The sequence below is a fragment of the Anarhichas minor genome, unplaced genomic scaffold (genome assembly GCF_050575085.1).
Source record: "Anarhichas minor isolate MPS153535 unplaced genomic scaffold, ASM5057508v1 ptg000024l, whole genome shotgun sequence".
Lineage (NCBI taxonomy): Eukaryota > Metazoa > Chordata > Actinopteri > Perciformes > Anarhichadidae > Anarhichas > Anarhichas minor.
Window position 1 is genome coordinate 6,884,768 of NW_027466470.1, and position 274,787 is coordinate 7,159,554.

Below are 274,787 nucleotides of genomic sequence, written 5' to 3' on the forward strand. Positions count from 1 at the left end.
TAGCAGTGGAAGCGCTCATCCACGCTGAGGCCTCATCAGAAGATATTACTGCTCAGATCAACGAAGTACCCTCAGCGTATTTTGTGGACCATGATGCCTCGGCGCGTGTGCCCGAGACTGGATTAGCCAACGCTGTTGCATCAAACAGTGAGTACGAAACAGTTTCGCCGCCAGCGGAATTGCCGTATGACCTTGTACAATTTGTGTTTGCTCGCTGTGTAGGCGCTGATGATGATGATATGTGTCTGAACCCCCGTTTTAACAAGGGCAAAGCCATCCTGAATAGACTACGAAATGTGCCTCCTAGGCCGTTACCATACTGAGTACTCGCCCCAATAAAACCTGGTAAATCTCCACCGGCCTGATTCATATAGTATGCCATATATCTGACATCATAGCGAATGTATGGAGTATGCGCCATCTTTCCCCTATAGTCTTTAGAAAAACTGTTTTATCGGTCTAAAGTGCAGCTTGACAATAACCTTTCTGTGTGAAAAATGTATATGTTTGTTCTGGTCGTTTTTTAACGATATCTCAATATCACCAATAACTCTTTTCGAGAGAGCTGTGTAGTGCGGCTGTCATAAGTCAGAGTGGGGATACTTCGTTGTTCATCAGCAACATTTATACACCTCAGGAGCGGTAGGCTACATGGCTGTCACCCACAAGTTGATAATCCACTATGTCACTATAAACATATATATTATAACGACCTGCATGAATGTCGGCCGGGTGAGGAGCATAGCACATCCTTCCATGTATATCATCGGGGGATACAACCGCCTCCCCCGGGTTGAAACCCAGTATCTCAGCCAGCTGTCCTTTAAATGTTATTGTTGTGCCTTTAGTCCCGGTAAGCCATATACGATTCTCTGTATCAGTATAATGCATAGTAGGACCCTTGCCTGCTTTTGCATTAAACTCTGACACTATAGACTGTGGCAACGAAGGCTTTTCACAAAACATTCTGTTATAAGCAACAATAGATGCTCACGTAAGGATGGCGGAGGCGTTCAGCAAATTGTTTAGGCTTTCACTTTGGTCAACAGCAAGATATCAGGTAACCCATGAGCTCTCCACAAGTGCCCCCATGGAGCCACAATTTTCAGATAATTATATATATATATATATCCCAGCTACTGGACAAATTGCCCCCAAATGAATTGGATACTCCCCAAAGAATGAAGACTTTCCATTTTGGATAATGCATGGGACTTTTGTCTCGCCTCACTTTGAAGTCAACTTTGCACACACTGCATTAAAGAATTGGATTTCCAAGAAGGTTACTTTCTATATTCATTGTCCCCAGATAACTACCCATAATGCATTTGGTGACCCTCTGACCTTTCTTCAATGCCACATTGACATCAATATTTACATAATTACACAACAAGTTGTAATGGGCAGATGTCACTGAAGCTACACATTTATACTTCCCACACGATAAATGATAAAATAGCTTTTAGTGGAAAGTATTTGAATTCTATATATTGTGTAATAAATATTCTAAATATGCAGTGACTGCCCTCTACTGGTTGATACTATTGCAATTTAATTTCACTATCGACTGATCCAGGTGACATACTGTATATGGTGTTATTTATTTATTTATTTCTTAAGTGTAGCAATGCAACAATGTAAAATAACTAAATTACAGACGCCTGCTTTCAAAATCTCATTTAAAGAAAAGTACAGCAGTGCAAAATGCACTAAAGTATTAAAAGTAAAAAGTGCCGATGGCCTCTTGCAGTGTTATAGTATTTGTGTGAGAAGTAGGCTGCTGTCAGCTGGTTGCTGGGGAGTTAATTTTACATGTATACTGTTGGGTAGTTTAACCTTTCACAATGCATCATTATTTATGAACCAATCGTATGTTTTTCATGTGAAAAGTAACTATAACATACATTTAGTGGAGTAAAACGTTGACTAGAATATGGCACGCTGAAATGCAATATTCTACAAATGGAGTGGAATTATAAAGTATCAATAAATGACAATGATCATGTAGTTCAGAATTGTGCTTAAGTACAGTCCTTAAGGAAATGTACTTAGTTACATCTAAAATATGTTACGATGCAACTCAACCTTTATACCACATTATAGTATTTCGAACAAATAAACATGTGGCAGATCATTGTTGAAGCTTATTACAGTTAATAGTTACTTAACATATTGTTGACAAACAATCTTACCGTAAGTTCAATTTAGAAGCATTCTGGAGCTTTCAATCATGTCACATGATCTACATGAACACATGTTGGCTTTAACGTTGAGTTTCAAAGTTCACCCTGAACATTGGAAACAGCAGTTGACAAAACAATCGCATCTCAAAGTTCCATTTAGCAGCTGTAATTAATCCATAATATATATTGGTACTAATTTTACTTAATATTGTAATTATTCTACTGTTACTTCTGTCTACTCTGTATGACTTGACTCCTTTTCAGGAAGACAGAGTCAAGGCTGCTGTACCTGGGATGCTTATAGATCCACCAAGTCTAAGCTATCATTATTCAAATATAAACTCCAAAAGTGTGACACTGCACACTAGTCTATTAGATACACATGTACAACCTATTGTCAAATACAACAGACCTTTTTTAATACTTTGTCCTTCTTGTGTAGGTAAATGTTTTTAGGGACTGCTGAAGCTCCTAAATAAGAAAGTCTTAGACTGCATAAACATGTGGATGTTATTTTCTAAAATAATGACCATTTCCAATATTTATTCATATGAGGCATTGTTTTACTACTTCTACGTTATTACCATAAAAGTATTACCAGCAAATACCAGCAAAGTATTACACCTAATGCACAGTATTGAGTTTCAGTTTTACTGGTTTATTGCTGCGAACAGGCAATTGTGACATCTTTAGCAGACAGATTTCCTGGAGTGTGCATGCTGTATTGATCAAAAACACTACTTTTGTTACAAATAAAGATTTTTGCAGACCTCAATAAGGATTTCTATGTTGTGGTGATTTCATTACTGTGTCTAAACGAATGTAACAAAAGATAATACTTTCAGCAGAGGAGGAAGCAAAATACAGTCTGTGTCAACTAACAGGCTTTCTGGATCATCACATATAAAGGCACTTTTCTTAAGCTGTTTGCTTTTTGTGTTGTTCGTTTCTTTGCTTGCTTGTAGCCCTGGTGAAGTATGTTTCTTCATATTGCTTTTGTTGATTGTTTGGCAAAGACAAAGATATCATTACTCCATGTCATCGTGGTTCTGGGTTGACTCGTTGATCACCTGAACGAGGATGTAGAGGACAGAGAAAAGGTGAGCAAGGCTGTGTGTTTGAGCGAAAATGACCAACAGAAAACTACTTCATTGATTGAAAATCACTTGAAATGGACCCTACCTGACCGTCCCTGGTTTCAATGGTCTTGATTAGAACCTTCTTAGTTGTTGTAGCTTCAAAATGGGGTTTGGAATCAATCATTGATTCTGACAAAAAAAGAAAATTAGTGTGTTATTTTGTTCAATAACCAATGCTAACATTCCTGCTGTGACAACATGCAGACGGCGATCCTACCTCTCAGGTTCAGAGATGAGAAGTTTGGCAGTGGGGTGGTGATTCTGAAAATAGAGAAAGTATAGTCCACAAATCAACATGGGTGTCTTTAATGCATGACATGAATATTCATAACACATCTATCAGCTGGACTTTTTTGAAGATCTTCATCCTCCACCTGTTCTCCTCTCCTTCCAGCAGCTTCCTGTAGGTGGCAATCTCAATGTCCAGGGCCATCTTGACATTCAGGAGGTCCTGGTACTCCCGGAGGTGACGAGCCATCTCGTCCTTCATGTTGTGAATGTCCTCCTCCAGGCGGCCGATGCTGTCCTGGTAACCGCCCGTCTCCAGAGAGAAGTTCTCCTCCATCTCCCTCATCTGGCGCTCCATCGACTCATTCTGGGAGGGCAGCCAAGTGGGAACAAAATTACACTTAGGCAGTAAAAAAAACTGAAATATAAATTTTTTTTTGCATACAAGACCTGTGAAAATAAAATACAGTGTAATACAGTGTAAGCCTATAGTTGTATACTCACAGTTCCTTTAAGGGCATCCACCTCACAAGTAAGGGACTGAACTTGGCGTCTGTAGTCATTGGCCTCTTGCTTGGCCACTCTCAACGCATCATTATGCCTGGCTGCAGCTTCGGTGAGGTCAGCAAACTGGCAACCACAGTAACAAACATAGAGAGAAAAGGGGAAGAACTGAAAAATCAACTGTTCAATAAATGCTGAGTCAGAGGTTGAGGGAAAGTGTCCATGGCAGAGAGGGTGAAGCATGTAAACAATGAAAGATGTGGCTACAAACGGCTTGTAGACGTTACACTGCTGCTTGGTGGTTGAAGGCAACACATTTCACTACATTCCAATGTTAAAAGGTCATAAAGAAGGAACAGTTCTTCTTTGCAGCATTTGTTTAATGCCTTTTGAAGACAAAAATCTAACTTAAAACAAGCTGGTTTTTTTGGCCACTTGGAAACACGCTGTAAACACACCAGCAAACTTGTTACCAAAGAGTCGCTTGTTAACAGGTCAAGCGGATGAGGAGCAACATTATCATGCATTTGGAGTTGTGTTTCTGGCCCCCTGATGAATGTCAGTCCAATATTCAGTCTATTTTAGCTCTGTTTTGGTCTCTACCAAGTCCTGGGGGAAATATAAGTCTCCTTGGCTGCTAAATGCTCCTCAGAGTTCACCAGGTAGTTGCTTACTTTGTCAGTCATTTGGTGCTGTGCAGGTAGTGCCCACTGCAGCCTAAAACACTGCTGACAAGGGCCATGAAACTGGACCCAAACAGTTAAGTTGGGGGCCAGACCAAACCAAAACAAAGAACTGAAAGGCACTAAAATGCTCCATATGGTTAAGGGGATCTGCAGAGTCAGGTGAGTTCAATATATAATGGTTTTCAAATACAAGTAAATAAATAAAATAAAATATGCAGAATGTGCTCTAATACATTTATTCGGTTGCTTTTGGATTTCTTGAACCTTTTTTCTCTCCAACTTTGTGGAAAGTCTTTACCTTGGATTTGTACCATTCCTCAGACTCGTGGAGGTTTTTGGTGGCCAGGTTCTCATACTGCAGACGGACGTCTCTCAGAGCAGCTGTCAGGTCAGGTTTAGCCATCTCCATGTCCACCTGCACATGCTGCTGCTGCTGGATCTGGTTCTGTAGCTCCAGCATTTCCTGCAATAGAATCAATAGAGCTGGCATGTACAAGTACATAAACTCTTTATTTGAATGTCCTTTTCCATACTTTTCTATGACTTTCCTGGCTGCATTTAAATTGCTCTGATGCATTGAACCCTACCGATTTGGTACTCTGGCCAGTAGCCAGATTAACAAATACCTCAAATGATTTGGTCCAGTAATCATTGGGGTGCCTTAAGCTTATTAGGCAGTACATGTGCCGTGTTTCCACAGCAGACTGGGTCAGCTTCAGACACAGAAAAGGAAGCTTACCTCATCGTGCAGCTTCTTGAGGAAGATGATTTCGTCCTGGAGGGACTCAACCTTCCGTTCCAGGTCCAGTCTGGCGAGGGCAGCATTGTCCACATCCTGTGTAGTGACACCGACTCTTAAGAAGGTGACTCGTGAAGGTGACATGAATCATGCATTATGTGTTTGCTGACATAGAAGGAAAATACTCTTTCACACACGCTGTACAGGCGTAACTCACACAACAGCCGCGAACACAAAATGACCCGTTGTTCAGCAAGGCAAAGTCACAAACACATGCATCCAATAGAAATCAACTGCAGGCACATGACGAGTGTCACTGCAGATGTTTTCTCGTGATTTTCATGTGTTGTATATACCGCAGCACCTCTTAGGCCACTGTCCTCGAGTACGTCACAGGCAGATTGGCAGTGGTGGAACTGCACTAAACGTCAGTTTTGAGGTACTTGAACTTTACTTGAGTATTTTTATTGTATACTTTATACTACATTATAGAGGTATCTATTGTACTTTTTACTTCTTTGACATTCAATTACTGATCAGTTTTCAAATTAAGAATTTTATATGATGAGGTCATAAAATATGATGCAGTGTTTTACTTTTAAACTACCCAGTAGTGTATAAAGTAGAACTTGGCTACTTATTGACAAATGACTACATTAAGTAATACAAACCAGGGAAAAAAACTATATGATTGATAATATAACCATGCATCTGAAATTTGTGTTTCAGCATATTTATTTACTTTAACTTATAATGCAGGACTTTAACTTGTACTTGAGTATTTTATATTATGGTAGTTCTACTTTTACTTAGGTATAGACTCTTAATACTTCTCCGGGGTTTGTCAAATGGTGCACACTTACTGTACAGTAAAACAAGCCGCATACCTGCCTAGCCAATTACTTCTGGGATAAAGGTCTAAAAAAGAAATCAGTGAGATTGTTCTTTCTAAATGAATTTGATTTAATAAAAGGAGTCACTGTAGAGCTCCCAGAGCCACAAAGCATTATTCAAGAGGCCTTTAATCCCAGTTGTTGTTACCTAACTGCATTTTTTTTATCCAAAAGTCTCTAAATTTAAACATTCCACTATAAGCTCTGTTACTGAGTGGTTTAAGATACAGCAATTACTGCATTTTACCATTTGATAACTTTACTGAATGAAGCATAAAGCAAATGCTCTCTTGTGAAAAAAAAACACATTATAATGTAAAACATTGTATTGTATTCCAAACATCCTTCTATCTTCTATTTAATTCTATCTCTCGTACGTACACACTGGCTGTGGCAGCAGACCGCCTTGCTTTGTCAGGGTGTTGGCAGGCTGGTAATTGAGGTATCAGCAAATGAAGGAGCTTTGCCCCTGCTCTAATGCCACAAACAAAGTGTGCATTCAGCAGGGCTTCCCAAACCGGCCCTGGGCTGGAAGAGTGACTGTCTGCCTGACCGAGCGAGAGCCGGCTGCAGGCCCTGCATTGTTGACTCTGTGCCACCGTGGCAGGGACAGACCACAGGGGACTTCCTTCCTGCCATTCATATAGACAAGGTCACGATGGTGCGATGTATTGATAACATACCGCATGCCCTAAGAAAAGCACATTCAAGTTGACACTTGTTTATATCTGCAGCTATGCAAATGCATATTTTTGTTTTTTTTGTCCGGTGACATTCATTTGAAACTTTTTTGCATTACCCCTCATCATTTCATTAATCACCAATAAACCCAGTGATCGGGAACAATCACTGACAAACCGATAACGAGTGACGTGTCTACGTGCGGATGCTTTCCCAGAGCGAGACAGCCGGATCACATGGTGGCTTGTCTTCTCGCTCTGATAACCACATTGGGCCCACACTGTTGTTGTGTCCAGCTCATTCAGTGTGACCAGTCAGACTTAAAAAGATCTCCTCTCACTGCAAGCCTGACTTAACTCAACAGCCACAACTTGGCCTTTTGTACCAGGACAGGCTCAGTTCAGATCATGGCTCAAATCTGCTGTTGTGCCACCAGAAGAGTGCATTCCAGTCTCTGCAGCTCATGAGCAATAATTAGATCGAGATCATGGGGGAGAAAATGGACATTTACACCACATAACTGTTACAAGTGAGACGCAGAGATAATTGAGGTTTATCTCATCTCTTTGATGTCACTTGTCATCAATTTAAAGTGATATTTAAGCAGGAATAACAGAAGGGCAGTGCTCAGGAGGAGCCATCAGCATCTTCTGCTGTTAAAACTAAGGTCATTCCCTTTTATCGCTCTCTTTGCAAGATTCCTATCTATCACATTTAAACACAACAAAGATGTACCTGATGCCAACAGTGTGAAAAACACTTTATTTCATCACGTGAATCATACTGTACCAATCTGAAATTCTGCATGGTGCCCTCAGCCTCCTCTCGCTGGGAGATCTCCTCCTGCAACCTGCACGGACAGACAAAAAGCAGGCCCTTTTTTTATTTTTTTATAACTGACATGATCTCCTTTTTTCTGCCTCCTCAGCTCTGTTTGCCTTGCCTCTACTTCTTCACGCATGACAAACATTTCAGTGAGAAATAAACTCAGACAGAGAGCTGCGGCAACACTTCAAGTTCAGAATTTTGCGCAGCGCCTGGCATATATAAACTTAAAGCTAGAAGAAGTTGATGAATAATAAGGGAACATCCGCATATTGGCAATAACGGTTCAGGGACACAACGTAATTACATCTGCATTGAGTTTCTTTAACATCATACAGAGATCGGAGACGCCCCCCTTACTTCTCTCTCAGCCTGTCGATGTCTTCTACCAGGTTATCCCGGTAAACTTCCACCCGGGCCTTCTCGTTGGTCAGCTGGTCCACCTGGCGCCTCAGCTCCCGCATCTCGTCCTCGTACAGATCCCCGACCCGGGACGTGCCTTTGCCCCGCAGCTGCTCCAGCTCCGCCAGCAGGATCTTGTTCTGCTGCTCCAGGAAGCGGACCTTGTCGATGTAGTTGGCGAAGCGGTCGTTGAGCGACTGCATCTGCACCTTCTCGTTGGTGCGGTTCGTCATGAACTCGCTGTTGATGGCGTCGGACAGGGAGAAGTCCAGGTTCTCGGAGGACAGCCGGGGCATGGCCGCGCTGCTCCGGAGCCGCTGGGTCTTCGTCGCGTAGACTGTCGGGGCGGAGGAGAGCCCGTAGGAGACCCGGGAGGAGCGCACCGGGCTGGAGAACTGGCGGCTGGAGTAGCTGGTCCTGGCCGGGACTCTCTCTCCACCGAACATCTTCCTGTAAGAAGACTGTGGACCTACTTTATAAGAAGTCATCTTCCTGGGATCTTTTTCTCACAGTAAGCTCGGTGCTGTTCTTGTCCCGACTGCATCAGCGGAGTGCGCCTAGGAAGGCGGTTCCTAAATCATTCCTGATTTATAGTCTCCTCATCATGCAAATGGCTCTACGAGGACTTGACGGACATTTGGATTGTCCAATCAGAGAAAGGAGCAAGAGAAGGTTGTCTGTCAGGTACCTAAAAGATCCTGGATCGAAGTAGGACAAACCGTTATTGCGCACAATAAAGTATTGTTTTTTTAAGGGTCTGGCATAAACTGTCACTTCAAAGATGTCACTGTGCACGAGCTGAAATCACATTTGGGTAATTGCGTTGGTTTCAACAACAGCACGTGAGTGTCAGGAGGTGCAGATTGGGCTATTCATAGTTCTTTTGAGGATTTCTTTTGGATGTTGTTGTCCACAAATAATAGAAAACCCTGAACAAGTATGGGTCTGATCTCCCAGAACAATTTAAGTTTGACTTAGTATTTGTCGGGATACAGAAGATGAATATTGAGACAAGACAGACATTTTGTGTTTTTCTGGTTAGAAAAGAGGTTTTTTTTCCCCACATGTTCTGTCCATTTTTCATCCTCACAATCCAGATTAGTGACACAATGCAGCGCTGAGAATTGCTTCCTGATATTTGATTTTTCCATTTAATCAATTTCTTTCTCCTCCTGGCTATCAGATAGACATGCACTTCACACGCATTTTCACACTGCATGGGTTTGTCCAATCTATTGTATGAAGCACTGTGACATAAGACTCGTCAATAAACTGTCCCCCACCCATGCTAATACTTGTTTTTTATCAGTTGTGGCGTGAGTGCATGTATGCACTTTACTATGCTTTATGTGAAATACTTGAGGGGGGAAAGTGAAGTGCAAGTCAGCATCTTCACAATTGTGAATCAGGTTTAGAGGACATGTGCAAAGGGCAAAGCGTGCAACTCGTCTGCGCTGCCCGCTAATCTTTGATGGTCACCCACTCACAGACAGGAAAAAGAGAGAAAGTCAGTGAGGTTTGTGGTACAACTCAAAGCCATCCAACACCAGCAGGTTTTGCCGCAGCCTTTTATGTTATCAGCTTCTCCTCAGTCACCCTTTTCCTCAACTTGACCTGCAGCAAATAATAAACATATCAGACATGTCAGAAGAGACTCTTTCTCTCCCTGTCTGTCTTTTCCGTGTCTTTTTCTTTCTCTCGTCTCTGCACACAGAGCTGTCAGTGCTGCAGTGCTGCTGACTAGCTGAGATTCAGTGACTGTAGGGAGGCGCAGGGCAGCAGAGCTGAGCCAGTGACACTCTATACCCCTCAGCCTCACTGCTCTGGTGCTTCTGGGTGTACAGTGCTCTTTACACAACATGAAAGAAGTGATGTTTGTCGACTAGATAGCGTAAATGCACAAATATTTCTTTCGCAGGGATTTTCACATTTTTGTCTTGCGGGTTCAGGTGGCTGCAGTGGTTAGAAGTTGGCATGCTGCCCCCACCGAGATATGACTGTGCAGGGGAAAAGCTACTTAGTGAGCTGGTCTGATCTTTGTGAAAACATCATAGGCTGTAAAAAACTACAGTCTGGCTTTGTCTGAGTAACATGAAGGACAAGTTAAGGATTTTACTTGTATCCTTGTTGTTATTCATCTGAGTATGCACTAAACAATTAAGTTTACTTACACTATTTTCACGATCAACAACAGATTATTTTTCTGTGACCCACATATCTACATTTAGTTGTTTTTTTATTACAAACGTAAATAAAAGAAGCAATACCACACCACAAACATCTACATTTCATTAAATACGCTAACACCAGTAGTTTGATTTATTCTAAAAAGTTAAATGTTTATTCTTGACATTTCCTGTTATTCTCAAAATGGCATCTAATTTTTTCTTCTTATGCCTGGCCCAAACACTCTTTTGTACTAAACCCAATGCACACTGTCATATTAGTTTCTTATCACGGGACAGCAATGTATCTTAGTAAGAATTGGTTAAGTACTGCAGTAGAAGAAATATTGAGATCTCTACTGATTTTATGCAGAAAAGCTTGATTTCAAGTATTGGCTACGCAAATGCATCAATGCCAGTGGTGTTAAATCCACAGTAAAATCCCATTACTAAAACAGGTAATGGAAATTCACATGATCAACACTCGCTTAGGGGCAGGGGGGGCTGCAAAAATTCCTTCTCCCAGGCCCATTATGAGCCAGCCCTGCCAGTGCTGGCCACAGAGACAGACAGAGGAGGCCGGGATTGTCACAGACAGAGCAGGGATTGTGTATTGCTGATCTGTCACCTAACTGCAGCGACAGAATGCAGTCAGTAGGCCGAAATTATTGTTTGTAGACCCGTGTTTGCCACTGCCATAGTTTAGGCCAAATAGCTCCCATTCTTGGCAATATTTGGAATTTATCATTTTGTCTCTTTTGTTTTTGTTGCTGAGGTTCCTTTTTCTCTCCAAAGCAACCACACTGCAGCGGAGATCATTAAAAAGAATGTACAACAGGACTAGAAGAAGAAACAAATAAGAGTCAACATTAGTCAGAGAGCCAGTCAGCATATAAAGGCATGGGGCAACAGATAAGTTAGATCTTGCTTTCTGGGGTGTCATCGCTTCAAAACCGCAGGGACTGGACAGCAAAAAGGCATCCTTTGTTTCACCTCCCGTGATGGTGAATCACCGACCCGCGCGCCCGGTAGCCATAGCAATCGGCCCAACATTATTTGCCAGAGTTGAAACCAAGACCGAGACAGATTCAGGGGCTGTCCTGTTCACCGAGTTATACTGATTATAATGTTGCACAATGAGTGTTTGTAGTGTGCAGGTTGCAACAGTGTGTCCTTGTCTTGTATTAAGTTACTTTTTTTGGTCTGATAAATTGTCTGGCTTCTTTGTGGGTCATGACATGGCAGATTTAGTGCAGCACCATGTCTTTGTTGCTCCTCAGTGAATGCATCAGACTGAAGTAAATCTAAATGTGAAAAGGTCTATGCCAGGGGGCCCACAATTAATTTTTGTCACATATGTGCGTGATTTTATGCATCTATAAATTATTAGCAGTTCCACCAAAGACACATTTGCCCTCTTAACTTCTCTTTATTGAAATAACGTTTTGAGGCCCAAAGAGGTGAATCTCACAATGTTTTCACAATAAAGCGAAGAATCAATCCAACGACCAAAAAATTAATACAGATTTGCGTAATCATCTCACAATCCCTCAGATGTTTCTTGTGAGCCTTTGTAGGAGCCCGACCTGGGAACCACTGGATTGTCTGGAAACTACCTAAATGTATGTAAAGTAGTTCAAACTAGCTCCACCTCGACCAGCTACACCAGTAAAAGGCTGCCTGTGCATTGATGCATCAGTATGAGCAAACTTTAAGTACATTTTGCTGATATGTACCTTTACTAAAGAAGGACAGCTTATCACTTACTTGTAATAGAGTACTTTTATATGCTTGAGTAAGTATGTAAAGGATCTTGATACTTCATCTACCTGGTTAGTGTGAGGAATTTTCTTTCCTCCATCTGCTGTGGTTAAGTTTTTCAGTGGTCAACAAAATGAACAGAGGACCAGCGTTCACTTCGGGGGGAATGGAGCTTTTACACTGGATACCTTTCGGCCATAGTAACAACAGAGGAATTAGACTGCTGGGGCTATTTCCCAAATCTCCATAGCGACTGACAAAACCCTTGGAAAGTTTCCAGGAATGGCCACTTTGTAAAGACCCCGCTCCCACTCTCTTTGTCTCCTTCCTTCTTTGTCTCCCTCTGCATGTGCGTGTTTGGGTCAGGGACCAGGAGGGGAAACTGGCAAAGAATAACTTCCCAGCATTTGCCTCTGTCATTAGCACAAACACATCATGTATAATTTGTCAAGTATACAGCCTCAAATTATCAAATGGATTATCCCCAGCCAAAAACGAAGCATACTCATTTCAAGGATAATGTCCTCTAGTCACACATATTTCAAGCCAGTCCTTCATTAGGTGTCACTTACATATGCCTGACTGCATCAGGGGGCATCACCTAGACCGACCGACAGCTGCAGATGACTCCTCTGTGCACTCACCTGCGTCAGGATGAGTGGATAAGAGTGAGACAAACCCTTCAAGTGTGAAGAAAAAAGATCCTTATGATACCTATTAATACCTCGCCATTACAATGTCAGAATAGTATTGATGTAAACCATCTGTTTTGACACCTTGACATGATCATTTAAACAGATTTGAGAGAAACCTCCAGTGAGTATAGTGGCTGGGCTGGAGTTGAAGCAGGAACAGCATATCGTAAGCCCCCGGGCTCATTCAGGATTCACATGCTTCTCTTAGATAATATCCTTAAAATATCCGAAAGTCAGAAGTCACCACAGGCCAGAGATCATTATGAATGGGATTATTGTCACCAGTGTGAATCTCACCCCAAATGTAATTTCTAGGACACGGAAGATAACTGATTTCTTTTTGTGAATTGAAAAAAAAAAAAAGGCTTTTAAAAAAGAAAACACTATTGACATTATCATCACGCTAATAGTAGAGCGAACTAGCAAACAGTTGATTATGTACACGTTCAGCAGATAGGGATCAACAATAGCAAAGATTTGGATGTGTTTTTGTCCAATATTCATTCTCTTTCAGCTCAGTAACTCCTGAGGGAAATTTTGTCACAGACTACAAGACACACCTACATTAGAGGGCCAATGATGTAGCTAACATCCGGGTCACAGGGGTAACCCTTATTGTCTCTAAGAGATAATTAGCTAAGTTAACTGGGGAGGTTTTATAACCCCAGTAGGACGTTTAAAAACACTTACCGGTGCCAATGAGATATTTACAGCATCCTCAAAATCTAATTATGAAAGATTTTTCCAAATCGCGACTCTGCATAGGCCCAATCCCAATGTCCCCCCTAAAGCCTCAAACCCTGAACCCTCAAGGATTTACTGACGCCACCTGGTAAGTGGTTGTGTGTGAGAGACTGTGAGGGCTTTAAATGGTGTAAATAGGAATGGGACAGCACTTTGCTGCAACATATCACGTTACCATCAAAACAACAAAAAATGTGATGTATAATTGTAGGTATTTATTTTATACTTTGTACTCCCTGATTTGAACGTCTTCCTGGCTCTTTCCTCACAAGATGAGGTAATTTCAGATAATTTATTTACTTGTTTTTGTCAAAACAGCTTCAATGACAAAATCAAATATTTTATGAATAAATATATAAATATCTTCTGATTTCATGTTTTTTTTTTTGTTCCAGCTTTAACCCTTAATGTTTCAGAGTAAATTTAATAAGACAGGCTGAACACACGGGAGCCGTCCTCTTTGTTTACCTTTTTGTGCTCCATGCGTCCACTGGTTATCCCGTGTTTAACGTCACATTGCAATGATTTGTGGGTAATTCCCTTGGGCAAAGTCAGCATCATAAAGGGCTCAAAATGTCTGCGAGAGAGCCCTCAAACACTCGATGATTTGACAGTCCGTGAGTCCGTAAGGGTGGAGATAGGGATTGGGCCATACTTCTCAGGTAGCTGTAGGACCGCCATCTTTGTTTTGATTGGGGAACAGAGGTGCAGCTTGGGAAACAGGTAAAAAAAAAACTTTATTATCATTCTGCGGACGGAATGTTTTTTCTTTTGGGTGGTAAGAGGAGTTTTTTAAATAATTCTGGAAATACCTTCAGAGCAAAAGTAAGTGACCCAGATTAACTATTTAATCTATTTATAGGTTAGTTCTTAAATTGCTCAATGCTCCTCCACTATTTATACAGTAAAGGAAACTCAGAAGAAACAGAAGAACAGTTTTGATGTTAAAAAGTGCAAGCACAAATCGTAATTACATAAATCTGATCCTGAAATTTGACTTGGCACATAAAGGTGCACTTGACTTAATTGTTTTTAGACTTTGATGCGTTTACCAGTCATGTAGTACTTCTCAGCTTGTCAAAACCATTGTGTTGTGTCCTCTAGCTCTGGAAAGAGTTTTGAAAAAACCTGATGATGTCTTGTAACAGAAAACATGTGACTTGGGGAGTTGAGTTGGAGAGAAGCAGTATGACAACTACAAACGCCATACAAACAAAATGATTCATGGTTTATTGAATATTGAATCAAAATTCTTACAGCCAAAAACAACATTCTGTCAGAGGCTACTTTATAAAGAATTTAAGTTTTCACAGAATAATCAGTACTCAATTGCCATACAGAGAGTAGTCTTTTGTTAAACCCTGAGAGCATTACAGATGTCTTTGGAAATGGTAATCACCAAAAATACATTTCGCATTCTGGTTGAACCCAAACAAGCAATGAAATCTTTCCTTGGCAGTCATTTCGCTGATGTATTACCTTATAATCAATAAGAAACTGATGACTTGTGGTATAATAATAGATAATACAGTGATCTGCAGTCAGGAGCATTAAATCAGTCACCATCTGTACTTATCTGCGTATACTGTTATATTCCATTTTTGACTTTATCTCGCGATAGGTCTCCTCAGCCACCATCAAACAGACAGCAAGTTAATGTGTGTATTTGTACATTTGTGACCACATTCAAGCAGAAATAAGAGGCACAACTCTCTTCAATCACCACACGTCTGGTCTGGTGCTGCAAGAAATGTTTTTTGTTCATGATGTATGTGACGAAACACAACACATTTTTAGCTGCATTACAACAAAATAACCATAGACAAGACTAAAAGCACACGCAGGACCAGCACGTGTGCATATTTCCGGGAAATACATGTCCTGATTTTATAGTATGGGACAGTATTGGCCACATCTCACATGGAGCGTATCGCGAGAGTCTTGTGCTTGCAGGACACCCCCTCCTCCACTAGGTGTCCATCTTGCCCTTGTCACAGCTGAGGACTCCCCCTCAGGATGCACTTTTCTGTCTGACACTTTAAACTCAACTGATGCAAAGGAAGACAGACTACCATTTTTATTTGCCCAGGTTTTGGAAGTATCAATTGTAGGTGACACCCTGAAGCCTCTCCCTCTGACACTGCTTGCATCCATTTTCCCACTTTTGACACTGGAATCATCCAAAAAGGGATCTGAATCGCTCCCATGTGGCATGTTATAGTAGGTGCACTTTGGAGTTTGAGGCTTCGCCATCTCCTCAATCTCTGATGAGGATATGGCCGCGAGGGGGTTGTGCTGGGCGTTGCAATGAGACGGGGAATCCTCGCTAGTATCTACAGATGTGCTATCTAACTGATCGTACATTCCCAGGGAGACTGGAGGAGATTTTCTGATGAGGTGATTCTCCTTGAGCAGCCATCTACCTTGGTCGATTAGTACCCCATCAGGTGAGTCTTTTTCCGGGGTGCAAGAAATGCACTGTGTGGCCTCTGTGGCAGGATCGGTGTCTGCCTTTTGTGAGCTAGCGGCACTGAAGTAAGACAGATCCTCCTTTGAGGCTTTAGTGCCCAAGTCGTGAGAAGAAAAACTCCCTCCACTTTTTAGTCGGGAATTTTGCAAGACTTCCGCATTGCTTGCATCCGACGGTTTGGAGTCGGCTCGCTCCACATTTGTTCTCCCGATAGGGATGTCAGCCTCTTCTCCACTCTCTGAGATAATATCTACAGACTCCTGAGTTTTGTATCCACCACTCTCCGACGTCTCTGGCCTGTAATCGGACAAACCTGAGGTGTTCGGGCTCGGGAGACGCTTCAAACCGTAGGAATTATCCTTTCTACGTTTTGGAATGACAGATTGTTTTTTTTGTGTAACCCGGGCGCTATCTGGCTCTATCCTGACGTTCCCCCGAGCGTCGTACGTGAATATGAGTGAAGAGGACTGCAGGGCAGAGTTAACAAAGTCAAGTAACTCCTGTGATATTTCCACAGGATGTTGTAGAGTGCCGCTTCCTTCCTCGTGAGGCTCCCCTCCGTCGTCTGTTTCAAATTCATTTACAGTGTCTGTCCCATTGTCTTTATCGTCCTCACACTGACAGTCGGAGGAATATTTGGTTGGTGATTCAGTGTTGTGTTCTGCTACCTTTGCGTCTGCATTTGCTTCGTCACAGCTGCTCTGCTGCTGCAAATACGAGGCCTCCGCAAGTAGGTTTTTACAAACCGTACCACCGGCAATACTGTCGGCATCTTCAGAGGCATTTTCTTCCTCTTCCTCGTCCTTTGATTCTTGCTCTTCCGTCTCGTCTAACCCCTCATTTAACTCATTATTTTCATTTTCTTCATCATCTTCCCTCTCCTTGTCATCTAACATTTGCCGTGCTTTCACAACTTCTTCAATTTTCTCTACAACTTCTTTCTCTCCTACTGATTCTTCCTCAAGACTATCTACTGTTTCCTCCGGCTCTTTCCTGCTCTCCTCACTCTTCCTCCTCACCACCCGATCTTCTGTATTTATAACCTCAACATCCTCACCATCCTCCACCACCTCTTGTTCTCTATCTTCTTCCTCCTCATCATTTTCCTCACTTGCCACCTCTGTTTTTTCCTCTTCCTCATCTTTCTCCTCAATAACCTCCCGCTCTACATGGTTCTCAGTAACTGCATCTGTGTCCTCCTCCTCTTCCTCCTCCTGAATCTCTTCAATTATATTTTCTACATACTCTTCCTCATCTTTCTCCTCAATACCTTCCTTCATTTCCTCTTCCTCATTATTTTCCTCCTCAATACCGTTCTCTGCTTCCTCCTCAACATCTTCTTCTCCTTCTTCCTCCTCCTCCTCCTCCTCCTCCTCCTCCTCCTCCTCCTCCTCTACTTCAATAATATATCCTACACCCTCTCCATCTGTCTCCCCCATAGCCTCATCTGATTCCTCTTCCTCGTCCACTTCTTTAATATTCCCTACTTCCTCTCCATCTGTCTCCCCCATAGCCTCATCTGATTCCTCTTCCTCGTCCACTTCTTTAATATTCCCTACTTCCTCTCCTTCATCTGTCTCCCCAATAAAGTCATCTGCTTCGTCCTCTTCACCCTCCTTCACTTCTTCAATTATATTTTCTTCTTCCTCTCCTTCATCGGATTCCCCAATAACCTCACCTGCCTCTTCTTCAGTCTCGTCCCCTTGCCTCTTCTCCTCCTCACTCTTTTCCCCCTCATCAGCCTCCTCCTCCCCTTCCTCAGTCTCTTCAACACTAGCATCCTCTCTTGCTTCTTGAACTGCTTCATCCATTAATACCTCCTCTGCTTCTTCTAGTTTCTCCCCATATTCCTCCTCATCCACTGTCATCTCTTCCTCTGTTCCTTCCTCCACTTCTTGGACAGAGTCTTCGTCCTCTACACTTCCTTTTTCCGCTTCCCATTCCTTCTGCGATTCCTTGTCATTCACTTCCTCCCTTTCTCGCTTTTCAGTTTCTTCACCATCACTGTCTATCTCTTTTGTATGTCCATCCTCTCTGTCATTCTCCACTTCCCTAACCTCGTCGACTTGTTCCTCTTCTTCCTTGTCATGTTCTTTGTCTGTTAAGGTCTCATCTCTGTCTGTCTGGGATATTTCTGGTTCTTTATAAGGTTCCTGGTCTGACTCAGAATACACAGATTGCATTTTCTCTGATTTATCTACCTCTCCATTGTCATTACCCGGTTTGGTCTGAGTAATGTCCTCAGCTATGGAGGTAATATTAAGCTCCGGTGATTGTTTTGTTGCATTGTTGCATTCTTCAATAAATTGTTCCACATCGTCCTCTGAGTCCGACTGGTTTCTTTCGGTTTCTGCAAAAGTGCTCTCCTCTACAGGGTAAAAACGTTTAGCTTGTTGGATCGTTGAAGAAATCTCTGCTCTGAGGTCTTGCGGCATATTCAGCTCATCCATCAGCTCTTCAATATTCTCGAATGCATCGCCCCCTTCGGAGAGAACATCCAGGGCAAATTCTGTATCTGAAAATTTGGGGGACAGCGGCTCACTTTCGAGCCGTTCTCTCAGATTCTGGAAATCCTTCCAGCGTTCTCTGAACTGGGAAGACGCTCTACTCTGCAGATCCGTCAAACTTGCCCTCAGCTCTTGCTCGTCCTCGATGGCAGAAATTTTCTGCAGGGATTCCATCATCAGCATGGCCTCGGATTCGTTGTCGTCTTCCAGCGCAGATCCGGTTAGGTTATCTCGCAGAGTCACCACCGACAAGAATGACACGAAGGCTTTACACGACGAGCCGAACACTGACGCCACTTGTGTGGAGAAATCAGGAAGGCTGTTGGACTTCTCGAGGTTGGATGTTGTGTTGGCTTCACATGCACTTCTGATACAGTGAATAGATGAATACAGTTTATGCAGGACATGTTTTGTATTTGCTTTTGGGTCCAAAAGGTTGGCTGTAGATGAAGATGATCCACTGTCAGCCGGACCAATGGCCTCTGCAGATTTGTGTGGCCTCAGTCTGTTTTCCTGTTGCACAGAATCGACTCTGACACTCGGCATTGAAACACACAAACTTTTCACGTATTGTTCATTGTGTAACAAAGCTGTAGCTTCACGACAATGAGCTACTGAAGCTGATTTCTTTATAGCATCACCGGGAGATAGGTAGCACTCGTCTGGATGAGTCTGGCATTCACTCTTTTCATCTGATTCGGAATCATCGCCGAGCTTAAACACAACCTTTGTTGGAGGCTGTGATTTATCTGTGATGGCCTCCTCAGTGTGTGGCACTGGGTCTGGGCTGACTTTCTCCAACCAGTTCTCAACATATTGGTGGATTTCAGAGGGGGAAGGATTGAGAGAAGGCATCGAACTGTCACTTAACTCTAAAGACCTTTTCGGTGATGGTATTCTGCTTTCAGTCATGGATTTGGGCTTGCTAATTGTCTTTTTGTCTGGCAAGAGGGATTTCTTGGGTTGTAAAATGTCTGACAGGTTCTTCTTCATTTGAGGCCTCCCAGTTGGAGTGTTTACATTATGGCCATTATATTTAGCAGCTGGTTTACTCATGTTTAGAGGTGGGGTCCTTCTCACATTTAATAAGGCTTGCTCTTTCCTGGGCATCTTTTCATCCTTAATCGCCTTCTTAATTTGAGGCTTTTCTGCTCCTCTACTCTTTTGACCACTTTTAGCACTTTCCGATGAACTTAAAGTCTTTTTTCCCACACTGGCATTGCTGCTGAGCTTGTCTGTAGATGAAGGTTTGCTATTTTTGGGGGGGCTAACTATGCTTTGTTTTTGCTTTTTATCTGAGCTGCTCGTTGAACTTAAACCCTCCTTATTCCGAGATGGTTTAATTGTCTTTTTCTTCGTCTCACTTTTAGGAGTTTTGTCTTTTTTTGTTGTTTCCTGTATTTGGGAGTTTGTTGCAGTAATCTCATACGTTGGAGTTACTGGCTCTGATGACAATGACAACATCTCCTCTTTCTGTCTTTGTTGTGAGTGTGTGGTGGGTGGCTGCCAGCTAACATCTATATCACAATCATTCCTGGATGAACGCTGCCCTGATTCAGTGGACGGTTTGCTTCCTGGCGCTGGAGTGGAACCATGCTGGGGTACACTGTCTGCGCTGTATTCCTCATTTGCAAAATAGTTGTCGTAGCAGCCTTGACTCTCATAAATATGCATCACAGTTTCTGTCACCTCCATCCCGTTATTCTCTATCTGAAGAACCTCAGCTACTCCCGACGATCTGGCGGAGGAGTTGGAGCTTTTGTTGCTCTCCCCTGCAGACGTCATTTTCCTAGGTTTGGGGATCGGCCTGTTGCTGCTGCTGCTGCTGTGTCTGACAATGCAGTATCCCTCAGTCTTCTCACCATCAGATGTCCTCTCCATGTAGGAATAATGTCCCAGGGTGCTCTCTTGAACCCTTGAGTCTGTCACCGTCTTCACACTCTCAACAGACGCCTTCTTCGTAACGTGGCGAGGGCCTGGTGTAGGTGTGCGTTTGAAACCAGTTTTTGATTTTCCCAAAGCCATGGATGTGTAGCCCTCATGTGCTTGCTGGTCCTGAAAGTCCACACCCTTTCCAAGTCCAGCGGGATGGTTCTCCTCTCTCGTCTCATCCTCACTGGAGCTAGAAGAGTTTTTGGCAATGGCGTTGTTTGAGTCAGGTGAGCTGTTGCCCGACTCAGAAATCGAGGCACAAACTGCCCCCTTGCTAAGGCTGGAGCGGCTGAGTGTGGTGGTCCAGTGGAGCATCTCCTCCTCTTTAATGGTCAGACGAACTTTCATCTCCACGGTCATGCTGCCGTCTTGATTCACACGGAAAGACTTTTCAATGTCATCGTCCTGAGGTACAATGGAAGCATGATGCTCATTGTCTACCCTCCCGGTCCCACACGTCTCCACGGATGCATGACGATGGTCGACCTCTGTTTCAAATGATCTGCTGTGGTGATGCAGGTGGCTGTCAGTGCTTCCATTTCTAGACTTGTTTATATGGTTGACAATATATCTCTCTGATGATAAGGAAAAATTCCTTGAGCCTCTTCCACTCGACAAAGATTTGTTGTTCTCTTTGGTTGGAAGTGTTTGTGAAAGAGAGGAGGAGAGACAAAGAGAAAACAATAAAATCGTATGAACGAACATTATAGAAGCATCATGATTTGATTCGATTTGATTTGGTTGATTGCATTGTATTGAGGTTGAGGAAGGAAAGCTTAGTGATAAATATCTTAAAACCAGGACAGATTAAACCAAAATGATCTGCAACGGCTAGATACCACTAAATAATATCACTAGATACCATCAAGAAATATAAACGCCAACAAAATATATGTATCTACTCAGTGAAAATGAAAATGTTCATCTGTAAAGTTTTCATTCTTTTTTTGTGGTCCTTACATTTGCAAATACTGTCTATGCTGTTCTTGATAATAAGAGGACCACATGGACGTTTTACATTAAGATGTCAATTAACAGTAGTACTGACTACAACTTACCGGTTCTGGGCTGCAACATAGGTGGTTCCACAGTATCCACGTACATTACTTGTGCCATCTGGCTCGCTCCGTGAAAACTGTAGTTTCCTAATCTGAATGGCTCGTTGCCTGCTGCCACGACAACTCCAGTGCACAGGATAAGTCCTGCAAGACCATCGATCTAAAAGAGGAGCGGAAACCATGTTCATTACACCAGGCACGTTAAATTGGGAACACTGTCTATGCCTATGTGTATAATGAATTATAAACATACTTATAATCTGTTTATAGCGCTGTATATCTATAGTTATAAGCACTCATAAATATTCAATATGCTTTCTAACAATAAGCACATTATAAAGCATATTATAATGACTAGGTATAATGATAAGGTCAAGTATCAAATACTTTATAATATAGATGCTGAAGAATTATAGTGTATACATAGAGTAGTGTGTGAATGTGTATTTCTGTATTGTCACCATGTTAACTGTGTGGACCCCAGTAAGAAAAGCTGCTGAGATGCAAAAGTGAATGGGGATCTTACTTAAGAAACAAACAGGAAGTCTGTTCCTGTTGTTAAAGGACATATGGAAAGAGGGATTACGGAGCGATAACTCACTAGGAGGTAGAGGTTTTTATAGCCCCTCTTAGCACTTCTTGGAATACTTAAAATGTGGAAAGTAACAGGATTAAACCCTTGATTCCTAATTCCTGAAATATAAACTACAGTGAAAATTGAGCCCATAACAGTTTATTTATTATATTTGGAAGGTTATATTTGGAATATAGTTTCACCCACTATTTCTTTGTTCAATAAAAGCTCAATCAGACGTACAATGATTATACAACCATAACAATTCTTGATGGCATCCAAATCTTGATGCTTTTATAGACTTAAAGACTGAAAACAAGTGAAAGCTCTGGGACAAGTGAGTAAGTGGACCTTTAGTAAAGATTGTTTTGTCAAGAACTGTCAAACTCAACTTTTAACGAGAATAATGGAAAGTTTGAACAGTTCCATGATAACTGCAGAAAACTGACCGTGTCAGTAGAAAGCTCTGGAGCTAGAGAGTAAGTGGAATGTTATGATGTCGGCTTGTGTCTGTTATAGCCTACAGCTTTCTGCAGCCTTTCAGACTTTAAGACTATCCTATTTGTGTAACACAGACATACCTTTGCGTAATACTTGTATGGTCTTAAGTATCCTTAAATAGAAAGTATATTCAAAGGCAACAACAGAGGTGCCATGGATTAAAACGGCATGGTGCTAATTGAAGTCACAAAAACATTTCATAGTTAAATACTCTTAAGTGAAATGAAAAATATATTGTCCAAATTCTGACCTTGTGTCCCTGTGTTACTTGGTCATTTATCTGTAAATGTGTCAGACAATCATCACATTTTGATTTGTTTCTTTTGTATCAAAATCTGTGTGGTTTCCTGTAAAATGTAAAAAGATTTTTGGCGACTCATCTTAAACTCGGAGGTGGTTGCATAAATAATATTGAATCAAGTGTGATTTGGGGTTACTAGCTAACACTATAGCCGTCAGGTAGCTAGCAGAGTAAAGATCATATTAGAACGTGTGTTTGAATTTCAGCTGGCAAAGATTTTGTTCACATTTCCAAACAATATTGTCAAGGTCTAATTTATTTGTTTAATTTCTCCCTCGCCCTCATCTTTACAAAAAACATTTTCTTTTGTAGTTTAACAGCAGGTGGTGCAGGAGTATTTCTTATCCAGGCACAGTGACCTCCTGGGTTCTCCACTGGTTGCCTGTTTCTCGTCTTTATGCTAAGCTAAGCTAACGGACTGCTGGCAGCAGCTTTATGTTGAACTGACAAGTACGAGAGTGGTATCAATCTTCTCACCCAACTCTCTGCAAGAAAGCCCATATCAATCAATAGTATTTTACAAAATTACAAACTATATTTAAGCAATTTGACCCATTAAAACATCTTATAGACCAGATAAAGCTATCCCACTTTCACAAAGGAGGCTGCTCATGATATTTTTAGGAGTTGCTCTGAATCAGCATTTTTTCAGCTTCCCAAGTACTTACTCTTCTGCCATCCGTAGAAAAGAGTTTCAGCACTGGGAACTGCAGGATCTGGGAGAGGTAATCCAGTAAAGCATCAAATGTTGGTGCTGTTCTTCTCTGGAGCACAATTGTGCGTTTAACAGTGGGATCCCTATTCCTGATGACAACAAGCCTCTTTGGTGTCCGTACTGCCGCCCTCTCTGTGATCTTTGCCGGCCTGCTGGTGATGACTTCGTTCCTTCTGCCAAACGGACCAAACTGGGCTCCTTGTCGTCTACGTCGCCCTGCGCTGAGGAGTCCGGCGGCATTCCACGGTACCTGCCGTCGGTTCACCTCATCCAGGTTTAATGGCTTCACCCGTTTGTGATCAGAACACACATACGATCCGCCATCGTGTAAGTCATCTAAAGCCTTAACCAGGTTGGTGCCGCGAGGTGTGGTGATGGTCCTCACTCCAAATGCCAGAGGCACTTTCTTGGCCAGAGCATCCAGTAGAGCATCAAATGTCTTGAAGGTGCGGGCGTTGATGACCATGCGATGTCCACTGAACGTATAGTCTCCGCTTTTGTAGAAACATACTCTTTTAGAAGCGGAGGGATCAGAGATCGGCTGTAGGGGTCGGGAGGGTAATGTCTGCCCACTGCCTGAGGACAATTCCTCGGCAGGTGGCTCCTGGACGGGTGTGTTGCTCATCTTTTGTGGTGGTGGCTAGAAAGAAAGCAAAGAAACAGAGAAAGCTCATCATTTGGTACTGCAGTCATCATCAAATTATCCTACATTTTGCTTAAAGAGTGATAACTCACCAAATGTTTTGAGTATCATGCAGATTTTGGAGCCTAGAGCATGTGTACGTAGTAAACGACAACCATGCATGAGTTAAAGTTCGTCCAGTTTGTACATTACTCCATTTTCTCTCTGATTTGATAAAGTCAACATGTGTTCTATTGTGTATTTTCAGCTTTTCCTTAAAATGCAGCACATTAAAACACTATCAAACATTAACTACGTACACAAATGATTAATGGTCCTTAAAGGTATATTATGCAGGATTTTTCTTAAAAAACAATGTATAGTCTCATACAAAAATAATCCCTCTCAATATGACCCACTATAAATGTGTGCCAGTGTCTTGTCTCTACAGAGCCGCCTGTATGTTCTTATTTTCTTCTAATTCTGCTGTGTTCAGGTGCTGGTTGTGAAGCCCTTTTACATTGACACTGCTTCTTGGCAAAATAAAAATGCACGCCAATTTATGTAATAATAAATGCTTCTCTACTGGTGTGGGACATGGTGCTATATCTAACAAAAGGGGCATGAGAAAGCCTGCCCAAATACAGTACTAAACTCTTAACAATCATTCTATATTTATTTGGAGGGAGTCGTGTTTCCAAATGTAGTGATTTTTCAAAACAATGTTAACGAAAATGCCAAGATCCAGTTGAACACTGATGAGAGATTTTTCCATCATCATCTCAAAATGGAAAACCCACATGAGCACACACATCTTTTAGGAATAAAGTGAACTAGAGACATGCAAAACGTAGCTGCACATTATTATATTTTTACTAAAGAAACGCTGTCATACTGTGTGTGGTCTGTAAATTATGTGGATCCACATGAACTTGTAAATGTAATCATTAAATGCACATTAATATTCTTAAGCTATATGCATAGTACATATAGTTTTCTATGTAATATATATAACAATGTATTTTTTAGATTTATATTAATGCAATAATATATATATATATACAGGTGTTGTTGACATTAGTGGCATAATATCAGTAGATATATATACTGCATGGTAGAAAAGAGCATCATTTGTACATTAAGGGGATAAAACCTTGTATAAGAGCACAGAGCCTCTGTTGGTTAGCTTGTTTTAGAAGTTCAATAACTTGTATAGTAATCTACAGTAAAATGAAAATAGTCAATGTCTTTTTACAACAGGTTCTACATTATTTATGTTAAAATTGTTCCTGTGAACAACACAAGTCTAGATGTAGACCGATTTAGAAAGAGGTCATAAGCATCTGAAACATATAAACTAATTACACCCTGTAGATACTTAAGAAATGAGCAAACATGTCAACAGAAATGAAATCAACAAGACTTACCGTATGTCTCACATTTCACCTGAATAATGGCGGCTAAAACAGCAGAAAGTGTGCCTCCGTTATTCCTCAGAGCGCTGGTCAAAGCCTGTCAGCTGCGTCGGAGGGCTATTTTGGGACATGCAACATCATGGCCAATTTGCTTAATCTTTGCTCACACTTAATCAGCATATCAAGATAACAAATGAAGTAAACACAGACAAACTTTAGCACGCCGCACTGAATTTTTATGAGAATGATATTCAATCACAAATGGATGACAATATAGTTTTTTTTCTGAAAGATTTTATTTGGTCAGTTTTACACAATAGCAAATGTGTCTTCTACATCTCATTAAAAATAAGAAAATTATGTTCAAAAAGTCCTCTTTAATCATCATCCATAGATGTATCTCTTGTTATTTGTACTAAAATAGTAAGAGAGAAAGCTGAGTGAATACAGTCAAAGGATTAGTGAGCACCAGATTAATTGAAGAATAAGGACGAAGGTGGTAAAGGTTCCTAAAGATATATGAACTCTCCACGTGAAATTGTATTAGTAAATCTTTACCGCTCCAAACAGATACCACCGGCGGCTAGGACTCTTTCTCGTTTGCAAGCAGCCTACATAATCAGATTTGAGAAGTCTTGTCCTAATCGGGATTAGGTTAAAGATGTTGTGCACTCGCTGACAGCATGAGGCAGAATAAGGTCTTAACAGAGCACTTCTACCCCACAGCAGGTCATGGAAATCCACCATCACATTTCAGAACACACAATGAATCCGTTTTTGCACCTGTTGAATATCCTGGTGATTGTAATAAACAAGTAATGTGACCATAATTGTGTAAATACTGCAGCTTTGTATCCAAACTTGGAAGGCCAAAGCGGTATATCCAACGTCTGTACCTGTTGTAGACTTTTATTCAATGGCTAATGATTTAATTGCATCATGGGGTGAGAGCTGTGTCACTATACTGCAGTTACCAGACACTGTGCCAATTATAAACTGCCTCTTAAAGAGTAAAAGCTGCTAATACCTCCCACTAGCATGTGCACTGTCCTGGAAGATGGAGACTGTCTGGTCGGGGTTGACTGAAGGACAGGCCTGTTTAGGTAAAACAGAATCCAGAAGTTCCAACACATCATGTATTTAAAGTGGAGATATTCAAAAAATTAAAGCTTCATAATACTTTCGTCAGTGTTTTACCAGCTCTTGTAAACTGATGAAACATGATGTGAATTTGGCACCATATTTTTATTTTACCTTTTTGTATACTGTATATTTTATTGACTATAATTAGCAGCACGTTGCATTTTTTAGTGAGTTCAATGATTCAAATAATTTGTAGTGATTGCCTAACATTTAATCACTAGCTGGCAATGTCACATGCTGATCTGTTTGGATTAGTAAGATCCAAAATAGCGACTCTCTCGCTGCCACATAACTGCAGTATAAGATCCAACCGTGTGCGATCATCGAGGCTTCGGTCACAGGTTTGATCTGCACAACAGCCGTGCCTTCATCTAAAGCCATAAGTCCCGTAAAAGGCCCTTAGCAAGACTGAAGCTCTTTCACTCACGGTGTATTACAATGAATAATACAGTTAATACTGTTAAATGCTGCTTGGGGAAAAAATATATACTTTAAGACCATGTACCTGCAACTGACTTATTCTTGTTAAATATTCTTTAAAAAAATCTTTCAAACTCCAGGTAAAATAATCCGGTAATTAACAAGAAAAAAAGAGAAATATCAGAGGAATGTTTGAAGCATAGCCAACAATTATGTAAGGCATACTTCCTTATCCTTTTAATTGTTGTTGAATGTTAATTGTGATCCCTCAGATGTATCTTGTGAGCCCTTGTTTGTGACAAACCTGCTATGAATTATTATTTTCATTATCTATAAACACATCATGTAAACTGTCCAATAATTTAAAAAAAGTGAAAATATTCCATCACAGTCCCAAACCCAAAGAAATTCCATTTAATACCATAAAGAAATAACATTTGAGGCATTTATGCCGAAAATAACTTGTAGCCATTTCATTTTCGGTCACTCGACTTATTGATTAATAAATATATCGTTTCAGCTCAGGACAGAACATTTAAACCTTTTCAGATGAACTATTTATAAAACATGAGACGACCCAAACATTTATTTGAGAACTTTGACAAACGTTTATAGCAACAAGAGTCCACTGTTGACCCAAGCAGAGATACAAGTGCCACTTTGGCGCCATCTATCGACGGATGGCGGTATTGCCAAAATGCAGGCCTTGTTTTGGTAGCCACAGGACAGCTGTTTGTACAGAACTAGAGGGAAATACTGAGGTATATCTGGGTATTCTTAGACAATGTGTCCCCTTTGGCATTGTCTGATAAATACGTGGTGGTGAATAGCCTACTTAATGCTCTGAATCGTGGGTTCCGAAACGATTAACTCCCCCTGAAGTCATCATGCATCGGCTACTCAGGTCTGCTCCACGGTGGAGGGTCAGTGTGAGGTCCCCGGTCCCTCAAGTAGACGCCGCCGCTCTCACTTCATTGGCGTGGTGTCTTTTGTCGCGGATTTCTTTTCCTATTTGCGCCCGTTTTATTGGGTATCTTTAGATCATTCAACATGGGCAAAAAGGAGGAAGAGGACATCATCAGAATAGCGAAGAAAATGGATAAAATGGCGCAGAAGAAAAACGGGGTGAGATGTCCCGAGAAGAATGGATGCTTCCCTCCAGCCTGCTGATGTTTATGTGTGGCTAACGTTGGCGCTAATGGGCTGTTTGTGGGTTTAGCTGAAGACTGTCCAGCTAATTAATCCTCTAACCAGTTCAGGACTGTACCAGTGTGTCATTTCACCAGTTAACTCCACGGTTACCCTAAACAATGAGCTCCACGGTGACTATACCTGCAGTTTGGCTAAATGGCTAACAGCTAGCTTTAAAGTCTGTTTATGTGAACGGCAGCTCTGTGTGTTGCTAGCAGCTAGCCGCATAGCAGCTAGCCTTGTGCTCTGCAGCGCAATAACATGCTGGATGTTGTCATTTTAAGATAACCGAAATGAAGTAGTTAACGTTAGTTAGATATCGAGATATGATGTATAATTATACTCACGATTTCTGTTGTGTTTTGGGGACTTTGGAAAAGCTTGACGTTAACTTTTAGCCGCCAAGCTAATGTAATGTTACTAAGTTGCATGTAATGTAACGTTAATGGGGCCACAACTAATAAATACTTTCGTTATCGATTATTGCTCCGATTAAAATCGATCATTTGGTCACAGAACCCAAAGTGATATATTTAAATGTATTCTTATGTCTAGCCAAAAGTCCAAGAAAATGTTAAATTTGATATAATTTAAGTTCATTTGAGACCCTAGTAGAAGCTGATGTTATTAAATTGTGCTTGAAAATTCACCCTAACGATTAATCAGTTATCAAAACAGTCAATTGGCTACTCATCACCCCAAATACATTACTTTTATTTAAACCAAGAACAATAACTAGTTAACAACAATGTTGTCCAACTTGCATCTGAAGTATCGCTGTTACTAAATAGAACTCCGGTAGAATAATCTAGTATAACTTTACTGTGAGCTCAAGATTCATAAGAAACCAAATCTGACCACGCTCTCCCCTGCAGGCCGGGGCTTTGGACTTATTGAAGGAGCTGCGAAGTATCCCCATGACTCTGGAGCTGCTTCAGGTATCTTTGCTCATTTCTTCTTGAGGCTCACCATCAGTGCTCAAACCCTGAGACGTTGACACAGTGTCTTTCCACAGTCTACCAGAATCGGGATGTCCGTTAACGCCATCCGCAAGCAGAGCACAGACGACGAGGTCACATCCCTAGCCAAGGCCTTGATCAAATCATGGAAGAAGCTTTTGGGTAACTATTTGCTTTTCAATTCTACTTAAACAGGTGTGAGTTGTGGTGTTACGTGTCATACTTCTGGAGAGATCTTTTCATGTCCCAAGCTGTTATGCTTGATCGTATCGGAGCCAATCGTACCAATATTTTTGGTCACTGATTGGCTTTATGAAGTCCAAGCCAATTTGGATCCTTTGCTTATTGTAACACATCGTGCTCTGGGTACACCAGCTGTCAAATGTGTCCTGTTGGAGTACCTTCAAATCCTTCGTATCTATTCTCAACCCACAGTGTTGTAAATGAGGTGTTCAGCAGCACATAGACATGGACAGCAGCCAGCACTTTCAGTGAAGACATCCACAATGGGTGGCATGCCTCAGCCATTTAAGTTTGAGTTATTGTGTAACATAGGATAATATATCATGATATTGTTCGTATTTGATACCTTTATGAGATGTGTATGACCAAGATTTGTTTTTACTGTATTTTCTTAATGTAGAGCTATTCAGCTGGCAAGCATACCGACGTATTGACACTCTTTATTTTAATGTAGGTCTTCGCTAGTGTCGCTCTCTTCTGTTGTTTTCTTACTTGCTTGATTTCTGCCACTTGTACTCCAGACGAGCCCGGCAGTGGAGACAAACCTTCAGATGAAAAGAGGAAAGAGCAAACGACGCCTGTTTCTCCCTCGCAGGGAAGCCCAGAAGCAAAAGAAGAAAGGTAACAAGAACATAATGTTGTTTTTTTTCTACGTGTAGGAACATTTCTGAGCGTCGACACTTTTGTTTGTTTCTTGCCATTTGGCTGCAGATGCAATTTGTCTACTTTTTCATATATTTTTCTTGCTCCCAAAGCAGCTCGAGCAGTAACTCCAGCAGCAAGAGTGAGCCTGCTGACGTTTCAACCAACTCATTGATCAACACCTTTCCTCGTGCCCCCACCACCTCCGACTCTATCAGGGTCAAGTGCCGAGAGCTGCTAGCCCAAGCTCTACAAGCAGGAGGTAATCCTGTTCTTACAATAATGAGGACAACACATTTTCAACATAGGACGTCTGTTATTGTGGTTGGTTACTCTTGACTTTATTTAAAGGTACTGTCATTTCATGTCCATCCTCTGACTTTTCTTTTTTTTCAGATGATCATATTGCTATTGGTGCTGATTGTGATGAACTTGGAGCACAGATTGAGGAAGATATCCTTTATATTAAATGGAAAGCAGATGTTAAAGTTTTTAAATTCCTTCTATATTTATATTATAATAATTATAAAATTGTGCTGTGTCATTAAAAAGTGCACATCTACAGAATGAGGACCAGTTGCCCCATTAAAACAAGCATATACTCCCACCCACTTTAGCGTTGGGCCAATAGAAACTGATATGATTGTGACACGTTAATCTGTCACGAATCATCACTTAACGCTGTTGTGATAACTTCTGTTATGCTTTGTTCAGAGCTTTCTGTCAATGATTTGAATGAGTTCATTATTTCAAAGTTGAAGCGCTGACTAAAAGTCTGCTTTAGATAAGTACGTTTAAATATCTGGCCTTAGTGGGACTATTCCAGTCTTCTTGCTGTTCGTTTTCTGAAAGATTTTAAGATCAGATAATTGCTGTCAAGACGAGTCCAAATGAATGTTGAATGAAAAGACCCTCTGCTTAAAGGTGTACGTGGTATTGACATGATTCAAATTTAAATGCGTTTCTGTTCATCACGATGAAATAGGTTTGAAGTATCTAGCTTGAAAAGTTTTTGAATATAAATGGTGCCAATGGCATCTAAGTGTACAAATGGTAGAAAGCATTATGCTGAAACAGTGTTACGATAAAGACGGGGTCCTTGGAAAACTGTTCTGCTTGTCAGCGGTTTCCTCTTTCCAAGGTAATGTCTCTGGACTTTAAATTGCTTGTTTTGTCTGACCACCAGTCTAAATCTCTAAAGTTAGTTAGGCTAGTTAGTTAGGCTTTTATTGTCATATACATATACACATATACGAAATTTGGCTTCTGCCTTTTACCCATCCCTAGCTTATTGGGAGCAGTGGGCTGCTGAGAAGCGCCCGGGGAGCAGTTAGGGGTTCAGTGTCTTGCTCAGGGACACTTCGACACAGGACATGTAGCAGCCAAGGATCGAACCGGATCGAAAGTATTAATTAAACAGAGAAAAATACATAATCCTCACAGGCTGCAAACAGAGACTGTGAGCATTTAAATTACCGAAATTCTGATGGATTCTAATTTAGTCAGTTAACTAGTTCATCCATTAAATGTTTCAACACAAACGCACCTAAAAGGTCGGAGTTATTAATGTAGTTTAAGGCTCTACTTTTTTTATTATTTTTATTATGAAGCATAAAAAAAAAAAATTGCCAAATTGTATTCCTTGACCTGCCATCACTTGTCTTTCAAGAGTTTAAGAACACAGACCCGAAATACAAGAATCGCATACGGAGCCGAATCTCGAATTTGAAGGATATGAAGAACCCTAATCTAAGGAGGACTGTGCTATGTGGGAGTGTAACCCCCGAGCGGATGGCTAAGATGAGCGCAGAGGTTCGTGGGCTGTTGGTGGCTTTATCTTAGAGATCCTGGAACTGGCACACACTCAGTAGCATAGTTATCCCAACACGGATTCTTCTTAAAGTTTTGCTTCCCTGTCGGTATAATATTATCCCGCGGTGCATATCAGTAAAATATATAAACAATGTACTTAAAGGCATCATAAATGACTCTTCTGTTTCTGTAGGAGATGGCCAGTGATGAGCTGAGAGAAATGAGAAAGAATTTGACCAAAGAGGCTGTGAGGGAACACCAGCTGTCCACCACTGGAGGAACTCAGACGGATCTATTCACCTGTGGAAAGTGCAAGGGGAAGTGCTGCACCTACACACAGGTATACCGATCGCCGCTTGTGCTTCGTATTAGGACGTTATGGCTAATGGTAACATTAGTTTACGGGTGTGGTTGTAATCAATGTCACCACGGTGCTATTTACATGTTTTATATTGGTGTGACTGCATTGTCATCAAGTAACTTAAAGTTAGAGTTTTCCATGAATTCAGGTCAGTTTGGACAGCAGCCCTGCTGGTTCAGTTTGATATTGTAATAAATGGGTTGTGCATGTTTTGTTTGTCATTTCCAGGTTCAAACGCGCAGTGCTGATGAGCCAATGACCACGTTTGTCTTCTGCAATGATTGCGGTAATCGATGGAAGGTATGTTGTTTATTTAACGGGGGCTTCGTTGACTCAGTCGTGAAACCCGTCAGCTGACTGACTCGTTGTGTTTTATCGGTCGAGTTGTGTGTGTCCCCACACATTATACGAGCGTCAATATTGTTTAATTGGCCAATTTGGTCCTTTTCTCTCCGTGCAGACTTCACCTGCACACCTTTATTATTAAAAAGTCCCACCTGTGCTCAACTCAATGCTATTTAGCCTTCAAACAGCCTGTTGATGCCTGAATGTTGTTGCAAATTGAAACAATGAATCGATTCATCAGTCGATTAAAGACAATGTATCTGCAACATAATTGATGATCAATTTACCTTTTTTTACGAATTTAATTAAGCAGAATATTTGCTGCTTTTCTGTTTTATATGATATTTGTTAATTGATTATTTACGGGGTTTGGACTGTTAGTCAGTCCTATTTTTAAAACATTTTATAGACTTAATTATTCATCAATTTAATTCAGAGAAGAATTCATAGATTAAACCACAATTTACATTAAACTCGCAGACATTCTACATTTCTCATCTACTTGTTTTGGTTTAAATAAATAGATATGTTAAATGTTGATATTTACAGAAGTTGACATAATGCATCTATTAAGGGTTAATGCTGCGCTCTGTGTATACATTTACACCATAAATTTGACCACTGCAATTTCATTGCAAACACCAAGTGATGTTAGAGAGTAGGAAAATAAAATAAAGAAATTAAAAACCAACGTAGGATTTCACCACAGTGGTTTTTAATTTAACAAAAAGAAAATACACGTCATATAAATGGGAGTGTTTGTTGACTTAGACTTTTTATTTCTCCCAGGTATTTATGTATGGCTTGATCATCAGTGTTTAATGGAAATATTCCAGTATCTTGAGTGTTAATTTTGTGTTTTTTTGTATTCTAGTTCTGCTGAATCTGCACTGCACTCCGACAAGTAGCAAAATTCCTGGACCAGGTGGTCTCTCTGCAACAGATTGGAGCTTTGTATTTTGTGGTACACAACACGCCATACAAAGATGCCACAGGTTACCGTTTGAATAAATCTCCTGTTCATAGATTTGAGCTCATTGTCAGATCCCCGATGCCCTCCCCCCAAAATCTTTTACTGTTGTTATTAGTTGTTTTTTGTCAAATGTCAAATATATGCGGTCAATCTTGTCTCATTCTCTTTTATCTGCATTTTTTTATATGTAGTTTTAACACTTTGGACAATGTTGTTTTGCTTTTCCCTCACAACATTGCATTGTTTTATTTAATTCCCCAATAAAAATGTAATCCATTTGATTAAAAATAAGTGATTTTCATTAGGCTTCAGTCTCCTCTGGTTATGCGAGTCTTGAACATTATACTAATGCAATTACGGATCTGAAAGGAGTGTGTGTGTGCACGCGCGTGTGTGTGTGTGTTATTGGTGGAATATTCATCACATCAAAGTGAATGCTGATGTGTGCATATTAATCTGTCTAGGGACAGGCTAATGTTATTGGCAGAACCAGGGATGACACACAATTGTTCCCTTTCCTCTAGGTATATTTTTTTAATGGCCAGGTGCAACCACTCCATGTTGACAAGCAGCTATGCTGCCTTACCCTCACACAAACTGAACCCAGATCAGTCGTACAAGATTAAGGCTGTTTAATCTTTTAACTTGAGGAACTAACTAATTTAAAACATTAAGATGTGTACAACATTTTTCTTTTTCTAATTCATGGTTATAAGCAATTTTCATAAGGACCCCAAACTGAACATTAGAGTTCAATGGTCACAAGCCCAAAAAGTTGGGAACCACTACTGTAATGAACAGGCACGTGTTTGCCTTCTTTCTTAGTATTTACGTTGATTGCTGATTGATTGAGCGATCCTTTACCGCTACATATCATTAGATAAGTGTCGTTTGGCTAAAATGTCATGTAATAACTATATTATTACATACACATGAAGCTCAAGCGTGCAACATGCCGTATGTGTTTCACTGTAGTTCTTGTGTATCGTTTAATCGTGACACAAAGCTTCTTACTAAATTGCAACTATTTCAATGGATATTTAAATACATTAACCCATCTCAGCTCATGAACAATATGAATTATAGTGATTTTCTTTATCTAGATTTACCTGATCTGCTTGTTTGATGGAGAAAGCCCCAAATATTTTAGGGCAAACATCGTTTACTGAACAACACACACATGCACAATGATGGAGTAATTTTGCTAATGTTACCTGCAAATCAATATATGTATCTGCTGATATATTCAAATCCTTTAATACTTGCCACGAGATTACGTGATCCAAGGCTCTCAACAGTATTTGGATTTGTTGTGATAGTACTTGATGGTTGTGTCGTGTGGTTTTGTGATCAAATCATGCTAGAGTCGCTAAAATTATTGTGCTTTATTTTATCTTAATCAAAATGCCCACAAGTCATTATTTTCTTGGAGAGTAGCAGAAAAAAATTAAACGAAACCAAATACTGTAAACATTCACATTATTTGTTTTTTTTTTCTTAAATGTATTCTTCAGTAAACTCAGCGCAAAATAACACATTTCATATAGTAAACAGAAGAAGAAACAACATGTATAGGCATCACTCCAAACCATTGGCTTAGATTGTGTTTTGAGGTTGATCTGCTCGGTGTAACCATCAGCTCAAATTGCACATAGTAAGTTTAAGTTATTCTAAGACAAGTAGAAGTGCCACCGTGAAGAACACGGGATGGCGAGAAGTTCAGATCAAACGGCCCTATCCATTGATCTCTTTTGTCTTCAGCAAATAAAGACGTGTTGTCATCAACCTCCGCCATAGTGTTTGGTAGCTCTACCAAAATGGACCAGTGTAGTCACGACTAAGGAATCAAGACAAAACATGTGATAATTTGGCCAAAGAGAGGGACAATTACCAGTAACCTGGCCTAATGCTCCAGTAACAACTCTTACGGCATGAGTCTGAAAACAACTGTTGCCCATGAGAAAGATGTCATAAAATTGAATGTCAAGGCACTTCCCCATGTGAGGATCTTGTCTTTGAGTGACATGTTTGTGAGGCAACAAAGTAATTCAACTATGAAAGTACATTAACGTATTTGATACTTGGCAACTCCAATTTCAGTCAATGGAAACGCTCTCGTTAAATGTATCAACACAGGTTACATGGTAGCTTTGGTGTTGCTGCTGACCTGGCCGGACCCCAGCGTCAATTTCAATCACAAGTCACTTCCATATTGCAGGTGAGGTTTTAAAGTCAAAATCCTGCAGGGTGATACACAGATGACTCCACCAGCTGTCGAAAAAATGTAAACCTCACACACTTTAATTTACTCATCTGCAATTTATGAATTTCCTACATAGTTCCCACATAGTTCATATGTATTTAGGTTCTAGTTATTGGTAAAATCAAGAAGGTTGATACACTTCCAGTTCATTAACTCCAAACAATAGTCTGATAAACGTGATTTTTTGTTTAACATTTCTCTCTCTGCAAACGAACCAGTTGACAGAAATGTAGAATTAAAGCAGATATTTGTGGGAAATACATTTACTTGCTTTTGTTGGATTGGAAAATCCATACCACTCTCAGATCTGTATGTTAAATTTGAAGCTACAGCTAGCAACCGGTTAGCTTAGCATAGCATAAAGACTGGAAAAGGGAGAAACAGCTAGCTAGGATATAACAAATGAGATATCATGTTGGAGCTTCAGAGTTGCTAAAAGGCAGATTTAGTTACCTTTGGACATAGAGGATAGCGGATTCCCCGTTTCCAGTCTTTGTGCTAAGCTAGGCTAAGCTAACCATCCTCTGGTTGTAACTTTACATTTAGCAAACATATATGAAAGAAGTAAAAATGAATTGGGTTTAAATGTGGCAATTCCTTCAAGAAACCACCCAAACATTAGTACCAAGTTACCAAGTTCCAGAAATTATTAGGAAATTACCGACCCATGGAATGAACCCACATTTCTACATTTTATGACAGTGACCTCACAGTATAGTTGATTCCACGATAGAACTTAAATATAATTTGAACTTGTTGGTTTTGTGTATTGGCAATAGATATTAATAAATAAAAAATACTTTATCTGGTAAATAGAATAACTTAGGTTCTTATGTCCCACTGGTAAAACGATATTAGAGGTGTGCATTGAGTAACACTTCAATAAAAAAATCTATCTTAAATAGGCAATCTTCTGTGGTTAAGACTGAGTATAGAAAGTAACAATACCCTTCCATAGTTGATTTGTGGTTCTCATGGAAACAAATTGCACACCGTGATTAGAGCCATTGTCACTTTCTGTAACTTCACAGATAACCACACTTTTTCAATCCCACACAGTTTTTACACGAACTGGAGTTGCCAAGTCGATGTCACAGGTACCAAAGTGTGAGGTTAGATAACAAAACAGGGTAAAACCAAGGTAAAATCATATAGTACCCCACAAAGCTGCCTGCAAGTAGAGCTAACACCTAGCCTTTGACTTGAGCTTTGATTTTCATACGCAGTGAATAGAACCAGGCGTTTCTACATAAAATACCCACAATTCCATTTTTACTATTTACAAACTCATAAATATATATATATATTTATATATATATATACGTATATATATAGTCTACAGTCGGAATTATTTCCCCCCCAAACAATCATACAAAAAACAACAGACCATAAAAAACTCTGAACACAAATAAAATAGATTATTTCTATCAAAAGAAAGAAAAATAAAACAGAAACAAAATGTATTCATATTCCTTTGGAGTGTTTTGCTATGTTGATCTGTAGCAGTACTTGTGATGTCGAGCCCTCGGGAGTTTTGAGACCTGAGTGTCTTCGGTCAGGTGCAGATCACAATAGCGCTGAAATCCCTGGGAGGGGCCAGGCCCGAGGCCAGGTTCATGTAATCCTACACTGAACATACAAAGAAAATTTAAAAAAAGGGAATAAGGATTTGGGGTGGGGGGGGGGGGGGGGGGGGAGAGGGGGGATAAAGAGTTAAAATATCACAGGTCATCACCACCCTAAGATTCGGGGGACTGCTCTGACAGAGTGTTGAACAGGTTTTTGTAGGCTTGGGAGTTCATGTAGCGGGGATATGAGTCTCTTTGCATCAGTGTGTAGATCTGCAGCTGGGCATCTTCGAACGTCTGCAAGTTGGGTTCCTGCATGTTCCTGTTGATTGACTCACGCACACGGGAGTCAAGGCTCACCTGGGAGTCAAGAACAGGGGTTGGAATTAAGAAGAGCAGCATGTGCACATTCTCAATGAAAAACTGTCAATGAAGGACATTTGACCTTTTGAGAAATAAGCTTATTTGCTTTCTTAATGAGAGTTAGATGACAAAATTGATACCACTCTCATGTCTGAAGTAATTATGAGTCAGTCGGTTAGCTTAGCTTAGCACAGAGACAGGAAATGGAGGAAACAGCTTGTGGATTTTGTTACTTTTGGACAGAGCCAGGCTAGCTTTTCCCCTCTGTTTCCAGTCATTTTGCTAAGCTAAGCTAACCAACTGTATATTTACACAGACATGATGGTATCAATAGAGACGGAGCGCAACGCCTCATACTGTGAAAATCACGCCCACCGGATGGGAAAACAATCACGGCCACAATATGCAACATGCTAACAAATTGCCTGTCGCTAGCTAAAAACATCAGGATTAAAGGATTTTTTTTAGCACCCTAAGGGTGCAGTTCATAACTAAAATGATGATGGGATAGGACAAGTTAGCTGTTAGCTAATGTTAGCTATGTGTTAGCAAGTTACTGTTTATTAGCTCAGGCACGTGCAAACATAATACTGCATAGCTTTCTGATGTAACATTATAAACATTCTACTATAACTCAGTTTGAATGCTGTCAAAGTGATTTAGCGTAACTTACAGAAATATATTAAGCCTTAAACTGACATTTGGACAAAATGCTTGCTGCACGTAAGCCTACTGGGTTTAAGGATCCCCTCAGTTTTACTATTCTGCCGATGCCTCACGTCTTATTGCCTGTATCCTCAGTTTTCCTTTGCGGCAGCTTATAAAAACGTAGTTCTGGGCTCTTTACCCTGTTGGTAGTGCACCACACAGCCGCTTTGAGGCATTTTTCTGTTGTTTGCAAGCAGATGAAAGTCACAAGGAGTCACCCTCACACAATACAAAGTCACTGGTTTTCCCCTTCGGTGTGGGCAGGACTTAATTGCGCTCTGTCTCTATATTCAAAATGTTCCCAAAATGTCAAACTACTCCTTTAAAGGCAGGGAGAATGAGGACGAATGATGATTACGAATGATGAACATTTGTCACATATCACGAAGTTTCACCCTTGAAATCAACACATTTCTAATAACAGTGAAACCAAGAGCTGTCAGACCTCTTTGGGCGAGAGAATGGAAATGTAGTCCTCATAGATGACACGAGCCCTCTCCTCTACTGGAGTCTTATTGGCGTCTTTGATGAACTCCTCACAGGCTAACCAGAAGAGCATGTTCTCCTCGCTGAACTCGGTGCGAAGAAATTGTCGGAAGGAGTTCCTCCCCGCTGGGCAACACATTAGCTTGTCAAACGACTGCCCCCACGAGCACACCTCCTCCAGCGTGGGCTTCGGGCTGCAGAGAGCGTGGACAACATGGGGGTGAGTTATTTCAACATTTACTTCCACAAATATGCTTAGTAGATTTGGCATTTTTGTGCAGGGAAATCAGCTGACCAGTCTTCACAGTCTGCGGTCCCTTCCTTGACGTCATAAGAAGCCTTTCGGTTCCTTTCATCCCGGTCTTCATTCCTGTTAGTGAGATAGACAGATTATGACCTGCACTGAAGAAATTATTCATGTGATACATATTATTTCATCTTACTGTACAACTAATTTGATAATCGATAAATGGTCTCAGTCATTTTTTAATCATGTATACCAAAACGCTGCTGGTTTCAGATTCTCAAATCTAAATATTTGCTTGCTGTCTTTGATATTCAATTTAATATCTTCGTGTTTTAGACTGTTGAGGACATAACCTTGGGTCTGGGAAATTGCAATAGACAATTTTTCACAATTAGTCGATTAATCGAGAAAATGATCTGCAGATTATTCAATAATGAATATGCTCAGCAGATAAATATTCAGATGATATATACAGCAAATACTAGTTATATGTTCGCACATATTTGTTTAGCGTATTATCTTTGTTTAGCTGTGTGTCTGTATCTGCGATGTCTTGTAAACGTGTCTGATTTGGTTTGATTTCATCCGCACTAAGCTTACTGAACTGCAGATATTTCAGGAGCTCCCATTTCCCACATTGTCAGCCGATAACTAACTGCTGTTTACATAAGGCTGCTGCAGGGTAAGTGTCTACAGATCACACGCAACAAATATCAAGAACATAAGACACAGTAGCTCAGGCTGTGCTGTCCTGTGCGCAGTAACGTCGGCCATGCTGCGCCATAACAAGCAAGTTCTCGGGTGGGGAAGACCTACCAGGAGCAGCTACAGCAGCAGCACCAGCAGAAGCAACATGCATTTGAGCCCCGTGGGTTGGCCTGGCCCGGCTGGTCCTGCTGGGCCGGTGCAGTTCCCCCCGCTGCCGACTCCTGCTGCACCGACATCTGCCTCTTTCGCATCTCCATCCGCTCTGATCCCATGGGCTACAAACAGGGGAGAGGCGCTGAGTTTAGTGTTTTAGATGTCAGGATTTGTATTTAACTGAGATTTTTATCTTGTGGTAAGAACATCTCTTGACCTGCAATGGATTTGTATCATACAATTCAGTGCCAGTGCAATACAGATGGCAAGGCCAGCATTGTAATGAGACCAATGACCAGTGTGACATCCTGACAGTGTCAGTCCATTTTACCAGCACTTTGATCACTTTTACCAGGTAAATTAGATTTATTTAATTTACCACTCACCAGTTGTCACCTATGTATGTGTTACTGTATGTGTGCTGCTGATGCTCTCTGGCAGGAGCATGTGCTGGCATGCCCAGAGGTCACACTGTTTGGAATGCTTTTTGCTCCATTCAGGGGGAAAGTATGGAAGAAGTATTGGCACCCACCAAGCACATTTCAGCCCCTGTCGTCTCAAACGGACTGTATGTGCCCTTATACACGCCAACTGCACGTGTAAAAGGGATGGATTGTTAAACAGGGGCTCAATGCTCATAATCGCAAATTTGAAACATCCCATTTGTGAATGCCTGAGTGTAAAAGCAGTGCATTAAAGGATTTGCAATGCTCACTGGGCTCAAGCGGAGCAATGAATTAAACACACGTGAAAATAATGTAAATATTTGTCTTAGATTCGTACTTGTCAGGTGTCACTTTGCCATGCACCCATAGGCTATCATGTTCATGGGAAATTACTGTGGTAAAATGTAAAATTGTGTATAGCTGTGACTTGAGCGTATTCAACAGAATCTCTTTTAAGGTTTGTATAGGCCTACAGATACAGACAGGCTATTCTCACAGAATGACTTCTTGTCTGGTTTTAACAAATGTGTCACCAGGTCAGATGCTGCCAAATCCTGTCAGATCATTTATGTAACAAAGCTGTCGCTTCCAACACACACGGCATCATCCAGCTACTACCTGACACAAGAAACGATGCTTCAAAAAAAAAAAAATGTCAGGAGATTTGGTACATGGGAAGGGGGGGGGGGGGGCGGCGGCGAAGGCGCAGCTTGCAAATCTATAACCGCAGCATCGCTCTATCACAGCCTTTCAGTGCATACAATGCCATTTGGCCATTTCTAAAATGGATCCGCGCGCGGTTTCACTAAGATTCAGAGCAGGCTTCAGCTGCATATTTCGTGCGTCTTGCCAAATGGCATATTTTACGCGTCGGGTGTCGGGTACTTCAAAGCTGACACAATCGCTATACACGCTATGGCTTGACGATGAAATGGGGGGTGGGGGGGTGGTCGTATCCATTCAGAGGATAAATCATGATAACACCAAATAAACCGCTGTTCTCATTCAATCTTACCGTAGCAGAAATGTGAACGACACTGGGATGTAATGGCTCCTGAGCGATTTTATCAGCAGAAACCATTGCATTAGCAACTCGCACAGCACATCAATGGAAAGTGCCACCACGAAGAACCGTAGAGCTTCTTCGCCCTGGACGACCACCAAAAAGACACTGCCTAGATCTGTTAAAAGCCCACTGTACAGCAAGACGGTGACATGCCATTTAAAATACTGGGAAACGGCCTCAAATACTCCACTTGCGAAATGTCCGTGCAATGATACATCGGTTTGCCACCAGTACTTACAATTTCACCATGTATGCACAGCGAGAAGAGGTAATTCTTTGCCTTGATTACATCCGATGGCACATAAGGCTTATTTTCCCCTACCGGCTGCTTCAAGTCAGTACGCATGCGTCTCCTCTCCAGCTCGTAGTAGCCCAGTGGAGAGCGTAAACCCCGACAGTATGGCACAGGTTTTTACAGTACAGGTCCTTTACCCTGCCTGGTACGCGATAGATTCTAGGAACGGGCTAGTCAAGCAATGGAGGCTGCATGATGTCAGTTTATAATAAATAAAATGGACTGAAATAAAAGCCTACAAACTAACTCACCAGGCAGCATAAACTTCCCTTGAGCTCTTGTTACATTAAAGGCATTTACAAAATCCAAAATATCCAGAAATATAGCCCGCCCCCCCCCCTGCTGCGCCAGTGAGTCTTTGCCTGAAGTCGCTGTCTATGGTGCTGAAACAGCCAGAAGCTGATAGACTGCAGCATTTCTTTTAACTAAACCTCCCTGAAGGATAGTATGACTTTGACAGCCAGCGTTACATCATTTGGGAAGTTTAGGCTTACATTTCTACTGTGAGTTAAGTGTTTACACATTCCTGGCTGATCCATGCATCGAGTGCACCAAACTGTTTTGTCTTGTTTTTATTTTGTAAACACTGCGTGACTTTTAATCCTCTTGTCACATATACTCTCATACTGCATAATCACACCCACACTCATACACACAACCTCTCTGTCAATGCATACACAGTCACGCACAATACACACACACACACACACACACACACACACACACACACACATAGACACACACAGATACATACTGTATATGCATTCACACATTCTTCTTTTTTATCTGTTTTGTAGTTGTTTATCCTGAATCTGTAGCACCATATATTTGTTTTAACCTGAATTAAATAGACTACGCAGGAACAGCAGCTGCAGTTTAGTTCAAAGTGAACAGACATTACATATGTTGCATTGCTTCTCTCTCTGCAACAATGTTTATCTGTACTGTCCCTGTTAAATGCACAGGTTGCCATTACTCCCATGGCAAGGTGTGAGTTGCATTTAAGCAGTCAGTAATTTAGTCTAACCCATTTACAGATGACTACCAGGCTCCTCCGTCCCTTGTAATCTACAGTACAGGTCTGATGTAGACAACACTGCCATCTGAAGGTAGCTCGAACTGCAGCACTGACATGATGTTCTGCATGCGCACTGACTGACTCATAGATTCTCGATGGTCGTATGAATTAGTGAAAGGCACGGCTTCGTTTGCAAGATATGATCTCTTTGATAAGATCCCTAATATTTGACATGCTTGTATGAGTATTAAACTGCGACAGTTCAATATCTATTCGATGCCGACTCAAGCTGGAGATAGTGGGATGTAGATTTTCACACATATCTTTCAATGCAATATGCCTTTATTAATGTATAGGTGCACATCATGTTTTGCTTTGTACAGACACCAGATGGCACTCTGCCTATTCTGCAAATGTGTAATATAACATACTGTATTTTATCTAATTATCTATTTAATTTACACCAATACATTTGTGCTGTCTGGGTCACATTTTTAGTGAAGATTCTCTTTGCCATGGAAATGAATGTCATCCGCCCCACATATTGTAATGTGAAGTGCTGCAAGATATGAGCGCCTGTAATACAAAACTGAGAGAACTGATCCCACAGTATCCGCACAGACCTGGTGCTGGTCCATGATACTGCCTATTGAACCACTTAAGGATTAGGCATTCATCTGTTTGGTTATCTTGTCCAAAATAAAAAGGGAAAGAAGGGATTTCTTTCCTGTACAGATGAATTACTGTACTGAACTGGGACATGCCCTTAGCATCCACACATGGTTGTTACCCTCCAGAGATATGAACAAGTGGCTTTCTCCACAACACTTAATTTAACACCTTCCCATGTGCTCATGTTATGCAACACAGACCCGCAAATAGCCATGAGAGATTGATATACACACACATGCGCGCGAGCAACGAAAGATGCTTTTTTACGCTGTTGTGATTTGGACGAACACGCAGACTTTTCCCTCTGAGAGCACAATGCCAAGTGGAGGAGGGAGTCTGAATGCACAAGGTCACACGGAGGAGTAGGACGCCAAAGCTGGGGGACAGGATGAATAAAGTCTTTTCACTGTGTGATTAAGATGATTCAAAGCATTGCGAAGCTTTGAGGAAAGTAGAATTGACTGTAAACTCGATCACTGGAGCTCAACATGCAGATATGCACCGGAGATGAAGTGTTGTTACCACCTCGAGGGATAATGCGCGGCATCGGTGAGCATTTTGAAGGTGAAGATATGTCGCCTAATCCCAGCGACAACGATGGCAACAACTCTTCATTTGATTTCTATTTCTTGTTGACATTATTCATCTAATGAATTTCCCCCAGGTGTGTTCATCAAGTTGTTTTTTCCACTGTTAATGTCAGGCTCAATTTAATAAAACGCAAACGGTGTCTTAATCCTTGTAACCAAGTTACACAGTCATCTGTTCTTTTGTTTTTTACTTGAACATCACATTATCAACCTTACTCTAGGCGGTCCTTCTCCATACAAACTGATTGTCCACATTACCACCATCAGTTAGGGGTAAACACGATTCTATTGGGCTCATTTAAAGACATTTTAGAGCCTTGCAGGAGAAAACATTGTTGTAGCTTTGCACACAGAGTACATTGTTGTGATTCTATCTGGCCTTTTTCTTGAAAGTCATCATTATGAATGCTGCAGTAATTGATTGTTATTGAACTGCTATTTGAGAAAAAGAAAAATACGTTAAACACAGATGACACCACCAATCAACAAATACTTAGTGGATGTACAATAGTGCAAATAGCTGAGTTTAAAATGCTATCACTGACCTTATATCAACTCACTGTGCACACTGACAATACGGCGCTCTGCTTATTAAAATATGCAGGAGCTCTTGAGACAATCGACAGTCACCAAGTGGAGAGAAACCTCTCTTTGCTCAACTGACAAATACTCTGAAGGTTAAGAGACATGATCTTTATCAGGACATGCAGTTGTAAGTTCTGTAATTGTAATTGACTCTATAAAGACGAATGAACCGCATCATAAAGGTCATGAAATTACAGTTGGAGCATAATAGATAGATAGATAGATATCTATCAAATTTAATGGGAGTCATTGCACAGTTGACTTTCATTACTGCCATTAAATGGTCTCTAAATACAACCTCTTACAAAGATAAAGTATGGATAAATGTATATCTGTGGTATACAATATATGGAAATAGGTATAGGCCTAATAGGGCAAGTAAGTACATTTGTGAACTGACTGCATGGCCAATCACATCCCTCTTCAAATGAAAACTTGATGTGCATGATTATCAATAGGAAAGACGAGCGCTTTTTGTGACATATTGTAGATTCTGTATGTGTGGTAATCAATGAAATACATGATTTAGTGTTAGCTAAGTCGTTATAAGATAAAGATCCTGGTAGCCCAAGCAGACATTTTGACTTGTCATCGCAGGAAAAAGTGTAAACACGGTGGCTCCTAATCTGCGACATTAAGAATGTTGTGGTTCCAGAGAGAGCCGTGCGGATTTAGAATGCTAAATCTGTGTCTTTTCATTCACTTTCGGTTGAGTTCCATATTCTTTTATAGCTGTTGTATTACGGTCATGGTGCTAAATATTGTGACTGTAATTCAACAAGCTCCAGTTCTGCTCTCAGACACCTGGCCAGGAAAAAAAGTTTGTGTAATGCTTATGTGATGACCTGAACTGACTCCTCTGTCCTCCCACTCTGTTGTGGGAGCAGTTTCTGCGGTTGCTCCTTTGCAATCCTCCCCTCTGTGAATATAAACATAGTCATCTTCACCACAGAAAGCTATCGCAAATCCTTATTTATCCATTTACCAAGAGTGATTCTGCTGCCAAGCAAAATCAAATTGTAAGACTATTGTTAGAGATGACTCAATGTATTCTCAACTCACTAATGAATTGGGATGTTAATTCAGGCTGTCATGTAGTGTGTCTGTGTGACTGTCTGTGTGACTGACTGCACAACTTAATTTAGATTTCCAATGACTGGTACCACACTATTTCAAGACACACTATCTTCTTTTAATCTTCTTAGGCCTCCTTCAGACAGGAGCTGCTATCCTAAATAGAAGTTTGGCAAGAAGCAAAATAAGCTGCTGATGCTCAGAAAACAGTAATTTAGTTACAATAACAAAACAAACAAAAACACAACAGTGTTAAAGATGTATCATTTACTGCAGGTGATTAACAATAAGAAACATATAATATAATTTGATAGATATCAGGAGATTCATTGCTACTCTGAACCTCACAAGTTTATTCGGCTATTATTTATTGTTTGGAGAGAATACTTCAGCGACAGACTTATGTTATTTTGGTATTTGTGGCTGCTTATTACTACAACAACTATCAAGAAACATACTGATTTGTGACTCAAAACTGAAATATGCATTCAAAGAGCAACAGTAATGTACAGCTAGTTTTACATGACTGGTTGGTGACTCTTCACTGTATTGGCTCCAAAATAATAATAATAATAATAATCAAAAACAAAAACAGTCATGCTTATTATGGGGCCAAAAACTAAAACATGCCCTTACCTCAAGGCACACCATCTCCTGTTCGTCCGGGGCCGGGTCATTGTAGTTCACTGGGTATCCCACACCATACCGGCAGGCCCGGACCAGTCCCCGGACCCGCTGCCACATCAGGGCCCTGGTGTGTCTGATCCCCCGCAGAGCAGACGTGGGCCTGATCTCCCACTGCCTCACCGCTCTAGCACATGTCATGCTCCAACCATGAGGCCTCACTCGCCACATGAGGCTCGAGTCTCTTAGGCATCGTAACAAATCCACGCTTCTTGCTCCTTTCCTCTATGTTTTTTCGGCGTCTGCTCCGAAGCCCATTGTGTGAGAAAGAGAGAGAGAGAGAGAGAGAGAGAGAGAGAGAGAGAGAGAGAGAGAGAGTGAGAGAGAGAGAGATGGGAGAAAAGTATCAGTGACCCTGACGAAGAGAAGACTGTTTACAAAGGAGAGGGCAGAAGGGGATTAGGACAATGTCCCCACTGGATGCAATCCTGATTCCTTCGCGCTTTTCTGAGTCTCACCAGCTTAGGCCAGATTAAGCCAGGAGGTCTTAGTGTCTGAGTGAGATGGACAGAGAGGAAGACTAGTGACAGACGTGGATTCATTTGTGATTGTATATGCTCCTTGATGAAACCTCCCATGCTATAGACTGGATTAAAACACCTTGGTAATTGGACTTTTTGGAGGAAACATTTGGCCGCAATGTACATGCAGCACCATTAATATATACACTCTGTGGTGCTAATGTGTTTTACTGAGGAGAGTCTATCGACCTATTTGGTCGTGTCGCTCATTACAGACTCACAAGGATCAACACCAATCAAAGCTCTTCACTATGAGCAATCAACTGACTTCAGCTCTCTGTCATCTTCACAAAGGCACAAAGTTAAATTCCCCCCTTGCTGATAACACAGCCGATTGTTATTGATTGGCTGGAGTCAGATGTCGTGGATATCTCATTTTCTAGCCTCATCAGGATGTTGGAGGTTTTTCCTCCTTGTTCTTTAGGGCAAGACTGGTGAATTGTTAAAAAGACAACAAGGGAGTCGAGCACAGAACTTCCACGTGGTAATTTCAACCTAATACATTCATTATTTTCTTGTGGTTCTGTAAAGTCAAGGAACGTCATGGTGTTAACTTAGATCCTACACTCAAATTCTTAGTTTTGGACTTTAACTGGAGCCACATACAGTAGTGTGACCAGACCTTTTCAGTCTGGACTCCAGCTTTATTTCTATGTTGTTTCTAGGAAAAACAAATAAGGAATAACGTCAGATTTCCGACATTTATTGATAGTCCTGCTCATAGTCAATGGATGTTGCAGCACTTTTAATAAAATAGTTTATTAGATATTACGATGAATGAATATAATTACTGTAAACATAATAATAATAATTATTATTATAATCTTAAAACACAAACTGACCATAATATTTCTACAATCTTCATAAAAACACCATACAGTGCATCTCTCTTACAGGCAGTTGTGGAAAGTACTCATGTACTGTACTTAAGTATGAGGTACTTGAACTTTACTTGTGTTTATCCATTTTCTGCTACTTTATACTTCTATACTGCACTTCAGAGGCATATATTGTACTTTTTACTGCACATTTATTTGACACTTTATGATTGATATCTGTGTGATGCTTTTCAAAAAAAAAAAAATCAAATTTACAGCAATTTCTGGTTTTGTTTGATACTTTTTTATGGCTATGGTTTGTCAGTAACGCATATATTGCATAGATGTTTGTCATTGGAAACATGCTGTTGTAACGTATTTCTGATCTTAAAAGTAAAAACCTGTGCTTCTTCTCCAACTCCACTCATACACGGAACTGTCAGAGAGCATGTGACTGTCAGAAAGCACGTGACTGTCACATGATAGATTGTGACGCCGTGTTGTAGTCAGTCAGCTGTTCGCACAAGGCAACTGGGTGAGTAACTCAACCTAGATGTTTCTCCGTTATTAATTATCAGAAATCTTTAAAAAAAAATGTCCTATCTATAAGATTTTTGGGACTCTGAGATTGTAGATGTTATTGACGTCACCCGTGTAACGGTTGTCATATGTTCACACGGTGACAGAATGGATGCGAAGCTATGTTCGCGCAGCTAGCTTAGGTTAGCATCATCAGTTTATTTTGCTAGCTAATGCTTAGCTTACTGCGTTACCTATGGGCCTTCGTTAACGTCATAATTGTGCAATTTTAAAGGTATGCGTTATATTTGGCTACGGGCCTTTTAATATAGTTTAATGTCACAAGATACAACCTCCGTTTTTTAATGTCGGAAAGACGTCGTGACATTGGGTTAAGCTAGCGTTAGTTATCTATGACCTAGCTAACCTAACTGTTAACTGACGTTAGCTGCTGGGCTGTATGCCAGTTTGTTAGCTTGATAACTGATGTCAATTAACGCTAGTTGAACTTGGAAGGTAAAATGAAAGGTTAATATTTCTGATATATGTCGAAATTGTCACTGTTTAAATGGCAAATTTGTTTAGCTCAATTATTCCTATGTAATATCTTTATTCCTGGTTACAGCTCTGTAACAGCCAGCTAGCTAACCCAACTAGTTTACTGTCATACTATCTTTTTTTGATTATCAGCATCCGGTGATGTGTTGTTGACTATAAGTGGTTAATGTGCATTATCTAACCAGGCCAACACCTGTAACATTGCTGCTGATGTTGACTCACTGTGCTGATGTTTACTGTGGTGTTTCCATCCAGGTGGAGTTGGATTTTCCTCCATACATATATATATATATATACTGTAGTGGATATATTACAGGATGGATATCCGCGGGGCTGTGGATGCTGCAGTTCCCACCAACATCATAGCTGCAAAGGCAGCTGAGGTGCGGGCCAATCAGGTCAACTGGCAGTCCTACCTGCAGTGAGTACACATTGCAGCAGTACATCATGTAAACATTCACTTGATCAGCTACACCTGTCATGAATTTAACTTCAACATATTTTATACATTTTCAATCTTTCTGTTCAAAAGGTTTTAATTCTACTTCATGTTTACTATTGAGGTCATAGTGCTGGTGTTGTACTTGACTAATTTATATTGAAAGATGTCTAATATTGCGTCCACCTCATTTCCTTACATTCCTCTTCTGCTCCAGGAAATTTACTTCTTATAAAACTGAGAGGCTTCAGTACTCTACTTGGCATAAGCTAGAAAATAAGCTGCACATGTTTCTGAATAATTTGCATATTTAACATATAAAGTCACATATTAAAGTCAAAAAACTGTTCTTAGATAAGCTCTCAGTACATCAATCTTTCTGAATACATCAGTGTAATAATTGCAGAGCTATTGAGTCAATCCTAAAGCAGCTGTAGTTCCTGTGTTGTGATTCACTGTCTTGGGTGCTACTTCCTCTTTTAGCCTGCAGATTGGACTTGTGACTCACATTATCATTTCTGGAATGACTTGATTCCTTGTTTCATTTAGTTTGGATGTACTCGCATGTTTTACTATATCTGCCTTCCTCCATGGAACATCCATGGTGTGTTTCGCCTTAACTAGAACATGTGGTATTTACAGGTTAATTGCCATTATTGTGCAAGCTGCTCTTGCAATTACAAGTAGCATTCTAGTGACAAAGCAAAGCCCAGTCCTCCAGTGAGGAGTGGTGCAATGGTAAAGGAAATGTGTTGAATGCCTCATGATTAATTATCATCATTAACTGTCTTTGTAGGCCAACCAACTGTCGGCCTTGTTGTTGTTCAAAGTCAAGAATGTATATAAGTATACATTAGTGCATATTGTAGTAGCATTGTGCTAAAATGGCAGTGGCTTCATGAATTCTCTTGCAGGAGTCAGATGATCTCAGCAGAGGACTGTGAATTCATCAAGAAATTTGAGGTGGCCAACTCTGAGGAGAAACAGGTCATACTTTCCAATGAAGGACAACAGGTATTACTTTAGATTTATTTTCAGTTTTCAACTTTAGTTCACAACCATACAAATTATGCAGACCGGTTGCACAGAGAAGGTAAATAATGGCATTGCAGCAAAAAAGAAAAGGCATCTTCCATCATTATGTCCTTTTGGACTCACAGAGCTGGCGCTTATGTGTTTAAATGTTCATACCAAGTGGAAGGAGTGTTTACCTTTGGGCATTGTGCTTATTGACCATGTAAGTATTGAGACAAGACAACATGTGTTGCTCTCTTCCTGTCAACGTTTCAGAGTTGTACAGTTCTACCTCAAAAGACTTTAAACCGTCTGCAGTGTCTTGGATTTTTAAACACCTTTACACCAGACTTCCTGATTAATACTTTATTTAACCAGTTCTAACATGCCCACCCCAATGCAGATTCTTTCATTATCCTGCTACAGTGCTATTGTTGATCTGAAAGCACCCTTATGCTGTAACATAAGCATTTTGCTGACCAAAGTCCTTCTCTTGACTGTTAGTAGAGCTGTCGGGCAGAATAAAAGCAAAGAGAGTTTGTTCCATTTGTCAATTGTTCTATGGGTGCTGTGTCTTTCTGTGTCTTTCTGACTTTGTTTGTATGTTTGTTTTTTCTCAGTGTGCAAAGACCTTCTTGAGCCTGATGGCCCACATCTCCAAGGAGCAAACAGTCCAGTACATCCTGACTCTGATTGATGACACTCTGCAGGTACACAGACACACCCACTGACGTTTAGGGCAATGTCATACATTTCTGATATTGTGATATCCTTATGAGTGATTGCACCTTTTAATGGTGACGATATCAGACTTTATCAACACTGATTTTACATCATGACATATTTTGGAATCAATTCCGTAATGCCATTTTTATTGAGATAAAAAAATGAATAGAAGGATTGTGTTCCATGCAGTCAATCAGTTGCTGATTGCTTTTTGCTGGTTAAGTCTGAACAATCTGTAAGAGCTCATCTACAATCTTAATGTATCTGTGTCTCAGGAGAACCATCAGCGGGTCAGCATCTTCTTTGACTATGCCAAAAAGACGAAGAACACTGCCTGGTCCTACTTCCTTCCAATGCTGAATCGTCAGGACCTTTTTACTGTCCACATGGTTAGTGAAGAGTTCTTAATACTACAAGCAAGTGTTTTTCAGAGTCTTATCACAACCCAAGCTGCCCCTGCAACATTAGGTGGGGAAACATCTCCGGCCATGCTTAAAACATAAGCACATTGTGGTATTTTTAGTTTCTGACATGCATCATCTAGCAAACATCAGAGAAGTCTGAATAGAATATTAGGAAATCTTATTTTCCCTGATAAGGTGGTGGATTCCATTACATTTATTGCCTCTGCTTCTAATCGAAGGAAGGCATCAATAATTCCTCACAAAGCAACCTTCTCCCTTTTCCTCGAAAACAGGCAATTAATGTAATGATTTCTTCCTGCCACCCTTTTTCAGATACAGGATGACCACCCAATGATAAACTGAGTACTATGAAAGGGCACCCACAGCTTAATTATGAAAGCCAGCCAGATGGCATCCAGCAGGTGGGCATAATGTGACCCCAAGTCTGCGACACAGCACTTTAACTCAACCCAACGCTCGTGCTGACTCTTGTTTTTAAATTAGAGCCTCTATATTTTAACACATCTTCTCCTGACAAGGAGGAAATTGGATACAGAATTTGTTACGATCTCATCACGGGGCACAGGAAGCACTTTACAAACCAAACATTGTTCATGAGATAGTTGTTGTGGCTTCAGTAATTTTTGCACTTAGATGAGGTTGTAGATCACATTTTCTTTTATAGTCAGGTTTTTGGCTGGGTTTTAGGACAATATAATTTAGATTGAAGTGCTTGTTATATCCATGTGCTCAGCCTTCAGCCTATTCTCTTCTCTTGATTTCTCCCTCTACCTGAACTTTAAATAAAAGACAGATCCGACAGAACTGTCAACTCTGTTTCCATCTTCAGTCTGACATTGCCTCCACTTGAGACCCAAGTATCCGCCTGCATCTAACATCTAGCAATTCAAGTTGACACTGACGCAAAGCCACTGGTTTTGAGAGCGGAGCGGAGCAAAGTAAAAAACAAACTACGATGTCGGCCGATATTGAAAAGACATACGCAACAGCTTGACAATGGCGTTAGTCCCGCCCCTGGCGCCTATTGGCTAATCATAAGTCCCCCTGCTGCACTCATTGGACGATAGCTTTTTTTAATGAGAAACTGCTGTTTCATGCTAGAAAAATCAGTCAACTGGAATTGTGTAGAGAGGAGGAAGTCAAAGGTCTGGAACCGGGCAACTCTAATGCGCCATAGAAGACATGATCCCATAGCCAGTAATGGGAAGAAGTTGTTTTAGCTCTTACCTTAATACTAAAACAAATTATTTATTTATTGTTGCTGAAAAATATAATTTACTGTATTTATATTTTCACAGCAAAAATTAATTCTTGAGTTTATATGATTGCCATTGCTGCCATTTTAGTCATAAATAAGCTATATGCAGTTTATTCTGGCCTGGCTGTACATTTCTATTGTTGAAAGACTTTCATGCACATCAATAATAATGTAATTTGTCCTCCTTCCTTTATTAGGCGGCGAGGATCATCGCTAAGCTGGCTGCCTGGAGCCGCGATCTGATGGAGGGAAGTGATCTGAACTACTACTTCAACTGGATCAAAAGCCAACTCAGTTCACAGGTGTGTACGTCTGCGTGGTGTTGCTTCAACATCTTGTGATGTATAAAAGTCTTTCTACATATCTAGACTACTGAGGGGGTTTCAGTGGCTTTTGTCATTGATTTCAAGACGTCAAGCTGCATTTGGAACGGAGACATCGATGTTGCCATGTGACCTGATGCACATTTTGTAATGTTACTCTAAAATTTTATTTTCTGTCTGATTTATGTGAGTAACAACCGACCTTTTCAAAGTCATTAATTTTCAAGATAAATAATGCATTTTAATTCTTTGGATGAGGAGTTTATGCTCTTTTGAAAATTAGAAGTTCATTATGATCGTTGTGCTGTTTGAAAGGTCTAATTCACTGGGATTTGTTTTCTTGGCAGCATGAATCAAATGATGTGTCTGTGTGTGTGTGTGTGTGTGTGTGTGTGTGTGTGTGTGTACACAGTATACTCTCTGAAATATATTAACTAATTACATTTGTCATGTCATGGGTTATTAATTCCTTCAAGAGACATTGGCTTCTTTTTAATGAAGTTGAATTCATTCACCTTGTTCCGAAGTGTTTATTATTTTATCCAAACAGCCATATTAGTGTTCCCTTAATTATAATCTCTGTAAAACCTTGTCTGAATGAGTTTAATGCATTTATTCGTGTTGAGTTTGAGCAGTTTGATTCGGCAGCTGTATGCACCAAAGAGTGGACTGATGAAACACCTGAATATTGATTCACAGTTTCCTTTTGTGCTTCTGCATTGCACACCAAGTATTTCTAAAACATCCGGAGGTGTCCTTCAGTTCAGATATAGTCAGCTGTTCCAAAAGCATGTTTTTGTCATCCTCTCTTTTGTTTTGAACATTCTGTGCCTTTGCAAAATATGTTCTTAAACTATACCTGCTTCTTGAAATTATGTTTTATTATTATTAATTTCTTTCCTCAACAGCCGGTGAGCATCCGCTGTCACTGAGTTTCACTGGTGGCGATGCTTACAGCTCATGCTGTGTAGTCCAGCGCCACTGTACCTTAGCTGAAAGCGACGGAATTGTGAACCCTTGTGCACCTGTTTGTTTTGTTTATCTCTCATTAGAACCTACATGGTACAGGTCCAGAAACAGGCTCAGGAGCAGGAACTATTTCCCCCACTGAAGTGAGTATGAGTGAACTGCGTCCTTGGTCAGCTTGGCGCTTCAAAAAAGAACAAACAGGAAGTGACGGGGTTTGTTTTTTGCAAGCTAGCGTCTGTCAGCTGTCACTGGACTTTCGCTTTTTTTCTTTACCTTCTTTATCTCTCCCACCCTGTTCTTTGCATTCCAGTTTTTCATGAATAACTGCAGATTGTTGGAGTCCTGCGTCTGTTAGAGCAGGTTTAGGGGGATTCTCCATTTCGACAGCATGGTGTTTGCTGCCACTGATTGGTTCTAACTGTAGAAACTGCATGCAGTGAGCTACTTCTCCTTCGTGCTGAAAGTGCATGACAACCAGCATTTCCTCTACATTAGGATAACAAGGGGAAATTGGAATATAATTTGCACAGCAGCAGCAGCACCCTACCATTTTATACCACTCACTTTGTCAAGCATAGCGCCATCGTTCTGAGAAGTGTGCTCAGAAATCTATTGACGTGAGCGCTATCTAATTATTCAACATCATCTTTTCTTCTGCATTTTCAGCCAGGTAACCGTCACTCCTCCGCTCTTCTGTCTTCACTGCTGCCTGCTCTTCTTGCCGGACTTCCTTGCTTTTCTTCAGCCCTCTGTTAATTAACAGATTAATGCGATCTAGTTTCTCCTCTGCTTCCTCCACTCTAATCTCAATTTACATGATTCTGCTCAGGTGTGATGGGGCACTGTCCCCTGCTATTGCTGTGTATTGTACTGTTGGGTCTGTGATCTAGCATGTGTTGATGCTATTGACTGCATGTGCAATGCCTCAGGTTTGATCGGTGGCGGTAATGCAAGTTTTTGGGTCTGGCCTTCTTCCACGTGCTGTATCTGCTTGTCAACTACTGCACTGATTGTACTTAACCTTCTAACATGCGTTTGTTTTCCTGATTACACGGCTAAGGCTCCCGCTTCTGTTTGAGTAAATGTTTGCCTCTTTTCCTTTGCAGAGCTCTCAGTACGTCCAGTGTGTGGCTGGGTGCCTTCAGCTGATGCTGAGGGTGAATGAGTACAGGTTTGCCTGGGTGGAGGCTGATGGAGTCAACTGGTGAGTGATAAGTGTCTAAAACAGGGTTCCCTTAAGATTTTCAGTCTCCAAAAGTTTTTATTATTATTTTTTTTTAATAAAGGCGGTAGAGAGATGACAGTGAGAATTCAGAGAGAGAGAGTGACGGCAAGTTTGCTTACAGACAGCCGGCAATTTAGAATGAAATACAGCAATAAGCAAAAACCATAATTAATACAAAAATAGGAAGGAAGCAGGAAGAAGAAGAAGCCAGAAACTAGAGTACCACCCTCTGAGATCGATAGCTAGTAACAGGCCAGATTACAATTTCTTCTAATAGCCAATTACTGCTGGAATAACAGAACTCATGTACCTGTTAGTGCCATTTCCAGAGAGGTGAATGTCCGTCCTGGTGGAAGCCAATTAAACTATCTTTGTAAAGGGTGCCGGGAGCCCAGTGAGATGGCCTGAGCTCTCTCTTTGGCTCTGATGTGTCACACATATTGACCCTTTGTGACTCTTAAGCCTACCAACACAAATCAATTTGTATTAAATCTTGAAAGGCCACACTTTCAGTCAAATATGTGTGTGTCACATTGTTGAGATGTAGATGGAAAAATCTACGTACAACTAGAAATATTTTTTTCCACCCAAGCTGAACCCAAGCATGGCTCAAAGAAAGTCTGAGATGCCAATCGATAGGGTCATACCACATACTCGCTGCAGCACATTGTGCAGCTACAAAAAGAACAACGCAAAAGGCTCAAAATTCCCAATTTTTCATCGTACATATTGTTAATAAATCTTTCACTTGGCCAATTCTTCTTGATACAGCATTGTAAAACCAGCTGTACTGTTAAATTTTGTTTTGTTTTGATTTTGTACATTTACGAGCGCCGCATCTCCGCACTTAGCAGCTACTTCTCAAATGCATGACTCGTTGTGTAGCTGTAGTCATTAGTACTCTGTATTTTGAGCTACTCTTCCGTTATTCTCTGCAATCATCAGAGATAATGGATGAGCACCATGCAGGCGCACAGCTGTGAGAGCCTACCTATTGGTAAACATACGGTAGATGCAGTGAGGATTCATTTTACCAGCACTTAGGTTGTTCTTTTTTCCACTTTTAGGTTTTAATGAATTTATCTTGTGTTTTCTGTTTCAGCATCACAGCAGTGCTGAGCAACAAGTGTGGCTTCCAGCTCCAGTACCAGATGGTCTTCTGTGTTTGGCTCCTGGCCTTCAGTCCTCAGCTCTGTGAGCAGTTGAGACGCTACAACGTAGTGCCGGCCCTGTCCGACATCCTCCAGGAGTCTGTCAAGGAGAAGGTCACTCGCATCATTCTGGCTGCCTTCAGGGTACGAGGAGAATTTTTCACTGCAATGCCACTGTATCTCTGCAATGCCACTTTTCACTGAAAATGACCACGCTGCCTGAATTCTGTCTCATATCTTTTGCAAGATTTATTTAAATTAGCTACATTTACTATTGCATTTTCCATAGTATCAAACTGATGAAATAAGCATTAAACATCATTGGAATCACCAGGTGAACCCTGTAAAATCTGCAATTAGGCAGAAGCTAGGTTAATAGTAACACAACACACTTTCCAGCACACGTGTTTTCCAGGTAGACATTTGTCAGACAACGCGCCTGTCAGAGCAACTGATGGAAATATCTGTCACTGCAAAGGAGGTCACATGAAGGGGCGTCATGAAAGTTTGGAAACTGCTGGTCTCACAGTCCTTTCATTTTTGGAAAAACCTGGAGCTATGAAATATTTTTCGGTCATAGTGTCATTCAATCGCTTTTATATTGATATAGGACAGTCCGTGTGCATTTTTCAACAACATTTGCATTTAAATTAGGCTCAACAAGAGCGAACTGAAGTGACAACTCTTATACAACAGATGAGGCAACCTATAAAACAACAAAGCCCATAAAAGATGCATAAAAACTATTTATGATTATGCTGCCCTTTCATCTACCTGCTGCGATTGCTCAACACAGCCACTGAATATTTAATGTACTATTAAGAGCTGCTTTCTGGACTTGGTTTGTGTTTGTGACCGGTTATGAATTCCCCATAGTCTACCCTGATGAAATTAAATCGACGGCAGAGGCTCCATTTATTCACATGCCGTGGTGCTTATTATACTAGAGGAACTTAGTGAGTCTGACAGGACACCAACGCATGTCTGGAACATCTGGGAATTAAATTGAAAATCAATGTGATAATGTCCAGGTCTTCAGAGGGCTCAATATATATATAGAATTTAGAAATGATTGCTTGGTTCCCAATACTGATTGGCTTTCAAGAAAAATATGGTTCACCTTTGCAAATGTAGCTCTCAAGCTCGAGGTGGAAATACTCAGATGATGGGCGGCATATTCTAACGAGCCTCCATTTGACTTCATTTTTAAATATGTGGTGTTAGTACTTTTACTTAAGTAAAAGATCTTACTGCTTCTTCCACCCATTAATCGCAGTATTAATCGATGTTCACTGGCTCAGTCGGCCTCTCCGTGCTGCACTTTAATCACCGGTGAGTCAGAACCTCTTGTTGTCTCTCACTTCCCACCAGCCTCCTCTTCTCTCTCCTCGTTTTGCATTTTAAAATATTCAGCTGTAGACAGCTTCCTTTTTTGGAACACGGAAAACCGATCGTTTAGTTACGTTTTCCGCCATACGCGCGCATCACGCTCTGTGCACCGATACGTACGTGCTCACGATGTTTAGTCGGTGTCATCCCGCGCACAAACAAACCAGGCGCCCGAACGTGATACGAGTGCACAGAGCGAGCGGTAAAGCATCATCAGGAGGGAGCGTTTGTGCTCCACGTGCACAAAAAGCAGTCCTGCGAGCACGGTGGTTGTCACGAGCTGGAACCGTCCCTGTGCGCTTGCAACTCGGCAACTCGACACTCAGCTTGTCAAGGAGACTTTGGAGGCGGGGATGGAATAGAAGACAGAGGCTGATGTCTCAGCTCCGTTGGGGGGCTCCAATGATGATGATCATCATGCACTCGCATGAATGTGAGCACCAGAAATGTTCCAAACTGGTCCCGTATGCCACTTTGGCTGCTGCCTAGAGCCCCTGCAAAAACACGCATTTCTGATGATGGTCTCAGTCCAATCCTTTCCTCTGATCGTCTTTAACCATAGTTGGCTTAGATTGATTTGTTTGGTTTTTGACTGGCAATGCTCGCTGGGATGCAGTAAAATGTAGTTAGAGCTTACTCCTTTGATTCTGGCACCCAACAACACAGCAAGATGACGTAGGTGATGTGGCCTCCTACTGTGAGGGGATTCTTGTTTGCCTCCAGCTAACACTGTGACGTTCTAATTACTTCAGCACTAAAACGGTCTATTGAACGTCAAACTAAATAGTCTAGTCGAGTCAACGAATCACAGCGTTGAAGAAATGTATATTTTAAAATGAAAAGCCTCGGTGATGTTCTAGCTCTATGCAACTGCAGACAGCCTCAGCGACCTTGCTCCCAGCACAATGGTGTGGTAAACGCCTTTGATTACGTGATTGAAACATGAGCTTATACACTAGTGGAGGAAAGTTGTAGTTGATTTTCAAACCCAACTTTAAAGAAGGTATTAAGGTTGCTTGTGTTTCTCCGTCAGCCCGTTTCAGTCAGTATTCCAGTGTCATTGTAACCACGGTAAACAGACATCTGTGTTCCTGACGGACTACCTTTGTCGTGTCTTTTGTTTACTGAAAGAAGTTGTTTTGAGACCAAATTTCAGGGAATATCTGTACAGTATTATGTTTGCCTCAAAAGACTCCATGTGTTCCTGCTTTGAATTTCTTTTTCCCCAAAGCTCATTCATCACACCGCTCACGCCAGCAGAGCTGTCACATCAAGTGTTTGTGAATGCGCCCATAAAAGAAAAGGGGCTCGGCTTTTAATTGGGGAAGTTTAATAGAAGTTTGCAGTTTGGTTTGACTGCTTTATTACAGCTAATTTAAAAACTATGGCGGGCAGTGAAGGGAGACTCTAAGACGTCTCGACGTTCAGTGGGTTTTCTTGAGGGGGTTTCATCGTAGAGTGAGGAGAGCTCCGAAAAACATTGCTCCTCACAAAGAAACAAATTGTTTTGGTTGGGGCTCCGAATAATGTGTCATTATGCTGATTTTGAGGAAGTTGGGATTGTCAGATGTAATAGAAAATGTCTTTTTTTTCCTAAATTATTTTACAAAAATATTCCATGTTGCTTGTTTTCCCCAAATGCCCTCATTATGTAAATTATTCTGCTCACCACATGGGACGAGCAATGTTACTTAAATGAACCGGACCATCTGGGAGTCCTTGAACACATCGTCAAAAGCAGCACTGCTGTGTTTGTGATGTGTTCGCCTTAACTCTACTCTGGAAATAAAAAGTTTTTTGAAAAACATATTCAATTGTGCTGCTGAACAACAATTACTTTAGCTCAATACCTTCAAAGGCTCTAATCATTTGCTGTACTTTGCCTATTTGCTCCATTTGAGAGGGATGTTTTTGCAAAAATAATCTTTGTAGTTGGCTGTGGATCTGCTCCCGATAGCGGCTTAGGGTAGTAATCAGCCACTTTTCTTTGGAGTCACTCCAAAATGTCACTAGCGGAACATTTTCTCCGTTACAGCAGACCGAGTTTCTTTGTCCAGATATTTTGTCACAGAATTGGCTTTTATGATACTTTCACATTGTCTTCTTCTTGCAGTGCACCTCTGCATTTATCCCTTTCACAGCTCACTCACGACACCTGGAATTGAATCCTGCTTTATGAAATTCATAACTTGAATAACGTTATTAGTAGTGAAGTGTAGGCGAAAGGGGGGTTAGTTTTGGGGGAGGAGCCTATCTTAATTCCATTTTTTTTATGTGATCTGATTGTAAAGGTAGATTTTATTTTATTTATTTTTTATTTTTTTTTTTTTTTTTTTTTTTTTCTTGTCCCAAATGTGTTCTGTTGTTGATGCCCATGAATGTAGTTTTGGTGTATTTGGCTGCTTCATGGCTGTCACACACAATATGTTAAAGAGATGCATGTCCACAGATTTTATCATTCCGAATATCTCAAATATTTTCCAGTTTCAGTGGTTCTTTTAACTCAAAAATATACTTTAGATATCATAATATAAATAATTGATTAATGTTGATTATTTCTGTTGCTGAACTAGTTGATAAATAGATTGTTGTAGCCCTTTGTATGTACTCTCGCTCATTGAGTGATTGGTCAGCGCTGGCACTTGTTTCTTTTCTTCTACTTCAAACACTGGCTATGAATAGGTGTATTCTTTCAGATGCTCTCATCTCTCAAAGGCTCAGTTATGAGCGGAGTAATGAATGTGCAACATCTGTTCCTCACACTGTTGTTCTTTTTGACAGAATCTGCTGGAGAAGTCGGGAGAGAAGGAGACTCGTCAGGAGTACGCTCTGGCCATGATTCAGTGCAAAGTGCTGAAGCAACTCGAGAACCTCGAACAGCAGAAGTACGACGACGAGGACATCACCGAGGACATCAAGTTCCTGCTGGAGAGCCTGGGAGAGAGCGTGCAGGATCTCAGGTACCCAGTCGCTTCCATCTCATGAACAATGAACCATTCATTTTCAGTCATGAGTGGTTCTGCTACTGAGAGCAGATTGCAAACACATTGTATGTAATATTCTGCAAAAAGAAAAGGCTTGGAACAGATCTTTCAAAGAAGAGGACATTAGTAGTGCTGTCCATGAATCTGGTAAATCTTTATGAAGCGATTCTATTCTTTAAGACATATTTCTGTTTACTTTGAGGGCTGTGTTGCTTTCATGTGTGAGTGTTTTGCTGTACCGCTCACATCACGGCGCTTTACCACAGATGGGTTGAAAGAAATCAGCTATTTTTGCCGAGGGCTCAAAAATAAAAAGTGACCCCTGGACTGTCCTCTTAACTTGTTAGGGGTGGGGAAGAAAAAAACCGTTTTAATGTTCTATGAATTATTTAAATTTTTTTTATCAACAGCTCATTTGACGAGTACAGCTCTGAACTCAAGTCCGGCCGCTTGGAATGGAGTCCTGTGCACAAGTCTGAGAAGTTCTGGCGTGAGAACGCCGTCCGCCTGAATGAGAAGAACTACGAGCTGCTCAAGTAAGATGAAGCGTTGATTGTAGCGCATGGCCACAGCATCCACAATCTAAAGATCACAAGCGACTGAACATCAATGTGTGTCTCCGTTCGTTGTTATTCCAGTCACACACTCTGTTTGGGCTACTGACATTCAGTACCAATCCTGACCTACTCATCGTCTCGTCGTCACTGACCTTTGTGATGGGATGCACCAGATCAGAACACATTTCATTTCCTGTGAACTCTCCTATTTTTGACGCTTGCTCTTCCCACCTGCATCATTAGTAGACTTGTATTTATTCGGTGCTAACCACATTTTCCTGTAAATTTCTAACAATAATAGTTTCCTGTTATTTAAAAGCTTTTATTTTAAAGCGGCAAAATCAACTGGCCCAACTTGAAGAGTCTCGGCTGTGCTCCAGCCCCGGTTTACCTCCTCTCATCATACATTTTGCCTCATTTCGTCTCCCTTTCTTGAACAGGATCTTGACGAGGCTCTTGGAGGTGTCCGACGATCCTCAAGTCATCGCAGTGGCAGCTCACGATGTTGGAGAGTATGTGCGGCATTACCCACGAGGCAAACGGTGAGGCATGTTTCTGTGAAAAGCAATTCGTAGCAAAGCTTGAATCCACTATGTGTAGAACGCACCCCGTTGTGACAGCATGCGTCTGACATTTAAAGAGGAAAATACTTTATATCTGAACACAGTGATTGGTCTGTACACGTGAAGCTCACCAAAGCACCGAGGAAATAAGAGAGATTGGTGTCTGTTTGTGTCAGATTGACGTTCTTCACACTTCCTTTATCACCATGTATTGTTTATGTTCCCCTCAACGTTTGTTATCCTGAAGACACTGTGTGATTGACGGATCAACAATGTTTTTTTCTTGTCTCCCATATTAATGTCATTACCCTGTAGTCAGGTCTACGGGTTAATGTATCCCATTTTACTTAGTTGATAAGTAACAGTACCGGTGTTTCTGTACTTTAACATACTTTTCTTTTCTCTGGCCACACCATTTACTGTGTTATAACCGTCATGACGTCGGCTTTCTTTCCTCGTCAGAGCACTATATCCTTTCATAAGGCCAGTGATCCTTCAGAACATTTCAGTCAGGCTGGATTCAATTACCTGCTGCTGGACCACCCAATGGCCTGGAACATGAAAATAGCCCCCGTTATGTGTGTGGATAAAGGCCTCCTCTCATTCCTCCTCTCATTCCTCCTCTTTCAGGGTGATTGAGCAGCTGGGTGGAAAACAGCTGGTGATGAATCACATGCACCACGAGGACCAGCTCGTCCGTTACAACGCGCTGCTGGCTGTGCAGAAGCTCATGGTCCACAACTGGTATGGACACAGTCGTAGCGTCATTGATGCCATGCATTCGGATGTTGTTATAGCGAGTTGAACCAGGCTTTCTGAAATTCAATAACAACCCCTGCATGTGCATACAAACGATTAAAGGCCCTGCACACCCTCACAGGTATTTTCATTTATTTTCGGCTAATTAGACGTCCGCTTCGGTTGAAGTTGGGCGTAGACATGCTGGGAAGTATGCAAGGTTAATGGACTGTGTACTGATAAGATTGATGAAACTATAATTTGTTCCAACAAAGCCAGCAGGAGATTCAAAGAGATGTCACTCAAGCTCTGTCTGTACTCGTCCACACAGTCCTAAAAAAAAAAGCTACTCAAGTAAAATGAATGAAATCCTCTGTGTGGTGGGTGGATCATGTCAAGGCCTTTAAAAGTGACCTGAGAAACTTAAATACGTGTTTATTACATCAGTATTCAGCTGTTAAAGTCTGTATATAAATGTAAATATAGAAGACATCTGTCTATTTATTTTGTGCTGTTGTGTTCGTCGCACATCAAGGCGGAGCAGTGAGTCAGTTTTGATTTGATGTTATCAATCGGTGGCTTGCTGGTCCATCTTGATGGTTAAGTGTGAGCAGAGCTTCGTCACTAAGGCTGCGGTTTAAAGATTGCCTCTGTACTGGCAACGGTTCCCTCACTGGGCTCATGCTTGGTGGGAGGTGTTTGTCTTAGAAAATGAAAATACGCTCATTGGAGTGAGGTGAGAAGATCGATACAATGTTCATGTCTGTACAGGAAATGTGAAGCAACAACCAGCAGCCGGTATGCTCAGCTTCAATTCTTTAACAACAACATTTAAGGAATCTTGATTCCTAAAACCATATATTTATTCTTCAGCATCCGTCTGTTGAGGCACCGCTCCTCACATTTTCTCGGAGCCCAAAGACTCGACCTGCCCATTATCTCTGTGTGTGTTTTCTGTCTACCGGATTGCTTGGAAACCCTAAAGATCATCAAGCCAAAAAGTGAAAATGTGTTTGTTTTGCTGCCACTATCTAAAACACACTCTACTCCCTGAGCAACTGTGGATGGACGTATTGTGTTTATTATCACAGTGTAGTGCTGTTTTCCGATCTAAGTGACCTTAATGTTCTGTGTAAACCGTCTGTTCACTGGCGTGTGGGCAGAAGTTTATTTAACCGCTGGAGCACAAAAGGTTTTCAGTGACTGTGAAGCAGATTCCTGCCATCAGACCTCCGATCTAAAGATGCATTGTCCCGACCTCAGCCTGAATACCGCCGCTTCCAATGTGAGACAGATATTTATTTTATCTATAATAGGCTGAAAAAAACAGATAAGCGTTGCAGGAAGAGAAAAGGCGTTCAGATTCCTGTTTTTAGAAAATATCTACAGTATTTGGCCGTATGTTTGAATCCCAGAAATCAAATCTCCTGTTTTGATTTATTTGCAATACAGGAGTAAAGTAATTGAAAGATTGTTATCAAAATGAGTGAAAATGGATGGAAGAAGAACCCGAGTGCTGCATAGAAATATCTCGTATAAATAAAAAGCAGGAATTGGAAAACTGATGAAAGATTCAGCCGGCGCTTTATAGCTGATTTGATTTTGACGTCTGATCACTTGCTCCCTCAAAGCAGCAGTGGTTCATTTAACAGCAAATCACATCTGAAGACACTCTTCTATTCTTGTGTTTTATTTAACTTCTACTCCTCGTGCGTCTGGAGTCGCCCACGCCTCTCCCTCTGAGTTCAGCTTCATGCGTTGACACGCAGCTCTTCAGCCGCACTGACGCAGCAGCACAATGATCGATGTGTTGGAACAAAGTAATGGCTTCGAGAGAGACGATTAATTAAATAGTCGAGCTTTGTCGTGGTCGGTTTTCTCTGTTACCGTGTTGGCGGCTTCTCCGCTGGTTTGTTTACATCGACAGGACCTAGTATGTGAAGGGGGGGGGGGGGGGGGGGGTAGTGTCTGAATGCTGCCGCAGAATGAAGAAATTACGGAAGCTGAAAATATATATCTTTCTGGGAAAAGGTGAGGTGTCGTTCTCCCACAAATGGCCGATGTTTTTAAAGCAGCTTCAGCCTCGCTGTTGTTTCCACGAGAAGATCTCCTCGTCCCTCCTGACTGAAGGCCCTGCTGTCATGACAACAGCACAGATGAATGTGTGAATGGAGAATCGACTCTTAATTTATCTGCTTTTAAAGGTTGTGTGTTTGTGGAACTTGAAGTTGTGGTAGAATACGATCGTTGCTTCACTCAGTCCTCGCTGTCCAGACGGAAGCACAGCCCTTTCTACACAAGTCCATCGTTTTCATGGACCTCTTCATCGTGCATATTATTAGACTGGCTAACGACGCCCAGATTTCGGTCCAAGCTCACTCGTACCCCATTAAGAAGCCAGAGAGGGCTGGAGGAACTTGTAAGAGACCTTGTTGAGACTTTTCAAAGGTCATTCCTCCCTTCAGTCCTCATTTTACTGAAAGTATCACTCAGCAGAATGTGCTGTTGATCTCCAGCAATCACATGTGCTGCATTCTACAGGTAGCTTTGTTTCTTTTATTTTAACATTGTAGTTGTGAGCAAAATGTGCTCTACTTGTTCATTTTTCTAATCGGAAAATGGGGGAAAAAACAGTATTCAGGTCATTTTGATGACAATAATCTGGTAAATCTACTGTTCTTTTCTTTTTTTCACATCCTAAATAAGACTCCTTCATAAGGGCGCTTCACAAAAACACAGCAAGAAATTATGAAACATTTGATGAAATAGTCAAATCTCAGTATTGTCTGCGCTGGACATGAAACCTTTCAAGTAATTATGTCTTACAGTGAAGCCACTTTAAACCTGATTATTTCAACAGCGTTCAGCACAAAGAGCCAGCTGATGGTGAATAAGTTTTGCACTTGAGAAGAATGACTCGTATCCGTCTTAATGGCAAGTCGGTGTTTACAGAGGAGAGACCTTGGCTGTTATTAAGGTTAACAAAGTTTCGGTATTTCCTTTTACAGCCTTTGATTTAAGGCTAACTAATATCTTGCCGTGTTTGCCGTGTATTTCCACGCCTGGCTTTGCTGTGTAGGTATTAATTCATACAGCAGCTGTAGTATGAGCTCAGCCTCCATAACTCTGGCTCACCCGTCCAATTATTGCCATCTGCCTTTATTAACTCCCTGTTGGTGTTCTGAATCAACATCTCGCTGCTACGCGCAGACCAGCCAAAGGTCGTCCCTGATAACTTCATGACAGTGTGTAGATCTGTATGTTCGATTTGTCCTCTTAAAAAGCTGAAATCCTGAGTCAGTTCTTACAGAAAATATATGATGGTTGTATGAATGTTAGAGGCTTAGAACCTGTTGTGATTTAAACCTGTTGTGTCTTTAATTAACTGCATTCTAATCAGTGAAACCCTCGCGTGAAGATGAAGACCTTTTGCCTTTGAAAACACTGTTTACCTGCTGCTCAACAATTAGATGAAACAGGAGGCATTAAAAGCTTTGAGCGGAATTCTGACAAATGGAAACATGCGGAAAAGTAAAACCTCTATGAATCAGAGAGGCTGTTTTTAAAATAGAAGTAGGAGAGGTCTAAAAAAAAAGAAATCCAACCAGTTTGTTGCTCTGCAGATGAAAATGTAGTCCGGTGTTTATCACAACAGTTTAGTTTTTAAGCAGCATAATTTAAGGAACATAACTTCCATCATCAGAATGTATTTGCCAGCCTTTTCCATCTGTACATTTGTGAGAGACAGTTGATATTTCTGTTAGCAGCAAGGTGAGGGCCATTATATCGTATCCTCTATCACATAAATGTTACCGCCAAGAAGAAGCCTGAAGGAGAAGTGTGACCTGTCGAAACACTGAGTAGAACATTTACACCACGTCTGGGTCAGAAGCTCGCATTCTCAAAATGAGAGAGTCAGTTAAAACGGTCTCTTACGATGACATTAAAGGATATTGAAGAACTGTCTGTTCAATATGAAGCTGAACTCTAAAGCTCACTGATCACTCACTGGTTAATCTGAACTAAAGTATCGTCCGCACCGCGAGATTCCCAGGAAATCACTCAGCCAAGAAATAGTCCGACTCGGGAGGACTAATTTCTCTGACTTTTAAACAGTTTAAACTTAGACTAGTCCACTAAAAGTAAGAAAACAATTAGAATCGGTCAAAACGGAGCACATTTTAATCTATAAGGTTAAACATTCCCCCAAAAAAGATTGTGTATATTATGAGAGCCATTTAAAATCGTTATTCACATTTTTCAATAACCAAATAGTATTTTAAATGCCGCTGAAATCGATATGTCCCCTGTGCCCACTTCGTTGATTCATAAAATAATAAGTTTAACCGACTAGTCGACTAATCCCTTATTCTGACACAAAGTTTGAATCAATTAATCTGTTGGTCAATTGGCAGAAAACTAACCAGCAACTAGTTTGATTACCCAAATATTCTGTTCCCTGCTTCTCAAGTGAGAGGATTTTCTGCTTTTCACTGTAATATATAACAGTACGCTGAATATCTTTGGGTTCTGGGCAGTCAGACAAAACCCAACAATTCGGAGAACCCACCTTGGGCTCAGGTTAATTGTGACAGGCATGACCTCATTATATAGACCGATTAGTCAAGAGTTATTAATGGATAATGAAAATAGTCCTGCGTTTTGCACAGAATAACCACAAGTTGTTTTTGTACCAATGAAACCAGCTGTAACATGTTAAACTGTATGCGGGTATTGTTTCCTTTGAACAGAGCCATGCTAGCCGTTTCCCCCTGCTTCCAGTCTTTATGCTAAGCTAAGCTAATTGCTAGTTGCCGGCTGTAGCTCCTATCAGTCTTCTCATCTCACTCTTTGCAACAAAGCGAATAAGTGTTTCTCAAAATGTCGAACTTTTCCCTTTTTAAATGTGTATTGAATGCCACCAGGTGGATCGGTATTCACATCCATCTAAATCAGCGTTTAGTGGGTTTGGAGTGCTGAGGTGTAACTCGTTGCCCTTTCTTCCACAGGGAGTACCTGGGGAGGCAACTCCAGTCCTCCGATCAGCAGCAAGCTCCGGCCGTGGCCGCCCGCAGCTGAACTGTTCCTGTGCACGTGTGTGTTTGTGCATTGCTGCGTGGATGAGTGTTTCCCGTACGTACGTTGTTCTTTGCCATTTGAATAATCAGCTGTTCATTTTGTGTAATGACTTGAAGAATCCAACAGTGTGGCTTCCTCCTTCCATCCGCACCCCGAATGATCCTCGATGTTACTTGATTTGACTGTCGTGCTCCGTGTCGTGCCCTCTCAGCGAAGTGATGTGTGGTGATTGAAGTCGCACTTTACGTCTGTGATAATGTACAAAACTGCAACTTATTTAAGTCTTACCTGTAAAACATTGTATGTACCCCAATAAAGATGCTTATCTATGGTGATCCTGTGTGCTGCATTATTGCACCTGCTGATTAACTGAGATTAACTTGATACGGTTATTGAGTTTTCTTATCATATTCGATTGGCTCTCAAATAGTGGAAGCAGCACAAGTGAAGACTTGAAGCTGAATAACAAGATTTTTATTTTTATTTTCAAGTGTTTTGTTGTCACTGCCTGGAGTCTCAAGTTGGATTTAACCTTCTGTTCATCCTTCAAAGTGCGGCGGTAGTGCGGCGTCAAAATCTCTTGTGAAAAAAGAAAGTATTTACACTTCACATGTCGGTGCTCTGTTGTGACGTGAAAAGGTTGTATATTTTTATTTTGAAAGTGGTAGTAGTAGTAGTAGTAGTAGTAGTAGTACTGTAAAACCAGCAAAAAAGATAACAGCCTATCTCCCGTTAGATGTACCAAAGCATTACTTTTAAGTTCAAATCTGTGTGCTTCCATCATTTTATCCTTTATTAGGTGCACCTGTGCTGTCCAATGCAATCCAATACAACAGCACTGCCTTACAAAGTATAATATTGAGTTGTTGGTGACATTAACATGTTTATTATTTAAGTCCTCGTTAAAGCTGGTGTTGTGCTGGACTTCATTATTTTGAGGGATAATTAATCGATTTGAAGGAAAAATTGATCGACAACAATATGAATTACTAGTTGTTTTTTTTAAAGGTTCCAGCTTCTCTAATGGGAACATTTGTATGTTTACTTAGTCTTTTACGATTGTGAAGTAAATAACTTTGGGTTTTTGGACAAAGATGAGACATTTAAAGATTTTGCTTTGGGAAATTATGATGGCCATTTTCTGGCATTTTAAAATGATGAAGATAATCAATAGTTGCATCTGTGTGCAGCTTCAACCTTTCCAAACACTCTCACCGAGTCCTGAAGATGAGTCTCTCCAGGCTTCCCTCAGCCCCGGAGTCCAATCGCCGCTGCCATCTTGGTCCAATGATGATTGCAGAGAAGCAGATAACTCCTCCCAGTCTCCTGAAAAGTATTCTCTGAATCCAAAAAAGAATTTAATGTTGAGAAGATATGGAATTGTTGTCCAGTAAACATGCAAAAGCTTCCTGTCGACCATTTAAGGTGACAGAATCAATTCTTTATGAAAAGTTGTATCTTGCAGGAAACACTCCACATACCGTCACACAGAAAAGGCCAAAAGCTTTAGTCCTTGAAATAATATTCACTTCTATCTACAGTCTCCCCTAAACAACACGATAAACCATCTGTTGTGGACGAGTGGCTCTCAAAAGAAAACTAAGTTGTAAATATATTTAGCAGTAAATTAGGTTTCAAATGCCGCTGTCAGTTGCAGTGTGCTCCCATCAGAACATTTTAAATTGCGTTTCACTATTTCACTTCACTCGGCACACCCGGTAGTTGCAACAATCAGTTGTAACGTTCACATAGAAACAGGTTCTTCCCGTAGGGGAAGAGGCCGCTGTTTGAATGTGCTTTGACTTCTACAATAGGTTGTGATTAAGGGGCTGAGTCTGAGTTTGGAATATAACTAAGAAAACACTCCGAAAGCTGTTTTTTTGTTTTGTTTTTTCTACCTACTGAATTCTTTATTTAAATTTTCTCTCAAAAAAAAAACCTGAATAACAATAAAGTTTTAACAAAGTGACCTTAGGCCAAATACTGAACCCCAAATAGCTCCCGATGGCTGTGTCATTGGTGTGTGATTGTGTGTATGAATGGGTGAATGTTGACATGTAGTGTGCAGCGCTTCGAGCGATTGGAAGACTAGAAAGGCTTTACATAAATGTAATTTACCATTTGTGAGGAAGGCGATGAGTGTAATAATTCTTACCCCTAGTATTCACTTTGTTTGAAATAACTCACCTAACAATCCCACAATCATTGAATTTCATTTCATATGTTTTTCAAAAGGTATTTAACATATATTGTATCGTGTATTTTACGGGTTGTTAAAGGGGAACTCGCATGTGTTTACAGGTCTTGGGTAGTAGGCTACTACTGCGTATGTGACAAAGGTTCCCCAGTGTAGCCTTTTGTCGCTACATGGGGGGCTGTGCTTAGTAGGATAAACTGCCTCAAGTGTTGTCACTGGTTGGGTCTGAAGACTACAATAAAAACTACAAAAAAAATGTGTGCATTCCTCTCCTCATCTCTGCTTTGAGCTAGCGGCTCGAGGCTAAATTAGCCGCTACTAGCATAGCACACCTCAGAGTGTTGTGACAATGTGTTGGTATTTGACAGTTGCATGTCCTGGTGGCCCAATGGAATCACTTCTGTCTCCTCTTTACCATCCAATTTGAAAGGAAAGGCAATATTGCCCAATGAAATCACAAATAAACGTATCAAAGTGATATTGAATGCAAGAACCTTGTTATATTTTTCCAAAACGTCACACTTTTAATATTCAATATTTCCAGGCAATCATGAAAACGTTCCAATTTGCAGCAAGATCTGCACTAACCGGACATTTATTCTGGAGACATTAGTATTTACAGCAGCTACTGTCTGCGGCAGCTGCTTACAGGTGAGGCAGCCAGAAGGCCAGGCTGGCAGCAGAATACTCAATAGTAATCTGCCTCCAGATCCCTTCAGTGCTACAGTTTATTAACTCCATGATGAGAAGAAACATGTTTTTAAAATCCTCTGCGGAAGTCATAATGTCTTACTGAAAAACAGTCTCTTTTCAAACTTTTCAACCTCCACGCACCTTCTTCTGAATGCCTCGTCTTTACCTTGGTATAGATAAAGAGCTCCCATTCAAAATGAACGCCTGCAGTTTATTGAGCATGTAACTGTCCTTCAACTCCATTAGCAAGCATTCAATTCAGGTTCCAGTCTTTGAAAACCGATGCGCTCAACCCTCGTGCTTCGACGTCTAAAAGGTGTGGAGAGCTGGGATGTATGCAGAGTCAATATTTATGTAGAGGCTCACCGCCTGTGGCTTCAGTCGCCTGTGCTCTCCGAACACTATTTACAGTGGCTGGCACTCTGTGGTCCCTGTGCATGCTCACCTGCAACAACTGAGTGAACTCTGGACCCTGAAACAGATGGTTCTTCTTCCCCCCCCACAGCCTTCTTTATTATGCTGCCCACATTTGTTGTTCAGGGTCAAGGCAGACTGTTTGTGTGCACAGTCTGCCTCTGGGTGTGGGATTATAGATGGAAGTCCCCTGAGGCAATGGTTGTTTTCTATCTTGTCTCAGCTTTTCAATTGAGCTTTGTTCCTCTCTCTCAGAGAGGTGTTACATGTCCAGGTATATTGTGAGATGTATTCAGGTATGTTTCCAGTTCACGCTTTCAAATTGTTTGTGTTTGACATCTTCATCTGCGCAGCGTGGCAGATTGTTATATTAGCTCACTGAGAAGAAGAGTATTGTTGCCTTGCTTCATCGATCAAGTCCCTTTGCACGTGTCACCATGGGTCTGAGGCTGTCCGTTCTCATAGTGACAATCAAAACAAGACTGCCGATGAAAGCTGCATCTAAGGAGAATCACAATAACCGTGGTATTTACGGCTCACTGTGCCTGACAATAATGCGTCTGTGTGTAACATTAGGCTGTGTTATCTCATGCTGTGAGGCCAATTGATGCTGAGTGATGGCAGTGTTTGTATAGAGTGGGGTCTAAGAAGTCACTTCCCAAAACATATTATTTACCACAACCAACATTTTAATTCTGAAATCAATGCTTACGTGTTAAGTAGATTGGATGAACAGTTGTACAGTCATACATACAGACCCACCTTAAAACATGCATAAACAGCACATTCTCACACCAATGGGTCAAGTAACGCAGCTTGGTCAGTGGCACTAAGCGCCAAACTATGATTCCAGCAGCAGGAAGCTGGTTTCATGAAAAAAGTCCGATAGACCCGACAGTACTCTACCTGCTCAGCACCAAACAGCAATCAGACCCAGCTAACGACTAGCTGGTGAACATAGTGGAGTAATTAGCAGCTAAAGAGCCAGATATTTCCCTCAGGAGTTGTTTGGACAAAAACTGGGCTAGTAGGAGTGACTACATGGACTTCCACTTATAAGGGGTCCAGACACATAAATGAATGATATTGTTGCTCCATGTTTGCTGGATGTCTACACATGTTGGCCATGTAAACTTGACAAGGTCCCCAACTGTCAAAAAAAAGATGATTTATACATCTTTAACTAATAAATGGAATAGTTAATGTTCCAATCATGTGCCACTCTAATAAAAGCCTACTTCAGAGACGAATTGAATAATATTTCATCACCATGTATGAAAATGAGTAGCAACCACCAGGTGACATATGCAAAGACATGTACAGTGTCCTCCTACACCTGTGTATACCTGTGAAACTGTTTTGACCTTTTTAACAATTCCTTCATTATAGAAAAGAGTCCGGCACTCTGACAAAGAAGATGGTCTTCGGGTGTAAAAGGAGACTTCATATATTAATCGTGTTTGACAATTTTTCAGCCATAAGACCAACTTCCCTCATGTAAGTCTTTCAGTTACTGACATTCAAATGTGTTTTGTCCTCGCTGCTGTAATTTCTTTACTGCTCCTGCTTTTCCAAACAAGCTCGACCAAAAGCAAAGAACATTTTGTTCCAAAATTGTTGTAAGCATTGGTGCTTACTCTTGTTCTGTCCATAGCCGAGGCAGCAGATTTCCAATCAACTTGGAATACTGATCTGGTATGATGCTTATGAACCTTTTTAGAGGCATTTTTTGTTCAAAAGACAACGGGAAAGCCAGCCTAACGAAGAGGTTAGTGAAATTATAGACGATTTGCAAACTCCATCCAGCTTCAAATTATAATAAATCATTTCAAAATCTTTAAAAACCTCATTGGATATGTCACAAATGCATTGTCGCAAAGCACAAATCATCATTGATTGATGAGAGGCCAACATTTTAAAGATATGTCTTCACTGGACTGTGGCGAACAAAAGCCATTTCACACCTCTTCTCTGTTTTTCTCCCTCTCAAGACATTTCAAACAAAGAGCTGTTGTGAATGTAAATCTCTGGGTAATGAGACGTTATTATGAGCTCTACCGTGATTGCATATGGATCTTTATGGGTGTAATCTGTAGTTATACAACTGATTACAAGCCCCCCCCTGTCAGTGTGGCCATATAGCTCTTTAAAGATGAGATTTATAGGCCCAAACTCTTTCAAATATCTCTTTGAAATGAATAAATACATTTTTGTATCTCTTTTAAAGATCTTAAGAATGGACAAAGACATATTTAAAATGAGTGTGAAAAAAGAGTGTGAAATGGCTGCCACACCCACCTGATATCAAAAGGTTCTCACAGATACATATTTAGGTGAGATGATGAGTCTTATCGTCAATGAGTAACTCGCAGTTAAGCCTGAAAACATCCACTTCACACATAAAAGTATATCTGGCCCACCTGCCCCTCGCAAAAACATAAATCAATCCCTTCTTCCTTCTTGTTTGGTGTGTCAAAGTTTCCTGCTGTTCATTTTCTCCATGTGACACATGTAAGTTTAATATCTATAGTCTTAAATCAGGTGTAATTTGTGTACACTTTTCTCAGTGAGCAGTATATCTTCCTTGTGACACAGGATCAGAAGAGAGACAGACATTATATATATATATACATATATATATATATATATATATATATATATATATATATATATATATATACATATATTAGTAGGATGCAATGAGTATTTCATTGCAGATCTTCATTTCATTGCACATGTAGCTGCTGAGGGAGAGAGCTTCTTTTATCTCTGAAATTGGGGTGGCTCTTTCTGTTGTCGACTCAATATGGCAATGAATGTTCAAGAGATTTCACAGGAGGCTAACAGTGCATGTGGAGGGCTGTGACAATTTTCAAATTGTGACTGATGAATGAAAAGCAGCGAAACGAGCCAGTAATTGACTGGTGAAGTACACTTGAAAAACCTGGGCTTTTGTGAAAAGACTTTTTCCCCATGGTAACCCATGTCTCTCTGACGTTTTTGTGTTGAAAGCCCATTTTCATCATTAAACTGTTAATTGAAGCATTTCACTGAATAGGCAGCACCTCAGGTCATCGTCGAAAAGGCACTAAAACACAGAAAGGAATTTGTTCTTGACCTTATCTTCTGATGGTTACGTAACGATCATTTCCTCTCCTCCTCTGGAACTCAAATCAAACAACCTGTTTCAAGTGCCACAGGAAGTGCAGCGGATTGTATCTTTGCGCAAACAGACCTTTGGAACTGCATTATCAGGGTTACGGGTAAATACTGTAATTGTGTCCTCCTCCATTGAAGCTCTGATAAGAGGAAAGATGTGATTCACACCTTTACTGTCAGCTTAAGGCTGAGGACCTCAGTGAACTTATATTGTAAATGCATCCATCTCACATATTCAAGACTGTCAGCACCTTAACAATAGAAACATACAAAGAGGCTCCCTCAAGCAAAACCTGGCCATGGTGGGTCTCTAAGCAACGAGCGTTAGGGTGTGGGCGTGGTCTGTGACATGGGTATTCTTTATTCAGAGCTAGATTTTTATTTTTGTTATAAGCTCTCTGTGCAGCTAAATGTTGTCTTTCTGTAGTCAGATTCATGTTTTAATGCAATGGGAAAATATGGAGTTGATAAAATAGAGAAAATGCACTTAAAAAAAGCTGCAAGTTATGAGCACAGAGAGTTGAAAGGAAATGGTGAAAATAACTCAAAAAGCAAAAGGGATCGAAACATTCTGATGGGATAATGAGCTGTTTTTATTTGAAGGTCCACTAAAGGCCTCTCTCCATTGTTATTCTTAATTGTTATTGTACACATTGCCTGTATGATTTGGTGCTGGTTCACATGCAGATGCAATCCTCTGAAGGTTGCTGTGGAGTGTCATTCTGACTTCATGCCTCTTCAACATCTGATAGGACTCTACATGTTTGCAATGCAGTCATTACTCTCACGGGAGTTGCTAGGGAACATGTTACAACAGCATTGATGGGAATTTAAACATTTCCAGAAAGGTGTGCACGTGACATCGCAGCACATTTAGTTTTACTTTTCACACAGGCGACTTGTGAACTCATCAAAATACAAGACATATGAATGATTTATTTGTTGAAGGCTAACATGTCTCACTAAACAAGCTGGTCACCGCTTTGGAGCTTGAGGCGTCATTAGTGAGGCAATTTACCAGGTAAAGTGCAAAAAAAAAAAAAGAACCAAATCTGAATAAATTGTTAATTGTATGTAAATCTATATTTTCAGCTGCGTGTGGTGCATGGGGTCAGATCGGTTCTGCTGGCTCGATACTGTCACATCTGTTGGCTCAGCCTCTGATGTCACTGAATGCAGTGCGGGCTTCCAGTGCGCAGCGTCAGGGACGCAGCCGTGGCACAGGCGGTGAATTGTCTGCTCGTCAACACACTACACAACTACCCAGAAACCTTTTGTCTCTGTCAGCATCCGGATTTTAATCTGTGGCTGAGCGTCCTGTGAGAAACTCGTAATCGGTGTTGTTGTATTTGCACGAACTTTTCTGGGGAAAAAAACAGGTAAGGTGGTGTTGCACTTGTGTCTTGTGTAATGATGTCCTTGAGCGCGGGCTGTTGCGCTCCTCTTCACTGAAGCCATAATGTGCCCTAATATAGAAATTTGCTTCGTGTGTTGTTGTTGTTTTTGTGTGTTTTTGTTGTTTTTGTTTTGAGTCATCGGAATTTCCGCTTGATTCGGAGCGGTCACTTTACGCCAAGCAGCAGCCCCGGCCGGTGCAGACAGAGTTCAGCACCATGGAGAGCAGCGTGGTGCACATCTACAAAGAGGACAGGTGTCCCCCGGGCCAGCTGGAGGAGTGTTTCCCAAACTTCACCTGGCAACCCGGCTCCTCGGACCTCTTCAACGACACCTGGGACGCTGAACCCGAGCCCATGTCGCCCATCATCCCCATTATAGTCGCCGTGTACTCCGTGGTGTTCGTGGTGGGTTTAGCGGGAAATTGTTTGGTGATGTTTGTCATCATTAGGTGAGTTTTTTTCAGCTTTGAAATATGTCATTCATATCAAGTCAGAAGCAAAATGCCAGTCATCTCATGACGTTTGAAATACCTGCATGCGCACGGCTCATAAAGCAATAGGAAATTCAGTGCGTCTTCATATTTGAACTAATTAATCACAGTGGAACTGCTGTTTACATGTATGCCTTTATATGGCGTTTCCCGTGCATGTACACTGAATCCAGAATCCTTAGCTATTTTTTCTCCACCAGTGACGACACTGCGTTATAGATTGTAACAAGCTTTGCAATGATTGTAATGTCAATGTTTCCTCTCAAAGCTCATCTGTTCAGTTTCACGTACGAATCTGTTTAAAGCCTCATTAAGGTCTTTTTATTTCAAGTGTTGAATGTGAGATAAACCTTGACATTTTAAAGGTTTGAATAGGCAAGAGATGATGAAAAGTCAAAGTTATTTTCCTCCCTTTGTGTTGTATTTGTGTGTGCACAGTATTTTGGCTACTTAAGTTTTGTCTGTTTATTCAGGAAAGGCGCAGAGCACGGTGACAATTAATCCTTATCTCAAAAAGTGATTTCATTAACCTTGATCATCTTTGAAAGGATGTCAATAAAAAAAGAAAAGGAAACCTGAGACAAACCAATCAAATCCATTTAACCTCTCAATGTCGTCGTCGTCCTCCCCCCCCCCCCACACACACACAACAGATACACCAAAATGAAAACAGCCACCAACATCTACATCTTCAACCTGGCTGTGGCCGACGCTCTGGTCACCACCACTATGCCCTTCCAGAGCACCGACTACCTGCTCAGCTCCTGGCCGTTTGGCGAGGTGGCGTGCAAAGTCTTCATCTCCATCGATTACTACAACATGTTCACCAGCATCTTGACCTTGACCATGATGAGCGTGGACCGCTATGTGGCCGTGTGCCACCCCATCAAGGCCCTGGATTTCCGCACGCCCGTCAAGGCCAAGATCATCAACGTGATCATCTGGGTGCTGTCGTCTGCTGCTGGGATCCCGGCCATGATACTTGGCAGCACGAAGACCAATAACGGTACCTTGACATGACATACATTCACACTGGTGTGGTCTTTCTACTCATATCCCTCAGATTTATTACATCTCTGTCTGCTATGGAGACGAAGGAAATCTTACAGGCAATGTCAAACCTGAAGCCCCACTTCATTTGTAGTAGGCCTACCTTTGCCATTAATTCTCAATTGAACCGTCACAATTATCTGCATGAATCCTCCTTCAAATACCACTGAAGACGATGCTCCGTATAGGTTTAAACGAGATCCCATTACAGAGATCTGACTAGATGAAGAAATGACAGTCATAATTGGTCCTCCAAGATTGAGAAGAGAGCTTGAAGGTTTTGTTCTTTCAGCGACAGTGTGATAGATTCTTCATGTTCACAATGATAAAGCGCAATGCACTTTGCCTAGAGCTGATGAATCTGATTCTACTAATTATAGTTTTTAACGTGTCCGTTCAACACGTTGGTTCAGACTGAAAGATCTCAACAAATATTAGATGGATTGTCATTAATATAATACAGACATTCACGATTTCCAGAGAATTAATTCTTCTGATTTTGATAATCCCCTGACTTTTCCTCTAGCATCACCACGAGGTTGACACTTTACTTTACGTATAAATAGTTGATAAACATTTTTTTACACACTGTAGTAGTTGTAAGCGTAATGTATTTTAACTGTCTCCTGTGGGGACCAATAAGTGGCGGCTGATGTATAAACAGATAATCAATGAGGATATAATATATCATTTTACAAAATATGTCCTCATGGGAGAAATTATAATTGGCTGATTAATTAGTACTTAAAAATGTACTTAACGTAAAATACAACTAATGTGTTATAAATGTTTAGATACAACTTGTAAATGCTTCCTTAAAATAAAATGTTCTCAACTTTTCATCTAGCGCCGTCTTCATGTCTTTGGTTTTTGACCAAATACCTGACACGCCCACCAGCCTCAGCTGCACTTTCACTTTTTCTTTCTTCTTTTCACAGTAATTCACTGTTTACCACTGACAAATAACCGTATGCTTTGATGACAGTACATTGCTGTGTTCTTTTGATACAGTAGAGATACTATAAATTGTACGATATCTTGCTACCATAAATGTGCAGTCATTTTACTGTAAAAACTTTCACAGTGTTGTGTTTCGTGCTAAATATCAAAGTTAGATTGCTAACACGCCTAACTAAGACGTGACATGGTAAACATCATACCTGCTTAATATCACCATATTAGCATCAGAACAGCGTCACAGAGCCGCTAGCGTGGCTGTAGACTCTTAGGCTTGTTGGTTTCTACTGGATTACACATGATGTGTGTGACTGGTCAACTCTGTTGTTCTGCAACTAACAGGGACTACAGAGTGTGCCCTTCAGTTCCCTGAACCCTACAGCTACTGGGACACCCTGATGAAGATCTGTGTCTTCATCTTTGGCTTTGTGTTACCCGTCATCATCATCACCGTCTGCTACACGCTGATGGTCATGCGACTGAAGAGCGTGCGCCTGCTGTCAGGCTCACGCGAGAAGGACCGCAACCTGCGCCGGATCACCCGCTTGGTTCTGGTGGTGGTCGCCGTCTTTGTGGTGTGCTGGACGCCCATCCACATCTTCATCTTAGTCAAGGCGCTCTCTGGCAACGTGCCAGAGACCACCGCTGTCATGGCCGCCTACTTCTTCTGCGTGGCGCTGGGCTACACCAACAGCAGCCTCAACCCCATCCTCTACGCCTTCCTGGATGAGAACTTCAAGAGGTGCTTCAGGGATTTTTGCTGCCCTGGCGTCAAAGGACACAGAAACTCTCATGGGTTGAGCCGGGTGAGGAGCACCCTGCGGGACCACTCGTGTCCAACAGAAGCCCGAGGAGATATGAGGCAGGCCAGGCCCGTATGACTATCCATGGACTCGTCCTCCATGCCCTATCAGGGCTGGGAGGACTCCGATGACCTGGGATTGACTCAAGTCACCACTTCTATCTGAGGGAACAGCTAAAGAGAGGGTTGTTATTTATTTATTGGTCAGAGAAAGCAGATTCACTGAGAAAATAATCTGGTGATAGTCTTCTTATTGTCAACTAATCCCATGAAAACCATCACAGAATTGATCCTACTGGTTTGTCCAAAAACTATTGACATGGCATGTTCCTTCATTATGATGGACATGAGCATTTATCTTATTCTGTATTAACCAATGGACGTATAAAGAGAAATGGACACCATGTTGGAGGCGGTTCTTCTGACGATCTTGGAGCCCATAAGGCATCCATGGGGCCCATAAGGCAAGCGCACTTGCATTTTCTTTAACCCCGTCTCCGAGCCCTGGGAAGTTGATTTACTGCAAAAAGAAACGGGGCCCATGGCATCACTTAACGGACCCGGTAATTGCCACAATGAAAAATTTGCTTTTCAAGCACTCTTCCTGAGGGCTTGAATAAATCCCACGTACACTGTCCTGCTGCTACAATTACTCACCAGACAATCAATCCACCACTGACAATAGTCCCCAACAAATACACAATTTACTCGTGTTAGAGTTATATTACCCAGCTATATATACAGTATATCAGAAAGTATTGAGAAAACAGACGAACATGTTGTTGTTGTTGTTGTTGTTGTTTTCATGGGATTTGTTGATATTTAGAAAAATATGGAATAACACCTATGTGACGATGATGTTCAAAGATGCATCTTATAACAACCCAGCTAGATACTAAATCACTGAATATTGTTTCGTATTGTATAAAGCTGAAATATAACTCAAAACAGGTACTTTTTTTCGTGCTATTTCTCACATTGTTGACGTCAACAATGAAAATATGGTAAAAGATGTCCAGACAACACAAACCAAAAGTATTTCATTACGTAGCTTGATCACATTTGTTTACCTGACCTGTAAAGTGTACTATCGGCCTTCATATAAAAGTGATTGATACAGTAAAGTTCTCACATGCATAAAAAGATCAACTGGTATTTTGTGCAGAAAATGAAAACAAGTAATTGATTTCTTTTGGGGGGGGGGGGGGGGGGACTTCATTATGAGCATTGTTTTAAACCTGTTTTATGTGAATTGCAGTTTGGTGCTTTGCTGAATTGTAAATTCCTGAATAGTCTATATATTATTGGAGAATGCAGAATATTTAATAACCTCTCAGGGATCATTCTCTATATTTCACCACAAGAAGATACTGAACCAAAGTATTTCCTTCTTGACAAGATGGCTGTCTTTGATGAGGCTACGGTGTCTAAACAGTGTGTTCTTAGATGAACGTTGTGCTTTAAGAAACTATTATTATATTATTGCATCTGACACGGCTCCACACCTTTACAGATTTCCAGCCGTGATGTTGCATTGAGGAGGTGTCAAATATTGTACATAGCGTTGCTATCCTGACATGTTCTTGTCTGAACTACTAGTACATGTGAAAACTGGGTAACAGGGCTCCATTAGAATACTATACTGTATCTACACAACATGCCTTTGGGTGTTTAGTGCAATTGAGTGTTTATACTGTAAATCTCTGCTCATCTGAAGGAATATTAACAATGCATTTCGGAGTTTATCCTCATAAAAGCAAAAACAAACTGATTTACTCTCTTGGTTTCCTTAATTATTGTAGCTTTTATAGGAGTCATGAAATCAAAGGCTTTTGTCGAGCAACACATGAATGTGTCTATCTGTCTAAATCTGATAATGATACAGTAGTTATAGCAGACAATGTGTTTTTGTGCCTGGTTTTGTGTGCCTTATTTGGCCTCTAGCTGTTATGCTTGCTCTAAAAGATCAGCAATTAGCAACATTCATGTTTGTAATTACTTTTTCCCCCTTTACGAGCATTAAAGTATACCCTGGTATAAGCATTGTAGCATTATCTCTAAGAAAACTGAAGTCTTACTGAGTACGCCCCACTGTTGCTTATGTGTTTCTTAACTATTCCTCTAATACTGATATGATGATTGTATTCATAAACAAATGATCGAATTCAGCCCAGGTTTGAGCACCATATACTGTGTGTATAATGTGCTGCTGCATTGTAAATTAACTGTATCGGTTGGATTTTTTGCCGTATGTTTCCGCTATTAACGTAAAACCACGCTTCACACATGTGCAACAAAGTCAAAAATAAAGCTTGCAATTTAAATCAATTGGATTTCATTTCTGTCCTTCATAGTATTAATGCAGAGTCTACGGGGACAATGGGTTTTCATTACAGCTGCAATCCTTCTGCACACCACACGGGGGCAGGCGTGTTTAAAATAAAAGGAAAAGAAAGAAAAAAACGTCATTGGTCAGAACTGTATACGTCGACCAATGGGAACCGTTTGCGTCCGAACAGTTACTTCCGGGTGTCTTCAATGAAGAAATCATTTTACATCTGATTTTTTTTTTGTATACTCTAAAGAAAGCTAAAAAAGCTTCGTGTTCAATTGGAAGATGAACAGAATATTTGGACGCGGAAAGCCGAAAACGCCTCCTCCGAATCTGTCGGACTGTATCGGCAACGTGAGTACCATCAGGCTGAGATGTATTGTTGTTTATGTCGCGTGATCTAACGGTAACGGTACCGTTACAAAGCTAGCATGGCCACAACAACAGCACACAGTGCTAGCAAGCTAACATGCTATCAAACATAAACACATCCTCTCGTGTGTCTTTTCCTGCTGGTTTGGAGAAGTAGAGATGAAGCTTTATTAATGAATCACAATCCATTCAGACACTGTGGACACATGAATGTCTCAAGTCAGCTGTCAAACTGTCATACCTGCACATTTAAGGGCGTCGGTTTTTAAGGAGTATAACATCAGTAGGTTGAGTGATTTCAACATAACTGACATAGAGAAACATGCATTGAACATATAGGTCTGAACACACACTGGACTTTTATTTTTGGCTTTGAGTACATAAAACCCTTTGAAAGATCTCCTTAATCATATTAAGAGGCTATTGACATAGATATACTGTGTTTGGTCTGCTAGGATGCTAAATCCTTACTCCTCTAACTATTCTCCTCCTTACTCAGGTTGATGCGAGATCAGAGTCCATAGAGAAGAAGATCGGCAGACTAGACGCTGAACTTGTGAAGTACAAGGATCAGATGAAGAAGATGAGAGACGGGCCCTCGAAGGTAACACGCTCGCAACACAATCAGCTGGAAGGAATTGTGAAGGTTGCCCGACTGTTTTGGAGAATATAGAAAAACACCCGTTTTGTTTATTCCCTGTTTGAATGCAGAACATGGTGAAACAGAAGGCGATGAGGGTCCTGAAGCAAAAGAGAATGTGAGTCCTACAATACACGGTTTTTACTCTTTGTTATGTTTTAATACAGAGTCTGACCTGTATGTTAATCAGGCTGATACCACTGACTAATTTAAACTTATCACTATCGAGGTATATGTATATTTTAAATGCTCAAATATCACCCTATATCAGCCTCAAGTATCCAGTATTGGGAGCATAGTAATTAGAACCGAGCTTTAAAAAAATGATGATGTGCAAAATCCATTGTTTTAAAACCAACTGCATTGTTTTTACACAGGTATGAAGGTCAAAGAGAGCAGCTGGCTCAGCAGTCCTTTAACATGGAGCAGGCAAACTACACAATCCAGACATTAAAGGACACCAAAACCACAGTAAGAGCCACACCACTTTATGAAACACAGTTTGGGATGGTCGAGCGAGCTATAGAGTGAATGAAGAGAGAGAGAGAGAGAGCGACGTTAACAAAGTAGTGAATCAGAGAAATCAAACATTTATTTCTGACTGTTTTACGGCCGTTACATTCTAGCATAAATACACACGGCCACACCTCTGCACACTTTCGCACAACCGACACAGACGGACAACACAGCAGAGGAGAGAGAGAGAGAGAGGAGCAGGGGAAAACACAGAGATGTAACAACCCGTTGTCATCCGTCAAATACGGCGGCTTTGTATCTGAAAGAACTAAATAAGGCGGCCGATGACCTCAAAGTGCAGCTCACTCTGCACGCTGTCATTGGCTGGGGGTTACTTCCCATGTGGGGCCAAAAGGCTCTTTGCTGACGCCCAGAAACGTCACGAAGCCGGCGAATTAATACGGAAAGAGAAAATCCAGAGGGCCGCGTCTCTGCAGATACAGATGCTGTCACTTACTTTCAGTGGGTCATAAGATGATTGGGAGAGATTATTTTTGTATGAGTTTTTATTTTGTTTTTTACTTAGAAGTAGCTGAGACTGAGTCAAGTCTAGACGATCTGAACATAGTACTGCTCTCCAGATCCTCATCGGCATGTGTCTCATACATTGCACGGCAGCTGGATTCTCACCATGTCGCAAGATCACAAGTAGAGTTGCGGAATCTCTTATCGCACAAAAAATCCATCTTTGTCAGGCTTCAAGTAATGTGTTTAAGCCAGAGCACGGACCAATCAGGAGCTACTGGCTGTTACGTGCAACAGCATCAGTTGTATCAGAAGTTTTTTCTTAACTGAAAGAAGAGCAAAGAATGTCACCGAGGGCTTTCTTTGATGGAAAACTCTTCTCCCGACTCGCGACAGTAAGAGTTTGATTGACAGATGGTTCATCCAATCACCTGCCACGTCATTTTTGGGCTTTTCCAAACAGTTTCTAACGACGGCTTCTCGTAATGGTCAGTGTTATAAAACATCTGGCGGGTGAGGTTAATGTGTCTGTACCTGAAAAAACTTCCAGTGCCGATAGAGTTCTTGTTACCAGTGACTAAATATAACTTGTGCAACTTATTTTCTGTTGCCAGGTGGAGGCCATGAAGATCGGTGCAAAGGAAATGAAAAGAGCGTACAAGGACGTCAAACTTGATCAGATTGACGTATGTTTGACAAGTTATTATTTATTGTGAATGCTACGTACCAAATGGTAAATCACTCTAACACAGAATTTAAAAAAAGAAACATGTATTTGCAGCTTACTGCTGGTCTTAAGTAAAAATCAATACTCCAGTTGATCCTGTCAGAGATGTATAAAGTGATCCCGTGTATTTGAATTTGTAGGATTTACAGGACCAACTGGAGGACATGATGGAGGACGCAGGCGAGGTGCAAGAGGCCTTGAGCCGCAACTACGGCACTCCAGAGATAGATGAGGACGATCTGGAAGCAGGTATACCCGACTGCCTCCGACATCTTTATTCTGCTTCTAGTTTCTGCGCAGACACCTTCATCTATGGAGCAACTTCAAATGTATTTAAACCACCAACATTTAACAGAAGTTAGTGCGAATACAAAGCTCACAGCAGGGACGGTAAAAATGATTTTATGTTCCCATGATGCCTCAGTGATCTTCTTGAGTACCTGTGTGTTAATATCTTGTGCATTTTCAACACAGAGACCACAATTTCGGACTTTTTAAAAAACGTATTAAGAACAAAAGTCTATCAGGTTGATGGCATATCCATCCATATAACATGTGTTTATCAGATTTACATGATGGATACACAAGCTGTGTCTTCTAAACCTGAGTAACAGGAGGTTGTTTTGGTTGATGAGGGGGAACCCTTTGAATTCGGACTGGCCCTTTTTTGACACTTATGTGTGACAATACGGACTTCACAAGGTTATGCCCGTATTTGGGACGCAGCTCTTGCGACCAACGTGAAAGTTTAGATGGAGAAACAAGCAGAGACATCTTTTCTCCCAAAGCATCAGTCAGTTGGATAAATCCTTGTGGTATTCTTTTAGTTTCTAAACAAAATAACAATGTCATTGTCCTATTAACTCCAGTGTGTCCAGTACTCCAGTGACAGTGTGACTGTGCTTTCAGAGCTGGACGCTCTGGGTGATGAGCTGCTGCTGGACGATGACAACTCCTACCTGGATGAGGCCTCGGCCGCCCCGTCCATCCCTGAGGGAATCCCCAGTGACAGCAAGACAAACAAGGTAACACAGCGGTCACCGTAACTGACGTTGTACTCAAGGATTGGGAACTTTACAGCATTGAAAGTACATGGAAGTAAAGTGTGTGTGTGTGTGTGTGTGTGTGTGTGTGTGTTATGAGGTGTGTTTCGCATGTGAAGGCCGTCATTTAAGTGTTTTCTTTACATTCTTCTTTTTTGTTTTTCAGGATGGCGTTTTGGTGGATGAGTTCGGTCTGCCCCAGATTCCTGCCTCATAAACAAGGAACGGACTAAAACAACTGCACTTCAACTGAAAACACTTTTATATGTAGAGTAACATGTATACATGCAAAACACTTGACCTGAGAACACTAGGATTTTGGAAGCTGCCCTGGTGTTGGGTTGTGTACTGTTACCACTACCGTGCTAGCATGTGGCCTTGTAACATACTGAACCTTTTTTTTAAAACACTATTCCCTCTGTCCTCCTGTCTAACACGTGTCTCGTCCATCACCAGTATTACTAAGTTTATTTTTTATTTGTCTTACTTGTGTTCTAGTCTTGTGTGTTGGTCAGTCTCTACCATTGTGTGGAGATGATTCCCTTAGAGCCTGTTCAAATAAATGTCTACAAGTTATTTGAAACATGCGAAATAAATTATGTGGTTTAATTTAATCTTGAATGTTTTTGGTTAATCATTTGTTTGTAACGGTCCAACCAGGACCAGATCCCCTGACATGGAGATGTGGGCTCGTATTGAGCCGCACACGAGAAGAGAGCGTTGTAGAAGATTGATAGCACTCTGATACGTGTCCATTTGTTATGAGGCTACAGCCAGAAGACGCTTAGCTCAGCATAAAGACCGGGGAGAAACGGCTAGCCCGGCGGTGTGTGATTGAAACAAAATCAACACATTGTTATAGAATCACTTCAATATTTTTAAACACATCTTTGCCTCTAACCCCAACCCAAGACGGTACAGTACAACTCGATGTTTTCAACTCAACACAACTATATCATGGCTTAATACATAATAACAGAAGTACATTAGAAAGTGGATTTCAGTCTGTGGCGAATCCTCCAGTAGAACATAAACTATTGGCTCGCACGTCCAGTCTTGGAGGCGATCCTCAGTCTGTCCTGCATCCACTGCCCAATCTCGTTGTGTTTGGGTGTTTGGGGTTTTTCTTAAGACGGATGAAGATAAAAGTTGAATTAACATTTAAATACAAAAGACCCATTTATAAACATATACATGGTAAATGTAGAGGAATGGCAGGAGCGTGAGACAGACCTTCACACGTGTGGTCCCGTGCAGCAAAGAGGAGATGGGTGGAGCTGTTTGTGTGGACGGGGTCGCTGTCCATTGTTTCCTCTCCAACCCAGTTGTTGTGCAGAGTTTCTTTCCTCCCGGCCGTCTCCAGGCTAGAGGCCAGGCCCTCTGGGTCGGCTTCGTCTCCCACCGTTGGCAGACGGCAGAGCTCGGCCTCCTCTCGCCTCCCCTCGTGCTCGTTCTCCAGAGCACTCAAAGTATCTCCAGGCCCTTCGCACTCCTCCACCATCATCACCTCATTCCACTGAAGCCGCTCTTTCATTAGCTGGTTTTGTTTCATTTTCTCCAGACCCTCCTGCCACATCTCCTTCTCTCCTCTCTGTCCCCTCCGACTGTCCGTCGCTTTCTCTCTCTCCTCTCTCTCCTCTCTTTACTTGTCTCGTTCATCGTTGTGCTCGTTCTCTATGCGTGCTGAGGTTAGTATACTGTGATGCTTTCACTTCAGCAGCTTTGTGGTAATGAGCAGACAGGAGAGTTCTCTGTGACAGAATTGTTGTTATGACATCAGTTGACATTCTGGAGCTGGAACATTCTAATGTGTCCATAGAATCCTATGAATATTCTAGATACAGAGATACACTGTATGTAGTCCAGCCTCAAGCGGCATCACTTTGGTCCAGTTTGACATATCTGTCTATCTATATATATATATATGTATATGTTTCTATAAAGTTCTCCAGGTATAGGCTATTCCAAGAACACAGACTCTTCACAGTACCAGTTCCCAAAGTACTGAAGGTGTGATGGTGGCTTTCTGTCTTTGTTGCACTTTCTGCAAAGGATCACGTCTGTCTTTTTCACGTACCTTCTCTTGACGGTTCCAGTTTGCTCCATCTCCTCTTTTCTTTTCCTGTACTGTTGAGTACTGATGTGTGCGTCGAAGGTGGCATAGCTGAAGGTAAACTGGGGTTGGAGGAGTTGAAAAACCTCATCTGTGAGGGTCCAGGCACTATAGGAAGCCCCACAGATGGGAAAAAGAAGGGGAAGGAGACGGGTGGTGCTGGTGCAATGAAAGGAAATCCCTGACTTGATGGAGGAGCCTGGGAGATATCCTGACGTTGCGGTCTCTTCTTGAGTGTTGCTTCTCCTGCAGTGTTTGGTGGCAGGAGGAAAAGGTGGGGCTTAGATTTTAATTTAATTTGTTGAGTCAGCCATCATGTTACGAAAACAGATTACAGCTGGAATGCTAAACTGACTAATGGAAGCAATGCAGAAAACATGCTCTGCATAAAATATGAGTGTTTGAAGCATGCTCATATACTAACCATTGTGTGACTGTTGCAGCAATCAACTTATCAAGGTAGTTTAATCCTTAACAATGTATCTATAATGCAATATATTTTATAAACTGTGCTTTTTTTGTATCCTCGATCATCAAAGTAACAGGTAACTGAAGTTATCAATTAAATGTAGTGGAGTAAAAAGCACCATAGAGTATAAGTATAAAGTAGAATAAAACAGAAACACTCAAGTAAAATACAAGTACCTCAAAATGATACTTCGGTACAGTAATTTCCCGAGTTAATGTCCATCGCTGCCTGCGACAAAGACGATTTTTAAAGTAATGTTTAGTAATAAAATGAACGGTAAGTTACAAACAGGTGTCCAGTAACGTTGTTACGTTATTGTAAAGGTTACGACTCACAGACGAGAGTAGATTGCATTTTAGGTCTTGTCATGCTGTCTGTATAACTTTATTGTAAATTAATGAATACATTAAAATAACAGTGTAATGGCTGACAGTCCCACTTAACGTTAGTTCGCTACGGTCATCAACAAGCGGGTTAGTTTGTTAACTTTAACAGGCGGCCGTTCTCGTCATTCATCGCGAGTGGTTCGTGAGCTCGAAGACGCCGATTGGTCAGTTCTTGGTTGATTCTTGGTTGATTCTTGGTTGCGATACCAGCGCCGATTGGCCACAGCGGACAATTCTTGGTTGATTTGTGGTTACAGACTGAACGGTGATTGGCTTTCACAACCAAGAATTAGTTCGACTCACGGGTTACAAGGAGAGCCCCACAGAGCCCGGTAGAACACTTGTAGCATGCACATCCGGAAAATGTTTGAGCAAAGTCTCCTCCGACTGTCCGGGTCCTTGTAGCTCCGTGTATTTCGTCAGGCTTTTAGTTTAGTTTAGTTTATTAACTGGATCCCCATTAGCTGTCGCCTTAGTAGCCGCTAATCTTCCTGGGGTCCACAGAAAGGACAAAACGTAATACATACAAAACGTGCAAAACAGTTAAAAATAGTACAATCAGAATACTAAAAAAATAGTACAGTCAGATACATAGTGCAGTCAAAGACTGGGATGTATCTTGTCATAACCAACCATATACACAGTGCATCAATAATTTATACATGGAAGGATCAGGAGACTACAAAAGCAATGGAAAACGTCAAGTGGTTAGTGGCCTGAGGTGAGCCTTTCATTGTTTTTTAAATGTATGAGTTATATGAGGAGGTAGTAAGTTCCAAGATGTAATTGCACGAAAAATAGCTGTACGTTTGAGGAGGTTTGTTCTTGTTGTTGGAGGTATCAAGTGACCTGAGCTCATTCCTTGTGTGATGGTTATGTCTGTTACATGTGTATTGTAACTGATTGAAGAAATATTCAAGTGTTTGATTTTAGCAAGCTCCAATTCAGCAAGGAGGTCTTTACTTGTCTCGTTCATCGTTATGCTCTTATATGCGTGTTGAGGTTGGTATACTGTGATGCTTTGACTTCAGCAGCTTCAGCAGCAGCTTTTTCTGTTCAGTACGTGTCTCTTTCAGTGACATTTTTCAGGTGAAGGCCTGCTGCTTTGGGCCCCTGGGTGCCCTGGGTGCAGAAGTTTAGATGTTGTTTTGAATGTATATATACAAATATATACTGTATATGCATATGTTTGTCCCCAGGTATAGGCTATTCCAAGAACACAGAGTTTGATATTTAACCCATAACGAATCTTTGCACATTCCCATAGACAGCGAAGAATCTTTCTTGTACATGCATCTGGTATATTACCAGACATATGAGGACATTTGACATGAATAATTTACATTCTTATTTAAAGTTCAAATAATTTAACTCCAGAGTATAAACACTCACGCATTACTGATTATTTATAGTCACAAGAAACCCGTTTGGAGCATCTGGTCTTTGGTCTGTATAATTAAAAGTCCGACTCTGGTGGGACTCGAACCCACAACCTTTGAATGACTGCTCATTTCGAATGCTAGAAGTCCAACGCGCTATCCATTGCGCCACAGAGCCTGGTAGAACACTTGTTGCATGCACATTCGGAAACTTTTTGAGCAAAGTCTCCTCCGACTGTCCGTCGTTTTCTCTCTCTCCTCTCTGTCCTTCTTGCACTTCTCCGTGGTCTCTTTTTGTAGTTTTGTATGTCTCTTTGTATTCAGTTTGTGTGTCTTTGTGGTTGTTTATTGTGACTTCGTGGTCATTTTGTCTCTTTGTGGTTGTTTTGTGTCTTTTCGTGGTGATTTAGCATCACTTTGTAGTTGTTATCCATCTTTTGTGGTGTTTTTTGTCTGTTTGTGGTCACTTTGTGTCTCTTTTTGGTCATTTTGTGTCTAATGTATAATTTTGCATCTTTTCCTGTTCGGTACGTGTCTCTTCGAGTGACATTTTTCAAAAAGCTTGTTTTTGTTGCTAAAGATACGTTTGAACACATTTAACAATTCTAATGCTTTAAAAACTTGTCCTACATTACACCTAAACTGTTCTAACCATGTTTATCAAGCTAATTTATGTCTAAAAAGTTATGAAAATGTTTAATTAAATTGAATTAAACTTATAATTGTCTCAGAAAAAACAATGTGACATATTTGTCACAATAACGAAAATAGTAATGAGCTGCTCAATGGATTTAGCTGATTCAATTATTTTAATAAAAATAGTTCTCTTGTTGAATTCAAACGATATTCAATTTTTAAAAAGCCAAATTGATGAAATTATTAGTCAAATTAATTATGAATAAAGAATAATGAAATTCTGAAAGAAAAATGTACATATCAGTAAATAAAAACACACAAACGAACTAGATTTAACTATCCTAATTTGGTCTTATTTCAAAGTAATTACATTATTTATTTTGCAGTGTGTCGCCAAAAACATCAATAAATCAACTAGAGGGTAGTATTAAAAAATATTTTCAGAAATGTATTCCATGTGGTCCATTTAGTCAGTTTTATATCCCCTATAATTTTTATTATTGTACATGCACCAGACATATGAGGACATTTGACATGAATAATTTACATTCTCATTAACAGTTCAAATAATTTAACTCAAGAGTATAAATACTGGTCAGTATTCTACCCCATGGTAGAAGAGGTTAGTTACTCGGGCATTACTGATTATTTATAGTCACAAGAAACCCATTTGGTGTGTTTTGGTCTATATATTTAATTAAAAGTCCGACTCTGGTGGGACTCGAACCCACAACCTTTGAATGACTGCTCATTTTGTATGCTAGAAGTCCAATGCGCTATCCATTGCGCCACAGAGCCCGCTGACAGCGTAAAAGGATGCACATCCGTAAAGGGTTTGAGCAAAGTCGTATTTGTTCTGTGGACATTAGCTATACTGTCTGAACACCGAAACCGATAACTTTTCCCACAGACAATGTTAGGTGTTGAACGGCTGTCGTGAAACATTATAATTTAGTTTGACATTGATTACCGTATGTGTGGACCTTTTTAATACATTCTGTATACGTCGCTGTCATGACCAGATTCTATTAAAATATGTTGTTTGTATGTAGCCGACCGTTTCGTTGACAACGACAAATAGATAAAGTATTTACCACAAAATATATATATATATATATACTTTTGAGACCGGCGTTAGAAGAACTGTTTCCGGTCCGTTCCGGAAGTAGTTAGTTAGCCATCAGCAACAGTTATAGCCTGATAGCACCAACCGTGTGATTCATGTTGTGATTAAAGGACGATAAAAACCAAAATGTCAGCGCAAACGATTACAGTGACAGTTGCATACGGTAATACGCACGTTGCACGATGCTACACGATTGTTGCGAGATGATAAATAATGTTAAATATATAAAGAGTGTAAGTTTCAGTAGCTATGAATTGGTTAGCTAATGTAGCTATAGTGAAGCTAGCTTTAACTTAGTACAGTTGAATGTATTTTATGCCTCGATACGCTTAAAATGACTGAAACGTTGCCCTCGGATGTTTCACTGTCTTTCTTTGTTTCATAGCTGCATAACGTGATTTTATCAAGATGTATTTCTTATCATAATATCTTTCGAAATCGATGTTCTTGACACAAAGGGTTTGGCGAAACATGAACACTTTTAAACTCTAGGCTACTAGTTCTTTTAACGTTACTAACATGCGGTTTCAAAGCATTATTTGAGGACAATGATACATAACACATGGCCATGCATGAATCTAAATGACTTCTCCCACTCCAGGGTCCACTAAGCACAGCATCACATTAACTGGCCAGGATGAAGACAAGGGCCCCATTGTCAAAGACCTCTCTGATGCTCTCACCAAAGCTACTGGAGTTCCTCAAACCTCACAGAAGCTCATCTTCAAAGGTAGGCTCTGGGTCTCTTTTGTTTCTTTCAAATAATATCGTATTATATATTTAGGTCTAACCGAGCCTGATCCATCCTGACATTCCAGGGAAATCGCTGAAGGACGTGGAGGAGAGTCTGTCCAGCTATGGAGTAAAAGAGGGCTGCAAACTCATGCTGATTGGAAAACGGGTAAGGCCTTCTTTACACATGTGATTTCTCTGATGCGTGACTATATGTATTTAATCAAATACTGCCAACGATCCACAAACAGAACAGTCCCGAGGAAGAAGCCGAGCTGAAGAAGCTGAAAGACATCGAGAAGTCTGTGGAACAGACGGCTAAAAAGCTGGAGAAGGTCGACGGGGAGTTGACTGGACTCAAGAATGTAAGCCATCAATTGTGTTTTTTTTAAGATTCATAGTCTTCCTGCATTGGTCTGATCTGTTATTCAATATATATTTTGAAAGAAATTTCTGTTAAGATTTTTTTATTATCACATGTTTTTTTTCCACAGGGCTTCCTGGCCAAAGACCTGCAGGCGGAGGCGTTGGGTAAACTGGACCACAGAGTGAAAATAGCAGCTGAACAGTTCATGAAGATCCTGGAGCAGATTGATACCCTGGTGATCTTTCTTTTTCATATGTAGTTGCTTTCCTTATTGTCTCCATTGTTGATCAAAATTAATTTATATTTACTTTTGTTCAGGTTTTTATTTTTTAACATGTCATAAACCCAGAATTGTTTCTTCTATTCAACAGAGTATCCAAGACAATTTCAATGACTGCAAACTGAAGAAAAAGGGACTTGTAAAGACTGTGCAGGTAACACCTTTTTTTTTTTTTGTGTCACCAGCATGTTTTAATTGAAAATCACTGTGCATATTACTAAATGGGATTGTTATCTGTCAATAGGACTTCCTGGCCCAGTGTGACAAGATCGAGGCTTGTATATCGGACCACCTATCAAAGATCCAGTCGAAAAATCTTGCCCTGGCGGATTAGAGCGGGCGGACCAAGTCGCCCGTATCGTGTGCTATACATTGCTCTGTGAGCAACTGCAAAGTGTACAGAAAGCGTCAAGTGTGGATGCGATCCGTGTCTATTTATTGTTGGGTTGATGTGTACGAGAGAGAGTCCTCATCACAGAGGATCCTGTGAACAGGAGGAAGCTGGTTATTGGTGCTTGGTACATCTGGAATACAACCTCTGGGTTAAAGAGAGATGAAAGTGCTCCTCAAGACGTTGTAACCAGTCACTCTGTGAAAGGATCACAGGTGCTTTTGATTTGTGAACAAAATATGTAGATCTCTTTTTAAAGCATCCTAAAATAGTGCTGACTAGAACTGCCACTTTAAAATGAAAACAGTTTGTAAAATTCACTGGTTAATCACCCACAAACTACACAATTACATAGAGAAAACATGTTTCTTCTCATTGTGATGTACCGACTGTGGAGTGTTCCATGCAGCAATTTGTACACACATGGCCAAAATTCTGATATTAATATGCATTCATCTGCAATGCTAACAGTTCACGATTTTTAGGAATCTTTTTCTTAATTCGGCTGCCAGATCACCAGTGATGATGGGAAATAAGAACGTTTCAGTTCATCCCAAAGGTGTTGGTTGAGGTCATCACCAAAAAAAAACATGTTTGCAAGGACCCAGATCTGCACACAGGGTCCTTTTGTCTAATATACAATTTTAATGATATGAACTAAGGGGCCAACCCCAAACTACAGCTGAAACCATTTGTTGATTGAAGTAAAATAAATTGCCGACTATTTTGATAATCATATAAAGGTTGGTCAGAGACTTGCTGCTTTGCGAAGCAATTTGATGCCATCAGAAAAATGTGACAGGCAACATTTTATAGACCAAAGGATTAAATAAATTAATCAAGAAAACTGCTCCCCTAGCACACCGTTATAAATAGAAAAATAAGTACACAATGCTGTCCACAAACCTTCAGCCATTCGGTGTGTATGCGTTACTCTACACCAAGCCAGCACCTTTTGTTTTAATCCAGGGACTGATCCAGTGTACCACGCATCTTTGACATTAGCGTGAACTGTGGAATTGTCTTTGCTTTCAACCATCACATCTATTTTCCTTTGTTTTAAAATAAAGCCACTGAAAACATGAATAGAGTATTGATTATTCAGCTCACACCACACTTTAATCATGAAACTCTTCATTTCCAACAAAATACAAATGATTCAGTAAAAACCAAACAGTCACGACAACAACCTCCTTGTTTCCTTTTATTTCCAGCTTTATCCACGTGGGTCTTTTCATACATCTTAACTAGCTTATACAGACCCTATAGTGTTTATACAGATGTGCAAATGAGCTTTGAGAGAAGGGGTTGAGGAGTTGTTTTGGGGGGGGGGGGGGGTCCCAGTGGTACAGTATGGTCCCACAAGCAGCTTAAACAAATGGACTTCAGTGAGCTATACCACAGTGAAGCCTGCCATGAGCCCAATGACAGGACATAGCTGTTCTAACTTGAGTGGAAACCCACAATGATTTAGAGTCGCTTCTGCCACTAATCATCTTTGTCCTTTGCGCCGTGCTTTAGTATGCGCGTGAATGCTACATAGTTGAAGTTGCCCTTCTTGTCGATGGGCGCCTCTCGGAAGAGCTCGTCCACTTCATCATCTGAAAACCGGTCCCCCATCGTAGTGAGCAGCTCCCGCAGGTACTCCTCCTGGATTATACCTGTGGGAGGAGTCGATTCATCCGTCATGAGGAGAATTTTTCTAAATCGATTTTTACATCAGATGTTAAAATACAACAGGAGACAGACGTTCTCTAATAAAACAAATATATATAATGACAACATTGGGTCTGGATGAGAAACGGCAACACAAAGTGCAGCGCACATTTGTGTCGAACAACTTGTGACTCACCTGTGCCCTCCTCGTCAAAGCAGGCAAAAGCGTTGCGGATCACGTCCTCAGGATCTGTGCCGTTCAGCTTCTCTCCGAACATGGTCAGAAACATGGTGAAGTTGATCGGGCCCGGCGCTTCGTTCATCATCGTCTCCAGGTAGTCATCTGTGGGATTCTTACCTTGAAAATGGTCACAGTCATTAGGATATATATATATATATATATATATATATCCTTCCTATTGCTGTCTAAATGTGTGTAAACACATTGTTACGTTTACCTAACGAGGCCAGCATGTCATGAAGGTCCTCTTTGTCAATAAAACCGTCCCTGTTTTGGTCGATCATGTTGAAGGCCTCCTTGAACTCCTGGATTTGAGACTGGTCAAACATGGCGAACACGTTGGACGTGGCCCGCTGAGGACGCTTCTTGGTGTTTTTTCCCTTGGCCCTTTTGCTCGACATGTTGGCGGTCAGTGGCTCGCCTCTCTCCTGTGATACAGATCATATGAAGACTCGTCTAAAAATCTATACTACTGTTTATACGAAGGTTTCATCATCATAAATCTAATCATGAATGAGCCTGCACTTTTGGCAGGCTTGAACATAAAGCTCATGTTTCTCTGACACCAGCTTGTGATTCATTTTAAGACATCTCTGAACAGAAAAACCCAGGTTTGTGTCAAATAAAGCCCAGAGTAGAACAGAACAGGGCCCAGTTCACAGATGTGGACCTCTGCACTGGACTTCCGACTGAACAAAGGTTGGATGTCAGTTGAAATTTGTCAATTTAGTTATATGGCTATTTACTTATTGACAACTGCGTAATGGAAATTTACATTGGTAAGATAACTACGTTATTTACTGTCACCTGTCACAAGGTTTGCACAACAAATGATGACACACATTTCAGTTATTAGCTACCAGCTAACAGTTAGCCCAACGTTGACCTCATTAACTCACCGACCAGACTAGCTTAAGCGAGCTAACCGACATCAACTCAAAGGAACAACATTAACTTCATGAGGCCGTTAAAAAAATGACATCACCCACCTCAGAAAATACAAAGCGTGATACCCAAATGGCTGTAACCGTTACACAGAGCTACCAAGAGCATCCACAGCCTGATGAAGAGCGACCATTAATGTTTTATTTCCTCTTTACCGAACTGACCAATCACAGCCGAGCTGGGCGGAGCCAACAGACTGGACTGTACCATGTTGTCCTCCTCACCTCTGCTTGTTTTGTTTTTTTACACTGGACCAGGTGAGATAGTTAAATAGCGATAAGAAACCATACTCAAAATAATTTACAGCTTTTATTTTCATACTATATTTATATTTGTCTTAACGACAAATCCTGCAGTGTATATGTTTCACCACTAGGTGGCAGCATTCGCTAATAAACTTCAACGTTTATTTTTGCTGTAATTCTCTATCTCAATATTCAATTGTCGTGTAAGTGAGACCAACTAGTGTGAGTGACCTCCACGCCGCAGAATACCCAGAAACAAGTACATTGGCAAACTGAGCTGTAAGTTTAGGGACATAGAGACTTCTGAAGCAGTTTGAGGTCACATGTTGGTGAATTGGCAGGGTTTTGGTTCAGACAAGGAGACCAGAGGCTTTAGTGACTTTTGCACGTCGTCTAAAAGAAGACAAATCCTATTCATTAAATTCAACTGGTGTGTTGGCAGTAGTTCAGCAGGTTTTTAGACCTGCGATCACACACCAGATATCCCCACACTGACAGCTCGCAGCAGAGGGCCAGGCGAGCCGAGGAGCCTCTGCTGGGCCGTCTCATGGTCTAAATTTAAAGCTGTCCCGGCCTTAAAAGGTCCTGACGGTGTCTTGTGCATTCTGCCGAGTGGCAGCATTATTTTAGTTCAGTGGACTGCCGTCCTGTCCGCTGCCCTCACCCTGCTGCTTCCCCCGGATCTGAACTTGCTTTAGCTCCTTGTTGGAATAGCGCACTCTTTCTCTCATTTTCAACTGCTGCGGATTGGTGAATTCTTGTGGTGAGTGATGTATGTGTATATTTCTTTATTAACAAGTTTGTCTCTAATACTGAGGAATTGTTCTGGTTTATGTCATGTGCTCATATTTTTTATAATCCTGAATCAGTAAGGCCTGGGGCCTTTCTTTCAACCTCTTTATTGTTATTATTTGTTTGAATAATGTGATTTAATTCAGATATTTCCTTGTCCCTTACTAACCAGGTGTTGGTCATTTATATCTATGTCCTTGTAGTTTAGACTGCATGTGTCATTGAAGTGAAATGTCATCCTAAAAGTATTGCTAATCTCTCCCATTAACATTCACTTAACTTTAAACGTTTCTATGACTCAGATCTTCTCTTTGTGAGCTCTGTGCCCTCATTTCTTACAGTCTTAGTTTACTTTTTGTATCTCTTTACAAATCACACACACACACACACCACATGCTGCCTGTTGTAAGAGTTGCTCAAGGACATAAGTCTATTGTCATAATAAACTGCAGATCTTATAGATCTGAATAGACGTGATGACGTGGGCCTGTGCCCAGTGTGAGCTGCTCATGTTTTCAAGCTGTATAACTTGAGCAGCATAGAGTTGAAAATGATTTGTCCGATTGATTGGTGAATCCACAGAAAATATATCTGCAACAATCTTGATAATTAATTCAGTCACAATTCCAGAAATTCCCTCTCAAAGGAGAGTATTTGCTTGTTCTTCATGACAGCTGAATACCTTTGGGCCTTGGACTTTTGGTCGACCAAAACAAGCAGATTGAATATGTCGACTCTGGCTTCTAGAAATTGTGAGGGGGGGTAACTTATAAACCAAAGGACTATTTAATTCATCAACGACATAATCAACAGCTTTAGTACCTAACAGATTGTTATAATTACCTTGAATTAAGATATTCCCAAACACAACACATCTTTGCCTTTGTATGTTCTCATCAGTCGCTAGATTACATCACTCCACGCGTAGTTTTCAATTAAATCACAAGTTCATCACTTCTATAATTCCACCTCTGGAGGTGATTATCCTTTAAATTTTCATATAATCTTTAAAGACACAAAACTAACATGTAGAGTGTAAATCAAATCAATGTTTATTACCCTGCTGCTTCTTCACTTAACACATTAGAAGTAGATCTTAACCAACGCCATCATAACAACTTCACCATCTCTAATACCTAATCACCATCTCCCGGCTTAAACTAACCCCCAATACAGAAATTAATTTGTAATGATAACAATGAGATTGATTCACAGAGCTGGTTAAGTAAAGAACAGTCAACATATAAGTTGGCGGAGTGACCCTCAGGATGTCAACATCATTACAAGTGACGCAGAAGCTGCAGCAGCAGCATCAGCAGCAGCAGCAGCAGTATGAGAGCAGCAGTTACCTGAGCAGCAAGTCGTCTGTTCAACAGCAGTCGTTCTCCACATACAAGACCACCAGCCGTCGGTAAGAGGATGGGAGTGACGCAGGCGAAAGATCCAAAATACTTATGAGATGGTTGATATTTGAAAACTATAATAAAAAATAAAAAAATGGGGTTCGCTTAAAGCAACCTGCCGCTTCTATAACTTCGGAAGTGGTGAGCGCGTTCAAGCGAACCTCTTTCAAATATTCAACACTGTACTTTGGCATCTGGTGTGAAGTGTGTTCAGCGGCACCAGCTCAAAGTGTGTTTTTACGTAGAGCAGGTGCTGACTCTCTACTTGTCTCCACCTGCTCATACAGTTGATGTTCAACTTTTGATTCTTTCAGGGTTTTGTATTTTTATAAGAACACACATTGTTCTTCATGAGGCTGTTGCAGAACGGCCCATTTTAAAGACTTTTGGGCCGAGTTTCAACTCTCACTTCTTTATATGTATCAAACCTCTGTTAATTGTGTTTCTACAAAGCTTAAAGCAAGTCATTTCAATGCAATGGCCTAATAATTGAATATACAATTACACAATTATTATTGTTCCAGGAGTTTTAATTAAGTCAAATGTCAAAGTGGTCAAGTCAAGGCTGAAGGGTCTTAGTTTAGTCTGGTCCAAGTCTCACGTTGGTAACTACTAAATACTACGTAGCAATAGTATTGTGCTCATATTTAACAGAAAGAGAACATTATGTTTATTTACTTCAGTCTTAGACTAGTATGGAGCTAAATAGCATCTCCATCCATGAGCATATTAAAATACAGTAATCCAAATCCCAGTGAATGCACAAAGACATTAAGAACATAAAACACAGCTGAAACAACTAGTCAGTAAATTAAAAGTTGATCAACAACATTAAACCAGCAACTATGTTTTATGATGAATTGATCATAAGCATTGCTGATTTTTTGTTTCTTTGTTTTCTATGCTATTGAATTAAATATCTTTGGTTTTTGGACTGTTGATTGGACAAAATAAGCAACTTGAAGACGTCATCATAGTAAATGCACCATGCATTTTCACTGCTTTAGCATATTTTAGAGGCCAAACCGTTTGATCAGTCAATTGAAGAAGTAGTTGTCAGATTAATATAAATAATTGTTTTAGAGATACACATGTAGATTTATTTACACTTTCCAGCCTTAATTTTATAAAAACTGGTCTGCTGCAGGAATAAATGGGAAAAACCAAGAAAATAATAGTTATTAAAACTTTCTAACTCGGGGTGAATCTCATGTTTAGTCAGATTGTTTTGTGACATTCTGTGTTAGAATCAAATGGAGCTTGATCAAAGTAAAGTCTAGTTCAACTCTATTGAACACATTAAACTTATAGATTCACTTGTATGTGGTGTCAACACGTAATATTGTCAGAGTCTCTTCGTCCTTCAAGCTGCACAGCTCAGTGTACATGTTGGAACCATGAGAGCTTTCTAAACAGGGGTCAGGGAAGGAATGTCAGCTGTAGCGGATGGCTGCCAGATGTATTCATGGACAGTAAAGCTATTTCTGTAGGCGGGACATGAGACGTTGCCATTAGGCCAACTGTAAAGACACAGTATAGAAGTCATGAAACGGTCATACGCCTTGGTCTTAGTCCTAATCCTGGGCCAGTATCCACATTCACTAGTCAATTTGACGAGTCAGTGTTATTCCCTTTAAAGATTTGTAACTACACCTTGTTTCTGTTAGAAAGTTTCCAATTGTTTCTTGTATTATTTAAATCTTAAGACGAACACCTACTTCAGCTTCTCAGACTGCTTTTAGCAGCAGTAAAACTTTTTATACCTTTTGACTTTCTTATACACTCGACTACCTTTCAACACACCTGGTGAGTCAGCAGTATATGAATAACTTTTTGACAATGCTCTATGCGACTCTCTCCATCTGTCTGCCTCTGCTGTGCGTTCAGCTCCTTCCATCAACTTGATCCGGAAGAGAGTTAATCAAAGCCACTTTATGCCGCTCCTCCTCTAGGCCCAATGGATAGACTAGGGCAGACTTGGAAGAGATTATGAATGAAAGCAGAGCTTTAAAAAGTAACCTTTTCCGCCCCGCTGCATATCCACCAGCTCCGGCTCCACTTATAAACCCGGCTGACAATAGAGAGGCCCGAGAGGCTGATGGGTAAATGAGTCAGAGTGCAATATGGGTCAGCTTCCTTCGAGGATGGACAGAAATACATCTTCCATTTCTGAGTAACGTCTGAACCTGTCTTTATGTAATCAGCACAATTTAGCACTAAAGTTTTATAAATTAAGAGTACGTCAATGTTGAGTATTCTTTTCATTTTTAGATTTCGCAGCAGCTTTGCATTCTTTCTGTTAGGTGTATGTCTTTTTAATCGTTTTTGAGTGACTTAGTTATTTCCTAAAACAGCTGGGTATTGTAATTTGTAGCAAATGTTAATTAAACAAGAACAAAGAGTATATTTGTTGGGGACTGTTTTCAACTGCAGATGAATACACGTTAGTATTATAGCAGCAGAACTGTGTTGATAACATTGACTCAAAATAAACCACCGTGCCCTTGTTCATGGCAATGATGAAACGTGTCGCCCAGTGGACAACAATGGATGTCTATGTTGCAGAGGTATAAGTTATATCAGACTTTGGCTGTACAGACAATACTAATAGTAGGATTAATGCATTGATGGCAATCATAGGATTTAAAAACAACAAGAAAAACATAGAGTATTATTAGCCTTATCCATTAAGACACAATGTATGTAGAAAATAGTGCACCATTTGGAAATACTTTATGATGTAAGTTGTTGTTTGTAGTGCAAGTGACTGTTGTCTCTCACCTCTAAGCCAGAAGACCACTGTGAAGACACAGAAGGGGCAGGAGGTGTTTAAACTCAGCCCACTACCCAAGAGAGCCAAACGCACCTACCTGGCGATGGACATGGACAAGGAAGTTATCGGCTATGTCATTCCCGTATTTAGAGCCAAGTGAGTGCGGACGCTGCAAAACACAACTGATTTGATGTCCTTAAATGCAAAGTAATCGACACCACTGGTGCTGAACATTGATGATGTAGATTTTTATTGCAGTTATTGACACTAAATTATATATTTTCCGATCTTACTGTAAGTGTGAACTGCTCTGACATGTTGGTGGTTTGTTGTCTGCCAGTCATGAGGTTGTTCGCGGTCTGATGGAGGCCCAGGATGAGGAGGTCATGGAGGAGGGCATTAACTATGTGGCCATGAGGAACCTGTTTGTCAGGGAGGCCAGTGAGTCTGTGGACGTTAGAGTGGAGAAGAGAACCAGAACAATGCATATCAGGGAATCCGCCGGACGTCTGGAGTTAAACAGGACGGTAAATCCTCATTTCTTTGTGAATTTGCAACAACAAGGTTGTGTCCAGTTTCCAAAAATAATCAGGTCTCTTACATGAGCTTTATATGACAATGTGGTGCTTCACTCTCTCGCTGTAGATGGCGGAGTGGACAGAGTTCCGTAAGAAGATGAACCCAGACAGCCTGACACACCTTCCAGAGTTCATCATCAAGCCCCGCGGACAGACTGCCTGGGAGGGCAAGACTGTCAAGCTGCACTGCACTGTGGCTGGATGGCCTAAGCCCAGGATTGCCTGGTAAGATACGCTCCAAGTTCACTGGTCCCCGCCTTCTCTGAGTCACAAGAAAAAAGAGGCTGATGAGAGGCGATCAGTCATGTGTGTGTCATCGAGAAGTTTCCATCCAAAAGCCCTTGTCATCAGCCAAATCTATTTTCCACTGCCGCGACATGAACACACACACACACACACACACACACACAATCCTCTGCTTTACAACAGTAAAAATAAAACCGTCTGTCTTTCTTCTGTCTTTAAGGTACAAAAACAATGTGATCATTGATGCCAAGGCCCACCCCGAGAAGTACACAGTCGAGAGCAGTTACAACATGCACTCCCTGGAGATCAAGAAGTAGGTAATCGTTAAGCTCACGCGGCGCGGCGTCAGTTTGAATTAACGAGATGTGCCAAAACATTTACATTTCCCCAAACTGAATGTTTCATGTTGGAAATAATCTGAAGAGTGATAAATGCAAATGAGTTGCCGGTAATTCAGCATGTCTTCCTTGTTTTTATTTACAGCTGTGATTTCATCGACACTGCTCAGTATCACGCCTCTGCCCTCAATGTGAAAGGAGAAGCTTCTTCTGTCGCGACTATCGTTGTCAAAAGTAGGTAAACCTTTCGTCTTGTCCGTCTTCTCTGCAGCTGCTCCCGTCTCCTCCGGTTAGAGGCCAAAGTTTAAAGTAGATGTTTCGATTTTACACCACTGTAAACATGGTTTTATAGTTGTGTCTGGTCGCGATCTAGCTTTAGATTTTGACTTTTGTTTATTGTTTTATTTGACTGAAGTCTCTTGTTACTGATACAAGACTAATGGACGATATGTTTCTCTGCAGGGTTCCAGGAGGGCAAGGAAGCAGGCCCGCTCGATCCCAAACCACGTGAGTCCACGTGATTAGTTCACTAATCAACATTTTTATAGAAAACAATGGAAAAATGTCAAAAGGCATTGCTCATAGTTACAGACTACAGTCCCCTTCAGCTTCAGTGTTTTAACGTCTTTTTAGCAAACAAGCTCTAAAAATCCACTGCTCAACATCAAATGGCAGACGTACAAAGTTAGCGACTGGCAGCTGAACACAGTTTATTGTTTAAAGCTATAGAGCCAGATATGTTTTACTTAGGAGTTGGTGGAGACCAAAACAGAGGTAAAAGGAGAGTAAATGTTGGACTTGCATTCATCAGGTGGAAAAAAACACGGCTTCAATTGAATGATTATGTCATTTACCATGAGGAAATAATATGTTAATGTTGTGTTCCAAAACGTACATGAATGCAGGTTTAATGTTTTAATAGTAGTGCTTTTAACTTCTTTATTTGACCTCTGCAGATGGTTTCTGCACTGAGCATGGCGTCACCTTTGAAACAACCATCATTGATCAATTTGAAGTGGCCTTTGGCAGTGAAGGCGAGACATTGAGTGTGGGCTGCACCGTCATCATTTATCCCACTGTGAAAAAATACCAGCCTGAGGTCGTGTGGTCCAGAAACTGTAAGTAGAGAAAGAACAATGGAAATAGCATTTTAACCTGTTTTAATTAATCCACTCTATGTAGCCAGTCTCACGTCTTTTGTGTTTGACTACTCCCATCAGCCGTCCCACTGAAGCCCTCTAAGTGGGTGCACACCCACTGGTCCGGGCAACGAGCCACCCTCACACTTGTCCACCTCAACAAGGAAGACGAGGGCTTGTACACCCTGCGTGTCAACACCAAATCTGGCTTTGATACCTACTCTGCTTACGTGTATGTCAGAGGTAAGGTGTCTGATAGATATTTCAAATGAAGCTTTTTGAGCTTCTTTTGTTTTGCATTTCATTGAAGATTGAATTAATTAATCTATGACGCCACTTACCCAAAAGTCTGCGCTGATTTATGCAGTTTTAAAGCAACGTATTACAGCTCACCACACACACACACAGACCTGGAACCATTTAAGTCTGCTGTGTCTGACTCAACGCTCTCTATGAGGTGTTTGGTTTCCTCTGAGGAATGCTTCTATATCTGTCTGCATGTCAGAAAAGTCGCCACAGAGAGTGTGATCTGAAAAGATAATCAGGAGGTTTATGCACAATAGGGAATCTTCAGAATCCCCTTCAATGTTACCAAGGTTATATAACCTAGTCTCTCATAGTGCTGCCACACATGAAGCACTGTAAAGGCGTAAGTAGGTCAGAAAATGGAAACTGAGTATGTAATGGAGATCAGCCTGATTTAGAAACAGCACGACTCACAAGTGTGTGTGTGTGTGTGGGGGTGTGTGTGTGTGTGTGTGTGTGTGTGGGGGTGTGTGTGCCTTTTTGAATATGTGTGTCCTGCTATGCCAGATGCCGATGTGGAGTTGGAGGGGGTTCCCGTGGCCCCCCTGGATGTGCGCTGTCATGATGCCAACAAGGACTATGTGGTGGTGACCTGGAAGCAGCCAGCGGTGGAGGGCAGCAGCTCCATCCTGGGATACTACATCGACAGGTTTGACGGCTTCCTTTATTATAGAAATTGTTTGCCGGAGAAATGACTATTTAGATTCATCTTATTACTTTGGCCGTGATACCCTCCTACATGCAGATACTGGTTTGTTGGATAATTCTGCAGGCACATGGCACATTTCCAAATTCCTCCTATATTTTCGCCAAACTGCCATCTCCACGGATACTAAACTAAAACACCCACGTGCGTTCCGAGCGGTCTCTTGCAGCCATCAGTCAGTCAGTCACTGTGAAATACAGTGTTGCTTGTGGTGTTCAGAAATCTAACCTACATGTGTTTTCTATGCAGGTGCGAAGTGGGCACTCACCACTGGGCTCAGTGTAATGACGTCCCAGTGAAGTACGCCCGCTTCCCCGTCACAGGACTGCTGGAGGGGCATTCTTATGTCTTCAGGGTGCGGGCCTTGAACAAGGAAGGAGTCAGCCGTTCATCCCGTGTCTCCGAGGCCGTGGTTGCCATGGATCCGTCCGACAGAGCCCACCTCAGAGGTGAGAGACACACCGGAGTCCTGCCGACAAACAACAACAACTGCACTTTTTAGAAATACGTATTTTTATTCTTCCCCAACAGCCGGCCCATTAGCTCCTTGGACTGGGATGATCAAGTTCACCGAGGAGGATCCCACCGGTACGACACTTTTAAACTGTTCTCTCAATGACAGAAGAAAAGGAAATAGTGGCATAATGTTAGATAATGTAACTTCCAGATGTGTTGGCAGTTAAAAGTGACATGGGCTTTTATACTGACTAATAGAGCTGGGCATCGACCTCAATACCTTCTCCGTACTGTCTGAAATGTCTCAGTATTCTCACGTAAAAACTAAAGTATCAAAAGCTCTGATTTAGAGCTGATCTAGTTCACTGATTCTTTAAATAGATATTGACAAACCTAAATTAAATATTATTCAGGCCAAGTTCTTGTATGGCCACGTGTGAGAAAACAGAGAAAAGTTTGGCATATTTTGTAAAAAAACATTATAATATTCCTCAAAATAAGGTACTGAAAATAATATTGTTTTGGTCTCAGTATGACATTTCTTAGAGCGATAACCTGCCAAAGTGACTTGTACAGACTTTAAGTACAGTCACCTGTTTGAAGCGACTTCCTCTTGACTCCTCAGTGGGAATCGTCCCCGGAGAACCTTTTGATGTTGTGGTCACTGAGGCCACCAAGAGCTACGTGGTGCTCGCCTGGAAGCCTCCGGTCCAGAGGGGTCATGAAGGAGTCATGTATTACATTGAGAAGGTGAGTAGAAAAGGTAGACAGGGACGAGAAGTCACAAGCACACATTGTCTCATTTTAAGCCACAAGCCAAAACAGCTCGGTAGTCACTGCTTTAACCCTGATGCATCAGTAGGGGCTATTTCATTGTTTTCAATTATTTTGTCTGTGTTAATGGATGTGGCATTAATTTTGGCAAGGGTGTGAGTTTTATTTCTTATTTTTTTCAAGTTTTGGAACCTCAGCTCCTGTAATAAGTCCATAATAAACTCTGGAGCCAGTACACTTAGCTCCCCATTGAAAGCCCCCAAAGTGTTTGATGCAGTGCATCAAATTAAATGTAGTTGCTAATCATTGACATATCCCAGACTGTAAAAAAAAACAATCCCATTAACATTAGGAATGCAGAAAATAATTCAATTTTCAGTTGTTTTTTATTTTTTATAACAGCAGTCACATTACTGTATGTAAACAAACTGGAATTTAAAGATTTTGAGTCTGAAAAACTAATGGATATGTGGATGTTATGATCAGGACTGAAGTCGTTCAATTGATTTAACTCAGTAAAAGTGGAAAATAATATAAATATATAATTTTATGGGAGTTTTTTGACACAGACATTTTTGTCCCCTAAGGAAATCATAGCAAGGGTAAAGGCGTGCCGATGGCCTCTTCTAGGTTATTGTTTGATTATATTACTACTGATATGTGATGACTGTTTTATTGAAGCCTGAGCACCTTTTGACCTTTCCTTTGTTTACTGTACAGTGTTATTTACTGACATGTTACTGGCTATCTGTCTACCACAGTGTATCTCAGAGACAGACACCTGGCAGAGGGTGAACACTGGCATGCCAGTCAAGTCTCCCCGCTTTGCCCTGTTTGACCTGGCAGAGGGAAAATCCTACAGCTTCCGCGTGCGCTGCTGCAACTCCGCTGGTGTGAGCGAGCCCTCTGTATCCACAGGAGCGATCATGGTCGGAGATAAACTGGGTGAGCTGGCAAGACCTGCATCTATAGCTAAGGTGTTACATGTCATGATATCACCGACTTATTGTCAAGCCGTATTTCCTCTTTAGTTAGTTTAGAGACCGCTGGTCCTTCCTGCGCTATGTTATGTCTGATCCCAATCCACGACGTCCCCAATTTGCTCACTGTAATTAGACTTACTTGCTTTCTGTCTTCCATTTTTTCTTTCTTAACAGACCTGCCCTCAGTTCCGGGCAATCCAGTGGCCACCAGGAACACCGACACCTCAGTGGTGGTTTTCTGGGGGGCCTCTAAGGATGTTAAATACCTGGCCGGCTACTATATTGAATACAGCGTGGTGGGCACCGATGAGTGGATGCCTTGCAACAACAAACCTGTCAAGCAGACCAGGTATGTACAGTTAAAGAAAAGTCTGGCTTCATGAAGTCAGTGCTTAAAAAGATGAATTGAATTCAAAAGTACACTCCCACAATTTACTCATGGTTGCAGTAAACTAGAAGTGTATTTAAACATTTATTGTTGCTGCTCTAGTGGTTGAAATACATGATGGGTTGTACTGGTGTTCAAATGTGATAACTTCAATGAAATACTGGTTAAATAATAATGATAAATGTCTCTGGCTTATTTTTTCTTTGATTCTACGTCCATCACCCAAATATATAGCAGGCTAAGCTGCCTTTGACTATGAAAGGGGGCTAATGCTTCATACATTGAATAAATGTTTTTTTTTTTCCTATGCTTTAATGTAAAGCTTTCTATAACTAAAAGTGCAATCTTTTTATTGTCTTTTAGTTTTGCAGTTGTGTTAATATAGCAACTCCTCACTAGGGGCATGTTTGTCTTTTCATTTATTTGTTTTTGATTAGTTTGGAAGTTCAACCTCAGCTCCTATAATAAGTCTATAATAAGCTGTGTAGCAAAAGCACATATGTCCCCATATGTCCCTATTTAGACCCATTTAAACCAACATTTTTATCCCACAGTCGATACAGCGTAACATCCCACATGCTATTATATCAGGCCTTCAATCAAAAAATAACAATGCATCAAAATCAATGTTGTAGTTAATCATTGATTTATCCCGCTATTGGTATCTCGAAGATAATATAAACCAAACTGGCATTTAAAGGGTTGAAAATGAATTAATATTTGCTAGTGATGATCATGACGGTAGTTGGTAAGAAGATTCAGTAAAAGTTGAAAAGAATATAATTTTGTAATTTAATGGCAGTTTTTTGATACAGATATTTCTGTCCTCTAAGGATGTCAGAGCAGCTTTTTTTTTAAAGTGAGGCACAATGGGTTAGCTCCTATTAGTTGAAGTTAATCAGACTCGTTCCACTTTGGTCTGAACTGCTTTCAGGTTCGTGTGCCATGGCCTGACTACCGGGTCAAACTGCGTGTTCAGGGTCAAAGCAGTCAACGCTGCTGGATACAGCCAGAGCTCCTCCAATTCTGATGCCGTGGTCGTGCAGGCTGCCATCTGTGAGTGTCCTCTCAACTCCTCTCCATTATTCACTTTGCCTGTAGCAGCCAAGCTATACTCTCTCTCCGTCTGCTCCTTCCTCCCAGCTATTTTTAAACATTCATGTGTCCAGGGAATGATCGCTGAGAATGTACACTCATATTGGCTTCAACACATTCACACACACGACCTGGAGCCCTCTGCTGTGACCCTCTTAACTCATCTTTGTTCATGAAATAACCTTCATCATCGCTTCTTTTCCTTTTCCGAACCAAACATTTGTAACCGTTATTCTCAGTTACTTTACAGATATTATGTCAGATTCTCTTCAGATCGATTAGCTGCCAAAATATCTTCTATATTTCCTGTATATCTACAGTTTAATGAATGTTTATATGTGGCTGCTGGTTGATGTATTTGCATGAGCCTGCCTCACTTATCATCACTAACACTGGATTTTGCCAGTTTGCTGTTCCCCTTTCCTTCATTTTTTAGAGACAAAGTCAAATAAAAAAGTAGATCATGCTTTACAATGCTTTTGCTTTATGCAGGTATTGATTTCTGTTTAGATTTGTTTTTGCTTGAGTTCTGTTTTGCTTTTTGCCAAGGTGAAGGCTAAAGCATTGTGTTCTTAAAGAGCATGAGCCTAATGAGAGACTCGTCTGGCTTTCGGAGATTTTCGTAGCGTGAAAGTTATCCTGCTTCTGGCCTCGAGTGTAAGTACTTTATCTTGTGTGTCCAAAGCATGGAGCATGTTCAAACGTACACTAATGAGAACTAAGATCTATGCAATATTTGGGTAATGCCAGGCCATCTGTATGCGATCATGTACAGGATTACATTTTTCATGAAAGGGAAAACAAACAAATAGTGTCTGAATAGCTGAAAATGAACTTCTTTAACACACTTCATCATTTTTTTTCTCTTATAATAAATAAAAACCTTTTCCGCAGCCGTCCCTGGAAAGGCTACTGGTGTGACCCAGCTGGAGGCTGTAAAGGACTACATGATGCTGGCCTGGACCGAGCCTGCTAGCAAAGGAGGAGCAGATGTCAGGGGATACTTTGTGGACTACAGGACTGTGAAGGGAGGCGTTGTTGGACAATGGCATGAAATGAACCTCAAGGCATTAACTACTACCTCCTATAAAGTAAGTTTGCTCATTTCAGACACCCGTGGATCAAATTTCCAATTAAATTGTTTTGGCTTTTCTAAGAATGAAGGAAACGCAATGTCATCATTCACTGCAGGTATTGTAATCTTCTCTGATTTCTCAGTATCTGCATTTTTGTGTCTTTTAGGCTGAGAACCTGAAGGAGAACATCTTCTACCAGTTCCAGGTGCGCACTATGAACATGGCAGGTGTGAGTAAAGCCTCTGTGTCTACTTCGGCTCTGGAGTGCAAGGAGTATACCCTCACTGTGGCAGGTACGAGAGACAATATGCTCACCAAAACATTGGGTCAGTAGATATAAGAGAGGAAACAATTAGATGATTATTCGACTAGCAGATTGACAGACAATTAATTGGCAACTATTGATGATCAATTTATCTTTTAAGCTATTTTTAAGTAAAAACAAGATTAACAGAGACAGGGCCAAACAAATGTTAAAACAATAGTCAGTTACCTCACTTTGTATTGGCCACAATGCATTTCAGAGACAGTAATAGCCTATTCATGGGATCATCAGAATACATTTAAAAATGTATTATATACTTTAAAAAAACAATGTAACCTGCAATCCATTCCAATATATATATATTTGAATTATAAAAATACAGTAGAAATTACTGGCAAATACATTTGATATGTTTGTTTAAAAATACACATGGATTTGTATTCCTTTCTTTGAAGAGCTCACTGTCTTGAAAATCTTTGTCGAATATATTTTCTTTACAGCGTTTCGTTACAGCGTGTTTGAGAACATTATCTCTATTTATGCTCCAAGGTCCTCCTGTTGGTCTTCATATGCTGGAGGTCCGTGACACCTCCGCCGTGGTCCTGTGGGAGCCGCCTGCATTCGATGGCCGCACTCCTGTCAATGGCTACTATTTGGACGTCAAGGTGGCCTCTGCCGGAGAGGAAGGCTGGAAGGCTGCTCACGAAAAGACCAACAAGATGAAACACATGAAGGTGAGGATGATGAATAGATTGTTTTATTGGATCTGTACTGAAATGCAGTTATTTACCTTTTGATCAACATGTGTGTATCTCCATGTGATGTATGCATAATGAGGACGGCGTTCTTTTATCCATCCATCGCCTCGACTCCTGTCGGGCCGATTCAGGTGACGGGGCTGAAGTCGGGTACATCCTATGTCTTCCGTGTGCGTGCTCAAAATCTTGCTGGAGTTGGAAAGCCCTCAGCAGCCTTAGGTCCAATCCTGGCCCAGACTCGCCCTGGTGAGTGTGATTGTTATGTAACTCACACATTCAGTTGCATGGTGTTCCTACGCAGGTCTGGAAGAGTAGGGAAAATGTCTATTTCTCAATACTAATAGATGAATAAAGTTTTTGTAGAGCTCAGTGATGCACACACTGTAACCATTTGCTCTCCTTTCCTCAGGCACCAAAGAGATGTATGTGGACGTTGATGATGATGGTGTGATCTCTATGATCTTTGAGTGCTCTGAGATGAAGGAGGGCTCTGAGTTTGTTTGGTCCAAGAATTACCAGACTATGACAGACACCTCTCGCCTGACTATTATCACTGAAAAGGGCAGGTAAGTGTCCTTTAGGTTCAGATGCAACACACAGGGACCAAATTGACGCTCTCGCTCTTGTTCCAGGCTTGTGTGCAAAGGCAATGTTTTCCTCATACCTTGTCCCCCCCCCCTCCCCCACATGTCCTCATCTCCAGGTCCAGAGCTATCTTCAACAGTCCCTCCCTGGAGGATCTGGGCACCTTCTCCTGTATGGTCACCAACACTGACGGCTTCTCCTCCAGCTACACACTCACCGAGGAGGGTGAGTCAGCCCACACTGTTGGCATCCCGGCTCCTGTGCTCTTGAAACTTGATTTACTTGTTATTTGTTTGGGTGACGTTAGTACTAAAGTTGTGAGGAGGACTTGAAGGACTGTCTCTGTTATCTTGTTTCAACAGCTGCATCAAATTGACCTCTGTTACACTCTGGTGTATATGTGTGTTTGTCTGGAAAGTTGCCTCAAATTATTCAGTGAGTGTCTGTCAAAGTTGTTGTACTTGATAGTGAGTATTTTTGTAATAATGTGCTCTTATAAAATACTGTCAGGCTAGTAGTGGAGGAGTTGATCCTGAAGGGTTTTGACATTGACCCATTTTGTTGTTGTTGTTGTCACTTGACAGGTCTCAAGCGTCTTCTGGACATCAGCCATGACCACAAGTTCCCTGGTGAATATCCCACCACGTCACATAAACTGTTAACACCACGTTTTCTTTTATCACTTATCAAGACGTTAGATTTTATTTATCAAGTGCAGATACAGTTTTTAGATATAGTTGAGGAATTAGATTAACCATCAATGTGCTCCAGAAACACAGGTTTCCCTCAGAAATTGTATTTACCAAGCCTTTGTTACTTACATGATTCAAAAATGTGTTTTTTATCAGTTATTCCCTTCAAGAATGAAGTGGCCATGGAGCTGCTGGAGAAGGGTCGCGTGCGTTTCTGGACTCAGGTGGAGAAATGCACTTCGGCCTGCCAAGTGGAGTATGTCTTTAATGATGCCATCGTTACTCAGGGAAAGGTAGGAATCATGACTTGCTGTCATGTCGTCCTAGTTCTAGTTGGAAATCGTCTTCCACAAACTGATCCATCGGGGTTTCTCTGTGTGTTTCTGCTTCCAGAAATACACAATGAACTTCGACAAGTCCACCGGCATCATTGAAATGTTCATGGACTCTCTGGAGATCCGCGATGAGGGAACGTTCACCTTTAACCTGGTGGATGGCAAGGCAAAGGGTACAACCAGTCTGGTGCTCATTGGAGATGGTAAGTCCTCAAATGCAGTTTTTACTCCCATGTATATATTTACGGATCTTCCATTATATTAGTTTGAATTGTGGATATGGAATAGACACCCCAACCAACAGATTACCTTTGAAGCTGAAAGCCGTTCTCTACTGGGTGTGTTGCATTAGCTGCAGTTAAAGTATGTGTCCATTGAGGGGCAGCAGAAGACCACCCTTCCTCACTGTCATGTCTGTCAGCTGATTTTTCTGATGCACTTCTTGCTATACAGAGTTCAGGGAGCTTCAAAAGAAATCTGAATTTGAGAGGGCAGAATGGGTCAGGAAACAAGGTACGGGATCTTACTTTTCCTCTATACACAAGTTAAACACTAATTGCACAAGTATGTTTCTTAATCATTTCTCATTAACTATCCACAGGTCCTCACTTTGTCGAGTACCTTGGGTTCACTGTTACTCAAGAATGTAATGTGCTGTTGAAATGCAAGGTAAGAAAAGTGACTGTAAATAGTTGTGCTATTAAATGAGCATCGCAAATGGTTGCATTGTAGGCGACATTACTTAATCCCGTCTCTCTTCGTTCCCTCCACAGATAGGAAATGTCAGACCAGAGACTGAGATCACCTGGTCTAAGGACAGCATTGAGATTGCAGAGGATGATGAGGGCGCTAAGAAAATCGAGAGAAAGGACAGCGAACTGACCTTTAATATCGGAAAGGTCAGCCCATTAGACTGAGGCTGTACATTGTGATGAGTCGTGAGCTTTATGAGTATAGAGCTAAAAGCGTCGCTTCTGATGCAGCTGTGCTTCCATTGTAGACCTAGACTAGATGCTACGCTGCCAACCACCCCTCTCTGACACACAGAATCATAAATGATGAAACACTTTTTAAAATGTTCACGTTCCCGAGTCCTGCTGGAGTGCTGCTGGAGTCAGCACGTCAGCATGTCGTACGTGGGAGTTGGAGTAGACGTATTGGGTACAACTGACTCTATTTTGGAGCTTTTGCCTTTAATTCTTATTCTGATATTGTACATTTTGATATTATAGAATTATAGGTCATGCTTTTCAACATTTATGCCCATATAGTGTAAATACACTATATGGTTTATCTGTGTGATTCATTCAGAAACACTTTCTAACACTCTATTCAATTTAACTCCTCTGGCCAATTTACTCAAACATTTTAAAACTGGAAAGCTGTTTTTTTAATGGTATTCAGGGCCAATGCAGTTATATTGATGTTTCAAGGTACCTGTAGTGGGTTATTAAGCAGGAGAAACCGAAAACAAAAGAAGGAAAAAAGCCAACTGCAGAGGACATTCCCCCGCCGCCAAGACCCAAAGTCTGGACATAGTCCTTGCTGCCATAAGTTCTATAATTTGTCTGTGTGTCCTCCACGTCTCACCTTTTTCATGTTTCCCTTTTAACGCCTGCAGCATCCCGGGCAGGAGACAAGCTTGACTTCTCTGCCTAGTTGGTCTCTGTCTGACCGTTCTACCGTCTATTATATGTCCCAAGATCTATACTGTATTTCCCTCTGTTTGATTTAGAAGGTAATTCATGGCATGGCTCAAGGATACTAAAATTGCTTTTACTTCAAACTCTAGATCTCCAAGGCGGATGCAGGTACTTATGATGTCTTCCTGAGGGACGACAGAGGCAGAGATAAGAGCATCTTCAATCTGACGGACGCAGGTAAAGTCTCTTTCATGAATTTTGTGAGTTGAAAAAGCAGTGCAGTCAGTCTTGTACAAAAAAAAGGTGATTAATTTCTGTTCGCATCCTTTTTTTTAATCCCCAGGATACCAAGCTGTAATGAATGAGCTGTTCAGGGTTATTGGTGAGTCATTAAACGTCACGCTTCAAGCAGCAATAAAGCACCACTCACTAGAAAAACACCAGCAGAATGTGCACATGTATAGTATTCTTCCACTGCATGAACTATTAAAAGCTAGACTGAAACATTTAATGATTTGAAATATATACTTATTTAATTAATATTAAATGATATACCATGAATCCATATGGTTTCCATGGCATGGAGATAAACACCTTTCATTCTCTTCCCTCCAGCCAACTCCTCCTCTGATATCAAAGTCACCAGTACTGAACATGGCATCATCCTCTACTCCATGGTCACATATTACAATGAGGAGCAGCGTGTTGGTTGGCTCCACAAGTATGTAAACACAACCTCATTCACCAACATATTTGACATCCTTTTCTATCTCCTGTCTGGCATACACATGTGCACTTGTCATGAAATACACAGGCACAGACAAGTATGAACACAACCCGTACAAAGTGTGTAGCTTAATGCAAATGTTACTAAACTTGGATCATGAGTTAAAAATAAATAAAAAATACGCCTGTATTTACACTATGTGAAATAATTTCACTGCTGCTATAAAATAGTTGCTTTGCTTCATTTTGCTTTCTTTTTCTATCAGGGACAACACAAATTAACACGATGTAAATCAATGCTAATTTTCCCCTGCAGTTTTTGGGTAGGTTGATGTTATACATTAAAATGAAAGAAGACGTACAAAAATCCGACAGAACATCAAAGCACATATACCGTAAAGAAAACCTAAAATCAATTAAAAAACAGACAACTTTACAATAGACTAAACATCCTAAAGGACTAAAAAGATGTATTGTCAATAAGGAAGTGTGAAGCACAAATTATATCACAAAATATTTCAAATATCATGTTTGAATAGTTGTTTCTTCAAATCCAAGTCTCTCAAATTAGTTGCCAGTGTTTTCCAGCCATGTGATGCTCGGACAGAAACGGCTTTTTGTCAAAGAGCTTCAAATGTGTCAAATCTCAAAGGGCTTTAGGGTGGATTTACATGTCTGCAACCAATTAGTAAAGAAATTGAGGGAGAATCATTACATTCATAATCATTTTTTTCCCCACTTCCACAGCTAATTATTTTCTGGTGACTAATATCGCACTGTAAGAAATTGTTTAATTTGGACTATTTTGACTATAATTGTCAGTCTCTGTGCATAATCTTCTCACAAACTATATGAAAACAATCCACAGATGCGGACAAAATCTCACCAACTGCCACTGATGCAGGTCACGTGTGTCAGATCGCTCACTTTGGTATAATACAAGGATGACTGTGCAGACTCTCCTGTCTGAATCTTGCATTTCAGTGCACAGACCAGCTTTAATTGATCTCTGTGTAACCCATTTCTCCGTTAGAGATTCTAAGATTGCCGCCTCAGAGAGAGTTAAGTCTGGATTCACAGGAGAGCAGCTTTGGCTTAAGATCAATGAGCCCACTGAGAAGGACAAAGGCAAATACACCATAGACGTCTTCGATGGCAAGGACGGTGTGAAGAGAGTCTTCGATCTGGCTGGCAAGGGTGAGCGGAACTTTTAAAGTCAAACAAGGAAGATGCTGGATGTTGTGCTGGAAAGTCCCATTTACTTTGGCTATTTTGTATCTTACTATTAATAATGATATGTTGATCTTCTTCTGGTGCAGCATGGGAAGAGGCATTTGAAGAATTCCAAAGGCTCAAGTAAGTAAATAAACTCATCTGACTCAATTCTTCTGTTGTGTAATTCTGTCAGAAGAGGATGTTTACACAAAGAAATACTTACTGTCATCACAAACTTAAAATAGACTCTATGTACTTTGTGAGTTCTTTCAGAGGCACTCAAAATATCTTTTCCTGGAATTGTATGGCTTTTAGAATACAAAATGTTTGCAATCTTTCTGCCCTGTGATATTATTTTAAGATGCTTCTGACAATGTCCGTCTCCTTCCTTCCTTCCTTCCTTCCCTTCGCAGGGCGGCAGCAATCGCCGAGAGAAGTAAGTGGTTGTTAATTCTGGGTTCCTCCCATGAGACGTGATGTAACATTTCTTTGGCCGTAAAAGCTATTTCAGTTTTACTATCATTTTAAACTTGGGTTCAGTGGTATTAAAGATGCATGAGTGTGTTGCTCAACTTATTGTCAAGATCTCATTCAAGGGAAATGGTTTTCCAGGAGATTTAAGTCTCTATATTTCTTGAAGAAAGGACATTTCCAGCCAAAACTTATTTAAAATATCAATAATGCATGGAGTAGAGTTCAAATATTGTAATAGGTTTTTATGAAGGCTGGTTCACTTACCAGTTCCGTCAGTTGTGGTTAATATTATGTTGTCAACAGGCAACTGCTCCACAGGCTGACTGACTGACTGATGGTTGACATTTGCTTCTTGGCTCACTCTTTGTGTTTCTTGTTTAGATCGCGCTCGTGTTGTTGGAGGCTTGCCAGATGTGGTTGCGATCCAAGAGGGCAAGGTAAATACATTCGATATTCAGCGTGTTAATACACTCTCTGTCTCACCTTCCTCTTTCTTTTTCCTTATCTCATTGATTAGAGCGTCTCTTTCCTCTGCACTCTGTGGAATCCAGAGTCGTATGACACACATTAAACCTCTGCACTCCTCTCATTCCCTTCAGTCCCTGAACCTGACTGGCAATGTCTGGGGCGAGCCCACACCTGAGGTGAGCTGGAGGAAGAACGACAAGGAGCTGGTGTCTGACGAGCACCACAAACTCAAGTTCGAGGCAGGCAAGTTTGCCAGCATCATAATCACCGCCGTCACCACGGCTGACTCTGGCAAATACGCCCTCATGGTCAAGAACAAGTACGGCACAGAGGCTGGAGAGTTCACCGTCAGCGTCTACAACCCAGACGATGAGGAGAGCAAGGAGGGGAAGAATGTAATGAAATAAAGCAGAAAAGATGAAGGACTGGGCTATCTCCAAAGCATTTTTACCCCGGCACATGCCGGTGCACTGAGCAGTTTAAATAAATGATTAATAAAGCTGCTTCCTCGTGCCTCTTTCATGTGCTGGGCTAAAGAGCTTTGGGCATTGCTTGTCGCGGAGGAAAACAATGAATGTGATACAGAGAAGGAAATAGTGTGCTTAGTAGTTGCTTGACTTGTCTTCTGTCACTTCTGACCAGTAAATGTAATGTTGAATCATTCATCTTTGTTTTAGCAATGAAGGCCAGCAAAACAAAACACAGTTTTATTAAAACTATTACAGTATTACATCTGGAAAACCTTTGACCTCTGAAACCGAGTCAAGTTATGCAATGTAAAAAAAATAAAGGGGAAAAAAAAAAACTGATGTCATGAACTTCCTACCAGCTACTTGCTTTGTATTGTGAGAGATTGGACGAAAGGTGTCAGTGGATATGTCACATGCTTCACGTGTAGAGCTCTTGGTGTCTATTTAAACTGGTATTATGTTTAAATAGCACTGTGTGCATGTGTGTTATTCGTCGTCGATGTACTGTTTGCAAGTGTCTATGAATAGAACAGTTTGTAGGAGAGGAGCAGCAGGTAAACCCTGATGTTGAGTTGAATAGATCCCGGTTTAAACGGGTTCATTTAGGATTTCAGACACAGCCTACATGTTGGACAGGCATGACTTGCATGCCTTTGGAGGTCTTTCAACAGAACTTGTGAGTGTCAGACGCTGTCATAGAAATGTGTTCAAAGAGGCGGGGGGAATGTTGTATTTCCAGTCCAATATAATGAAAACCTAAAGATAAACTGCTCTGCAGCATTGTTGGGCTGTGTGTCTAATTGACAAGTTAAACATACAACTGTTTTCCCTTCAGGTCACTCCTTGTAATAAAGGCACCCATGCTTTGGAGAGGTTTCCCTTTGTCTTTATATCATTTCCCATATTAAAAGTTAATTTATTGAGGAAAAATGCCTTCATTAGAGTTAAATACTTTAATTTGCAGCAAGCTCAAGAGTTTGGGTTGTTAATGATGGCCTATTAGAAAACAGCTGCTGGAAGGGTGGCATCTCATTTTTGCCGGCATTCATTGCTGGTGCCATTCATCACGAGTTCCCAAAGTGGGGTGCTGGGCCCACAATAGGTCGTTAAAGGGGAAGCCAAAGGTCCCAAGCATCAGACATGTCACTGAGGTTACCTCTCACCCGTATGCAATCCTTTTGTGTAATATCTGTCAATAAATGTCCTCCAAACTGGATTGCCCAGGGCAAAGTACTACTAAATAAAACGACGGAGCTCTACGTTTAACTACATTGTTTACGAAGCGAATTTAACCCTGGTTAAAAGAGCCACACCAGCCGTGTGAGTGCGCCGCCACTCTGCGGCTCTCTGTCCCATCAACTTCAGCTGGTTTGAAACCAGTCAGCCACGGTGGTCCCGGGGCACGACGCGGACACGTCAGGAGTCTCTTCTGGAGGAGTTTCACGGTCACAAATATGGGGACTCGCTGAAGACACAAACGTGCTTCGTCGGCAGGATCCCGCTGGAGTAACCCGAGAGGTAAATATTCAGCGATGTGATGATTTCAACCCGTTTGATAGGTGCTTATTTCTGATACGAACGTTAACCGTCAGCTAACGTTAGCTAGCCTGGGAACTGGCTAACATACTTTAGCTACGGTGGATTCATTTAACCCGGGAGACATAGCTACGGGTAATTCATTCATCACGTAACGTTAACACATTTATGTGGCCGCTTTTCATTAAAAACCCTTGACCTGTCGTTAGCCGCGGCTAACCGTTCTAACCGTTTGCTATTAACGGTAACCCCACGATAACATTGACGCTAAAGCTAGCTGCTAGCTGAGCCTCGTCTCCATTCATTTTTCCTGTCGACATTTTCTGCCCAACTGTTTTATGATTTAGATATCCACGAATGTCAAGCATTGCACGTTAACATCATTTCAAATTCCGTTTTGGTTTCTGTTTCAACATATATTTCCGTGTTTTCCATTCATCTGACGTTACAACGCGTGTGTTAACGTTGCGGGTGACATTTACAATCGAGCAATATATCGGCAGATTTAATCTCCGAAATTAGCATTTGTTTTAGCCGCAAAAACTGCGAAATGCAGCTAGCTTGTGCGTTGTGTTAATTCACGTTTTGTAGTTGGTTAACTGCTGACGTTTCTAAGTGTTGTCTTGAAAGCAGTGCTGCCACCTCACCAAATACACCACCTGCCTGTGGGTGGTTGCGTTTAAAAAACAATTTACAAAAACCTCTATTTATCAAATAGGTCTGTTAATATTTATTCCCCAGGCATTTTATTTAGGTGTGTAATGTGAGATAGTCCGACACTGATACGGTCCCTTAGTTATGGACGTTCAAATTAGTCACTACCAAAACCCAAATACTTTGAATCAGTTTGATAACTATAATGACAGCAGTACATTTGATCTCGTTTGCACTCTTTTATATTATGTTTACTGGCTAAAACTAAGGCAGTCCAACAAAGGTGTATGTTTCCTGACTGTTCAGTTCTTGTTTAAGCTGTTTACACTGAGAGGTGTTTAATTCATGGTCCTTTTGTAGGCTGTAGTTTGACGAGATGTTGCTGTGTTATGTAGACTACATATTTAAAACACTTACCAGTAAAATACATTACAGTGCATCAGCACCACCAGCTACAGCTTACAAAATTACCAGCAAAGATTGAACAAATTGCAGTTTACCAAACATGAAAAGCATTTGTCTCCTTTTTCTACATTTACTGCAGCTGAAGAAGATTTGAGGAAATAATTGATTTGTTGTACCTTCACCTAAAAGAAAAAACAAGCACTGTAAAGTGCTTTTTGACTTCTTTCTAACTATTACTCTGTAACCTCCATCCAAAAAGCTTTGTTTTTCTGGCACTGCATAATATGTAAACACAAAAGCCTGTCTGTCTGGGGTTGTCGTTATGTTTTATGTTACACACATAACAATAAGGCTCATCTTGATGCAGTTTGGTGTAACTTGAGAGTGTAACATGAACCTTGTGTTGTGTGGTTGGCCCGCTCAGTTGCAGGACTGATTCTTTTGTCACACCGTCGAAGCAAATGTGCACTTGACCAAAATGTTGTTGTGAAAGTAACTCGGACCATAATACTCAGATGCCTGGTCTTGTAATTCTAAATGTACATGCACGGTATGTATTTAATGAAGTACACGTATGGGTTATTTGGTGAGGGTTCTCTCTAAAAGGAAAGCATTAGTCTTTTTGCTCATGGCTCTTCTCAAATATTCAAACACAGAACCGATCCTAGCACAGGGGGAGGATGAACCAGCAGCCTTTCACCCAGTAGGCCTGTGTGTTTGGTTTGATGGTGTTTACAAAAGGCTTAGCAGATGGGACAGTGGGGATGAGGCCTTTTTTGGAAGAGCCTCATGCATTATGTTCATCTAAGCATTCGTTTAGAAGATAAACCAGGCAGGCAGACGCTGGAAGACGGACCAGCGACAACCTCCTGTTGACAAAAACACGTTTGAATTCATCATGGCGTGGACTACAGTCTCATGAGCATACCCATTCCATATGTCATGAATATCAATACGATTTAAAATAGCACTTGGGCTAATTTAAGCAAGCTATATTTGATATAGACTATTCCCAACAGATTATCCCTTTGGTATTTACAGAACTTTCACCTGTTCATTTTTGCGATCACGTGTTTGGTGTGTCAAAAAGTTCAAGGGTAATGAGCGACAGAACGGCAACATGTTGAAGTCCAATGTGTCCCATTGGTTGGTCGACTCCTGCAGCCAATCTATCATTTGATTAGTCACGCATAATAACAAGCACACGCAGCAACGATCACATCGTACATGTGACTGACTGTGCAAGAACGTCACGCTGCAGAGGACTGCATGTTTCCCCCCCTGAGCTTGTACCCTTATCAGGGAAAAACATTGAGTAGCAGTTCACAGGAATCCGCTATCCCTTATCAGCGTTACACCGCCGTCTTAAAGAGGCCGTCCCGTTGGCTGAGCCCTTTGTGTCCTGTCAGCTGACTGGATCGAGCAGATCCTGCAAAGAATAGCCCAGATGAAGGATGGCAAAGTTTACGACAGCGTTGCGCAATCGCCTCAGATAGCGGTGTACTGGTATTTACCCCTCGTGAGGGTTTGTTCCAACGTGATTAGGTGGGCCACATTTGAGATTGGATTCAGGATGGCAGAAATGCACCATCATCATAATCCGTGGGAGGAAAACATCGGCCCTAGTGGAGTATCCTGAGGCGGGTCAAGTAAGAGCTGGTGCTCTACTAATGGTGATGAAGAGACAGAGATCCTGGGGGGACGGGGAGCTCCTGGGAGGCAACACAGACGACAACACAGACGCCAGTGAACAGGAGGAGTCCTCTCTCGAGTTGTCTTGGTCCCTGGTGAGTCAGCGCTGCTAGAGGGTGTTCTATGCTGTTAGACATCCTGTTCTGTATTGTTTGGTTTGGCAGGTTACTTGGATTTATTGGCTTATTATTGTGACCAAGCATCGTGGCTTGATACCTGACGGGTATTGTTTTAGGGCTACATTCATGACTGCTTTTTTGCTGGACTATAAAAGAAGAGGGTGGGGACACCGGTGAAGTGTTTGTATTTAAGGTTGTCTCAAATATTTTTGCAGGGTCATGAAGCCTGCATCGTCTGTCTAATCAGCCAGTCATTTCTTATCCAAATACCAATGCTGTCCGGTGTAATTTGTAGTTCTGGGTCTGACAGAGTAGCTGCTTGTTTTGTGTGCTTCTACTTATGAGTTGACACTGAAAGAAGGAAAAGTTAATGGTAGCAGCAGGTACAGCATGTTTGTCTTAGGGACTGTGTTCAAGATAACTGAATTCAGTGGTGCCTTTCCAGGCAGCTCCTGTGTATTTTTGCTTTTAATTAAGAATATTCCCTCTTATATAATTACCTTTTTTATAGGTATTTGGAGCCTTGTTGTTATGACAAACTTCGAGAGGACAGGAGCTACGCACTTGGTGCACCTACAATGTGACTTTCTGTGGTGTCAAAATTGAAGTGAAAGTGAAAGTTTATCACGAGACTGTTTTGGGTTTTCAGAAATACAGAAAATCCCGATAAGGAAAAAAAAAAACATGCAAATAATTGACGATTAGCCTGCCACATGTGAACCTTTTTTAGCCCTAACAGTGGCACAGTGAAATTATTCAGCAGCTGAGGTGTGTTGCTTTTTTATGCTCCAGACTATGTTTGAGTTCCCTGGTCGCTCTGAGACTAAAGGCTTCATCTGTGTGTTACAGTTTTCATCTACTTGGTCGATGCCTTTTGAGTAACTTTGTGTGTACCAGCTTTGATCACCATAACACAAGTACACCAAAGGGGGAACACGGTAGACATAAACCTTTGACTACTACATATAACTGAAGATGGTAGTAATCACACTGCCTTTGTTTCATATTTCTATACAAACAAGGACATCGGTTGTAATCATGGAGTTGTTTGTTTAGGTTTATTGTTTATTTTAAGTGTCTTTTGACGGATTAAAACCTTTTCCACATATTTAAAATGCTCAACTGAACGGCTTGTTGAGATTTCAGTTTTCGGTGTCATTCAGAATAACACATTGAAGTCATTTGAAGGAACTATGTGTCTGGTTGTATGAAGTCCAGCTTTAAAATAACATTGGTATTTACTTTAGAACTTTGTTCCGCCATACAAGCAGTCGTAGTAAAATAAACTTTAAAAAGATTTTTCCAAAGGTTTGTTTACTTTCTTATTATTGTGACTGGTTACTTTCCTTCAGATTGTAGTTGCACGTTATCTTCCAGAAGAGTGTCATTGTAGTGAATGTCAACAAAGGCATGCGTGTTTTTCCATCCACCTTGTCTACATTGGGGAGGAGTTCTTTGAGATGATTGAGAGCTTCCTGTTGCTGACAGGCCTCATATCAAATCATCCGAACCCTTTGAACTGTCTGCTTACAGTGGTTGCTGTTTGATTTGATGCCTGTGTGTGGTTAGACACGTGTGAATTATTCTGAGTAACCCGCATGTTAATATTTTATTGCTGTCTATTCATTAGCTCACTCTGGTAAAACACATCATGCCAGTTTCCCATATTCCACGATGCCACCCTTGCACAAATGCCTCTATTCTCTACACCCCCCAGGGCTCGACTCTGAACAAAAGGTCAGTGTGACATGGGGACATTTCATGTTGCATAAACCCAATGAAGTCAACAAGGGGGACATGTTTACCAGCTAATCTAGACCCTGACCTGAACAAACCAGAAGTCCTGTTTGCTAGGTTAATGGTCATATGCACTCTGTAGCACGCAGTGCCCAGAAGTGATTGCAAATAATCTGGTTCAGTAATGAGGCCACGGGAAGGCCTGGAAAGTTTGTGTGATTAGCTGAGGCCTGTGTGGAATGTTCTCTTTGATTTAGTAGCTTTAACTTGTTAAATAGTTTACAATCTTAGAATCTTTGAGTAAATGTGCAGGGTCAATCCTCGTCCGTCTAATTATAGCCATAGAACTACGGCTCTTTTAGTACTGTATTTGAAAACAGGAAGTCAGCTGCCTCCATTGCAGACGGGCACTGTGAACTCGATGTGAGGTTGTCTCTTCATTGTTTCAGCCCCCCCTCTCTGATGTTGTTCATGTGGGACAGCGGCCAGTGACAGGGTAACGGTGGCACTCTGGCAGTCTGCATACAGGTCAGGAGATAACAGACACCACAGGGCAGAGAGGGATCTGTCCAGAAGAAGATGCTTAAAAGAAGAGACAACAGAAGATAGACTGAGAACGTGCTAAGTCAAGTGGAAAGCTATTCGATTTCACAACTTGTATGAGCCAAAACTGTCTCCTCCTCTGGACTTCCTCATCCTGTATTTTTTCCCTTAACTCAGCTAATATTTTGTACTTTTCCCCATCCAGGCAAACACCATGAACTACGTGGGCCAGCTGGCAGGTCAGGTGCTGGTAACCGTGAAAGAACTGTACAAGGGCATTAATCAGGCCACGTTGTCGGGCTGTATTGATGTGGTGGTGGTCCGCCAGAGGGACGGCACCTACCAGTGCTCACCGTTCCATGTGCGCTTTGGCAAGCTGGGTGTACTGCGCTCCAAGGAGAAAGTGGTAAGTTTGAAAACAGTGTTTTTGTGTTCTCTTACTGACATGTGGAAGTCATGTAATTATTCAAATGCACCATATCAAGACACGTCCAACTTTATGAATAAGGAAATAATTGAGAGGCTGAGTGTATATAAAAGTGTGTGTGCCAACTACAAAATGTTTCGTTCCCCTTTTGAAGAACACTTTAATTAAGCTGTATGAAAATTCAATCTTCAAGATAACTTTATACAGTAACTGTTTATTAATGGCTGTGTCCAAACTAATCCAGATTGCTTAAAGATTTTCTTAAATAGTTAACTTGACTCTTAATTCAGGCTAAATCCACACTAACACATATTTGTTTTTTAAAAGTGTAACTTTTGCATCCACACTACTCCGGTGTTTTCAAACCCCATAATACAGAGACTTCTAAAAACGCTCCTGACCCTGTTGTTTTAAAACTCCGGGATTACGTTTAGTCTGGACGGGTGGAGGTTGAGACTTTTAACAAAGATGATGCAGAGACCCAAGTTGAATTATTTTTTTCTTCAGGTGTTGGTGGTTATTTTGCCTTTTTATGAGTGCTGTGTCTTATCAGTCGTGACGTGTCCTCCCTTGATTCATTGCGCCTCTATCAGGTCACCCTTCTCCATAAGAAAACAAACAAAATCAGCCTTGACTACCAGTGGTACATTCAACATGGAAAACGAATTACAGGAATTGCATTGCTGACCTTGTGATCTATGCTAGTGTCTGTGTCTCCCAATCTATGTATGCTGCAGCTTTGACTGCATTTCAGCAACAGGTCCACCAAGCAAAGAAGCAAAAATCTATCATCTTAATTTTCCTCATTGCTGTTATTCTCCGTAGTATTTTCTTAATTTTTTTTTTTTGCAACTGACTATATGGTAATGGTCATGTGATATGCGTTCTCAGACGTGTTAGTTTTGGACCAAGATTATTTACGATGCTAAAAGCTGTACACTCCAATTGTCCACCACACGAGTGTTTTCACTTTATTAGAGCACTTTACAGGACGGTGTAGGCTTGTGCCTGAATGACGTCTCCCTGAGCGTACGGTCACGTTAGCCTTCCTTTCAACACAATTGGGATGTGCCTACTTTACGTTATATATTTGCGCAAAGTGATCAAAAACTGTAAACGGTCTCTGAGTGATTCTGCAGCGTAATATTGCACTAAACAGGATGATGGCACGCTTTGTTATTGTTATTGGTGACTTAAAAACAACCGTTTGTGTATTCTGGGCCATTTGTCTTTGAGCAAACTAGACTGAATGTAAGTTCTGATTTCTTTGAGATTCATAAGTTTTAGAACGTTTAAATGGAAAAGGATCGATGGTTTGGGTCGTCTCTATGCCTCGCTGAATATAGATTGCCTCATTTCCCAGTCGGGTTACCCATTCGCATGTCGATGGGCTTCTGCAGCAATTAATAGCTTCAATTTATCATCTTTGAACCATTCAGGGAAGTGTTTGGGTCTGTTTGCAGAACATAGATGGAATATTCTGGGCTTTTCTCCAGCCTTGATAGTAGTTGACTTGATATATTTTCCTAGCTCGGAGATAAGATCAATTTAATCATGGTTCAGGAATAACAGTACTTGTTTAGTGCTCAATTCTCACCTGAGAAAAGGACATCTTGGCCTAGTTGATGGGTTGGGAGAGAAAGCTAAGCCTGTTGTTGATGTTGTAAGTAAATGTAGAGCTAAATATCTGCTCAGAGGTCTGTAACCTGCTTTCGTCTCAGTCAACACAACCTTTCTCGTGTGCAAAATTGAGGTTACTTGAGTTTATCGTTTTGAATAACAATTCTGAATATTCCTATTCCGTTAGCGTTTAGTAATGGCTAAAATAAAACGGGAATTATAATCGTGTGTGTTTTCCCACCGCATCGCTATCAATGGTGAACTTGTCCATGACTTCCATTCTTAGAACAGTAAATGGTGCATTCTGACTGGTGGAAAAAAGGCTTATTTACTTGCTTGAGGATCAGAGTGGGAGATGATTTGTGGGGGATTGACGCTTGGATAGGGTTCCTATGGCAACAGCTCTACAACTTGAATGCGTGGGAGGAAACGTGAAGAAGAAGAAGAAGGCCTCAACGTGAAGGGCTGTTGTGTAACAAACAGTTATGCATGTGTCCCTGAGAGCACTTATCAGATCATTTAGTTGTGTGTGTGTTCTCTCATATTTGTTTCTCAAAACTTCAGAGTGAGAATAAAACTGTAGTTTTCAGCCAAATCCTAATACATTTTTGGCTATGGATGGTGTGTCTCTGCCCATAAACTAGTACCTCTGGTTGCCAATGTTTTTTTTCCAAGTATTTTCTGATTCTTAAAACATTTGGAATACTAACAAAATAAGTCGGTTATGCTTAAGTAGTTCTTATTTTTCCTCCGTTCTTCTGGTCAGAAGTTAAGACGAACTTCAAAAGTTACTTCGGGTCGTTCCGTCGGAGAGAAACAACCCAATTATATGCCCTAATTTTCAACATCTGCCGGCAGCCATTGCCTCCAGTAATTCCAGTAATCCAGCATGGTGTTTGTAAATCCACAACCCGGCCAAGTGAATGTAACCGGCTGTGAGAGGTTGAAGAGGACTCTCATTTATTCTGGCTCCTGATGAATTGGTTATTGAAATTCCCAGCCATCACTCACGAACATAAATTGCCCTTAGCAAGCCTGAGGGGTTGAAATTACATCTTGAGGCTGCTGAGAAACCACACCGGCAGTAAAGGAAAAGCTACAACATGACTGTTTGCAATAGAAAGACAGAGGGGGGGATACATGATGTTGGTCTGTTTAGTTGAGAGTTAATATTGATGATTTGGTTTCAGGTTGTCAGACTCAGGCTGGCCACTTGTGAGTCAAATTCTGCCTCCTCTGTAGTCTCTGCCAGACGTGATCTGGTTTTTGCTTTTCTGGTGTCGAGTTTCTGAATAGCCTCATGTCCGCTGGGGGTTTGCCTGCCTGGCAAACATGAATGTCCCCGCTCTATTGGCAGGGTTGACTGAATGCCAGCCCAGAGGACCCATACAGTTATTAGGTTTTGTGTAAAGCCCCGGGAGAAAGATGGGGCTGTAAGTAGCTAAAGTGTGGCCTGACATGTCATTTTGAAAGTATAATAAAACAAAACTCAAATTATTAGCAATTAAAATGGCATAATCAGATGTATATAGATGGATGCATACATACTGATTATAGACATCAGGTATTTTCAGTGTCCCAGTGTATTTTCAGTGTTTTCAATGTATACTGACATTTTCAGTGTCAGTATGATTTTGATTTCCTAAACAAACTTATCATTATATTGCTTTTGCTCTTCCAGATCGACATTGAAGTGAATGGAGAGCCAGTAGAGCTGCACATGAAGCTTGGTGACAACGGAGAGGCCTTTTTTGTCCAGGAGGCGGAGCAGCTTAATGTGAGTACCCGACTAACTACAGATTAATGTGATTACATTGAAATAACAATACTGCTGCGGGTTAATAAAAACACCAACTTTAATTTAGATTTGTTTGTACTGTGTAAAGCACAGCAGCTCAAGTTAAGTGAGATGTTGAATGCACTGCAAATAGTTTTACTATCGTACATCGACGACAGAATCTGTACATGTTTCTGATTTTTTTTTTTTTATTTTATTTTATTTCTTTTTTTTTTTTTTTTGTTGTTGTTGTTGTGGCTTTATTCAATGGAAATGTTTATAGTCCTAAAGATGATCGTATCAGATTCAGCATGGTTCTGTACACACTGCAGGGAAATGTTTGTGTGAGGAAATATTTACTCGACTGCAGTTCCTACATTTGACAAGTGACCCATTGCTCAAGCTTTCTAAACTCTCATTGTGACAACTAAGCAGTGACAACAGCCCTGTTCTCGAGGAATTCAGTCAGGCTAGGAGCAGACGCTATGAATCAGCAATGCTGCTTTGGTTTGCACTTGTTTCTTAAGCCTCAAGTTCCCGCCTTCTCCTGATTCTCTTTGATGCATTAGCAGATTGTCCCCGCCCACCTGGCCACCTCGCCAATCCCCACCGAGAGTCACCTGTTCTGGATGTCCGAGGTTGAGCACAGGGCACTAAAAGATCTGCAGGATGACCCCGCCGACCCAGAGGACCCACCCGAGCCTCCTGCTCCGAGCACCATGGCCACAAAAAAGAAGAAGAAACGGAGGAAGAAGCACAAAGGGGACCCCCGAAGAGAGGAGCTGACCCCGCCAATGTCCGTCACTACTGGTAATGCTATTGCTGCTAACGCACCTGCTGCTACGACTGCTGCTATGTCCAGCTCTGGGCAGAATGAAGAGATCTTTGAGATGGACATGACCTCTGATGAGGAAGCTGCAGCAGCACATGTCTCCAGGTAGGTTCAGGGTCAATGCTCACTGTTGTAGCAGAGATCTGTTTCAATAGGAGTTAGTTATTATATATCTGTTTCACCCTGTTTTTAGGTCACCCTCCGTAGCCACAATGCGGGACATTGATCCCAAATTACCTGCAGCCAGACACAACCTTGATGGATATCCACTGTCGGATGGGGACTGGCTGTCAAATGACAGGTATGTATTGACGAGAACACGGAGCCATCAGCACATAAATGGACTCCATCTTATTGATTGTTTGTATTTGTTCTCCTGTCCCTTTAGTCATGGCTTGTCTCAGGCCTTTTCCCCAAAGAGTGACTCTGAACTGATGGTCAGGCCCTCAGAGAGTTTGCTCAGAGCCGAGTCCCACATGCAGTGGACCTGGGGGGAGTTTCCAGAAACAACCAGGGTAAGCGCCTCTCTCCAGTAATATTGAGAGGCAGATAGTTCTCAGTATATACTCTCCTCTTAGTAACTTTTTTTTTTTCTCCCTGTTATCCAAAATCCAGATCACTAAAAAAGAGAAACCAGAGCTTATAAAGACAGTGACCATCACCCCATCGGAGAGCACCCACTTCCGTGTAATCCTCAGCTCTGAGGCCATGGAGAACGAGCCTGAGATTGAAATGGGAAATGGTGCCTCCTCCTCAGTGTGTACCATCGTCAAGCCTGAGCCACGCACCCCTATGACCACTGTATCACCTGTGATTCCTCTCGAATCGGTCGACACCATAACCTCTGGGAGCCCTCTGACCCCCACAGACCCCCTGGATGTCCTGCCACCCAATGTGGCAACCTCCACCCCTGTCAACAGCCAACAGAGCGACTCCCCCTCTAAGAAGAAAGGTATGTTCGGCGGCCCCCTTTTTCCGTCGTCTCCTGGTTAGCTGCGATTGCACGTTAACCGATGAATGCTTCTGTCGTTGAATGAAGGTGTCCCAAAGCGGAGCCAGCATCAGGGTCCTGAGGATATCTACCTAGATGACCTGAATGTACTTGAACCTGATGTTGCTGCAAGATATTTTCCTAAGAGGTTAGATTATGAAAGAGGCGCCTAATTGTGTCACTGCCTGACCTATTTTTAATTAAAAATGGAAAGCTGAATGTGGTCTATTTTTAAAACCAAACGAAGCATCGTGACGCGTTGTTCTCTTTTGTTGCTTCAGTGAGTCTGAGGCAGCGACGAAGCACTGGATGGACTCTGAGATGCACTCTGGTTCACAGTCTCCACAGTCGGTGGGCAGCGCAGCAGCTGACAGCGGGACAGAGTGTCTTTCTGACTCAGCTAGTGACCTCCCCGACGTCACTCTTTCTCTGTGTGGAGGCCTCACAGAAAACGCTGAGATATCCAAAGGTAACCTAGAATGGCTCTCATAAAAAAATGTAGACGAAAGTGCACTTAGTACTTTTATGCAGGACAGAAAGTTAACCTGAGCCAGGAGAGACGTGCTAAATTCGTTGTGTAGCTACGAAGTTACCTGACTTTATTGGCCACATTAGAAGGCCTCCAATCCACTGTTGGTGGAGGCTCTGGTCCATGTAAAGTCAGGTGTGTGTGTGTAACTGTAACAATGCTTGTGCCCACATTGCCCTTTAAGGCCACACGTGTCGATCTGAATGGGTGTGAATCCCGACGGTACTTTCTCTCTTGTGTCTCATACACTGTCCTGGAAGTGTTTCTTCCTCAGCTGATGAGGCTAATGGATGAAAAGAAAGTTCCCCGATCTCTCTGTGTGGCTTTAAGTACGATGATACGGCTCACCACCACTGATCTGCTGACTTTAATTAATGTTCCACTCCCTTCTGTGTTTGCAGAAAGGTTCATGGAGCATATCATCACCTATCTTGAATTTTCTGAAAATCCAGCAATTATAGATAACCCCAACCTGGTAGTAAAGATAGGAAATAGGTAAGTAAGCCTTTTTTTTTTTTTCACACGTGAAATGAACAAGAGTGTGTGGTGAATATTATCTCTTATCTAATGCCTTTTTTTCTTAGATATTATAACTGGACTCTAGCTGCACCCTTGATTTTAAGTCTACAAGCATTTCAGAAGAATTTACCAAAGGTAACTGATCTTGGTTTTCTGTTCCGTTTGTTGTGATTACATCTGGATCATTGTCAACTTCTAACGAGGTCATTGTTAACTGTTTATCCTAGGCTACAGAGGAGGCCTGGGTGAAGGAGAAAATGCCAAAGAAGTCCGGCCGCTGGTGGTTCTGGCGAAAAAGGGCCGATAGTACAATCAAGCAGGTGTGCACGTTATCATTAGTATTAAAGACACACTGCAAATCTATCTGTTTCTTTAGATTTTATATTTACTTTATATCTTGGGATATTTCCTCTTTTACTCTTCCAGTCAGAGACCAAGCTTGAAACCAAGGAGGAGTGTCATCTGGAGGAGGAAGGACCCTCCATGTCTCAGGAGAAACTGCTTTTGCCGTAAGTGCTATCAAAGTTTATGAATACTCAGTCAAGTCAAGTGAGTTCAGTGACACGTTGAACTCTTGAATGACATTGTAAAAAAAATCCAAAGCTTTATGAATCTCTTGTTTTTATGACGAGCTCAGCATGATCGCATTATATTGTTAGAGATTGAAGTCGACAAAACAACGGTGTTTTTGGCACGGTTAGACAGCTTAAAGGTTAAGTTTCATTTTATGTATTTAATGAGCTTTGAATCCTATAGTTTAGAATTTGCACAAAATAATCAAATGGGGTCGATACATATGCAAGCATAGGTTTGCTAACAGTAACATTAACCTGTATTTTACTTGCAATTTATCTATATACAGTAAAAAGTGACACTGATTCTTGTTGTTTCCCTGTAGTCCTAAAGCAGGAGACTCGTCCAGTGATGAAGATGCCAAGGAAGTGAGCGCTGCATCTTGTCAGGAGAGACTGCAGCCAGTAGATGGTCAGCACCACCCAGGCCAACCCACCTACAGGAAGTCACTACGCCTCTCCTCTGATCAGATAGTAAGTACATTCTTTACACACGTCTTTCCCTTCCTCAGTCACCTAGCCAACTTCTTAAAAGTATTGCAGAGTACTGTCATAGTATTATCAATCTGTACTTTGATTTGATGGTTACATATTCAAATAACATGTAACAAGTAGTTTATTGATTAGATTACAAACTGAAGTGGATAGCACTCTTAGATTTGTGCTTTAATGTTTTTTGCTGTAGATTGGTGCTCCCTCTGCTGGCTAGCTATGGCCTCCATAGTGTTAGTCCCACTTACAGTCTGTAGGGGGCGCTAAAGACCAGCATATGTTCATTCATACTGTGGCAAAAATAAATCCTACTGGAGAGTAATGCCTATGCTGTTGGAACACACATGTCAGTGGATGATATTGCCGGTGCCTCCAGGTGTTTTGATCGTCTTCCTTGTGTTACCAGGCCAGTCTGAAACTGAAGGAAGGACCTAATGATGTGACGTTCAGCATCACCACCCAGTACCAGGGCACATGCCGCTGCGAGGGCACAATCTACCTGTGGAACTGGGACGACAAAGTCATTATCTCTGACATTGATGGCACCATCACCAAGTACGTGACTCGCAGCAACCGTCTCACAACCCCTTTGATCAGTGTGATGGTGCTGAACCTTTTGTGAGGCGTTGATCTACTTTTATCTCACTACATAGCGTGTGATTGTACACATAAATACTACACACGGATTTGTCACAAACCAGCTTTTAGGGAAAGTAAGGAAAACGGATCTACTTTCTTTTAACTATGCTGATTGTGGGCAGTACTGTACGACAGAGTAAATGACTCTAGATTTACTACAGTAGATAAATAACATCATCCGGGGCTCATCGGCTCTCCACCAGTGCATGACATTTAGTTTCCCTTAGGTTGCGTATAATATCAACTGCTTGTGTGTGCTCATTATATACTCTTATAAATAAGTTACCTAATATATATGTATATGTATATGTATATATATATATGTGACGTAATCAACCGGTTACTCATACTGTTCTTGTGACCTTTTTGTAATATATAGTGTGAAATCGTGCAGAAGTACTTGTGTAAGATGTGACGCATGCTCGTCTTTGATCATGACCTGTAAGCGTCCGTATTGCAAGAAAAAAAGTCATTTGTCAATTAGCAAAGCAGCCTCTGTAGAGGTGTCGTGTTATTTTTAGTCTCATGTCTATAAATTGGCCACATACTGTGAAATAATTCTTATTTGGTGACTAGCTATATTTAGAGTATTTTAATTGCTCTACCTCGTCATCAGACAGCTCTTTGCGACGGAGAACTGAAGCTGTTATCTGTGCTTTTATCAAAGGCACCAGACTCGGTTGACAAAAACAGTAATTTTACCGCACAGAACACCGGAGTTGCTGATCTGATGATGCCGTGATCGTTGATGTGTGATTTTAGTTTTAAAGGGTTAGTTCGGCTTTGTCTAAGTGAAATGGAAATGGCTGTATGACAGCAAGATATAGCAGTGAAGATATTCTGATATAGATTATTCGTTAGGCGGTTGAATATGTTTCGCTGCTGCCCCCGTTCACAGCAGTACATTGTTTTGTTTGCTCCAACTCGTGTCTCTCCAAAGTGGGGGCGTGTCGGAAGCATACAACCCCACTACAAAAACTCAAACTCTCCCTTTAAAGTTATTGTAGAACATTGGATGGATTGGATTATTGAAAGAAAAAACTCATTCATCATCTTTCTACTTAATATTTCATTTCCCTTCTTAGACATTTTGTGCAGTTCTCTCTGCAACTTCACAGAGACTAATTCAAGTCCTTCTCAAATAGCAGATATTAACTCCATAATCCATCTTTACTTACGTTAATCTTTTTAATTAGCTCAAAGCCAATCTGGGAACCCATCAGCTATCGGTGTGACGACGGATAAGCCTCTGGGTGCAAGGGGCTATATTTCTAGGGATCCGGTGTAGGCAGCAGATATAGCTCATTTTAAACTAATTTTAAAAAAAAAAGCGAAATCATCGACAGAAAGGTAGCCGCTGGCTTCTGAGATTCCACTTATTTTGCTCTCCACACAGAGAAACCTGAATGTTTCTGATGCTCAAATCTGCTCCCGTTGCCTTCTGATGCTCCATGTGAATGCCGAAGCGGATTATAAAGGTTAGCTTAAGGCTAGCTCCGTCTCTTTAGACGAAAGTCTGCCTGACGCCCTCTCTATGAGTTCCATAGGTGGTCAACATCAAACGGGTCCACTTTGACTGAAGCTTATTATCTCTGTGACCCTTTAGGCCAACCCATGACATGTGATGTTCTTTGAGCAACAGGGTGAAGAGCACACGGACTATAATGAGCTCATTTACATTTTAGTCTGTAAGCATACTGCTATAAGATGTGGTTGAGACAGTTCCTGCCCAATGGGCCCGTAATCCTCATTAGTGGAGAACAGTCATGTTCTCTTTATGATGATCTGGTTGAGTAGTTATGGTGCTGATGCATATATATAGATGGATATATCTGCCTTAATGTCACTAATGTCCATATGCGTTTGTTTTAATATTTTAGGTCGGATGTATTTGGACAGATCCTGCCACAGTTGGGGAAGGACTGGACCCACCAGGGCATTGCCAAGCTCTACCACTCAGTAGCTGAGTAAGTGCACAACACTGATTAATCACAGAGGAAGGCTGAATGGTTGGTCTGTGGTTAGCGCTGTCTGAGTTTGATTCCCAATGGTCTCTCTGTGGGGTTGATATTCTCTCGCAGTGTTTGCGTAGGGTGCTTTGAGGTTGATGACTCAGAAAGTTTGACTAAAAATCAAGACAGTTATAATAGAACACCATGTCTGTGTTCCCATTGTATGTTCCTTTTGTGATTTTCATAATTTTTAAGCGTCTAAGGGTTGATTTCATAGAAGCGATAGCCATAGACTGCCCATCTTTTAAATCAGACTTCTACAGAGAGGAACATATTGGTGTATGACTGTCATACCAGCTACATCGTCACTGAAAACTTCCTGGAATATTATCTGTGGAAAAGACTGGGAACCCTGATGCAGGTTTACTTAATTATTAACAGCTAGGTATCAATGTGAGCGTGACTTGCCTGTATCTATAAGTCACCCTTGTGATTGATTGGCTCCTGCCCAACCCGCCCCCAAGCAAAATCCTGTGAATATTCAAGGTGGAAACTTTCAGGAATGGGGAATTAATGGAAACTGACAGGAAAAAACAGGAATATATGGAAATCCTGAAGGATAAGTGGGTATTGCTAATGGTTGGAATGTATGAAAACTGCATTGTGAAAGCATGTGATCTTATTAAAGTGCTATTCTTACTAATTGCTAACGATGGTGGTGATATTAAACCGTTAATGAGCACCGCTCTCTCCACTGGCAGGAACGGCTACAAGTTCCTGTACTGCTCAGCACGAGCTATCGGCATGGCGGACATGACGAGAGGTTACCTGCAGTGGGTCAATGACGGTGGCACCATTCTACCCCGAGGACCTCTCATGCTGTCTCCCAGCAGCCTCTTCTCTGCCTTCCACAGGTACAAGAACGTGCAATATACGTAGCTTCCAGTTTCAGTGTCATGAAGCCAAATACATCACATACATTGAATCTTCCTTATCACAAGTCATAATTCCAATTTGAAACCATCTCATGTGTCTCCTCTCAAAGTATAATCCTTTTTGTCTGCAAACTTAATTTCATATTTCCATTTTTCCCAACTCCAAATCCTCATTAATAAGCCTTTCGTATGCAGAGGTTGCTGAAGCTACAGAAAACTCAAACTTCGGAGTTTCTAACTCAAAATGTGTTGATTAGTTAGTTGGTATCCTTGCCATCAGCTACTAGAAATATACTCTGCGTTCATCTCCTTACTGTCTCTTAACTATTTCCTGCTTTCCACAGTCGGTTCTGAATTGTGTCTTCACAGACGTGGACAGCTGGCAAGGCAATGCCTTTGATGGGCGATTGACATGTTTATTAATTAGCTCGTTAGACTTATGAGGATGGCAGCTCATGTCCAGGTAGCACTGAGCTGTGATTGGATTATTTTAGGAGACCGTAAAGAATCCAAGCAACTTACTTAAAGTGACGCTGAGACATTATTTTTGTATTCGTTGCACAATTTAGCTGGTAATTGATGCAAACATTATTGACCTTGGTTAACAATATGTAGTACTTGATGCAACAATGATTTGCGATAGCATTTGTTAATTAAACAGCTATTACTCTTCACATACGTTACATCTCCCACCCTCTGGCTTAAATACTGTGTGCACACACAAACAGTATAATAACAATATAAGAAGAAGCTGCACTGCTGTGTTTTCATCTGAATCATATTTCATTTCAATGGGATTCTTCTGTGACCTTTCCTTATACGTCATGCACCCTGTTTACACTTTTAAAATGCGTCTTGAGCCATCGGATCACTTATCTTCTGTAGCGTTAACGCTAATGCGTCCCTGACAAGGACGTAACGGGACAATCCGTCATCAACGCCACAGCTCTCCTTTTGTTTCTCCTTTTTCTGACATCAAAGCATGTAATCTGTCTGCCATGTCAAAAGCCCATGGAGATAGATTACTAGTGCATCAAACACATTGGCGATTTGGTTTGCCTAGAACACGCCACGGAATAGACCTGCTCTGTATTGTCTCGAGTTCTTCTTCTTCTTCTTCTTCTTTTAATTTCTGGTAGACGAGGCACGGAATGTGCATTGCTGCCTCCCTCTGGTTAAAAACGTGCATGTTGTTTGCAAACGAAAAACGATGTTTGTGTTTATTGGCCTATAGAGCGCTGAATTGAGGTCCGCTCACAAGTGGTCACTCAAGATGCAGTCCGATGCCATGTGTGAAGTGACGTACTCAGAGATGATCACCAAACATGCATGTTAATGGCCAGTGTAAACGGGGCCATGGGTAATGTGTCACCAGTCTACAGCATGTGGATTTTTGAGCCATGTCTTTAAGTTGCGGATACTGTATTTGCATTATTTACTTGGCCCTCTTCAATTAATTTGCATGTAACACAGAACTCTTGCATTTGGAGGTCCATGAGGAAAGCTACACTAAACTGACATTTTGATTGGGTTTTTTAGATGCTCCGCATAGTATCTCACATGTATACCTACTGTATTTATCGGGAGAAAGTAACAATAAAGAGAGAAACCTAACAACTGTCATTCAGAAGTGACCTGTGGTAAGGACGTGTGTCGCTCTAACCAAACTGTCTGTTTGCTTCAGGGAGGTCATTGAGAAGAAACCGGAGATCTTCAAGATTGAATGCCTTACAGATATCAAGAACCTGTTCCAGCATAACAAGCAGCCATTCCACGCCGCCTTTGGGAATCGAGCTAATGTGAGTTAATGAGTGTTTGAAGATGTCAGACTCCCAGACATTAAAGCGCTCTCTTTCACATGTCGGGAGAGCTGTGTGTTTTTTTTTGTTTTCCATAACTCGATGCAGACGTGATGTATTGCGAGATCAACATGACACGTTGGCTGTCAATTAGCAGACACAAACGTATGAAATCAGCACTGGGCTGAACCTGAGCTGAGGTCACTGGCGGAGTTCGGTCCCATGTGACACCGTCTGTGGAAAAGAGCTCACGCCGGGCACAGCATCCCATCTTCAGCTGCACAAACACCAAGATGAAGCACTGGGCCGGCCATCAGACCTCTGTCTCCGATGCTCGCCAAAGAAAAACAAACAAAAATTGCAAACACACAGTCTTGCACTTTCCCATCAAAATGTTCCATTTGGAAATATTGCCATTAGGTGGAACACAAACAGGAAATGTGGTTAATGTCATTAAGGCTCTTATGTCACTTTGTACCCAGTGTGTATTATGTATGAGAGCTACTTTATGAAAACTACATGATCTCAGATGGCTTTTATATGCCCAGTGGCTGCGTTTCAGTTTCATACTTTTATCTAAGAAGAAGATTTTCATTTAATGTGTTTTTGAACTAATCATAATTGATTATTCGTCTCCATGCAGGATGTGTTTGCCTACAAGGAGGTGGGAGTTCCAGTGTGTAGGATCTTCACAGTCAACCCCAAGGGAGAGCTGATCCAGGAGCAGACCAAGGGCAACAAGTCCTCGTAAGTACATAAACTGACTGATCTGTGTCCCCAATAGTAATGATTAGACATTAGCACGGAAAGAAAAGGGTTCAGAAAACAAGTGCTCTCATTGTACTAAATACCCACCAAATGGGATATATTATGAGAGGGAAATATAAGCATAAAGCTTCCCTAATGGTTGTTTTAACAGAGTTACAATTACTTTGTGTAAGTGGTTCATCGTAGTGATGAGCCCACAGATATTTATCATGCAACTCTGCATAAACTCAGATTTATGGAGCTTTTTAGTGTCTTTTTAAATCATTGTTTCCTTGTTTCCAGCAACAGAAGGCCTCTGTTTTCAGATTTACTGACTAGTTGGTGACTAGATGTTGAACGTAGTGGAGCATTTAGCAGCTAAAGAGACGGATGCTCGCCTCAGAGGAGAGTGTATATTGGATTAAAATTCATTGTCGGCTTTCCAGGAACATAATGTAAAATGAATGCTAATGTTGCTCAGCATCTGGTTGATGTGTAAATACTGTTTGCTAACGCATACCATACCAACGTTATGATGTAATGTATATCAGCGGTGTGTACAGTTTATTTTTATTTTTATTTTTATTTTATTTTTTTTTACATTTTACGCAATTTACAACTCTTAACCTTCATACGAATTCTGTCATTACTGCATTTCTTTTGTTTTTCTTTGATTGCTAACGAGCTAGAAATACCTGTTAATATCATTGTTTAAGTCTTTATGAATATTTCTCTTCTCTCTCTGTCTGTCCCTACCTTTCTGCCTCTTTTTCTAACCTCGTCTGTTTCTCCACAGGTACTGCCGGCTCAGTGAGCTGGTGGAGCACGTGTTCCCTCTGTTGAGTAAAGAGCAGAACGAGGCCTTTGTCCTGCCGGAGTACAGCTCCTTCTGTTACTGGAGACAGCCCATACCAGACGTCGACCCCGAGGAGCTGGTCTAATCCAGCACGTATGGATACCCAGGTGCTCGTATACATGCAGCTGGACTGTGCACTTGAATGCGTCTCCAGGAAACTCGTGGACTGAAACCCAAACTTTGCTATATAGTACTTAAACATGCTCGCACAGTAAGAGGGTTATGACCATAGACGCAAACCGTAATTGCCCATTATCAAGATGAGTGGAAGTTATCTCCAGAACAGTAAATCCTGATGAATAATCCCAAGAGACTAATCACCGACTAAATGATCATCTTCCCTCATGCCTGTGAAGGCAACCCAACGAGCACGATGTCGTGCCCATCAAAGCACAGGGATAAAGATCTGTGACTTCTAGCAAACGGGCTGGTCTGCATTTGCCATCAGGGACGTGACTGAAGCCCCATGCGAGGTATTGGCCCTTAGCACCAGAGTCTGAGCTCAAGGAAAATATTTTTTTTTTATTTTTTTTTTTATCACATTTCCTGAGTGCCATGAAGTAGTGAAATGACACCTTCAAAGCTTAAAAAAAAAAAAAAAAAAAAAAAAGACACAGGGTAGGCAATCAACACTGGCCACGAGTCCTATGCCGGTAATATCAAGCTGTGGCTTGATCCAGTCCTGTTCTCAAACATTAAGTACCATGAACCATACTCGGCAGGTTTAAGGAAGCTACTACGACTGTGGGTTGGCTGACTGGTCATTAGTGCACTGTTGCTGGAAAAGATTCCGGATCGCCAGAGAGAGCTTACAAAGGTGTTATACCGAATGTGTCATGTTGGTATTAATCAAGGTCATACCAGGGATTGCCAGCAAGTATGTGAAGATGCACATTTAGATGCGACTTGAAAACAAAATGAAGGCGCTTCGTGGTGTGTCGTCTCGCTGTTATTTTAAAGTGATTCTTCTGTTATACGAGCTCTGTCGAATCAACTGTTTTGTTAACAATGCATTCATTATTTATGATACTTGGTATGTTTAAGTTATTGATTTCTATCGTGATGCCTTTGCTTGTCTGAAAAAAAGTAATTTATCATCAATGTGATGTGGAAATACTTACAATTGGTATTTTGTATGGGTGGTCATACGTTAACATGCACTTAACAGTAACTGGTAGGCCTTGTATGATTTATTATTTTTATTTTTTTTTTCAGATCTGTATCCCATTTTCACAACGATCTGTATTCCTTGTTTTACAGTGAAACTTTCAACATGCAAGGTACATACACATTCCTCAGCCAACCTCAGAATCAACTGATTTAGTATTAAAATGTGTGTAGATGTAAAAGGTAACGCTCGAGTTGGAGCAGTGAGCCGATCAAAAGAGAGGGGGCTTAAAATGAAGGATTTTTTTTTTTTTTTTTCGTTAGCGAGGTCCTCTGCAGGATGTGTGTGTGTGTGTGTGTGTGTGCGCATACCTAATCACAGAGTGCTGCTGCTGCTGTTGGGGTGACATGATTCATTTGACTTTTGCTTATGTTCCCTCGGTGGCTTTGCCAAGACTTCTCCAACACACTTTGTCTAAGCTGCACCCACAGGTGCAACCCGGAACACTTCTCACCCACATGCACTTCACTGAAGGTCTCCATAGACGGTAGACCAGAGTATGCAATCAATGCAGGGTGGAAGAGTTCTAGTTCTTTGTGAGTGACCTTCTGACACCACAATGCAGCTATTCTGAAATATGTCAATAAAAACAATTATTAAAAGGGGATGTGAGAGTGTGTGTGTGTGTGTGTGTGTGTGAGAAAGGGGAAAGACTGATCCCGGGCCTCTGGTGAGGAGCCAGAGGAAGAGCCATTGTGTCTTGTTTGGAGATGAACAGGAAATACTTGAGGAAGCTTTTTGAAAGCGCTTCACTGGCATTATGTGTGTTGTGTCGTAGAAAACTCGTGGGCCGTTCCACTGACATGGATCATACCTCCAGCACAAGTGTAACATGATAGTGTGTGTGCTATTGAGGACAAGAGTCGGACGGAGACTTGATTGAATTGAATTGAGACTTGACGAAAAACCATTAAATACAAAAAAAAGCACAATTTACGATCGTGGCTTCGTCCAGATTGTCACTATTATCGTCATTATTTCGCTGAAGTGTTTCCCGCTTTCACTCTGTAGCTCAGTTTTTGTGTTGATTTAAGATGCCTGTTTTGTGTTCGATTTAATTTGCTTGTGCTCTACAACGTTTGGTGAAGTCAAATAGAAATCTATCTTTATGATTAACAAAATGAATTCCATTCTTTCTATGAAAGTAAAGCATCTCGTGTGGAAGAATCACACTTCATCCTCTATGATCGTGGGATACGTGGTATATGTAAATATATAATATTGTTTGTTCTCGCTCAACTGCTGTGGAAAATGATCCTGTGTGTGTGCTGATCATCACATTCTTCTGTCGTCGATGCCTTATCGTTTTATTCTGATCGTTTGTTCCATTCTGTTTGGAGGTAATGCTTGCTATTTGATTGTCTGACCGGCAGAAATACCTTAACTGTATGCTGTTAGATTTGTATAGAGATGTGGTTTAATAATAAAGTGTTTAAAGAACAAAATAAGTTGTAAGAAGAAAAGAAAAATGCAGGCCTAATGAAGCTAACAAAGTGTGGCTTGTGGTCATATTTGTATCGATTAAAGTTTCTAACGGAATACATTTGTGTGCTTTTCTCTGTCTCCACTCTGAGTTAAGAAGTTCAACAGTAACCACAGGCTAGAGAAGTATCAATACAGTTAAAATACCTCAGGTAATTCCGCATTTGTTTTATTGAATCCCGTAACCAGATAACAGCCCACTGAGTTACTGTTAAACTGTGACTGTAAATCAGCAGTTCTCTCCTTTAAAGATTAAGGCTGAACTGAAGGCTAAATACTCTGCTGCTGGTTCCTAGTTTGCTGCTCGAGTATGTTAAGTCTCGGGAGTCAAGTGAGGGGGAATTTATTTTTTTCATCCACACCCACTTTATGTGATGTATGTTTGGTTTTTTTGCCTTCTTCCTCAGTGCAGTTTCTGAAGCCAGCTGAGTCTGTAATATTAATAAAAGCAAGTGGTGTTGCAAAACCTCTTCATGTGTATTTATTAATCATTCTCTCCTTCCACAGTGTGGGTTACAGAGTAAGATGGAGTGAGCGTACGCTTTGATTTATCATGGTTTATGGATGGTGATATCACATTCTTGCCTACTGAGTCTCTGAGATGGCTTTGTTAAAATAACATTTTATGAATTTTTATGTTAATTTACAAACACTTATTTACACAAGACATTCACAATAGGTACAAAAAAGGCATCTTGATAATCAAATATATTTGAAACAAATCCTGCTTCTTGTATTCAGGTATATATGGCAATGTAATGACTTTAGCTGAATTTATAAGTGAGGATCTTCACACACCGGCACTGTGTGGCAAAGAAGCGGCATCACAGTGAAACCTATGCTTTCTCCAACATCTCCAGTCCAACTGTCTGGGAACAAACTAGTCCAGCTGAGCTCCAGCTATCTCTTGTCCTGTGGTGCGTACAGGAAGATGGCGCTGTAGGTGGACAGGATCTCCCTGGCTCTGGTGGTGGCCAGCTGGCCTCCGGTCCTCACCAGGCCCACGCGGTCTCCTTTCCTCAGGGGCAGGATCAGACTGAAGGACACCGAGCCTCCGCAGCCACAGTTGCCGCCGGCTGAGCCCCCGTGTTGACCGGCCGCAGGCCCCGCCGAGCTCTGCAGCCTGTGGACGCTGCGGTTGGACACGGACAGGACGGCCTCCACGCGGTCACCCTGCTTTGCGGTCAGCAGTCCAGAAATCAGGTATCGGCCATCCAGAGGTGCGGTGAGGATCCCTGAGGAGATGAGAAAGGGAAGGAGTGGGTGAGATCAATGACTAGAATGTAATGTTACTCCTACCGTGGGTCCTGTTGTCATAGCCTAATAGCTGGATTAGTTTTGAAGCCTTGAGAACAAGTTATGTTTAAAGTCTTTCTTAAAACAATAGTTCTTGTATTGTGAAATAATTCCCTCTGTTCCCTTCCACCAAAACCTAATGGCCTTCCAACGGAAAAGACAAAATCCAGTCCTCATTCTGAACAAAAATGAATTTAAAAGTTTGTTTAGTTTGCGGTACCACAAAATAAATATGGATTGGTTCAAGCCCTCAGGTTTTTTTTTTTTTTTTTTCAACCCACCTGTGCATTTTCTTATGCTACTGTGTATCTTGTCTCTTTTGTTTTGTTATATGCACAAAATAAAGAAGAAAAACTTTAGCAAAGGAGATAAATTGAACTCGAGCTGTCACACAGATGTGAAGGGCAGAGCCCCGACCAAAAACTAAAGAAACCACAAAAGACTCGAAGAAACCAACTGGTGTTACTATGCAACTTGACTATGTCAATGTCCATGTACAGTGTCGTAGTGACACTGCAACAGATATTAAATCTGCCGCTGTTGTGTACCTGTGTGGGGATTGTAGTGTCCTCCGTCGTTGACCAGAACTCTGTTGAAGCGGATGAAGCCAAAGTCTGCAGAGAGCGGCTGCTGCGTGAGGCCGGCAGAGAAGGAGAAGGGATCTCCGCCGATGTCGGCAGGAGCTGGAACGATAACGTGTAAGTCGATCAGCACCTCATTTCAAAGACAAACTACATTTCTCACTTTATATACAGTAACTGAAAGAAATGCATAACTTGACGCCTTCACAAAATCCTTATATTTAAGCTAACGATTTGTATTTTTTTTTCTTTATTCTATGCAGTTACTAGAATTGAGCTGATTTTTACCTGGTGGTTCAGCTGGAGCGTGATGCGTCGGGTTCCAGGGCGTCTTCACTGCTACGGGAACTACAAGGTACAAATATAGAAAGTGTTGATTGTGTATTTATGCGTACAGTCACGGCTGTGAGCTCAAGGGTTTCTAATATGTTAAAAATCAATATACAGAATCAACTTTTAGCCACTGACTATAGCCATTATCTACTTCAGGAATTGTCTCCAACGTCACCAAATGTAACACCATGCAGCCCGGGTTAAAAACTTTCTGGTGAGTGCCTTCAGATGAGCTAAAATCCTTCCATCGTCCGCCCACATCTCCTTAAACTAAACGCATCCAGTTCCCACTCCCTCACACTCTCAGGCTACAAATTATTCACAGCTTTTCCAGTTTTTGGGGTTGTTGTTTTTTTTGCACTGATGTAGTTGAATGGCAAAGCCTGCAGATGCATGCGTAGTAACTGAATAATGAACTGCTACAATACCTTGCCGGCTGGGTGATTGAGGCTTGAAAGACACAGGCTGCAGAGGAGGATAGCCTGCAAAAGGAACGGATGACAAACGCATCATGTTTTATCATCATCTGAAGAGAGAAGTTAGTGCCAGAGGCAGTTGTTTGGTTTTCCATCTGCACAGTGCGGGGTGGTTTCCCAGAGGAAGGTATGAATTAAAACAAAACGGGAGTTGTAATCTGCATTATTTTGGTTTTACAAGTGGCTTTTTGAATGAGTATGATGTTGTTTTAGCTGTTACAGCACAATGGGATCTATAAGTAGACTCAAGCGTTTACAGTTTCCTTGAAATGGATCTAAACCTGCAGATATTTGTGCTGTTTTATTTCCGAATGAGACCAACAATCATAATAACAGATATCCAACCATCCAATCACAAGGATTCTCAGCCCTGTAATGATGATGTGAAAACATGCCCTTCAATGGTGCAGAGTAATTCAGAACTTTTACGACTCTATATTAAAGCCTGAAGATTTGCATGAATTCTGAATGCACAGTTTGATTCACAGGTTAAGAATCTCGACCAACATGGATTTATAGGACATATTTTAAAGCTGTTCTCTATTATTTTACTGCCAAAACAAAGCCGATGATATTTTCCCTACTCATCCTATATATGCAGTCATAGTAATTCAATCCAGAACTGGCTCTGTGACTATCTGTTGTCTCTTCTGTCCAATTTGAGTTGGCCCCAGTTTGAAGCCTTTTAAGTACAGCATTCCTTTGTGTTGATGACAAAAGAAAACATGGATAATTAAACCTATGTTATGAGTTCCATGTGTGAAACCAAATTTTTTTGTCAATGCTGATGTGGTTTGGATGAGTGAATCTGATGTGACTGGGATTTGACAGCACTGTTGAAAAGAGGAACATACATTTATTGTGTCACACATGTGGTAACGCTGGCTCAGTCTCGCTCTCCATGGTGCCAGAATTATGACACGGTGTCATGAAATCTTCTTCTCGTCTCAGCAGGGATGACAGTTTCAGCGTTCGTACATACGCTTTAGATTTCAGCCCGGGGGAACGGAGAGCATGAGGCTGCACGTGGGCAGATTTTACTCACAAACAAACTTTAATGTGGTTTATTGAACAAGATGTCATTATTAATAGTTAATAGTGTCATTTATTTATTTTGTTATTTCCTGTACTTCTCTGGCACGAGTCGGTTAGTTGTTCCAAAGTGCAGGACTAAAACCTTTGGTGAAACCGATTTTAGCTGTTATGCTCCGATCATCTGGAACAGTCTGCCCGAGTATCTGAGAGCTGCTAGAAGTGTTATTAAACGTAAACTTAAAACCTATTCAGCCGGGCCTTTATATATTTATAGATATTTAAACTATTTAATTCACTTATTTGATTGTATATAAGTTGTAAAATGTTATTCTATTTTATTGTTATTTTATTCATCTGCTTTTTATTTCACGCTCCTTTACTGCTAGGTTTTAATAGTCGTTAATTATATTTTATTACACTTTATCATTTTAATGTCTCGTGTGCAGTGGTTTCAAATTGTTAAATTTCACTCGTAATTTTTCCAAACTTTCATTTGGCATGCCAGTTATCTGTGAAGCACTTTGAACTGCAGTAATCTGTATTAAAGGTGCGATACAAATAAAGATTGATTAAACTTGTACATACCAAGAAGTACCTATATTATGTATTTCATTTTTATTTGTGGCTAAAATGACCAAATCAGGTTTTGAGCCATAAATCCGTTGTGTTCACACAGATTTACTGAATTAAATCGTCCAGATTAGAGCTGCAGTGTGACGGAGATCATCACCGTTGGCACTTCTCACCTGGTGCGCCAGCAAATCCTTTGACAGGCATGCTGGACGAGTCCTCAGACCCTCTCCGCACGGTCACCCTGCGGCTGTACCCTGGAGGTCCGGCCTCGCCCGTCTCCACCACCGGCCTCATGGGAACCAGCGGGAGAGTGGCGTGGCCCGGTTGCCGGGGGCTGGGCGGCTGGCTTGGCGAACTGATCTTGATCGTGTGCATGTTGGGCTGCAGTGGCTGGCTGGGATTGTGCGGCTGCCTGGGGCTGGATGGCAGCGGTGGGATGATGAAAGGGATGTGGATTTGTTGGATTCTGGTTCTGGTGGAATCTGGCGAGGAAGCGGGCCTCTCTGGTCTTAAGGTCATTCCTTAGAAAGAAAAAAAGACAGTGGGAAGATTGTAAATAAATCAAATTACAGTTCACTTTCTGACCATATGATAGGCGTTACCATCTGGTCACGACAACTGAAAGTGATGTAAAATGTTCTCTGCAAAGGCACAAGCCTCCAATGAACATTTTTGTTTATAAGTCCCACTTCCTCTCTAAGATTCAGACCACATCCCTCCCTTCTCCTGTGAATTCTCTTTTAACAACTTGAATTTTGATGACAGGCCAAATTAGACCTGGCTTTCAGTGGCCCTCTGAGCTTTTTTGTTTTCAACCGGTACCATTATTACCCTTCATAAAAGCAGAACAGGCGGTCGCAACGAGAACCATCTGAACGGAAACTAGTCGACTGCTTGCCAGACCCCCTGAGGGCGCAGACATCAGCTGGGCCTCTGAGGTGGGCATATTGATGTTGTGAGAGTGTCCTGAGGACAAATAACAAAAAATAATTACAGTATACCTACTTTGTGTCAGCTCCGTCTCACAGCCAGGTGTCAGACTGATTGTGTCAAGCTGCATTTAAGATTCACTGAAGAGGTTTTACGTTTAAGGATAAAGCATATTTCTGCATTAAAGAACGTTCCTGAGCATTTTTTTACTGACATTTCCGCATCACCTTATATTCTCTTGAATAGGTAAACCAGCCATTTCCAAGAGATATACGTGTGATAAATCACAACTTCATGTTATGCATGTATTATTGAAGCACGAACAGCTGATCACCGATTAGCTGGTTCAAGTCCCTCTTCCAAAATTGTCTTTAATGAGCTGGGAAATACATTTAACCACTTTGTTGGCCCTTCAAGGAGAATGTCTCATGTATTTCAGTGAGAAATACTTAATGTAAACACAACAGTGTTATATTACAAGAGAACTTTCAACCATACCCCATCAGCAGTTAAAGAGCAGCTCTGGAGAAAAGTTGTGAACCTTAAAGGGAACGTTCACGCTAAAATTAAAATAACATATTTTTCTATTTACCTGTCGTGCTATTTATCAAACTAGATTGTTTTGGTGTGAGTTGCCTAGTTTTTGGAAATATCGGGGTCTGCCTTCTCTCCAGTATAATGGGACTGTATGGCACTCGTCTTGCGGTGCTCAAAGTGCCAAAAAGAATACATTTGAAAAACTCAACAGCAATGACTCTTTCCAGAGATCATGACCCGGTTACTCAAGATAATCCACAGACCTTGTTGTGAGCAGTTTCATGTAGAGAACTGTGGATGAAAGTAAATAGCTCCTATTTTTTTGGGTGCTTTGAGCAGCTAAGCTGAGTTCCCTTATCTTAGAGAGAAGGCAGACATCTCTGAAGGATTCTCACGCCAAAACAATCAAGACTGATAAATCATGAATGAACATTCACGTTCAAACCCCACGGGGTACCATTAAATGACTTTTCAGCTTGAGCGATGAATCAACTGAAGTCAACTGTACATCCAGTCTTGTACTGAGGAAAAGCGATCAATCCAAGTACCTGAGAGCAACAGTATTACATTAAAGTCTGCCTGTTGCTCCGGATTATGAAATCCACTCTGTTCTTATTAAATAAAACATCAGCAACCATCGAAACTCCTCCTCCTTACTGCATGTGATACCACAAGCTACTCAGAAACCACATGTATAATCAAAAACAAATTAAACCCAGCAATCATGTTGTACTGAGATAATCACAAATCACTTCCTCATTTCCTTCCCGTGCCTCCTTCAGGACGTTTGTTGGCTGAGTGCATATTTCCCATGAGCTCTCAGCCAGTGTCTCACTAAGGGGGCAGCCACAAAGTCGAACAAAAAAACACACACACACAGACTGGCGCACACATACACACACACCAGTGCTGGTGCAACCAAGAAGAGCGTCACCAAAAACAGATGTTATTACTCACAAGCAGATTGAGACACCCTCAAGGGGAGGGAAGCTGCAGTCCACAGATTCGGGTGATAGTGCGTGAGTGTTCAAAAGTGTCTGAAAGCGTCGAGCCATATTGCAGCAGACAAGCTGATCATGCGATGGAAAATGGTGTCAAGGGGCACAGTGCAGGGAGTGGCGGTTACGCACACAATAACGCATCGCTCACACTCTGACCATACATTTTTCTTTTCTTGCTATGCACATCGACACAATTTCATCCTCCACCCCAGGGAGGTTCAAATTGTGCACTGCATGGCAGACCTTCGGGGACTCCCATCGTGTATCTGGGTCCATTCTCCTCTGAAGACTTCCAGATGGGCTCATCGGTCAGAGATGGAAACACCTCACGTCGGGGCTTCAGAGGTCTCTCTGGGGAAGCTGTTGCAGTCAAAGCACACTAAATATATACTGTGTGTGTGTGTTTGTGGTGTCGAGTTCAATTTTTCATTATTTTCCAAGCGGACACCCTTTGACTTCGAAAAGCCTTTGATATCTTGTTTTCCTTCATCACGGTAGACAGTTAATCTCACTGCCTGTCTCTCCTGTATAAAGTCAGAATGATCAATTGCAAAGCATTGATCCATGAAATCAAAGCCTTCAATTTATCCCTGCTTTAATACAACTGCTTTTTTTTCTTTTCTTTTCTGAAGGCCTCATCTGTCAATAGAAACACCCAAAGGACAGGGTGGAGGGAGAGGAGGAAAATAAGTCCTCTGGCATTCTTGGAAGGACAAAAAAAAAAAAAAGAAACTGGACAGAAGGAGAGAGCGATGAGTGAGAAAAGGGAGAGTAGTTCAGAGATAAGAGAGGGAGAGAGAAACAGGGTAGTGATTTGAGCTAGACTGGGATCACCTCCAAAAAAAGGAGGAAAAAAGTTCTTGAGAATCAAATGAGAAAAATTCAGAACAAGACAGTTGATTAGTCACCGTCTGAATGAGGAACAGGAAGCTCAGGCTCTTTGAAAACAGAAGCATTTCCTAATAACCTATATCAAACAGTCTGCTTTATCACATGTAATTTCACAATCACTTTGATACCTCTGTGTTATACAGAGTCACTGCTGCTTAACCGCGACTCCCTCTCGGAAAGCAAACGGCCAGAAACGAACACTGACGAGCTGTAGCAGCAGACCCTTCGCTGCTGCTGTGGGCAGAGCAGTGCCAACATTTTGCAACTGAAGTCACGCAAATTCCATTCAGCAGTCACATTGAGTAAGGGCAAAGCTATTCCAGTTAATCTTTCAGTTCTGTTATTACAACACCTCATCTGTTCGCAGCCTCCTCTGGGTCTTCATATGACTGAGGAAACATTTCAGTAGGCTCTCCACCACCACCACACCCGCAGAGCTGGGATTTTTCATAGAAATGTTTTATCTCCATTTAAACTATTTATCTCCTTCCCGTACTTGAGGAAAACGTAAAATCCTCATGCTACCTCAGCCACACAGTCCCACTCCCTCTCTCGGGGGATACAGGCTATGAAGCACAAAGAGAGAGAATATCATGTTATTTGCCTTTAAAGGAATAGATCAACATTTTTGGGGAAGACGTTTATTCACTTTCTTGCCGAGAGTTGGAAGAGAAGAATAAACATTTCTCATGTCTGTACAGTAAATATGAAGCTATACCACCAGCGATACGCTAACTTAGCTTAGCACAACGACTGTAAAAATGAAACGGCTCGCCTGCCTGTGTCCAAAGTAGCCAAATCTGCCTACCAGTATCTTGTTTATTCAATCCATACAAAAACATTGTTGCTGGCTGCCTGAAAAAAAACATAATTAGTGAGCTTTAGAGGTGCTGGTAGGAGGATTTTGTTTCCTTTAGACAGAGCCAGGCTAGCTAGTTTCCAGCCTTTATGCTAAGCTAAGTTAGCCAGCTCCTGGCAGTAGCTTTACATGTAGCAAACAGAAATGTGAGTTGTATCGATCTTCTCAACTAACTATTTGCAAGAAAATTAATATGCGTATTTCCCAGGCGGCAACCTCCAGAGTTGAAAAGTGAAGCCAAAGCAAAAGCGCCTTAAACTTGCATTATTTTAACAGCCATTAGGGTTCCTGATGCTCCCCTTGTTGCAAAAATCAGTCAGACTGTGTCTATGAGAAAATTACACTACTTCTCACTTGATTTATTACCTCAGTAAACATTATACACACGAGTTCATGGTCTCAATCGCTAGTTTCAAGTCTTCTTCAATACACCATGATGTTCATTTCGTAAATTATAGTTGCATTTAGAGCAACATAGACAATAAAGCACGGTATGCTTTAGGGCGTTACTGTCTTGTGATTGATTGACAGGTCGCTGCCATGGAGTTTTCCGGTCTGGGAGTTATCCGTGTTTTCGTCTTACAACTGTTACCCTTTCACAGTGTGTTTTTAGTTTATGAAAGTTAATTGTAACATTTTGGTCACCTGAAAATGTCTCATTCAATGTTTTACTTAGCGCCACCCTCGCTTGTCGCTTCTGGTCGCAGAAAAACAAGGTGGCGCAGCCAAAAACCAAGATGGAGACGGACAAAATGCCAGAGGCTTCAAAACCGTAGTCCACAAACCAATGGGTAACGTGATGGTGACTACATATACAGTATACATGTCTATTGTATTTCCCAATTATATGTATGTATTTCTTTAAATATGCTCCCTCATATTGAAAAAAAGCTAGAAACTGATACAGGGATTAGGGATAAACTAATCAAGAGGCCCCGACAATTTGTTACAGTATGCACAGGCCTGTCTGATTTAATGCTGGGCAGAGGTGCAGTGTGCTGTTACGTCTACAGTAATGAAATCATACATCGCAGTTTGGAAATAACTGCCCAAATTTGGCAAAGAGTGAAATATGGAATAGCAAATGCCTTCATTCTCTCCGTCTCTCTACTCCACAACCACTAATCCAGCCGCCCTCCTTTTCTCCTCAGGTCCCTATCATACCATTGTTTCGGATGGTTTGAGAGAGGGAGGCACCGGTGATGGGGCCCTAGCCATGACATCACAGCTAAGGGTAGTCGAAGCATCTGGTCCTGGGTGTGGAGCCCTGCTTCTCCCCTCTCCATCAAGACTGGCTCCAGCAGTGAGTCAGGGCCCTTAATGAGGACCAGACTCCACACATCAGGCTGAGGTCACCCTACGGGAATCTCTGGAGGTTGGTATGTGTAAGGGAAAAAGAGAGGGAGGGAGGTGTATTGCGTATATGTGTGCGTGTGTTTAATTGTGTACTGAGAGACCGGGAATTGAGATTGAGGTCTGCAGTTCTGTGGTATGAGTAACAACAACAAAAAAGCAATGTCACGGTGCAAGAAAAAAGACCTCACAGCTCAATGTGGATGCACCAGTCTGCTCGGGTGTTCTGACATTTACACGAGGGAGCAATGAGGCACAAAACAGTGCGAGTAAATTATCAGAGTAGTTAGGAGGGGCTGACCTCTTGTCATCTAAAATATGTAATTCCTTATATAAAAATTTGGGAATTCTTAGGAAAACATGGATCTAAGTCGCAGGAAGTTTCCATCGTGGGCCTCTGCCTGTTGGTGCTGGGACATATTGAATGACATATTCAAGGCGAGCACGGGAGGCCCAGTGAACCCGTGTCCTCCCTCTCCGGGAAATACCCTGCGGCCATTCATGGGATCTGATCCTTCCCACCAAGCCTCCATATAAGCCAAGCAAGCAGAATGCATTATATGGAGGATTATCTTCAGGAAAAGTTTGTGTTTACACAGATGTTAATCACACTTGATAAAATCATATGGCGGAAATTAGAGAGGAAGCTACAAAGGAGTGTGTATTTAGTAATTTAAGTGCCTGCCTGCGCTAATGGGAGAATCCATAGACTTTTGAGTGGTGAAACTGTGCCATAATCTACATCTAATACTGTCATATAGTATACTGAAATGTAATAGGTTAAAGTAACAATTGTGCTTATTTGCTTTCTTGCTGAGAGTTGGATGAAATTCAATATGAAGCTACGGACAGAACCAAGCTAGTTTAGCTTATTATAAATACTGGAATTAGGGGGAAAGAGCTAGCCTGCCTTTCTACAAAATTAATTGTATAATGTCGAGCACACAACACGTTTTGAAGCCTCAAGACAACAACAAAGCAAATGAGTTTATCTGCCAAAATGTTGAACTTTTCCTTTAAATTCACTAATGAAGTGAAGCCTGCAACATGGTTCAGGTAGTCAGTCTCATTTTACACTCTCATGATATACTCTTCTTATTGCAACATACATGCAGTGGACTCTTTTTCATTGTGGTGTATTTAAGCGGTACTTAACCTGCTGTCCCTTTCTGCCACATTACCGCTGCTGCAGTTCATAAGCCTCGACCTCCACCTGTAGGCTCTGAGTCTACATTCCCCTTGGTTGGTAGATATTTCCTCCACCCCCCCTAAATATGACCTCACAATACCAAATGATCATTTCCTTCTACAAACATTACCACAGACAGCCAATGATGTCATCAAACCACAAACTCACCTGGCTCTTTGGCGGCGACGTCTTTCAAGACATGTTTGGCCATCGCAGACAGCTGCGCCTGGAACCTCTGCAGGGAATTCTGCAGCGCGATGATGTCCGCGCCATGGTTTCCACAGGTGACGTTCATCCTGTACACATAGTCCCGCAGACCAACAACATGTCTCTCCAGTCCATCTTTCAGCTCTTTGATGTTGGCAGAAACCCCATCTAACCTTCCACACACCTTTTCAAGTCTGGACACGCGTCCATCCACAGCAGAAATGCCCTGCGTGTTCTGTTTACATTGACTCAGTTCAGATGACACCTGCCTGCTGAGCGCATTGAACCTGGTTTTCAGCTCTTCCACATGTCGTCTGGTGTCCTCTGCCTGGCTACTGGGTGCTGCGATCACTGATGCCCAGTTGTCCCGTGCTGGACTCCCAAAGCCACTCTGCTCTGCATGGCAGCATGTCGAGTTTATTTTGTGCATATCCTGGTTGTATTTGCTTAAGGAGTCACTTAGCCCGGTAACAGCTCCAGCCAGACCGAGCACATTATCTTGGAGATTAATCAATCTCTTCTGGAAGTCGTCCATCGTCTTCGCACGTCTCTCATTTGCGACTGACTGCCGTCCAACCAGATCTTCCAGTTGCCTGAGCTTGTCCGCGTTGGCATTGACATCTGTGTTGAGAATGTCCAATTCATTCCTGTACCGACTCAGGTCCGTCAAAATGTTTTCTAGACCTTTAGGTGTGGGCGAGGAACTCACTGCACCTACACTAATTCCTGAGCCTGAACATCCTGCAGAGCACAACTCTCCAACAGCATTGACCTTATCATCCAAACCTTTGAGGAGGAACTTATTGTTGTTGACTTCTGTCTGGATGCCATCCATGGAGTCACTAAACATCCCAGGGTAGGAGCTGTTGCTCATTTCCACCAGCATGTTTGTAAACTGGTCCTCCATGCTGTCCAAACGCTCCTCCAGAAGCCGCCGGAGTCCTGCCACTTCGTCCGAGATCGTTCGGGTCAGCTTCTCTTCGATATAGAAGCAGTGAGTCTCTGCATTTTGCTCCGTGATGTTAATGCGTGCCTCCAGCTCTTCAATCATCAGGCCGAAATCATTGTCTTCTCGAGGAGCAGACAGGTGCGCCAGCTCGTTGTCAATGCGGACGTTCAGGATGCGATGAGCCTCTGCAATACGGTTAATCTCCCGCCACAGGTCTTTGTGGTCACTATGCTCCTCTTCCACTTTGGATGGATCAGTCTGCCTTTGAGTTCGTATAGGTCCATCTGCTGCTGCCATGTCCAGACGTAGTGCCCGGATCTCCTTTCTCAGATCAGCCTCCTTGGTATCGACCAGCTTGGTCAAGCTGACCAAACCTTGATCACGGTTGTCTTCACAGGTCTTGATCTTGTCGTTGCATGAGCTTTGCAGCTTGGCCATCTGTTCCTCCACGTTATGGTCATGCTCCTTCTTCAGCTTCTCAAATTTTCCATCAACATAGGTCTGTATGACATCAAACTCCGCTATAGCTGGAGTCTGAGATTGAGAGGCATCCATCAGGACGCGGATCTGCCCCTCATGACTTGTCATGGTTCCTCTTAGGTCCTCCAAAGCTTCATCCTTGCTTTTCAGTTCATTGTTGATATCATTCAACCGGGTCACTATTTTTTCTATAGCCTCTCCAGCAATCCCACCTCTGGTAGCCTGATGACCATCCAGCACTGCCGGGGTCTCCTCTGCGCCCGCAGCCGTAGCACTGTCTGGTGGACGCATGTTGTTGAGAAGTGTCACCAGTATCTTCTTTGTGTCTTCCTGCAGATCTGTGCGGAGGTTGGCAGTTAACCCGGTCAAAGCAGACTGGAGATCCAGGACTGTCTGAGACAGGCGCTGAACTTCACCCTCGAGAAGACGCACCTTATCTGTCCCAACATGCCTCCCCTCATGGTGCCCTGTCTCTCTCCGCTCTGGCCCTATGATCAGAAAATAAGTTATGCGATTATTATTGTTTACATTCTCTCCTCCTTTAAGCGAAAGACACTAAGGTAGCTTAAATTAGTTGTTGAGTGGTACTTAGTTACATTTGGAAATACATAGATATTTTGCAGAAATTTAAAAAACTCTCAAATAAAATGTCTCTTACTCTGTGTGTGTCTGTATGCATATCCAGGATTTGGTGGAAGGTAAGGCTGTGTTCCCTGAACAGTTTGTCGGTCTGGGGGTAGTTTTAAATCTTTACAGTCCAGACCGTGGTAACCAGGACAGCATCTCCACTCCAACTCTGTGACCGTCTTGAAGGCAATCTTGTATGTAGGTCGAAAGCGATTTTGGTATCTGTAAAACAGGGCAGAGTAACCAATTTTTCAAAAGCTCAAACAAACATGAATATAAACTTGGGAACACTGAGCTTCATTTCCAAGATCAAATCCAGACCATTTATGGGATGTTATTCTACATCTAATCTGCCATTCCAAAAAAGAAGAAACTGTTCCAATAATGTGTATTTTTATTGGGATCTGTTGACTCCTGCAATCACCAAAACATCTGCCTTTGGGAACACTTTTTGAGCTTCTCTACTTTATCACTTCAACTTTCTAGCCAAGGAAAACAGTTCCCAAAGAAACAATAGATGACACCACTTCCCTGAAGGCAGCGGTCATGTCATGCAGAACATCTGGAAAGTTGATGATTGAAACAATCATCTTTGCACATTTCCTAACTGACACCCTCACTTATGTCACTGTTCTAGCTTGACAAATAGAAGAGAGGAAACTATAATCCTTAACATCAGAGCTGGAGTCAACTATGTGTGCTTAAAGTCCCAATGAAACCGAAAGTGCCTTTAGCATCAGTGAAACGGAATCATTATGTCTTGATATCATTGGTTGGTACTATCTTACGTAAGCCCACCTCGTATATTGTTTTACTGGAAGAAAAGAAAATGATATATTAATATGACAATACAAAGACATTCATGTTTTTTCATCTTTTTGCATATATTGTTAAATAAGTGCACAATACGACCCCGGATGTGATCTAAAAGGGTAAAAAGGGGATTTTTCCTTTAATTTCATCTCATCCGCACATGAGATAAAGCCAATACATTATGTGATCACTTAGAAATGGAAAAATCCAGAGGTGTCTCCTCTCACTGCCAGGTCTTCTTGCTTCAAGCAGAAACTTGGAAGTGTGTTCCCGTGACGTAAGAATGATTTGTTTCCAGGGATCTTTTCCATCACACACTGGCTGTTGTGGCTGTTTGGATCACAAAGCTCAACAACAGATAACATGTGTTGTTTCACAACTAAAAATGATTTACAAAGCTAAATATATTAAATTGCAACACATGTTCCAGTAAAGAATCAATAACACTCCAAGAAACCACATCCTTTGAACATCATGAATATGCTGCTTTTTTTTTTTACATGTTAAAAGGAAAGTTCACCCCAAAAATCAATAGCAGGCCTACATATTTTTCCTCTTACCTGTAGGGACTTTTATCAATCTAGATTGTTTTGGTGTGAGTTGCATAGTTTGGGAGCTATCAGCTATAGAGAGATCTCTGCCTTTTCTCCAATATAATGGAACTACACTCCGCTCTGCTTGTGTTGCTCAAAGCGCCAAAAAATACATTTGAAACGATCAACAGCAATGACTCTTTCCAGAGATCATGACCCTGTTACTCAAGATAATCCACAGACCTTGTTGTGAGCTGTTTCATGTAGAGAACTATGTTTGAAAGAAAATAGAAGTGCAGGAGTGTTCAACAGTGGAGCGTGTCCACAGGTGATCACTGTTAACACTAGCCTGTAACTTGGAAGGCTATTTCAGGTAACATGTGTATTGCTATAGAGAGAGTTCTAGTCCTCATTAGCTTTACGCTCCATTTCCTGTTTAAGCCTTTGCCTTTTCAGTGGGCTTTTTAACTTGCTAAAAAAAAAAACGCTGTGCTTATGGTTCTGCCAACAGCGTTTCTTCTCGCCACTGTGAATATTTCTGTTTCTGTCTCTCAGAGAAACATTTTGTATCAGAACTCCAGTCCATCTCATACATCTGAACATGCACCCTCGACCCTATGCCCTCGTCCCCCGGATGCTCACGTCACTTGTTGCTGGCAGTCGCGCTGGTAGGCTGGGCAGGGGGCCAGTACGGGCTCCTGGAAGCTCTCCACACTCCCCTGCACGGCGCAGCTCACGTTCCTGCGCACCACATAGGCACACCAGTTCCTGAGAGGAGAGAAGGCAGAAATAAAGAAGATGTATATATACCAAGAACTATCAGAAACATTTTTGGAGAAGTACTCCGTAAATAAAGTGAGTTATTAAGTTTTTAGTGATTTCTAATGCTTTAGCTTACCCTAAACGTTGCGTCTTTTTAGTTTATCTGTATAAGAGTTGCAAATGAACTAATGGTCTATTTTTATTGGGTGAGGGATTGGAGTAGTCCACTGCCATTCCAGCGTTTATCTAAATGTTATCACCTTTTATCAACACTGGCAAACTCCAGCCAAATTTAGCCGCGGGCTGATAAAAGCACAGTGGATGTTAACAGCCTACAGATGACCATAAGAGGCTAAATCTTCACCGGTCTGAGGTCATTCTGATTAATGAGAAGTTTCGGACTTCATCGCGTTTTTTTTTTTGGCAACTGCGCAACAAAAGGCACGCAGCTTTAACCTTCGGTAAAAGTGGGATTAAAGAAACGCCCGTGCTGAATTTGTTGTGACTTTCTCAAAAGCAGAAACGTTTCAATGGTTGGCCACATGAGTATAAAGACCCGTAACGTACCTGTTTCGGTGTCTCTGTACCACTCCAGTGTATGCAGACCCTTGGAACAAGTCATAAGAGGAGGGAGACCCGTAAGTGAACTGAAAGTTCAAAAACAGTGTGAAAACTGTCCACCGCCAGTCCATCTCTCCGCTCCTGCAATTCATACTAAACAAACGCCTTAAAATAAATACTCCTAACACAGAAAAAAGAGGCTACTCTGCTATTATCATGCGCGACGTTCCCAAAAAAACACAGTCACATTGCCCCAGTGACTGATGAAACTCCAAGTTTGGGGAAGTCCACATTCACTTCAACTCCCTTGGAATGACGTTTGGGGCCAACACCCTCCTCCCAAAAATTCACGAGGAGGAAAAACTCCCCACCGAAAAACTCCCCCCCCCCCCCCCCCCCCCCCCGAACTTAAAAGAAAAAAAAGTTTTAGCTTTTCTTTGTGGCGATGTTTTCCTTTAATTAAGTTATGCTTTTAAGTCAGTAATTAATGTAGGAGAGGATGTTGCCATCGATTTGGGAATTGATTAGTTGTTTATCTGCCAACAGCCAGTAATTCACACCTCACTGATGAACATGACAGGATAATGTCTTTTGAATGCAGCCTCCTGAGTTGAAAGGTGTTGATAATATTCATGGCCAGTGATAACAGTAGTCATTTGCATTCTGCTCTGTTGCTGAATGGGGGTGGGGGGGGGGGGGTATATATGTTCTTTCCTGCACTGAGCAATCTTTTTTTTTTTCCAGAGCCAAACTGAGTAATTTGGTGAGCAACATCTTACTGTGGAGGGAGACAGAAAGTAACACATTAGTTACACAAGAGCTACAATTCACAGCACTCCAGGCAGGAATTCATTGTCTGTGCTTTAGAGCTTGTGTGACAGTGTGAGAAAGAGGAGAGTTTCCAAGCACACAGTGCTGCTGTGGAAATGATTTCTGGTGAGCCTGACGCCATTTCCCTCCAGTTCCCCTGTCGTGGGCCACATCGGATGACTCTCCCCCGATCAGATAGATTCTGTCATTTAACGTAAAGAGACTTAGACAAAGGGCGGGGGGAGAAGTCAAGATGGGGTGATAATGAATCAGAGGAATGCTGTAAAGCATTATGGGAGCATGATGTGTAAACACACATGTGGACCCTCCTCCAAACGAACCACCATTTCACCATTCAACAAGCTCTGTTCTTATCTGGTGTCAGACCAGAGATAACCCTTCCCAAAATAAGCCTGCACTGTTTCATCAGGCAGTGTGCACTGAGGGCCGGCCAATTGAGAGATGCTGGAATATGCTGGTTATTGAAGTGAATGATGTCTACTGGGATTTGAATTTCAAGTGTTTTATCAACATGAGCATCAGATAAACTTGACACTTCATTATAACAACCCATACCTCCCACACACAGGATCCTTTCAAGGAGATTAGTGACAATTTCATTGATTTCCTCTCACTTTGTTATATTTACACATAATTCTCATATTATACATTCTGCAAACCTAGACGTCTGCAGGCTATGCATAGATAGAATTGGTTGTTTAATGGGGTTCTCGGGAGCCAGATCTGTGGACTGTATATGTCTGTTTGTTTAGTCACCAGAAGAGGGCAGCACAGCAGCAGTAAAGAAAGTAAAAAAAAAACTGTCTCTGGTAGTCATGGCAATTCCTTTCCAAAATTGTTGGAGTGAGAAAAGGACATTTCATTACTGAGGCAGTATGAGCGCCCGCAATTCTCCAGCTCCATCACCTTGCCATGTTCTGCTCATGTCAATTATCTGTTATGCACTCTGAATTCATCCTCCCTTATCATAAGTACAGTACATTATATTGGAATCATGTTATCTCTCAGGCTAAATCCTCATCAACCAAATTCTATTTCTGCCTTTGGTTATTTGTCAATGGTACCTTTACAATTAATATTTAGAGATTATTGTCACCAGTGTGGAGAATCACAAGCAAAGCCACGCAATCTGTTTTCAGGGCTCTGACTGCAGCTGGATTAAAGCCCCTCGCTCTTCACTTACGCTGTACTTATTTTCCATGAGGACATGAAGCCTATGGGTCCTGCTCAATTTAAAAATAGACATTATCTCTATATATGCCCTGATATCCATGCAGAACGGGGAGTAAGATGAGTCATGACTGAAGGAAGATACCCAGCCTTCAGTTTAACAAAAAAAAACCCTTTGATTTCTGCCATAAATCCAGGGGACTTTTCCTCATTTCACCTCTCTGGGATCGATTTCTTTTTTTTTTCTTGAATTTGCAGAAGTTGGAGGACTGACTGAAATTGGAATAGCCTGCACTGAACCAGGGTGGGTCCTTTGCAGCACACAATGCATTTGTCATTGAGACATGAACTTTCCAAGGCCACCCCTCACCAAGACAGCTTTTGAATCCAACGTGCTCCCACTGAAGCACTGACGCTGATCTTTTTGTCAATTTATAATAAATGTGCAGGTTCACCTTGGGGTGGGGTGGGGGGGATTCAAGGCTGCTTCTGAGGCACCACAAAGGAGGGCTTTCTTTGAAAGGACCAGTTTTGTGCTGTGTTGTAAGCCACATATGTCTGGGTACACACTGCTTTATATCATGTGGATCAAACTAAATTCAGCCTGTTCATGTGGGTGCAGTGTGGATTTTGTGGGCATTGTGGCTTCCTCACAGTAAACATGCTCTTGTAAAATAAATACTGGCTTTTTGACAGCGCTGCACTTAGACTCAGTGGGGGAACCAAGGCATGCACACACTGCCCACACAGGTAGATTTCAAAGTGTGGTCAAGGTGCTGCCTAAGGCTTCTGCGGTGAGATTGTGACTTCAGTTTCACAGACTGAAAGAGAGAGTGTGAGACGTGGTGTTTTGATCACATATTCTACTTTATTCAGTCATTGCAAGATGTTGAGCAGAATGAATTTCAAAATCTGAGGCCCTGGGGCCTAAATTATAGTCTTCAAATCTAGGATCCCTGTCTATCATTCCTGGTGAGAAGATTGTGGATTGTTTGTCCCTTTGAGATACTATACTATACTATACTATACTATACTTTACTATAGTATAGGAATACACGCATACTCATGGCATTTCATAGCACGGTGAAGCAGCTAAAGACTCCTTAGTCTCAATTTCATGCTGTTACACCCACTCTGAGGCTTCTTGAATATGTGTTAGGCGTAAGAGAAGCAGAAATGATGATACCTCAGAGAATAGACCCCACCAGATTGTCTTCCACCATTATTTCAGATTTATCTCTCTTGTCTCCCCGTTTCTCCTCTCCCTTCTCATTTATTTCGCTTTCCACAGAAAAAGAAGTCTTGACAGAGACTGACTTGTATCGCTGTCGCTTTGTAATACTCGACTGATCGAAAATAGCTCCCTAATTAGTCGACCTTTCCATTTTGGGTGACAATTGCTTCGTGGGATTTATCTTGTTTCGGTAATTAATTGGCATAACACTCTGAATGGCCTCCTCTGGATCAGATTGCAGTCTGAATTGATCTTGTTTTGCTGAGTAAAAAAAGAGCACAACGGGAATTCTTCACTACACTGTCGTGATCAGAACATAAGATTAAGAGAATTCAAAGACATGTCGTGGTCAGAGACGGACGGGGAGACAGACTCGGAGACAAAGGGAGAGATATTTGCTGTAGTTGTGGATGTACACAAATAACGCACCCACCCACCCACTCAAAAGTCCCCCCCTGAGTCTCTCACATGCACAAACACATGGGCCTGTGCGTGCAGACACACACAGCAGATTGAGAAAGCTGATTTATTGGTTGTAAAATGTTAATATAGCTATAAGCCCGACTCATGAATTGTTAATTAAGGCCGCGACAGACTCGTCACCTAAAGTGTTAATGAGGTGAGATTGTGTCGGGGCTGTGAGGTCTCGGTGAAATACTGAGCAAATACAACGAATGAGCTGCATCCACAAGACACAAGACCCCCCCTCGTGTCCATTGGGCCATGGAGTAATTAAATTAATGTATGGCGGTGTATGAATTAACCATTCTGATAGTGAAATTGAGTGATGAATATCATCCATTTTTACCCTCAGCCAGTCGATGTCTTTACCGCCTTGTTCAAACTTGTGGAAAAAAGAACTCTTATCTTGAAATTGAAGACAAACTATAACCCTTTATGATAATAGAGCATGATATTTATTCTTGAATAGTTCTTAATCAGTGAGAGAGGAGTATTAGAGACCTGTGGCTACTGGCAGGAGGGGTTTCCTGTGGCGTTCAGTGGTGCACCTTGGTGGGTGAGTAGTATTGTTGGTCATGCACTGCAGCTTGAACACCAAACAATGAGGTTCCATCGCCACTTTGATGATAATGGGACTTTTATTTTAGCAACTTTAATGAGAACAAAAAACAACTTTCCACAGCGGAAAAACCTCAGTAGCACGATGGTTTCCATGTAGGTGTGCGTGAGCCAGTTCATTAATTAGATAAATACACCTATGTTTGAAAAGTCCAAGTGCCTGCTGAGAGAGAAGTCTATTAACTGATAATAATTAATGTTGTGGCTGGACAAGTTGGAGCTCATTTGAACTATACTTCTTTTCAGGGATAGCTAATGTCATACAGGGGTAACAATTCAATATTTGTGATATATTGCATAACTGCAAGCTGGCGATATAACGGGATTTTTTAAATCTGAAAACTGTCATCGTATAAAGAACACACTGCCATATGCATACAATCTGAGCAAAAAGAAGTTTTCATTTTTATTGCAATCAGAACTATTGGATAGGTATTTGCATTCATCTCAGTCCCTGTATAATCAACTACATGTCACTACTTTTTGTGCAATCTGAGCCAAGAAACCAGGACTACACTCAATGCTTTAAATGAGATATTCAAATGTATTTATTTATTTAATTCAATGCAGCCAGCGCATTCATTTCAAACAGTCAAACAGACAGTTTAACCACAACCATTTAGCAGGTGTCCATTATCAGGAATTAATGGACACCCTGCAGCCAATCAGAATGGAGTATTCACCCAGACAATAGCATATTGCCTATTAGTGGAAGATAATCATTGACATAATAACAACATCACTTTAATGTTGCAGCTGGTGGGGTTTATTTTAATTACTTTATATACTACATCGTAGATTGTGAATCAATTAAGTATTATATTAACCATTAACACATACTGATACATCATAATCTATTTGTTGATTATATTTAGTATTATTCATCTCATTCCACAATCGTAGCCTGACTTAAGTTATCAAATAAGTGTATTGAAGTTAAAAAAAGTACAATATTTGAGTAGAAGATTAAAGTAACAGAAAATGAAAATAAATAAAAGTACCTCAAATGTGTACAGATCTTGAGTAAGTGTATGCTGCCTAGTTAGTTTCCACCATTGCTTAGAATAACTGACTCTACTTGCCGTAAAGGACCATATATCTATCGCACCCTTTCACAATAAGGCGGGCTATCGAACCTGCAACGCTGCTGCGTAGACCTGCTAAACTGTTTGTGATGCTAACGTTGCTGCAAACCATGTCGCCTCGTGGAGTAATAATCACGAGGAATACTATCAACCCCGGAGTTCTCCATCTCCGCAACGTTAGCGTCGGACTTCTGCGTCCTCGTCCCCAAAGGACCGGGGGATCGTTGCTTCACTTCACGGAGCCAAGGTGATTGTTTGCTGTTGATGCTAACACGTGTGCTGTGAGCGATGTCTCGGCTGTCAACAGCTGAGAGCTCGTTGTTTATGTGTTGGTGTTTGCTAGTTTCTGTTGTGCCACGCTATGGTAGCTATCTGCAGCATTGGTATTAGCTAAGTGTGAATCTCTGCTTTGGACTATCTGATCAATGTTGTTACAGTATTTTTACTGTTGTACTATAAATGCTCATTTAAATTTTTTTTGTGTAGTTCATTTAAATCCACCTGTCGCAGCTGTTTCTTGGGTCCTTTTCTTTCCTTTTAAAAGCTAATTTGAGAGTCTTTTGTAACTACATTACAATCACATTGTCTTCACTTCTAAATCAGCTTCAGCAATATTTCCCCTCAAAGCAGTGGGACTATGTGACTTCTTGCTGCTTCGTATCACAATAAAATCTGACCTGCTGAGCTCACTCAGTGGCAGCATTGGGCTTTTATTGTGTACTGATGGGTGATTGTGTGAGTGAATGATTTGCGGCATAGCCCACGTGTCCTTGGCTGCTTATATCGGGTGGATAGCTGTGTCTGGACGGATCCAACTCACTTGACTCGATAGTATTTATTTAACAGCGGATAATAGCTCTTTCAATAAACGGTCATTCGTGAAGTATTTTTGTAGGCCAACGCTGGAAGTTAGCTTCAAGCGAGTTCCCGCGACAAAAAGACAATGGGATTTATTTTCCATTGTTGCAGAAATGAAGCTCTGTGACGAACACAAGTTTATGATACTTACACGTTTGACCATTGTATAGTCTGTAAACAAACTATAGAATGGTCACATGATGGCACATAATGAGGCTGTGGAGGCGAAACCTAAATGCTTTGAAATTCAAGAGAGGGGCATTTACTGACTTATTTTACATTAGAGAACTAAACTTTAAAATCTCTTAAGCTTGTGTTAACCGTTGACCTTATTTCAGGCATTTGACCAAAAAACCCATTGACTTTGAGACGAGGGGACCGAAAATGCAAAAAAAGCGAACTCATTTCCAGGTTAAAGGACTCATTCCTCCAGCGCTCTACAACCTTTTGCCTACAAAATTAGCGCCTATGTGCAAGTTTTTAAAACATGGAAAAACCTTCTAAAAGTAGGCGATGGACTCTTTTCCCATTGCCAGTAGACGAGTATGCCTCTTTGTTAAGTAACACATGTGCTGGAAGACGGGGTTAGTTAACAGTGAAAATGTTACGGTTGTTATTTATTCAGTGTCTCTTTCAAACTCTCAAACCAGAGTTGGTGATTGTTGTAACAGTGGGAAGACTAACAAAGATGGTTTTGATGAGTTTTAATTTGTGTTTTAAAACGGTCGACCAGCGAGGTCACATTAATATTTCTGTCAATGCAGTCTTGCAGCTTTGAGGAGCACAAGTAACGGTTGTTTCTTTTTACACCAAACTCCGCAAATGATGGGTTTATTACGAGAAAACCGTGTTTAAGAAGTGGACGTGGTCACCGTTTTAAAGCCTTGCCAAAGTTTGGCAGTTTCGGCCATCTTCATCTTAGTTGTTTGGCTGTTGCCATCTTTTTTTTTTTTTTTGAAAGTTCTTTCTCACATGAACTCGGATTTTTCTGATTTATTCAACATCTCAGGTCATTTCAATCAAAGACGCACTTCGTGAGCCAACCTCAACTTTTCGCGTGTCATCCTTTTTTATATGTTCTTCTTTTATTCCATTTAAAAATTCCATTTATCTTTCTATTCACTCCGTTGTCAAGCAGTCGCATGCCTCCGTACTCACATAATTTAGTCAAGGACTACTCTGAATCAGATGTAAGTGATGAAACCCTCTTTCAGACTTTGTCCTTTTGTTGCACGGAGTAAACACTTCTCCGTCTGTGCTTCCTTTGTTCCGAAAAGTGTGAAGAAAGAAGTAACCCTGAGCTTTGACTTGAATGCCTCACCGTTTGTTGGAAAAGGATACAGGTTTCCAAAAAATCTGACGCACTTTCTTAAGTTTAGTGCGTGCGTTGCTGTTAAGTGATGAAGCTAAATAATTCTGAGTGACATCCGAAGAGTATTTATCGACATCTTTATGCTGCAGTATGACTCAAGAGTGGTTCTTTCTTTTTTGTGTCGAGTGTATGACGGGTGAGGCCAGGGGTCATGTCAGCATGATGTCAGAAGGGACCTGTGACTCGATGAGTTCAATCACCACTCCCTTTTTACTGTACATAGTCCCTCAGTGTCCCTCCTCTTCCTCCCACATGCAGCACACCCCCGTTGTTTGCAGTGTTTCACTCTGAGCCAAAGCGCGCAGCAGGGATTCACACAAAAGTAGTCATCTCTTTAAAAAAAGAAAAGAAACTATGAGTTCTCTGTTCTTCGGCAAGACACAGAGTGAAGAGAAGAAGGGGGGGTGCAGATCACCAATGGTCTCTGATCCATATTGGTGTGAATGTAATTGATTTCCTGCTGTGAGGAATCTGTCTCTCAGAATCACAGAACAAACGCTGACTGAATAGTTGAAAGGGCAGAGAAACTCTGGGCTTTATCTCACAGCTCTGTCTATATATCTGTTTTATCCCCGTCGCATGCACAGGCACAGTATAGCAGCACACATGGCCGTCTTATGCCCATCATGGCTTCATTACAGCGGTCTCTTTGGAGAAACTTTTGTGTAAATAATTCATGTTTACAGGGACAAGTGACGGCATGGTATTTATGTATTTATAGCCTACTGTGCGCTGGTTAGCAGTAGGAAAACAGGAAGATATATTACTAAATACCGTGTTATAATAAAAATACCAGGAACACTTTTTTAGAAAGTTCAATGATCTTTTGTACGTACACAACTGAATCCCTCTTCACAAGTAGTTTTAGCTTGAGTTTAAAAGGCGCATGGCTCCAATGACTGGTTATTTAGGCCTTTGTGGTCTACTTTTGGACGGACCAATACAGACCTTGTAAAGCTGATCATGGATCTGCAATGATGAGTCAGTATTTGGGGAGTAAAAGTCGGACTGGTGGCTTTTATGTTGGCTACGTTGTTTTGCCTGAATCCATTGGCCCATTAGTCAAAATGAACACAATTATGAGAGTATGACCCAGGTTGGAAAATACTTCCATTTAATGTTAATTGTTAGCGGTGATTTCAGGATACCTCACCTGTTGTTGTTGTTGTTGTTGCGGCTACTGCTACTCCAAAACCGCAGTATCTTTCAGAGTTGTGCCTCAGCCAGGATTGTTGCTGCCAGAAACTCCTCAGAGTTCAGGCGCTGCTGGCCGTAAAGGCTCATCTGTAACACTGGACTGGTGATTAGAGAGAGAGGGAAATCAATAATACATGGTAAGGGACGGCTAATGTACCACAGGGACCGACAGACAGACAGACAGCGACGTCTCCGATACCCGGCCCGCCGGCTCATATCCGCTGGTTTCGACACACTAAGCCAGACGGAGCGAGCGCACGAGGTATGAAAAGCAACAGGGGAAATAAAAGCTGGGGAAGAGAAAGGTTAGACGCATAGAGATTAAAGAGTTTGAAAGCACAGAAAAACAACATGCAGGTACTATGGAAGGAAATAACTTGAGTGAGGATTCAAATTAAAAGTCAGATTTTGATTAATAATTTCCTTTAATCCACATATCATGATCCTTTTGTGATGATGATATGAACATGAACACAAAGGAATCTATTCGATTGACTACTGGGAAGAAACTCAGCACACAAACAAGCTTATTACAGAGCCCTTCATCCTCGCACCAGCATGATGTTTCAAAAATCAATACGGGGCTGTGAAACAGGCCAAAATGAAATAAGTGTGCAAGCTATCCGGGAAATATGACGGGCAGGCAGACAGCAGCATGCCACCAGTCTCTGGGGACGGATGCTCGCCGAGCGATCTCTCATCTAGAGAGATTGGGGTTAATGCCTCCTCTGCATTAGCACACTAGCACCACGTCAGCCAGCGCTGACCTCAGCTACAGAAATACGAGATGACAAACACACACGAGAAGTATGATGGCCTCATTAATCAGTGATTGGAACAACTGCATGCTTCCTCTTTTGAATGCCACCCACCCACGCACACACAGCATGCTCCCTCTCCATTACACAACCCCCACCTCTCCGTCTCATTCCCAAGACCCGCTCATCATTACAAACATGTGTTTACGGATTGAGACGGAAAGATGTTTGTCCGCACGAAAGGGCCCGATGTCCTCCTGACAGCTTCCGTCTGAATAAAACCTTGTTACCGAATTGACTCTCCGCAGGTCGCTCGTTACTGCTCGACTCTCTCTTCGCAGTTCAAACCGCTGCAGCGTTGGAGACCAGGCTTCGTTAGCACCCGGGTAACATCACGGATCGTGACCTCCCGCTCCATCATGACGGAAACACGGCAAAACTGTGATTCATCAAGAAAATATACAAACTTGATGGTTGCCAAAACTGAAAATCTGGTTGCCATTTTGGGTCAACTTATATTTTATGTAGTTATGTAGTTATACATCCGCTTGATAGTGAAAATGTGACAAAAAGAATGATGACCAACAACCCAACAAAAATCTTTGTAGTTTGTTTTATCTTGACAGAATTTGAATCATTAGTGTCATCAGCTAACGTGTCCACCTCAATTCCTGGTATATAAATGTATGTCAAATATATTTGTTTTAGGGTGCACGTTTGTCTGTTTGCCTTCCCTATTTATTATTATATGTTAAAAAGTGGTTGCCACCAATGGCTAAGAATTAGTTAGAGGATACAGACGTTGGTGCTCTTGAGCAGGATGGGAATAGGAAGCTGTGTATGTTGAGGTTATAGCAATGTGTTACCACAGAGGTGAAATCGCTGCAATGTATTGACTCTTAACCTCGACTCGGATGCAGCTGAATGTGAAGCTCAAGAGACACGAGTGGCTGGTTTCCGTGTTCTCGGGTTCATTGAGAAAGAGTCTGTCAAGCTTACAGCGTTTTGTGTTTTTGGTTTGTGTAACCCCGTTCAGAACACTCAATGAACCAAATCTTTACACTTTAGAAATATCCTGGACCTTTGCTTGGTACTGGTACATGTTTTAACCCCTTATCCTTCAGTTTGTAAAAATCCTCCTGCCCCATACTCGAGTGACGAGCGTCACATATACAGTATATTCTGTATTTTCTTGTTCCAGCTGTTTATTAATGGTACTATATATTTACAATATATCAAAGAAATATATACAAAAGAAATTCATCTGTTGATTTTCAGTTAATATATTGATCAGAATCAAGGTGACGTCTTCAAAGTGCTTCTTTTGTTCAGCCAAGACTCTCCAAGGATGTTTAATATCCAAAATGATATGATCTATTATGAAAATAGTTGAAATGGAAATATAGCAGGTGTCTTTATCACTTTATATGGTGTCACTCTCAATGGTCAAATAATGGACACTTCTCACTCTCAATGGTCAAATAATGGACACTTCTCACTCTCAATGGTCAAATAATGGACACTTCTCACTCTCAATGGTCAAATAATGGACACTTCTCACCCTCAATGGTCGGCATATTGGCTATGTAGTGGAACGGGACGGACCATCAAACTTGAACGTGAAAAGGGCGGAGATGGCGCCGTATTTTCTACCTCGTGTGAAACGGGGGGAAACACACAAGCAAGTAAAAGTAAAAGCACGTTCATTTTTATTCTGTTTTAATAGAATTGTCATTTGAGCAAACAAGATGGCAGATATTTTTTTAATGGGGGACAATTGCGGCCAAATGTTGGCGGTAATTCTCAGTCCAGTTACGATTTGGCCTTTTAATAGAAGAAGAAGAAGCAGTCACTTGTGGCAAATGTCATTTCCGGTATAAGTGCGCAACAGCTGCGATCGATTTGAGACAACACTACCTTGTCGAAATTCACGCAATACGCAAGTAAATAGTGTACACAGTGTACTACATGGAAGTGTCCGAATTTAGACATTGAGCAAACCAACTTCTATGTCGTGAACTGTCATGCTTAGCACTTTTCTTTAGAAGATGAATTTAAGGGATCCTTTATCATAATTTGACTGTCAAATATCTAGCAGGTATGGTTTAAATGATTCATTGATTCACTTTCTGCATTGTTTACTGTAAATCCCCCAATTATTAATCGACTAATCCTTTTACACTTTGCCAAAGAACAAAGGTATTTCTCATTTTACAATGTGTCATTTTGGTTTTCCATTTTGGTTTATTAGAGGCAACTTGTAAAGAAGCGAGCTTGATAAGCCTGAGTGTAACTCTCTGACTTAAAGTGATTACGGCCGGTGAGTACCACTGGAGGAAGCGTGTAAGGTTGTCACAAACGTTGACTGGCACCTCGTCAAGAGCTCGTTCAGCCTCCCATCGCCGTGCAGCTCCTCCGCTGGGTTCTATGATTCATCATCTCCTCAGTGAAGGAGGTTTAACTGTAAAGGGACGTTTGTCTGTGTCGGAGAGGACTCCACCCCCCTCCCCCCCCCCCCCCCCCCCCCCCCCTTCAACACCCTGTTATGATTTTTTTTATTTGACACCATAGCCAACATCCCTGTAATGAAACGCCGTCAGAAAGCCATCTCCTGAAATAGAAAGGGATTTCAATTTGAGGATGCCTATATTGATATGCAAAATATGTAAAAAAAACAACAACAACCTCTCAGTCGGATCAGCTGGATGCGTTGGGAGCCAGTGGAAGCCATGTGATGATGCATTGGATTGCTTTGATTTGCGTCTGCCTGAATATAATTATGCTAATAGTTATGGACTGATAAAAGACCTTTTGAAACGGAGGAAAAATATTCATCTTCAATTCCATTTTATTGAAGTTGTACCAAATAGTTTTCTCTTCCAGGGTGTTTTCTATTATATATTTTTCTATGAACTACACCAAATACAACAAGTTGTATACTGGCTTGTTGAGCTCTTTCGATTGGAAATGTTTTTCAGGATTTTCATTTAAATAAATGTCTGTAAACTAAGTCACTCTCCATTGCCAAATAAGGTAACACAATGGTGACTGAGCCTATTGATGTTAAATTACATTGATGTTAAATTACATATTATGAGTGTCTGTGGTGACGTTCCGAGGAAATAACACAAGTGGCGCTCTCTGGGAAGTGAAATCCGAAAAACCGACCTGCAGTTGCGGCTTATTGCCACAGGTGTGCCATATACTGTATTATTTTCATTATTGATTTAATCTTCAGATTATTTTCTAAAGCTCCTAGTTCCAAAGTACGTTTGGTTAATTCTCAAACATTTGATGTTTCAGTGATGTTTCAGCTCTTCTGGGAGAATATTTCTGGAAACACCATTGCTCAACTCTCCTTCTATTGCTCTGATCATTTATCATTATTTCACCTGCTCTTGTCTTTCCTCCTTCTTGGCTCACCACCATATAACATAATATGACCTTCACCTCTCCAGCCAGGAGGATTCAATAAAAACTGATCTCAGAGGAGCTGAAACTGTCCCGCTGCTGTTCAGACGAAGTAAACAATAGGAAGACTTGATTACAGAGACTGCAGCGTTGATGGGAGCAACCTGTATTTGTACAAGTTCCATAAAGATAAAGACTGAAAATCACCATTTATTTGTCCTGTTGTGAAGCAAACAATCAGTCACAGAGTAGAGTGAGTAAAAGAAAGAAAGAAACATGCAACAGTAATTTGCGTTTAATTTGCCTCCATGGGTGGAAACAAATGAAAACATTACATGCTCTGCTGTCATCGGAAGGTCTCATTTTTTTTCCGAGCCTCGGATGAAATCTACCTTATTGCTGCCTCCCGCCTCCCCCACACCCGGCGTAATGAGAGAATATTTCCCCAGAGCCTGAAAGCAAATCCAAGCTCTACCTTTAGAAACTTTATTAAACCAACCTAACCAATTATTTCTGTGTTTGCCCTCCCTCTGACGAGTGACGATCCATTCAATAAGGCTGGTAAATGTTAATGTGTAATGTATTTTCTGATCACCGATGTCTTTTTGGCCGACAGTGCTGCCAACAATAGTTTCATAGCTTCCAGCAGGGTTGGTTTTAGCTGTATGGGCCCTGGAAGTGTGAAAGGTATTGGAGCAACAATGACTGCACCTCTGACTCAGAGGGATAGCATTTTAATACAAAAGTCTGGCAAGACTCCAGCTGAGACAAACTCTTGTATTGAATTTCCCAGTTAGCCTGTGATCAAACACTTTGGTGGGAGATTGCGTCCCTCGGCTGACATTTATCTATTTATCTTTACAGAGAAAAATAGTGGAAGAAAAATCAATTAGGCTTTAGAAATGAGACAAGGTTGACTGCAGCCTTATAGATGTCTTGTTCAACGTTCAGCCTGAAGGGATGCCAAACATTCCCTCACAAGACGATGAGCTGCTGTGCAACACTTCAGAGTGGAGGTATAGGAGACAGGAAGTACAGACGACCGGCAGCAATTTTGTTGCCGATTCCGATTTTTACTGATTTTACTATCTTTTTTCCTCAGAACTATGATTAACGGCATGTACACAGACATTTTTGTAACTTCTTTTTCATGTAAAGTTGAAATTCAGTTGTGTATTTTCATAATAAAACATTGACAACTTGTTACAGGGTAACTGCACCACTGAATACGCACAGCAGTGTTTCGCCCGCTGGCCCTTCCTGCAAGTTCATTGCTCGGCCCATAGATATTACATTGTGATGTTCAGAATCGTCACAGGATGCAACCTAGCTCTGGTCTGTTGAACAAAGTACACCAATTACACAATAACACTTTAGACGAGTTCTCCAGAACTAAAAAATTATTATTAAATTGATCAAATTCAAGCAGTCCGCAATTATTTGTCTCAAAACATAGCTTAACCATCTAATATGATAGCTTTTTGAATTTAAGTGCTTGTGACATCTCACATGTGGCTTACAACTGATCATTTAGCCCACTTTATAGAAAATACAGAGATATATCTTGTGGAGGACGCTTAGTGTGTGTGTTTGAGAGACTATTGCAGGCAATGTGTTGCAGTGATCAGAGTACTTGTGCTGCTTTGTCCCTTATTGACCTGCCTGTCCGAAACTGTGATACATTCTAGTAGGTATACGCTACCCAGAACCCAACCCGACCTGCGCATCGCTATTTAACACCATTCCACGCTGTGACCTTACTGTCTGTATCGCTGTCTGCGCAACGTAAAACCGCCATAAATGTGTAAATTTGACCATCAAGAAATTGGATGTGTGAGACAGATCGGTAGGTCACCGATCACGGCCGATCAGCTGACAACCGGCCAGATTCGACCTGTGGCCTATCGATCGGTGCAGCTCTAATAGGAAGACTGTGGAGATCTAATCATCGTCAGCTGCCACGACTCGTGTGAGAAGCAACTGTTAGCGATACTGCAACACAAGATATGTTTGTTGGTTGGTGTTGGTGCTCTGATTTATTACGTGGTGGCATCAGTCAAGTATTTCATCACTTCCAGGTACCTTGGTGTGTATTTCAGAGCAGATCTATCAATCTGTTGCATGTGTCACTGGTTTCTTTTGATTACCCGGAGGAAGAAAGTGGACAATGGACACGTGAAGAGATGGGTCAAAGCTCTCATTCGAAAGGTAGCTTTACTTTTTACTGGGCAATGGTCGTGATTCACACTCGTACAAAGGCTCATCAGAGGTAGTTACTATATGGAAAGTGGGATGGAAGGATTCATCTGAAGTTCCTTCACTTATTTAAAAGTTAGTTTTTATGCATTTAAATGGGCAGTGTATCCTCCTGAGCTGCAATCCCTATAAGTATTACAACCCTTTGAAAATGGTTATTTCATTAAAATTGCTAACTGCAAGCAGCAGTGGCGCTCTCCAGGGTAAAGCCACGTTTAATGTTGCCGTAAATGGGTCGTCACGTCGTGATGATCCAGCTCCTGAACTCTGTTAATACTGATTCTCTGCTTGTCTTTGGTAGGAAGGGATAAACTTATCAATATATTCCAGCTCAGTATCTCCAGGAATGTAACCACCATCTTTCCCTGACGAAGTGTTAAAGTTTACTAAAACTAACCATACTTTTACCTTATTTAATTTAGTCATAATCATGGTTTCATCTTTCTCTTACTTTAACTATACCACAGCTTATGGTCATTTTAAAAACGTTGGACATATACAACTTTGATTTCTTCAGAATCTATTGACACTATTGATTGTTTACTGGCAATAGGGTTCACAAATTCAGTTTTTCTCACCTGCAAAGATTCTTAAATAATTGGAGAATGTGAGTTGCTATGTTTATAAGCTGATTACGACCCCTTTGTTACATGACGTTGACTCTGACAAATATTTCAAATGGCTTTTAATAATCTAAAACTCGACAACCCCCTAAAAGACATGTTTTTTTTCTGCAAAATCATGTCATTTTGTTCTGACTTTTGATTAACTTGCATTATACACAGCATTTACAGTATGTCTGGAAGTGGTGGGGGTGTTGCAATTTGATGGAAAGTGTCTTAAAGCCTGATACAGCCAGAGGTCGTATTTTCCCATTTTTATTGTCTAAATGTTATTCTGCAACTAACTTTTCAAAATCACTTGTTTCATTGGTCCTTTAAAGATTGCATTTATTATAAGAAATCCATGACACCTACATTAGCTCAAAGCCAATAAGTATAGTTTGTCAATTTACACAAGTTCTTCAGGAATAAGTTGGGCGTAAGAGCTTGAAAAAATGTTTATATAAAGGGTTGTTGCTCTCAGTTAGATTTTTGAGAATACTTTCTGTCTCAAAAAGTTCCTTAACATCTGTAATGAAGTCATACAAACACAACATCAACTATAATGTAAACAAATAAATTAACTCTTGTTACTCTCGTTGTTCTGAGCAGGATCTGGATGGCAGTTTCCCACAGTGTTGTTAGTTTGAACCACAACTTTATCTTCTTGTCCCGCAGATAAAGTATAAAGCAAATGTTATTCAGCTGTAAATCCACATCCATCAAACTGTCTCTGGGGATGGTGAAGAGTATTCATCCAGTGGATCCACAAAACATTTAAACCACCTCAATAAAACACCACACTGAGGTTGCTGTTCCCTGGCATTACAGAATGGACGTTTATAGGTTTTGGCTGTTAATGAAGTTTACCGTTTTTTGTTACTGTTGTCTGTTTGCTATGAATATAAGTGATGTATCGTTAAGTGTTAAAAATTCACTCCGAAGTCCAAAACATTGATGACCAAATCAACTGTTAGAAGTAGCTTGACAGTAAGGGTGTTGAGGAGACATCATGTGCCTCACAACCGAACCTAATTTCATTGAATTATAAAACGGTAGACAGAAACACATCTCTGGGGTAAATTGGACATCATAATATAAATTAATATATGTTCTGCTTCACTGGAGTCTTCCTTAAGCTGCTAGCTTGACAGCTGTGAGTACTAACAATAGCCATGTTTGTTGTTTACGTTCATCATGATCATTTTTGGGGGAGTGGCTTAGGAGGGAGGCCTGAAGGGACGCGCCGTCAGTGTTGCAGAGTTGGCGACTTTCTCTCTGAATTTAGCATTTTTCGGAGCTAGTGCTGCTAGCTGCTTTCATTGGAGAAGAGTTGGCAACACTGGGCTGTTTTTATATGTTGGATCATTTAAAAAAATCTACCGTTCCCCTGCTTGTACCTCGAGTGTTACCCGCCCAAGTTTTAAGGGCTTAATGTGTGCATGATGAACTGCATTGTGAATTTTAAGGGGCATTAAATGGCTTTTGTGCTGAAAGTCTTGGTTAAAAGTGCCACTGTTTGAAATGTAAATGGCATGGATCCTTTTTTCTTAAGGTAATGCAATGAAAAAAACTATGCAGAATTCAATATTTGATGAATTTGAATGACTGAAAGTAATCATGGAATAACCTTTGTGGGATGTGGTGTACTGGATGCCGTGATTGCCCGTCAAGGCTCCAGAGATCTGACGAGGAGACGCACCCACCCATACTTATTTTCTCATTAACAACTGTTGCATCAACAAACTCAATTCGCACCTTCTCTGAACTCCCCCAGCACAACCTGCTGTTACCAAGGTAACCGTGGGAGCCAACCACACGAGGCTGAACCAAACAACGCGCCGCACAACGTCCTGGAAGTCGATCACATGACACGTCTCAGAGTTTGGGGTTCGCTGCACATGTGGAAAGTTAAGGAGTGGATTTTCCTTTTGAACAAAAAGGTGGATTTCACTTGTATAAGATGGCCGCTGTAGGAAGGCTATACAGCTGATGTGATGTTGGGGGCTGGGATCATGAGTGATTCATCCCTCCAGGGAAATGAGGGGCTGAAATGTATGGAGATAATTATTTCCTCCAATCTTCCGGCCGGCCCTCTGCCGTGGTCCTCTGTGTCCCATCTATGACTGACCTCTGATCCCCAGAGACGTGTGTGTGTATGTGTGTGTGCGTGAGAGGATGTGTCTACATAATCCTGCTCAGTAATTAATCGTTACTGATTAACAAGATGTATAATGGAAAGTGGAGAATTACATTAACATGCAGATGATGCTGTTACTGAAAATAATCAAATGTTAATGAAAAACGTTACTGTACCAAATATATAAATTCACGACTAAAATTTACATTCAAACATTAAATTACATTTTTTTTCATTTCATTCATGAGGGAGGTTTTTAGTGCAATGTGGATTAGACCTAGTTTTATTTCTAAAGAAGCATTAAAGACAAACAAATTGTGACATTACATGTTTTTTTTTTGTGTTCTACAAATCGAATAATAAATGTAAATTGTCAAATTTCATGATTTCATTCAAACATCCCTTCAATAGTCTTCACTCTGTTTGGCTTTGGCCATTTCAGCATGAGTAATCACCATCCATTGAATGGCAGTAGCCCACAGACTGGTTAAATTCACAGCAGATGTCAAAAGCAGCTCACTAATGCCGTCTTAACAAGTTGTGAAGTCTTGAGGGGCGACCGCCATGAGGGTGAGGGATGATGATGGGCTTCTTGTGACATGGCGGCACTGTGAATATTTCCAGCGGTGCAGGGCTGAAGGGTCCTCCATCTTTCTGTGGAGACAGAGAGACAAATAGGCTGACACTCTCCCGTGAGTGGCTGTCATACATCCATCTCATCATTATTGAGACGCTGAGGCCGGCGCCCCGTCAGCCCGTGTCACACCGCGAGCATTTTCACTCAGCCGCAGGATCAGACTCAATGACAGTAGACGAGAGCCTCTTCGCTTGCTGTGTGGAATCCTAGCGAGGTTTTGTCTCCCAGGTTTGGACTTTAGAAAGCAGCACTTGTTTCACTATTGAAGAACATTTTATAGGAAATGTCACCATTTTTGCTGCTTTGCAACGTTTATGGTGCTAAAATCACGAGTCAAATAGTCAACAAAAAATATCCCACACTCATGTTAACAATCTATTAATTGTTTAAGTTATTTAATATGTAAAACTGCAAAACATTCCTTTCCAGCCGGATATCTTTGGATGATTGGTCGGACAAAAAACAATATAAAACTTAACTCGGGCTCTGAGCATTTTTCATTATTTTTACATGTGTTTTAGACTAAAGGTTTAAAAGATCAATCCATTGATCAACGTTCATCCATGTTGAAAATAATTGTTTGGTGCAGCACGAACTGTATACCGCTGTATGTTTTATGTAAAGCACTTTCAATTGTTGTGAGGTGCTCTACGAATATAGACTGGACATGACAAGACATTTGAAGATGGGAAACTTCAATGGCCATTTTTCACTAATGTTTTGAAATAATGTTAATTAACAATGACAATAACTGTTAGTTTCAGCTTTTATATCACAGTCAATTTAATGTTCTCATTTCAACTTTTTGTTTTAGATCTTTGGCTGGACAAAATGAGCAATTTAAAGATATCAACTTGGATTTTGGGAACTTGTTGGCTTGGCTTTTTTGACATTATTCACCACACAATTAATTTATTAGTTTGTTAGTCCAAGCTCTACTTTTTCCCCCCTATCCTTCTTGGTAATTGTTGTTCAGAGTGTGTTACACCCCCAAAACCCTGAACCTGGAGGAAATGGCAGGCAGAACATGGCTAAGAATAGAGCGAGGCTGTTTGGGTCGATTGAAGCAATAGAACCATCAGTGGGCATATCCTGCCCTCCTGCTCTGTTGTGTTTCTGGTCGGCTGCTCGGCGTAATCACCAGGTGCGAAGAAATCTCATTTTCTTGGGCCTTGATCTCGGGGTACCGGACTGAATAGCAACTACGTTCGGCCGGTGTATTAAAACTTTGACCCCGGCATTAATTGGGCATGACTCGGTGGGCGCCTGCACTGGGAGAGGCGGAGGGATTTTCCCCATCGACAGCTGGAGGGCGGAGGGATGAGGGATCACGGATGCGGTACGAGGGTCAAAAGAGACCGCATCCTCTCTCTCAGACTTAGGCTACCCGACTTATGAGCCTCCTGTACTGGAGCATTAATACTGATATATGTATAATATATTGCTATAGATGAAATGCCTATTCATTCTTCAATAAGACTGACTCGACTGTGAAAGGCCAATATAAATCATTAAGACAAAGAAGGCAATAACAATGCTTAGCTATTAAGCAGGGGCCTTTGGAGGGAAGTGCCAAATACTAAAAACATTGTACAGTGGGCTCCACATGGATGTGTGAGTGTGTTGATGTGTGTAAGCTTTTATGTGTGTGTGTGTGTGTGTGTGTGTGTGTGTGTGTGTGTGTGTGTGTGTGTGTGTGTGTGTGTGTGTGTGTGTGTGCGCGTGCGTGTCTTCAGCAAAGCCTGAGAAGCAGACACGGTCGCCCCCTTGAGATTAGAGTGCAATAAAGGAGGATGAACGTATCCGGAAAGCTCCAGAACGCGCTCCAGACACCGCCTTACTGGAAATCAATCCGCTCGGTCAGGCCTCCTGCGTACTGGGTTTAAGTGGGAGTGAGCCAAGTAAAGAAACGGAGAGGTGGGAGCCACGAAGGGGTGGGGGGGGGGGGGATGAGTCGAAAAACAGCGAGTGAGAGGGCTGATTGAAAGCATTATGGTCAGCTTGATTAGCGGGCTGCCTCTCGGCACTCGGGTCTGAGTCGAGCTTGACGTGAGCCGAATAAGGGACAAGGGGGGCTCGAAGGCAGCAGCTTTGGTTTTGTTTGTTTTTGAACGCTCGTCGGTTGATGCTGAGATTCATTGAGCTGCCAGGCTCAAAACGCCAATATCTCTGCTAGTTTAATAGCGCACTCACACAGAGGTGAGTCCACTTTCTCGACTGCAGCCATACAAAAAGCGAGAAAGAAAGGGGGGGAAAAAAAGGATCTTATCTTCCACTTTTATTTAATCTTCCTGTGAAACTTTCTTCCGCTCTCCGAGTGAAGTGCCTGTTGTGGTGGGGTTAAGAGAGCCAAAGGTCAAGAATGGTATCAGTGCCGCTGAGGTTTCACCTGGCAATAAGAAAGGCCGTCCGGAGTGTAATCTGCTCTCGCTTCATATCGGAGCAATGGTGATTGTTCTTTGTTGTGAATGTGTCAGAGGTGTCAAATGTGCGTATAACACACTGATCGTGGCTACGCCGTCACTGTGAAGAAACACCAAGGAGCTGTGGGGGCTCGTCTAAAAGGAGAAGTCTGCTGTGGAGGTGTCGAACACACGCATACTGTACAGACACACACATTACAGTGTACAGTGTCTTCTCGTTCCTCAGCCTTTATTGATGTGCTTTAGTCACAGTGAGGAAATAAGGGACAGATTTGTCTCGGGGACATTGGTGTTCAGACAATATTGACAACTTGAAGCGTTTCATGCTGCATACCGAGTCTAAAAATGATACGAGCACAACCGCAAAGAACTTATGCTTGGACAGCAGATACAATAGGGCTGAAACTTATTTATTTCTCTCTATGTATGTAAACAAATTGCCAAACAAATACCAAAACCAACAAGTCTGTCTCTCAGTGCTGTCTGAACTCACTACCCTGTCTGTGGCAGCATTACGCCCATTGCGCCTTGCTGAACATCGGCTTAAAATGGAAATATCACCAGCTGTATCCTTTAATCTTTGTCAAAAATAGTGTAAAATAGCTGATTTGAAGTTCCCAAAGCCCAATGTGATTTCTTGAAATGTCTTGTTTTTGTCAGATCAACAAGCCAAAACCTAAATGTATTCAATTAACAATAATATAAATTGGAGAAAAGCAACAAGTCCTCACATTTAAGAAACTGAAACCAATGCGACAGTGAATGTTTGGTATTTCTGCTTGATAAATGATGATTAGTTGATACATTTTATGCCCATTGATGAATCAACTAATTGTGTCAGCACTAATATATATATAAAGTTTTCTCATGGTTTCATATTGGTTTCTCAACAACAAAGCCACTCCCTTTGTGTAGACTCTGAGCTTCAGCCAAACATAAAGGATTGCGATATTTGTTGTTTTTTAATTGAATTCCATGAGAGTGCTTCCCTCCGATTGTATGTTCCCTAATGGATGATGAAATGTCAGTCTTGGCATTATGACCAATCACTGTAATCGGATCAATTGCCGTACAAGAACATTTCCACCTATGATGACAGCTCGCCTTTCATGGCATTTTGTAAAGTGTATTGCCATTTCAGGGACCTCCAGAGTATACACCTATATTAACTAAATGGCAAGAGTGACGAGCTAATATTGTGAGCGTCAAGTATGTCATTGTTTTGTGCAAGTCTGTTATGTATGTATATATATATATATATATATATATATATATATGAGGTGGAAATATTGATACTTGTAAATAAACTACTAGAAGAAAATCAAGAAGGTTTGGAACGAAATAGTGAGGAGGAGGAGGAGAAGCAAGTGAGTTGGTATGTGCGTGTTAGAAATACAGTGATCAAAGATTCTCACATGCACCATACTGGGGTTTATTCAGAGGCCAAGCTGCTTGTCATTTGTTCAGGGCCACTAAGAGCTCCTTGAAAAAGAAATGATCCATGTCTCCATCTGAATAGGGGACCACATGTTGTCACGTCAATACTTTGCTATTGAAATGGCGGACAAAGACTTCCCCGTAAGGCAAAAAAGCTTGACCTTCAGCAAATCACAACTCTTTCAGCATGATGTTAAGAGCTCCGTCCGTCTGTCTGTCTGCTCTCATGTCTGTCCTCCTGAAAGCACAGGAAATATCATTTTAGATATAACCACGGCCTTGGCTGTAGATTTATGTCCGGATAACCAAAAGGATTTTTTTCTGGTGATACAAATTTCATTTAGATATTTCCACTGCCTCCTGATGCACATATTCTACATCCTTACAACACTATACTCAACAGCTACTGTATCGTATAAATACAGTGTTGTATTTTAATCTATTAGCATAGAGAGAGCTAGAGGGTATGATCCCAACATTTCATTTCAGGTCGCTCACCCCCTTTGCTCTGATCGCCTCTCTGCCCACAGCTGCTTTAATCACACGTTCTGTGACTCTCTCTGTGGCCAGTTGGCTTGTATTGTATCCGGAGCTTCTTATTTCAGCCTCTCTTCTTCGCCTAAGTTTAGCCTGCTCGGGCGATGAGATGATCTGCTCGAGGCGAGAGCTTGGGGAAAGGCCCGGGGCAGGGCCGAGACATCAAACACCAAAGACACACTGAAGGAGAGAGAGAAGCCTGTCATCAATCATAACTCCCCCACAATGCACTGCTGGAATCCAGCCCACCAGAGGTGTTGTCTTGACTTCTGATTACTATGGCATGAAGGACCCATGATCAGTGGTCAGATGATGATTAAATTCAACTTTTCTTTTCCTTTTTTCCTCACAAAAATGTCCAGCAAGTTGTTTGTTAGCAGCAGCAGCAGTGCCCAGATCAAATGTATAGAAGCACCGACACGGACCGAATGAAAACAACAGCCTGGAGGATTTAAAGAAAAACATTTAAAGAAGACCTGAGAACAGGACAAATAAGAGTGTGCGATTGTGGTTTTGTGTCTTGATGAGGTTGGCCAAGGATAAACCACCATGTTCTGACGCCCTGCCATGGCCTCTTGACAGTCCACCCCCGTGTAGATCGGTAGCCACAAATGAGCTCATTAAAAGCGGGACTGTTGCTGCCGCAAGGCTAAAAGTCAAGACAGCCAAACTCTGACAGGTGTCAGAGTGCCCAGATGCATCCTGAACGAGGGCAATGCACTGCACTCCTTTCACCTTGTAGTGCAACAAGGCACTATATATATAGATATATATATATATAGATATATATCTATATATATTTTTTATTTTTACAGAGGGGTATGTTAGGGGAAAGGGAAGATTAAAGAGTTCTTTTATTGGTGAAATATTGGCATTACTCTTAAAGTGTAGTGGTGTAAAATTCCACTTTGTGACGTCTCTTTACCGAAAGATCTTTTATGTATGATGATATTCCCCAAAAAATGAATGATAACAGGAGACGGACAATAAATACACCCTTTGTTTTCACTCTGCATACTGGTAAATCGATTGTGCTGTATCAAACAATATCCTTATGAAAATAGCTTTGGTTGTCACAACAGATGGCTGTTTTAAAGAGCTGGGAGGGGTCATGAAAAAAAGCAAAATGTATAATTCATGCTCTTGATTTAACATAATGATATCATACCATTACTCTTATTTTGCGAGCATACTCTCAGTCACGATGCATCGCTTTGATTTAATACGGTTATATTATATCTTGGACTGAGATATGTGGATATTCCTGTTTTGTTATCTTTGAGATCCGTTAAAATGTATTTTACAGGATAGCTGTTTTGCCGTAAAAAAAACTTTTGATACGGCAGATGTCATCCAGTTCATAAAATCCCGGCTTCAGGGTTGTGGAGCACTTCATAAATGTGGCCTACACCTTGTCGTCTGCTTTAAACCTCCGGCTGACTGACTGCGCTGTGCCAAAGGCGTTTGCTGCACTCTACAAGAGGGGAGGAGGTAAGACATAAAATATGATATTTAGTCAAGAGCACAAGTTCTTTTTTTCCTTTCTCCGTGACACCTCCATGGCTCTGCACTCCTCACTTATATGTGTGAAGGTGGATTTCCACCTTGTGACACTGTAACAAGAGTCGACCTTTATCTGAAGAGAATACATTGCACCGGAGATCATGAAAGATAATGAGACTGTGGAAGGTGTGATTATGTGTTTGCGAGCAAGTGCACCCAGTTCAAGTATATTACTCCTCAGTTTCTTGCTTGATGTTGTTATTGCTTGAAGACCCACTATAGGATAAATATACATAGTTGCCACAGAGGTATAGTAAGCTCTCCCTCATCAATAAGATGATCTGCATAATAATATCTCACTTTGTCCTGAAGATCTGTGTGTCTGTTACATTTTTACCTTCAGGTATTCAGCGTTGGCCCTTAATGAAGTTTAGCATTTTAGTGGTTTAGCACCACAAACAAATACTGGGAAGCTGCATCCTCCGAAAAAGACCCAACCAACACTATTACCATCCCAACATTTAAGATAAAGCTGCACACGAGCCGGACATTTCAGTGTTATTCTTCACTTTAAAGTTACCTCTTCCTGATGTGGATTGTCATTATTAATGAGCAGTCATTTTTCATCTCTTTGCTGAACATCGGCAACGAGCTATTAGATAAGTCCATACGCAGCATGTCTTTATTTATTTTTTTACCTTTTACCTGTTTCCATGCCTGTCTGCTTCCTAGAAAACAACAACCACAAAGGAACTCTCGAGTCTAATTAGAGCCTTGTGCTAACAAGGGCTTCTCTGTGAGATACCAAGAGACATTTTGGCAGACATGGCATGATATTTGGATACATTTATCCACCTATATATTTATTTATCCATCTATTTCTTGTCTTTTCTGAGGACACCATGGCAAAGTTTTCCTCGCGCGAAATATAGAGATCTCACTTCCAGTAAATTACCAGCCAGTGCGAGCAGGTTACAAAGTGTATCCAATTAAAAGTAGGGGAATGATCATGATGTGGCTGAATGGAAAGTTGACGCTCACCACTGCTCATAATAAATACAGACCTCATCTTCCAGCTCAGTATGACAAAAATAATAACGCTTAGCTTTGCTTCGTGTCCTGATGTTGTATTCATTTTGTAATTGATTGTTGACAACTTAGGGTTTGAGAGTTGGAAGTCAGTTGCTGGTTATTAACTTATCACAAAAATAGCATGTCTGAGACTGTGAGGAAGAACATTTCTTGAGAAATGATGAGAACTTTTTTTCTTCTGACTGTGTGTGTGTGTGTGTGTATTTGTCTCCAATCTGTGCCAAGCTAGAGCACACAGGCTGTGTGTTTGTGTGTGTGTGTACATATGTGTGTACTCTTTTGCTCCCCTGCTGACAGTGTGTGGGTGATGGATGGCAGTTGTGTGTACCGCCTGTTATGTCACACGGACACACACGGACACACACATTTGGCTAGCAGTTTGAATAGCTAGCTTTATTACACAAAAGCAGGATGACAATGCTCTCTAATGGAGCACGCTAACGCTGTGTCACACTCTCTCCTTCATATTCCCACTAATCTGGACACATCCGCCTCCAATCATGTCGGTCCGTTGCTAATGAGACATGCCTGTCCTGCTTTGCTTTGAACAAGGAAACATCTCAGCAGTCTATATCAATACACTTTCTCCTCCCTCTGTTACAGATGTAACCTATATTGCTGGATAATGCATCTAAAATGCTGTATAATCAAATAACTAAAACAAAACGACAAATCTTCATCCTTGATGTACTTTTTGCCCTTTCTGCAAACATGCAGACATTTATTTAAAGGCTCCTTCACTGCCTTTGAGGGGTCGTAAACACATAATTTACACTGTTGCATATACACATGCTGGCTTTGACTGAGTCCCAGCAGCAGCACACTGAAGCTAAGAATCCAGGTTTCTTGTTTTCTGTTGCATATCCTTGGGGGGGGGGGCGTCTCCAGGGTGAGACTGAGACAAAGACTGGTGTTGCTTTGTGTGTATTTTCCAATCAAATAAGTGCACTACTAAGTGGTATGATCTTAATATTGAAATTGTGCAGAGTTCAGTTGAAAGGTGTTGGTACACTGGAACGGAACTGGAGTACAGGAAAATAAAAACAACCGTTAAAGTGTAATGGAGGCTTGGGCAATATGACGAGCTTATCGTAAACACGATATCGGTTGGCCACGATAAGAAAAAGACATTTAATTATGCAACATCTGTGCAACATGTTGCGCATATTCAGTCCCTCAGTTTCTCTTTTTTTCAGTTTTATCACAAAATGTATCAACATGCTAGAATAGCTCTCCTCTCATGCTGTTTGTAATTACTAGAGCTGTATCCAATGTCATTATTTTACATCGGAAGCTTTGATTGAAGTTTTTGAAGGCACCATATTTTATACTGTTATCACCTTAAAAGAATGGGGAAAATATTTTGCATTATTGTGGTTATATACAATTAGGGTGCTGTTAGATTGCTGCTCGACGGCCCCATTAAAGCAGGTGCTCCTTCGGGAGAGTTAAGTTTTATACGTAACATATTATGTTATGTCTTAAATTCGCAACAATACTCCAGTGGACAGTTTATTAGATGTATCTGAACCATGCATATCCTTTGTAAAATCCCAAATACTTAATAGAAAATTTCCTTTTTGATTACACATTTTATTTTTCCCTTCTGGTACGGAGATGATGCTTTCAGTAACGCATAAAAATGTACAAGGAGGAGACACTAGATATGTGATGGGGATGTTTCCTCAGTTACTCGGCGTCTATTGAAAGCAATTTAAACCAGAGCCTCTTGTGATCGTGCAAAATGTTATGCGTCGTCATTTACTAGTCGAATGGTCGAGTGTGTGTCTTTCACGCTTTATCTGTTTAGCACTCGTGTGCCTGCGGATGTTTACACCTGATCTGCATGCACGTTATTGTCGTGTGTGTGTGTGTGTGTGACTGGCTTTGTGCATCTTTAAGTGTGCCTGCGTATCATTTGATAGATTGACTGGAAATAGAAGCTGACCTTAAAAATGTGATGGATGAGTGGGTTGAATGCAGAATACTAAAGCTGCTGGTGTCAGGCACCGGACCCAGTTGGCTTATAGCTTAAGGTCACCATGCAGTGACAGAAACCGGGATGGGGTGCAAAAAAAAAAAAAAAAGAAGACAATTCATCTCACAGTGGCCCGAACCTCTGATCACTCATCACAACTCTGTCTCGGGCTTCTCGTGTTTTTTCGCAGCCAGGCATGTCACGCCGAATTAGGCAAACTCACTCTCCACTAATTGGTTTCTGGGGAAACCAATTTTTTCCGGCTTCCTTCTCTTGTTAGTTGAGTCAGCGGTTAGAGTCAAAGCACATGGCGGAGATGTTCCTCCACTGAGTACAACGGCGCTTTAAAAAGTCCCCGCTTCACTTTGTCAGGTCATTGGAAACCTGTCCGGCATGCCACCGCGTTCTGTGAGGATTAGTTTATGTCATCACCAAGGAGATAAAAGGATAATGGGGTTGAATGAAAGCTACTTTACCTCCTGATGCAATTGCAGCCAATTAGCTGAGAACGATGTGGAGCAGCGGTGTCATGGCGGATGCGTCCGCAGGGTGTGTTTACCGATGCATTTTTGATGCCCGCGAACCATCCGATGGCGAATCAAGTTGTTGGCAAGGGAAGGAAAAGAGCATGCTCGCACTAATGTGTTTTCACGTGTATGTCCATGATGAATTCATTATATGTGGAGCAAGTTCACAGATATTGACTCTCTAAATAGGATTCTAATCATAAACTGATTTACTGAAGGCAGGTCTCAAACGGCTTCTGTGAGCGTCTCTCTCTCTGTGCCATAGATGTGGCTGTGCATCAGCACTGCAATGCCATGTGTGACTGTCTAATTTAGAATCACAACGTGCTGGTGTGTGTTGTTGTTTTTTATATTATAAGATAGTCTCATCTCTGCAGAGGAAATATATACTTCTGAGCAGACCAGGCTTTTTCTTTTTGATTAAAAATCTTCTCATAGACAGTGGTGTTGGGAAACTATCCTGCTCTCTCTCACATTAAATAGCGTGACGCATATTATAGATCACAATCCACCTCATGACGTGTGTGTGTGTGTGTGAGAGAGAAATCAGGAGTGGAGGCACAGGTGGAGTGCATTGTGTACTGAAAAGGTTTTTTCCCTCAGAATTACCATGAGGCATATCTCATCACTCACCTTAAAGTAGTTTTCTGACAATCTGAGGTTAACATTTGTAACGATTCAGCCTGAATAAAAGGTACGGTTACTAAATTCACTTACAGAGGAATAGATGTTGCTCAGTTTCAGGTTCATACTTGTATTTTGGGCTGTTTGGAATATTCACATGATTTAATGTTTAACAACAAATTATTTTTCTCATTCTGTCTGTCTGAATATACCGGTGTGACCTTTTCTGGCCAAACAATGAAGTGATTAAGTAAGACAATAATCAACAGATTAAAAGATAATGAAAATAATAATTTTCTTTGTCAAAACCATTTCCTCTTTAGCGAGTTATACTGTAAAAACACTGAGCATTGAATTGTAAATATAGGCCATTTGACACAATTACCAGAAATTACGTTTTATTCCTTCTTTTTCTTGAAAGCACAGTTCCCATTTGTCAGTGTATGTGGATGGGAAACCAGTGAGGGATCATGTCTGTCTACTACCTTTTGTCCACCATTGTTCACAGCTTCATACTAACGCAGGCCATTTGGGTACATTATTATTTTGGGGGTACAAATTGTATGGGAAAAAAGATTTGCAACGAAGGGTGATGGAATGTACTTGAAGAGGTTAATTCCCCAGTGACAAAGTTTTGTAAAAAAGTGACAAGTGTGTGTGTGTGTGAAAGCTTGTGGGTGTGCGTTTAGGTGTTACTCTGCAGATGATGCGGTAACAGACTGTGAAAGGATGAAAAAGCAGAACCTTGACGGTGATGTCTATTGTCTGCAGTGCTATTAAATACCCCTTTCTCTCTCTCTCTCTCCTTCATTGCCACTTTATTTGCTACAAGCGCGATTTTTTTTTTCTGACATCATCATACTCAACATGTGGGAAGCGGTAAAGCCACAGTCATCCTTGAGCTCATCAGTGTAAAATAGGCATCGACCACATTCATCATGACACCATCTCATTTCCCGCTAGTGAGAGTGGTGGAAAGTGGTCATCTCAGACACTCCTCAGTGGAGTGAGAGCGGCACGGGCCTCTGAGATGCAGCCATAATGCCGTTTGATAACCAGACAGAGAGGGAAAAAGAAACAGATGAAGAAGAAGAAGAAGGAGGTGGCTGGTAAGAAACGGTGCTTGTCAGGAATTACAGGCTCTCATTTTACCCTGGGCGGGCCGGGAATGGTGATTGCAGGTAGAAATGTGAGCTGCGGGTCTGGAGAAACATGAACTCTTAGGGCATCATGAAATAAATATGTGTGATACAAAATGAAATCACTCCTCTCACCCAGAGGATCATTTTTAAACGTCTGATGCTGCTGCTGTTCCAGGAGTCAAGAGTCTGACTTCAGGCATCCAACAACAACGGGATTTATTCAGACTGTGAAAAACATCCTTTCACAGAGCGACCTTGACCCGTCTTTAACATTTTTAATTTGGCTTTGTCACTGAATAGATTAACCTTATTCCTGCCAGTAGGAAATTACTTTAGGCTGGACAAAGACAGTGCGTGTGATATCCTGCTCCTTATTGTTGAGTGGGAATAGTGAGAGGTGGCATTATTATTAAACCGCGGTGCACACAGGGTCAACTCATTTACTCGGGTTATTTTGAGCTCCCGGGCTGCGGCGCGATTGGTCAAGGGCGGGCTACAGCTATAGACGTAGCCATATCTTTGACAGCCCTATTTTGTTTTGAGAGGCGTAATGCTGTTATCACTGCCACATCTTCTCTGATGATGATGATGACATTTATGTGGATGAGAGTGGCGGCGGCTGAGAGGTTCGTCCCCAGCGAGCCCGCGAGCATTTATGTGAATTTGATTGTTTAAAAAATCAAAACGCTATCTCTGTTCTCTTCAGGAAATGTGGAACAACTGCTCTCCCGTCACAGTTTTTATGACGTGTAAGCAGCATATTTCCTCCAGTCGGACACCATCTTTGTCGCAATTTGAATTGAATTGGTGATTGAAGGTAAAGTTGTGACTTTCAGCTTTAAGTGTTCGAAGGTGTAAATGCACAACGGGGGAACATTGTAGCGCTTGTGGTCATTTGTGAACATATTCCCTCCAGGTTTTGAATGACGGAACAGGACATTGCATCATTGCGCTAAAACTAAGGCTTAACAATGAATCAGATTTTTATCAACATGGCCGACAGAAATGTTCAAATCTCAGGAGGTGCAGTATTTGTTAAAGGCGATATTTGTGTCAAAATACAACTTTGAATTGAATATTGTCCTGCTGCAGAAATGTCATGGCCTACAATATATTCTACAACCCCAAGAAAACATCTTAAATAATTTTAGCCTGTGCTCTTCCGCTCCCCCTCTCGCTACCATGGACCCATTTTTGTCTTTTCTAGAGCAGACAGGTGATCTTTAGGGGGAGATAGCAGGTGAAAAGTATACGCCACATTGAAGTGTTGTTCATCATCTGAAAGCCTGGGGATTTAACTTGAGATGCAGCTCAGCACTGTGTGTCAAAGTTTTTTTTATGATTCATAAATCTTTAATGTACATTGTGTTTTGGTTTGGCGCCTATTCAAATAATGAGCAGCTTAATTAGTTTAGCTAGTCTGGCACGCGTTATAACACTTCTTTTTGGTTACAGTCAAAGTTGAGGGTAGAGCAGCAAGAATGGCAGCCAGGCTAAAGTCACAAATATCACCTGGTAAACAAACACGTAATGCTAGCTAATGCTAGCTAGTGCTAGCGCTTCACGTTAGCCAACGACTAAATCCGACTACCAGCACCTCTGAAACTCAGGAAACCATCGGAGACTGCAGGAATTCTCTGCTCCCGGGCCAAGAAATACTTCTCCAACTTGTTGTTTTTACACTTAACCTTTACCTGATGTTCGTTTGAACTCACCATGTCGAACAAGATGGTTTTGCTTGTCGTAATCCAGACTAAAGTCAAAGGGTGATGTCATGAGTGATGATGGCTCAGCTTTGATCCAGTACTGATTTTCTTACAAACAAGAGTTGGGAAAGGACAAGATAAGCTTCCAGCGTAATCACGATCCTCTTTGAAAAGGTTTGATTTAAGACGGATTGTGATAACATTATAATCATCAGTCAAAGTCCTTGGACTGTTTCTTTGTCTATATTTGGAAATATCAGATCTAATGATCTCATGCAGTTGACATATGCTGTTAGTCATTTTGTGTACAGACTTCTCTTAATCAATGTCAAAATGAAATATGTCTCCTGTTCTGCATTTGGCTTTTTTTGTTTGTTATCAGGGCTACTTCTGATTACGTCTGGCGTCTGAACTGGACCTTGACTTTCTCATGCTGTTGCTTTGCATCTCATTGGAAAGTTAGAGCCATGCATCTAAATCAGGAGGTTTTAAATCGACATCGGCTGGCTATAAAAACCACAAAGCAGAGGCTCAGCGGATGTTCAGACACGTTGAGTCGAGGTGGGAATGTGACAGGATAATGGTGCACACCTGCCTGTGTCTTTCATCTCTTCATGTATAACACCAGCACCCAGAAAAACGGTATCGGACCCTCAATAGGTTTAGAATAAACCCAGGAAGTCATTGTCAGGTAATTATCTACCATCTCAGTAGATTTGCAATTACTGCGGCATTACTCTCATTTCTCCTCCCTCCACTGTGCTGAATGATGGCTGCGACTGAGAAGCCACAACCCATGGTGTTGAGAAAACACATGAACTCAAATGGTGATACGACAGACATTTCCCAGAACTGATGTGTGTGTTTGTGTGTGTGTGTGTGTGTGTGTGTGTGTGTGTGTGTGTGTGTGTGTGTGTGTGTGTGTGTGTGTGTGTGTGTGTGTGTGTGTGTGTGTGTGTGTGTGTGTGTGTGTGTGTGTGTGCGCGCGCGCGCGCGCAAGCCTCTCTGCAAGCACACATCAATGCGGTTGGCTGTGTTGAACTAAGTGGGATCCGTTTCAGTGTTGACGGTAAAGCTGGGTTTCATGTAGCAACCCTAAATTGCTGCCAGTCCATCCATGAAACTGGTAGCAAACAGTAGACATGGTGTGATGATAAACATGAATAATAAACAGGTTTTTTTTCTTTGCAGAGGCAGTGTTGCGAGAGACACACAGGGAGTGAGAGAGCCGAGCATCTACAGTGATTTTGTACGTGGGGAGGAACCGACGTCTGAAGGTTCAATCAGGACGCGTCCGGCAGGAGATCTGTTGCTCCAATCAGAGTTACCTGAAGGAAAGCTGCATGTTCTGTTAGCCAAGGTAGAGACACAGAGATAAAACTTAAGGTGTTCATTCTTAATTCTGTTTTATTACTCATCACAAAAACGTTTTCTGTTAGTCAGACCTAGCATCCAACGCATTAAACATTCATTTCGTTTTTTGTTGATCATCAAATATTGCTCCTGAGTCTGTCTTTCACAGAAACTGGCAACAGTGCGGCATTCACATAATAACTTATGTCCCACTTAGTTATTGAAAACACCATCTTCGCCAAGTGAAAGCAGTTAAAGGGCTTTCAGCTGCGACTGTAATATAAGTAAAATAGTTTATCTCACTTTCTCTCCTCATTAGCCAAATCTCCAGGCTTCCACACTGCCGGTTATTGTTTTGTTTTGGAGGATTGTGATCTCCGAAGCACTTTGTGGGAGCCATTAAAGTGCCATTTCCTTCACCGGAATCCCTCTTCAAGTCATTTTGAACGAATGTTTTCTGGTCAGTGGATGTTTTAATGTGTGTTGTCGGAGGATGAAGTGTTTGTTTCGGTGTTGAGGAAGGCTGTAACTCTTCCTTTATGCATGAAATGGTAGCACTCTTACCATCAACATAAGCCACTTTAACACGCAATTATTAAAGGCATGAATCTAGTTTGGGAAAAGTGGATCCAGCAGTCTGGGGGGGGGGGGGGGGGGGGGATTATTATTGTTTCAGTTTAATTTATTTAAGTCTGACGAGGCAGCATAAAATCACACAGAACGCGGTTTGTGCTGGGTTCAGCGCACACTGGGGCAAAGCATGATTTAAGAGCATAAACCCTGCACACACGGCCATTTAAGACAAATTATAACACTTTATAAAAACCAAGAGAATTTAAGAGCACGACGACTAAAAAAGGTCAAAAAATACATAATTTATAAAAGAATCTCGATGCACAAAGAATAAAGGAAAGCTCATCTCTTTTGGTTTTACTCGTGGACGCTACAAGTGGATGTTAAGTCTGCGGGCAGGAGACAGAGCAGGGTGGATGTACTGTTGGTGCTCCTTTATTACTTTACACTCAAACTGACCAATGTGCCAATATCTGCAAGATGAGTTTTCTTGACAAAAGGAAGGTAAAAAGAAACAGAAAGAGATCCATGCTGTGTTACAAGTGGATTACAAGTGTAATGCATTTAACGTTCACCACACAATCTTTTGTGGTTCAGCATGTTGCCACTAGAGCTCACTCTTAAGCAGAACAATACACATGGCGAGTGTAATCTTGTTCTTTCCAGTCTCTACAACAGCACTACACCCTGTTTCCTTAACATATCTGCTTACACGTGGAAAAACATTTATAATTTTGGGAACATGATGCCTCCGACTATATTTAGATCCATTTAATAGCACTCTTGCTACTTAATGTAGCTATTAGGTTTAGTGCTTTGTAAGTGCCTTCACTGGCCGGGTTTGCCTGCAGTGTTTTCCTCCCCGAGCAGAAAACTTCTGATTATTTCTGTAACCTTTCACGAAAAGTTGAAACCAACAAAAGTTGTTTTTGTTTTCTCGGACACCTTTTTAGAAAGCTAGTCCAAAACGCCGGAGTCACGTCTCTGCAGATGACTTGCTAAGCCTCTTGAGATTAATTCTTAGCGTTGCACTTGAAGCATAGAAAATCTTTGCTTTCCTCGATCCAGTCAGGCTGATGATTCCGCTCCGAAACGATGAATACACTATAAGTATTATAACTCTGTGTCTTTTGTACGTGTGTGTGTGTTTGTGCATTCGGGGCCAGTCTTTGGATTTGGACGGGAACACGTGGGAAACAGAACAAAGAGACGAGCCTCGACACTTCTGAGCCACAAAGAGTCACTCTGTCACGAAAAGTAATATGACAAGTGTTCACTTTAGCTGCCACGAGACCCTCGGAAACGATCCCTAGTTACAATGCGGTGGCAAGTTCAGGCAACGAAGGGCGGCTGAATTGACAGGACGGGGGATAGAGGATGAGTTGAAAGCAGTTTACAGAGAGTTGGAGAACACCCCAGGGGAGAGTGTGGGTAGCAGGAGAGGAAGAGGGTGAGAGATGGACCGAGAGAAAGAGTAATAATGATGAATGAGAGCAAGTGGGAGGGAGCTGTCAAACCGGAGAGAAAGTGATCAAGTAGGTGTGCGGCTCTGAGGGAGGTGTGGGAAAGAAGGGACGAGGTTGGTGAGGAAAAAGGCGAGAAGGGACTGTTTTAATAACTTCGACTTACCACAGGTCAATTGAGAAGAGATCTCCCCAAACACACAGGTGCCTTAATAAAACCCTCGCACGTCAAAGCCAATAACTCACCATGAAAAACCATCGAAAGCTACGGCCGTAACGGACATATGAACCAACATACGGATCCACCCACCTCTCTGAGGGCTGGCGTTACAGTCATCAAAAAAAATCAATACCAAACAATGGCAAAGCAACTTTATTAGTTCTTATTAGACCGGGTTAATGAATCCCACCCACCTTACAAAAGTCATGAGGCTGTGCAGGGATTTGTTTCCCCCCCCCCCCCCCCCCCTTCAACTTTTCCATCACTACACCTGAGTGTTTTTCATCTCACCGTTCACGGTGACTACCACAGCCGTCACCATCCTCCACTGCTCCCGGGTGAGTAACGCTCTGTGTTGGACGTATAGGCTTTACCGCCACACCGTTGTTTGTTTGTTCCACCATGAGCTGCTTGCGTACACGGTGACACATCATGGAAAAACCACAAAGCAGTGAGGGTTGAGGGCCTGTCAATCACACGACGAAAACATTTTTGCGGACATCGGTGTGTTTTTAAAGGCAAAGACTGAAACAGAACTGCAATCACTAAAGGCAGCAAATAACAGGCATTTCTAAAGATGAACTCTTACCTGCTGCTCTTGTTTACAAACCGCATGGCTTTCCCCTGGTGATTTAATTACTCAGGGGTGCGGCCATGTGTTTAAATTATAGTTCACAAACTCCCTTGCTGTTTTGGTCTGGTGACTTCTGGGTAATGTAGTGCAAGACAGAAAAAGACCTTGCCCCCGTGGGAGAGGTGGTGTCAGGTTCAAACCTGATATAACTACCCCCCCCCCCCAGACTCCCACGTAATGACTATTTCATCGCCTCACCTTTAATTAGAGATGAAAAGCTTTGACTTAACTTCCGCCAGGGCTAAGTATCACCTTGAAATCTGTTCAGTGGGCCACATCGTGACGAGCCCTGCTGGCAGGATCGGTCCTTGTGTTTAAGAATGTGGTTTCAGATTTGTTTCTCAGAGTCACAGTTGGGGGAAAACAAATTATTTTTCCAAGAACAGATTTTCTTGGAAATTAATTGAGAAATGGCCTAATGTTTAGGCCACAGTGGAGCTGTCACCGTCATCATTCTGGGTTTTTATATATATATATATATATATATATATATATATATATATATATATATATATATATGTATATATATGTATATATATGTATATATATATATATATATATATGTATATATATATATATATATGTATATATATATATATATATGTATATATATATATATATATGTATATATATATATATATATGTATATATATATATATATATGTATATATATATATATATGTATATATATATATATATGTATATATGTATATATGTATATATATATATATATATGTATATATATATATATATGTATATATATATATATATATGTATATATGTATATATATATATATATATATGTATATGTATATATATATATATATGTATATATATATATGTATATGTATATATATATATGTATATATATATATATATATATGTATATATATATATATATATATATATATATATATATATATGTATGTATATATATATATGTATATATATGTATGTATATATATATATATGTATATATATATATGTATATGTATGTATATATATATATATATATATATATATATATGTATATATATATATGTATATGTATATATATATATGTATATATATATATGTATATATATATATGTATATGTATATATATATATGTATATATATATATGTATATATATATGTATATATATATATATGTATATATGTATGTATATATATATGTATATATATATGTATATATATATGTATATATATATATATATATATATGTATATATGTATGTATATATATATGTATATATATATGTATATATGTATATATATATATATATGTATATATATATATATGTATATATATATATATGTATATATATATATATGTATATATATATATATATATGTATATATATATATATCAAGTTACTGATTTTTTTCAGAGCCATCCTATGAAAAACAACAACTTGATACCTTGCTGTAACTTAAAAAAAATAGCTGAAATGTTGTCAAATTAGTGATGAGCGTCACAACATGAGAAAAATGAAATACCTCCCATGCCGTTTCATCCTGTCTGCCATTGACCGTCAGCAGGAGGTTAAATGAATGCTTACAGGCTTTCACAAGTAGAGGTTTCTAATTATAATGTGATGGTTGAAGCCATCACATTACAGAGGATGCAATATTCTAACAAATTACTTAGGATGAGAAATCAAACACTTCTCGGAACAACCAGTTTCGAAGGCATGATGGGTCCAGAGCTTCCGACATTCACTGACTATAGTTTAGAGATGTATGTGACGTACTGAATATGCTTGCTACGTGTTTTAATATTGATGGACTTGCATTGGGAGGCTCCCAGTGTTGGTGTCAGGATACTTTATACAGTTTGACTGAAACAGAGTTTACGGAATATATATATATATTGTGATATAGAGGGACCTCCACGCAAAGAATTCTCTTCCCCTCCGGTGTGGACGATACTTTTTGCTGGTGTCTTTGTTTTGTATGAACTATATTGGGGCAAAAGATTTGAACCATAACCACCCTACAACCAACATGTTTATGATTCAATTGTAATTGTTCACGAGAGCACAAAGCTCTTCATAGATCTAGCTCCCCTCTTAATGGCGGTAAACTGAATATCTTTTGGGTTGTGAACTTTTGATTGGAAAAAGTAAATCATTTGAATATGGCATGGTAAAATAATCTGCAGATTAACTGATAATGAAAATAATAGTTGGTAGAAGCCCTATACTGTTGATTGAACTTGCCAGATGAGTAACTTAGAGGTGTTATTCGCTTAGCGGTAAAGAAGTTTCAGGGTGCACCAAAATGTCTGTATAGAAACACACTGTGTCAGACTTGATTTATTATTCAGCTGATGGCATAGAAGGTATTTAAACCTTTGTTTTCCTTGATTATGCCTTTACTACTTCGTTGTTGTTTTTTAGAAAGCCCTCGCCATTGAGGAGGTGACCTAACCCTCCATCTTACAATATTACATAATTACAGCGCTCCTCCTGGGTAACGTAACTGCAAGGTTTCACTTTACATAATGTGATGCTGCTGTAATCATGTTGGATTTCAGTTACATTAGTAAGAGCTTAGGTCACAGGTTTTAATCAAAGCATGGTGTTAATTAAAGCAACACTTTCAACAACAACCTGTTGTTCACCTCACTTAAAGTGCTTTACTTTGTACTACTCGAACAGAACATATTTACACACACACACACGCACACACTTGTTCCTCCATCAGCATCATGAAGGGCAATTGTAAAGTCACACTGAACAACAGTGCATTCAACAACACTAATTGTCATGCATGTCATAGGTGTCAATCTCAGCCTATCCAGAAGGTGATACTAAAGTGGAATTCCTGGAACCTTAAGCAGAGCTGGTAGTGTTGTTTTAGATGATTGGTCAATTAAAGTGGTTGTGAAATCAGCCTTCATTAGCAATTCTAGTTCTTAGAAAAAAATTGGAGCCAAGAAAATTGCGATTGGTGCATCTCTATTTATCTATACTTGTAAAAACAACAATATTCAGATATGAAAATATACAAATAGACAGTTGTCGACATATTAAAGGGATTCTATGTTTCAATGACTATATTTTTAATTACTATATCCTACTATATCATAAATATGTGTGTATAGGAGTGTACAACAAACATACAGGGATCAAGGCACAAATACATATAACAAAAACAATATTCACAATAAAAAATAAATAAATACAATTAAAAAGAAACCAACAACATCAATACAATGAAAGGGATAAGAAAACAAAAACATGTTTTTATCACTCAAAAACAAAAGGTCAGAATGTCTACTTATGAATGAAATTAACAATAAAGATGCCAGAAACGATCTATTATATTTTTGAAGTGATCCATTTAAAGCGACCTCAGTTTCTCGATTTGAAGACGCGTCGTGACCTCTTTGATGCCTCTCTGTAAATAAAATAAATCCTCCTAAAGAGGATTATTCATCGAGCTGACCGTGACACAAATGTAAGAGTTTGTGTGTATCGTTCATTTTAAAAGTGTGGCCTGAACTTACACCGGCAAAGTGACTCAAAAGAGACTTTCTCTTGTGACTGTTGACATTATGCTAAATGTTACAAGTACACCCAGGTGTCAGAAGAATCCGATGGCATATGTGTGTGTGGGAGTCTGTTTGCTGTTTATTACTGTTACTCCTGTTCATGCTGTTGTCGGGAGTGAAAAGGACAAGCGGAAAGTTGGGATGGCATCGTTTCTCATAACGCCTTGTTTTGTTATTGGTCTCTGTGACGGCTCGACCACCTACGGTTTATATTGTTCCTTGTTTGTCCACGAGTGGCTGAGCTAATAAAACAGAACGGGCTGATCCCTCTGAAGAGACAGCATGGCTGATCAAAGGAGTGTGGAAACCCTGTTGATTTATTGAAACCGGAAAGTGGCCATTGGTTATGTTGTTTTTGTTTACCCCTGTTAAAGTATGTAGTCTACAGTATTTGGGATTAAAATTACTCTTTTACAGCCGAGAAACACGACTTCATAGCAGGTGTTGGCAATTTATCTCGGTCTTTTTATTCATATATTTCACTGGTGGAGTGGAGACAAAGGTCTTGTTTTCTTTTGTCGGTTTTAAATTCATTTAGGAAAGGAAATGTATTCATGAAACAGTTTGAATGATGTTCTTCTCGCCATATAGTACAGTAGTATTGTGGCCAAAAACAACTCACCTCTAAGCTATATATATATATTACAATATTAGAGAGTTATGATTCGATTAAACCCTAACTTGAGGTAAATACCACATTAAATATAGAATTGAGTCTTACGAGAAGGATGTCCTGTAACGTGATGGGCTCATGAACTGGCAACCTGCCCGTGGGAAACCCTTCCTCTCCTCCGGTGCATGCTGGTACCGGCTCCAACCGCCCTGCGACCCTGTTGTAGTGGGCACAGAGATGAAATGGATGGACTGAACCATATGCCCTATTATTAGTTTGCCTTGCAAAAGAAGGTGCATATCTCATGCGAGTGCAGAATTGGTCAGAATTGTGTCACACATAGTAAAACAAAATTGGTTTCTGTTCTGGGTTGAAGATAAAATGATTAACACTGAAAATTGGAGTGTGCTAGAACTTTCTGTTGAATATCACCTCGATAGTTTTCAATTTGAACTTCAGGTGAAAGCCTCGTGTTTCAAACCAGTTCTCTTTTAGCGTAACTTTTCAATGTTCTACTCAGTGACAAGGTACAAACTGTACGTATGAATAAAGTATGTTTTCTGTCGTCGCAGCCTGTACGCCTTCCGACTGAGTTCTCGGTGTTCATTGTCATCGAGGTGGTGCTGTCAAACCACAAGTCACGGTTTTCCCGCATCAACTGGCTGAATCAAACAAAAGAGAGCGTGGGTGAGGATCCGAGCTTTTCAAAAAGGTTTGTAATCATCCTTGGTTGTGAATTTCACTTTAATGTCAGTAGAGTTTGCAAAGCAGCTGAATGCCGAAGTGCTAAAGAATGCCGTGTCCTTGGTGTTGCCTGACAACCAGAGCTGTTTTGTCCTAATTGAATTGCTATTCTTGAGCTTTTATGGCTCACTCAACCAAAGGCCTCCAGGCTCGCAGGTGTGACGACAAAATACGTACAGTTTTGTTTAGATTTGCACTCAATCTGTTTCATAATGATACAGTCAATGCCTTATAAGGCACATGTGGGATTTAGTTTTTAAGAGCATATTAATAGTTTAAACAACGTTATGTATTCCAAAATATGGAATCAAATATGTCTGATACCTGATGAGAAAAATTCTGGACCTCAATTTCCAAATGATTTCTGTGACACATAGATTCATTTACTGTTTAACATAGCAACCCTTTCCCTGAACTGGAGAATCAGTATTTTTACTTAAGTACTTGACTCAAAACTTAAAATGGTTGCAGATGCAGATGAGTTCATCAGATGAGTTCATCACGAACCATTCTGACTGAACTGAACAGCTTTTTTTTTGTCTTTGTTGGGAAAGTAGAATCAGTATTGGCCTTTCAAAAACTCAAAGGAGTGCAGTCAAACTTTGACTTGCATGTCAATAATAAAACTGACATGAGCAGCCAGCTATAGCCGCTAGCATGGCGAAGGAAGCCCTTCACAGTTTCCTAAAGCCTTCAAATAGCTTGCTTCCAAAACCTATTATTTGCTTCTCTGTCAATTGACTAATGCATATTATATATTTGAGAGCTAACTTAAGAAGTGAATATCATGACGAAAGGCTTCATATACTGTTTAGTGCTGCTTATATCAGCGATCTGACCTTCGCTATAAACGCCTTTCTATTTTCACGTTCAGCCCACTCACAGTCTTGGCAAAGCACTGAAACAAGAGGCTCTGATATATCACATTCTGCATCGCTCCAGTCTGCTGTGACACCAACACACTGCTGCATCATACAGCAATGCTCACAGCCACTAATTAACCGGCAGAATTGGATTAAAAGGGAGTGCTAAGACAACCTAAAACACATATATAAGTGTTGAATTTCTCCCCAAACAAAGAAATAACCCTCCCACACTGAAAAAAAAGACTTTTTGGCCCTGTAATTATTACCTCGATTATTTTTGTAAATTTTACAAGAAATTATCATTCCAGTGCTTTTACTTTAAAATATCACCTTTTATTTAATGTGTTACTTGGTGTTTGTTTGTAATTATGTATCCTCATTTTTATAAGTACATTTTAATCATTCACACTAAGTAATATCTACTAAACTACTGTATTGAATGCACTACCTGACACAACAAAGTTAAATGTACTTGGGTAATACGAGTAGAACCTGGCAACCTATAGCGCGTACTCAGGGGGTGACGTCAGAGGAGATTTCGCGCTCCTTTCTTCAACGAGACGACGGAACAGCAGAACCTGAACAAGGACGGCAGCGTTTCACCTGAGGAGAGGAACTTCATGGACGGGAGCCTTTGGGGTAGGTTATATGTTCAATTAATGCTCTACGTTGCTGTTGAGCCTTCGGTCAAGTCTGTGTTTGAGTTGTGAACACTGAAGAGTAGCGAACTGGTCAGTTTAGCGTGCTAGCTAGTTAGGCTATCATGCTAGCTAACTTGGGACAGCATTACAGACATGGCTCACGGCGCTACATTTTGTGGACATGTTTTTGGTGGTTTTGGTCACGATTTTACAGGGTTCTCCCTTGAAAAGTTGTTGGCCTGGGGACACGGTGCTCGACCAGCTGCGCTCCGTCGACGAGGGGGAATTACTTCGGTTTTGTGAAGCCCACTTCTGCCGCACAGGTGCTTTGCTGTGCTGTGACACACGCACAGCGCGCTTTCTCTCGGACATCCTCAAGTGCAGCCGAGGTCGAATGAGGAAAATGTGACAAGACAGGGAATCATAGCTAAGCAGCAACAAGCACACTCTGGTCATGTGCTGACACATATTCCATATGTGGTGGAATTAGTGACTTTAGAGCGAGTCTAATACACTTAACATTATTTTGTCACTATCATATTCTGACATATTTTTACAGTAACTTATATTTCTGTCATTAGTTTTAAACTGGTCTCTTATGTCTCTATCCAATGTGGTGTCCTTGATGATGAAGGCTTTGGGCATGAAACAAGGTGCCAGTACTGTGTTGAGTTAGTGTAGCATATCAACATGACCAGGCCTGCTGTGTATCTCAGTATTAACGTTATGTTGGCTTGTTTATGTGCTGGTTTTTTGTGTGGGGAGAAAACATGCTATCAATATGAAGATTTAAGCCAAATTCAGATTTAATGTTGTGTGTTCATGTTTTAACATAATTTCTTTATATATTTCACAGAATATTAAAGGACGTTCACTCTCAGCAAGTTGACATCAACAGTTGACACAAGGTAAAATCAACTTAGTACTGTTATAGTTTAATTAACTTGACATATACATTTGAAGTCGTAGTTTGTGTTGCTGTCAATAGTACATTATACTGGGAGGACTACTGCATTAATTGTTTTAGCAAGGTACCTCATCTTGATCATGTTTTTTTATTGTCTTTTGTTTCAGATCAATGAGGAGTTCAGAAGAATAACCACAGTTCATCTGGAGTGAAACTTTCTGTCGAAATTGGACAATTGCACTACCAACTTTCTGGAGATACTTGGGACAAAGGGCGGAGTTGCAGGAACAAAGACCCATGCTGGAATCACCCAGCCTGGTAAAGTTTAGATATCTAATATTATATAAAATTATGTTGGGCTCATATACACTGAGAATAGATACATAATGACGCATTTGAACATATTCAATATTTTTGTTTGTTTCCCCCACTATTGTCCTTTTTTGAGAACACATCAGACTCGAAGATGTAAAAGTGAACATTAGTAAATTTGAATTTCAAACATGTCATTGAAGAGGACTATGCTCAACATGTCATGAAGATCCTTGTCATCCATGGAAATGCAACACAGAAAGGCTTCACTCCTGACAATGTGTTCGTCGTCATCGAGGGAAAAGAGGTTCTTGATGACTGTCAAAGTGTGGCAAAGGCTTGCCTTCTGCTCATGGGCTATATCTATGTGTATCTAAGTGTTGTCAAGCAATACCCATCGTTTCAAATTAAAAGTGTTTGTTAAATGACTAAACGTTTGTGTTCTTAAATTTCTTATTGGCAGCACTGATTTAGAAATGTTTTGTCTGGCAATGCCAACCAGATTATATATGTTGGTATTGGAGTGCGTCTGTCAGCAGTGACCTCTTTCACCAGTTAACAAGTAAAGCTGCTGTAGTTTAAAAGAAGATGTTTTGTAGAAGCCTTATGTTAAGACAATTTTATTAAATTAACAGTGGCCCAGTTTTAAAAAAATGCAGCATTCATATTTGAACAGTTGTGTAGAGTAGTAGTAGATAAAAGATATATTGTGTAAATATTACTTAATATTTCTCAATTAAAAAAGTAAAGAAAAGCTAGTTAAATATACATGAAACACCTAATTGAGTTTTACTGGGGTTTTGTAATTAGATGCAAAGGTAGCCTGAGTAAAGATTACTATCAAAGGCTAAGTACATTTTATGTCTAAGGGAGAAATTTGCAAGTAAAAGTTACTTCATGTTGTGCAACATTGCAGTATTGTGTTTTTTCCATGTTGTACACAGGTAATGTAGCATCTGAAAGATGAATACATACACTTTTACATAAACATGGGCACCAGCATGCCTCCCAGCGCTTGTTTGTGGCTTCCCCCCTGGTCCTCTGTCCTTCTGACCTCTCTCTGACTGCAGGGATGTGGGATGTTTGGCAAGCACACAGCAATCAGCAGTGCCAGTGGCACCTTTGAAAACACTTGCGAATATCATACTTTATCCTGGCATTGATAGCCAAACTGCTTACACTGAATCCTCTGAGGCGTTTCTGAGTGTGGCAACGTGTCTTTGAATGAACCAGAAGAAAAGGGTGTGTGAAGTTGGGGATAAAACGTATCGTATCCCTCTCTTCAGAAAAGAATCTCACCTTGCCTCCTCGCAAACTTCTGAACCCAGCTAGAATCTGTGGCGTCACAATGGATTTGTTTCCATGGCGTTCGATCGCCCCATGTGGATTTGTTTCCATGGTTTTGGATTTCCCTGCAAGAGTCGGCCCCCTTGGATCTCCACCAGTGTATTTTAACGTGTCTGCACTGTGCTTCGTGGTATCACATGAATAGTGGTGGATATGTGGCAGTTTATTTGGCAGCCGGGCTAAAATACACTTGGACCTGTAGGTTTACATAGAATGTTGGGAAAAAGATATCAAAGGAGGCAATATATCATAAAGTGTTATTTTACTGTTTGTGTTTAATAAAGTGTCAATTTTGAGGATTTTTATTTAAATAAATGTCTGGTAAGTCACTATCTATCACTGAAGGAGGCTCAATCACACAATGGTGATAGAGTCTGTTGCCCACTGATGAAAGTATTGCAATATTCATATATTTGCAATATTACCAACTGGGTGTCTGTGGCCACGCTCCTGGAAAATTTCCTGTATTACAGTTTTTCTCCATTGGATACAGAAAAATAATTAAACTATAACTATTAATTCTGAAAAATAGCATGTTTATATAAAAAAAACGCGTTTGCCAGTCAAACGTCAAATGTAAGAATTTGCCGCGTCTCTCTGTTTTCTCATAGATTGAGTCAAACATAATTTGTTCAATCAAATCAACAATTTACATCATCACCTTCGGAAAATGATTACCTGATTGATTAATGCAGTCAACATGTTAATTGACAGGGAAAGTAATCATTACTGTAATTGCAGCCCTACGTCACATTTTACAGAAATCCTTTAGTATGCGTGACACATTTCCACTACATGTACAAATACCAGTTTATGTGTAGGAAATTACAAATGCAAGTTTTTAGTGCGCACACATCTGTTCCTGGGGGAGGAAGATGTTTGATATGTTGCATCTCGGTTATCATTTGAACAGCAGCAACATTTTTACTATTATCTTAAAGTTGGTAAAGAAAACATCCTTTGTTGTTAAATATTTAAAGATAATACAAAAAGGCTTCCAGACAGATTTGACATTCACATTGTACTGGAAACTATCCCCGGCCTCCTATGGTGAGGCTGTAAGGCAAACAACTAATATATATTAATATAGTATCAACTTTGTGACCTCAAGTAGTGAAAGCTGTACTCCGTGTCACCACGTGCAAATCTCTTTGTCCACATGTGTAAATGTGCACGGATGTATTTGTCTTTGTGTAGTAGCCGTCTTTGTTGTCTGGTAGTGTTTTTGGTCTGTTTTACGTTACATAACCCTGAATGTAACCTCAACCAAACCCAATTACTCTGCTGAATATGCTGCAAAGCTCCGCCTTTGGTTCCAGGTTAGTTCACTCTCATGTTTTATTTGTGCTTGTTAGCCTATTTGTTGTTGTTTTTTTCCTTGCTGGTTCCCACTGCATCTGTGGAGAACACGAGGCTCTCCCCATGCAACAGACCTCAAAGAAAAGACAACTGCTCGCGTGCATGGAGGAAGGATTGTGGGCACATTGGCATTTTAAAGCTGGTATCACCCATGTTGTTGATTACAGAAATATCATGCACCGGTAATGTGATTTTTGACTTTAGGTGTGTTGAGTTGCACCCATTGGGGTTGAGTCAGAGCCAGTGGAAGTGATGAGATTGATCATGATCTGAGATTAGCTCAAAAAGGAGAGATAACGTAAAGTAAAAAATACATCAAATGTATATCGATCGATTTTAAAGCTACAGAGAAGCGTTTCAGGAATGTTGACGTCACGGAAGCGTAGCATTTACATAAAATGCAGATCCATGAAGACGGGAGATGCGAAGACCTCCTGAGACGATCGGATAATAAAGGTAATGGAGGAGGTGAAGAGTTTCACAATATTCAGTGTGAAAGGCAGACAGACGGATAACATCAGTGTGGTATTTAAAGCGTCCAACAACAGATTTTTTTTGTGAATGAGAGAAGCTTTTAGAGTCTGCTGCGAAATTGAATTCAGTTGAAAGCGGTCAGAAAATGTAATAAAGGGAGTGAGAGGAAGATGGCAGGGATTCACCTGCAGAGGAACTGAAGAGGTATTGTGAAATGATACATCCTCCACACTGAACTTTAACAGCAACACACAAGCTGGTGGTTTATCCTGGGGTGGATTCAGAAAAAAAACAGCAGGATTCGACACAGTTTCCTTCACAACTCGGCCACCTTTGTCAAAGTTGTAATTGTATTGCATGTACTTCTCACTGCTGGAGAAATTGACAGTGTGTGGAAAGTTACAGATTTCAGTTTTTTGACATTTTGAAATGTTCCCGTATAAGGCACTCTCCTCGCTATAACATGTTACAGAAATAGACAGAAAAAGAAAATTCACTTGTTTTTTTCAGGATCATATGAAATAAGATGGTATTCATTTTATTGGCCCGTAGTACACACAGTTGCTGGATGTCCTTCGCAGAACATTTTTATTTAAGGGTATTTAATTGTCATGTTAAATATTACTCACGTTACTCCACATATCATCATTGTTGCTGCCATTATTAATCACTAGTTTGAGATGTTTGAACTGAGCATCACACGTCAATTGACGGAGAAGTACTTGACAACAATTTTTGATGATCAATTAATTTATCAATTACAAAAATGCCAAACATTCAGCAGTCTTAGCTTCTTAAAAGTAAAGATTCGCTGCTAAATATTTAAAGAAAATTGTGTGTACCTCAAAAAGTTGCATAAAAAAGTCATACAGAAAAGGCAACAAAACAAAATAAGAAAATATACACACTATTGATGATACCTGCATTATCCAATCATTGTTTGTCAGTAACCGTAGAAAGGAACTGTCATCTCTAAGGTCATCAATTACTTGAATCTAAAACATGTTTAAGCAGACTGGATGAATTGATGAATGAATTCCAGTGAACCCACAGGTTTGGATTCAACCTCCACTGGGTCTATTCTGGTGTCTGGTGTCTCCGAGCCCGCGTGTGACAGCAGAGCGACGGCAAAACCTAATTGGTCCAACTGATGTGTCTGGGCTCAGCTGAGAAGCAGCTTCCGCCAGCCTCTTACACCTGCACTGCTGGACCGATAATCGGAAACCACCACACCACAAGTCTGGAGAGTCAATAAATAAGTACAATAAGTCAATAAATCTGGAGAGGTCGTCTCATGAGCTCCAGACGGACATAGTAGGCCAGAAAGCGGCGCGGTCGAGGGCTAGGAAAGGATATGTTCAGCTGCTGATGGCATACAGAGGTGTAAAATGCACCTCAGGGATCTTGAGTTCACAACTTTAATGTTTTTCGAGAGAAAAACAGTCCTGCTTAACATTCTGGATGCATCTGAGTGTGCACACTGGGGCTGAGGGATAGACACAGTATATATATATATAAAATGTATACTTAACCTCAGTAAAATACAAAAACAATCCACAATACAGAATAGGGAAATGTCCGTATACATTGACATTTCTTGACAGTGCGCACATAGCCAATCACCTCGCAGAAAAGTATGTTAGAATGTTAGTGGCAGTTCTCAATAGAAAAGCACAGTGAGTTGGATGAGTTATCTACGAGGCTGGATTACCAACAATGCAAAGCTGCAACTGTCCCGAGGTCACAGACCCCAACGGGGTTCACTGTTTGTCAATAGCGGTTTTGGTAATATGATTAATTGCAAATTGTACATTGTTAAATGTCCACCGTTATTACCTAGACATGTTGCCCTTATAGAGGGTCACTGACGCAAAATCTATTCAACACCTTTATAATTTATAATGTCTTTTCAGAATTTTTGCATCGACTTTGTACCAAAGTAGTGTTTTTTGTGACATCCCCAATTCCAGCAAAGGAGTACATGAGGGTATTTGGGTATTTAATGAAATTGCCCCAAATAGTCTGCTCTGTCCGCTGTGTGTTTTGTACTGAATGGGAACTATTCTGACGTGCATGCCCGTTGTCTGCTGTTGGCTGCTGAGCAGCAGCTGGAAGTTAAGCCAGGCTCAAGGACAGCTCTGGCTTTTCGGAGAGGCAGTCAGAGGATTTGAGCAGACAGAGATGGCTTTAAAAGCCTGCTTCTCCAACCTTCCTATCTAACCTTTGACCCCTAAACTCTATAAATAATGAATCACACTGCAGACAGCTCTTTTAAAGTCCTGCAAAGTCTGTCTTGTTTTTTATGTTTACACCAAATATCTCCTTTTATACCAGAGCATAACAGAATGTCTGATCTTCTGGGTCAATTCAGACAAAAGTATACCTATTTTAAGATGTCTAGTTGATCTTAACTGAAAACAAAATAGTTTTTTCTTGTATTTCTGACATGTCCCAGAATGACTCTGTCTTAGCCTTGACATTTCTTGAGTCTGGTAACAATATCTCTTTTTAAAGTATTTGTTGTATAATCTCAGGAGACATGAATTTGATGGACGGTTTTCTCCTTGAAGCCAGCACCGTTTTCCCTAATATGAAAGACTCATCTGAATTAATAGATTCATTTAGAAAACAATACATATTAATAGTTTTACAGGAACCGACAACCAAATGCAAATCGTGTGTGGATGTTTCCATGAAGGAGACAATAAATCTAATTCCTGCATTTCATACTTCCTCCTGTTTTACATTTTCTTGGACAAAACATACAAAACAGATGACCCTTTTCTACCCTCACTGTATCCTCTTCGTCTTCTGTTCGAGCCACCTCCACCAGACATGTTTATTTATAACAACGCCTCTTGTGCAAACAAGCTATTGGCGTGGTGAACACTGAGTAGTTGGGAAGCAGGAGACATCAGGCGCAGCAAAGCCTTAAAAAAGAACAGTTTGCGGTAGCTCTTTAGATCCCACCCAACCACTGGAAGGCTCGGATAATAAAGAACTGCCCAGCGGAGGGCCTCTAGGGATTGGCCGATGCCTGTGTGACTCATCCTCCGAGGCTGATCTCTTCCTGGTTCTTTCCATTAATAACCATCTGAGCCCATCTGAACTTTAGTTTCTAATAGCTTCACACTATCTTAAATGCCCAGAGGCATGAGAATGAAACCTCCCTCTCTTTACCTTTTTTATGTAAATCTGAAGAGTTTTGTATAAATATACCATCGCTACAGAACTTGTTTCTGACTTTGTGCTCAGGTTATGAAAAAAGACAGATTTGCTGCATCTATAGCAAAAAAAGTGCTCAGCAAAGAGTACTTGCATTTAGGGCAAACATATGGTATGCAAAGTGTGCATATTGCAAACATAAATATATATTCAACATTCATGTAACAACTTCTTACCTGCCCAAAATATGATTCACAAAATGAAATATGATTCATGAAGGACATTCATTTCTAAAAACAAACCAGCAGAGTGAAACCCACTTGTTTACATGGTAAAGTGTAAACAAAAAGCCTCATTCAAGGTGCCATGAAAGAGCTGTTGTCTTCCTGTATATTGTTTTGCTGCCAATGTGAAACTGGGGGGAAGAGCAGGAAAGGAGGATTCCCACATTCGGCGATGATGCTCATCATGATGCTATTTATGTCTCTGTGTGGGCACATTTGTATATGCTTTGATGAAATATTACCAGTGTTCAATGGCATCGTACCCTCTAATATAATCTCTAGGTGTTTAATTATACTGAATGTAGGAAGTGTACAAAGAGCTTTTTGGAAGGTTTGGAATTAAAAACATGCTCAAAATGTTCTGCAAAGAAAATTCTATTTATTATTATTATTATTATTATACATTATTATCGGCTTGGTTTTCAACTTTGTCTTCGTGGCTCTTATGTTAACTGTGTACGTGAAATGTAGGCAATACTTGCTATCAATCTTTCTTTAAGAAAGAAATACATAAAAGGTGGGGTATACCGTCACGTAAATTAGTTACTGGCATCCACTGAATATTAATATTAATAGAAAAACATGATTTTCAAAGGAGCTGCCCATGCGAGGGAGGAAGATGCCCAGAAGACCACTCTTGCAAATGTTTTCCTTGAGGCGGCCTTGATTTTGACTATTGCATGATGAAGAGTTTGCTTTAATTTAGGAGATACAAAGTTCTATTTATTACACTCATTGTAAAAAAACAAACTAAAATGCTAAATGGAAGCATTGGACCTGTCCTTCAGGTTCAGGAAACTTATTGCAGAACCTATAATTAATCAGAATTAGAAGCATCATCCCCGTTGTAAAGCATTTTCTGGCAGAAGAAGCCACTTAACAATCTTGTGCATTAGCTTTGGGCTCCCGTAATGGCCGACAGTAAATGGCTTCCCCAGCTACATTTCTGCATGTTTAAGTTACATTCAGTCTTAACCTGCAATAACTAGCGTTCTCGAGGTCACTGACTAGGACTGACTGGCTTGAGGCAAATGCACTAAGCATGACTTTGGAATAACAATGCCTCATCATAAAGTGCAAATACCTACGGTTCTTCTTTTTCTCTTTGTTCTGTAAACTTTGCTGTAGTGCTTTGCACTAGTTGTATTAATAAACGTTCAATCTGGACTGGCATCCTCCACCATTATACCTTTTCTTTTAGATCTTTTCGTTATGGTTGCCTGTCACACTATTACCTCTAGAGTTCAGCTGCCCGACCCAAACAGGCCGCTGTGTTGCGTAAAACTTGTGGCTGGGACCTGGTTCGGGTTTCATTATTTTCAAATGTAAGTTATCGAGACATTTCTCTCTCGAACTGTGCCAGTATTCTACGTCCGTGCATGTCAGGTTGCAAATAGAACCATGTGGGAAAAAGGGAACTAGACAGAACGTAGCGTAGCCTGCATGATAAATGAATGGCCAGTAATGGAGGAAATAAAGCAAAAATGTAGCTTCTGCTCTGGGGTTAAGTCCGGGTCGCTCATTGGGCAGTATTAATCTTTTGGGGTCTTAAGGAGGCTGGTATGGGTTGGGTTTATAAATCAGCTTTAAGTCCTCTAATTTATTCAACATGAAATGTACAGTAAAAAACATCATTTCCATCAGTGAGAAAGGGTTAAAATGTTACTTCAGTCAACATGTACTGTGGTAGCAACAGACACTGCCGTTTAGTATTGCAGTGTTAATACGGGTGCTTATATGTTTATCTTTGACCGTATTGATAGTAACGTGTGAACTCCGGTGTCGGCTTCCAATGCAGAAAATGTTCAGAAAACCCTGATCTGGTGAGGGAAATGTGTTCTCCCTTTCCCGGCCATGTTGGAGTGTGTTTACACTGTCACTGTGCTCCCGCGGTGCTTCTAGTGTTACTTCAAGGCAGGTAGAAAATGATTCTCCAGCTCCTTGTCAGGGAATCCCAGCAGGACAACGAAGCAGATAGAATCCACTTCTGGACAAACTCGGCGACAATACCAGAGCACACGATGAGGCTGTGGGCTCACCGAGAAAAACCTTCGCAGACTATTTTAGCTTCTTCCTCCACTTTATCTGTTGCCTCGGAGTGACTAATAATGCTAACAACTTTAGAATTTCTCAAACTCCCTATGGAGACAGCAAGAACTGCCCCAGATCAACAGGGAGGGAGACGCACTTTAACGTCTAATGAGATCCCTTAAAGTTCTCTAATATTTCTGTCAATGCTGGCCAGGTGAGAGAGGAGACAGTGCCTCTAATTGCTATTGATCCTTCAGCGAGCGCAGCCTTGTACAAATAATTTCTATAGGCATGTCTAAATTGCTCTCTGTTGATGATTAAACCGGCCTCTTGTGTGGCTCGGGCCTGGTCGCCTCCAAGGAGGAACGTTGATGTTTCTCGGAGTTCATATGCAGCTCACTTCAACTTTTAATCTAATTGATTAGCATTAATTCAAAAGTCAATAAGTTACAAAGGTAGTTGCCCATTACTCTCCATTATCTCACCTGGCTGATGGACAGAGGGAAATATGGTGTTTGTCACTCTAATATCGTTCTCGTTACCTTCGGGGAAGTGTCAAGGAGAATAACAGGAGAGATGTATCACAGAGACGTGAAAGTCTGGATTAGTGAGGAGCACACCGCTGGTCTCACTAATGAATCCTGTCCTCTGCTCAAAGATTAGTTTAATAGACATGTGAGCGTGTGTGTGTGGGTGTGTGGGCAAAAGTGTGCGCTTGTTGTTTGGTAGGGGTGTTTTCTCTTTGATGAGGAATAGTAAACAGCAGACGATGCTGCCACGAGTCTTCCCGACGGGTCACTCACCAGCACGGAAAATGTCCAGCAGAGGCCACGGCCTTGACCCATGCATCACTTGAATCTCAGCAGTCAGGTATACCCTGTAACATCGAGAAAGACCGTATCTTTCTGCTCATGAAGATAATCATATGTTGTTGTTTTTTGCTGAATAAATTAAAGACAGTAATTCATTCAAAAATTCATTAACTCTCCGACAGGCCCCGCATTTGCATCAGGACGTCCCTAGATACAGCTTTACATCTCTGAGAGAAAGCTTTGTTGTGTTGTGTTTTTTTTAGATTCATGAATAGAATGGAAGCATGATACTTTTATCAAAGTTCCTCAATGACTGCATCTGTCTAAAAACAGGAATTGTTGCAGCCAAAAATAGATCTACTAGCACTGATGTTCTCCTCCACTCCCCCTGCATCCTCATTATCCAATACATACACATCCGAAGCTAAGGGGATCCAGTGCTTTCATGGTTACCCCAGAAGTCGTTTGTAGTTGGCAATGCTGTGGTGCAAAAAAAACAACCTGCATTTCACATGAAGACGCTTGAATCGCTTGACACAAATCCAATAGAAATTTCTTTGATTTCCACGAGCGATGACTTGCAGATAAAGATGGGGATTCTGGCAAATCTTTTGAGAAAATCTTCTACATTGTGCACAGTCTCCCCCACATGGGAGAACATCGCAATGCCTCGCTTGATCCCTATGGATTTGCATACAAATATGTTGTAAAATTGGTCTTTTTCTATCTTCCTTTGCTGGTTTGTCATCTCCTCATAAACACTTGCATTTTCTCTACTAAGGATAGTGAAATGACGCATAACCAGCTGTCATGTCGTTGTCATATATCCTGATTGCTGTTGTAGAGGACATTGAAATGACATTCATGTCAAGTAGTTCAGTGGAGGTTTGTGTAGAAAATCCTAAGAAGCTCCCAGCAGCACAGCAGATTCTGCCACCGTGTCTGAGAAATGTAAACACATAAACCGCTGACCAACGGGCTGTTCACATGTCACATTTGTTGTCAATGTAGATGATCGCGCCGCATGTCATGTGACGAGGAACTAACCCGAACCCTGGAAGATATCTTTTCTTTCTTCCTTAACTATCAAGAGAAGTTAATCATTTTAGCGCAGGGCCACCCAAAGCCTTACGGACGGTTGCGTGCTTCACCCTTTCCGTCCAACGACGTCGCACCATCCGGGTTGAAAGGTCAGCCAAACTGACACGGACGAATTGAGCAGGAGGCTAAAGCCACTGTGAGGGATTTACGGTGCTGGAAATCCACTTTGTTTCGTTTAGTCAGTGAGGCTTACTGCTAAATTACTGCAACTTCATCGTCTTCATTACCGTACACAAAGTTTTGGTTGCTTCCTAGCGGCATCCAGGACAGTAGCGCAACCCCCTCAGACACCTCGAAAAAAAAGGAAAGAAAGCGTCACGGCTGGCGTTTCTTTAGACAACATGTTTACGACCCCCAACAGTTTGGCTGAAAAACTAACTTTAGATCTAATTAGGCAACATGAACCGCTCACCTCAGGCAACAGATTTGATTAACAACCCAGCTTAGGCGTCTGGCTGGGAGAAACACCACACATCATAATTATAATTTTCATGCACAAAATACTTCCTTGAAGTTGCACACAAATTTGACACTCGATATGTATCTCTTCGAGCCGAAAGGTCAATCTTGTTTGAATAACTAATGAACATCGCTCGTCATTAGCTAAAGTCACTCGTTCAACCCTCTGAGACCCATTACTGTCTGTCAGAGACTGTGGGACTAGACAACCTAATGAATCCATAGGTACCGACCATGCCATTCATGGAAAGCTGATTCAATTATTCCAACTGTATTCCAATATGTATGATGGGTGACTATAGTATATTGGCAATAAAGGGCTTTCTGAGCAGTTTCCAGAACAAAAGGGATTCAGTCACTGAAAAATACAATTCTTTTTAGAAAACGTCAAAAGTCTTAGATACCAAATCGATTTTTCTTTGGTGTTTCTCAAGGTCTCTGTGACTCAATGTGGATTTTTTGCGGATTTTTGATCATTTTTATGAAATCTTGAGTCTCACAAAATGGTTAAATTCAGCACCAAATCTGTGTAAACCCCAAAATTGCTGCAATACTGGCATATACTGTTAACCTGCTATACCCACTCATGACTGTTTTGCTACGTATAACTGTCAACAAGTCTCTGTAAACAGTTTAAACCCGACTAATATATGATATGATTAAGTAATGTCAATGTTTAGTCATATATTAGTCTGGTGTTTACACAGACTTGTTCACTTTGCTTGTAACTATTACTCTTAATCTCAACACTCTCATTTTGTCTTTTCAAGAAGCCCTTGTGTAGTGTCTATTTTTTTTATATTCTTTTTTAGTTTACTCCTTCTATACTTATCTGTATTCATTTCTGTCCTTGTTTTTGCTGCAACAACAGAGTTCCCCCGCTGGGGATGATCCATAAAAGTTGATTTCATCTTATCTTTTAAAAACAACACCCATTGCTTCACCCTTAACAAAGCATCTGGGCGAATTATTAGCATATTACTGCATGCTGATATACCAAACCCTAAAGATCAATAAGTGGCTCCTAATGCTCTTACATGGCTCACATACCATCAAAAGCAAGGTGCAAAGCGAATGCTTGTCTTTCTACACCCACATCCTGCAGAAACGCTATGAATAGGTTTCCTACATGTCTTCTTCCTCCTATACACCTTTTACACCACGGGAATAGTTTTAGAAAAAAAGGCAATTAAATGACAGTTTCACTTTCAATAAAACCCACTGGTGTGAGTTGGTGTATGTGGAAAGGCAAACACAATCGGGAAAGTCAACTCAAAGAAAATATTTATGAAAGCAAGTTTCGCACAAGGGAGGAAAACATGGGAGAGGAAAACCCAGAGTAACGAGCAGCCTTTAGCTCGTGGAGCACATCAGTGCTCCTTTGTCTGAAGATATTGGTTGTATCCACCATTATGTGATATTACATAATCTCGACTGTTAGAAGAAATGGCTTTAAATGATAGGATTGATTCAGTTACCGCCTTTCTCTTTCACTAAAAATGAGAAAGGCATAAACTCAATTTCAGCTGCCATAGAATTGTTTTTATAGTATTACCATAGACAAATGCCCGGTATCAAGCTGGGGGAGAATGTCGGCCAAAACTCAGAGAAAATCGAATCACGGTTGGAGGAGTGATTGACCATTCGAAATAATGCTACTCTAGGTATGGCGAATCTGGAAGGCTAAATGCGCGGATATGACAGGAGATCCATATTACATCTGCGTAATGAAAACGTGATATTAGAGACATAAAGCACATGTAATTGGCAGTTCTGTTTAACAAAATCACAAGAAACTTAACAATGTAATAGTTAGGGCAGGGTCTCTTTGAGATTTCATTAGCCTTCACACCTGCTCACCGGTGGAAGTCGCGACACCTTGACATTCATTAGTGCAGAATGCTGCAGGAATCCATTAGCTGCCAGCTGACAAGACATAAACTGCACTTGTGGGGTTCATGTTTGTTTGAATCAAAATTACTTTTCACAGTTTTTCGACACATGATACACGTGTCTTACGATCCCTGCCTTTGAATGGTTTCGATCTATCCTGGCATCACTAAATATAGGAGGCTTTTAAATACAAATGGCTGATTGAATAATTAACTTGCATTTAAAAACACTTGATCCTGGTGTCAATTTCTGAACCATATTCCACTGACTAGTAATACCATTCATAAACAGCGCTGAGTGATAAACAACCAGATCTAATCCTTTTGTTCCAGTGCTCTAAATATAATAATTGTTTTCTATACAAAGAAAAAAATAATAATATTTGATGAGACCCGCAGCTGCTTGTTAGTGTTGCTTGTCAAGACTAAGTAAGCTGCGGAGGGGAAAATGGACAGAATACGAAGCCGCACTAATGAGCTTCATTATCAATCAATGATTTTAAGAGGCTTTGCGAAGAGATCCACGAGGGAAATGAATTAGCAAAAATGTATATTAGAAAACACCAGTGATTCATAGCAAATATCCTTTGATGCATCACATTATTGAGTATCAGAAGAAATACAAAAAAAAAAAACGGGGAAAGGGAGAGTGTGATGAATGAGGACACCACACTAAGTGACTATGTGGTTATCTTGAACCATTATTGGACTAGTAATTATTCAACTCTCACAAAACAAACATTTACATCACTCAAAGCTGATCTGATGAGCATAAAGAAACACGAGACGGAAGATAAAAGGTACATTTTTCAGCATGGAAAAAAAGAAGAAACTTTGTATATCTGGAAAGTGGCTGTGTGGATCTGTGAGTCATCCTCCTGTTCCTGCAGTCCTCCCTCCTCTACCGCCCTCTCAGATCCGTCGCCCCTCCCTTCTAGACACCCTCTCCCCCTCCATTTCTCACCGCGGCAGTAGGTAGGGAGCATTGGATCCCTGCTGCATTACCGGAGGCTTCTGATCTAATTGTTTAGTAATGCAGGGATTTGCTCGGGATGACTCATTACTCGGGGAAGGGTGGGGAGAAAAAAGTGCAGATGTCACCAGAAATTGAATGAGTGCAAAAAAAAAAACAAGCAACAAACCCGAAGCAAATTAGAATCCCCCTACATAGCGGCCTCTTCAAACGGATGTGATTATTTCCCTATTTTCTTTCAGTGCAGTTGCTCCAGATTTCATGATTTTCTTTTTTTTCTCAGCTGAGAGGATCTAACTTACCGAATTGTCAAGAGTGTTTAAAACAGCATTATTCCCGCAGTTATAATCCAATCAGTCTGAGTTTAACATCTTTTTACACTTTAATCATTCTGTACAGCTCACTAAACAAATACTAGCCTGCTCATATAACGATCACTGGAAAAAAATGCTCGAAGAAATTATGGTCCATTTATTGCCACAAACCCACACAGAAGTGATATTGGTTTTGTAAAGCATTTAATGGCTCTTAACTCAATTGAGAATAACTTATCTTTCCTGTTGCAACATAACAGCATTAGGCTCGGCGATGTCCAGAAACTGCTCCCATTCAAAGCTGTACAAAGTCAACATATTGCCTAAATTGGCTTCAACAGATACTAACCTCAAACCTATGAAAGCATAAATATTTCAATCTGGAAAAATGCATTACTAAGGCAATAGCCATTCATAATGTCTAAGTTGTGATCCCTGCGCTATTTTCAAATGCTACAGTAAGTATCACGAGAAGTGAGAAAGCTGTGTTTACAATTTTCTGCAACTGTTAAAGGAAAACTTTAACAGTTTAACTTTAAAAATGAACTACACTTCTGGATCAACAACAACAATAACAACAACAACAGCAACTGTGAACTGTTCTGCATCCAGCCCACAAGGTCATTTATGTATTCTCTCAGGTGTGAAGGCAATAAGGCAAAAACACTACTTTCAGATGGGAAAATGTGCATTTTAACGGCTGAACAAAGTTGAAGAAATATCTAATTGTGATTATTTTGACTGGTTTTCCAATTGCGATATGATTTGCGATATTAAAAGGTATTGACCAATCACGTTAGAGCAAAGCAAAAGAGGCTGAAATACAATCTCAGAACCCTTCAGCTTTCGTCGGGCAATGATTTTGCTTTTTGTTATTTTTTTTATGAGCTAAAAAATTAAAATGTTAACTAAGTGTAAACTGGCTACTTCTGAAACAGGGTTACCTGCATGCAACCAAAGCCTGCTCTTACGTGATTGGTCAATACCTTCTAATATCGCACATCATATCACAATTGGAAAACCAGTCAATTACATTCAAAATAGAAATGTCTCTAACTTATGCTCACAGCCCTCATCCCCTCCTCCACAGTACGATGGCACACTGGCAAGATGATGCGATCTAAAACGATCACCCCCTTCCGTTGGAGCACTTTTCGCCCCTGGACATCTAATTATGCGAAATGGCTTTCTTACTGAGTGGTCCTTTCACAGGCTCCTCTGCTAATCAGGATGTGGGCTGCTGTTAGCTGACCTGCTCATTATTCTTTGGCCTTAACTCGTCTCATGTTGAGGTGCCTAATTGTTAGCAGCTAGCTGGGGTCTTGCACACCATGCGAACCCAGGTTAACACACCCTTAATGGAGTGTTTTCCTGTCAGGCTTTTCAGCAATATTGCACACCTCTGAGGAAATATTACATTTACAATACCTGCACTTGCTGCTGTACATCAATGTGCCATTGAAGTTTTATATATATATATAATATATATATATATATGAAAGGAGCTTTATGTGTCAAATACTGGATGTTGTTGTCATATTGCCAGCAAAAGTCAATAGATCGAGGATCAGCGGAACTTGCCAATTCAAGAGAGCAAACCCTTAACCCTACCTGTCAATCACTTAAACTCTTAAAGCAGAAGAGAGGAAAGTGTACTTTCTTTTTTCCATCTCTGCATTCCACCGCTCTAGATGGCGTATGTGCCTTTTGTGTGTTTGTAGAGCACAGCTTCTTCTCCTTCTATTACATGACAAATGCCACGGTAGTCACCGGCATCCCAAACCGGAGATTAATCTTGCTTAGAACATTCCACCGGGTGACAGGCCAGATTGAGAAAAATGTCTGTTGGCAAAAAAGCACGTGCGACCGCAGCTCTGGCTTAACCATCCCATCCTCAATTGCCCCATAGGCTTGTTCTGCTCATCCTCAAGACCAGTTGTTAGAGCAGACCCTGATTTATAGGCCCACGCTGGGCTGTGAGGTATGTGGGTATTTGTGAGCATAATTGAGCAGTGGAGTTTTATTGGGGACTCTGTGTGTGTGTGTGTGTGTGTGTGTGTGTGTGTGTGTGTGTGTGTGTGTGTGTGTGTGTGTGTGTGTGTGTGTGTGTGTGTGTGTGTGTGTGTGTGTGTGTGTGTGTGTGTGTGTGTGTGTGTGTGTGTGTGTGTGTGTGTGTGTGGGTATATATACAGGCTTGCGTGCGAGGAGATTGAAATTTGCTCTCGGCCTTTGCGAAAGTGTCATTGCTGCTGCCTCCGCTTAAATAACTAGTCTGAGCCTCGTTAGGCTTTGTAAATGAAGGACCGCAAAGGTCTCAGGTCAGGAAGCTGCAACAAGAAAATGAATGTCTGCTCACAGCCAAACTCCTGGACAAAGTTACTGGCAGAGAGATGGATTTGTATTCAGTTATTTATATTTTTGAACCACTCAGTTGCCATGTAGACAAACCGGTCGAGCAATGTGTGGACGTATACTTAAACCAGTGCACACATGCATTTGCTCGGACAGATATCTGCAGACACATAACAGATTCAGCGTTCTGCTAATTCGCTCAGATGTTTACCAACACTGTCTGGATTTCAAAGCCCCACAGATGTTTTATTCAGATGCATCAGATCCAAGCCACCAGCCATGCGTGCCTAGTGATGGCTAATTACACGACATATGAAAGGGAGCGGAGATGGTCTTTGACATCCACGCACCACGGGGCGACCGGCAGGAAGCTGAAGCCTTTTAGTGGAGGACGCGGTAAGCTTGGGTCTGGATCCGCTCGGCGTGCGTCGTACCTCTCCAAGCCGCTCTCATGTGTGAAATCCCTCAGATGTCTTGTCCACTCTTATTGTGTCCTTTTGCGAGGACGCAAAAGTAGCATCTGTCAGCAGCTTTTCTCCTGGTAACACGCTCAAACTTAAATATGGTTAGAAACACAGACATTTGTACAGTAGAGACAGTGTGTCCATGTGCGTGTATACATAGTCACACACAAGTTTCAGAGTCTTTCATCAGCTTAACTTTAAACTTTGAGATAACGTAGAGTCGTACATGGCTGCGGTCACTCCCACGTCTTTTAGTTTCCCTTGAAGTCTCTGATAGTGAAGACACAGGTGCCTTAATAGTTTCAGATTGTCATCAAAGAGATCTGTGTGATCTCAACCTGTTTAGTTATTCTGACAGTCTGGCTGCTGTAATGAATATTTTAGTTCATTTCTTCACACTTGACGTGAGGAAAAAAGATCCAGTGCTACTGCTATGTCAGGTTAACATCTGCTAGCTCTGCTTCGAAATGTTGAATCCAATTACACTGTAAGAATTGACCTTTTGAAGTGCGCCGACTTTTCTTTATTCTACAGTTGACACTTAGTCTAGCCCCGCCCCCCGCTGCTACTCCATCAGAGCTGTCAGAGCTGCGTTACCATGAAGACCTCACTAACTGCACCATCTGAATAGATATTTTCTCAGTTCAAGAGAAAAGAAAAAGTGATATTGCGATATAGACAGACAGAAGTGTCCACTATATGCGTTTGAAGGATATATCAGGATGTCGAAGGGATTCAGCAGCTACAAACGGGTTAAAAAGATAAAGACAGAAGCCTACAGATCAGAGTGTAAAAATAAACTTGCATTGCCCTTACTTTCCATGAAAAGAAAAGACACAAGTAAAGTACAAGTATCTCAAATTTGCCTTGTTTCCACTTTCTTTCCCTGCCTTCGCTTTAATGAAGAAAAAAAATTTACACACGCACTTTAAAATAAATAATCGTTCTTCTAATCCTAACGTGGTGAAGTCATCCCTCACTCCTCTTGGCTCCTGCGTCGTTTGGCTGCAGTAGTATGCAGCCGCTGCTGGTCTCTGGACCACAGTTGGTCATCTAGTGCCAGCGGATGCTCGGATGCAGTGCCAGTGACGGGGACAAGGTCAGCGAGGACACGATGTAACCATTGCCAAATTCTGCCCAGAACTCACTCCACAAGCTAAATTAAGCACAAATGAAATATTATATTCACTGCAATCATATGAGCTCGGGGTTATACAGTGTAAAAGTAATCAGAGTCTAACGCTTAAGTGATTAATTGGAGAAGCTAAATTAGATTTGGATATTTGGAACGGAATACTCTGCGGAACAAATCGAATAAGAATTTGAAAGTGACAAATGCTTCGTTAATATGAATATCTGAATTGGATGAATACATTAGCAACGTAGTGATGGCGCTACTTTTAGGTATGAGTCAGAGCTTTGTTCGCTCTGAAACACTTGAGGTCAGACTGACAGACGCTTGGGAAACAGATACCAACACTGCATAACAACATCTTACGCAATTGTACTCTCGCTCCCTCGACATTTCTCTTTCTTCTGTTTTAAACAGACAGACTCGTCCAGGCACAGACCAGCATACATGTTTATCAGGGAGGTCAACATCAGTAACGTGTCCTCAGACCCTGAAATGGACAAAAATGGAAAAATAAAAAACAGCCATCAAAAGAGATGGAAAAACTGCAATTTTAATCCACAAAGGAAACAGAGGGCCAGCCTGTCCAATTTCTTTCCAGCTCCTGGATCCATTGTAAAATAAAATATCCTTGGCTAATAATAAAAAATATAAAAGTTACACCTTGGCTTTGGTCCCTCGGGCCCAAACTCAATTGCGAGCGAGGTTAGCGGAAATTGGCCATAGGATTTTTCAAAAAGCCCACAGATATGAGAGTGTAAACAATGTCAGGGATGAAAAGAGATTTTATACTCGTATTAAACATCCCTTATGTTTTATTCAGCATATAGATGGAAACAACGGTACCACAGTGTCTTCAATGTACAGCATCTTTGTGGCTAGCTATACAAACACCACAAACGCGAACCCGTGGGATGATACATTTGCAAGATATGAATGTATGCATGTATCTTACCCATCTTATCTATCTGATTCTTGATCAGTAGCTTGAATCAGGTATGTTATGTCACGTTACATTGCTTGTTACTTTCAGCCTCTTTTCCCCACGTCTGCCGTATGGTTTTCAGTGCGTGGGGGGGTGAATGTGCTCCGGGATATATATAAAAAAGATAATTGAAGATAATGTGTCGATCGATGGATCACTGGCTAAATCAGTATGGAGCACACTCCTTTGACCTTTTCATGTCCGACCCCCACAGAGCCTAGATACATACTGATATCGTCTAACTACTGTCTCACAGGTACATCGGGTTGTCCTGTGTGACACACTCTGCGACTGATCTTGTAAATACATCTGTGTGTGGTTCAGCATTAAGTACACACACACACACACACACACACAGTTCAGCCATGAAATTGATGGTGCTGTACTGGTGGCTACCCCTTTCACTCCCTGAAGTTAGCGTCTCAGTGATTCTTCTCTTGTTTGATGTCGAGGTTTCCAGCAAATATGCTGAGCTAGGAGCCGATGACATTCAGTGAAGACTGCAGACTCTTCCATGAACCTTCTACATTAGATAGAGATGCTTTATATTGGCGCATATCCCCTCTGGTTGCTACACATTTTGTTTTTATGTAGAAAATGGGGGAAAGGCTCAGCATATGTCTAATGCAATTATTTCAGTAAAGAAAGTGCCCTGATGAAAGTCAAGTGCCTTTCAAAGCTTGGCTTTCGTATTACAAAGTACTTGCATTGGACCAAGGTGTCCAGGAACTTCCTTTCTCCATATTTGATGATTTTGGCTTTACTGCATCATGTCGATTGCTGCCACGGGGCCACCCTTAAGTTGTGGCTCCATGTTGTAACGATGAATTCATGCAATGCCAATATACCTTATTTACAGGGCATTGGTGAATTGTACAGAACTAGAATATGTTTCTCATCCACCTTTTGTCCGACAACTTCAGAAATCCGCAGGCTGAAAAACCAGCCTTCACAGGGAGGCTAGGGAGGACACATGATGATATATACTCAGTTGTAAACACACAAAGTGACACAAATCGTTGTTTAGTTGTCACCACTTGACCCATTACTGTGTGAAGTTTATGTGATTGTCGGGGTGTAGGTTTCGGAAATGTACAGAAATTGTTGGGCGCACCTCAGATTTGATCCCAGTTTTGGGGGGTTTTCCGAAGCTATTCGAACAGCTGTTCTGGAGTAAACTGGTGTCTTATTGTCAACTATTCAGAGCTGCAATGTGCTGTAGACCTGCTGGACATAGATACTAAACACAAGAGTGTAATCATACTTTATTATTATTATAAATCATAAAAACAACAGGTTTTGCTTGAAATACACAATTCTTTGGAGTTTCCACACATAAATAGTATTCTTGCTTATGGCAATTGAAATTCCAACTTGGTGTTGATATGAAACCAATATGTATTATCTCATTTTTCATTTAGCAAATGAGTAAAGTAATGAGGAAGCCCATTAATTAGCTAATGGAAGCATGCCCTTTGTCATGTTTACTCTGGCATTAGTGCTGAATTATCATTTGATTAGTGTTGCTGATGAGCTTGACGGATTAGATTGGAAATGGCACTCTGCTCGTGCAAAAGCTCAAGATGAAGAATGCTTCCAAGATGGACAGATGCACATCCTCTTCTGTCCTGGGGACTCAGTCCGACCAGCGTGCCGCCATGACTGACTAGTTGGCTGCGGGTGCAGCTGTGAGTCACACTCCCACACTGCTGCAGTGCACAATCGCACACCTTTGCAGCAAGCAGGACTCACAGTGACTTCAGCTTGTAGCAGACTACTGTCACTGTAAAAACATTAGCAGGAAGACAAATGATGTTCATCCTTTTGGTTCATGAACATTTTTCATTTTCACACAATAGAATGTGATTTTTCATTTTTTTGTTGGGAATGTGGGGAAAGAGTCAGATTGAGCTAAACATAAAGTACAGCAACAAGTACAGCGAGTATATTGCTCTATTCCTCACATTTTCTACCATTTCTATTAGAACCAGGACTTAATTTATTTTTTAATCTCGAGGGTGTTCTGACACACACACCCAAAAGGCACTCGATACAGACTAAACGCGTATATAACACACTCCCATGACATTTGTCTTCTCAGGAATGGTAAAGTCGGCGTAATAACTTCAACATACAGCTCTAAACTGACACACAGAGAATTCAGTACAGCGCCCACAAAACAAAAGAACTCTCCAAGGACAAAATGAGCCGCCCTCATCAACAGGTTTTTTTTCATTTTCCTGCTTCATTCAGCCTCTTGTCACAAGAAATATGAGCGACAATATAAAGAAGCAGATGGGCTACATTCCCGTCAGTCTTAATTGCTGCTCCGTGTACATTTATTTATGTGCAATTGCTCCGTGACAATTCAGTGCGCATACATCACTACGGCTGCAATTAATGAATATTCTCATCAAAGATTAATCTGCTGATTATTTTTTCAATCAATTAATCATTTTGTCTGTAAAATGTAAAGAAAGAAAGTCTTCAGACAGCTTTTGTTTTATCCGACCAATTTTTATTTTACGATCATGTATAACAAAACCTTTGAGAAAGCTGCAATCAGAGAATAGATGAAGATAGATTGTTTTATCAGTTATCAAAACAGTTTCCAGTAAATTAAAAAATGATTGACATTCGATTTGAAATTCACGTGTCACCGTATAGAAGAAGAAACGGTCTAAAGATGTAGGAAACAGATGGAGGAATGCATTGATCAAAATAACAAAACATTAAAAAACATATTTACGTTACAATATCTTCCCTAACGTTTCCTCGTTAAAACTAATTAGTACAAACGGCACAAAACATTACCTTGATTATGTGATCAGCATCATTAGCATATTTATTATACATTCCAAAGAACCACACACCCGCTTGTTGTGCTTAAACTCGCTCAAAGTGCCTGCTCCAATCAAGCACTCTGGCAATAAAAACAGAGGCTGATGGGAAATGGGAAAAGCCCTCCATCACGTCGCCAAGAGGGAACCCACAGCCCACAGTCATGATTCTACTGCGACCTCCAGCAAGACTTCCCTTTCATCAGCTCCTCCCAGGAGGGAGACAGCCACCGTAACCTTTATCCAGCCCGAGTCCAGGGCTGCCCTCCCAGACACAATCACAGCTGGAGACAACTTTTAAATTAAGACAGATCTTGCCTTGCTGTCTCACTATACACACAAAATTGTCTATTGTGACTGTCTGTTGGTCTACCCTCTCCACCCCCCCTCTTTATGTTTCAATATTGCCATCCTCTCGAAGTGGGTTAGCTCGGTGTCTAAGAGTACAGGCTACCCTTGCCTCGCAGGCAATTTGTCTAAATTTTCCAGCAGATGGTGAGAGAGAGAGCTGTGTGTTATTGTTCGTTTGAGGGTGCCCTTCATCAATTTTGCAAAGCAGGTGGATGTCTCCCCCTCAATTTGACCCCCCCCCCCCCCCCCCCCCCCCCCGTTCACATCTGAATATGAATGGCTGGAAGTGACGATCATATTACGATATAATCCGTCCTCACGGTGCAGCTTTGCATTTACAGTTTTCAGGCATTCAAAAAGTGTTATGTGTTGTGACATATGAACTGATCGCAGCATTAATAGTTCAACATTTTATTACCATTTCATGAGCCAGGGAGCTGAAATAATGACTGCAAATCATTCCCATTTTAATAGAGCCGTGTGTGAGGTGTTTTACAGCTCTACACAACAAAATGGTTTCCCAGGGTTGTGATCATTGTCAGTGACTCAACACGTTTTTGCTGCTCGTAATGAGTATTTTTGCATTCATCCACCACTTTTTTTCTTGCTGTTTTCTTGTTATTTTCCAGAGTGTATGCCTGATAGATAAGCCATTAGGACATAACCAGACTGAATGGCCATTTTGTTTTTGCGAAATGCATTCTGCTGTTGGTTTCATGTTATTTGTAAGGTGGCGAGGATGATTTCTGCACAAAACTTCAAACTTTAAATCTTACAGTGCAGGTCACTCTATAAATGATTAAACACCTAGCATCAACAAAAATATAACCATCATGCCAACTAATTACCTGTCTTGTTGCTTCTCAGACTCTTGGTGTTTACCTTTCCGGTAGCCTTTGGGAAACACCTTGGGGGACAAATAGAGCATTTTCTCATATTGTGAAGCAGACTCTTACGTTTTTTTATATACTGTGCGTTATGTCAGCTCGGTTGCACAAGTTGGAGGTGAGATGTGTGTATTAATATTTTAATATGTGACGGGCAGAGAGGTGGAAACATCTCACTGGTGGAAAACAGCTGACATCCATTGATTAGTCACCACGTGAAGGGATGAGGTGCTTTGTCCATGTCAGTGTGGCTCATGGGGATAGAAGTAGCAGTGCACTTTATACATGCCATTGCTGTTACTCCTTTTAGATTAAATCTCACCTCAGTGAGGTTTTTTTTTTTTTTTTTTTTTTTTTTACATGCCGAGCCTCTGATGGTGTGTCAGTCACGAAATGTCTCCCAGCAAATTGCCTTTGTTCTAGTTTTGGGGAGAGACACTGCAGGTGAATAGAGTAAAGATTTTAACTAAGATGACACCAGGAAACTTCTCCATTTGATCACTTACGTTAGGACAATCATTAATAACGATATTATTGGTAGAAATAAAATTACTATAAGTTTTCTCAGATGTTACGTTTGAATTTGCGTTCTTGTTTCATTTTGTTGACTTTGGATTTGTTCTAGTATCACTCCATGTATCAGAAAATACTGCCAACAGTCATCAAAATAATACATTTTTGCCATTATTTTACGGAATAAAATGCTATATAATAAAGGCTATGAATGATTTATGAACAAGCCCATCTATAAAAAAAAAACTTCAGAATATTAACAGGAATAAAACTGGAACGTTTGGTGTACTACTGTGCTACTGAAGTGGAAATGTGAGTATGAAAATTTGTTTTAAAATAGGTATTCCATACACACTACATGTGAATAGAGAACATGCTTTTACTAATACATACCACCACGAAACCTCCCAAGTAGATTACTTACATTAAGACAAATATCTTTTTGTATTACAAGTTTTATGCAATAGAAGACATTTTATCGAAGCCAAATAGCCCAAACTCTCAAAATTGACCAGTGCATAAAAAAAACAATCTTTATACCTGTGGAGTCTCGCCTTAAGCCGTTTTTTTAGTGAAGCTGCTCCTGGCATTCAATACTTTTTTGAGCTCCATGGGTTACCTTGTCAATATGCCCTAAAGGAGGGCACTCAAACATCACAGGGGTGTCATGAACAAGAGCGTGCTAACATTAACAATTCAAATACAGTGTCATCTTCACATCTCGCTCCATATGCCTCTGCCTTTACCCATCTGGAAGACCCAGCTGGTGAAAGAGATGACAAATACTTGAGTCCTCATTCGTCCCTTGGTCGTACTCAGTGCTTTGTAGCACTTGTACTCCACCCTACAAAAAGGATTCTCTCCTTCATATAAAGGGCATTAATTCTCTCCCTTCTTACAGCATGTAACAAGTGACCCCAGAATCACCGGATTGTGAGACACAAACACTTCATCATAATTTGCACCTGTGCTATCTTTACAAACAAAGATGCAAATGGAGGTGTTTGCTGTCAAGACCCCGGCGTCTCCAAGCTGTCACGAACCGTTTCCCCCCCCCCGAGAGGCAGAAATCGTCAAAAAAAGCGAGGGCTTTCTTTAGCCCTTTCCCAGGGAGCTCATCCGTTACAAGACTCTTATGTATTTTTCATCACCACCACCACCATTCCTTGATTTATCTCGCTATAACCCTGGCATCAAACGGCTGACATTATAGCAGTCCTGCGGGTGCCGGGGGCATTACAAATTCATGTGCCCTATTGACTTTGGTCGCTCCCTCAGAACAACCACCTGCAGGCACAGAGCAGTTCACAAACAAAGTACACAAACTCAACTACAGTAATGAGATCGTGACAAGTTTAGAATTTTGGAGAATGTGGATGACAATGATGTGGACGATAATGGCGGTGATGTTCGAAAGTCATGGGAAATAATAAGCACCTTCATTACCTGCAACAAAAAAAAGCATATGCGTACAAATGCCAAGAGATCACTGTGTGTGAGTTTGTTGAGCTCATGTGGCAACCTTTTCTTCCAGAAAATGTATGAATAATAAATAGATTTGTTTGCAAGGGAAGTTTAGCAGAACACACCGGCAGCCCCATCCGTGACCTCGGCGCTGCGAACCTCACTCCTTGATTCTGTTGTACTTTATAAAATTAATTAAATTAGAGAAATCCCCCCCCCTTAAAATTGTGTCTTTCTGGACAGGAAGTAGACATCCGTGGGATCACAAATATACTTTTGAAAATACAACTTGGTTCTGGTGACGGGTAAGAGAGTTGATTTTCCCTCTAATGTTACATAAGGAACGCTGTGTAGCCTAATTATTTACAGACTACTGCATTCACCACAAGACCGCGATGCAATTCATCTTCACTGGAGCTCTGCATAGTCACACTCAAGACAGAAGCACATTTCCCATGTATTCAATGGAACATGGGAATTCATTTGTAAAAGATAAATAAAAAAAAAAAAAGACTAGTCTCTTCTGCTGATTAAAATGCCAGAGTGTCTTCAGCTAGAGCCATCTGATAGACATAACCTTTAAATGGGCCATTAGGAATATATTAAAAAAAGACTCATTTCCTGGGGACATGTCACTGATGAATTATTAAAACAGCTAAAACAGGGCAAACCATTCTTCTCTTTCTCCCCACCCCCCAAAAAAGATCACCATTGATGAGGAGTTAACCCATTAAACGATGAACACATGAAATTAAATTTAGATTCCCAGCTGTAGGATATGGACAAAACCAGGAACCAGCCCACAAATCACTAGACATGGCCTCTGATATCATTTTCGTATTGATCCCGGGTCTGGCCCTGCAGAGTGAACCTCTGCTCTGGCCGATCAGTATGCGTTCAAAATCAATGGGCCGAGCAAACACACGAGGGTAAAGCAGGAATACCTTTAATTGTGCAACTGCAATGATGCTCCGATTAGGAAGGAATCAAATGTTGCTGCTTGATTCAAAGTAAGCAAGCAATCAACTCTTGCATCTTTGAAAACTAATTCGGGGATGGCAACTTGAGACTGAATTACAAAGTGAAATAAAATGTAAATATGGGGCGAGTGATGAGTCGTGACGGTAAACAGACAGGAGGTCCCAAGAGGAGACATTATGCAGATGACATGCAGCGTCACTGTCAGGTTTGAAGATTCCTGGTGGCTCTGTGCTCTGCATTATCTGGCTCCACATCTCCAGTGAAGACTACTGCATTGTTTGTCCCAGTTTAGCTAATCATTTAAACCACACACTAAAATGTACTGGTAATTTAAGGTCAGTGTGTTTAGTCAATCAGTATAAGGGCATAGTCAATACTACACATGAAAAGGACGTTTAAGGACCAAGAAAACCCTTCTTGAATCCTTGAATAGATGATAATAACAATTATAAAAGTCAGGTTCAATATTTAATATAATGAACAAGCTGATTACAACATATTGGTACTTATTTTTTTGACTTAGGCACATAACATCAACAAGCACTTTTGATGAGGATCCGCTGTATCTTGTCATTAAAGCTGCACTAATCGATATTTTTATACCTAACAATGGATCAAAGATTACATGTGATGTGAAAGGGATCCCTTGAAGTATTGTAGAGCTGTGGGGAGCTGCAGAGTCAAGTGATAATTATCTGCGCGGGTCTTTCAAGTCATTGTTTTCGTTTCGCTGCCCAAAATTTCACCATTTTAGCTCAATCTCACCGTTTTCAGGGGGAAAAAATATATAAAAAAACAAACACTGCACAGTACCTGCCCACCACCGAACGTTAGACAGACAAAGTTAGCAGCTAACGAGCCAGATATTTCCCTCAGGAGTTGGTGGAGACCAAAACAGATCTTAAATTTGCAGGTGGCCAGAAACACTTTTACCAGAACAACTTAATATTGTCAACGTATTGTATGACAACGTTGTGTTCACAGCTTGTTCTGCTGGCCCAAAGTGGTCAAAAAGATTAATTAATGCAGCTTTAAAAAATTGCGACCAATATAAAGTACGTGCCGAGCTGGACATTTATCAATTAAAGAAATAAACTTCTCAATGCAGACTCTGTTCTAAGTGTACTCAAACATAGCTTTGGCTTTTCTGTCCTGCACAGTTACCTCTAGTACCACATCCACATTGATACAAGTCTGTGGAGAGCTAAAATTGAAAATATATTGCTTCTATTTTTAATTAGTTTGGAGCTAATCTTGAACATAACATTATAAGGAAAGCATACCAGTAAAAATTGAAAAACCTTAACCTAAACACCTAAGACCTTAACCTTTAAATACAATTGCAGCATAGTTTTTAAAGCCGCTTGTCCAGGCTTATTTTTAGCCCTTCATGAGCACACAACCTTATGCAATGCCACAGTATGTTCGCATTGTAGCGTGATAGCTGCACAGCTCAAAAGAAGGCTTCCTCCGTTTCCCATTTACCGGCTTGGAGCAGAAGCCCATATTTTCACCACACCACCACACACTGTGCTTTTTCCTTCGTTTCCCATTGCACACTGTCACTCACACGCTCTGAGGTGCACAGAGTTAGACAGGTGGCGTGTTCTCCTACAAATGTTTGCGCCGCAGGGGGTGGGCTCGCTGTGGAGTTAACTGATGTCTGTCCATAGCTGTGTTTCCGGGCTGGGGATCCAGGCATGCAGGAAGTCAGGCAAAGAGGTAGGAGTTCACAAGAGAGCTGGCTGGCCGAGCCGGCGGGGGAAGGATTATGACTTGAGCATCGTGCCTGTGCAGCTTGGGCTGAAGGAGCGTGAGAGAGGCCAGCAGCTGGCCCACGGGGCCCACAGATGGAGCCTCTGGATGGGGAGTGGAGGAGCCCGGCCAGGCATTTCAGATGGACTTGTGGATGACTCACAAGCCCTCAGCATCCCATACACCTACTAAGAGTCATGAGGCAGGCCGTTCCTCTCCTTGTGATGCAGCTCGCAGGTCATGTTTACTGATGCAGATACGGAAGTCATTAGTCCATCTGTGACATTAACAGGCTCACATTATCACATAGACATGAAATTGTACTCAGAGTTCCCGGGGACCATTAAAGAAACCTTGAAAGGCATTGAATTCATTAATCTAGAAATAAGGCATTATTTGGTATTAAAATGTCTCAAATCAATCTTTCAAAAGTCTTCAAGATGCTTAGACATGAGAAGTAGAATTTTATGAATTGTTTTTTTTTCTTCTGACATTGGAATTTAGAGGAGCTGTATTTAACATTCTGAACATTAATGTAACAGCAAGCAACTATTATCTATGTAAAAATATAGTGGAGTAATGAAGTCGCTCTCCCTCGGTGTGTGTTGTTATCCGAGCTTTTCCTTGCTTTTGTTGGGTTGGCCGCGCATGCTTTTAGTGCATGTTAGTGCATTAAGCGTGCCTCACTGGTTAGCTCAAGTGCGCTGCTCTGCGCTGCTCTCATACGGCTGTTACAGCTGATAATGCCGTCTCGACCGGCCGCGGTGTAGCAGAAGCGTAGCGCCCACCCTCCGGTTCCCCCTCAGGTAAACACTGTTAGCTCTCTCAGCACCTTTACCATAGTTTGCATTGTTAGCGCTTTTAGCAACCTAAGCTATGAGCAGCCGTGTTTGCCATCCACATTTTTTCAAACTCTGAAATCCCACATGCACCAATTGGCATATTAGAAAATGATGGCGCAACTTTGCAAAGGTAGTTGTCAAGCTGTATAGGCGGAGATACTCAAATGTGCCGCGGTGTTGTTATGAATCCCACTGCTTTTCTTGTCAAGACCCGCCCTGTGTAGCATTCAAGAGCTTAGCATTGGCCAGGCGTCCATTCTCGCCGAGGTACCGCTAACCTGATTTGTTCACGTCCGATGGCCTGACCAATGGGCTATCGTGATCTCAATAACTCAAAGTCAATGCCTCACCTTAACCAATCGTCTCTGCCCCAAACCAGCTACGCATGGCGGGTCTTGCCTCTAGCATAATTATGCTGGAGGGGTAGTATATCGCTATGAGCCTGACTGTGACATAGGAAGGAATCACTTGTTGAATCACATGTTTTCTGATCTAGGCAGCCAACAAAAATCTGACGGGATTGTCTTATTTCACATGCACAAGCACGGAAGAAGTGTGATTTTTGCATGACATACGTTTTTTGAGTTCAGTCAACTATTTCTACTGGTATTAAAAATAATAGTTTTTTTAAGATATCAGATCATTACATCCTTAATGTTTATCCAAACGAGGGTAAATGTAAGCAAAACTGTTTAAATGACTAATAATCTTCCTCCAACACTCGTGGAGTGATTGTCCCATATGTGACAAATAACTCAGAATTTTAATATATATTGGAGCTGGGTTAACTGCACACAGCAAGGAGTTATTATCGCTGAGGAAGTGAGAAAAGCTTTACAGTGAAGTGGGAATCTGGGAGATGTTAAATTGATCTTCGCATCTCAAGTGGTGGCAAGTGGTCGTTGTTGTCGAGTTTTTTTGCACCACACTCTCACTCAATTTCCATATCGTGACCTGTTCTGTGAAACCTTGTTATGGTCAAGTGTGGGTATAGACCAGAGATTTTCTACTACTAACATGCATGTTTTTCACCGTTTTTCTTTGTCTGATTAGACAATTTTGGTATTGCCTCACATGCTAACAAGCCTGTTGTCATATTCATACCAATCATATGCTGTTGCTGCTGCTTGAAGGAACAATTGCGTGTTTTACCACACAATTTGACATAATAAGAGAGAGAAACAAAATAAAAATCTATTTATTAAATGACTTCATGGATTGTAGACAGAGAAACAAACAAAAGTCCATTTGTAAAGGTGTAAAGGGTGCATTGACAAAAAAAAGTAATAATGTCATGATAATTTCATACTCTTTCTCTTCTCTTCTTTGGAGAGAAATTGGAAATATGGTTAAGTTTCAGGCGGTGCTAACACAGCCATTGGACTCTGATTCCAGCTAGATTCCTTAATATAATTGAATATGCTACTGCATTAAAGTACCCACATTTCTGATTATACTTTAATCTCCACAGATAATCTTCCCACTCTGTGCTGAGCCTCCACACATAATGCATCTGTGCCACCCAGCTGGTTCAGTTCAGGCTCCTCTTTGTGCCCTCCAACTTTCTCCGAGCGCTACAGACCACGTCTGCAATGATGGCTCCGTCGGCACACGGTGCTGCGAGTGGGTCACGCAAACCAAGGCACTTCTTCCAGAAATAAACCAAGACCCTGACACACAGACCTCACTCTTGTCTTGTACTATTTGTGTTGTCTTGCCCGTTGTGACCTGCTGTCACATGATTCTTCCACTCAAACGGAGGCAAGGAGACATCAAATCCTTTATAGACACATCATGCATATTTGAAGACGGCATTTGGCCCATAAATAGCACTGGGGCTAAATAATTGAAGCGTTTGCTGAAAATATATGAATAAGGCTGTGCATTCAGCATCGTGGCCAGATGTCGTGTGGGATCTACTGCGTGTGCTGTATCTGAAGGTGAAGTACGAGCATGCGTGCAGATCTTTGTGTCCACGTCTCCGTCTGAAATGGTCTCGCCCTGGTTTCATAGAAACACCAGGTCTGAGGTTTGACTGAGGCAAACAATGTGTTCACAAATTTCTAATTTGTTTGCAGGAGGAGATTTGTTCGGACGATTAAAACTTCATGGACCAAAGACGTCCAATAAAAGAGCATTAATGAATATAATGGCTGGGGAGTTTAATGTCTGTTGAGGCTAATTTACATAGTACATCATTGTGTTGTAATAATATTGACAATATTGACATAAAGCAGCTCTACTCATGTTCTAATACAACCAGAGGTAAATTGATGGCCGTATTGGTAGAAACAATAAAGTAGAATCTCTGCTACTTTATACATGTCATTTTGTATGTATTGGCTCCAATTCAAAATAATTTATTTAAATATAATAAAAATTGAATAAAATTGAATATTGTCTATTTAATCATCAGTTAAAAATAAACCTCTTCCGCCAGCTAAGATATTAACACAAAATAGATTTCTTATCAATGAAACAATTTTTTCTTTTCATTAAAGTTGATGCATTTACTCCTGTGAGCCGACCATTACATTACATTATATTGTGAGTGACTAAGACACTGTGTCAAAGTGACACCCTGAAAAGGGTCACTCTGCATATTTCGATAATGCATTAGGCCCGTAATACTTTTAGTAGGATCTTACTTGTTATTGGGTATGTTCACCTTTCTGGATAGTTATTCCACCACTGCCTCTAACCACCAGGCAGTATTATGCAGAGGCTGCTACTCTAAACAACTTTCTCAAGGGCACAAGAGAGCTCAGAAGTAAAAAAAAAAAAAAAAAAAAAGGATTGCTCGTTCACGTTTTCTTCCCCGACTCCTAACTGGTTCAGGAATTCAAACTGGAAACCTTCTGGTCAGATACGCTCTTCTCCGACCTCCAAGCTGCTGCCAGCTCCGTGTGCTCAGCTCGGCTCCCTTTTATGTTCCCACCTCTCTGTCGGTTGATTGAAATCCGGAGGAAGATACATGTTCACGGTGAAAAGGAGAGTGCTGTAGTCGAAGGCATTATTTTATAGCGCTGTGGTTCAGCACACAGGGGCCAGATAAGGTCCAAGTCTGTTTCTCATACATGGATGAGGGAGGGGGAGGGGGGGGGACAAAAGCGACAATTGCAATTTTTACTGCAAATGCAAGGCCAAGAGTGGAAATGCGACCCCAGTGTACCTCAACCTTTCAATTTCCCACATTTTTCTCACGCACACACAAAAAGTATACATGCAAGCATAGATGCACGCGTACACACGTGCACAAATGGATTCGGCTGGCGCTACTGAATAATTGAGAGACTGCAATAAAACGCACGGCGCATGTTAGAGTGAGAGATGGCTGGGGTAACGGACAGAAGGCTCGGTGATTGCCTGCAGGTGAGAGTTAACATGTGAATCATCATGTATGTGAGGAGAAGAACACCACACATTAGTGGGCTCATGTGACAGCTGTGTTCATTATTGTCTCTTTTCTCTCACTTTCTGCCCTCGTCTCTTTGGCACTCGCACGCACTCGGCAGAGTTCAGTGTAAAGCGAACAAGTCAAATGAACCGGAACAAATTTAACTTGAGGGCCTTTTCACTGCATCCAGGCGTGCGGTGTTATAAAATATGAATGTACAAATATTGAATTAATATGTAACAAAAGAAGGAAATGACTCAGTTTGCTGATTTGCACAGTATGTCGTGGTGGGAAGTAGACAGAAGTTATGCAACCGAGAAAATGGGACAAAACGGTGTTGACCATGGAGCAGGTCTCTAGCCCTGTGTGGAAATATACACGTCAATATATTCCAAGTGTACTGTATCACACTACATTAACCACTGCTTGTTGGATTTACTCCCAGTATATTTAAGCAGAAACTTGTACGGGGCGGTATGGCCTGAAAATAAAAACTCTGACTTTCACATCACATCTGATTTACGATTTTTGATTAAAAAAAAAATCTTGAAAACAACTAGGCCTAAAAAGACAAAAGAATTATTCACTTAAAAAAAGAAAAAAGTAAAATATGTTTATTTGGGAAAAAAAGTATTGTATTCCTGAGGAAAAAAACACGTTTGTGGAAAAGAATAAAACATATTTTATTGTGCATGACAAAAAGTAGAAGAAGATGGAGTCTGAAGGTGAAGCGTTTAGATCACGAGCTGCGGAAGCATGTAACAAAGCCAAATGATACCTTTTGCCAGCATCTGCTTTGGTTACGGTTCATCACAGCAGCTCAGTGCTAAGATCTGTATCTGATCAGCACCAGCATGAAGAAAGAAAACACTGATCAGTGTATCCCTCATTCTGCAACAATGAAATAGGCAGCCCTCTCCCGGTAGAGTAGCTTGTATGAATTCTCCTGTTTACCGTGGAGTCGTCGGGACACAGATGCCTGAAACCGCTGTGAAGTGTTTTGTTGTGTTAACTACTGAATGTATGACTCAAAGTGGACTTTTGGGATTGTATTTCCTCTTCGAGCCGGTACCTGTGGCAACATCTCCAAACCAATGCAGCCAATTTTTGTGTTTTCTTCCCGTCTAAACATGGCCTACATATTAACACTCTGCTGTTGGTTGTTTGGGGGCTCTTAAGTCAATTTTAAAGCATTGAGAAAATAGCACTCCTGGTCAATGTGGTTGCTCACATTTTCCACTGTAATCATTTTAGAAAAGTGTACCTGTTTATTGTATTATATATATTATATAATTTTTAATTATCTGGATATGTGCTGACTCATTTGTAGTGTATATATAAATATTCTCTGAGCCTCACAGTGATGCTCAGTTGTACAGGAAAATTATACTGACTCTACGTCATAACTGTTATACGGTTATGATACCTCTGGTACACTGGAGTCACCTGTAGGTTGTATACACATAGATGAATGAACATAACCTGCATGCATAGGAATCTACTGGAGAGCCGTGTGAGACCAGAAGGGGCCCCGATGTAATCTGGAGGTTGAATTTTACTCCGATAATTTCCCCGTTGAGACGTTTCAGCAGAGAGGGGAATGCGAGGCCGGCGCTCCAAGACTAACCCCCTCTACATCTTATTCATGCATATAGATAAACAACCATCTTTAAAAAGAGGAAGAAAACACGTGCAACAACAAATGAACACGTTATATAAAAGCCCTGATTGTGATAAATAGAGATTGGTAACTAAGGAATTTATTTGAAAAGCTTTGTTTTGATTATCCCTTCCTTGTCTGACTCTCAGCTTACGCATCATTTTACAGTTACGCAGCTATGAAGCTGGAATCACAATGGAAATGTAAGATACTTTTTGGTGGCTTTATGTTGTTGGGTTGTCCGTCTGTCCAAATTTGGCAGAAATGTCCACCTGGACTTGATGATGAACTGACTAGATTTTGGAAGTCAAAGATCACTGTGACCTCACGTCCCACCCATTCTTGTGAATGAGATATCTCAGCAACGCCTTGAGGGAATTTCTTCAAATTTGGCACAAACATCTCATCCACGTGAACAAAAACACATGATGCAAAAGTCAATTTCACACACATGTCTAGTAGGACTGATGTGGATGTAAAATGGAGCTTGACTGGTTGGCAGAGGCTTTCAACCGTGAGGCAGTAATTCTAGTTTTAACTTTACTCGCTCTCCTCCTTTGATCGTAGCTGACATGGCGAGAGGGTGGCAGGTCGTGATGTCCTGCTATTTATAAGCAGCCGTATACCTGAATAAGTAGTTTGACCAGAATAGGACTGCAGTATGGGTCACCTTTGTGTGAGCGGACCGTGGTGAGGCCTAATTTAGAGAGGAGCTTTGAGTTGGAGTGACCTCTTTAACTTCACTTTCACGAACCAGTAACCAGCTGAATCCCACTGATTAATTATTAACACATTTGGCAGACCCGTCTAGGAGGAGGGACATTTTGTGTTATTATATCTTTTACATTTGTACTCATTTTCATCAAGTTCTTCAAGATTCCAATTAAAGCCAGCTGGAGATATTTCAGTCACGGTAGAAATGTGGACTTGTGACACTTTGGCTGACCTTTTTAGTTGAGAGCACATTCGACTCATGCATTACAAATGTCTTGTGTTACTCAAACGAGCGACTGGTTTTTCGTGTGCTCTCTCCGATCGTTAGAATGACATCAAACACTTTGTGGGTTTGAGAGAGGAAGGAGTGAGGGGCAGCTTCTTACAAAAACACGGCACAGACTAAGGAAACGGTTCATTATTGGACCAAGTGGCCTTCCATTTAATGAAAAAATGCTTTTTTAGAAAGAGAAATGAAAGACAGCCTTGAGGAAACACACAGATGCTCTAATGAAAGAGAGGCTAGCAAGGAGAGAGAATACTTTTGCTCTGTTAACCTTCAGTTTATCAAATCACGGCTAACGTGTTCAACAACCTGAATCAAATATTTGCTGAAGTTTTAGTTCCCCAAACCCTGAGGAAAACGTCTGGCTTGTTTGCTCACTAATGCTACGTACTTGAATGTTTTCTCTAGCCACTGGTTGACTTTGTCTCTCCGTTGTTTTTCAAGCAGGTAACGGCACGTGGCTTCTCTGAGCTCCTGAACGCATCTTTTGGTGCGAGAGATGAACCGCTCAGTCAATGTGTGGGCTGTAAAACCAAAACAGTGGGCTAATAGTGGCCAAACAGATGCATCAACGCTCATTCAGAAAACATATCCAATGCAAGTGGACTGTGATCAGTTTAATGGATGCATCGTGAAAATGTTCTTCGAAGAAATAATCAAAACAGACGATTACATTCAGCATGAATACATTATTTTAATCATTGCAGATGGTTTGGTTTCACTAAACTGCATGCACTGTAGTCAGTTTTTTTTTTTACCGTTGTCTGTCCCGACAGAGCTGCAGGTCACGTGTTACCAGCTGTTCTGGTCTGAAGTTCCTCACAGTTTCTCTCGCTGATACCAGAGTGACTAACAGACTGTCTCAATGATGCCATTGAAAAGAAGTCACGCTTAAGTGAGTACAATTTGCTCCTGGCATTTAAAGAGTGTCTCTTACCTTCTTCTTGCCTCTGAGAAAGTCTGATTAGCAGCTAGTTGTGTGCGTCACGTCCTGAGGCGCTGAGCCTGACACGCCGTCCTTCGGGGGAAATGTCCCTCCTGTCCTGAGTAACGTCATTATACCGGAGGAATGACGGAACGCTTTAACAAGAGCTTGGATAGATTCTTTTAATCTTGAGGAAAGCTGTGGTTCTTTAGTTAAGTACTTGTGGTGGACATTAGCGGTCCATATTGTGTAACTGAAGGAAATCGTGAGTGTGATTAAGTCACTTGCCTAAATAATAAAGCTAAATGCAATACTGAATAGTTCAAAATTCCTGCATCCAGAAAGATTTCTTTAATACTGAAAAGATTAAAAGTTGATGATATTTTAAGTTATTCTAGCATGAATTAAACTTGTTCTATTATTACTTGGTGGTCCGCCATTCATGAACATTTGCAACTTTGTTGCAGCGACGGCCCACGATGCATGTCTGCTGAGAGTGAATTACATCTACATGTATTCATTTGGCAGACACTTTCTCCAAAGCAACACACTAATGAGGTAAAATGCCTCCCACGCTGGAATGAGGAGCCTTGGTTACAAGGTTGCAGGTGCATGAAGTAACACATGAGTGCATAATATTGGTTTATTTTTTAGAGAGAGAGATTACCAAGTTGTTAAAAGTTTACACTCTCCCATTTCAGTCGTGTTTATTTTGTATGTCAGCGGACAGAGGAGTATTTCCTGTTGGTTTTGAATGGATTTTTCAAAGATTAGATGCCAAAAGTATACTGATGCACCCCGTAATTGTTACATATTGCTTTGAATAGGATCAATAGTCTGAAAATGCAGCTAATGTTACCAAGGGTTGCCTCAAGTATTGTCAAATCCATCAAAAAAGAAAATCTTGAAGATGTAATGAATACACGTATCCGTTTATTAGCTCAACGTTTCTCCTTGCTAAACGTGCTATCATAGTTTCTCTTCACCCTTTTGTCTCCATTATGAAGAAAACCATTCTCGAGATCTTTGTCCCTGAATATGGTGCCGGTGGTGCACCGAGCCTGCCTCTGGCGCTGCTACACACATCCTGCAGATCACTCCGGGTGTGTGCATTGGCACAGAGGTGGAGGAGACTGTGCCAACACACAAGCACGCATGCAACTGCCCCTCACACACACACACACACACACACACACACACACACACACACACACACACACTTTCTCTCTATGTGTCTCTGTTCCGCTCTCCTTGTCTCTGAATGGAAGAAGCTGTGGGACTTTGGCAGCGCTTATATTTAGCTGCTGCAGTCCTTTTTCTGTGTGTTGACGTCTCCCTCGGTCTCCCCCAGCTGTTTTTATATCAAGTCACTCTGTCAGGCAGGCATCCCCGCACTGCTGCATTATTCATACTCTGCTATTGAGACAGGGGAATCGGAAGTCCCCACCACCACTTTGATGACATGCAAAGAAGGGGGGGGGGGGGGGGGGGACTCTCTGTGCCGCTTACATCTGCTGTCACCTGTGCTTTCCCAGCTGCTATGATCTTCAAGTTGAACACAGGACTCATAAATGAAACTGTATAGTGTGTGGCGGGGGGGATGCTAGGTGGGGGTAAATGCGTGCTTACAATTGTGCGCATCTGCACGTGAACCCATGCATGCATGTATGTGTGTGTGCTAAATCTCCCTTTTGCATGTGCGAGGATGATCACATTTAGCTTCATGCTATTTTCGCCCAGCTCTCCCTCTGGTATTGCATTTATGCAATGCGTTCATTAAAGCCATTCATCATCCTCATAGCTGTGGGCTTCCCTTGTACAGCCACCAGAAAGAAAACACAGCTCCCCTCTGTGCTATAAATATCTTTCATGGTGAAACACCCTCCTAAGGCTCCGTCGGAGACAAATCTCACCGCCAGCTTGGATAAAATATGTCTTCGTAGATTATTGGGTAATTACATAATCTGAACATTCTGACAAGGGCAACAGATGTGATGGAAAAAATGAAAAACGTGTGTCCCTCATAAATCATATTTCTCAAAGTCTGTGAGAAGCTTAGGTTTGATGGAGCTTGTTGCTGCAAGGAATATATCTGATCCTCCATCATAGAGATTTTCTTTGTCAGTCTAAGGCCCTAAAAGGTATATAAAGGTAATGCTCCAAGAATGGAGGCTTATATGAAACCCTGATGCAAAAGTAGGCAAGTAGCCTAACGGTGCGACTGTGTATGCCGATGTTTGCCGACATGAGCGTGTTTGCATAAACGTGCGAGCCTGACTGACAGCGCGAGTTCCCGTGTTGACTCAGTGTGATTGAGTTGGAGATGTGAGTGCACTCCGCTTGCAGCGTTCTCCATTTGTCACCGTCTTGAGCCGTGAGATGGGACGGCGGGCGCCCGGCGGACCCTGCAGAGCTCCTGTCTGCCTCTCCGTAATCCCATTCTTAGCATGTACAGGCACGTCTACGGCCCACGAGAACACCCATCTCATGGAATCTAATCCATTGATCCCTCTCCGTGCGTCAGTTACAAAAGCAGTTAGAGCAATGAGCTACAGAGCTATGCTATGTCAAGTGTGGCCCTCAACGCGCAGGAATCGATGGTGTGAAAGTAATTTGGGATGCAAATGGTCAGAGGACGGCTCTGCGAATAGGAAATAGATGCTTTTGTAGTTGCGATTGAACCGTTTGCGTCACATTGTAAACATGTATGATTAAGTTTTAATTAAGGATACGTTTGTCGATGATGAAAGTCTGAGCAAGAAAGCCGCCAGGAAACACTCCCATCCCCGTCTAAGAATAAAAACCCAAATATAAAGTGATATAAAATGATTTATGAAAGAGACTCATTGGAGAGTAGGGCAATGAAAATGCCATCCGCCTGAAAATCTAATAAGCATCCTCTCTGAGTCGACGAATGAGGCGGTGGCATGTACAGGAAGCCTTTCACAGGGTGATCATGTATTAAACAGACTTCCCCTCGTCAAATATTCATGGGCAGAGATTTACTCATTAATCTTTCATTATCTTCTATCTCTCTGTTTTGCATACATCAGGAGCTTGGAGCTGTTATTGGTTACAATCACCTTTGTTTCACAGTTCCCTGCACGAGGATCGCAGTCTCGTTCTGCTTGTATTGTGCGGCAGATAATGAGTCATCCCACTGTTTGAGTTTTCTTATGTCGTCGGCACTTTTTCTGTCCGTATTGGAAAATCAAAGTTCAAGTTATTGTGATGAAAGAGACAGACGGTGAGTTCCAGCTCGGGGGCTTAAGTGCGAGAGGAGTTTGGGTGACCACACACATCAGCAGGCTCACTGAGGCTTAACAGGATCTCTACATCAGCACAGATGTTTGTCTCACTTCCACTTATCAATGTGGCTGCAACAAACCAACAAACAGGAACAAAAGGGATGCGCTGAAACTGATATTGGATATCAGGCAGATACTGACTAAATTCTATATTATACATTACATACCGGAATAAAATTCATTTGAAAGGTTTTGACCAATTTGTTGTTGCATTTAAAGGTTTAACAATATAATTGTTTTTCCTGTTTATTAACTGCTGGTGCATGATTTGTTATTTTAATAATCAATAACAATTCATTAAATGTATATATCTCTGTAATCTTTTGCTTTACAATGTGAGTAAAGCGATGTTTTTGTCAGGCTTGATGTTTCCGTACATTAAAGAATGATCCCAGTCACTTCCACACATTTAGACAAACAGCTTATTATTCAAACACTGGTTTGAATAATCAAACATCGGCCGGTACCCAAAGCCCAGGTTTTCTTATTGGACTTAATACAAGGAATATTGAATTGGGTATGAAACAGTCAATTTAATACTGATGCCTCTAAATGACCTATAAGCAAAAGAGACCATCAGAAAGAATATATATTTCTATTTCACAGTGAGTAGCACATTGCGAGACGTGGTTTTATATCAATGTATGAATTTATGTTGGCAGCTAAAAAATTGACTTTGTTTCACCATAGATACATTACCTCATTGCTATGCAACCTGCAAACAGCTGTTTAGATGTTATTAAAAATAAATTTGCATATTTTTTACTCACTTCCAAAACAAATGCACATGTTATCCAGATCAAGATCATAAGGCAACGGTGCTCATGGAAGCACAAGCACTTAACCTCTTTATCCCAGATTGTATCCAGATTGTATATAACTGAATACCCATTTTCTCCCTTTCCGTGTCGGAGAACTACGGTGGCTTTCAGGTACCTTAAAAATACAAAAGGCTCTCCCTAGAGCCAGTCTTTGGTTTGTCCTTTCTGGGCTACTGTAGAAACATGGCGGATTCGGTGAAGAGGACCTATGTAGAAATAAACGGCTCATTCTGAGCTAACGGAAACACAACAATTCTTAGTTTCAGGTGAGTCTTCACTAATGAAAACATACCAATAAATCCTACACACTGTTCCTTTCAGCACAGCACTTGAGTGTACAGTATGCACTTGTTTCTTTCCACCACGGCAACAAACGCATTGTGCTTAAATCTTTACCTTCTGCTCTTCATAAGAACAGGATTTATGTTTACTTTAAAGTTAGCCTTGTATGATCCACATTCATATCAGCACCCAGCCCTTTGAAATTCTGTGACGTGAACAATATGTTCTAAATTAGACTTTTGGGGGAGAAAAAGCACAAACTGTTGCTCCAAGATGAAAGAAGTTGGTAGTCCACAGAGGTCAGTGGTTCACTGACTGCGTACTTGGCTTCCCAGAAACGCCTCCAGTATGATTAAGAATGTGCTGTGATGTGATCCCAGTGATTACCACAGATGACTATAGGAGGGCAAAGCTGGGAGATGGTGTGTAGGACTTCAGGGGGACACTGGTGGGCAGGGGCTTTATCGACCTGCTCCTGGATTCCTGTTAATAATATACAGGGACTTAACACGCCTACACATGTGGACAATGTGCAGACGGAAATGCATGGACGAAAGCACACAGCGAGACGGTAGAGGGCATAAGAACAAACAAGGCGTTAAGCTATAAATATTTCACACATGCACAGAAATCAAACAGATCTCTGTTTCCTGGATGTGAGGAAAACACTGTTTGAAAATTGGCACAATCTAAATGTTGCCGCTGATAATGGCTGTTCACACTGCTTTCTTCCCGTACATCATCATCACCATGGTTCTCAGCGGTGCAGACCTTGTTATCACGTTTTCTTCATGGTCTGACTTACTGATAACAATGCAATTAAGCTCTGGGTAGAGTTACTTTCTGGCAAAATAGAAATTCTTCCAAACAAAAAAGTTATCTTGACAGGACTCACAGCAACGTAAACTGCTCCAGCTATTTGTTTTTTATTTCATGAAGGAACATTCATGCTTTTCTTTCAGTCCACCGATATGACTAATGCAGGAGTGAATCAGTGTTGTGCAGAATCCAGTCAGGCTCATGCTGTTCCCACTGGTCATCCGGCTTTGAGGAGGTATGCATGTCTGCCATCTGTTGTTATTTGGACACCCGCTGGCACCATACAATGATACGTTGATTCATAACTATTGACAGGTTGTCAGGCTTTTATTTAGCCCCACCCTACATTAAAAAAATGAAAGAATCAAAGATAGAAGAGAAGGTTGTTTTGTTTGAAAACCCCAGTGTACTGAAAATCATCAACAAAAAAACCTGCTTAGATATGTAGAAAAAGTGTTTTACATCCACCAGAGAGCACAGACAAGTTTATTTTTCAACTCAATAGAAGATCATGATTCTTTATGAAAAAAACAGAATATCCATATTTTTATCAGCCTAAAAAATCTGGCGTCTGTCGTGTTCAAATTAAGACCGGGACGAGAAGGGAATATAGAAAATTAAAAGCAGCCTCGAGTGTGAGGTGAGTGGCGTTTAAAATGCATGACTGGATGCAGGGAGGGTCTTCATGTCATGTAAAAACACAAGATGAAGTAATAAAACATGGGACTTTAACCCGACCTGGGAATTCTCGGTGGCCCTCGACACCAAAATCGCACCGCGTCGTTTCACATCTGACGCGCCCCCTATTGTTCCCCTCCTCCAACCTCGGCACACTTCACACTCACGGTGAGTTTGCAAAATACAGCAAAAAAAAACAAAGCCTTGTGTGATGGAAATGCCACTTCACTGCCACAGAGCCCTGTCCGGCGTGCACCATGCGCTGTCATCAAACTAGAGCCCAACTCGTCTCTGTGTTCAATCATGTGGATCTTTAACGACCTGTTAGATGTGATACTCAAATGGCTGAAGCACACTTCAAAGATGACAGAGGACACGTAAGGATCCCAGAAGTTTACTTGCCAGCGCTGGATGCATCGAGGCTATCACGACTCGACTGAGGAGGACTAATGGCAAGTCCCACGATTCATAGAGAACAAGGAATCAGATTGAAACGGCACAATAAAGCACTGTCGGTAGCTCAGTGCCAGCCGAAACAGATGGGCGGATGAAACAGCTGTGTGTCTAAATTAATAGAGTGTGCAGCATCAAGCTGACATCCCGTCTCGGTGGACGTTGTGTTACTTACTGATGAAAACTGTAATCAGATTACCGACTCCTTTGAAAATAGGTGAATGATGTCTTTTTGAATTAGTGAAACACATTTAGAAGGAATGGTCATTTAGATTTTGACATAACAGTCAGTTGTTTTGTCTGTTCCGTGCCCAGTGGGGTGTTTAAGTGCAGCCTGTGTCGTCTGTAAATTTCAAATTCGCTCACTGTGTGCCACTATGTCAGACTGATACTTAGGAAGAGCAAACATTGGGTAATCAAACTGGGGTCAGGGTTGAACATAGCATAACATTAAACACTAAGGAGGTTCAGGTATAACGTGCTAGCTTACCGGCTAGCCTTAACAAACCCAAAGCGTAGTTTACACTCGCCGTAGTGAAGCCGGCGCGAGGCGCCCCATCATTCTCCAAATGAACTCAGTGGTCATGAAGTTTGCTTTGATGTATCAGCCTAATGTTTTTTTAATTTTGCCTCACCTGTTAGAATCACGACAGATTATTATTTCCTGAGTGTTCAGGATTCTGGTTGCTGTGTCTTGGGCTGCTTTCCATTTCATGGCTCCTTACTTATCGATTACCGAATATTTAAGGACACTTTTAATCAGTTTATCTCTGTGGCAGTAGTCCTTCTTGTTTTTGTGTTTTACTTATGCTGAGTCTATACAATGTTATAGACTGAAAACAAAGAAGAAGAACATGATTAAGCTGAAGTTCTTTCCTGTTGTAGAATATTCCAAAATCTGGATAAATCCTCCTTACATCCTTGCTAAAATGAGCCGTGCAAAGAAAAGAAAAAGCCAGCCGTCTCCAGCGAGCATATCAATATTTTAGCAAACAATGTAAATGTATATTTGCGCTTGGTAGACAATTAGTGTAAAAGAAACTGCTGAGACATTGTTACAGCTCAGACAGAGAGGAACAGCAGGGTTAGATCGAGACGCACCAGATGTGCATTTTTGTACTGAAACCATCACATGAAAGCAAATTTAAACATAACTTTAATAGGATTTGTTTTACGGTAAATGTTTTAGTATTTCCTCTAACTTATTCATTAAAAATGAAATATTTTCTCTGGATTTTTCTTTAGGATTGTGGCCACCCACACTCGTACAGTATGTATGATCCTCATATTCTCTTATGTGAATATGTATACGTACGTATCCTCCTCTGTCAGTCTGTATCATCTTAGACTGCTTCGTGCAGATGCCATGAGACGCCTGCAGCAGTCTAACCTGCTGGGTCTTTTTCTTATTTTATTAGATTGCTCTTTATTATAGGGCGGGAGACAATGTGAGACACCATGTGAGCTTCAGGAAAAAGGCATCATATTGAACACTCCTTCTTTTAAATTGACTCTTTTAAAGAAGAGATGTTAGGCAATATCCTGGGCATGAAAAGAGAAAGTTTGTCCTCTATTTACAAAGAGACTCTCCGCTGTTTTATCCGTAGGACGTGATCTATTCCGAAGTTTCAGTGCGGTTTGAAACTCTTGCCTCATGGATTACTGGTCCATGAATAGGGCGGATGGGGACTGGATGTGTCACCAGGTTGATGACGCTCTGCCTCTGGGGAAACGTCTCTGCAGGCACACACATCTGACATGTGGGTTTGATACTGTCTAATGGTTTCTGATGAGAAATCATCCTGAGACCAAACTCTCCACATCTAGTCTTTGATTAAAGGGAATAAAAACAAATCTAATTTATTAAGCTCCAGTTTAAGTGTAGTGGGCCGTCTCATTGCGGGACTGTAACATAGTTTCCTCTGCCGGTGCTTTCCTCGTAGTTTGGTTCTGAAAACCCAATCAATGGGGACTCGGAAACAAGAGATAGTGATACACAGAATCTAAGTGGGCTGCACCCTGAAATATCCCTTCTCTACACATCATTTTAGGCGAAATGAAAACATATTCATGGATTTAAGAGGGATCTTACACTCTTCTCAACCCAAAACATCTAGATCTCTAAAAGACATAGTGCACAGTTTAGTGACTAAGCCTATTAAGCCGACCTGGCTCTCCAAAACTCTGGCAGGTAGATGTGTGATGCCTCAGCTGATCCAACTCCTCAGAGACCCAAGCATTTTTTTTCTTCCGTACTGAGGCCAAAGTACAACATTCACTGTCTCAGTACTGCTTGTCAGTGTGGAATGGACTGTGTTGCTCAGACTAAACATGCCCTTAAGGTCAATACCGCTGAACATGGGGCTTCAATTTGCACTGACGGTGCGGACAATGCTTTTGAATACTGCTGTGTCTACCGCATCAGGTTGGGGATTGGGAGAGATTCCCTCGAGAACGTGAAAGAAACTTTTGGGGCTCTTTTTGTTTTCTCGCAGATATAATACAAATAAATCTGTGGTTATATATCCGTGTTCACTGCTGCTCAACACTTTGTTTTCTTAACTCGAGACACACTCACACTCGCACCGGTCTCTGAGGACGTTCCCTCTGTTTCTCATTCGCTTCCATCGAAGCCATTTCTTGCTTCACTGCGAGCTCCAGCCGGCATCAAGAAGACGGGCACCGAAGACTCTCTAACAGCCTGTGACCGCTCTGCTCAGTATTTCATTACTACATACGTTGGACCTGTGACATCATGTTGTTATTTTGTGCTGATTCTGGGGCGAGCTCGTTAGACTGAGTGCAAATGGGACTATCTTCAGTTGTGTGCCTTCTCTGCATGTGTCTATGCTACTGAATGTGTTAGTGTGTGTGTATATATGTCTGTGTATACAGACATGCGTTTGAATATATGCCCCTACTCGTGGGTTCACACGTACCTCCTCCCCTCCCTCCTCACAAATGATCCATCTGTCTTCTGTTCTATCAGGAAATAGAACTAGAAAGAGAACAGAGGGTTAAGGAATACCATCTTATTTCTTTATTTTTAGATGAAAGAGAAAATAACTCATCAAATCCGCATCAACACCAACAATCAGCGGGTTTATTTTTCCTCTAGGTTTGTCTGTTTGGATCTATTTAAGCAACTCACCAGGGAAATGTTTTACCAGCTCTGATCTGTCCCACTAACTGAGGGAAAGGGCTGCAGCACTGCAGCATCGCAGGAGGCTTAACTGATCCTGCACCAGTGCTGGCAAAAACAACAAATCTACTCTCTGATAGAAACTCTGTTGCGAAACAAATACACATCTGGAAACCGCTGCACTTACCCATATAGACTCTAGCTCTCTGGTCTTTTTGCTTTATATCATTACAGCTCTCAAGGCAGTCCGTCAAATCTAAAAGTTAAAACAGATAAGTCAGATCACTTACAGCAATTGTCCGTTCTGCATATGGCCCATGTTTGCTGTGGAGAAAGGTACATCAAAAGAGAGGAAGTTAAAATGTTGTCCTGCAAACTGACTGCACTATCCTCAATTAAAACTTGTAGATATTATTTTCAACCTAATAATTTGTGTTTTGCGAATTACTGAAAGTCACCGAAAAATGCACACATTTACAAGGCTAGAGATATTCTTTATATGCTGCTGAAAAACTGTTATTTTTGGGTTTGTATCTTGTTGACCAATTTTGATCGTATAGCAATAGTTTATAACTATTGCTGAACAGCGGGCAACATTGCCACAAGTGGGAATTACAAGATAATAGCAAATTCAATTTCTCTTAATTTTACAACATTGTCTTTAGTCAGCTGCTTTACAGACATCATTGTTACGCAACCTGACTGAGTCCAAATGGGAGAAGAGTGTGGATGTATTACATCATCCTAAAAAAGAAAAAGCCCCGTCGCCCAAAAAGCATTTCTCACCTAAACAGACATTTTAAAAGAGACATCTGTTGACGGTGCAGCTCAAAGTGCAAAGAAGATCAGTTATTACTCGAGGTTTAGTAGGATTAGTATGTTTTTAATCCATGAAGGTTTCAAGTTTGTTAAACTTTCCCACAGTTTACAAAAGTTATTTTCGTCATTGTAATATAAAGTCGACAGGTCGAGACACTAATGTCCATGTGCAGCTGGCCACACAACACGGAGACTAACCTGGAAGAGAGAAAACTTTTCATTTCCATTGAAATGACGGGGCACCATCTAGGACATTAGTTGCATTATACATTTCTCAAATTGACAACAAGCAGGGAGCTACAAACATGTTTCCCAGTTAGGTACAGCGTGTTTAAATCTAGTTTCGCATTTTGGAATAAAACCATTGTTATGTTCATCTACTGGCCGGAAGGCAACGCATGTAATCCTGCAGACATCAACACGTACGCAGGAACAAGGAACGACATGCAGACAAAAAAAAAGGTGTCAGTAACCCACGAACCATCAACACCTTAGGTGTGAATTTACCAACACAAACGTTGGATATTTCTCTCTTTATTGTCATTCCTTTCATACCAGTGTGACTGTTAGTCAGAGATTGTCAATCATTTGTATTCACAGCCTCGCAAACGCACAACCACAGCCTGTCCAGAGCTCAGAGCCAAGTCTATATCCAACTCTGAGGTCAATCAAATATTTACCAACCAAAATAAGGAGGTGAAATCAGACATCTTTCCATCTGAATAACAAAAGACTTCACCCTGCTTTTGAAAAAAAAAAAAAAAAAACTCAGATTCCCAAATCTATCTGAATTAAAGTATTTGATTACCAGTTTCCTAGCAACCCAATACCATGGCCATCTGTTGCTTCTGCAGACAGACGAGTCGGCCTGTGCTGTAGCCAGCAGGGAGGAATTCCACCACGCTTTCCATCTCCCGAGCTCAAGACAGAGGTCTTTTTACACCAAAAGAAGAAGAAATGGGACCCACAAGGATAGAATTGCCTTGTGGGTCCATTCTGCTCAATAATTTAGCTTTGGACTGCAGGAAAAAAAATGTAATATTCATACAGACAAATGTCCCACGCTATTCCATTCGGGTGAGGATGCCACTTACTTCCTCTGACTACGAGACACAAGAGGCCACTAAGACAAGATATCAGTTAAAGTTCAGTTAGTGACAACACCTGCCAGGTCCTTTTTACTCTCCAAGTACTCTCCAGTACATCACCATCATAGATGTAAGACATAAATTGGGTTATGGTTAGATGACAGTTTCCTCAGAGGCTCATGATTTCCTGACAATAGGATGCTTTTATATTTAGATCGTAGATGCATTTGGAGCATTTTATTCTCAGTGTGGGAAATGGATGACTTCTTAGAGTTGATGTTAGTGGACAATGCATGAATCGAGGGATGACTGCATCTGGAGAGAATGAAAATAAAACTAAAGGAGAAAACCACAAAATCAATATAGTATTTGAGTTATTGTGGCAATTTTCAGTGTTTAGATTGTATCGCTGTTTTTTTTATTATCCTTAAGTCGTCCTTTTATTGACCTTCAAGACAATTGTATTGCAAAGACGCTGGCGATCGTCCTCTTGGGAGGCATGCTTATAATGATGCATTTTAAATGTACTGGATGTTGTTTAACAATAATGTAATCAATCGTTTTATTTGTATAGCACTGTTCAAGGTTGAAGCACAAAGTGCTTTCCGGTGCAGGGTGAGAGAAACAGTGTGAAAAGACAATACCCAGTATAAAGTAAGACCATTGATCAGGGGGGGGGAGAACAAATCCGACACATAAACGAGAATAAAAAGAGCCGTAAAATCTGGTGGTTGCATGACAGATCTGTATAATGTCTCCAGGCCTAAGGTAAGCAAACTCTAACGGCATCACTGTGACATATTCAGGGTTAGACATTACACAAACTTTTTTCACAGGCTGACGAGTAAACTGAACCTTATTTGTAAAATCTTTGGATTTCCCCGTTAAGCCGTTCCAGCAGACCGAATACTAAACCGGGAGACTTTTCCAAAGCTGAGGCGGCAGGACAGCCAAAGCTCCATCACCCCCTGACTTCAATTTGTGATCTAAGAGGCCTTTAGGGAGTCAGACGTTCACTGATGCACTCTGACACCTGGCCTTGCAAAGCCCTGTATGTAATGAGTATGATCGTAATATTGATTCCAAAAGAAATTGGCATTGACAGAAGCTAAGATTGTGACGCTGATGATGGAGTTGATTCAACCGATCACTTTCCTTATTTTGTGTCTTTGCCATTATGTTGTCATCTTATGAAGTACTCAGAGTTAAGTGAGTTCTCACTGCATGTTACCCTCTTGATAAAGTATTGCAGTAATTCACATTTGACCTAATGTGTCCTACAACATTAAATCTATCTTATAACTACCTTAAACTCCATCCTAGAGGCACCGCAAATGTCCCACTAATAGAAGAATTCAACGGACCCTATTACTAGCTAATTGAATGACACATAATGTATTTGTACTTTAATAAGGTTGGAGAACCTCATTTATTGACATAGCGACAGAGAAAGGTCCAATATAGGCCCATGAAGATAGAGAGGAGACAGGATAGGATCTCCTCCGTGTCTAGACGATGGTGGTTTCGTTGCGAGTAGGTTGAAAAACGAAACCTCCCAGCTGAGTCTACAGGAACAGTCTGAAGATTACGTTGGCGATGGGAAAGTGTTGTGTTGTGTAATAGTACATCTGAAGGAGGAGATGACAGGATCTCAGTGATACTGAAGCATCCAACAACCACAGGGAGGTAGGCAATTCATGCCTGGACGTTCCTACACTGTGACACACAAGAATAGATTTGGCGTTTTTCAATATTGTTGCTGATTTTATAATAAACAAATGTCCATCTTATTTTAGCCTCTTTTCTAGAATATCTCTCAAAGGAAGCCAGTTGGCTGTACGACAGAAGCGCTTCTCAGATTGTCGAATAGCTTCGGAAACCCGCTCCCACTCTCACCTTTCCGACGTCGGATTCGGGGGGGCCGAGAACAATCATATCTCTACTTTTAAAATTGACGATCCGACATTTCCACCCACTTCACGCCGTCATTCTCCAGCTGTACGGAGATGAGGAGTTTGATCTCCTCTCTCTCGCTCACAACAATTTCTGTTTCACGTGATCAACCAAGTGATCGATGCGTGTCTTCCAGGAGAGACTGAATGAAAATGTATCCCTGCATTTAAATGATACCACATCTACCCCCTTTATGTAACGGCTGGCTTTTCACGCTGCCTTCGAGCGTGGCCATTTGGAACAACTAAACACTTTGGATTTCGGATGTTGTCAGAAGACATGTCTGAGGGAACCAGATCTGAACGAGCAAAAAAAACCTTAAACTTCATTTCGATCGTCATATAAATACAGGGACACCCATGAACTGTATATATTTTAGGAGCATTGGGCTGATGTGAAGCGCCGGGGAGCAACTTGGGGTTCAGTGTCTTGAATTTGTGGTGGAGGAATGTCTTCATTTTCATCTTCATCTTGATAAAGGTTCACGCAGCGTCTCCGCATTGAACTTCATTGCTGCCTCCTGGATCAGCCAGCTTGCAAAGTTCCTCTGAGCAGCTTTCATTTGTTTCCTGTATGTTCTTCTGAGACAGTTTATCTGTCTTTACTTTTGGCTTGTGTGGCGAGTTGTTACAGGAACTGTGAAAAAAAAGCTTTGTCCAACTGAGAGTTAGTAGCAGTCGATTTTTGGCAGTGGGACACCTAAGCTGTTAAAAAGCTCTCCCTCATTCTCTTTATCCCTCTGTCTTCTCCTCCCCCTCCTCCCCCTCTCCCTGCCTCACAGACAAAGTGACTTGACTCCAGGCTGTGTTTGCTGTTCGCTGCAGCATCACTGAGACATTCAATAATGTTTTTCTATAATTAGAAGCTGTAGTAGCTCCCTCATTTCCCCTCTTTATTACTTTCTGGTTGCTGTTGGCTGGTGTCCCTGGTTTAATGATATGAGCTATATTTTCCCACTATATGGCGACCAGACGTATAAGTTAACTCTATAATATCCACGGTTTTATTACAGCCCATTCACGATTCTGAAGGTGAATGGGTTTTTTTCCGCAGTGAATCATCAGAGTTTCGGTGACGTCCACAGTCAACATACAACAAACACTTCATGAATTCAAAAGGAAGCACTTAAAACATCCACGGAGAAAATCTTTGTTTTTATTAGCTGTTGTCTGTTTGCTCGTAGGATCCTCCCCTTTTCCCTCCCTCAGCCACCACTTGCATCATTACACCATTCAGCCGTGGTGCTGGTGTAAAGGGGGTAAACCAACCCCTTTGGAATTCTTCAATGGCCATTATTAGCATTCTGTGGGGAAATAAAAGGACCCATCTGTGGAGGTGGTGATGAGGGGGTGACAGGAGGGCAGGGGGGGAGAGAGGGGGAGAGGGGGGTCGTCCCTTGGGAGACTGAGGGATTAACCACTGACACATGGAGCCTGCTAATAAGGCGGTTTGGAGAATCCAATCTATAGGATCAGAACATGCTTGTGTAACACACACTTGCACAAACATTCACATAGTTTCATATCAGCATACTGCATTAGCAGTGTTTCTCAAACACTCAAGCACAGTCGATCACATACACTCACACACACACACACACACACACACACACACACACACACACAGGCAAACACACACAGTTGCATCGCCGTATCTTTATTAAATTTGTAGTAGGGCCACATCTGGTCACATACACCCAGAGAACAAAGGGGGGAGAAGGAGGGGAGAAGGAGGGGGGGGGGAGCCCAGTGTCAAATATGGAGAATTCATTCCCCGTCGCTGAGTATTGATGTGCGTGTGCACGCGCCAAGCATCTGTCACATATAATTGGAGGGTGTCAGGTGCGGACACGGGGGCCGGATTCAGTCCACCCACAACATGAATTGTCTGCTCCTGTGACTGGTAGAATCTGCGTGTCAACATCTATATTTATTATGGGGCTGACCCAGAGGTTTGGGTACGACGACTGCCTGATGGGGGATGAATGACTCTCGAGATTGTCATGAATCACCCGGCAGACCAGGAGCGTCTCATTTGCAGCGGCGGCAACGTCTGTGTTGTTAATTTCATCAAAATGCATTGATTGTCCACAGCTTCTTTTTTTTCAGAGGAGGTTTTTAGGGGAGTAAAGACATTCCCCTCATTGTCTGTTGTAGGTAGTTAATAGAGCATCTTTGTTAAAGCAGTAAAGCAGGAGTTGTTTGTTTCGAAATTATCTCGTCACCAAGTGCGGCGCTCACACAGACACACACAAGGTATCCAAGTGCAGGAACACGAGACCCTTCCTCTCGTGAGACTTACCTGTCACCGCCAACGCACACGAGCCCCCAGGAGTCTCCCATCCTGCTTGATAGAAGAAACCACTGCTCCACCAGCTTTGGCAGGAGGGGTTTGACACTTCCTTTGCGGTATAGTTTTGTTTAGAAAAGCAGTCCAAATTGTCTCGGCGAGCAGTTCCGGGTTCCGCCTTATCAAACCGCTCATGAATGTCTGCTGACATGAGGAAAAGTATTGCTCATTACCTTCAGGTTTCATTCATGCGAGGTAGGTAATGTGTCACAGGGTTGATGAGACTGCTTGGAGTTTTACCCAAGGGGGCAAAACAATTAATAGGCGTGCAGAGCAGCCTCCAAAACAAAATGACATGGGGGGGGGGGGGGTTTGTCTCCCTCAGTCTCTCCGTCTAAACTAAATCTAACTTTCATGACAATATGGTTTAGAGTGCTTGGATGGGAATAGATCACTGGGACTGGAGGAGAGACAAGGTAATGTAATGTCATTCACCGCAAATCAGGTCTCGTTGGCTTCCTGAGATACGGTGGATCCACAAATAGATTTTTGCTGACAGAGGAAGTTGTTGCGACCAAAGATCAATACACTCGCTCGCCCCCCCACTTTACGCCTAATAAAGCATTTTTCTGAGCGCTGCATTTTGTTTCCCCTGTTCCTGTCTGGCCGTGCCCTGACTTAAGAGACGGTCGTTTTGACTCTTACAAAGTTTACACCCGAAAGGCTGTGGCGCTTGCAGAGTCAGCGTTACTTCAGAATTAAGCAGACTGAGTCTACAGTCAGTCAGGACTTTTCCTTAGAAACATTAATTTTTGAACATTTACAATTAAGGGTTCAAGTAATGATTATTTTCATTATCGATTAGTCTGTTTATAATTGTGTCTTTGGATCATGGATGTATTGGTCTGCCTTAATGCCAACGTGCCGAGTTATATCGGCGATAGTTACTTTCAGAACTGTCAACAAGTTCATGGCCGAAAATGAATTACAAATTGTCTGATAACGATTTAAACCAAGTCAAAATAAGCATTTTGCATTTTGGCAGCATGAATAATATTTAGAAATGTATCGCCACCCTTTCTGTAATGAAATGGCTTAATTTTTAACTGATGAACAAATTAAACAAAGTGATCATTTTATTTGTCATGTCAGCGAAACCTGCTGGTGTAACTTCTCTATTATGGGTTCTGAAAGTAACTATTAACCGTATAGCTAGCGAACAAAACGTAAGCCTGTTTCACAATTAATCGTTTGTATTTCGTCAGATTGTTTGAATTGGCAGGCTAGTAATTATTAAAAGACTAATACTAGGTTAATTACAGCCGTGTGCTTCACTTTTATAGTGTCCCATGAAAACAGTTCCCGTTGTTGTGTGTGCTACTTGAGGCGCTTTTTTGTATCTGCAGCATGTTGAGCTCTCAGGGCCACCGTACAAAAAGCGCTTTTATTTGTAAATCGCTTTTCCAGACCCAAAAGTACCAGACAGGATACAAAAACAACAACATTAGGCATAAAAACACATACCATTGCAGGTACAGACAGTGATACAGACAAAAACATAATCGCAGGGTATTAAGAACATGTTTCAAAAGGTGTGTTTTAAGAACTAAGACTGTGTATGAACGAACCATGAACAGAGATAATGAGGCAGAGACGCTCACAAGTCACTTTTTATGCATTTAATGAACGTTCCTTCATCTGCTGAATGCCACTCGGTCTGCTTAGTTAGAACACGGCAAAGCTCTATCTAAGAAATTCAACGAATGTACTGTATCCATCCATCCATTTTCCTCTGCTTATCCGAGGTCGGGTCGCGGTGGCAGCAGGCTGACCCAGACTTCCCTCTCCCCGGCAACATGTTCTGACTGTATCATCACTCCTTTATCTTTTACTATACAGTATCAGTATTTCATATTTGTCTGGTATATGATCACTTCAAACAGAAATGCAATATGAAAAAGACACCCAAAGAAAACTTTCCTTTCAAGAAAATACCTGTATTTTGCTGTATAGATTAACGTTACTCTGGGTAACAGATAAATATTCCCAACATTATTACGTATGCAATAATAACAGTAACGTATTTTTCAATAACAGAATACAACCGTATCTTATAATTCCACTGGGTCTCCTACTAATGACTGTAACTGTAACTTAACACATCCCTCTCATACCCAGAGATGCTCACGAGTCATTTTTTTTTTTGGAATTCCAAGTCTAGTCTCAACTCACTGTGTGTGCGACTTGAGTCCAAGTCCCCGTCTCTGTTATGGGGCCTCGAGCTGCAAACAGTGTGAGGATTTTGTACTCAATGCGGGAATGAACAGGAAGCCAGAGCAAATCAACTGAGATTGGAGTTACGTGTTGGTATGGGGAGGTGCATGTGAGAATACAGTTTTGAACACACTGAAGTTTATTAGTCATAAATGACTGGAGGCCGAAGAACAAAGCAATACAGTAACATAATGTGGACGTAATGAAGGTATGAACCAACTTTTCAGCACCAGGAGGTGACCAGAAGCTCTTATTTTTGCAATATTGCGAAGATTGAAGATTGATGTGTGGTTCAAATGAGAGCTGGCTGTCAAACATGACACAAAGGTTGTGGACTGGAGATCAAACGAGGTAAATTATTACTCTTTTGTATTGTGGATTTTTAAACCATCAAGGTTTTATATTTTCAAAACTTCCCTGGAGTCTAGAAAAGCTATCGTTACAGTATGTGTGTGACTCCAGGGAGAGACACATTGATGAGCTTGTGCAGCGGGCCACACAATGAAGGAGCAAACCAGGAAGCTTGAAAACATTTTTGGCTTATGTGCTCGCTGAGCAATTTTCATTCAAATGGATGAGCGCCATCTTGCAGTCTGGTATCCAGTTCTCATAATACATCCAAGCGTGCATTGGACAAAATCTAGGGTTTTTGCAGAATTGTCCAATCTCAACAGTGTTTTCTGGTGACGGGGTTGTGACTTTGACTCAGCGTATGCTCCTTCCATATGTTGTTTAGCTTTAACACTGGATGAAGGTTGATTTTAAGAAGTAAATGCGCTCATAGGGGATTCGCCTCTGCAGTATCTGTTTCAAACTATAAATGAAGGTCCTAAATGTACAGATAGATCGGATGGCATCTGTCTGGCATAGTGCTGAGTTTTGCACTCTCACAGTTAAACACTGATGATTTTGCCACTCGCCGCCAGCATGCGGCAGTCAATCTTTCCCCATATGGCTCCGAACATGCTCACAAGCTGCTGTCAGCCAGTGACTAGATACCTCCTACACCAAACAGTGGAAGTGATATGGGCCTACGCCACGCGTTCAGCAAAACAGCAGCAGATGGTGAATATTCTGGATCCACGAGCCATTGTGATGGACACCTCTGAGACTCGACTGAGTGACAGCTGCTTCTCAGTACGTGTCCAGTCACTGTGCAATCAGCTGAGGATCGTGGGAAATTACCTGGAAGGGTGGATCGGCAGCTTAATCCCAGATGTGATGTCATCAACATGCACCCTTAGGCGTATCATTAACTGATGATGACAGAGTCGGAATCAGTACCGGACTAGATGATAAACACGGAGGGATGTGGGATGTAGCCTGCAGTTTCATTTTTCAAAATGAATGAATTAATGTTCAAAGTACAATCGCTACAAATAGACTCATTAAGTTCTGCTGTTTTTCTGCAGCTGAATGAAACACTGACTTTATAATTGTTCCTCAGAATAGATCAACATTCTGTACAAGGCATTTCAAAGCAGTCTAATTACAGATTGTAGTCATAGCTACAAAAGTTATGTGGCTGATTTGATTTCCTACTACATCTGGACAGATGTTAGCTGTCGAGCTCTTAATGGTGAGACTTGTTTTTAATGAAAGATATATTGCTGCATCCGTCTGACCTGCATGAATTACGATCTGCATAGAGAAATTAAACATGACGATCTGCAGATGCCCTGCACAGTGTGGGAAATACTTAAAACCAAGTGACTGACTTTCACCTTCTTCATCATTACATTATTAATAACCACATTTCCTCTTTTTGTTGTCTCTTCCCAGAAGACAGGAAGACAGCATACACTAATTAAATGTGTTTGAATTCAAGAAACGTGTTAATGATGGATTCTATCAACGCTTTAGGGTGTTGAAAAGTGTAATAATATCATTTTAAGCAGATTATGTGTTTTGTTTAAATCACTTTATACATTCTTCCTCTCGCCACTTTTTAAAAATAAAATGCTGCGTGAACTGAGCCATCAATTTGATCGGGACTCTCAAAGGTAGCTGGAAAGCTGGAAAGCTTCAGTGATTTGTTAAATGGCTTTAGTTAGTGCAACATTGAAATGATATTCTGTCATTTACAAAAGCATTCATAACATTTGAGGAAGACATGTTTCGATATACAACTCATCTTAAAGCCTTGTGTGTTTATAGAAAGTGTTATTAATCCGCTCAGTGCATATGCAAGGTTGACTTGGTTGTTGACTTTGTCTGATGGTTATTATAGGTTGATTAACGGAGTTTTAACACAAGTTTCCTCCAAGTTTCGTCTTAAAATATGTGGCCAAGGAAAAAAAGCTTCATGTACAACGTATTAAACCAGTGTTTCTTCAGTATGTGTGTCTACGCTGAGCGTAACATCAGTCAATGAAATGAGCTTGAATCTGCTGTGTGTTTGTTTTCATTTGCAGACATCTTGGAGCTAAGCAGTGACAGCCATTGCTGTGTTGTTTTCCCTGCATTTCTCAGAAATCACTGTGCCAATATACTGCGACGTCACTGGGCTGGCAGCGGCTGCCAAACTCACGAACAAACAGGCATGGGCTGCTCTACTGAGACTACATTAACAAATAGCAGAAATAAACACAGTGGCCCCGACAAGAATGTCTGTTTTGCGGTAACATTTTTGAAATAGACGCAGATCAGGCGGTTACCTCTGGGTCTGAAAAGTGAAGCCAATGCGGAAGTTCCTTAAACTTGTGTTCTCTCTAATGGCCTTTAGGGGGCGACTCCTCTGGTTGCAAAAAGAAGTCTGATTGTATAGAATCTGATAAAATGACTCTACTTCTCACTTGATTTATTACCTTAGTAAACATTGTAAACATGAGTTTATGGTCTCAGTCGCTAGTTTCAAGTCGCAGAGTATGCTTTAGGGCGTGGCTACCTTGTGATTGACAGGTCACTTCCACGGCATTGTGAATTTTGGGTGTTGTCCAAGTTTTCGTCTTAAAACTTTAACTGAATGCTAATTGTAACATTTTGGTCGCCTAAAAATGTCAGCATTCGGCTGTAGCTCCACCCTCTTGTGTCACTTCTGCTTTCAAGTAAACAAGATGGCGAAGGCCAAAATGCCGAACTCAAGGCTTCAAAACGGCAATCCACAAACCAGTGGGTGACGTCACGTTGACTACGTCCACTTCTTTTATACAGTCTATGGTGTATGGCGTGACATCTTAGGAAGTCGGGCTGAATGGACGGGTCAACAAAACATTTCAAACAGACAGATGAACCTAATGAACCTAATCAAACCTTAATCTTAATGTAGTGACATTTTAAAACAGATTTACTTCTCAACAGGGATTTGTAACGGTTTTGTAAGGCACAGATAGATGATGTTGTCCTTGAAAAAGTGGCTTCAGATCAGAAAACACTTTGTGTCTTTCTAGACAAGAGGGCATAATCAAACAACTTATTTTGTTGGAGGACTTATTGAAACAACTGTTAAAAGTAAGCTAGATTAGATAAAACATAACTTCCATTAAATCTATGAATCCACAAAATGCTGCTCCATCTTTCATGGCAGCGAAGAAGAGGATTTCAGATTTTTCCTGAATCGTGTCTTTTGTCTGATTGCAATGCGAGTCTGATCATGGAAAGATCACGACTGGCTTCGGGGGAAGTTAAAGAACTTCCAAATCCATTCTGTTGCTGTGTTTCAGCAATATGTCAATCACTGTAACTAAAAAAGATCCCTTATGGGAAGAGCCGTGTAGAAAGGAAGCCCTCCATCAGTAGTTAAGAGAAAAAGAAAAAAAGATGCCCAGGGAGCGCAGGATGTCGCTCACAGGTGTGAATGTGTCACTCCTCCCTGTGTTTCCCACTCACACCTCACTCTTTCTCGCACAGATCACTTCCTTTGGAGCTGCCGCAGACAATTCCCGAAGACTTATCTGTTGCTCAGTGACAGGTGGTGCATTTTTATTTTCGAATACGTGTGAACGTGGGAAAAGCTTATGCCTGCTCTGTGCCGCCGCCTCTCAAAGCGAACACTTACCCTTTTGGTGTGCGTGTGAGGTTTGGGATAAAGCAATCTCTAGGATCTCTGTGTGTGAACGCTCCCAAGTGTCAGAAGTCTGTAAGAACTGGAGAAGATGCGTTCTTACAAAGGTGATGCAGGAATGTTAAAACAACAACTTGTGCCCCATTATGAGCATAAGATGTTGAGATCACATCGTTTCTTTTAGGATTTGTAACAGAGAAACTTTTTCTTTTCATTGCCCATAGAAGTTAGAGCTGTGCCCTGAGAGGCAATGCCCCATCCCTCTGTGTTATAGTCGTCTACAATATTCTATCATTAAAACATTCCTCGCCACACACACACACACACACACACACACACACACTCACTCACGCCCGCTCATGTCACGCTCATTAAAAGGAAAGAAGTAAGATAACATAACCACAAGCTGTGTGCCAGCGTGTAAATTTGACTCTCATGAGCACATAACCCATGAAGCCTGACGAGCGTCTCTCTCTCTGCTCTCGGATGTTCTCCATTCATTACCACTCATTCCATTCTGGAAATGTGTCACAACTTTAGAGAGATGAGGGTGAGTGACGTGGAAAGGAGTGCAACGTTGGATGTCTGCAGGGGGGGAAGGAGTTATAGGGTCTTTGTTTCCCTTCCTTTAGAGGCAAGCAAGAGAGAGACGGGGAGGAGAATAAAAACAGCATGAACATGCTTATTCTCACTAATCTCACGCTGAGTTTTCACACCTACTGCTCCAGCATGATACATTATTCAGTGTTTGCTTTGCACGGCCTCGCCCAATCCCGGGCCGAGTGAGCGCACGAGCTGCAGGCAAAAAGAAGACAAAAAAGAGATGGTAAAGCTGCGAGGTGTCCGTTTGTTCACCTCCGGTTGAACCGTGGAGGTCAGCGTGTGTGAACTTTTGATGCTGGAGTGCATGACTTTTGGTCACAGACACCATTTTTAAAATAACACTTACTATACAAGTAATGTCTCCACACTCGAGTAAGTTGAAAAAGCCAAGCAGGCCCGCCCGCTGTGGCCCACCTGCACTGCCATTGTTCTCCACAGAAACTTTTTGAGAAGCGCATGGGACACAATCGCTCTCTATCTGTGTCTGTTGGAGATCCACACTGGGAGAAGAGGGCTTCAAAGAAGTTCTGTTTGATGTTATGCGCGTCAGAGCTCTCGGTGGGCTGAGCCATCAGTGAAGACGTCGTCTAATTTTCTGTGGCGATCTAGAAAGTTTGGGAAACCTGCACCTGCGTAATTAAACCCAAGCATAAAAAGTGATGACAGTCAAAGCATCTAGAGATAAAATACTCTTTTATTATTGCTATTGTAAATTCTATTGTATGTTTTCTTCCACTTTTACTATTACCTAGTATCATTTGGCACATTTCCTTCAGTATGAACAACGTCTTTGTTCTGCAGTATTTGATAATCATGTAACTTTGGCAACTGCTGAGAGTCTCAGGATGTTGTTTATTTTAGGGTGCACATCATATTCAAACTTAGCATGGACACGCATACAGTAGCTGAGAAACTGACATTTGAGATGGCCATATAGGCTCATGATAAATGATGGATGGTTCTGGTTACCCATGATCACTCAAGCAGCACAGGTGAAGTGTTTTCCTCTAAGCCAGGAGCCACCGTTGATCAGTGGTCCATGTCTGCAAACCCTTGCCCACATCTCCTGTTTTCTTCCTCCCTGTCTCCTCAGTCTCTCTCTCTCTCTCTCTCTCTCTCTCTCTCTCTGTCTCTCTCTCTATCTCTCTGCTCCCAGAGGGGCTGCTGTTCACCGCAGAGTGCCTCCCGCTTAATGGTTGATGTGACAGAGCCCACCACAAGATGCGATTTAAGGGAGACGGGGACTCTGGGCTTCAGGGGGCTGCAAGGGTCGAGGGGTTTCATTGCAGCCACGACAGGACCTCCTCCCCCCCGTCCCCCAAACCTGACCACTGAATGATTCATGAGGTGAAGAGGGTGAGGAGTGTGTGTGCATGTGTAATTGCATCATTGCTGAGGCTGGGCCCTCTGTTGTGTATTCTTAACCTTGACACGCGAGAAAGAAGGAGGGGCTAGTGTTTGTGTTGTAGGTGAGTAAACACACAAGTGAAGGAAAGACAGACATGCTAATCATACAAGCAATAAATCAGTGTTACACATGCATAGACACTCATGCTTCACATGCACAAAGAAAGCTGGGTGTGGCTGTGGCGTTTGGGGGGGGGGGGGGGGGGGCAGTACGGGTATCCCCACTGGAAAAGCCCTGAACACAACCTCCCCTTCCCCCTCTAATACATGATTAAGACGCGTCTCTAGAGGCGTTGTAAGACAGAGGAACTATTTTCTGCAGTTAGCATCTTCCCAGTTCTCCCTCCAAAGGCCCGTAGGCGAAACAAGCCGGGGACACAACTCCTGAAAAATTAAGATCAACTGCAAAACAAAACAGCTCGAAGACACTAATGAGGAGATAAGAAGGGGAGTGATGCACGCCATGAAGGAGCGATGGTGCGGGGCTACGAGCGAGGAGGAGTCATCTTTTATTGATTCAGGCATTAATGTACATAATGTACAAATTGGCTCAGGGTGGCCGCTCATGTGAAGCCTACTGCCAAACAAATTGGGGCACTTGTCTCAACATCCACTCGTGGGCGTATCAGGCCGTGAATATCAAATCCAGAGTAATTATGAATACACTCTTTGTTTCATTTTACCTGACTCCTCCCTCCGTGCATCTTTTGTGAAGCCGAAAACTGTCACAGGAGGAATCGAAGAATCTCGGCTTGTCAAAGGGTCTGAAGCCTGCTTTGCTTCTTGACAGCCGAAGAGAAATAAAGAGGGGGGAGGGAGGGATAAATAAAGAATGGACACGTCTTAAATATCGCACAGGTAGCTCAAACCCTGACAATCGACAATCTGTCAGCCTTTTCTGAGCAACAGGGCAACTCCCATGAATCAACGTCCTCAGGGACGAAACAGAGATGTGTGGCGGTTTCTTGTGGTTAGTTCCTTTTGTTGAATTTCATCAATTTACCACCTGTGCTCAACTGTGTTGCTGTTATTACAGTTTCTGTGAGACACACACACTGTGTATCTGTTTCCTCTGTTCTGCAGGATGTGTGTGTGTGTATGTGTGTACAAATGTAAAGTGTAAACACCATCCCAATGCAGAGCTGGCTCAAGGTCTGCCTTTGTTGAGCACACATAAAATACACACACACACACACACACCAACACAATCTCTATACCTCACTCCCTTTCCACACATACAAACGTGACACATGCGTATACATAACCATGTCCCTTTGTGGACCGTTGCCATGCAACATTTCTCTGATTGGGTTAGTTGAGCTCTGGTGCATGTGCACACACACACACACACACACACACACACACACACACACACACTCCTGCTGGCTGATGAGGATCAGATCTTGCACACACGCTGCTTTGCCACACCCATCCTCCTCTCCCACGGGACACAGCTGCACTGCCAAGGCCAGGGATGGAGTGAGGGGAAAGACGCGGCGCTGTTCCTGGAGGAGGGACACTCTCTTTAGCTCTTGCAGCTCAGTGCAGGGTCGTGGCTTATCTTGACGAGCTCCTTGGTGATGTCGGTCGGGGTCTTCGGTTTGAATTACAGCTGCATTTGCTTCGATGCGTTCAACCGTTAGCTCCGTTTTTTTAAATTGCAACTTGAAATTGTAAAACCACCTTGAAATGTTGTAATGTGGTGAGTCAATAAGAAACACCAAAGACATTTCACTTTGCTTTGTAAGTGAGTTAATACAGTGTTAACTCCTCTTGCTGATAGATTGTTGCACAATCTTTTTCTGTTTCGTTTCTGTTGATCTAGCTTCGGAAAGACAAATTGAAGTTGACAGGACTTCAGGTCGACACAACCCCACTAGAGAACAGCAGAGTTGTTGCTGTGCTTGCTGGAGGACGTTTCACTTTATCTTCTGTAATGTGACTTGAGGTCTGTGTTTGTTTCAGGAGCAGATCTCAGTCTGTGGCCCTTGGTGATCATGTAAAGTCACATTTTTCAGGTTTAGACTCAAGCTTTATTCTGATGTAAGACTAACGAAAGACTGTAGTCAAGATGTGTGACAACGCTACAACCGTCTCTCTGCCGTCTTTGTTACACTACACATGATGTATCATCCTAAAAATTATGTATTTCAAAGATTAGACATTCATTAGAAAATGTTGTTGTTTACAAAAATTTATTCATACAAATCTTACAACACTTTCATAACATTGAGAAACGTAAAACCCCATATAAGGACTCCTGTGTGTATAACGATGCCACTTGTACTAAGGTTCACTTTTAAAACACATAGTCTTCAGATAGATAAGAGATTAAACATTGAAGTAAGGCGTTTGGCGCTTTCAGAAATATCAACAACAGGCATTTTCTATGATCTGAACAACATCTCTGTCATGTTCTGAAACTCTTTTGTTCTGAATAGGTGATGCACATAGTTGTAAATAATATGTCGGGGCTATTTTTCTGATTAATAAATTACTGACCAATATCAAAATAATCAACAACACCGCATAATCGACAGTAAACAAACACTGGTCATTGTTCACCACTCTCACAGACACTGAACACCCCAAACTCATGCACACACACACACACACACACACACACATTGCCTGTGCCATCAACATATACATTCTGTTCTTTTTATATTGTTATACTCAATAAATCATTGGCCATGCTTTAAAAGAAAGCCTAATACTACTACTACTCTTGGGGCCGACTAAGCAGAGCGATCAAACAGAGTGAAAGGAAGTTTCAATGTACGCTTATGGACTGCAGCATTGTAGGGCCACTTAAATTGCCATCTGTCACTTGTGGCGAATTTCATTTTTTTTTTTCTCACGTCGAAGCAAGGCACCAAAGCCAAAAGCTGTTTCCACCTTCACGTGCACATTCAGTCACCCTTTTACACAAAACAAACATCTGATGCACGCTCAAACACTCACACGCAAAACACGAAGGCTCACCAACATTCAAACATCTACTTTTCCGCACACTCGCATTCAAACAAAGCCTATTGGATAAAGCCGAAATTGAAGAAGGAGTGTGTTGATAGTTTCTATGGGGGGGGGGGGGGGGGGGGACGCAGGCCACTGATTGGATTGCAGAGGTGCATAAAGTTTCATTTGCATAACATTGAATGTGAGACGTCTCCCTAATAAACATCAGTGGAACGATCCCTCATCCACCTCCATTCTAGAGTGAGAGGGAAACTCAGAGGGGCCTGTTCTGTTCATCCTCCTGCCGATACCAAAGGGAAAGTTTTAACATCTATTTGTTATCGGACTCATTGACCCCGATGTTACTTTGGCAGGTGAAGAGAGGCGGTGGGGCTCTCGCCTCTTGTTTCGTCTCTGTATCCAGGTGTGACAACCTCTCTCAGGTTGCTTTGTGGGCGCTGTGACCCGTCTCTTCACTTTGTTTTCTCTCTCTCACACACACACACACACACACATCTTCTCTTTGTCTCCAGCTCCGTCTTCCTCTCTATGCACACCTATCTCTCTCTCTCTCTCTCTCTCTCTCTCACCTAACACTCTCCTCATCTCTTTATCACATCCTCACTGCACGAACCTCAGTAGACATCTAACACAGATCAGATTCGTCTTAACAAAGAATCACAGCACTGTCGAATCAGCTAATATGCACGGCGATCTAGAAGCAAAAGAATCTTTAAAAACCGCTACCAGGACAAAGGCAATCGACAAAGAGGGGGGGGGGGGGGGGGTCCAGTGTCTCGTCTTATGATATCCACAATGACAGCAGCATGGGGGAGGTAAGAATTCAACAAGTCAGTGCAGTACCAGTTTCCACCACCTCTAGCCCTCCTTGTTCACATTTCCAACACATCTGAAGGAGGGGGGGGGGGGGGGGGGAGTGGTGCTGATATAGGCTTAGCACAGCCCACCTACCCAAATAGCACAATCCAAAAAAACACGATGACATGCAGTTTCTAAGCAAAAATCAGCAAGGTGTCAGTTTCCACATGCACCAATAAATAAGAAACATGGTTAAATATCCCTAACTGCAACTCAGATGCTACCTTTCCTCTCCACCTCTGGTCACAAAAATATGTTTCATTTCCTGCATCTTGTTCTGGGTCCGTTCTGAATATCTGTCGTGCTGCCGAAAGACAATCAACAGTTGAAGCACATTCTTCCAAATAATTCTGTTGACTGAAACACAGACAACACTGAGATGACTATGTGCACTGTGTGTAATTTCTATACTGTACATAACGCACACACACACACACACACACATATGGAACATTCTTAACACAGCACGATTTATCTCCCCACAGTAAATTACTTTGAGGCAAGTGAGCAAGCAGTGTTTGCCGCATACTGTCAACAGCAACTTGAGTGCTTCCTCTATCTCTAGTGAAGGCAATAGTGCCCTTGCAAAAGCCTGCAATTAAATTTCTGCTTAAAAGAGGGTCGGATTTTTACCACCAGTTACATGAATGGCCGTGGGAGTCAATCAGTTTTTCCATCAAATGAGAGGCTGTTCAACAAAAGCCACGTGGACTCCCCTGGAGGGGCAGCAAGCTCTAGGAACCCACAGAGCTCCCATTAAGGGAGCGAGGAGGAGAGTGGACAAGGGCAACATCTATCATTTAGGATAAGCCCCGATATGCCTCACATAGCATGCTCACTGCTTCTTTGGGCCTGTTTGGAAAACAAACAACACTAAAAAAATAGAACGTTGGTTACAAAAATAAGTATAACATTCAATACTTTGATTGTCTTTTTAAAATCTATTTATTTTCTGCATATGTAGATGACCTTTAGAGATTCCAAGCGCATAATGTTGAAGGTGCACAATTATCTTTTTTTTTTCTCTTTCTTCTAATTTCTTCTTTTTTTTTTGCCATTTTCTTTTGTTTTTTAAACATCTCAACATGAAAATAAAATATTGGTCCACAAAGTATAACTGTGCGGTATCAAGTGCTTTTGTACAAAAAGAAAAAAAAACGATATTATTATTAAAATATTCATTTTAATGGCTTTACTTCATACATAAATACATGTTAAAAGAACACAGGCGCAATCCACTGGTTGGTCAGATATATCTGAATGACTTTGATTTAACGACTGGATGTATATACACAGGAGGGCAGTTTGGGCGCTTTAACAACGCTACAAATAGGCAAGTCGGCGTCCTTTGTTCCTAACTCTCTGTCTGTACCTTCTTCCCAGAACCGCTGCCAGGTATTTCTGCACGGCCATCTGCTTTCTATAGCGACTGTAGCTGTCGGTGAAGATCCCATCTGAATGTCTTTTGGATAAGGGCTCTGACTCTTCCTCCATGCTGTTGTCTTCACTGAAAAAAAATGGAAAAAAATAGTAAAGCTGCAGCCATCCACTTCTAAACACATTTCTGCTCGTTTTTGATTTGACGTCTGATAATGTATTCTTCTTGCCATGATGCAATGTTGCCTACAATAATTAATAATTCATTTTGGGGCCTTTTATGCCTTTTCTTTTCTTTAAAACAAATGGGCGCCAAGCAAGACAGTGTAAAAGAAACAGTGATTTGAAGCGTTTTAGAAAGGTTATAAATTATTAATTTCAGCCCATTGCATATTCTGACGCATGTTTTTTTTTTTTTTTTTTCATCAGAGCGTGGGAAAACCAAATTAATTTTATGGATTAATCACATTTAAATCGAAGTGTATTTTAGTCTCAGAAAGCTGACCCTCAATGTTAAGGGAGGACACTGATCATGAGCGCAGAGCTGCGCCACAACAAAAACAGAAACAAAATGAAAATGAATACACGTTGTTTTTTTTCCATATGAGAGAGTTACAAAAAAATGAGAGTGAGAACAAAACACGCACATTAAATGACAGACAATGATGCAGCAGCCTGGACTTGTGCAGCGGAGAAACATAATAAAAGTGATGACTGCAGGTGAACGCTTATAAGAAATGCCCTTACCCTGCACGAATTGTCACCAGAGAATGCAGATAATGTCTCGCTGTTAACTGACCCAGGATCTCCCTCAAGGCTCTATCTAATTCTTCCTCAGCATGCCTTTCTGGTCTGAGATGATAAAACGCCAAAACACATAGATCGTCAGTGACTAAAAAAAGCGCAGACAAAATGATCAAAAGTAGCCTAAAATGTCCCCACCCACCCGCAGGTCCAATACCACATCAGCTGCAATTGAATCGGAGCCTCGGAGCTTTTTTTTTTTTTTTTTTTTTTTTTTTTGCTGCACACAGACTATCCTTCCGTGTGTGCCGAGCTTTTTTTATTTTATTCACAGTATTTGGAACCAACATTTTAGGCTACTCGGTGTGAAAATAACACTGAACAAATAACATGAGAAACTCTGGGAAAAACAAAGCAAGCAAACATTATCGCAAACAGCAAAGAAGTCATTAAAAATGGAATCCAGCTCGAGGCTCGAGCTGCGATGTGAAAGCACGTTTACCTCTTCTCTGGTGGGTAGTAGAGAGTGTACGCGTCGTCGTTTAAGGATGGCGGGCTCCGTATAGCAATCTGATCGCCATCAAAACCCATGTCGGACAATGAGTTCCCGTCCTCATCGAAGGCGTCGTTGTCGAGTCTGAAAGACGGAGAGCATTTATCACACATTTGATCTGCGTGCACAAGTGGGACGCAGCAGTGAAAGAATGCCAAAATGTCTGCTTCCGTTTGTAAAATCACTGGCAGGTTAAATGCATTAGAGACAAGGGGAGGAAACGAAAACAAATCCAGTACCTGGAGGTGTTTGGAAATAAAAACCAGAAAACGAATTATTTGAATGTGGCCAACAAATAGTGGCTTAAAATGTGTTAAATGTGTATCTTCGTGTTTATTCTTTGTTTAAATATATTGTTGTTTTTTTCATCGGAAAAATCTGTTTTTAATTCCAACTTGGTGCTGCTGCTTTGAACACAGGTTGAAGCCTTATTCATAATTTGAGAATCGAAACAAAGGGTGTGAAAATGATCACACTCAGTGGAGGCGAGGAGCCCATTTTTTTATTAAAATAATGCCGCAATTAGCAATGAAATATAAGAATCAATAAGAACCACGCCCAAATTATGGATAGGCTTTCCACAGAAAAAAAATAGAATAAATCTTAAATGCATGGAGCTCTCCTATTCGCTTTGCCTCGCCTCTCCTTGGTGACGCCGGTCCACCGTCATCCCAAGGGCTATCAATTGCATTGACTGCACTCTCATTTTTAATAAGGGAGTTCTGTGAACCGTCCCACCGGACAGATACCTCTACGCAATTTCCATTATCACTGTCCACACAGGACTTGCATTTGCGTAAGTTAAAATTACTGTATTTCCTTGTGTTCAATTACAAAATTACGCACACTTTTTTTTAAATAAAAGTGCCAAAATCCAAATCTTCAAATGAGGAAAGAAAATCATTAATAACAATGCAAATACCATCATTGAACAAACTGGTGTTTAGCAGCAACATGGATCAGTTACAATAATGACTATAATCAGGTTATAAAGACCAACAAAGCACGTCCACCTACCTAATCTTAGGGTAACTTAGTCCGATAGGTGTGCAGAAGACGCTGTAGTGCATTAAGATTCCGTAGACGAGCAAGATTAAAGTCGCTTTACTCGAACTGGCCATGCTGTTAGAAGATGAAAAACAGACATTAAACAGGTTAGTCACTCCTATAGACATAACATGCCCGCTCTTTGTTCTGCCAAATTATCATGCTGCGCTACTTCTCTCATCACAAACTACAAAAACTGGATCGAACATAAACCGATTTAGTATTAACTGAATACTGGAGACACAGCGTCCGTTTGCTCAAACCCCCCCAAAAACAAAGATTTCTGTCTGTTTTATTCATCCCTTTATCCCTTTCCGTAAAAGTTAAACTGTGGTACTGACACCGAATCCTTTGCATGCAGTGCCAAAGTAATAATTTAAAAACATCAGATCTCCATGCAATGCAGAAAATAATTTCCATTACTTTATCTCGCTCTCCATCAATGCATTTCTCCGAGTGTTAAGACAATCCGCAGATAAAGCACATACCTATAGCAGGAGAGCAGGGAGAGCGCTGTGCTGTAGGATGCGATCCGGGCGCGGCTGTGGCTGTGTGTGTGTGTGTGAGAGAGAGAGAGACGGTTTCTTTCTCACGGCACTTCTTTCCCGGCTGAAGCGCCTTCGTCGTCTCCTTATGTTCCCCTCAGTGCAGCCTGTGTCTCACTTTCAAGACACAGTTAGGAGGACTCAGCCCGGCGCACAGGTGAACAAAAACTCGGTGGGAAAGTGCGCTGTCCGTTCGTGTGCATATCGCTGCTCTAAACTTTTGTCCTGTGCTGTGATTGCCTTGGTTTTTTATCTATGTATCGTAAGCCTGGCCCCCCTCCTCCTCCCCCCTCCTCCCTCCAGTATGTCACATTAAGGATGCTATAGACGTCATCAAGTTTGCCTCCCGGAATAAAAAAGTACAGTTCCTTCCTCGTCGATGCATCCGTCACCCCCCCCCCCCCCCCCCCTTTCACCACCACCACCACCACCACCATCCTGAGATGGAAGTTTGCTTCCAAACTTTTTTCCTTTTAAATATATATTTAAAGAAAAAACTGAAATGTTTGTGAATGCATGAACTGTACACGAGATGATGGGACGGTCAATACAAATCAATTTGTCCCTCACCGCCACCGCGACGGGTTATTTCCCACGCGTCATCAATAAGTCCAATTAGGCTTTTTATGATTATGACAGAGCTGGGAAACGATCTTTTTGGCTGGTGGTCGTGGTTTGGTGTGACTGGATGGAGGGGGGGGGGGGGGGGGAGCAGACTTCCGCTGAGCAAGCCCAAGAGGCCTCTGGGGAGTCAGGAGCTGTCCAGTGCTGAAACCAATCGTCTCAAATTGCGGCTTTCTGTATTTAAAGTCACTTATTCGAATCATTTCCAATAATTGTTCGCTGGATATCGACGGGCTGCCTGTAATGGCCGCCCAGTGACGGCGCTGAGGCCTTGGCTTATGCGTTAGATTGTTGAAATAAACGAGGCACGTAATCTGATTCGAAGCTGGTGACGCAGGATGCCGGTTCAGAGAGGTTTCAGCCTACGTAAGCTTTAAAAAACGGTCCACTCATTTCCCCAACATTGTTTCTGAAATTGTCTGCATCGTTATAATGCGCTGAATGATACTTTCAAACGAAAAAAACCTCGAGAAAAAGGTGTAGCTGTACTGTTATATATGTGGCAATTAACCAATAAGCATATGGCCTGATTCTGTCCACGCTGATGAAGCCTTGTTTGGCACATTTTATGCGTCTCTTTAATGTGCCTCTTATTATTTGCTTATGATACAGTCAAATAAAATAGCACTTAAGTATAAAGTTGGCATTCATATTCCTGACATACAGTATACAATTGATGGCTTACATCAGAGATGTGATGGATGCAAGTTATGAGGCTTTTAATTTGAAGGGCACTAATTTGGCAGTCCTGTCTAGGCCCTCGTTTTAATCACAAACTCAGGTTACTGCGCCTTTTGATTGAGCTCTGTTCAACACTGAATCAGACATATAGCTCACCGACCAATTGAAGAGTTTGCCAAAGAGGAGAGAGATTCACGTCAGCGTTTTGTTTACTCTGACGCAATATGACGAACAGACAGAGCCAGCCACTGCCGAAGGAGGGGGGGCTATCCACAAGTTCTTCTTCGACTGGCGCGATTCCCACGAAGAGCTCAACTTAAACCCTACCTGTTTTAAATGGAGCAGACTAACGGTCGGCCTGTCGCTGCAGGAGTAAGATGCAGCTCGGTAGCCTGAGCAAACGGCGCCATCATGAGGACGAGGAGAGACGCGCGCGAGGTTCGGTCGTCATGAACACGGTGAGAAAAGATGAGTCAATACTCTCACGTGTGGTCCTCGTGAGGTTAACGACAATACTCACGATCTGTTGTGTTTGCTCAGCAGAATAAATGAAGGCTTCACCCCCACTCTCCCAACAATATATTTGAATTGGAATTAATTTGCTAAATATTTGAATTGTATTATAACCTTTATTTAATCAGGTTTTTCGTTGAGATCAGGCATTATATATAGAATCCACTAGGTTATTATATTATCTTTTATTAAGACTTTTAAATTATTATAGGATTTTGTTTGAATCAATGTTAGATGGCATTCATTTATTGGGTTAAATTGGGTCAATTTGATTTCATTGCATTCATGGTTAATGACTACGTCGATTACGATTTGCTTTAGAGGGATATCTACCAACTACACAGCATTCATTTTTCGTGGGTTTAGCTACAAACACTGAACAGCCTGTATTTAGCACAGGTTCATAAAGTCCGGTAGATCTCACCCTGTTTGGTTTTGACTCATTCAATTGAAGCAGTGTTGCGACCCCTTGTTGCAGGTTGGAGTTCTGAGTTGTAATTTTCCACCTCTAAACATCTCAAAGTGTTTATTTAAGAAACCGGAAGAGGGGATAATGTTGTATTGAAAATTGAAAATGCCTTAATGAAAGCAAATCAAACCAAGAAACAAAGTGAAATACAATACACATTGTTATATGTAATTCCCTTTATAATGTGGGCCCATGGTTATATACGTGATTTTCATTCAAATGACCTTTCGCTAAGCCCCGCCCCTTAAACGCAGACTGACCAATCACAGCATAGCATCAGCCAGGCTCTACCAGCGTCATATACTGAATGTCTACACGTGCTGCTTTTGCTTTATACTGATTGTTACAGTGAATAAATAACGACCTGGCTTTAGAGGAATGTGTGGTTCCTTAATCTCATTGTTTTATGCCTCGATCGCAGGTGTAGTGATTCACTTTTACTCTCTGATCTGAAGTCTTTAGCTTCAATCGTCATCTTTATAAACATGTGTTTAGCTCCTGAATCTGTTTGACATCCTGGATACAGCCATCAACACTTCTGTCTAAAAATGGCTTTTTACTTTATATTATTTCTTCAGGAAGTGCAGTTAGTGACTCTATGGTCGCTCTGACAGTTTATGGGCAGGGGGCGGGGCTTAGCGAAGGCTCCATTATGACATACAGTGTGTATTGTTTTTCCTGTTATGTCTTTGCTTTTTCTTTATTGTTTTAAATCTTCCTCTATCTTGTGACCCCTTGGAGGGGTCTCAACCCTTAGATTGGGAAACGCCGAGGCTACAACTCCACTTGCTCACACTGTCCATTATTACCTGTCAAAGAATCTCAAATAATCTAATTATCCCACCAATTAGACACAATGTACTTCAGGCACACATTACGTTTTATCTGAGCACAAATCTTTATTTTTATAGAAATATAGGAAATAATATAACCTGACAACCGAGCGAGTTCCAGAAATACAGTCTAAAACTGTGTTTTTGTGTGCGTGTGTGTGTGTGTGTGTGTGTGTGTGCGTGTGTGTGTGTGTGTGTGTGTGTGTTTAGTACATCTTGTTACCCGCAGGGGCCGCTTTGGAGACGTCTCCCAGGGGGACACTTCCAGTCCGCCTGCGCACAGTGCAGTCCGAGTCAGTAGGGGTCAGCAAATCACTTCAAACTAAGCCTAAAAAAAGATCTCATACTAATTGAACCTGCAGTGTTGAAGTATTGTAGTCATATTTTTTACTCGTACAAGATGTTTAAGATGCAATTTCAACACGGCCACCCCCTCTCAAAAACAGCTTTATCCTAGCGTTTTACTTTTATAATCATAGAACTGTCCATAGCAATAACATTTAACCAGGCCCACTCTATTTCCCTTTGGAAATGTCATGTGACTGACAGAAAGTTATCATGCATAACGTGCTGCAACCCTAGCCTATATATAATGTTAAATATATAATGTTATACGTAATAAGTAAGTAAGTAATTCATCCATGCATTCAATCTAGAGGTTACCTGCACATTGCAAATACGGTTAAAAGGTTAAACGGAACGATACAACATCGCAATTTATGTCTAATGTTCTACTTGATTCGGTTTGGGTGATACAAATGAGAACTGTTTATATATTTGGTACAAAGCCAGATGGAGGATTTTCTCCTCATTCTGAGCCAGTGATGTCGGCCATATTGGTCATAAGGGAAAACCATTCAATAGGAGGGGACGTGACGTTCAAGTGTCATCGAAAATAAGAGAACATACCAGCTAAATGAACGAAACTAGAGAGGAAGAAAAAGTTATTGGTGAAGTGTTATTGCTTTGAATTGTTTTGGGCAAATATTTCCCCTCTCAAATCATCAATTACGAAGTGTTTCTGTTCACTGTGTGCTTTGTTACAAAGTATACACGTTAATAATGTAGGCGAGGGCTGAAATTATCAGTCTGTTGACACGAAAACTATTTTGATAATCATTTTAAGTAAAGACAAATCATCATGACCATCTTCTGTATATTTAATTGGGATCATTTACAGATTTTCTCTGTTTTATAAGCTATCGTTACATTTTTGCGTTTCGGGCAGAAAAAACAAGCAATTGACAGTAATGTTTCTCTAGTTTAAGACATTTTATAAAACAAAACCAGTAATTGAAAAAAGTATAATTTGCTGAATTGATAATTAGAGTAATCTTAAATTGCAGCTCTTATTTATAAAGGACAACATGAACCATAAAATACATGCTATTATTTATGGTGATAGGCCAATATGTGTTATCTACACAGGGTTTAAAGTTAAATTAAATTATATTAACAAGATAAGAAACCCTAGGACTTTAAATATGGTTTGTTTTCAGACTTTCTTAATAATACTATTTGCTTTTTGTGAATCACAAGAAAGGATAAACGTTTCAAAAAATATATATTTTAACCACAAAAAAACCCCGGATGTACGAGTCTAATCTGAGCACCTGAACGCAGCGTTATTCCTTCCCTGGCCTCGTCGGTTCCTCGGCACTAGTCGGGCTATTGTTGTGCGTCTTTCGGGGCAACCCTGACCCATCAGCGGGCGGTGATTTGTGGATATTATAACTGGTCTGCTTGGCTCTCACTCCGCCATATTAAGCAGCCTTTGTCAGCTGGCGGTGTGTCCTCGTGTTTTAAAGGAATACAAAGCAGCACAGCGGAGGACTTTGTGCGGGTGAAGTAGTTAATCGGTATGGGACAGACGGAAGACTGAGATTCCACGTTAGGAACCGCTTCTTTCGGCCGTTTGCACTCCTTTTGGATTGTCGACGTGAAATAAAAACCTGGGAGTAAAGAAAATATAGCACATGTAGCCGCAGTGAAACGCTGCAAAACGTCTCATTTTAAGGTAAGAAGTGCCCGTGAACAAAAAGTGTTATTTTGTCCTGGAAGTGAGCGAGCAGGGCCTCGCTGGTGCTGTGACACTTGGAGAAAGTTGAGAAAAGGGAGCAGGAGAGTTTCCTCGGTGCGTTGCATTGTTGTAAAAGTCAGTTTCATTGTTGATCCTGAACCAGGACTCGATTTATGGGATTATTTACGTAAACCCTTCGATGAGGGTAGAAAACAACGAGTAAAGACAATGCTAGATTGCTGCGTTTCAAAGGTTTTAGTCATGAAATTAACACAATAATCAAATCACCTTTCTGTGTCGCTTCATTTCAAATGTGTTTGTTGAGTTTTTGTTTCTCCCCCATAAAATGTAACCACCTACTCTTTTCTTTCTGCCTCACCCAAACCTCTATCTCTTCTCTCACTATCAGCTGCTGCAGGCCTCAGCTGTGTAAAGGCCTTTATTGTAATACATACTGTGTCACAACCAACCTTCCAAAATGACAACATTTCTGTAATCAAAGCCCCTTTTTCAGGAGTTGCCAAATCTGTTCTTGCATGCTTTTATTGTGGTGGTGCAACTATACTTCCCAGATTAGCATATTCCGTAAAAAGCATGTGTGTAAGGCGGTATAAAGTACATGAGTGCTGTTGTGTCGTGTGTGTGTGTGTGTGTGTGTGTGTGTGTGTGTGTGTGTGTGTTCATACAGTCACTGTCCCTGATTGTGGCTGTTTATATACTCCCGTGCCACAGTAATCCTCCTCCACGATAATCCCTCTGTTAGTACAGACCCAGTTGGCTGGACAGTCATGTCTCCCTCACACACACACACACACACACACAGCTGGAAAGGAGAGGGCTGTTGGCAGAGGAGTGAGGAGCGCTAACAGGTGGTGCTGGCCGGGGTTCAGGGACTTGAGTTTAACTGGAGGCTTTAAAGATCCTCGCATTCTCCTCAAGTGTCCTCATGGAACGAACGTGTCTCTGCAGAATCGTTAGTCTGCTGATTAAAAGCTTCCAGTCTGTTGTGAGACAGCAAAAAAGGTTAAAGTCATAACGCCCCACGCTCTCGCGTTTTGTGTTTCTTCCTTTTCACAAAAGGAGAATCCTCAGATTTCAGACATCGTCGGTCAACGATGTGGCCACGGAGAAACAAGAAGAGCTCCTCTGTGTTACTGCTTGAAGATGGCCCTCTCTCTCTCTTCTCTCTCTCTCCCAGCATCACTCTAGCTCATAGACAGGCACAGCAGGTGGCCTCAATGGCATGAATGGATTCGGAAGGAAGTTCCTCTCCTCCCCCACCACCACCACCACCCCCGCTGGCCCTCTCCACTCACTGTGATTGGCAGAGATGGCAGGCTGCCCTGAAGATAAGGCCGAGCTGCGCCTCAGAGAGCGTGCCAGGGCAATTACGGAGTTACGCTTCAGTGGCGGTTCTGCGGCCCCTGGTACCTCCTG

The 274,787-nt window shown here is 41.3% G+C and overlaps 13 protein-coding genes, 2 long non-coding RNA genes and 2 other non-coding genes across 25 annotated transcripts; 8 read left to right on the forward strand and 9 right to left on the reverse strand.

Moving 5' to 3' along the window:
• Positions 1–3,211: 3,211 nt before the first annotated feature.
• Positions 3,212–8,768, reverse strand: LOC142956582 (vimentin-like). The gene is made up of 9 exons (XM_076098236.1): positions 8,239–8,768; positions 7,843–7,903; positions 5,480–5,575; positions 5,039–5,203; positions 4,055–4,180; positions 3,697–3,917; positions 3,540–3,583; positions 3,366–3,451; positions 3,212–3,253 (listed from the first exon to the last, which is right to left on the reverse strand). The coding sequence occupies exons 1-9, from the start codon at positions 8,766–8,768 to the stop codon at positions 3,212–3,214; spliced, it is 1,371 nt and encodes a 456-aa protein (XP_075954351.1).
• Positions 8,769–15,532: 6,764 nt separating this feature from the next.
• LOC142955973 (uncharacterized) lies at positions 15,533–24,328 on the reverse strand. The gene is made up of 5 exons (XM_076097239.1): positions 23,657–24,328; positions 21,613–21,772; positions 17,794–21,186; positions 17,438–17,736; positions 15,533–17,329 (listed from the first exon to the last, which is right to left on the reverse strand). The coding sequence occupies exons 1-5, from the start codon at positions 24,326–24,328 to the stop codon at positions 15,533–15,535; spliced, it is 6,321 nt and encodes a 2,106-aa protein (XP_075953354.1).
• Positions 24,329–28,217: 3,889 nt separating this feature from the next.
• On the forward strand, positions 28,218–34,130 carry tcea1 (transcription elongation factor A (SII), 1). Of its 3 annotated transcripts, none has more exons than XM_076098221.1 (10): positions 28,218–28,428; positions 29,370–29,432; positions 29,510–29,615; positions 30,218–30,317; positions 30,452–30,600; positions 30,735–30,791; positions 31,996–32,150; positions 32,344–32,490; positions 32,740–32,811; positions 33,731–34,130. In XM_076098221.1, the coding sequence occupies exons 1-10, from the start codon at positions 28,354–28,356 to the stop codon at positions 33,737–33,739; spliced, it is 933 nt and encodes a 310-aa protein (XP_075954336.1). In that variant the 5' UTR covers positions 28,218–28,353; the 3' UTR covers positions 33,740–34,130. The 3 variants fall into 3 exon arrangements, with proteins under 3 accessions (XP_075954336.1, XP_075954335.1, XP_075954337.1); XM_076098220.1 differs by having other exon boundaries at positions 28,333–28,428; positions 30,455–30,600; XM_076098222.1 differs by lacking the exon at positions 28,218–28,428 and adding an exon at positions 28,462–28,625.
• Positions 34,131–37,831: 3,701 nt separating this feature from the next.
• On the reverse strand, positions 37,832–46,896 carry rgs20 (regulator of G protein signaling 20). Its single transcript, XM_076098223.1, has 5 exons — positions 46,708–46,896; positions 40,281–40,447; positions 39,513–39,587; positions 39,177–39,411; positions 37,832–38,020 (listed from the first exon to the last, which is right to left on the reverse strand). Exons 1-5 carry the CDS (start codon positions 46,894–46,896, stop codon positions 37,832–37,834), a joined length of 855 nt encoding a protein of 284 aa, XP_075954338.1.
• Positions 46,897–48,568: 1,672 nt separating this feature from the next.
• On the forward strand, positions 48,569–68,346 carry atp6v1h (ATPase H+ transporting V1 subunit H). The gene is made up of 14 exons (XM_076097831.1): positions 48,569–48,629; positions 49,427–49,592; positions 50,525–50,624; positions 51,245–51,334; positions 51,626–51,739; positions 53,231–53,335; positions 54,409–54,468; positions 55,432–55,529; positions 56,653–56,845; positions 60,872–61,050; positions 61,485–61,610; positions 62,072–62,173; positions 62,825–62,938; positions 67,942–68,346. Exons 2-14 carry the CDS (start codon positions 49,489–49,491, stop codon positions 68,009–68,011), a joined length of 1,455 nt encoding a protein of 484 aa, XP_075953946.1. The 5' UTR covers positions 48,569–48,629; positions 49,427–49,488; the 3' UTR covers positions 68,012–68,346.
• A 7,368-nt stretch (positions 68,347–75,714) lies between these two features.
• oprk1 (opioid receptor, kappa 1) lies at positions 75,715–79,250 on the forward strand. Its single transcript, XM_076097966.1, has 3 exons — positions 75,715–76,320; positions 77,016–77,368; positions 78,712–79,250. The coding sequence occupies exons 1-3, from the start codon at positions 76,088–76,090 to the stop codon at positions 79,248–79,250; spliced, it is 1,125 nt and encodes a 374-aa protein (XP_075954081.1). The 5' UTR covers positions 75,715–76,087.
• A 2,467-nt stretch (positions 79,251–81,717) lies between these two features.
• On the forward strand, positions 81,718–85,880 carry chmp5a (charged multivesicular body protein 5a). Its single transcript, XM_076098113.1, has 8 exons — positions 81,718–81,857; positions 82,375–82,479; positions 82,587–82,633; positions 82,893–82,986; positions 84,111–84,182; positions 84,364–84,472; positions 85,133–85,248; positions 85,433–85,880. Exons 1-8 carry the CDS (start codon positions 81,789–81,791, stop codon positions 85,481–85,483), a joined length of 663 nt encoding a protein of 220 aa, XP_075954228.1. The 5' UTR covers positions 81,718–81,788; the 3' UTR covers positions 85,484–85,880.
• A 3,819-nt stretch (positions 85,881–89,699) lies between these two features.
• Positions 89,700–89,791, reverse strand: trnar-ucu (transfer RNA arginine (anticodon UCU)). Its single transcript is given in 2 exon segments — positions 89,700–89,735; positions 89,755–89,791. It is a non-coding gene; the product is annotated as a tRNA-Arg (tRNA).
• A 1,164-nt stretch (positions 89,792–90,955) lies between these two features.
• Positions 90,956–91,047, reverse strand: trnar-ucu (transfer RNA arginine (anticodon UCU)). Its single transcript is given in 2 exon segments — positions 90,956–90,991; positions 91,011–91,047. It is a non-coding gene; the product is annotated as a tRNA-Arg (tRNA).
• A 361-nt stretch (positions 91,048–91,408) lies between these two features.
• Positions 91,409–94,231, forward strand: bag1 (BCL2 associated athanogene 1). The gene is made up of 7 exons (XM_076098090.1): positions 91,409–91,538; positions 91,977–92,105; positions 92,194–92,276; positions 92,359–92,472; positions 92,602–92,709; positions 92,846–92,908; positions 92,999–94,231. Exons 1-7 carry the CDS (start codon positions 91,502–91,504, stop codon positions 93,086–93,088), a joined length of 624 nt encoding a protein of 207 aa, XP_075954205.1. The 5' UTR covers positions 91,409–91,501; the 3' UTR covers positions 93,089–94,231.
• Positions 94,232–96,132, reverse strand: myl12.2 (myosin, light chain 12, genome duplicate 2). Its single transcript, XM_076098092.1, has 4 exons — positions 96,032–96,132; positions 95,260–95,470; positions 94,998–95,159; positions 94,232–94,806 (listed from the first exon to the last, which is right to left on the reverse strand). Exons 2-4 carry the CDS (start codon positions 95,441–95,443, stop codon positions 94,634–94,636), a joined length of 519 nt encoding a protein of 172 aa, XP_075954207.1. The 5' UTR covers positions 95,444–95,470; positions 96,032–96,132; the 3' UTR covers positions 94,232–94,633.
• Positions 96,133–98,292: 2,160 nt separating this feature from the next.
• Positions 98,293–117,784, forward strand: myom1a (myomesin 1a (skelemin)). The gene is made up of 37 exons (XM_076097644.1): positions 98,293–98,435; positions 101,216–101,356; positions 101,541–101,727; positions 101,846–102,003; positions 102,245–102,337; positions 102,508–102,596; positions 102,825–102,869; positions 103,319–103,480; positions 103,583–103,744; positions 104,315–104,456; positions 104,763–104,962; positions 105,045–105,101; positions 105,595–105,719; positions 106,505–106,688; positions 106,901–107,075; positions 108,049–108,170; positions 109,104–109,300; positions 109,452–109,578; positions 110,100–110,284; positions 110,440–110,554; positions 110,718–110,874; positions 111,012–111,118; positions 111,478–111,522; positions 111,742–111,878; positions 111,979–112,123; positions 112,374–112,433; positions 112,522–112,589; positions 112,694–112,819; positions 113,364–113,447; positions 113,713–113,800; positions 113,907–113,945; positions 114,179–114,284; positions 115,323–115,486; positions 115,609–115,645; positions 115,918–115,940; positions 116,360–116,415; positions 116,578–117,784. Exons 1-37 carry the CDS (start codon positions 98,293–98,295, stop codon positions 116,851–116,853), a joined length of 4,527 nt encoding a protein of 1,508 aa, XP_075953759.1. The 3' UTR covers positions 116,854–117,784.
• On the reverse strand, positions 107,918–122,232 carry LOC142956208 (uncharacterized). Of its 2 annotated transcripts, none has more exons than XR_012956002.1 (3): positions 112,230–122,232; positions 110,341–112,071; positions 107,918–110,246 (listed from the first exon to the last, which is right to left on the reverse strand). It is a non-coding gene; the product is annotated as an uncharacterized LOC142956208 (long non-coding RNA). The 2 variants fall into 2 exon arrangements; XR_012956001.1 differs by having other exon boundaries at positions 110,341–110,611; positions 111,715–122,232.
• Positions 118,280–141,409, forward strand: lpin2 (lipin 2). 6 transcript variants are annotated; one of them, XM_076097647.1, is made up of 21 exons: positions 121,308–123,059; positions 123,509–123,716; positions 123,808–124,008; positions 127,331–127,426; positions 127,999–128,363; positions 128,452–128,559; positions 128,647–128,773; positions 128,874–129,210; positions 129,298–129,397; positions 129,531–129,718; positions 130,180–130,273; positions 130,363–130,432; positions 130,525–130,617; positions 130,724–130,806; positions 131,196–131,343; positions 131,768–131,916; positions 133,881–133,967; positions 134,714–134,866; positions 136,572–136,686; positions 137,330–137,433; positions 138,230–141,409. In XM_076097647.1, exons 3-21 carry the CDS (start codon positions 123,817–123,819, stop codon positions 138,372–138,374), a joined length of 2,754 nt encoding a protein of 917 aa, XP_075953762.1. In that variant the 5' UTR covers positions 121,308–123,059; positions 123,509–123,716; positions 123,808–123,816; the 3' UTR covers positions 138,375–141,409. The 6 variants fall into 6 exon arrangements, 5 of the variants coding, with proteins under 5 accessions (XP_075953764.1, XP_075953761.1, XP_075953760.1 ...); XM_076097648.1 differs by having other exon boundaries at positions 123,509–123,684; XM_076097649.1 differs by lacking the exons at positions 121,308–123,059; positions 123,509–123,716 and adding an exon at positions 118,280–118,434.
• On the reverse strand, positions 141,407–157,152 carry emilin2a (elastin microfibril interfacer 2a). The gene is given in 9 exon segments (XM_076097650.1): positions 141,407–142,174; positions 142,784–142,918; positions 143,105–143,164; positions 143,578–143,631; positions 145,407–145,754; positions 152,162–154,117; positions 154,288–154,478; positions 156,245–156,370; positions 156,932–157,152. Coding segments are annotated over 9 exon segments (3,417 nt in total). The 5' UTR covers positions 157,144–157,152; the 3' UTR covers positions 141,407–141,839.
• LOC142956207 (uncharacterized) lies at positions 142,214–154,289 on the forward strand. The gene is made up of 8 exons (XR_012956000.1): positions 142,214–142,933; positions 143,080–143,171; positions 143,306–143,363; positions 145,337–146,171; positions 147,914–148,894; positions 150,159–150,242; positions 150,603–150,826; positions 153,966–154,289. It is a non-coding gene; the product is annotated as an uncharacterized LOC142956207 (long non-coding RNA).
• Positions 157,153–262,283: 105,131 nt separating the features above from the next.
• adcyap1b (adenylate cyclase activating polypeptide 1b) lies at positions 262,284–267,739 on the reverse strand. The gene is made up of 4 exons (XM_076098552.1): positions 267,636–267,739; positions 266,568–266,702; positions 266,069–266,173; positions 262,284–265,451 (listed from the first exon to the last, which is right to left on the reverse strand). Exons 1-4 carry the CDS (start codon positions 267,737–267,739, stop codon positions 265,268–265,270), a joined length of 528 nt encoding a protein of 175 aa, XP_075954667.1. The 3' UTR covers positions 262,284–265,267.
• Positions 267,740–274,787: the final 7,048 nt, after the last annotated feature.

Excerpts from the sequence above, each read along its gene's own strand:
- rgs20 (XM_076098223.1), bottom strand. The coding sequence starts at position 46,896 with ATGACATGTGCTAGAGCGGTGAGGCAGTGGGAGATCAGGCCCACGTCT. Across the intron at positions 39,588-40,280 it reads TGCTGCTGTAGCTGCTCCTG|GAATGAAGACCGGGATGAAA; the intron begins GTAGGTCTTCCC and ends TCTCACTAACAG. Across the intron at positions 38,021-39,176 it reads CCATTCTCTCGCCCAAAGAG|GTGAGCCTTGACTCCCGTGT; the intron begins GTCTGACAGCTC and ends CTTGACTCCCAG.
- lpin2 (XM_076097645.1), top strand. The coding sequence starts at position 121,182 with ATGGTGATGAAGAGACAGAGATCCTGGGGGGACGGGGAGCTCCTGGGA. Across the intron at positions 130,807-131,195 it reads CAGGAGAAACTGCTTTTGCC|TCCTAAAGCAGGAGACTCGT; the intron begins GTAAGTGCTATC and ends GTTTCCCTGTAG. Across the intron at positions 131,344-131,767 it reads GCCTCTCCTCTGATCAGATA|GCCAGTCTGAAACTGAAGGA; the intron begins GTAAGTACATTC and ends TTGTGTTACCAG.
- adcyap1b (XM_076098552.1), bottom strand. The coding sequence starts at position 267,739 with ATGGCCAGTTCGAGTAAAGCGACTTTAATCTTGCTCGTCTACGGAATC. Across the intron at positions 266,703-267,635 it reads CTAAGTTACCCTAAGATTAG|ACTCGACAACGACGCCTTCG; the intron begins GTAGGTGGACGT and ends TCCGTCTTTCAG. Across the intron at positions 266,174-266,567 it reads TACTACCCACCAGAGAAGAG|ACCAGAAAGGCATGCTGAGG; the intron begins GTAAACGTGCTT and ends TTATCATCTCAG.
- oprk1 (XM_076097966.1), top strand. The coding sequence starts at position 76,088 with ATGGAGAGCAGCGTGGTGCACATCTACAAAGAGGACAGGTGTCCCCCG. Across the intron at positions 76,321-77,015 it reads GTGATGTTTGTCATCATTAG|ATACACCAAAATGAAAACAG; the intron begins GTGAGTTTTTTT and ends CACACACAACAG. Across the intron at positions 77,369-78,711 it reads CAGCACGAAGACCAATAACG|GGACTACAGAGTGTGCCCTT; the intron begins GTACCTTGACAT and ends TGCAACTAACAG.
- bag1 (XM_076098090.1), top strand. The coding sequence starts at position 91,502 with ATGTCAGCGCAAACGATTACAGTGACAGTTGCATACG. Across the intron at positions 91,539-91,976 it reads TACAGTGACAGTTGCATACG|GGTCCACTAAGCACAGCATC; the intron begins GTAATACGCACG and ends CTCCCACTCCAG. Across the intron at positions 92,473-92,601 it reads AGTTGACTGGACTCAAGAAT|GGCTTCCTGGCCAAAGACCT; the intron begins GTAAGCCATCAA and ends TTTTTTCCACAG.
- myom1a (XM_076097644.1), top strand. The coding sequence starts at position 98,293 with ATGTCAACATCATTACAAGTGACGCAGAAGCTGCAGCAGCAGCATCAG. Across the intron at positions 104,457-104,762 it reads CTGGGATACTACATCGACAG|GTGCGAAGTGGGCACTCACC; the intron begins GTTTGACGGCTT and ends TTTTCTATGCAG. Across the intron at positions 108,171-109,103 it reads GGTCGTGCAGGCTGCCATCT|CCGTCCCTGGAAAGGCTACT; the intron begins GTGAGTGTCCTC and ends CCTTTTCCGCAG.
- LOC142955973 (XM_076097239.1), bottom strand. The coding sequence starts at position 24,328 with ATGAGCAACACACCCGTCCAGGAGCCACCTGCCGAGGAATTGTCCTCA. Across the intron at positions 21,773-23,656 it reads TTTCTACGGATGGCAGAAGA|ATCGATGGTCTTGCAGGACT; the intron begins GTAAGTACTTGG and ends CTCCTCTTTTAG. Across the intron at positions 17,737-17,793 it reads CGAGACTGAAGAAGAGGCAG|TGAAGGAGGGTGAAGAGGAC; the intron begins GTGAGGTTATTG and ends TAATTGAAGAAG.
- atp6v1h (XM_076097831.1), top strand. The coding sequence starts at position 49,489 with ATGGATATCCGCGGGGCTGTGGATGCTGCAGTTCCCACCAACATCATA. Across the intron at positions 53,336-54,408 it reads AAAGCCAACTCAGTTCACAG|AACCTACATGGTACAGGTCC; the intron begins GTGTGTACGTCT and ends ATCTCTCATTAG. Across the intron at positions 55,530-56,652 it reads GAGGCTGATGGAGTCAACTG|CATCACAGCAGTGCTGAGCA; the intron begins GTGAGTGATAAG and ends TTTCTGTTTCAG.
- myl12.2 (XM_076098092.1), bottom strand. The coding sequence starts at position 95,443 with ATGTCGAGCAAAAGGGCCAAGGGAAAAAACACCAAGAAGCGTCCTCAG. Across the intron at positions 95,160-95,259 it reads TGACATGCTGGCCTCGTTAG|GTAAGAATCCCACAGATGAC; the intron begins GTAAACGTAACA and ends ACCATTTTCAAG. Across the intron at positions 94,807-94,997 it reads CTTTGACGAGGAGGGCACAG|GTATAATCCAGGAGGAGTAC; the intron begins GTGAGTCACAAG and ends CTCCTCCCACAG.
- tcea1 (XM_076098221.1), top strand. The coding sequence starts at position 28,354 with ATGGGCAAAAAGGAGGAAGAGGACATCATCAGAATAGCGAAGAAAATG. Across the intron at positions 29,433-29,509 it reads TGACTCTGGAGCTGCTTCAG|TCTACCAGAATCGGGATGTC; the intron begins GTATCTTTGCTC and ends GTCTTTCCACAG. Across the intron at positions 30,601-30,734 it reads CCAAGCTCTACAAGCAGGAG|ATGATCATATTGCTATTGGT; the intron begins GTAATCCTGTTC and ends CTTTTTTTTCAG.
- LOC142956582 (XM_076098236.1), bottom strand. The coding sequence starts at position 8,768 with ATGACTTCTTATAAAGTAGGTCCACAGTCTTCTTACAGGAAGATGTTC. Across the intron at positions 3,918-4,054 it reads TGGATGCCCTTAAAGGAACT|AATGAGTCGATGGAGCGCCA; the intron begins GTGAGTATACAA and ends CTGCCCTCCCAG. Across the intron at positions 3,584-3,696 it reads CTGGAAGGAGAGGAGAACAG|AATCACCACCCCACTGCCAA; the intron begins GTGGAGGATGAA and ends CTCTATTTTCAG.
- chmp5a (XM_076098113.1), top strand. The coding sequence starts at position 81,789 with ATGAACAGAATATTTGGACGCGGAAAGCCGAAAACGCCTCCTCCGAAT. Across the intron at positions 82,987-84,110 it reads TAAAGGACACCAAAACCACA|GTGGAGGCCATGAAGATCGG; the intron begins GTAAGAGCCACA and ends TTCTGTTGCCAG. Across the intron at positions 84,473-85,132 it reads TGAGGACGATCTGGAAGCAG|AGCTGGACGCTCTGGGTGAT; the intron begins GTATACCCGACT and ends CTGTGCTTTCAG.